Source organism: Balaenoptera musculus, chromosome 1, assembly GCF_009873245.2.
Source record: "Balaenoptera musculus isolate JJ_BM4_2016_0621 chromosome 1, mBalMus1.pri.v3, whole genome shotgun sequence".
NCBI lineage: Eukaryota > Metazoa > Chordata > Mammalia > Artiodactyla > Balaenopteridae > Balaenoptera > Balaenoptera musculus.
In genome coordinates, this window is record NC_045785.1 from 182,587,946 (window position 1) to 182,876,303 (window position 288,358).

The following is a 288,358-nucleotide window of genomic DNA, read 5'->3' on the forward strand; positions in this document are numbered from 1 at the left end:
TGGGGAGGTTGGAGAGGAGTAGGGGACAGCCAGAGGCTTCAGGGGCTGGAAGGTCAGACAAGGCGATGGGCAGGGGGCAGGGGAGAAGACAGACAGGACTGTAGCCAGGTTAAAAGGGAAATGGAGAAACTAATTGCAATTTAAGACTCATGTTTCTGACGGTCTACGCTTTGCTTTATACATCCTTTCATTCTGGTTGTTTTATGATCATTGAAAATAATGCTAAGGGCTTCTGGTTTCTGGTTCTACCTATAAGGAGCTTGGAAGTCAGCAGTCTACCGGGGGAAAAAAGGTAAAAACCTGAACAGACTGAAAAATCAACGACTCTTGTTGGATCCGTAAGAGAAGGGAGGACAAAGAACAAACCCCAGAACTTCAGATCAGAGAGACAGGCAAGTGGCTACAGGGAGTCGGAGCTTGGAGCGGTGGGGAGGGAGGAATGGCCGTGGGAACCAGTGCTGTAGGAACCCCTGAGCTGAGATTGACAAATTGCTGATGGCTCAGTGCAGATGTCTCTGAGAGGTAAAAACTCCAGGGGACACAATATTGTAAGACTTTCCTCCAGGACTCAACCTGATTCCCACAGTAAATGTTGGAGAAAAATCCTCTCTGGCTCCGGCAGGGGGAGGGGCAAAGGAGCCATTTGAAATAGACCAGAGCTCTGCTCTTCTTAACCAGGCTGCCTTTAAGAGAAACTAGTTAACCAGAGGCTAACCTGCTGGGGGTTATCAGAGCCTAACTGACCCAGGGGAAGGAAATAATGAAATCCAGCCCACTCTAGCCATCTTTTTCCATGTAAAAGGGCCCGGGGTGGGGGATGGGGAGGGAGAAGATATAGGAATTCTTTAAAATCAATAAGAAAGTAGACAATCTAAAAGAAAGATGTACAAATGAACAAGGCATCTCCTAGAAGAAGAAACCAATGGCAACTAGACATGGAAAAAGATATACAAGACTCATTAGTTTTCAGGAAAATGTAAATTAAGACCACATTGAAATTCCGTTTCACACCTTCCAGCTTGCAAAAATTAAGAAGTCTGAAAATGTGTGATCGCTGATGTTACTATGTAATTGTTTGGGGGCACCACAAACCATGCCCCTATAAGATGATGAACTTAAATGATAAAAAGAAAAAGACTGAGCCCAGATCACAGGGCTGTGGAACACTTCCCCTCACCCACACCTCTCCCCACATTCCTAAAGGCTCATTTACAGCAGTTCCTTTAACCTCGTATATCAGACCAGTTATCAAGAAAAAATTACAAGGCATACCAAAAGGCAGAAAACACAATTTGAAACTACACAGCAAGCATCATAACCAGATATTGCAGTGATGTTGGAATTATCAGACCAGGAATTTGAAACCCTGTGATTGATATGCTAAGGGCGCTAATGGATAAAGTAGCCAGCACGCAGGAGCAGATGGTCAGTGTTAGCAGAGAGATGGAAATCCTAAGAATCAAAAAAGAAACACTACTGATCAAAAACACTGCAACAGAAATGCAGAACGCCTTTGATGGACTTCTTAAAGGAGGCAGAACACAGCTGAGGGAAGAATCTCTGAGGTACAGGATATATCAGTAGAAATATTTCAAAATCCAAAAAGCAAGGGAAACAGAGACTGAGGAAAAAAACAGAACAGAATATCCAACATCTATGGGACAGCTACAGAAAGTATAACATATGTGTATTGGGAATACCAGAAGGAGAGGAAAAAGAGAAAGGAACAGAAGAAATATTTGAAACAACAATAACTGAGAATCTTCCCCAAATCAGACACCAATGCCAGACACCAAACCACAGATTCAGGAAGTTCAGAAAACACCATGCAGGATAAATGCCCCCAAAAAACTACACTTCAACCTATCATCTTCAAATTACAGAAAGATTAAAAAAAAAAAAAAAAGCCTGAAAGAAGCCAGAGGAAAAAAACTACAGAGGAATTCCTAACTACAGAGGAATTAAAATAAAAATTACACCCAACTTCCCCTTAGAAATCCTGGAAGCAAGAGTGGAATGAAATATTTAAAGTGGTGAGAGAAAAACCCATCAACCTAGAATTCCGTGTCCTGTGAAGTTATCCTTCCAAAGAGAAGAAGAAATAGTGACTTTCTCAAACAAAAATTGAGAGAATTTGTTGCAAGTAGACCTGCCTTGCAAGAAATATTAAAAGAAGTTCTCAAGAAAGAAGGAAGCTAACACAAGTCAGATCTACATGAAGAAAGGAAGACATTGAAGAAGGAATACGTGAAGGTAAAATGAAAACTTTTATTTTTCTTATTCTTCATTGATCTATCAGGTAACAGTTTGTTCAAAATAATACCAACAATGTGTTTGATTATGTATGCTTATGTATATATCATTATATTTATACACATTTATGCTTATGTATGCTTATGTATACATCATTATATTTATATATATTTATGCTTATATATACATCATTATATTTATATATATTTATGCTTATGTAAGCTTATATATGTGAAATGATTGACAACAATGATGAGAGGGGGGAATTAGGGTTACTTTGTTATTACAAGGTACTTGCACGACTGATACTGCTACAGTGTTATTTGAGAATGAACTTGGATTAGTTGTAAATGTATATTGCAAGCTCTAGCGCAACCACTAAATAAAATAAAAAAGTATAACAGATATGCTAAGAAAGGAGAGCTAATGGAATCTTATAAAATGCTCAATTAAAACCACAAAAGGCAGAGACAGGGCAAAATGGTAAAGGGGGTTAAAGGTACAAACTTCCAGTGATAAAAATAAATAAATAAGTCATGAGGATCTAATGTGCAGCATGGTGACTATAGTTAACAATACCTTATTACGTATTTGAAAGTTGCTAAGAGAGCAAATCTTAAAAGTTCTCACAAGAGGGACTTCCCTGGTGGCACAGTGGTTAAGACTCTGCCTTCCAATGCAGGGGATGCGGGTTCGATCCCTGGTCAGGGAACTAAGATCCCACACGCCAGGAGCAACTAAGCCCCCACTCCACAACTACTGAGCCTGCACGCCTCAACTAGAGAGCCCACGTGCTGCAACTAAGACCTGACGCAGCCAAAAAAAAAAAGTTCTTACAAGAAGAAAAGAAAATGTGTGGGAATTCCCTGGTGGTCCAGGGGTTAGGACTCTGCACTTTCACTGCCGAGGGCCTGGGTTCAATCCCTGATCTGGGAACTAAGATCCCGGAAGCCGCGTGGCACGGCCAAAATAAAATAAAATTAAAATTAAAAACAAAAAAGTGTAACTATGTATGGTGATGGATATTAAGTAGACTTGAGGTGATCCTTTCACAATATATACAAATATCAAATCATTATGTTGTATGCCTGAAACTAATATGACAGTATGTGTCAACTATACCTCAATTTTAAAAAGTAAATACTAAAATTAAATTAAAAACCATGAAAGGAAGAAAGAATGGGGAACAAAAGTAGGAACAAAGAACAGCAAATAGAAAACAGTAAGGAATATGGTAGATATTAATCCAACTATATTAATAATCACTTTGAATGTCAATTAAAAGATTGTCTGAGTGGATCAAAAAGCATGACCCAACTGTATATTGTCTACCAGAAACCCACTTTAAATATAAAGACACATAGAAATTAAAATAATGCTAGAGACCGAGATTTCTTATGAAATCAAATATCCACAAGGACAAGAAATTTTATCTGCTCCTGATGTGCTGAATTTTCACCCAAAATTTGAATATGAAGAAAAATGAATATATTTCTTACCATCCAGCTCACTTTGTCCTTCAGTAGTAAAAGTAGAACAAAGGGTCCACAGTGGCCCTCCTCTAGGTGACCACATCAGAAAACTCTCCAGATTGTCATCCTTGAAGGAGAAAATCATATGAAGGAGTTGGGAAAAGGTATCTTTTAGATCCTTGTAGCTTTAATTTATTCATCTGACATCTATTTTATTATTTTTTTAATTTTTAAAAATTTTATTTATTTATTTTGGCTGCATTGGGTCTTCGTTGCTGCGTGCGGGCTTTCTCTAGTTGCTGCGAGTGGGGGCTACTCTTCGTTGCGGTGCATGGGCTTCTCATTGCGGTGGCTTCTCTTGTTGCGGAGCATGGGCTCTAGGTGCACAGGCTTCAGTAGTTGTGGCACGAGGGCTCAGTAGTTGTGGCCTGTGGGCTCTAGAGCACAGGCTCAGTAGTTGTGGCACACGAGCTTAGTTGCTCTGCGGCATGTGGGATTTTCCTGGACCAGGGCTCGAACCCCGTGTCCCCTGCATTGGCAGGCGGATTCTTAACCACTGTGCCACCAGGGAAGTCCCTGGTATCTATTTCACTGAGGGCCTTTTATGTGTCAGGCACTATTAAAGGTGCTGATACAAACATAAAGAAGAAAACGATACAAACCTCTGTCCTCGTGGGACGAGTTTCTTCTTCTCCGAGTCCATGATTCTGCAGAACGACCCATCCGAAGGCAGAGCTAAAATCCTGAGCATTCCCAAGGGTGAGTCCTTGAGTTAGAAATAAGTGAGCTGGTAACAAGATTTCTCTGACTTTTCCTTTGCTTGTTAGGTCTTTTTTTTTTTTTTTTCTTTTAATCCTTCAGTGGAGAATTTGAAACAAGTGGTCAACCTGACCACTTTCTAGAGCATTAGCAGGTGAGAAATCAAGGTGGAACATAATTCTCAGAAAACTTCCCTCCCTAGGGAGCTCCCCGGAAGAAAGGGCCAGAGGCCAGTTTTCTAGTTAAAAGGAAAAAATGTTGCAACTACTGGAATCAATAAATGCCGGCCTCCACCATCTCCACGGCCGCGTGTGTGGAAGCACCCTGGCAGCACGGGCACTGTTGGTGCTAGCACGAGCACACTCAAGGAAAATCAAAATGTCCTCTTTAAGGCTGTCGGGCCTCTTCAAAGCTTCCCCCTCCCGCCTTCTCCTCTATGAGATTGACGTGTACACAAGGTAATAATGGAAGAGAGGGTCCAGCCCCTTCCATCTACAAGAACCTCAGCTAAAATTGTCTATACCATCTCCTCCCCAGGTCATTGTAGATCACATCTGCCCAGCTTCACACACAGAAGGTCGAGTAATGGGGGGAGACCCAGTAGATCACACAGCCAGCCTTTCTGGATCACGGACGGTGGGCACCTTGTGTGCCGTTGCCTGAAACCCCAACCCCAAGATGTTCACTTAGCTGACTGCTTCTCCCAGAAGCTTCTGAAGCTCTTACTTCACGACAGAAGAGCCTTCCACAGCCACCCCTTCTAAAGCGGGGTCTACCCTCACCCTGCCATCCCCCCACCCCGACCCCGCAGTGAGACGACTGCCCTCTTGATGCAGCTGCACTTGTCACTCGGAAATGATCTTGATTATTCGTTTTTGCAGTCTTCCTGGAATATAGGCTCCGTGAGGGCAAGCGGCAGGTCCGTCTGGTCCTCCACTAAAGGGCCGGGGCCAGCACGGTGCCCAATGAAGATTTATTATCCAATGAGCAAAGGCTGGACCTGCATCGCCTGAGTGGCGGAAGTCTGAAGGTCATTTTTCCAATGGCCGCATTTCAATGGGTTAAATCCCTCATAAGCAAGTCAAAAGCAAAGACTGTGGCAATTAACCAGAGAGTGTTCAGGTGCAAAAACCCCACTTTGACTTCAAATCTCCATTTCAAGAGAAGGTGCATGTTTCCAGTTCCTTCAGTTCTGGACTTGACTTTGTGTAAATCTGCCCACAAACGGCTCCTTTCCTTCTGCCAGTGGGCAAGGGGTTTTCCTCCTTCCTCAACAACTGGGGGAGTTTCAGATGAGTGAAGCCCTAATGCGTTATGGATTTGTGTGCAGCAGGTTTTGGGTGTTGGTTTTGTTTTTTACTCTTTACTTAGGAAAGAATTGGAACAAAAATGGACTCAGCTGCTTCCCAGTTCTGAGACCCCGCCCACTCTCCACCCCAATCCCCTCAGTCTTTTGAATAACAAGGGTTAACTAATAATAGGCAAAGCTTCTTCCACCTCTAATAATTACATATTTTTCTATAATTCTAAGATGTTTTATGAGCAAGTGTCTATCTTTTTATTTCAATATTAGGGGAGAACGCATAGGGGTTTTTTTTTTTTTAACCATTTCTTAAAAATGTTTCCCCCTCTGCTGAATTTTGTTCACCACAAATTAAGGAAGATTTTTGTAAACAGACTTTCCTGAAAGGATTTTATAATTATCATTTACACACCCAAAGGCTTCAATCAGATTAAAGAGGTAAATGTGCCATTAACAATGACCCCCATTTATTTGCCTTGCACTTACTGTGTGTTTCAAAGTATCTTACAGATGCTTTCACATAATCCCCACCTCAACTTTAGGAAGCAGGTGATGATATAAATCATTTCTGTTTTACAGATGAAGAAACTGAGGCACAAAGAAGGTAATGGTCTGGCTTCAACTCACAAAGCTTGTACGTGCCACGTGAGGATGTGATCTAGGCACAAGCCTCCGGGGCTCACAAACTTATTCACCCTGGTATATCGCCTCCGAGTGCAAGACTTTTTCAAACCTTGAAAGCCGAAAGAGGACACAAGCCTTTAAAAACAGGGGGAAAAAAAAGATTTTTTTTTTGGTGAATTTTTTTTTTTTTTTCTTTTTTGGCCAAGCCGCAGGGCTTGCGGTAGCTTAGTTTCCCACCCAGGGATCGAACCCGGGGCCTCGGCTGTGAGAGCATGAAGTCTGGACCACCAGGGAATTCCCTCAAGTGCTTTGATATGTGGATGCATCTACCTAAAAATGAAAACTGCTGTCTGTCAGAAAACAGCATACACATAACTTAAAATACAAATAAAATCTGGGGGAAATATGTGTAACATTTATGGCAGACAGACTATTATCGTTTTTATATAGTGCGCTTTAAATGAGCAAAGGATCAATACCAGAAAAGAAAAATGGGCAAAGGATATGAATGTACAATGCAAAAAGAATAAATACTAACTGCAGACAAAATTTGAAAGTACCTTCAAACTCTTGGCTCTCAAATTAAATGCAAATCAAAGCAACACAATAATTTTTTTGCCTATAAAATTTAACTTTTTTACACTCATATTTTTAACAAGGCAGCTCTTGGAAATATAATAAATTGGCACGACCTTTCAAAACCTGAAATTTTTTTAATGAGTACCTGGAACAGTAAAAGTAATCATTCATAAATGGGGAGAAATATTGATAACTGTGAAAATCTTGATAACTTGAAACTTGGTGGCAGACATCCACGGATTCATTGTATTAGAGTCGACTTCTGTGTTTGCATTTTTTTCATATTAAAAACATTTTCAAGGAATATTTTTGTGTGTGTCTCTTTTTTTCCATTGAAGTACAGTTGATATTCAATGTTGTGTTAGTTTCTGGTATATAGCAAAGCGATTCAGATTTTTTTTTTTTTCAGATTCTTTTCCATTATAGGTTATTACAAGATATTGAATATAGTTCCCTGTGCTATACAGTAGGTCCTTGTTGTTTATCTATTTTATATATACTAGTTTGTATCTGCTAATCCCAACAAGAAATTTTTTGAAATTTAAAAACACTCAATTCTTTTTATGCAACAACTCAAAAAGCTGATATACAACATTATTCATCTAAGCCTTATTTATGATAGTCCAAAAAACCACTCAAAGGACATTTTTAACAATAGGAATTTGTTTTTTAAATTAATTAATTAATAAAATGGAATATTAAGCAACCATCAAAAAAGTCATATTTACAAAGAATGTTGCATGACAGGAGAAAATATTCCTGGTAACACATCAAGTAGAAATAAAAGGAAGCTACAAGATTTTATGTTTTCCAAAAATATATTTGTGTTTCCAAAAAAGCTGAATGAAAAAAAAAAAAACCCTCAAATTAACATACGGATTTTCTTTGATGGTGGGATTATAATTTTTTTTTAATTTTTTACACTTTAAAAAATATTTTCTGCATTTTTCTACAATATTCATGGAGTAATGTTACACTGAGGGGAAAATGTAATCTAAACACTGAAGACAGGAAAAAGAAAAAAGAGTAAGGAAGAAAGTCACTGATGTAAAAAGTAATCCTATTTGAATCCATTTTGTTGAGTTTCCCTAAATGTGCTGCTATCCTGAAGAGAGGTTTACAGTAAACATGATAACATCATGAGACGCATCTTCTGAAAGGCCTCTTCTCTTTATCAAGTCCTAGAATTTTAGAAGTGCTGGCATTTGCCCAAACAACAAGCACTGCAGACTCCAAGTTCAGATGATGCAGGGGATACCCTCCGAACAGCACGTGTCAAGTCCGTGCGGGGGAGAGCTGAGCTGGACCACAGGTGATGGGATTCAGCCTCTGAGGCCACACAGATCTGACCCCACGGTGAGTGCTGGCCGCCCATGTGGGATCCGGGCAGGCTTTTCCTCTTGAGCACAAGAGGAAATGTATAATGATAGGATGTATATAATGTATACATTATATATATGATAGGATGTGTATAATGATAGGATGCTTGCTGGGGGATTGAGACTCTATAAGCAACAAAAGTAATCTTGACAGCCAATGAAAAAAATCATCAGTCCTCTTTGTATTTCATTAGTTTCAATTCCCACTCTTTTTTTTAAATGTCATTTCAAACTGGAAACCTAAAAGAAAAAGATACAAACACAACACTGTTAATCCACTATACTCCAATATAAAATTAAAAATTTTTAAAAAGAAAAAGATACAAATGAACTTATTTACAAAACAGAAATAGACTCACAGACATAGAAAACAAACTTATGGTTACCAAAGGGGAAAGGGGTGGGGGGGGAGAGATAAATTAGGAGTTTGGGATTAACAAATACACACTACTATATATAAAATAGATAATCAACATGCACCTACTCTATATTACAGGGAACTAAACTCAATCTTTTGTAATAACCTACAAGGGAAAAGAATCTGAAAAAGAATATATATATTACTTTGCTATACACCTGAAACTAACACAACATTGTAAATCAACTATACTTCAATTTAAAAAAAAAAAAAAAAAAGGAAATTTGCATGACCCAACTCAGCAGGTATATGTTATACTTTTTTCTATTGCCAGCAACTGAATGTCCAGGATTTGAAGGTAGACAAGATGGCTGTGGTTGTCTGATCAATATGCTACTTTTCCAGATGGAAGAAATTTGAGAAAATGCAACAGAACGTCAAAATATTTATAAGAAATATGAGATGAGAGAATTCTGCAATACAGAACAGATAGACAAAATAAACAAATTTGGTCCTTTGCCACCTCTTAGGTCTCATTACAAATCCCTTAAGTCCCTGAACTGTGTGCCTGAATTTCCTCAACCTGGGGGGGAGAATTGAGGTGACCCAAAAAGCATACATAAAACAGTGAGGAAGATCTTGTCCTGAATGATGCAGAACCTGCTGCCCTCCTCTGGTCCTGCACATCCAGGTGTTGGGTACCAAGGGACTCTCTTCTGCATCACCTGGCCAGGTGTAGGACTATAAGTCTGGAACTTGCTTTGCAGAGAACACCAACTCATGTGGCTGGCTGACAAATAGGACTTGGCAATTGGGAGATCCATCATGATCACGGTGATATATTTTAAGGACTATTTGAAAAGGGACAGCCCAAGTGACAAATGATAGAAATATAATTTTTAGGATACCACGAGCCAAATTATTTCTAAGAGGATGGCTTTAAAGAAGCAAACATGAGGTTCTAAATCACAGACAAAAAATCAAATCCTTCACATCTTTCTGCCTAGGAGGTGCGCATTTTAAAGGTTTTACCTTCTCACAGACATAGAAAACAAACTTATGGTTACCAAAGGGGTGGTAACCATAAGGTGCAGGGAGAGGGGTGGGGAGGGATAAAGTAGGAGTTTGGGATGAACAGATACACACCAGTGTATATAACACAGGTAAACAAAAAGGACCTACTGTCTAGCACAGGGAACTCTACTCAGTATCTTGCAATGGAGAAGAATCTGAAAAACAATACACATATTATTATATATATCATACTATATATTATATATACTCTATATTACTATATTATATATACTATATTCAGTTATATATATAATATAATATATATTATATTATATATATAACTGAATCACTTTGCTTTATACCTGAAACTAACACAACGCTGTAAAACAACTATACTTCAATAAAAAATTTTTAAAATAGAAAAAGTTTTACCTTAGTTATCTCAATTTAAATCTTTAAAAGAAAGAAACCTATGTAGCTCTATTACTCTCTTGTGTTCTTTCTTTAATCTTTTTTTTTGAAAAGAGTTTATTTTTTGAGCAGTTTTAGGTTAGCAGTGTGGAAGGTAGAGAGATTTCCCACTACCTTCACGGGGGAAGGGGGGGCATCTGTGGGATAGCCTCCTCCATTATCAACATCCCCCAGGCGTGGTATGTTTGTTACAACTGATGAAACTACACTGACTTTATCATCATCACCAGAGTCCTAGTTCACATTAGGGTTCACTCTTGGTGTGCTACATCCTATGGGTTTGGAGAAATGTATCTCCATGTGAATCCACTATGGTAGTCTCATACAGGTAGTTTCACTGCCCTAAAAATCCTCTGTGGTCTTTGTTTTTTTTCTGGGTTTTGTTGTTGTTGTTTTGGCTGCGTTGGGTCTTCGTTGCTGCGCGCGGGCTTTCTCTAGTTGCGGCGAGCAGGGGCTACTCTTCGTTGCGGTGCGCGGGCTTCTCATTGCGGTGACTTCTCTTGTTGCGGAGTATGTGCTCTAGGTGCGCGGGCTTCAGTAGTTGTGGCTCGTGGGCTCTAGAACGCAGGCTCAGTAGTTGTGGCACACGGGCTTAGTTGCTCCACGGCATGTGGGATCTTCCCGGACCAGGGCTCGAACCCATGTCCCCTGCTTTGGCAGGCGGATTCTTAACCACTGCGCCACCAGGGAAGCCTCTTGTGTTTTTAAAAATCCAAATAAATCCTTCACTATTACCCTACTCAAGAAAAATATAAGGCCAAAATTCCAAATGTATCTACAATGATATCTGGCATTCAAATACAGAGAGCTGTTGGAGAAGATTAATAAGTGAAAAAACTTAGTTTTCCTTTAGTTATTTAGAAAAAAAAAAAAGTCTGGCTTTCAAGGTTATTCATAATCAGACTTCAAGTTCCTCCCTCTAATCTCTACCCCAGCCTGTCTTGTTTAATCACTGCTTCTTCAGCACATGTTGTTCATTCAAGCCCCTTTATCTTTCTTTAGGCTGCTTCTCCATCCGTCAGCTCATCACCCATCCATCCTTCAAGACCCAGGTGTGTCTTAGCTCACTTAGGAAGCTGCTTTCGGTTCCTCCACCCAGCAGTGATTTTCCCGTCTCTGAACTCTCACTCGGTCACTACTCCATCATTGGGCTTCGATGCATATACTGGTTTTTACTGCTAGTTAAATTTTTATAGGTGTTGGTCTTGTCTCCCCAACTGAATTGTAAACAACTAAAACACAAGGGCTCTGTTCTCCCCTCAAGGGAAAGCCTCGATCCATGCTTACAGATGCAGCTCATGAAATTCTTTGCACATTTCACTAACTGTCATCAACCCAAGTCCATGCTGTTTCCACCGTAAGAAAAGTAGGTACAGTCAAAAGGCTATAAAGGCCACCTCTTTATGCCTTGGGTGAACTAGAACAGAGCCATAAACCTGAACTGGTTTGATTCACGATGACTAATCCAGATTTATCTCCAAGCAAAGCTTCCCAATCAAGAAGCAAGCACAATGATTCCACCTTCGCTAGATAATTAAATAACCTACAGCTAACCAGGCCGGCCCTTCCCCCAAACTCCACACCCAATTGGCTCACCACGTTGCTGCACAGATATCTGGAATTGTACATGACAGATAAATTATTAGCACTGTGCTATATGTCCTCTAAACCAATTTGCCCTGACGTGCCTTATCAGAAGCCAACTCCTGGTCCTTCTGGAAAATAAAGTACTTTAAAAATATTTTTGCAGAAGCAAATGTATTTTCGACATAATCTCTCATGGAGTTCTATAGAGTGGAAACAATTATACCATAAAAGGACGGAATTGAGAAAGGCGTGTTTGTGTAATGAGGATAAACTGTCTTGGTTGACATAAGGCTATTTTTTGCTTAAAAGCTGTTTTAGTGCTGTTGTAAGAAACCCGCCCCCCTTTTCTTTTTCAAGCCCATCCCTTAGAAGAAAAGAAAATACAGTCGGTGATCATTAGCCAGTTTTATTTTATTTACTAAGATAAGATTTACAGCTTTCGAGTACGACTAAGCTCTTGTGTACTACCCACAATTACCTTGTGACACAGAATATGGTGACCAAGTTTCTTTGTAAATGCTGGACTCTCCCGAGACAGTGAAAATTCCTGGACACCGCTTGCCCCAGTGACCTCAAAGAAATGGTCAAATCATAGCTCATTACTGATTAGAACAGTCACATAACAGAAGGTAAGGTGTGGAAAATCAGTTATCACAAGACAATAGAAAAGGGAAGATTATTTTTAAATGGTATTATGATAACTAGATAACTTTGTGGACAGGAAAAAGGAGGCAATGATTTATATTAATGCACAAAATCAAACTCCAAGATAGAGCACATTAAATAGTTTTTAAATCATTAAAAATTAGCAGAAAGCCAATTAGGTCTTTGGAAGAATGATCATATGTTCCTCATTTTTGACACAATGGAAGAAAATCTGAAAGAAAAGATAACTGGATCAAATAAAATAAAATATTAAAATTTCTATACAATAAAAAATTCAAGATCAGAGGAAAATTAGTATAAATGTCAAATAAGGAGTGTCATAAATATCTCATCTTAAGGTTTAAGAATAACAGAACCCCGAAAACAAAAAGACAAAAGATGGAAACAGCTAAGTCACACAAAAGAAAATGAAAATTATAAAACAGTACATGTTAGTAGTTAAGGAAATAAAAATAAATACTAATAACAACAGTAAAAATAATTAACTTTTGCTATGTGCTGGGCACTGGGCTGTAGATGTTATATTATTTAATCTTAGCAATAAACCTAAGAGTATACACTTTCCTTCCCATTTTATAGATAATAAAACTGAGGCTTGAAAATATTATCCAGATCATATAACTAGTATCTGGGGACACAGAAGCGTGAACAAGCAGTTACATACATTACAGATCTGCATACATTCAGGATACCTATTTACAACGGATTTTTTGTAATGTAGGCAGGTGGTGGTGAAGACAGTCATCTTATATGTTGATCAGTACAAACCGATGTAACTCTCGTGAGAGAAATGGCAACAGGCATCAAGCCGTAATGGCACTTGTCCCATTTGTACTGATAATCTCATTTCTTAGGAATTCATCCTAATAATTTAAAAGAAGAAAAAAAAAGGTGATTTCATAAAGAGGTCTACTGCATATTAATTCAAAATAACAAATAATTGGAAACCACCATTCTCAGGAAGATAGAGATTATCAAGTAAATGTTGGCACAAATGCACGGTGGAGCACAGCGGACCATTAGGCAACTTTTAAAAACACCTTTATAAATACGAAGTAGCAACATAGAACAGCATAGGAAAATGTTCAAATATAAGATAAATAAGTGTTATTTTTAATCATTATGATTACAATGATCTAAAATGTAAATAAAGATTGAAAGGAAATACAGAAAAGAAGGAAACGTCTATAGTATTTGAATGTTTCCTAAGCATCTCAAACTATGACCAAGCTACACTTAGAATCTTTATCCAAATTTTGCAAAATAAAAAAAAAAAAAACTACATAAAAAATTCTAAAGTTTTCATAGAAACACAGGTAAGCATGATCTTATATCCTAGTCATCCTTCTTGTTTCATTTGAGCCAATGCATTTAAAAACTAACTGGGGGGCTTCCCTGGTGGCGCAGTGGTTGAGAATCTGCCTGCCAATGCAGGGGACGCGGGTTCGAGCCCTGGTCTGGGAAGATCCCACATGCCGCGGAGCAACTGGGCCCGTGAGCCACAATTGCTGAGCGTGTGCTCCGCAACAAAAGAGGCCGCAATAGTGAGAGGTCCGCGCACTGCGACGAAGAGTGGCCCCCGCTTGCCACAACTAGAGAAAGCCCTCGCACAGAAACGAAGACCCAACACCGCCATGAATAGATAAATAAATAATAAATAAAAATTTTAAAAAACAAAACAAAACAAAAAAAACTAACTGGGATAGAGTTAAAAGGTCCTACAAAATGCCTTAGATTTAGTAACAGCTACACGAATGCTGGCTGAAGTGCAGGTTGCTGGGTGATATTGTAGCCCATTCTCCCAAGCACAAGGTATCAGCAAAGAGCTGGAACAGTTTTCTTCCACTGCCCATTATGGGGCAATCTTGGTTTTTAATTTGCTGCAAGAGGTGACAGACTCTGTCAGAGATCACATGCTAGTAGCGGGCCTCTGGAATCCACTGAAAATAAAAACGGTAGCAACGGTATAAGCACCCCGATATTTTCAAACAGTCTCCAAAATGACACTGATGAATTTCTAGAACAACGGCACTCAACAATCCAATCAAGGCCATCATGTATTAGATCGCCTGATACTGGAAGAACAAGTCTCATCTGATTTGAGCCCAGTTCTGGATCCTTAACGTGAACGTAATATATATATGTGATCCAATATACTGGTCCATAATATGCGGCAGTGTTCACTTCCTGCTATCTTGATTCTGATCCCTTCTTCTGGTATCTTGTTCATCTTTGTCATCAGAATTTATCCATTCCTTTAATATAATATTTTGGCAATAATATTAAATGTGAAAGTGAATGCAGTACATTATCTGACTACTTCAGCTTGGTTCTGCCTCAGGAGTAAAGGTAGTGCAGTCCAGCTGAGCTCCCTGCAAAGATGGTAATGTTCCCCTCCCACGTTGTCCATTATGGTAGGCACTAGCCGTGAAGGGCTATGAAGCCCTTGAAATGTGGCGAGTGCAACTGAGGAAATAAATCTCATTTTAAATGATTTAAATTTAAATTTAAATAGCCAGTAACTGCTGTATTGGGCAATGCAAGTTTAGAGAATCCTCATTCATTGCTACACTGATGGCTTGTTATCTTTTCATACTTGAGCTCTTCTCATCTCTGGAACCAGAAAAGCCATCTTCAATATCAAATAAACACATATTAAAACAATTCCAGTTCCCACTTCAAAGACACAGCCGAAGTCCCCAGATTAAATGAATGGTATTCCACGTATACACTGGCTTCAGTGTCATCACAATTCAGTCGATTTGTTCATCACAATTCAGTCGATTTGTTCACAATTCAGTCGATTTGTTTCATCACAATTCAGTCGATTAAATGCTTTGGAATGATCCAGGGCAATATACAGAACTAATTTTAGTGTTAAATTAGTCCGGCCAACTTACCCTTCTCTGCCCCACCATTGAAAGCCACCATCCTGCACTACACTGCTGGCTGCATACCGTGCTCAAACTGAGACAGTGGTTTGCATCAGATTGCATGGATTTGGATGTTCTCTGGAGAAACCCAGTGCTCTGTAACAGCTATAACTTAGTCCTGCAGCACAATCATATCTTGCCCCAGCGGTAGCAAGAGTCTTCGAGTTGGCCCAGAATGTCGGAAACTGCTACTTGTCTCCAAATATCCCCTCTGTCTTCTCATTGTGAGTAAAATCCTCCTATTTAACTAGAAATTAACCACAGAAAAAGAAATGAGAAAAAAACAATTACATGGAGACTAAAAAACATGCTACTAAAAAAAAAAAAAATAGATCCACGATGAAATCAAAGAAGAAATTTTAAAATACCTCGAGACAAATGACAATGAAAACACACCCATACGAAATCTATGGGATGCAGCAAAAGCACTTCTTAGTGCAAAGTTCATAGCAATACAGGCATTCCTCAAAAAAGAAAAATCTCAAACAATCTAACCTACCACCTAAAAGAATCAGAAAAAGAAGAACAAACAAAACCTAAAGTCAGCAGAAATAATAAAGATCAGAGAGGAAATAAATAAAATAGAGATTAAAAGCTAGATATATGACCCTTACAATTAATAAATGTTTTTCCCAGCCACCTTTGCTGCCACATGGCTGTATATCGAAGATCTAGCCAGTGGGATACAAGCAGAAGTAGTGTGTGCAAACCCCAGGATGCACCACGCTCTAATTCACCCTTAACTTTCTGCTGGGTGGAATGTGGCTGTATCATCAGTATCTTTGACTGTGTGGTGAAAGGCACATATTGAGAGAAACAAGAACCCTGGGTCCCTGATGCTCGTGGTGTGGCCATAGCAGACGCAGATCACCCACATTTGTGTGAGAGGAAAAGGAAGCGCTGCCTGGTTTGGCACAGTTGAGCCAAGTCCTAACTAGCACACTCATTACACTCGACGCAAAAAAATTGTTGCATTTCTCAGAGTTTCTTTAGGACTATCTTCAATGTAGAAGGCATCTTTTTTACTATCAGAAGAAACTATATCAATAATTTGGTCCAGGATATCTGTAGTAATCAAAGCTGCATTGATAAAACTGGAAAGGCTGCTTCTGATTCCCTGAAGTTTCTCTGGAAGGCAGCAAAGCAGACATCTCAGCAATGGATGTAAAGCAAAGCTATTTTCTGGTCCACAGGGTGGGCGTTCTCTGGGAACTCTGAGAAAGTTGAAGACTTTGTCCTGAGAGCAGCCTTTGATCTGTAAATATTCTGCAGGGCCAGGGCTCACCCAGGCATTTCCCCCGCCAGCCGGGGATGGTGGGAGGTGGGGGGGAACGGATGGCTGAGGGCTGGAAGCTTCCCTTTCAGGTTGGTACTTCCCCCACAAACTCCTCGGAGCTTCCCTCTCCCTACAGTTGACCCTTGAACAATACGGGTCTGAGCTGCGTCTGTTCACTTATATGTGGATATTTTTCAATAGTAAATATCACAGTACACGATCGGCAGTTGGTTGAATCCGCGGATTTGGAATCGCGAATATGGATAACCCGCAGAAGGGAGGAACTGCGGAGAGCAGGGCCAACTGTCAGTTATACATGGATCTTCCACTGTGCAGAGGGCAGGCGCCGCTGATGGCTGCTTTGTTCAAGGGTCAACTGTATTCCATCCCTGCCTCCAGGGCAAAGAACCAATGACCCCTGGAGCTTGAGGTTAGTCAGGAGCACGTGGGAGAGAAGAGGCTGAACACACCTGGAATTTCAATCCGAGTTTGTTTGCCATCTCCTCCCCTGGGCTTTAAGCTCCATGAAGGAAGGGCTAAGTCTGGGTTCTTTACTGAAGCACCCTCATGTTTACAACAGTGTCTGCCCATGGTAGGAGCTCTTAAACGCTTTTTGAAATTTTACTCATTTCCTCATGAATGTTACCTCATTAATGAATGAGGTATGCTCCTGGGATCATGTGTTATAACCTTTTTTCTTTTATGATATTATAATATTCTCCTTACAGGATTAAAATTGGAGGCTTGGGGAGGGATAAATTGGGAGATTGGGATTAACATATACTAACTGTCAATACTATATATATAAAACAGGTAACCAACAAGGACCTACTGTATAGTGCAGGGAACTCCACTCAATAATCTGTAATAATCTAAATGGGAAAAGAATCTAAAAAAGAATGGATATATCTATATGTATAACTGAATCACTTTGCTGTACACCTGAAACTGACACAACATTGTTAATCAACTATACTCCAATATGAAATAAATTTTTTTTTAATTGGAGGCTGGGATTCACTTGCATAATATTTTTCCGTATAAAGCCAGTATCATGAGGGAGAGATGACATTTTTATCCCACAAGCATTTGAGTGGTTATTACATACTAGGAACTGAACTGCCTGCATGGGAGGACACAGGGATAAATAAGACAAAGTCCTTGCCCCCCAAAATCTTGTCTTATAGTTCAGAAAAAAAAAAAAAAAGACATATACACACAGAACCACCACAAGGCAGCAAGTGACAAGTGCCGTGAAAGAGGTCAGAGGACTCACTCCTCGCTGGGGGAGCTCAGCGTCTTCTGTGGACGTTCCATAGCCAGTGACCCCTCGTTTCTGATTAACTGCTTGCTGACTTGCCTCAATCGCATAGTGAACTAGAAAAATGCCTAGAAAATCAGGGTTTACGTTTTTATCTACCACAGTATCTCCAGAACCACTGTACCCATTTAGAATAAGGCACTCAATAAATATTTGTGAAATAACTAAGTGAAGGAACTGAAGGGCCACAAGACCCTTTATCGAGGCTCCTTGCTCTCCCTCCTTCAGGTGTAGCCCTGGTTACTCCTCAGGATGAAGACCCAATGGGGCCATGAAAACCGGTTTAAATCTGAGAACTCCGTAATGGATGCAAACTCCAGTTTGACAAGAACTAATAAAGCAAGACTGTAAGGACTGTTTGTGAAAGGACAGCTCAGAAACAGTTAAATGACAAGAAAATATGCCCTGAGGTCCCGCTGTGACAGCCAGTTAACCCAGGAGTTCCATGTGAAGCTGGCGGGCTCTGGCCTGCGGGGGTGACCATACCGGGCTTTGCAGCCAAAGTGGCCGCATCTCCGGGAGAGCAGAGTCCAGCAGGGTCCCTCAACAGAAGGGTGAGATCACCGCACTTGATTTCACTTGACATATATGTAATTATTTGCTGAGTTTAGACTAAAGCGGGAAGAAGAGAGAAGTGAAAACAGCAACTCAACTGGTTCGCTGTTAGGTATGTCGAAAATAGCCATCTTAAGGAACCAATTGTACATGATATGTGATTAATTAAGATTAATAAGAGTAAAGTGACAATCTTCATATTCCATATGGGTTGGCGCTCTTATTACAAACTTCTAGATCTTATTCCTTTTCTTAAAAATCACCAAAGGGAGAGAGAATGATTAAGTGAAACAGTAAGAGTAGAGGATTAACGTGTCATGGTCTCTTCTTGAGTGGCTCTCTGTGATGTACAAATTCACAGATCACATCTTGACAAGACCTGCTTGACATAATCTTTAAGATCCTTTAGAGGCGAAGTCAAGATGGCGGTGTGGGAAGACTCAGAGTTAGTGTCTCCCAACAACTAGGGCGCCTGCCGGCCGCTGGTGGGGGACTCTGTTGCCCAAGGAGATGAGAGGAACCCCTGCTGAGCTCCCAGGCCGATCCCCTGCCCTCCAAACCCCCCTCCAGGCCACGTGGGCCCTTGGGGGCATAGGAGGGAGGCCGGAAAGATCAGGAGAGGCAGGCGGGCAGGGCCTTCCCAGACCCAAAACCAGAGGAGCAGGAAAGGAGAGGAGGGGTTTGCCCCACCCACTCGAGCCCAGGAAGCCTGCTGGGCTCCCAGGTGAGGTCCCCTGCCCTCTGAGACCAGGGGTGGAGGAAACGCCTGGGGCTCTTCTGTTCCTTGAGCCTAAGCCCCACCCCCCCAGGCTCCCAGGGCCTTTTCCAGCCCTGTGGGTCCTGAGCATTGGCCCTGCCCACCACCCAAACATCACCCTTGTTTAGGCCCTGCCCTCCACAGCCAAGGCCTCCCCCACCTTTTTTCTTTCTTTTCCCTCTTCCTCTTTTTTGGGGTACTGATGTACCTTCCAGTTGTTGATTCATCTATAATTTATTTTTATATTCTTCCTAATATATCTGTTAGTTTCCTAGTCTAATTTTATTTTTTACTTTGTTATTGTTCTTTTTTTTTTTTTTTTTTTTTTTTGCCAAGTGGCTTGCAGGATCTTGGTTCATGAGCCCAGGGTTGGGCTGAAGCTCCTGCGGTGGGAGCTCCAAGTCCAAACCACTGGACTAACAGAGAACCTCAGACCCCAGGGAATATTCATCAGAGTGAGGTCTCACCAAGTTCCTCATCTCAGCACCAAGACCCAGCTGTACACAATAGCCTACAAACTCTAGTATTGGAAGCCTCAGGCCAAACAACCAGTAAGAGAGGAACACAACATTCGAATTATAGGGGTCCCAGAAGAAGAAGAGAAAAAGAAAGGGTCTGAGAAAATATTTGAAGAGATTATAGTTGAAAACTTCCCTAACATGGGAAAGGAAATAGTCACCCACATCCAGGAAGCACAGAAAGTCCCATACAGGATAAACCCTAGGAAAAACACACCAAGACACATATTAATAAAACTAACAAAAATTAAATTCAAAGAAAAAATATTAAAAGCAGCAAGGGAAAAACAAAAAATAACATACAAAGTAATCCTCATAAGGTTATCAGCTGATATTTCAGGGAAAACTCTGCAGGCCAGAAGGGAGTGGCAGGGTATACTTAAAGTGATGAAAGCGAAAAACCTACAACCAAGAGTATTCTACCCAGCAAGGATCTCATTCAGATTCGATGCAGAAGTCAAAAGCTTTTCAGACAAGCAAAAGCTAAGAGAATTCAGCACCAGCAAACCAGGTTTACGACAAATGCTAAAGAAACCTCTCTAAGCGGGAAACACAAGAGAAGAAAAAGACCCACAAAAACAAACCCAAAACAATTAAGAAAATGGTAATAGGAACATACATATCAATAATAACCTTGAATATAAATGGATTAAATGCCCCAACCAAAAGACACAGACTGGCTGAATGGATACAAAAACAAACCCGTAGGGTTCACGCCAAGGAGTACTTCCCAGAACTTCTGCTGCCAGTGTCCTTGTCCCCACGATGAAGCAGAGCCACCCCCCCAACCCTGCAGGAGTCCCTCCAACACTAGCAGCCCCTTATGTGATGACTGATTTTGAAGAACCAAGAAAGGAGGAGAATTTTCTTTCTTAGAATTCTCCTTCTGAACCTTCATCAGTGGGAACATTTCCTTAGGATGCATATGAATATGGTGAAAACCCAATCGATGTTCCCATAGGAATTTAAACCTGGGAACAGAATTAAGTTTCCTTTGCCAGCTTAGTCATTTGTCTATGCCTGAATTTCCAAACATCAGGAAAAGTCAGATACTTGCTCAGAGGGATTCTATGATTTTTCAGACTCCTTAAATACAATTATCAGGGGAAAGAAACATACATCTGTGCAAGAAATATGGTGGATGAGAAAAAACATGCAGGTGGCTAGGTCTACCTTAGCATTGTTTAGCTCCAGGAACATGTAGATTAGGTAAGCCTAAGCCAAAATAAATTATTACATAGGAGGTTTATGGCCCCTATAATTCTCTTTCTGCCCTTTTCCTTCTGTCTGAAATTATTTAGGACCTCATTCCTCAAAGTATATATACTCCATGCTCCATTCTCTCAACATTTATCAGTTAGAGCTAATCTGATAAATTAAATTTATTGCTCCTTTATTTATTCTTCACTCAAAAAATTATTGGATTTGTCAAATAATGTGAGAAAGCTATGTAGTATTCTTCTCACTTAGATATAAATAACAAGCTGCCATAAATATCAACAGATGTAAACACATATTAGGGTTGGTTTTTAGAGGTGTTTTCTGCTCTCCCAGAACTTGAATTTAAAATTAGCTAGAAAAGGTTGTAGTACCTTGTTTGATGATTAATAATTGATTATCAGCTGCTTCCTTTTATCGAAAAGTACCATGTTTCCGATACTATGCTAAGCATTCTGGAGGCTTTATCCTATCTTTTTCTTTTCACAAATCCCCCAACAAGGAAGCAATTTTATCACAATTTTATAGATGTGGAACTGAGCCTAAGAAAGTTTTGGTTACCCAGGTGAGACATTTCCAGCTTGAAGTGTACTCAACAATGAGGAAGTTCAGGGATTTTTAACCCGTGCTCAGTCATTTTTGTCCATATTACTCGTTCTTCTCATAATATGCAAAAGGAAAGAAACATTTAATGAACATCTTCTATTTATCAAGTGCCATGAGAATCACGCTCTCTGTGTTATTTTAATTTTCACAACCATCTTTGGAGATAGTATTAATATTTCTGCTTTACAGATGGAAACATTGAGGTTCACAGTAATGAAGTCATTTGTCTCGTATAAAAGAGCTAGTGAGATGTGATGCCAATAGTTGAACCAAGAGGGAGGTGGATTCAAGGAAACAAGAGCAGAGAGAGAAATCAGTCACTTACAATCTCATAGGCATTGAGGGGGTGCTTGGCCCTTGGTGGAGGTGGTAGGCAGAGCCCGTGCGTTTCCCTCTGTTGTAAGAGCGAATTCCTCTCCATTTCTACTCTCCAGTGAGATGAAACATTCAACCATCAAGCAGGTTAGCACTTCCCTTTTCCCGGTGAGCTGTGAAAGCTTGTTTACCCCCTCCTCCCACCCCAATTCTTTACGCACTTGGACCTACTCTGAGTCAAGGCTGACTCAGGAACCATCTATCCTTACAGATGCTTCACGGGGAGTAGGAGGATTGTGTAAGTAACAGACAGGGACCTGTCATCGTGGAAGGTTGGGTCCACCTCAAGAAAGAGCCCACCCTTGCATGGACTTCAAAAGGTGGTGTGGAGGGACTTCCCTGGGGGCACAGTGGTTAAGAATCCACCTGCCAATGCAGGGGACACGGGTTCGAGCCCGGGTCCAGGAAGATCCCACGTGCCGTGGAACAACTAAGCCCATGCACCACAACTACTGAGCCTGCGCCATAGAGCCCATGAGCCACAACTACTGAAGCCCGCGAGCCACCACTACTGAGCCCACATGCCACAACTACTGAAGCCCGTGTGCCTAGAGCCCATGCTCCACAACAAGAGAAGCCACCACAATGAGAAGCCCACGCACCACACCGAAGAGTAGCCCCTGCTCGCCACAACTAGAGAAAGCCCTCACGCAGCTATGAAGACCTAACTCAGCCAAAAATAAAAATAAATTAATTAATTAATTAATTTTTTTAAAAACCTGTATATATGCTGTCTACAAGAGACCAACTTCAGACTTAAGGACACATACAGACTGAAAGTGAGGGGATGGAAAGATATTCCATGCAAATGGAAATCAAAAGAAAGCTGGAGTAGCAATACTCGTATCAGATAAAATCAACTTTAAAATAAAGACTGTTACAAGAGATAAGGAGGGACACTACATAATGATCAAAGGATCAATCCAGGAAGAAGATATAACAGTTATAAATGTTTATGCACCCAACATAGGAGCACCTCAATACCTAAGGCAAATGCTAATAACCATGAAAGGAGAAATCGACAGTAACACAATAATAGTAGGGGACTTTAACACCCCACTTACACCAATGGACAGATCATCCAAACAGAAAATAAATAAGGTAACACAAGCTTTAAATGACACAATAGACCAGATAGATTTAATTGATATTTATAGAACATTCCACCCAAAAGTGGCAGAATACACTTTCTTCTCAAGTGCACATGGAACATTTTCCAGGATAAATCACATCTTGGGTCACAAACTGAGCCTTGGAAAATTTTTAAAAATTGAAATCATATCAAGCATCTTTTCTGACCACAAAGCTCTGAGACTGAAAATCAATTACAGGAAAAAAACTGTAAAAAATACAACTACATGGGTGCTATAAACAGTGCACTACTAAATAACCAAGAGATCACTGAAGAAATCAAAGAAGAAATTTAAAAATACATAGAAACAAATGACAATGAAAACAGGATGACCCAAAACCTATGGGACGCAGCAAAAGCAGTTCTAAGAGGAAAGTTTATAGCAATCTCACCTCAAGAAACAAGAAGAATCTCAAGTAAACAATCTAACCCTACACTTAAAACAACTACAGAAAGAAGAACAAAGAAAACCCAAAGTCAGTAGAACGAAAGAAACTAACACGGTATTGTGAAGCAATTATACTCCAGTAAAGATCTATTATTAAAAATAAAAAGATATCCTTTAGTAATGACAGTAACAGCTACCACTAGCAAGAACTCTGATAAAAGTCCCTGTGTTGGGGGCTTTAAAAGCACATTTCTTCATCCATCTTAAATTCTGCGATATGGATATTATCCCCATTTTACAGATGAGGAAACTGAACTTCAAGCGTGTTAAGAAATTTGCCCAAGATCGGGCAGCAAGGGACTGAGGATTTAAACCCATATCAGTGTGACTCAAAAACCCATGCTCTTTTCCTCAACATGACTTCATAAAGTGAAAGGTAGATATACAGATGTGTAGGAACTCACATCCACGCAGCTGCTGGAGTGGATTTGTAAAGACAGTAAGAACAATGTCCACTCTGCTTACCATTTGCATCTGTTCCATAAAACCTGTGTTCTGTCTCCTAACCCTGGGCCCGGGGAGTCCGAGTCACCCTGCCCTCTGCCCCTCCTTCCCTCCTTGCTCTCCCGTCCTTCACGGGGTAACTCCGTTGAGCGTTTCTTCCTGAATAAACGCAAGCTCTTCAATGCAAGAGTGATCGTACCTAGCTCATCTTTGTACCCTGATAGCACTGAACACAGAGATAAGCCTGCCGCATTGGTAGAGGCTGCTCCACCCTCTGTGTGTCTCAAAAGAAGAATCAGACATAAACAGAAGCCTTTAAGCCCAAGGATATGATCACACACATCCTTACTTCCCATTCTGGTTTTCATACCAATGCCTACCGTTTCCAGGGCCTGGAGACAGCTAACGTTTATTGAGCACCCACTGTGTGCATCACTTTGCTAAGTAATATTCATCATCCGATACAATCATCACCACAACTCCGTGACATGCGTACTATTACTGACCCCTGTTCACGAATAAAGGCACAGGGGCTAAAGGAAGCTTACGTGGTGGAGCTGCTATTCAAATTCAGGCTCCAGAGCTCACACTGTCCATCACCACGTCAGACAGTGTAGGCTGGTCTCTCCCATGGTTCCCATCTATTTACCTCCAAACTAACCTCCAAGCCCCAATTCGAGGTTTAGAGGCTGTTTAACACCAGACTCACATCTCATCTTGGTCATTATTGCTTCACGTCCTTTCCTACCCTCCACTCGACTCTGATTTCCTTAAGTACAGGACTCAGCTCTCTCCCTCATTATGCACAGGGATAAACACACAGTAGGCGCTCCGCAGAATGCATGTGGGTCAACACTCAGAGTAATGCCACGCTAAGGCAGGCAGTGGACGGAGTGAAAAACAAAAACAGAAACGGAGGCTTAGAGCCAGACATGCCTGGGAGTAACTCTGGTTCTTACTAGTTGAGTAACTTGGGGAATTTATTGACCTGCCCTTAGACTCAATGTCTTCGTCTGCAAATGATGTAGATGCATGCCTCCTTCGGGTTATGGTAAGTATTAAATTATTAAATGAGGAAATCGTCTTCAATACTTATCCTAGTGTCTGCCACCCTACAGGGCTCACTGATACAGCTAATACAGATTCCTAAAGCCCGTTTGTAATCGTCAGGACAGGCCAGGTCAGGCTGCAGTAACAAACATGGCTGTCATCTTGGCGAGTTCTTCCTTTCTCACGTGCTCGAAGTCTCTGCAGGGACCACAGTCTCGGACGCAGCGAGGCAGCGGTCCATGCTGGGGAAAGCTCCATCATCCTTACTGTCTGGGAGACACAGCTCTTGGGCAAAAAGAGCTCTGGAGAGTCTCACACCGACAACTGCATGTTTTGTCCCAGAAGTATCACATAATTGTGTCTTCTGCCCACATTTTATTGGCCAAAGAAATTCACAGACATGGCCATGCCCAACTTCAAGGAGGTGAGTACCACAGTAGACAGGAGGGTAATTCACGGTGAAAGAATTAAGGTGGAATGTTCTGTCACCACAGAGGGAGCACAGACATGCTAAACTGACCACTCTTTGCCAACTTTGGGGGAGAAAAGGGCGCTGAGATGGGGGAGGGTTTGGGTCTGGCCCCAGCTCAGGTGCGAGCTAAGTGTGCAGGCGCCATGGGTCACTCCATCATCTGTGCTTTGCTCCCTTACACACAAAAATGGAGGAATAGATAGACCCCAGCTCCCGTGTTTTGTGCAGAGTCAATGGGTATGCTATTAAGTGAAAATTTAGAGCAGATTGTCTTCAGCACCTCAGGATGGACTTTTACGTACAGGAGCAGGAAACAAAAATGAAATGAAAAGAAGAGGAAAGATCCAGAAACCTGATTCAGTTGGCACGTTCTCTGGTTGTGATCTGATGGGGCTGAACAGAAGCTGTCCTGAGGTGGAAGGTGCCCTGGGCGGCTTTCTCCTACTTCGCTGCGGTCACGGCTCCCAGACCCTGAACTTCCACGCACAAGTCAATGGGTCTAGGTTTGCTGCTTCATCATGCAGCTTTCTGTCTTCCCCGCCAGCTCTGCTGCGGGTGTGGGATCCAGTCTCCTCCTGTGTGTCATTTACTGCCCTCCTCCAAGCAGCAAGAACTTTGCTGCTGATGATAAAAAATACCTTCTGCAAAGACTGATTTCCTCTCTCCACTGGCTTCATGTGTCTTTAGGCCGACCCACGGGGGATACGTCATAGACAAAGATTCTACCTTAGAGAAAATCCTAAGGAAATCGAGGGCAGGCCAAGTCTCATCTGCACAATCAGCCTCGTCTGTCCCCCCATCCTCCCCCCAGCACTGTTCTTCTCAGCTCAGGAGCCAGGCCACCTGATTGTTAGCCATGTCAGTCACTGGCTGTGTGACCTTAGGCAAGTTGCTCAGCATCTCTGAGCTCCAGTTTCCTCATATATAAAATATGGTCATAACGGAACTTACTTCATAAGGATGTTGTGATGTCGTGAGGATTAATTAACACTTTTGACTATCATATGGTAATGATCAAGAAATGTCTAGTCTCACAATTATCAATAATGATAATAATAATAATAACAATATTATAAAGAGCACATTGACTCAGTCTCCCATCCCAGTGCCTTGTACCCACTGAAAACCTGCCCATAGCATTGCCTATACACTAAAATCATAATGGGCTGGTGTGTTGTACCCTTGACTTTTATATAGGTCCTCGTGGGAATTGTTTGTTAATTTCACCACAGGCTGGGAACTTCAGACACTGTGGCACTTGTACCTATGAACAAATACTTTTGTCAGCATCCCATGACTTAAAGGTATTTTTTGGTTACTTTGATACTAACCAGGTAATAAAGAGCTCTACTTCAGTAATTCATCAATTAATACCAGCAGAGAAGTGCTTCAAGACCTAAAACGATGTTTTATCTAATGAGAATGAGATCAATTCAAATTCCAGCAATCTGTATGCAAGGCCTTATGCCTTTGAGAGGCCGCAAAGAATTATAAGTGCCAGTTCTTTTCCTTGGGAAATTCACAAATGGCACAATCTTTCTTAAGGAGTACAAATTTAAGTGTACACGAATAAATAACAACACAATAAAGTTGGAGAGAAAAAAGATTAAATAACAATACAAAATACCAACAGGAAAAACCTGCCACATTATATAATTAATTGCTAAATGAGAGCATAGACAATAAATATGTCAAAACATTGATGAAGCAGATTAAGTAATTTAATCAGAAGCAGCCTGTATGTTTGTGAATTAGAGAATTGACGCTAAAGTAGTTACTCAGGGGACTTCCCTGGTGGCGCAGTGGTTAAGAATTCGCCTGCCAATACAGGGGACACGGGTTCGAGCCCTGGTCCGGGAAGATCCCACATGCCGCGGAGCAACAAAGCCCGTGCGCCACAGCTACTGAGCCTGCGGTCTAGAGCCCGCGAGCCACAACTACTGAGCCTGCGTGCCACAACTACTGAAGCCCGCTTGCCAAGAGCCCGCACACCGCAACAAGAGTAGCCCCCGCTCGCCGCAACTAGGGAAAGCCCGCATGCAGCAACGAAGACCCAACGCAGCCAGAAATAAATAACTAAAATAAATAAATGAAGTAGTTACTTGGGAACTGCCTGATGACTCAGGCAGTGAACTCAGGATTGGAACCACAAGGCTGGCTTTTGCTGATTCCTGCACTGTGCTGAACCCATCACCTGGCCTCGCTGTGTTTCTATTTCTTGATCTGAAAATTGGGGCCAGCAGGTTAAAGCAGCCCAGAGATAGATTCTGAAAAATAATTAATCTACCAGAAGGACAGGAAAAGGTTTTTCTAATGTTATGGGGAAAAAAAAAAAATCCTACACTATGGCATAAGTTCAACAGATGCAAAGCAGCATGTGCAAATTACACCCCATTTAAAAAGCAAAAATGTAGAAACTATGGAAGACCCCAAATGGGCTCCTATGTTACTGATGGTATTTCATGAGCCATCCAAATAAGGTCAGTTTCCCCACTCCAATGGGATGGTCTTTTTATTTTACATGAAACATCAGGCACTACTGGATTGTATAGTTTTCTGGAAGCTACCCTTTATTTGGATTGCTGTTCAATTAAAAATAGAAAATTCATAGAGATAATTATGAACCTAAAGGGACAGGATTTCAGTGTTTCCTATCACTTGAGAAAACAATGTATTCTTTGTAGCCTGTAACTTTCCCAAGGCTCACCAGGAAAGGCCCTGAAAATAGATAACTAACATCAAATTGTACCTTAATGGACACTAAGTATTGAAATAGACTGCGAGGTTTAACTCAATGAATACAAGATATTGCCACAATTCAGTTTTACTCACAGACAGACCAACTTCAGAAAGCCTTATGATTTTCAGGGACACTGGATTGTCAGCTAAACAGTGTTATCTGACATGGTCAGGTCAAGGCAAGTTATCTGCCCGGTCTAGGGGCATCCTAACCAACTCCCAGGTCCTTAATAATCTGGTTCAACCTGAGTCCTTTTCTTTTTTCCTCTAAGCAACCAGTGGAAACCCATATAATTCTCATCTTATAAAGGAATTCATTTAAAGGTGGTTTGAAAGTTAATGGTTAAACCCATTGTTTGTGGTTCCATGAATATAGGTCACAATAGTAACAAGCCTTTAGACAGAAGGTACATAAAGAGGTAGCGAGCAGTTCAGGACCTTATTACAACATGTCTATCAAACCCAGAGGAACAAACAATGTGTCCGATTGATTTAAAAAAATAAAAAAGTCTGGCAGACAGCTCTCACTGTGCCTTTAGCTCCAAAACTTGCCCCAAATTAAAACCAGAAGTTGAAGAAAAAGTCTTCCTGACTCAACTGCCCAGGACCCACTCCCTTAAGTGCAAAAACTCTCAGTTCCATTCAAGATTCTCATCTTTGCTCTCACAGGTTCAGCTGCCGGTGACCCAGAAACGTCTACCCATCGACAATTGTCCCAAGGATGGAGAGATCTCTGGAGAACAAGACCCACCCACCCTGCCCCCAACCACAAACAACAGAAAAGCTCCTTTTCACTTTGATCATTTCTGTTCCAATCAACCTCATGTCTTGTTATGGGAAAGGCCAAACACTAACACCGCAAACGAACAATGTGCAAGAATGGCCCCTTCAGAATAATTTAGGAAGAGGAATATAATTTCTTTTTTTTTAAATATTTATTTATTTGGTTGCACCAGGTCTTAGTTGCGGCACGTGAGCTCCTTAGTTGTGGCATGCGAACTCTTAGTTGCAGCATGCATGTGGGATCTAGTTCCCTGACCAGGGATTGGACCCGGAGTCTTATCGAGCTCAGAATCTTATCCACTGCGCCACCAGGGAAGTCCCAAGGAATATAATTTCTGAGCAGTAATTTTTATTTCTCAAACTAAGACCACATCTCAAGTCTCCCAATACCAGTTACTGGGACCCTCTGAAGCCCATAGGTAATATGGTGGCAGCTCTTATCACAATATATTTTTGTCTCCCATGTGACCATGAACTGTCCCCTTGCTCTTCTTATCACCAGCACTCCGGCCAGCGGGTGTCATTCAAAAGGTGCCTGGTAATGTGTGTTTGGTGAGCAGCTCTGCAGGCTACACTGGTGTAAATTCAGCTGGTCGGGGATTGCAGGTTAAAGGTACAAAGCATGTAACTGATTGTAAAAGAATATTTAGATTCAAACAGATAAAGGAAATGCAGTTGGAAATGGTGGAAGATTAATTAAAAGACCATATAGATCTATTCTAACACTCACATTTAAGATTTATAAAACCCAGGCAACTGAATAATAAAAATTGGATGTGGGCATTGTATAAGCTTTTATAAATATTTTCCAATGTCCATATGGTATGAAAGAGGTCTGCATTTATGATTATTTATAAGAAGAATTGTCTTACTATACTTTCAAAGCCAAGAGAATCAGAAACCAGAGATCTCAGAGTACATAAATGCTATACTTGGATATAGTACTTTTACATTTTATTTTTCTCACTGACCAGGTGAAAAAGGAATTAACTAGCTTAGCAAAATACCAAACCAAACTCCCTTCCCCCCACCCCCAAAACAGAAACAAACAAATAGACTCTCTTCAAATGCTGTAAGTTCCTTGAGGGCAAGGATAACGTCTTAGGCATCTACTGTATTTTCCATAAAAAGGACCAACATGCTAGAGGATGCTTGATAACACTTTGATAAGAGAAGCTGAGTGATCAGTCTTCTATATTTGAAAATGTAAGTCGTATCCACTTCTATAACCACATACCACTGTCTAAATGTTTGTAGTTCCCTTAAATATGAAAAGTAAGTAAATGAAAGAGGATTTAATCTTTTTGAAAGTGCAGAGACTTTTATTGTGGTGCTTTTTGGAGGTGATAAGCTATGAGAATGACTGGTCAGGCGTCCATTCCTACCAAAGAGGAACCACCTAAACATCAGCAGCTTGATCATTAGTTCTTATAAATGGAAAACTTTTCTTTTTAAGATTTCAAACTCTCTTTTGCTTACTATTGGCACCAAAGCAAGGCTACCAAACTCTGTCAAAAAAACAAAACAAAAAACAAAAAAACCCTCCATAACTTGAGAAAACAGGGCTAGAAAGTGATGAGCAGTGTGAAACCTAGGAGAAAAGAACCCAGAAACATTTGGAAGAGGAGGATGCAGGGTGCTTCCTCTATTTTGTCAAAAATATGAGAGAGGGTGGTTGAGAGGTAGAAGAGATGGAGGATTTTTTTTGTCCTGGATTATTCTTTCAAACTTCCGTTTTAAAATAAATCAGAAATAATCATTTATGAGCAAATTTAATTATGCCTAATACATTTGTCTGTTTCTAAAAATAACAAAACGTCTTTGACCTTAAGATTCTAACTATATTTACATACTACTATGCCATTTATTGAAAATACTAGGCTTTTTTCTTTATCTATCCCCAAAGTGCTTATTCCCCAGTAGCTTAAACATTCTGGGTATTTTATCTCTTTCTCTCTTTTGACTAATCAGGTCCAAATCAAGATACTGTAAAGACTGAAACACAGGCAGCTGGGCTGAGCTTTACCTTCTGGGTGGGCAGCTGCAGCTCGGCCATGTCTCAGGGAGAAAATGGGCCTTGCTCTTAGCTGGTCCCAGATGCAAAAGACTCACTTGGTTCCTGAGGAGAAGGACAGGTACAGTGGTCTTCTCTTGTTCGTGGTTTCTTAGTTCCCCAACCAGGGATCGAACCCCAGCCCTGGGCAGTGAAAACGTGGAGTCCTAACCATGGGCCACCAGGGAATTCCCTGTGGTTTCTTTCAAAGGCACAAAAAGAAAAAGGAAGAATCTTAAACCCGGCATCACCGAATGGAACGCCCACCTAACCTCATGATAAAATGATTCGGGGACTCTGGGATTCTGAAGTTATCCTTAACAAATCAGAGAGGTCTCGTCTGCTATTCAGCAGTACCTTGAACAAGATTCAAGTCAGGGGTACAAAAATGGTGCTTCTACGAAGAGAGACGTTGAATTGTTTAAATATATTGCTGGTACAGAGGGATTTGGGGTTAACGTTCCGGCATCACAGGTGTGACGGGAGTTGTTTGCTCTTTGAAAGGAGTTAGGAGAGGACCTACATTTGCTGGTTTTCAGATGTGAAACAAGGGAAGAGAATAACCAGGTTTTTAACGTTAATTCAGTGTGAAAATGCAGCAGAAACAAGGTCAGGCTTCTGAGGGAGGCCATCCACCTGTGGGTAGTATCATACAGGACCAGTGAGGGGGCTGAGCGGGGCCAGGCCCCCCCGACCCCCGTGGGTCACCGCTTACACAACCGCAGCCCCGCCATTGATTTGTTGCTCTGGCTGTCACAACGCAAGCACTCAGGCTCGAGTTTTTCTATCTCATTAAGGGAAGGTAATGCTATTGGTGCTTTCCTCGTGGTACAATGGGAGATGAAGTGAATGGAGTAGACGTGTTAAGATCTTGGCAATCTAAAGAAAGACATCTTTCAGGCTCCCTAGAAGACAACTCAGAAGAAAGTATAACATATATATATATATATATACACACACACACACATATATATGTGTATAAATATATATGTATACATATATGTGTGTAACTGTGTACATGTATATGTGTAGATATGTGAGAGTGTGTGTGTGTGTGTATATATATATATATATATATATATATATATATATATATATATGTATATATATATACATGCCAAATCAAAAATCATCCCAAGTGACATCAGGTGAGGTTTACATTCCGTAATTTAAAATAGAAACGCAATAATAAAAATTAAACACCATATCATATGATATCACTTATATGTGGAATCTAAAAAAAATGATACAAAGAAACTTATTTACAAAACAGAAACAGACCGACAGACATAGAAAACAAACTTACGATTACCAAAGGGGATATTGGGGGTGGGGGGAGGGATAGTGGTGGATAGAGGGATAAATTAGGAGTTTGGGATTAACAGATACACACTACTATATATAAAATAGATAAACAACAAGGGCCTACTGTACAGCACAGGGAACTGTGCTCAATATCTTGTAATAACCTATAATGGAAAAGAATCTGAAAAAGTATATATATATATAACTGAATCACTTTTCTGTACACTTGAAGCTAACACAACCTTGTAAATTAACTGTACTTCAATTTTAAAAAATAAAATAAAACGAAATTAAACACTAGCTAGCTTTCAAAGTGATAAGATTTTAAAATTCCAAGATAGTACTTTGTGTTTTTGATACACACACACACACACACACACGCACAAGTGTGTGTCTCTAGCTACAGAGTTATATTTTAAGCTAAGCCAAGAAGAATAAAATATTTAATATAGATTGTAGATTATAAGAGCTGTAAAGAAAAATTCCCTAAAGTTATAAAGTATAACTTTTATGCTGAATGTAGAAAAGTAATTAAATATTCCGTAAAGGGCTCTGTAATCATTTCTATCAGCCCTTCCAGGAGTCTGAGACATTTATAATTGTAACCAGTTTGTACAGATGAGATAACTAAAGTTGAATAAAAGAAAAAGCATCATCACAAAAAATTCAAATTTAAGCTCTTGAAATCCCACTCCCCAGTGTTTGGATATAACAAAAGAATTTGTTTTCAGATTCACAATTTTATTGCAAGTTCAATTAAATGTCTTTAGATGTTTAGATCAGCATTCAGAAATGTTTTTGAACCCTGTTTTTTTTAAGAAGCTGCATTTAAAGCATGTTTGAAATTATCTAATAAAATATTTAGACAGTGTTAACACAATAGCAGTTCACATAAAACTTCAAAAGTTATCAACACAATAGGTCTTTTGTATCTCTTAGTGACCTGAGGACTGAGGCAGATCCTTGCAGTAAATCAAAATTGTCCAACCACCTTCCAGGACACTGACAGGCATCAACTGAGGCTTAAGACGAAGTACAAAGTATTGTGGATTCCTAAATTGGGCCAACTTTTGCTAATGCTTTTACTGATATCAAATAAGATAAAGCCAGGAATACTTAATTTGTTATCTAATTGTTTGGAAACCCATTCTTCAAAAAAAAAAAAAAATTTAATCCCCTAACTCATTTCACACATGCAAGTATTTCTTGATTTTCTGCCTTTTACCTTTCACTTTTAAATGTGGGCAAACCTCACACACTTTCATTGAACAAATAATGAATGGATGGATACTTTCTATAGAAAATATGACACCAGCATGTGTAGATGGGAAATAGACATGTAGGCCAGGGTACATGAGGATACCATCTGTGCTTTGCCAATCTCACCAAGTTCTCACAAGCTGAGGCCAGGTCAGCAAAGTCAGGGACACCCCTCTTCCCCCCAGCAACGCAAAAAGAAAAAGAACGTCTGAGTACACACTGCCCCCACTTCACCAGACTGCTCTCCGAATTCCATTTATGCCATATCAACTTTGATATCAAAAGAAGGTCTAGAAAGCAGCTTTTACCACAGTGACAATTCCCAGAACTTTTCCCAAGCAGACATTAGGGGTTTTTCTTCATACGTAGGTTTAAGATGAATAAATGATTGTTGGAATCAATTCCAATCAATATTTAATAATTTTCTTGGACTTCCCTGGCAGCGCAGTTGTTCAGAATCCACCAGCCAATGAAGGGGTCACGGGTTCGAGCCCTGGTCCGAGAAGATCCCACATGCCGTGGAGCAACTAAGCCCGCGAGCCACAACTGCTGAAGCCTGCGCACCTAGAGCCCGTGCTCCGCAACAAAGAGAAGCCACCTCAGTGAGAAGCCCACGCACCGCAACAAAGAGTAGCCCCCGCTTGCTGCAACTAGAGAAAGCCCACACGCAGCAATGAAGACCCAGCGCAGCCAAAAATAAATAAATAAATAAATAATAAATAAATAAATAAATAAAGTTATTAAAAATATATTTAATAATTTTCTAACTCTAGTCAAAAATGTTTGCCTTGGAAGATCTCGGTGGTTTGCAAACAATGGGGAAGAAGTAATAACCAACATTTGTTGTTACTATGTGCCAGACTTTTGGTGTAATTAACCCATTTAATCCTCACAACAACCTTAGGACATAGGTACAATGACTGTCCTTCTTGTACAGATGAAGAAATTGAGGCACCGAGGGGTTAACTTGCCCAAGGTCATCTGGCACAGCTGAGTGTACATCAATGCCATTGGCCTTGGGACCCGAGTACCAACTCCAGCACTTTACTGCCTCTGGACAGACACACACACACACACACACACACACACGTTGTTAACTCCAAAGGAACACCCTCTTTCCCATTTGGTACTAGGAATGTACCTTCTTCGTGGACACGCAGGGGACATTGTGACCTAATAACACTCCAAACCCAAGTAAGGAACAAAACTGTGACGATCCTACAGGTCCAAAGTCTGCTGCTGTCTTATTCTGGCTCAGTGTTTCCGCAACAAAGCCCAGGACAGCTCTGGGAGGACCTCGTAAGTTCTCAGTACTGCCTATTGATTTGATTTTAATAATATTGAAGGATGGATGATGGAACTTAAAAAAAAATCAGCCCAACCGCTGAAACTTTGTGTAGCTGCTCAGAATCCAGCCAGCCAGTCTAGATAATGACCACGGCGTGGACAGAGTAACCTGGGGGCAAGGAAGTAGGATGTGACTGCAGGATCACTTTCATTGTTGTTCAGATTTTTAAAAAATATTGCCCAGTGGTCAGATTTGTGGCTCTCAATCTCAAGGGAGTTTAGAGAGGTACTCTGCGTGACTTAGAGAGGGACTGAGGAAAGAAGAGAGTTGAGACAGATGGAACATGGGAGAAGAGGAGAAAGTGTCTACACCGCAGACCTGATGCCCGACACTGCAAACGTCTAAACGCATCAATTGGAAAGCAGATATCAGCACTGCAGAAAGAGTTTCCATGTTGTGAAAGGAACACAGATTTGCACTGAACAGCAAGTACTCTGTTTTTATTTTGCTAAATTTGATTTATGTCTAAATGTTTTAAAAACAAACCTATCATATAAAGCAAGGTAGGTCTATATTCAATTATATTTGCAAAAGTTTGATCTGCATTATTTCCAGAGTTTTTGGACTAGCTGCCACAAGTCCCATGCTGTGGCTCAGTTTTATTGCAAGGCCATTTAGATATTAAGATTGACCTTTTCTTTTTTTTTTTTAATAAATATATTTATTTATTTATTTATGGCTGTGTTGGGTCTTCGTTGCTGTGCGCGGGCTTTCTCTAGTTGCAGCAAGCCGGGGCTACTCTTCGTTGCGGTGCATGGGCTTCTCATTGCATTGGCTTCTCTTGCTGCGGAGCATGGGCTCTAGGCACGTGGGCTTCAGTAGTTGTGGCACGTGGGCTCAGTAGTTGTGGCTCGCAGGATCTAGAGTACAGGCTCAGTAGTTGTGGCACATGGGCTTAGTTGCTCCGTGGCATGTGGGATCTTCCCGAACCAGGGCCCGAACCCATGTCCCCTGCATTGGCAGGCAGATTCTTAACCACTGCGCCACCAGGGAAGTCCAAGATTGACCTTTTCTAATTAAACATCTTTACAATACAAGAATAAAAGCCCTAGGTGTGGGTTTTAAGGGTGTTCTAGGAAAATGGTGACTTAAGCATTCAAATATAATCATCATTGCCTCTAAGACTGTTTCTTATCAGAGAGTACACACACACACACACACGCACATATTGGCTTGGCCAAAATCATCCATAAGATGTTACAGAAAAAAAACGAATGAACTTTCTGGCCAGCCCAATATAATGTCTGATTTCTAGCTCTATATTTATTAGAGGTGTTAACCAAAGTCTCTCTGGATTTTCAATTTAAACTTAGGAGATGTTGTGAGATGCAAAACAATCATTAAAAAAAGAAAAAAAAAGACAGAAAACAAAACAAACAAGAAAAGCACTAGTGAGAAAACGAATGGTCAAAGCATGTTTTAACACTCTCCTGTATTGAGGTTAAATGAAATCCCTGATAAGACAAAAACTTATCCAGGTGGCATCGGTGGCAGGTTCAAGCCTCCTAAAGAGACAGTGGGTGTAGTGGTTCAGTGCAAAAACCACGGGATCACAGTTCCTCCCATTTACAGTCCCTTCAACCTTCTGCAAATCACACAAGCTCACCGTGGGTCAGTTCTTGGTCTTTAGAATGGGAACGATTGTGGCTCTTACCTCGCAGGGCTGTTGAACAAATTAGTTAATTGATATAAAGTGTATGTACCAGTGTCTGGACATAGTAATTAGTACTTGAATGTTTGCTATAATTAGTGAGATAGAAGATAGGACAGGAATACTCAAGTGAGATCATTTCTATAAAGGCACCACGTACCTTTTGGTCTTCTCTCTACCAGCCTCCCGGTGGATGTTTCAATGAGCCCAATTTTATTTTTGTTCTGCACAGTAGCTGTACATCCTGATAATGACTGCCCAAGTCAGTGAATTGATGGTGAATTCTACAGCTCTGTATCACCAACATAAAAATCCCAGGGGAAACAGGAAATTTCCAAGCTTCTGTATGGCCTGAAGCTCATCTTTGGTTCTCAAGGTTCGTACCTCTTGGACATCTGATCTCAATTCAGTTGGGTAGGAAATGGTGGTGTGTCAGTAAGTGTGACCTACCCGCTAACCCGCGTCTCTGATCCATGTGCACGTCTCTCACCTCGTTTCCGAGTCACAGTGTTAAATCCCACCCCCTCACAGACTGTTCCATTCTCCCTTTGCAAACTGTGTCTTGCCTACATAGGTGAAATTAATGGTGGCTAGCGTGGCACAGGTGCTCAAGAAGGTAGCAAGAGAACAAAACTTCAGGGGCAGGGCTGACAGTATGTGTTGCTTACCCTGTCCATTCTCTCTTGCTTCCTTGTCAACAGAACCCTCATTTCTCCCCACTGGAAAAGTGACCCCATTGTGAGCTCAGCTCAAGGCTAAGTCCTGAATATTCTCACGGCCACGCCACCAGGGATGGCTTTAGGGACGGGCTTGTGACCAGGATCTCACCCACGGCATGGAGAGGAATCTTCTGGCATGTTACTGGGAGGATTTCTTTCCTGATGGAAAGCTAGAAAACAGGACACCCTCATCTAATGCACTGGACCTTGTTTCTTTGTCCAGTGTGATTCCTGGGACGGCTGTGGCCCCCTGGCAACCATGACGCTGCCAGAGGAGAGGGCATCATGTTGGCAACGGCAGAGACAGAGAGAACCAGGGCCCTGGTGATATCACCGAGCCATGAGTGACCCAGCCCTGCAGTGGCCCCATCGCTGACTCTCTTAGGATGGGAGAGAGACGATATTTTCCTTATTGTTGAAGCAGTTCAGGCTGGGCTTTCTGTTACTTGCAGCTTCACTAAACCAAGAGGAAAGCAATGCCTTTTTAAGATAATCTAGAGAGAAGCCAGTTGGAGCCTGCGACATCTTGTCATTGTCTGAAGATTCTTCAATCACTATGTCAAGTGACACAGAGGTTTCTCTTCCGTCATATGATGAAGATCAGGGATCTAAACTTATCCGAAAAGCTAGAGAGGCACCATTTGTCCCCACTGGAACGGCAGGTTTTGCAGCAATCGTTGCATATGGATTATATAAATGGAAGAGCTGGGGCAATACTAAAATGTTCACCTGATCCACATGCACGTGGCAGCCCAAGGCTTTGTTGTGGGAGCAATGGCTCTTGGGATGGGCTCTTCCACGTATCAAGAATTCTGGGCAAAACCTAAACCTTAGAAGAGGAGAGGCTGTCTTGGTCTTGTTGGTGGTGCTTGCTTTAGTTAGACATCTCATATTGAGGTTATATGTTTATGTTGAAAATAAATTCTGTGGGTCGAACAATAACACGGTAATTTGAATATTGGCTCCCTTTCTTGCAGGCTTGATTTGCCTGGTGACCAAGTTACTGGTGACTAGTTCACTAGCTAGATCATTCAGGGGAGTCAGGTTAGCACAAAAACATGTCACTTTTAAATGCACTTGATAGTGGTACAATGTCCACCTTCTTAAACTCTTCTGACAAAATTAGTTGTAAAGAGGACAACATGCCAAACCTGAAAATGCTCCCAGTTGCTGCAGAATATCATATGCTTTTGATGTAATGTAGGAATCCTATTTACCCCAGTTAATTTAACTCTTTCTGACTGCCTTGTGGACTGAGTACTGTTTTTAAGGGCTGGTTGGCTCTTTAAGAATGCTTTCAGAACAGTGCACAGAATACAACATTATAAACCTCCCGGCAACTATGTGTGTGTTTTTAAACCAAACCTAAAGAGCTGGTAACAGCTGCTTTGAAATAGTATCTATTTCAGAATCATAGTTGTAAACATGAGAATAACTTAACTGTAGATCCCCGTTTAACTCTTTTGTAATTGCAGAATTATATTTTGCTGCTGTTATATTAGAATAATTTTTAAATGGCATTTTGAAATAGAAATGTGTATTTTAAGTGCTAATGCAAAGGTAAATGAAAAATACTGTTTAAAAATAAAATAAAATAAAATAACCTAGAGATAGACCTGGAGAAAGAGAGTGAGAAGGAGAGGGATTGGGGGAGAGATATGAGTTGCTTAATGATGGATCCAGGATATATTTTCATCTATTGTTTTAATTGTAAGAATGGCCTATCCTTTTACTTACATAAAAGATGATTTTTAACATCCCCTCAATAAACTTTGTATGAAAAATATTTGGTGGGGGAGGGATAGATTGGGAGATCGGGATTGAGATATACACACTACGATATATATAAATAAAACAGATAACCAACAAGGACCTACTGTATAGTACAGAGAACTCTACCCAATACTCTGTAATGACCTATATGGGAAAAGAATCTAAAAAAGAGTGGATATATGCATATGTATAACTGGTTCACTTTGTTGTACATCTGAAACTAACAACATTGTAAACCAACCATACTCCAATAAAAATTATTTTTAAAAAATACTTGGGACCGTACAGACTACAGAAGTGTGGCCTTTATCCATGGTGCAGACCAAAATCACTTTAAAATATTCGTCAAACGCCTCAAGTTTATAAGACAGTCAAATTGGAAGTAAAACCTGGCATCCATCCCACATTACGAAGTATGGAACTTAGCTTAGTCATTATTATGAAAAGAAAATCAATGTTAATTGTTCAAATCATTCGCTCTCATTGACACCCCAAATCTCAGTGATTAGCATCAGACAACCCAAACCAACCGTGGTAACCCGTTACTGAGACTAAATTTGGGAGAATGTAAAAGTGTCTTTATTTCTGATGAACTAAATAAAGGGGAAAACATTCCTCAAATTTTCCTCCAGTTCGGTAGCCTCTTTGCAAGAATCTAAACTCCAATCATATCAGAAATGGGAGCACTGCCAGCTCTGATAAGCCCCTAAAAATTGTATGTCCAACTCAGAATTCAGAATTAAGAGATGCAGAATCAGGGCCAGGAAGAATGTGTAGTTATTTCTGGTTCTGCTGCAATTACCCTATCAAAATGGGCTGAAATGCAGCTAGAAAGCCTGGTGCCCTCAGCCTAAAAGCTCTGCTCTTTTATTTTTTTTAAGTGATTTTTTCATTTCTGGCATCTTAGCTTTGGCTTTCTTGAAGCTTACATGTTTGGGATTTTAAAAAATATATTCTCAAGTGTTTTAGCCTTTAGCTTCTCAAGTGTTGAAGGTTTCCAGGTTCATATCCCTGTTCAAAAATAAAATCGGTTTTGGTTTTGCTATGAATGTCTCCCTGTCTGGTGAACCAACGTTGTGCTATCCCTCCACCACTAAGTACAGAAAAATACCGCCTCCTGTCCTGTGTCTACACGTTGTCCTCAATTTTCTTGTCTTTTCGTTGATGACTCATAAGCCAGGCAGGCCAAGCCGCACGGCTATGGATGAAGAGGGACATGACCACAGTGTACCTTTCACTTGGTCCACTGAGACCAGGCTCTTTCTGCCATCTCTTGGGGGACATCCTGACCTTCTTCATTTGGTTTCCTACTACAAGACTCTGTCTCTTCACGGATCACCGGGGAGCGCCATAAGAATGTCAACGACCGTATGCCAAACTATTAATGGAGAAGAATACTGAGAGCCAGGCTGGCTGTGTAATTTACCATGGTGACTGATGGGACACACTTGACCTTACTGGAGAAGCACTGAAGCCAGGTCTGGTCCGAGCTCCGTAAAGGATTGGAGAAAGCAGAGCAATGAACGCCCAGGCCCTGGGACCGGACAGACCTGCGAATCGCACCTCTGTTCCTTAGCTGGTTGACTCTGGGCAAATAATTTAGCTTCACAAATCTCCAGTTTCCTCATTCTTTTTTCTTCCATTGAAGTATTTACAATGTGGTGTTAGCGTCAAGTGTATAGCACAGTGATTCAGATATATATATGTTCTTTTTCACATTCTTTTTCTTCATAGGTTATTACAAGATACTGAGTAGAGTTCCCTGTGCTATATAGTAGGTCCTTGTTGGTTCTCTATTTTATATATAGTAGTGTGGATATGTCAATCCCAAACTCCTAATTTATCCCTCTCTCCCCTTTCCCCTTTGGTAACCATAAGTTTGTTTTCTATATCTGTGAGTCTCTTTCTGTTTTGTAAATAAGTTCATTTGTATCTTTTTTTGTAGATTCCACATTTAAGTGACACCATATGATATTTGTCTTTCTCTTTCTGACTCACTTCACTCAGTATGACAACTCTAGTTGCATCCATGTTGCTGCAAATGGTATTATTTCATTCTTTGTTATGGCTGAGTAATATTCCATTGTATATATGTACCACATTCGCTGTATCCATTCATCTGTTGATGGACATTTGGGCAGTTTTCTCATTCATTTTTAATTTATTTTTTGCTGTGCCATGCAGCTTATGGATCTTAGCTCCCCGACCAGGGACTGAACCCAGGCCCTCGGCAGTGAAAGCACAGAGTCCTAACCACTGGACCACCAGGGAATTCCCAGTTTCCTCATTCTGAAAATAGTTCTGGGAGATATTTCCCTCATGGAGGAATTAAAATTATTTACCTAACACAGGGTGCTTTTTAAAAAATTATTTATTTATTTTGGCTGTGCCAGGTCTTAATTGCGGCGTGCGGGATCTTTAGTTGCGGCACGCGGACTTCTTAGTGCAGCATGCAGGCGGGATGTAGTTCCCTGACCAGGGATTGAACCTGGGCCCCCTGTATTGGGAGTGCAGAGTCTTACCCACTGGACCACCAGGGAAGTCCCCAGGGCGCTTGAAATGAGTCAGTGAGACAACCTGTACTAGAACTTAGCCCCGTGCCTGCCACACAGCAGGGACCCAAAAGTTAGCGGTTAATTGTGTACTGTAGCCAACCCTGCACCCTACTAGCCAGAGTTTCCTCACTCTGATTCTTTCCCCAAGTGATCAGCCCCGGTTCACACTACCAAGACCCTCACCATATCTTCACACTATCTTCCCGTTTTTCACCTTCTCCATTTCCCTAACATTTAATCCCACTTCCCATGACCATTTTTTTAAATTAATTAATTAATTAATTAATTATTTTTGGCTGCATTGGGTCCTCGTTGCTGCGCGCGGGCTTTCTCTAGTTGTGGCGAGAGGGGGCTACTCTTCATTGCGGTGCGCGGGCTTCTCATGGCGGTGGCTTCTCTTGTTGCGGAGCATGGGCTCTAGGTGCGCGGACTTCAGTAGTTGTGGCTCGTGGGCTCTAGAGCGCAGGCTCAGTAGTTGTGGCACATGGGGCTTAGTTGCTCTGCGGCACGTGGGATCTTCCTGGACCAGGGCTCGAACCCGTGTCTCCTGCATTGGCAGGCAGATTCTTAACCACTGCAACACCAGGGAAGTCCCCCATGATCATTTTTCTTTTGTCTTTTTCTTTCTTGTTCTCTCAAATAACCTTCATCTTAGATCTTCTTTCTCGATACTCTTCCTTCCCCAGACATTCACTGAGTGCCCACAGCATATAATCCTTGTGTCGGGAGGTGGGGACAGACAAACAAAGGACTCACCTCTTCACAAACAAAAGAGAAAATAGGCCAACACAGTACAGAGACATAAGTCCTGTATATACGATATAATATAGATAATAACATAGCATACAATATATAATAGAGTATACGCTGGGCGCCATCTGAGCACAGAGGAAGAACATTTTATGGAGACTGGAGACTTGAAAACACCCAGGGAAAGTGGACTAAGGGTCTGTGGGGTGTCAGGTATCACGTTAACCACTTGGAACATTTTGTTTAATATTCACACAGTGGTCTGAGGGAGGCACTGTCATCTGCAGTCTAGAAGAGAAGAAATTTTCATATGCTGCTTCAGACAGCTTCCAAAGAGAGAGCTTTTAAAAAAGAAAAAAGAAAAGAAAACAAAAGCAAACAAATGAAAAAACAAAGAGTGTTTATTGAGTACTTTCTTTGTGCCAGCCTCACTTACAAGGAAGTACGTTTTAAGTCATTTTACTCTTTTTTTTTTAATATTTATTTGGTTGTGCCAGGCTCCTCAGTTGTGGCATGTGGACTCTTAGTTGCAGCACGCATGCAGGATCTAGTTCCCTGATCAGGGATCAAACACAGGCCCCCTGCATTGGAAGCGCAGAGTCTTAACCACTGCGCCACCAGGGAAGTCCCCATTTTGCTCTTTATAACAACCCTATACTATTACTATTTCCATTTTACTGAGGGACAAAAAGATTAAGTAAGCCGTCCATGGTCACACAGCTAATAAGTGACAAGGCAAAGGTTATTTAAATCAGGAAAATTAATGAATGAACACTGAATGTCCAACAACAAGAGAACGATAAATTACAAAAGGGCGATCTAAAGGAACAGCAGCCAGAAATTAAAAATCATGATTTAGAAAAAATATAATGGGATGGAAAAATATTGATCATATAACATAGATGTTTAAAAGGGCAGAACATAGGGACTTCCCTGGTGGTCCAGTGGTTAAGACTCCATGCTCTCAATGCAGGGGGCACGTGTTCGATCCCTGGTTGGGGAACTAAGATCCCACATGCTGCAAAAAATAAATAAATAAAATTAAATAAATGTTGTAATATCTATTAAGCAAGGGTTGTTATAAACAATTTTTTTTAAAGGGCAGAACATAAAACAATATATACAATATGATACCAAATTTGTCTGTATTTCAATCCTTAAATACATAGGAAAAGATTAGAAGAAAGTATTTCAGAGCTTTAAGATCTCAAGATGTCAGGATTACAGGTGATTTGTATATCTTCCCTTTATACTTGACTGCATTTTCGAAGTTGCTTTAATCTCTTTATTTTATTTGTATACATATCTACATGTACACAGATTTTTACCTAAATGCATAAATGTGATCATACGCCTCTATCATCTTTTCTTCTCTTTCGCTTGGTTCTCCCACTCACACGATTACCTTGCTTTGCCCATGCAGCAATAAATACTTCACAGGAATCCCTCCAAGCCATCCAGTGAAGGCTCTGCTTAGCTTTTTTTTTTCAATGGCTGCATTGTAGCCAGTGAAGTGGAGATAGTATCATTTATTCAGCCATCCCCAACTGTTGGCCGTTCTCTCTGTTTGCATGTTTCCACGCTCCAAGGACGTATCTTAAACACAGGCCAGGCTTTGCACCTGTGGAATGGGGTTAGGACCCCGAGCACTCCACAGCCCCTCACGCTTCCATGGCTGGTGCGAACTGCTTCCTCTCAGGAACCCCCTTGTCCCTCGGCTCACTCTGCTTTGGCCTCAAGGATCCTCCAGCCCCACTTCCTCCAGGACGCTTGCCATTCATCTCTCCCAAGATGGATTAGGGACGCCTCCGTACCCCCAGCACCCTAAGCTCTGATAATTAATTCTCCTCTTTTCTCTCTTCCACCAAATCGAACCTCGCAAGGTTGACTCTTTATCCCCAGCATCATTATAGCCTCTTGTACATTTTAGCTGATGAAGCAGATGGATGGATGGATAAATGAACAAATGAAGAGATGAGTGAACAGACAGAGGCATGGAACACTATGATGTTTTGAGGATTGACAAGTAGTTCTTTATAGGTAGAGTACAGAATGAATGAGAAAGTGGGGGAGAACATAGAGAAGTGTAAAAAAAAAAAAGGTCAGATCCTAAAGAGTCTTGTGTAATAAACTTAAACGGTATGAACTTTTTATCCTAAAGAGTATGGCAGGGCTTCCTTGGTGGTGCAGTGGTTAAGAATCCACCTGCCAGTGCAGGGGACACGGGTTCGAGCCCTGGTCCACGAAGATCCCACATGCCGCGGAACGACTAAGCCCGTGTGCCATAACTATTGAGCCTGTGCTCTAAAGCTCGTGAGCCACAACTACTGAAGCCCGCGTGCCTAGAGCCCATGCTCTGCAACAAGAGAAGCCACCGCAACGAGAAGCCCGCGCACCGCAACAATGAGTAGCCCCCCCCTCGCAGCAACTAGAGAAAGCCCCTGCGCAGCAACGAAGACCCAACACGGCCAAAAAATAAATAAAATAAAATAAATACATTTATAAAAAAAAAAAAAAGAGTATGGCAAACCATTGAAGAATTTTAAGCAGCAGAATCATTATTCAATTTTTTTTTTTTTTTTTTTTATGTTTTGGTTTTTTGGCTGTGAGGCGTATGGGATCTTAGCTCCCCAACCAGGGATCAAACCTGCACCCCCTGCATTGGAAGGCGAACTTTTAACCATTGGACCACCAGGGAAGTCTCCTCTCCTTTTCTTTTTTTTTTTTTTTTTTTTTTTAATTTTATAGCTACTTTATTTATTTATTTATTATTTATTTTTGGCTGTGTTGGGTCTTCGGTTCGTGCGAGGGCTTTCTCCAGTTGCGGCAAGCGGGGGCCACTCTTCATCGCGGTGCGGGGACCGCTCTTCATCGCGGTGCGCGGGCCTCTCACCATCGCGGCCCCTCCCGTTGCGGGGCACAGGCTCCAGACGCGCAGGCTCAGCAGTTGTGGCTCACGGGCCCAGCCGCTCCGCGGCATGTGGGATCTTCCCAGACCAGGGCTCGAACCCGTGTCCCCTGCATTAGCAGGCAGATTCTCAACCACTGCGCCACCAGGGAAGCCCCATTATTCAATTTTTTAAAAGTCGTTAAGCAGGAGTGTGGGAAAAGGCCTAAAGGAAGCCAGAGCAAAGACAAGGAACCCTCGGGAGGTGACAGAAAGGATCAAAGGGAGAAATGATGAGGGGCCTGTATGTATCAGTCATCAGGCTACACGGGCCCCGTGAGTTCTCATCTAACCTTCCCACCATCTCAGGAGTCGTGGTTCATGCTGCACCCACACTGAGAAAACAGAGTTAAAGGGAACACAGAATTCACCAAGGGTCACCATGTTCATCAATGATGTGCCCGGACCAGACCTCGAGTCCCTCTGGCTCAAAGCCCGTAAGCTGTCCAGTGTGGATGTCGGAAGCCAAGGCAATGACAGGACCAGAGGACGGGATGCCATTGAGGGATGTTACTGAAACAGAATGGACTGAGCTGGGTAACTAAATAGACACAGCAAGGAAATCAGAGGGAGATTTTTAGAATGATACCCAAATTTCCGATTTAACAATTTGGTGGTGTCATTCATCCAAAAAAAAAATGGCATTTGAAATGAAAGATAATGAATTCCACTGGGACATGATGAACTGGATCTGCACTTATGATTTGTTGATATGTATATATATTTACATCATTTAAGGACATCATGCATTACCAATTCTATGTTTAAAGGTCTTTGCATTTCCCTAGTGTAAATCTTCCCAGCCATCAATACTAATATTGTCAGCTGATATTTATTGAATAACCGCTGTGTGCCAGGCATATATATCATTTAATTCATAATAATTAGTTTTAGAACTAAATGATAGAGCATATGTAAGGCACTTCACAGAGTGCCTGGCATATAGTATGTGCTCAGTAAATGGAGAAATGATACATGAGGCTATAGAGGTAAAGAGAGGTCGAAAAAGTAGTCAAACATCACATATCTAGTAACAACTGTTCTAAATATCATATATATTCTAATATTAATATTATATAATTAATATGAATAAAGCTTTAAGATCATAATAAAGGCCAAAAATGGCACTAAATTTAAAAACAGCACATTTAAATTTGGGTGGTAATGGAAGTTAATGAAAGAGAGAATAGATAATTGAAAGCTCACAACAATTTCAGTTTTTTTATTTACCTGTAATATCAACTCTTTTTTCTCTTAATTATTAGCGTAAAATAGAAAAATTGGATGGTTTGTGGCTTTCTGGGAAATACAAAAGAACTTGAAAAATCTAAAATACATTAGTATCTAAATAAAATATACTTGAGGGTATAACTTGCTATTTTCATGGAAATAAAAATAACAGGTAGAAAGTATGCCTCCCTCTTTGAAACTCATTTTTGTTTTTCTCAGTTTCATGTAGTATAAGATGACCTTTCTAAGTATCTTCAGTTTTTTTTCAATTAATCCTTTCTTTTTTGGTTTTATCTTTCCTTTCCCAAAATGTAATGTGCATTTATGCCATTATTTTATTACAGTCAGTAGATTGATGATTGATGTTTTGACTAATCACAGATTGCTGAGTTGAGAAACTGTTTAAGGAATAGATATTTTTAAATTCTACGTAATCATTTTTGATTAAACATTTTTTTTTCACAAAGGATTGAGAGGGCCAAAAAAACAATAAAACAATGTCTATTAGAATGACTGAAACACAATCAAGATTGAGTTATATGTCCCCATATAAGATTTAACCATATAAAATATTCCATTCTAGAGGAACACTTATTACTTGAAAAAGTGTTTTATTCATGTGGTCAACGAGATAATGTCAGGTAATATATAACCTTCAGTTGCATGAATTAAGCATGTCTGAGATCTATTTTGTGGCTCTATATTTTTTAGAAAATAATTACTATATAACTCCTAGGGAAATCACTTTGGGTGCTCTACAGATCCCTCTTTTAAAAACAGTTTAGATAATTTAGTTATTTGCCTAAATGTTTTAAAAGGCCTTAAATGGAAACAAAATGGCACTGAGTTTATTTCATTTACTCTAAATAAAGATATGAACCGTAAGTCAAATCACAGACTGTGATAAACGTGGGGAACTCAACACAAGCCTACAGAAGAATAAAGTCTTAAACATTTCAATTGCTGAAAGATTGACTAAGGCTCTGTTTAATTATTAGTGCTATAAAAAGTGAGTAATATTTACCTGGCCATAATAGTACTGTGTAAAAGTGACTTATCTTTCCTGCCAGGTGCCACATTTCTCACAGTTATTAAAAAGAATGAAAAGAAATCTTTACATAGTCATTATTTTTCCAGATCTGCCACCCCATCGTCTTACATAATTTGGGACTTGGGGGTTGTTAAAGAAGCTGATTATTTATTGATTGATTTATTCGGTGCCAATGCTAGCCCAGATCTTAAATGAAATCAGTGACAAATGGCATTGTTAGTGAAGGGTATCAGCAAAAATGCCCCAGTAAGCCATGGTTTGGCAAAAACTAACTGGTTCTTCTTATGAGTCCTCTGTAAACTCCCCAGTATCTGGTGCAATCAGTCCATTTGAATGATGAGTCATTTCGGGTGCTTGTTCTTGATAAATCCAAGTATAAACGTACCCACAGGGCCTTTCTGGTATATGCTTATGCAGGGTGCTGACCAGAAATCCGATTTTACAAGAATATCCATTCCTAACAGATATGTCATAATGTCTTGGAAGAGTGTATTCAGGAAGTTTACAGTGACTGTAATTCATTAACTGAACTTCAACATCCTCATGCAATACGGGTTCAGATGACATTACCGAATGCCTTCTGGATTTTGGCAAAGATGCCTAGGGGTCATTAGTTATCTGTCAATCATTTACAAATCCTTTCTGAAATCAGTTAGCAAATAATGTTTTATCATTATCAACATGTATCCTTGTACATGTGAGTCACTGTAAGTGTGCTCTGTGGTGGTATCTGAGTTCGGTGGGATAATGAAGGTGATTAAATGCCCACATTCACCAAAAGGAAGTGGTTAGACTGCCTTGATTGGGAAAAATAATTACTAAAAATTGAGGTTGTAATTTCTTTTGTGCTTTTCCCCCAGCCCGGTTGGAACCTAAATTGTTCATTAACCCATCTTTGGGGCTGAGTTCCGAGCACCTGTTATTCATATCACATGTGAATGTTATTCCAGCCTTTCTTTCACAAAAATATGTTCATTTCTCACAAAGTACTGAGTATCTATTTCTATTCAATTAGCCTCCTAGATAAGCTTCAAAAGACCAAAGTAACTCATTAATGCAACGTTTCCTCCACATGCCAGTAAGTTCTACAGGAACGTGAATAAGAGTGACAAATAGCAAACAGTATGTTTTAAAGGTTCTGGTGGGAGTTATTAGGAACCCAGTAATGCCATCATCCTTTAACATTTTTTTGTATATTTTGTAAATAATTCTGTCTAATCAGAAGCATGTAACAAAGCATGAAATCCAATCTTTTTTTATTGTTCCATGTTTTATTAGCCATACACAAAAAAGAATAGAATCAAAGCAAAGCACTACATAATGCTATTAAATTATAAATCATGGGAGGTCTTCTATAGGGTGTCAAGTAGTATGTGACTAAACTAAGAACTGGGGTCAAAAACAAAATACAAAAGAAGAAACTTGCGTATGTTTTCCAAAATTCCATTATGGAAGATGAGTTTCTCACCCAAGAACCCAAGTCACACGGTCCATACTGGTTTTTAATGACATCAAAATATGTATTGGACACTTTCTATGTATGATCTCATTTACTTCTCACAACAAACACTATGGGATTCCGTAATTTTTGTCATTTTTACTTGAAGACTTTAATGCTCAAAGAGGTCAAGCATTGCTTTGCCCCTGAGTAGGGAACAAAGTGAGTATGGCAATTGTGAACTTTCTGATCCCAAATCCCAGATGCTTAACTACTACCTTCATAGCGACCATGATCTTATAATGTGCTCTCCTGGTTTTTCAGGTAAAGACAATTAGGTATACAGCCAGCGTGTTGGGAGGATTCGATGGGCAAGACTATTTGATGGGTTGAATAATATGTAAAGCCTTAACAAATGTGTGTCCAACACTCAGGCATGTGTGAAAGAAGACCTACATCTTCCAAAGCAGTTACAGGTGTAACATATGCCTGCAAAAATATATGCTCCTTCTGGGTTTCTATCTGAAAATTAGAGAAGAAATCATTGGTTTCAATAAAAATTGTATTTTGAAATCCATGATATATTTAAAAGAAAAAAAGTAATCTAGGTAAATAATACATAATGTATTCATGCAAAGTAGAGTGTACACAAGAGCTTAAAGCTCAGAGAAAAAAACAGCATGTTTATCAAATGCCATCTCTGGACCACAGTCACGGCCACTGCCAATTCTCACCCTGACTTCCAGGAGTCACCCAGGTCCCATGCCACCCAAACCGGATACAGAGGAGAGTGTGCGTCCAGTAGGGCTGGGAGCAAGCAACACAGCTAGACCGTGGCAGAGAGGGAGGAGGTGAGAGGTCTTCCTTTATTCTCATTTCTCTTCTAACTGGTCTTTCCATATAGCACTTTTATCATTCCGATGCAGTATTCCAACATTTCAACCAAAATAACATGAAGCAAGAGGAGAAATGAAAACATAACAGTAATCAGAGTAAACAACAAAGAAAAAAAGGGGAGATAATGAATTCTATAATGTGACTCTTCAGACAATGACTGCTTAATCTATTACAGTATATGACGTGTGAAATTATGTTACAACCAACGTCCATATATTCAGTTATAAATGATCTGTACACATACATACGCACCCCATTTACTTAGTTTTAAAAAAGCATCCACACTACTATATATAAAATAAATAATCAACAAGAACCTACTGTATAGCACAGGGGACTCTACCCAATATTCTTGTAATAACTTATATGCGGAAAGAACCTGAAAGAGAATGGATGTATGTATATGTATAACTGAATCACTTTGCTGTACACCTGAAATTAACACAACATTGTAAATCGACTATAATATAAAATAAAAATTAAATTAAAAAAAGAAGCATCAATGTTAATATTGTTTAAAAGCACTTAAAGGCTTGAAAATATTCATACATGGGCTTTAGTCACTGATTGAGAAAGATTCTCTTCCAGACACCTAAAAGAATAAAATAAAATTTCAATTTTAACATGAAAATTAGCTAGTGTCATAAATTTATATTCCAACTTACCCAGTACCCCCATCCAAGCAAAAATTTCAGAAAAGGTCACTTTGTTTTTATTAACTGCACAACAGTATATTGTACTGATCCTTTCCTAATTAAGGCCCAAGTCTGTGAGTATTAGCTAGCAATACTATGTGTCCATATGATCTTGCAAATAATTTTTCCATTTATAAAACTTTAAAACTTGGACTTTAGCCTTATTAACATTCTGATTTAAACAACTGATCTAATTAGGTTATAATGTGTTCAAGTGCGTTCTCTATGTCTGTGAGTCTGTTTCTGTCATAGATAAGTTTGTTTGCATCATGTTTTAGATTCCACATATAAGTGATATCATATAGTACTTGTCATTGTCTGACTTACTTCACTTAGTATGATCATCTCTAGGTCCATCCATGTGGCTGCAAATGGCGTTATTTCATTCTTTTTCATGGCTAAGGACTATTTCATTGTATATATGTACCACATCTTCTTTATCCATTCATCTGTCGATGGGCATTTAGGTTGCTTCCATGTCCTGGCTATTGTGAAGAGTGCTGCTATGAACTTTGGGGTGCATGTATCTTTTTGAATTATAGTTTCTTCCGGATACATGCCCAGGAGTGGGATTGCTGGATCATATGGTGTTGAGTTTCCTAACTTTACTCCCCTAAAGGAGTAACCCTGAGGTGTAGGGAATTATATTTTGAAATAATCTTGACATTTATCTCACAGACAAGAAAAGTCATAAAGACAGCCCGAATCTCAGGTCCCTATGGTGAGTATCCAGCTCTTCCAAGTTCCAAAAATCTTTCTACAACCTGTTCGGAACAGGCAGCCCCGGTTAGGACGCGGAGGTTGATGGGACCAGGAAAAGTTTCTGTTCACAGAAGAAATGCCAAAGTGCTTTCTTTTCAAACTTTTGTGGGGGGGAATATGGCTCATAATATTTAACAAAAGAAGATATTATCTATTTTAATTGCATTCAGATCTCTTCCGTACTCCAATTTCATGCAAATGTAATTATGAAAGCACATTTTTAAAACAGACCAAATTAACAGACCTTTTTTTTTTGGCTGCACTGCGCAGCTTGCAGGATCCTAATTCCCCGACCAGGGATTGAACCCTCGTGCTTGGCAGTGAAAGCGCGAAGTCCCAACCACTGGACCACCAGGGAAGTCCCAACAGACCATTTTGTTTCATAAAAAATTCCAAACATTGTATTCTCTGACCGGAACAATCGCGTATTCCATATATGATTTGGCTGGTAAAAAATTACTAACACGTTACTCTTATAGAAAGGATGGACAACAAGGTCCTATTGTAGAGCACAGGGAACTATATTCAATGCCCTGGGATAAATCAGAATGGAAAAGAATATAAGAAAGAACATATGTATACATATAACTGAGTCACTTTGCTGTACAGCAGAAATTAACACAACATCGTACATCAATTCTACCTCAATTTTTAAAAACCATGTTACTCTTGAAGAACGTGGCAGCTTTCTTTATGAAATGTTATTTTTACATTTTGAGAATGGCTGACAGACTATGGTTATTTAGACATAGGTATTTTGGAGACATTTCTTGAATACGAAGTAACCCTATTACTTCAAGGAAAAAACTGAGAGTACTTTTTTCACTGATAAAACTCAGACTTTCAAGTGAACATTTGGATTTTAGAAAATCTGTATATTCCACTGAGAGTTGGACAGCTTCCCAGTATTTAAAGACTTCTGATGAGATCAGTGGTGATATTAGTGAGTATAAGTTTTGATATTTTTCAACATTTGGAACATTTGCCAAATTTGATGAACATATATTTTTCCAAATCACCAGTGTAAGATGTAATAAAATCATGCACAGGAAAAGGTGCATCTGAAGTGTAAAAAAGGTCAATGAATTTTAGTGCAATAGAGGACAAAATGTTCACAGATTTGGTTAAGGATTCCACATTTCAACTATGAAGAAGATATCACTTGTGGAATTTGGGTGTAGTATCAAAGAAAAAGATACATAATTATCTGAAAAAGCTACTGTAATACTGCTCTTTTCTTCTGCCTTCATATTCTGAAGACCATGTTTTTATTATTATTATTTTTAAATTTTATTTATGTTTGGCTGTGTTGGGTCTTCATTGCTGCGTGTGGGCTTTCTCTAGTTGAGGCGAGCAGGGGCCACTCTTCGTTGCGGTGCGCGGGCTTCTCATTGCGGTGGCTTCTCTTGTTGCAGAGCACGGGCTCTAGAGCACAGGCTCAGTAATTGTGACACACGGGCTCAGTAGTTGTGGCTCACGGGCTCTAGGATGCAGGCTCAGTAGTTGTGGCGCATGGGCTTAGTTTCTTCACGGCATGTGGGATCTTCCCGGACCAGGGCTCAAACCAGTGTCCCCTGCATTGGCAGGTGGATTCTTAACCACTGCGCCACCAGGGAAGTCCCATGTTTTTTATATACTTCAGCCAAAACAACATATCACTACAGACTGAATGCAGAAGGAGATGTGAGAATCCAGCTTTCTATTAAGCTAGACATTGAAAAGACTTCTGAAAATGTCACTTTTTATGGATTATTTTGTTTTGGAAAACAGCTATTTTCAATTTTCAATGTGTTATTTATAGTAATATACTTTAACAACTACAAATTAATATATTTATAAATAATACTTTTTTAGAACGGATATATATATATATAACTGATTCACTTTGCTGTACACCTGAAACTAACACAACATTGTAAATCAACTATACTCCAATAAAAATTTTAAAAATAATAATTTTTTTACTTTCTCAATTTTAATGTCGAATAAAATAAATACTAATAGATGTAATTCACATAAGCAAAAAGCTTTTAGAGCCTTATAATTTTTAAGAGAATAGCTGCTTTTCAGGGTCATAGGTCCTTTACTATCTACATATGTACATTTCTGGTATTATGCCACATTATTGTTTGACTGTTTAAAGAAATAACAACAAAGAACTGACATGGATGATTATAATTACCTAATCCTTGTTAGTTTGAAATATACATTTACTTGCCCAGCTGTATACTTCACTCCCCAGCCTCCCTTGCAGCTAAGTGTGGGTATGTGTCAAATTTCTGCCTAGTGAGCTGTAAGCAAAGTGTTTACATGGCACTTTCAGGAAATGTCCTGGAAAAAGAATATGTGTTTTCTCCCTTCCTCTGTACTGCTTCCTGGTAGTGATGGTTGACCTCTAGCAGTCATTTTGGAACATGAGGAGAAGAGACAGAGGAGAGTAAAACGGAAAGAACCAGGTCCTGGACAACTTTGTAGGGCCACTGTACCATCACTACCTCTGAATTTCTTTTACAAGAGAGAAATAAATGTCTTATTTAAACTACTGGCATTCTGCTTTTTCTATTAGATGCAGTCAAACCTAATCCAAAAAAATTAAAATTTTGATGGGAAAAAATGCTATATATAAACATTCTGGGTTTTCCAAATAGAATCTCAGGCCAATAAAAAATAAAAAAAAAAAGTTTGCTCCATTAGCAAAATCAAAACATACAAGAAAATAACTAACTGTTGTTCCACAACATAGGAAAAGACATACATTGCTCTAAGAATCCAGACTTTATTACTTTAAAGAACAACAGGGATATTTCACAAGAGCCTAAAACTACCCTTGGTCATTTGAGTAATAGTTCTTTCATGGTCAGGAGTAATCCAGATTTTTTTCCATGGATTCAAGGAAAGAATGATAATTTTTAAATTATGGAAAACGTATTACACATTCATCATTTTACCAGCATTAACCTCAAAGTATAAGTTTTACTTTATTGGGGTAAAGAGATAGGCTGCCCTTTTAATCAACTGACCAATGTACAAACAAGCTACGGTTAACTCCTCAGCTAATGAACAGGCATGATAAAAAAAAGTTGGTTGACAAAACATGAATAAATAAATGAGCACAAGCTCGGTAATGCTACCTGTAGTTTTTCAAAGTGTCAATCATATCCCTAGTCATCACTTAAAGAATGAATGTCTGCCAACGTTATCATCTAAAATATATTTACAGAGGTCAGGAGAGCTACATCTGTCCTCCTCTATGCAAAGAGGTGATGACATCAAGGGGGTATGTCACAAGCCTAAGTTTAGTTAGTGGATTTAAGCTGGTTTGGAGTTTTATCCACTAAGTACGATCTTCTGACCCCTCAGTTTTACAACTCTGCATTCTCTGAGCTGCACTGCACCTCTCCGTTTCTGAGTTAATCATTTGTTTGCCATTATCTGCCAAGAGTTCTTATCTCTTTTGCTGTCACTTTATAACAGGGTCCTCTTATCAACCTGCATAGAGTCATGTGATTAGTCCAAGCCTATCGAAAGTTTCCATTCCTCTGATTAGAAACCATCATGAAACTGGATACATTGTTTACAGCAGGTCACTAATGCTGGAAAAAGTACAGAGTCCAGGGAAATACTTGCTTGTAACTTTCTGGATTCTTGGATTTTTTTTTTGTTTTTTGCTTTTTCTTAACTTTCACTAAGGGTTACTGTAGTCTGATGTGTCCTCCCCAAGGCTACAAAATTTGACAAGCTGCACTTTTTCTTATGCTCAATGATTTCTGCTTTAAGCCAAAGGACTGCCTATAATTTCATTAACAATGTCTTCTAATTCGGATACTGGGGATTTACAAGAATCTCTAAAGCACGGACTTACACCTATTGGTAAGTAGGAGTTGCTCTTTTTATCATCTATTTATTATCCTGCTACTACACTAATACATGTAATTTAATCTCATCGATGTATTTACTATTATAAGTCACTGCTTTTCCAATTGTGTTTATTAAAAGCACATAAGTCCGCATATATATCACACATTTATCTTTCTTGAAGTTCAAAAAAGGCAAACGCATATTTCAAATATTCATTATATCCTCTGTTTTTGCATGTCATCCTATTAGCCTAAAACAGCCAGAAAACAAAATGTACAATATCTCACCGTCATCCCTAATATTTTCTGATAATTTTAAATGAGAAATAATAAACTAAAATTTGAACAACTTGAAACAAGTTAACCATATGGAGTCACCATTGATCAAACTTTAACAAGTGCTTTCACGTATCTGTGGAGTTTCAAGCCACATCACAGTATGTCTCATTCATTGCAGATATTGTAGAAAACTTTTGTTTTTCGAGCCAAAAACAAAAACAAACAAAAAAATACCATCATTAGTTAAGGATTAGAAGTTAAGGGTGACTGTTTTTCAAAATAATGAGCATGTCTTCTTTTCATAAACAGAGTAAGTAAACAAAGTTTATTTTCATTTTTAAAAAATAATGGCGAGTCACAAACGTTAACATTACAGCAAGAATACCTTTAATTAAACCTGAAAGTCAAGGACTAATGGGAAGTAATTCCCAGGGGTCTGTAATTATTAGTCTGTTGGAAATCTTGCCCTTCTTCCTTCCCACTAGTTTTTGAAGGACCTAAGCCCTTTCTTGTAGCACTTTCTTAGACTTTCGAAATGGAATTTCCCTGTAATTCGCAGAGGCCTGTCATCGGCGCTGAGTTCCAGCGCCGCTGGAACAAGAAGGAAAATCAAGGCTCCGGCTTTTCCTCTTTCTCCCTTGATAACCAGCTGACTCCACTGAACGCAGTGATTGCTTTTTTTATGGGCCAACTACACCCTAAAGTATATCAATTGAGGAAACGGTTACAAAAAAAATGTTCTGTACTTACGAAAAAGAAAACACCGGGAAGGCAGGCAGAGTGCAACAGAGAATCAATTGCTCTGCTGATAAAAAGAAAATACGGGCACAGAAGGAGCTGGAAGAGAACACAGAGCGATTGCAAATCTTTGCCCGGGGCGCAGCCGCCTGGGCGCGTGGGCGAAGGGTCCCTACAGGCAGCGGCCCCGCTGGGCCACCGCGCTGCTGGCGTCGGCGGCGCGCGGCAAGGGCGCGCTCGGGCCGGGGATGCGGGAGCGCGCGGGGAGAGGCGCGCTCGGGCCGGGGAGGCGGGGGCGCGCGGGGAGAGGCGCGCTCGGGCCGGGGAGGCGGGGGCGCGCGGCGAGTGCGCGCTCGGAGACTCACCCGCCCGCGGATGCGAATTCAGGGCGAGGGGATTCCCGAGACCACACACGAGGACCCCCACGGCGCGGCGCAGGCCCAGGGTGAAGGAATGCGGATGAGATGGTGGAGGAGCCTCTGTCGCGTTGCCTCGGCTACCGCGGAAGAAGCGTATTTTTCACCCGACGCCCGGCACTCAGCACCGCGCCGGGTCAGTCCCGGGCGTGAAGCTGGACCACCTGCAAGTCTGGGGTCCGCCGGGTCCGGAACGCCGGCAGCCGGCGGGGCGTCCGTCTAGCCCCGGAGGGATCGCTAGAGGCTGAGCCTCAAGAAGGCCCCGAAGGAGAAGCCCAGGGCCTCCGCGAGCCCACCCCCGACACCCGAAACCTGTGCGGGCACTTCCGGGCGCCAGATCCTGGGGTGACAAAATAACAGTGAATTTTCCGGTTAAAAAAACCCCTCTTTCCGGATCTCATTCGCAGCCACCGCCCCCTCCCGGCCCAGGCACGCTCTCTCCCCCCGTCCCCGGGTTTGCAGCCCCACGGTTTGTTGTGAGGTGTCCCTATTTTGAACATCTTGGTTACCCAGAGGCGGCTGCTGGCACTGAGGGTCGGTCTGTTCCACAGTGTAGCCTCCCGGGAGTGCTGGGGGCCATTCCCGGGGTTCTTGGCTAGACCGTCACCCGGAGGGACAGTGGAGCCATCAGGTCCTCCAGTGGGTCCCTGAAGGCCAGTTGCCTCTTGGATGGGGTCTGACCGCCCCAGGCAGGCCCAGTGAGGAGAACCCACGGGTGCAGCTCGGAGGGTCTGAGGTCCCGGTGGCTTTGATGGCAAGTTGCACGTTGGGATGGAGTGGGGAGAGGTTCCCAAAACTAAGCCCAGTGTATGTACAGCTCAGTCAGGGTTTGAATTCTACGTCAGCTCATTTGTGTTCTTCTGGGAAATGTGCCTCTGTTTATCTAAAAAGCTGTCTCTATGGGCCCTAGAGACATGGCATGACATTTTTCTTTTATGCACACTGGTGGTTCCATGAAAATTGCATATAGACGTCTGTGCTCATATGGAAAAGTGAAAATAAGATGCCGTTGTTCCTTCTGCCTACCTGCAAGATAATCTGTGCGGTGTAAGAGCAGCTGACTTGGGTTATAACCAGATCGTTCCCCTAAAGTTAACTAGCTCTGGGATGCTGTCCAGATTCTTGGTTTCTGGCTTAGGCTTTTTTCTTTCTCACAAATGGGGTGATTTTACTGAATGATACGCAGTACGACTTTGAGAGAGAGAATAAAGTACCTGTCTATGTCAGCAAAAGAGCCAAATCTGTGCGGTAGGAAACATGTCATGTAACGAGTATTTACTGACCCTCTTGCAATGTGCTCAACGTTATGTTTGATTTGTATTAAATTTATGTAATTCTTCGATTTAAGTGCATTTTTGAAGAATATTATACAGTCCATATAATGTTGCATCCTGACCACAGGAAGTTCTGTCTGTGTAGTTAGGGGTACGTAATACACAGTGCACATGCTGTCTTGAGACTGTGATATAAACGTTGCTATCTGGTCCCCTTAGCACTCTCGGTGTCTGATTTGATTCCATTGATAACCTCCAGTAAGCTCTGTGCCCTTAAGATCTCTGGAAGTCAACGTCACACAGTGGAAAGTGAGAAAGCCTGTTATGTCGCCCTAACCTCTAGCCAGCTTTATTTGCAGTGCTGTTTAGAACACCAGTCACCCAAGCCCCATGGTCTGATTCTTGCTGCTGGGCTTAGGCAGCCAGTTCCCTCCAGGAAGCTAAGCCTTGGAGCCTTGTCTCCTTCCCGGCTCCTGCCCACTTCCAAAACAATGCTTCTCAGATTCTCTTTGCTGGCCTGGATCCTCAATTGTGATGGGACTTGAAGAATTTCTTTAATGCCTCTTTTAATAAACCAAGAGAGATGTATGGCTAAAACCAGAACAGAGGCTTGGGAATGCTTTTTTTCTTTACTTGACCCCTCCACGCAGACACAATGTCTAGGGTTATCTTGGATTCAGCCTTGAACTTGAGCTGAGCTAGAGAGGGGCTCTGGAACAGTCTCCCGCCAGTTTTCCCAACCTCCCCAAACACCTCCAGGGATGCCCTATGCAGGGCAAGAGTCAGACGTCTTACTCCCCAAGTCCAGAACCTACCTCAGGATAAAGCTACTTATTTGAGGGTATGTCTTCACTCTTCACCTTGCTGGAACAACTTCTCTGAGAAACCCACTTGGCTTCAAGGAACTTCAGGAGTTTGGGGGGCATTGTGTGTGGGAAGGGCCTGGGGAAGAGCTGAAATATGACCGGTGTATGAGAGATTGAGCCTGGGGAAACATGTGGACTGAAATTGACCAGACCGATCAATAAAGGCTGCCTCTTTCTCAGTCTTTGAGGAAGCTCTGTTATGTGTGTTTTTGTGTGACTGACAAGTAAGAAAAGATATACTTTACTTTTAAACCTCAAATAAGCTGAATATCTGCGGGTAATGTGATTGAGTCCTGAGGACTGTGTCGAACACTGCAAGATGGTGGTGTTGGCAAGAACCTCCCACTGGAAGGATCTATTTTTAATGGTCCTTAGAATGGCTAGTGATTCCCTTCCTAGTTGTTTTCCTTACAGAGGATGGTTTGGGGGAAATTAGGGAGCAAGAGAAAAAGATAAAAGAACTGATATTAATAACAGTGTGGTGGGCTGCTCTCCTGACACGATCACCTGTGTATAAAGTTTATTTTGTTTGAAAAAAGTTTTCTTTGTTAGCCTTACTTTACTGATGAAGAAAAAAAAAATGGACTCAGAAAGGTCAAGTGATTTACCCAAGGTCACTCAGTTTGTCAGAAGAGTGGGCTGTAAATGGAAATCATGGATGTGACTCTGAAATCCATGCTTTTTCCTCAAGGTAGTATCTTTTTGCCCTTGTTGATATAAAGAAAGTATGATTACAGACAATGTTTGTCTACTCAGACTTTCTTCCGAAAGGCATTTTGGGCTTAAGTAAGACATTTGTCAATCGCTCTGTATCTTCCTCTTCAATCCGCAGTGGAAACCCCGAAGAATTTGGAAGGGTGGGCTGGGGCTTGGCGTATGGGTGGGGTGGAGCCATCTGGAGCCCTGAGAGCTGAGCAGAGATGGGGGGGGGGGCGGGGAGGCACTTCTGGTCTCTGACTCCGGAATTTCCTGAAAGGATCTCTGGAGTTTGACGTTGAGCTTGCAGTTCTGTGGCTTATGGTAGCAACTCGCGGGGCTCCTGAGTGGATGAAAAGGAAATTCACTGCATCCACTTGTTATAGAGTCAGTGATATGAGGACGGCAGGGAAATCACTCAAAATGAGTGAGTTTGGAGAGGAATCTTTATTCCTAAGAAACGAGTAAAGATCTCCTGGGGGGAGGGCATAGGGAAAGAGATAGTTTAAGTACCCCCTCCCCCGCCCTTTTTAAGCACTTTTGACAAAGCCGGGTGTGTCTCCTGCAGGGAGATGCTGGTCCCACGCCCGGCGCTAAGGTTTTTCACAGTTAATGCTGCTGAGGCTTGCTCTGGACGTCCGCAGCCTCAGGGCCCCAAAGCTCCGCCGCCTCCAGCGGTGTCTATAGGATTGGAAAGAAAACTGCTCGGAACCCGCCACCAGGTCCCCGAAGCGACGCCCCACAGTGCCCAGACAAGAAACCCTGGGGGAAAGCGAAAGAATTCGTCCCCAAGGCTCGGCGCACGCTGGCCACCATCTCTTAACCACGAAAGTTGTCTGCAAGTTGGAAAAGGCGCTGACACCCTCCGAAAAGCGCGATCCGCGGCATCTCGGGGCCCCTAACGCTCTCCCTACGCCCGCGCGGCAAGTCCCAGGGGGACGAGACCACCCCGAGTGCCGCCTTTCCAAACCCACTCTTTCTTTGTTGTCCAAGAGGGACCTGAATTGCTCGACGGCCGCAGTTCTGCGGGTCCGGCACTCTTTGATCTTAAGAACCAGAACACCCTGCGCGGGGGCTTCCCTAAGGCAGGAAGCTCCCGATGGTCCGTCCCCGCGCGGCCACAGCCGGGGATTCGGAAGCTGAGCGGCACGTCGTCCCTTCCCTCATGAAGCTTCCAGTCTGGCCAGATTCAATGGGATGTCAGCCTAGAATCACCTAGTGCTCAGATCTGAGTTCCCGGTCCAGGTTGAGGCGCGGGAGGGGCTATGGGGAGTGGAGTGGCCGTGTGAGCGTTCAGCAGGTTTCACCCAGGGCTTGGTGGCCTGCAGGCGCCAGCGTCGTCCTCGAGAACGTCACTCAGTGTTCTGGTTTGTCCCGAGAATGGACAGGGGTGGTTCCGAGAGTGGGGTCTCCAGTGTTGAGCTGGAGCTGACTCACATCTCCATTTCAATTACAGAGAGGAAGAGCTAGATTAGATTGGACCACCTACCCAAGGTTATTTCCCAGCCGGCTCCTTTCTCCAGACCGGATCTCCCCATTCACCTCGAAGGGCACCGGCTCGACCAAGGTGGGACGCGCCTAGACCCCTGGGCAGGGGCAACTCGCCCCAAAGAAAATGAAGTCTAAGAAGTTCTACAGGGAAGCCTTATTACCGAGAGCTGTAGATTCCGATAATACAGGCCAAAGTCTCCAAAAACCTGACCTGTCCTTCAGGGAAAGGATGCGAGTTTGTTTGGAGGGGTGTGGAGGAGTCTTGATTACCCAGATAACTGCGGCACCTTGCGTTTTCCTCGCTGGTAAAGACGGGGCCCTGATATACTAAGATACCCCCATAGTGACTGTCAATCAGTCGCCATTGGCTGGGCGCCCCCTACCAGGCATCTTTCTAGGGGTAGAAGGTCTAGACTGGCCGCAGTTTTTCCTCCTGGACTACAGGCTGTTTACTCAGGCAGCAGAAAGGGATTTTTTTTTTTTTTTTAACATGACACGACTTCTCACCTATTCCAGTTTATTTTCTGCAAGCTTCAGCCAATTCGATGCTCTTTGTTAATTTATATGTCTGCACTAAAATTTAACCTCTCTTAAAAAAAAAAAAAGTGCTTCGAACGCGGGGGTGGAGCGCCTAGAAGCGGGGGTGGGGTGGGGTGGGTAGCCCAGCACCACCCCCCTTCCCGGCTCCAGCTCAGGAGCGGAACTCTGGAGTTCTAGCTGAACTTAATTTTCAGAGGAAAGCAAAAGTGGCTTCTGATGGGCTTTTCGAGTGGGAGGGGCGGAGAACTTAGGCAGAACCCGAGCTTCCGTAGACTGATAAACTTGTTTCTCTTTCCCCTCGGGCTATCCCGGCCTGGTTGTGGAGAATTTCGGGGGGGGGGGGTGGAAATCTAGGTTTCTTCTGCGGCTAAAGAGTAGGCACGTGCTACGAGAAAAGTATTCTGGTTTCTCGAAAGCACCAAAAAGTAGGAATGGAGGAGGTGTTAGACATTGTTTCCAAGGAGGTAGGTTTGCAAGTTTCGTGCGGGGTTGGAGACATTGTTTCCAAGGATGTAGGTTTGCAAGTTTCGTGGGGGTTGGGCGGGTCGTGCTGGGTCGTGGGAGGCTTCTCCCACCCAGGCGGGCGGGAGACGTAGGTCTTCCACGCTGTTCTTCCGGGGACCCGTGTCTGCCGAGCCCAGGAAACTTGAACCAGTCCTGAAAATCATTCCCTCTTTGCACGCGGGAAGCGCGCGGGGCCGCCCGACACTTCTCAGGTCAGGTCAAGGGCAGGCTGTGCCCGGCGCGCGCTCGGGAACGCGGCGCGGAGCCACGGGAAGGCGGCGGCGGGAGAGCAAGGCAGTCGCATCCTCGCGGGCGGGGAGCGCGAGACGCCCTCCGCTCCTGCCCGCGGGTGGACGGGGCGCACGGCCCCGTGGCGCTGAGTCTGGATAAAATATGCCGGGACTGCGCTTCTCGGGCTCATCAAGGCTGCGGGAGCCTCCCCGAGGCATCATCCTTTGTAATTGCAACCGTCAATCAACGCTCGAAGACACAGTCAGAACCGGGAAGGACGACCCTGGAGACCAGCCCCGTAGGAAAGGAGGTGGAGGAGCGGGGGAAGTGGGGGAAAAGGGGTGCGAAGTTTGCCAGGAGTTGGCAGGGGAGCGGGGAGCGAGTTGAGAACGCGCGGGGTGGCTCAAGCCGGAGCTGTCTCACCCGGCCTCGCGTCCCCACCAGTTAGTTAAATGCCCCGCAGCCGGGGTGGATTCCTAAGTGCGCTCCCACTAAGAGGCAGTAGGTGAGACTTCCCCGGAGGAGGGTGGGAGGCGTCGGCCCGCCTGCCGGGTCTTTATCATTCCAAGGCGGTGGGTGTATCTCTCCGTGAACGCAGACCACCGCGAGCCAAGACGTTTAGACCACACAGGCCCAGTCCCCCATCCCCATCTCAGGTGCCTCCCCTCCTGGCGTCCGCTTCGCCCTCCCGCCTCGCGCGGAGGCTTCTGCCACCTGGAACCATCCCTAGGTAACCGACCCGGCACCGCGGGAGGGCTCGGGCACCTCCTCCCCCAGCGCTCCTTCCGCGAGGGTGTTCTGGGAGACGCCCAGGCCCACCCCAGGTCACGGGGCAAACAGGTCCCGGGCTCCAGTGGGGACTCCCAGCCCAGCGGAATTGAAGGGGCAAAGGACCAGAGTAAGTGCTGGGGGGGGGGGGCGAGGATGGGGGAAGGATGCACTTGGAGGGCGGTAAGGAGCGCGAGGTCGGAAGCCGAGGCCTTCCCCCCCCCCCGCCTCTGCGTCTGCTCCCCTAAACCCCACGCAGAGCGCCCGGGGTAAAAAGGTGACTGTACTCTCCGGTCTCTCCCGCGGGAGATTTCCCGCCTTGTCCACCGAAGACGGGGTTTCGACGTCCCCCGCGGGGACCTGGATAGGTCTGGGGCCCTCGGGAGCTCCTCCGTTCCTGGAGCTGGAGGCCTGGGACACTGGGGGCTTGGGGTTCCTTTGGTTCTCGGAAAGGGAAGTTTTCTCTCGGCTTGAGACCTCGTGCGCTTTCGGTGCCCGTTGGGCTCGCAGCTGACTAAGCAGAGCCGTCAGCCTGGAGTACAGCTTCAACTGTGGATTCTCTTAAGGGAGGATTTTTAAAACCTTGACCCCAGCCCCTATTCTCCCGCCATCGCCGCTCGCTTTTGTGAGGAGACAAATGGATGCCAGCTGGCCCTTTGTCACCGTCGCTCCAGGTCTTTGGGGGTGTGATGGGAGGGCAGACTGGCCTAGACGGGAAGAGGCGTCAGGTGTGGCCTAAACAGGTCCCTTCTGGGGCTGAGGCTGGGCCCTGAACATGAACACAAAGTTTGCCTCCAGCCAGGTCAGGCTCAGCCGCCAAGTCCCGGCAAAGATTTAGGCCACACTACAAGTCCCTGGTGCTGTCAGACCCTCTGTCCACTTCTTTCAGCTCTCCTAACCTCCTCCTCCCGTTCCAGCAACCAGAGGGCCTTCCCTCCCACAGAGCTCCAGCCTGGTGTTGGGAAGGCGTTGCAAAAGTGCCCCCCCTATGCTGTTTGGTTGCTGTGGGATGGAGGTGCTCTTAAATTAAGGCTTTGTAATAAACTGAGGCTCGAAGTTCACCTGCATCCATAAGGAAAGCGCAGCGAGCACTGATTTGAGCCCTGAGACTTTATCCCCTTTCTGAATTTAATTCACAGTGATACTTAAAATAACTATAGGAAATCCTGCAAATGGACGGACTGTCCCCAAAATCTGAGCATCTTAAGGGTCACTAGTTTTGGCAACTTCAGCCCACTCCCCTTTACAAACTAATGGGCAGCCCTCCCACCAGGGTTAAACATTTTCATGAAACCTGCAGATGCTACTAACACTGACATTTAAATAACTTGGATTCTGCATGCTGCATGTTAAACAGCAAAATGACAGATCAGTTTCGAGAGGCAACAGTATCTGAATCGCCAGGCGCGGGGAGGTGATGAACGACCCATCTCATATAAAAGTGTAGATGATGCATGGCAATGATGGGAGTATTTTTCAAGTCATCAAATACTGGACTGGCCAGTTTGACTGTGTGATCTCTATAGCATTCAAGTAGAATAAATTCAGAGCCTTTGAGATTCAAATTCACCCCCTTGTGGGTGGACTCTGATAATTACCCGGTCTCACAGCAGACACTGAATATGAGGCATTTCACATGCAGTCAGGACGCTGGGGAAAAAAAAAAAAATGTTTTCATCTTGTTGGGATGAGATCTGAAAACTTTGAAGATGGGGCTGGGCTGGTGGAGGAAGAGCTTGCATAACAGATGGTTCTTTAAAACTTTTTTTAAAAGTGCTGGGCCTCTGGGCCTCATGTGGATCGTCCCACCCAAGAGGCAGCAAAATGAAAAAGAAAGCCCAGGCTGCTCTTCGCATTCTATATGGAAACCCAGTTCACCAAAATTTAGGAAGTCTGCCGCCAAGATAATCTTGGGCTCGAGGTGGGGCGCGGGGTGGGGGGGGTGTTTATAAGTGAGAGAAGGAACTGGGGAAGAATGGGGAAACGGGGATAGCCGTTCAGATTCCCGGCGACACGGCTGTCCCCTCGGTGAGCAGGTGAACCGTGACGCTCCGCCACTCCCGGGGGCCCGCGGACTGAGTGCCGAGGGGAGCGAGGCCGGGAGACCCTCAAGAGCAGGCCAGCTCTTCTTTTCATTTCTGGGTTGTTTAAATGTGTTTAACTCCTCCTGCAGCCCCTCACCCGGCGCACACGGGGGCCGCCCCCTCACCCCCACTCCCACTCGCGTCCCTCTGGCTTCCCCTCTACGCGCGGACACCTCCGCCCGAGCTTCTCCTTGGCCGCCGCGCTCAGACAGAGGTCGCCTCTCACTCGCTGTTAAGACCCGCCGCGTGCGCATCCCCCGCCCCGGGCCTGGGTGGGGTGGGAGGGGGCGAGGCGGGGTGAAGAGGTTGGGGCAGGCGAGGGGACTGGAGCCTGCGCCTCGTCCTCATTGGCTGGCGCCTGGTGTCCGACCCGAGTCCGGAGCCCGCGTCCCCATTCACTGTCATCACCCCTCATCCCCTCTTCCCCTACCCAGCCCTACTCACCTCCCTTCTCCTCCTCTTCCTCCCCTTCTCCTTCCCAGCCTCGCCTCCCGGGCTGGAGAGGACTGCTCCCGGACTGGCGAGAGGAATAGACGAAGCGACAGAGGGAGGCTGGAACTTCCTAACTCCAAGCCTGATAGTGAGCGGGAGGGAAGCCGAGACGGGCAAGGGGCGGAGAGGAGAGGAAAGGCGAGGAGGGAGAGGAGAGTGAGGCCAGAGAAAGCGCGCGCGAGAGACCCTGCGGATCCCGAGCGCTGGGCGGCGGAGGGCGGGGTGCAGGTTGCCCGAGCCGAGCCGTCCGGGAGCAGCGGCACCGCCGCGGCGGCAGCAGCTGGGCCGCCGCCTCCGCTGCGCGCCCGGAGCTCGGCCGTAAGCGCGTTCGCGCCCCGGGCAGCTGCGCCCTTGCCGGGCCGGACCGGGGCGCCCGGACGCGGTCTTCGCCTACAGCCCGCTGCCTCCTCCTCGCGGTTCGGGGGCGGCTCGGGAGCCGCAAGCCTGGACGGGGCTCGGGGGTCCTGACGGCAGCCCCGGAGGCGGCGGAGGCGCGCTCCTGCCGGCGGGCGAGGAAGCAGCCACCCGGTCGCCCCCTCCTTCTTCCCGGCGGAGTTGAAGCTGTGCCGCCGGCGTCCAGGTGCTGGGCTTCCGGACCGGCACGGACCCCCTACCCCGCCCGCGGCCGCCTTGTCATGCTGCCCAAAGTGGAGACGGAAGCTCTGGGACTGGCTCGGTCGCATGGGGAACAGGGGCAGATGCCGGAAAACATGCAAGGTAAGGAGGCGCTCGCGGCGCTTGGCTTCCGCGGCTCCAGCGCCCCGGGCTCGCCCCGCGGGCTGCAGCCGCCCGCCCTGCGCGGGAGCTTGACCGGCCGCCGAGCGCTGGTCGCCGCGGGGCTGCCGGGCTGCGGGGCGGCGCGCGGGCTTCGGGCCCCTTCCCCAGGGGCAGGCATAAAAGTTTATGGCTCTTGAACAATGCGGGGCGGGGATTTTCCAAGCAATGCCTAATTGGCCACTTCTCATTAAGAAAAGAGAGGCTTCGAGCTCTGGCTACTAGAGCGGGGCAGCTTCAGGCTAAAGATCTTGTTATTCTAAAGATCATTCTAAGGAACGGAATGTCTCGCGGGAAACCCGAGCAGGTTCCCAGTCGTTGGAATCGGCGGGAACTTGAACCAGGGCTCTTGAGCGGTGGAAGAACACTGCCTGGGAGAGTCAACTGCAGAGAGAGATGGAGCCTCGGGGAGAGCGGGCTTAGCGGTGTTAGGACGCATGGGCACCCCACAGCCCAGGCGCACCCAGGGAGCCGGCTCGAATTTGAACAACTTCATAAAACTGCAGGCAGAACTGGAGAGAACCAGTTATTCCCAGCCCATCCTCTGGTCGGGCGCTGCGGAGTGAGTGTTGGGCGGGAGCGGCGGTTTAGCCTCAAGCCCTTCTGTCTGAGACCTGGGAATCTGGAAGTCCTTTTTCATATCCCAGCTTTTGATTGCTAACAACAACAGCCAAAAAAAAAAGTAAATCCCGTAGGCAGTATTTTCGCCGCATTCCAAAATAAGCGAGTCTAGATCTGGACGTATTGAGCCCTTCAGAAGTTTATCGCAGTTGCTCGGGGCCGGGGAGGGAACAATGCTAGGAAAAGTCACCGGTGCCCTTCCATCCTCGCCCCTGCCAGCGCGCAGGATGTGCGGGCCGGCGGGCCTGTGATCCCGGAACGCTTCCTGCCATCCCCTTGAACGAACTTGAAAGGGCCGGGGAGGCGTTGAGAGCAGAGTTCAGGGCTGGTGCACGCGGCTGTGCGGGAGAGGCGGCGCTGGGCCCGGGGCCTGAGGTCGCCCCGCTGCTTTGAGAAGAGGGGGCGGCGGGAAGGCGTGCGTCCTGCTGGTGGGGTCGGATACCGCTCGCGGATCCTGGGGTCTCGCTCAGCCTCCAGGGAGGGCCGTGGACGTCCCCTGGGCCCGAGGCCCTAGAGTCTAACTTGTAGGTTGGCTAACGAGGGGACCCGGTTGGCCCAAAGAGGCTTTCCCTCTGGCACCTGGGATTCCGCGAAGGGGGTCGCAGGGGAAGCGGCGCCGGGGAGCTGCCTCCGAAACCCTCCGCCGCCAGCGGCCGCGAAGGACTATCCTTTGGGCGTCCTTGGGGACGGCGAGATTCTTGGGCCAAGGGAAAGTTTCTGCTTCTCCTTACCGCGCGCGTTTCTGGGCGACTCGGGAAAAGCAGCGGAGGGAGAAGCCGGAGCAGGAAGCCGGGGAGGCAAGAATCAGGGTTTGGGGGGAGATGGGAGGGAGATGCCATTGCAATATTTTCTTTGTAAAATTCGAGAGGGGCGTTCTCGACCCGACCTACTGCCCCAGAGCAGAAAGCTGGCTTTCCCTGGTGCCTAGGGCTCCGGGAAGCCTCCGGCCGCTGGCTCAGCCCCGGGGTCGAAAGCGGGTGGGCAGCGCCCGGGCGAGGCTTCCTCCAGGCCACGCGGCCTGCCGCCGGAGGGGAGCCCCTGCGCACAGGCACCCCAGGACCAGGCTCGCTTTGGTCTCGGCCGGGGACGCACCGCCGTCCGACCTGCGGGGCGGAGGGCCGGGGGGCAGAAAGAGGACCCGCTACCGGGTCCCGGGACAGTTCGGGGAACTTGTCCGCGCGCCTCTGAGGCCTTCGCTGTCCAAGGCCCCACCGCGCCCTCTACTTTGTCAAGACCGGGACTTATTTGCTCGGATGCACTCCGTGCTCCAAACGCTAACTTGGGTTAAGAGCACCTGGGCGCCTCTGAAAGGTGCCCCGGTCTCGCACCGCAGCGTCGGTCTCCCCACACGGCCTCTGCCTTTGAATTTTCCAAGAGGGTCCCCACCCCCAGCCCCGGTCTTTTGGGTGTCGGATCCCCGAGGCGCGCACCGGGTCGCCTGGAAACGGTTGCCTCTCCGAGCCTCTCAGATGCGAAGTTAAAGTTTACTTTGTTGGGGAAAGGGGGAGGGAGAAGAGAACACACTTGGTAAAGCACACCTTTTTCCGTCCCTAAAACGTGCCTCAAGACAATAATCACGAGCTTTAGGAGGGATGGGGCTATTAACAAACTTCTGGAACTCTCAGCCCCGGCCAAAGCCCCAGGTTCCCCAAACGCGAGCGCGGACCTCTCAGGGCACCGCCGGGAGAACTGCGCTCTGCGTCTCTTTATTTCTGTTTCTCGGAGCCCACACGTCTGCCTCGGCTAGAACATCTCTTCCCGGGACCCCCACCCCCCACCCCCCAAACTCTGGCTAACTCACCCAGGTTTATGCCCCAGCCCAGGGCTCTGAGTTCCTGGGAGAGAGCCGGCCCCACTCTGCCGGTCGCGGCTCAGCCGAGAAGCGCTGCAAGGACCCTCACCCCGACGGCCCTTTCCGGAGGCCCCCAGAGTCCGTAAAGAAAACAGAACTTTATTTTAAAGAGAGAAAAAGAAAATCAGTAATCATTGGCAAGGAGGCCACTATGGTGATAGAGCGGCCGAGTACTTTGGGGGTGGGCTGGGGGCTGTTTCTCCCTTTCCTATTTGGTAAACAAATCAGAGGAAGCTTCTGCCCGGCCCTCGGTTCCCCGTCCACCCCCTCCCGCCCCGCCCCGCCCCCTGCAAATGCCACTGATTAACTTAAAACAAACTTGACTGGGGCGTTTGTGCGCCTGTGTGTAGCCGAAAGTTGAGCAAGGGGCGAGAGGCGAATGCGCCCGGGGTTTCACCGGAGGTGCCGGGAGGCTTCGGGCGGCGGCCGGGCTGCGCGGACCTGCCCTCGCCATCCGTCCCCCGCGGCGCGCGCTGCGAGGCTCGATCGGCGAGGACCGAGTCTCCGGGAGGGACCGGATCAGGTATTATCTGGGGTCTCCGGGCCACTGCCTCTGCTATGCAGTTTATCCATCTTGGAGCTGTGAAGACGCCTTCGCGGCGCTGCGTCGGAAGGAAGGCCGGTTACCCGATCCCTGCAGGGAGCCGCGCAGAGCCGCGGCCTGATTTCTGTTTAACAGGGCGAACTCGAGGTGTTTATATTTTGCGGTGATGATCGGAAACATGTGAAGTTCATTAAACGACTTCAGTACTTGGCGACGAAACCAAACCCTCGTGTGTATCTTTTCCTTTCCTTCTTTTTCTTCTTCTTCTTTCTTTTTTTTTTTTCGTCCGGGCGTCCTGCCTTTTGCCTTTTTATTTTTACAGGAGATTTTTGCAAAGTGTGGAGGGGAAAGCCCTATCAATACGTAACTGAATGTTTGGATTAATCTAACAGATCTGAACGCTGGGAGCCGCAGGCTGTGGTTAAATTGGGGCTGCTGAGAAGGTTTCTGCGGCATCCGTTCCCCTGCCAAGTGTTTGCATGTTGGTGTTGCTTTCCCCAAGCACCCTTATAGTTCGGTGCACTTTGAGCAAACTCGTACCGGTGGGAAGATAACGCCGTGTGCTCCTTTCTCTCCCTTAGGCAAAGGTGACATTTTGGAACTTAACGTCAAGGAGGTTTAAAAGAAACTCAAAGTTGTTACTTTATGCAATTCTTGTTTCTATTCTGATCTGTTGCTTTGCAGAGTTAGGGGGACTCGTGTTCAACAGTGGTCAGCTTAAGAATTTTTAACGCCAAGAAATTAGAATTATTTTTAAATTAAAATAATGCAAAGCGCATGCCAAAAGATGTTTTACTTTCACTGTATGAGAATAGCTCTCTGCAGTACATCTGGGTAACACATTTTTATTTTCTATTTTACCTGGTGATGTTTGCCCATCAGTCACCAAAATGGTTTTTATTGCAGGATTAAAACCTACCTAGTAAATTAATCGGATATGTGCATGCATTTCTCTTGTTTCAGTGTCTCAGTTTAAAATGGTGAATTACTCCTATGATGAAGATCTTGAGGAACTCTGTCCCGTTTGTGGAGATAAAGTGTCTGGGTACCATTATGGGCTCCTCACCTGTGAAAGCTGCAAGGTTTGCCTTCTCCGTTGCTACCTGAGAAATACAATGTTCGAAACCAAAATAAACCATTGGATTACTTCTTAAAGCTAAATATAGGCTGTCTTTTTCGGACTCAATTAAAAATGAGAGAGGGAATGAGTGAGTCTTAGTGAGATGATTCTTCGAAATATGTGTCCAGTTTAATTCAAAAGGCAAAGAGATTTATGCTGTTTAGAAAACTTTGCCAGTCTCATGGCTTTAAAATAGTTTATGGTAGGAAGGTGATAGAGCTGTAGAAAGACTTCTATTTCTAACGGTCCAAAGTATTGATTTTGCTTGACTTATATATATTTAAAGCATCGTTGTTCTTGAGAGTGAACATGACAGAGTATTTCCCAAATACATTTTAACTTCAGAGTATTCTGTGCTACACGTCCAAACATTTTTTTACCCACAGACATAAAAGTCTAAATTCCCAACTGCATGATTTCATCCTGATTTATTCCAAAAATAATTTTTAAGATTTTTTTGAAATCTATATCATAAAGAATTAGAAACCAGATCTTAAGTTTATAATAAGAGTAGTTTTCATAAATATATTATATGACCTGTTTAAATGCAAGAAATTTTAATATGCAAGATGTACTGTATTATTACTAACAATGTCAACTATACATTAAGGATTTATCTCAGACCTTTTTCATATATTCCCAGTAAATCTGATACCCCCTATTTTTCAACATTTTTAAAAGTAGAAAACTCAGTACAATTACTTAAACCACTGCCAAGAAAATCCCTTCTTTCTTTATAACAAAGTAAGATGGTTTCACTTTGTGGCTAGTAGGACAAACAGAATATACCATCCAAGCTGTTATTATGTTACAAAGCTACAGATTTTATTTTTGATTAATTCTTGTGGGTGAAATATAAGGAAGGCATACACTCTGCTAAAATTCAGCTCTCTGCTATATATGCTTTTTTCCCTCATGAGTTTCACCTTTTTCTTTACACAGTTCCCCAACTTGAATGTATTCCAATGGAATTATGAACACTTTCCCATTTTATTCTTTAAATCCTTTTGCTTTTAACTATCTAGTGCTGACATTTGTAAAAAATCTGAGGTGTTTTGCTATTCCATTTTTCCATTGCTATTTTACAGTAGTTTGCCACTGAAATTGTATCAGACTACTTAAAAACAATGCCACTCTCTATATAAGTGCCTTATCTGGAATATGAAGGTTAATAGGAAAACAGATTTTCTTCAAAAAATTACTGGTTAATATGCATGTATTTTCCCCTGAATGCTGAGATAAGATGGTGTGTAGCTAAAGCTCCCCAAGATTTGATACGATTCTTGAAATATAACTCTGATGCCAGAAAAATCTCTACCATATCCTGGTTTTGGAGGGTTGATCTTGTTAAAATGTAAAACAAACCACAGAACCACATAAGGGCTCAAACGGTGCAATGAAAAGATTTACTGGTGATTTCCTTAAAATGAAACAATGGAAGAGACGGGTGTTAGCTTTATAATATGTCTCACTATTTTCTCTTATAGGGCTTTTTTAAGCGAACAGTCCAAAATAATAAAAGGTACACGTGTATAGAAAACCAGAACTGCCAAATTGACAAGACACAGAGAAAGCGTTGTCCTTACTGTCGATTTCAAAAATGTCTAAGTGTTGGAATGAAGCTAGAAGGTAAGTTTTTTCTAAAGACCACTGCCTGTTAAAACTCTCCAAGGACATAGGATTTAAAACAACATTGTACTTATAACATGGTAATAGTATTTTCCTAGTCTTTTAACACTATTGACAATAAGATCTTTTGATGTTTTGTCAGCAGAATAGTCCGAGTCTCATTTAAATGCTGGTGAAATTTACTAGGAAAAAAAGTCTAATACCAGAGTTTCGCCTCCTCACCTCTTTTTTTATTTTGAGGAGCATATGCATTTCATAGGTTAGATGAAAGGTCAGGTTAGATGAAAGCAAGACTAACATGATTCAGCTGAGAACAGGTAAAAATAATTTGCCAAAATATTTTTTAAAATCCTTTAAGTTTTCAAATCAGGAAAAAAAGTTTGATTTTAATCTTTTTAAATAGGTACACTTGTCATAATTGTTGCTATTAGTTTCATGATTCCTGAAAAAGAGTTAAAGCCTTTAATTATAAAAAGATTTTGTCATGTAGAGTAACATTTTTGATTGTGTGGGAAAGCACATTTCTTTTTTTTTTTTTTTTTAAGATGATGATTGAGTGCAAAATAAAAAAATTTTTTTGAGAAGCAGGAAACATGAAAAATAATGAACCATTACATCGGTAGCATTGGTATGACAAGAACAAGAGAATGGTTCCTCAAAAGCCACATTAAACTTTATGTTGAAAAAGTAGAACCTGCATTTACGATGTACAGATTGGCAGGAAGTAACGTTTAATATGTGACTTCTGTAAATAATTTGTAGTTCATGGACTATTATGGTGTGTTGCTGTTTTTCAGCCTCTGACCTACTGACTTTCCAGAGATTAAATATATTGTAAATAAAGTAACAAGAAGTGATACAGATCCCTGAGATGTGCCAGATACAGGAGTGCATTTTATTTGATCAGTGAGGCACAGACTAGTTGTGTTTGGGGCTTTTCTGTTGTGTGGCACTCAGACCTGATGGCAATACTCAAAAAATTCCAGATACGTCTGCTGAATTGCTAATAGGTTCCTTCCCAATAGAAGTAGCCACTTGGGTTATCAGGAGGACTGTTAAGTCAGTGTTGCTTTTAAGACAAGATCGAGAAAAGAAATAACTGATTCTTGTTAATTTCTTCGTTACCAATCCCTGTTATTATTTTCCAAACAGCAAAACAGTGTGGTAGATGCTTACTATAGTATGAGACTCAGAAGATAAAATGTTAAAAATTAAATGTTGTGATTGCATGTGATGTCATTTGATTCCTTTTTTTCTTAACAAAGGGAAAAGGTTACATTTCTTTACCTTAAAAAGTGTGCTTTCTTAACAGTAAGTCACTTGCAGTGCATGCTCATGCTTTGTTCACAGTGATATGAAACAATTAAGTATTCAATAAATTATCATCCAGATGAAAAACTCTTTATTATCTTGTGCAGTGTTCTGGATACCTAGCATTCACAATAAATTTTTAATGCTATACTAATCCGAAGATGAAAAGCTCAAAAACTTAACCTCCAGCAATTTCAGTATGTCACAAGCTGTCAGAGGGTTGCTGGGTCCTATCTAATTGCCACTGGCCACCATGAGCTAGGAGAGTCCCGCTAAGTAAATTACTAGACGTGGCCCCAGACGCCACATAGCATTGTGACGGTGGACCGTTTTGACAGCTTCTGAAATGAATTTGCTTTAATTATGTCCAGTTCGGCTTAAGTGAAAAACAATAACCGGTGGCTCCCTGGTGTGTGCCCGTCAAGTCCAGGTGAGGATGATTTTCCAAGAAGAGCATGTACCTAACACTTTTTGCAGCAAATTAACCAAAAGACTTTGAGAGAGAAAGATGTTCTAAGGAAAAATAGTCACAATTGAATCCAGAAATGGCTCCTTTGATTTTTTTTTTTTTTCCCCTTTTAGCAGTTTGGGTTTCCATAAAGAGAATCACAGCATCCCTGGCGTGACAGACCCTGATCCTCTTCCTTAACAACATGAAGCATCTCCTGTGTGTAGCAAAAATTAGGAAGTCTCTGCAGTCGCCAAAGGGTTAATATGTCCCTACGTATCCGAAATATTTTTTTGATGACAAACACACTTGGAGGAAAGAATTCATAAATAAAGAGGGCATGGCTCTTTTTTGGCTATTGTAGTGAAAACAACCACACACAGACCACTTCCGGTCCATTTTCAGCCTTTCTAACTATCTGGAGATCTGGAGAATGCTAATAATTTACATCTTCTTTTTACCCTTACTTTCTTTTTTTTTTCTTCCCCCATCCCAACAGCGGTAAGGGCGGACCGAATGCGTGGAGGGAGGAATAAGTTTGGGCCCATGTACAAGAGGGACAGGGCCCTGAAGCAACAGAAAAAAGCCCTCATCCGAGCCAATGGACTTAAGCTAGAAGCCATGTCTCAGGTGATCCAAGCCATGCCCTCCGAGCTGAGCATCTCCTCTGCAATTCAGAACATCCATTCTGTCTCCAAAGGCCTACCTCTGAACCACGCTGCCTTGCCTCCTACAGACTACGACCGGAGTCCCTTTGTAACGTCCCCCATCAGCATGACAATGCCACCTCCTGGCAGCCTGCAAGGGTACCAGACCTACAGCCACTTTCCCAGCCGGGCCATCAAGTCTGAGTACCCAGACCCCTACACCAGCTCCCCGGAGTCCATCCTGGGCTACTCCTACTTGGACACTTACCAGACCAGCTCCCCAGCCAACATGCCCCACCTGATCCTGGAACTGCTGAAGTGTGAGCCCGATGAGCCCCAGGTCCAGGCCAAGATCATGGCCTATTTGCAGCAGGAGCAGGCGAGCCGCAGCAAACACGAGAGGCTGAGTACATTCGGGCTCATGTGCAAGATGGCAGATCAGACCCTCTTCTCCATCGTGGAGTGGGCCCGGAGTAGCGTCTTCTTCAGGGAGCTCAAGGTACGTGCCAGCCCTCGGGGGCTTAGAGCTCCCCTTCCCGGAGACCCGGGGCTCTGTGGTCCCTGCTTAATAGGGTCTTGGTGCGGAAAACACGTTTTCCTTACTTTTCTTCTTCGTAAAATGATGTTTTCGACCTTGACTTCAGAACTATTTGCAGCTTAACTTTATGGGGCTTTTCTTGCCTGTAGCTCTTCATCTGGGGACATGGCGTTTCATGTCAAATAGGGGAAAGTTGGTTGTTGTTTTTTTTTTTTTCTGAGTAGGAGAATGTCTTTACTTACTCCCTTTAACCTCAGATGGTTTATGGCTAAAAAACTGAAGCCAGTGTGAAACAGAACCTAGCAAACTTTTAAAAAATTACCCAGTAAAAAGCTCTGTTATAATGGTGCCATTTTAGAAGGAAAAAAAGGCCAACATTTAGTTGTGTTTAGACACTAAAGAATGCAAGTGGTACCACTGGTTAGTAGTTAGCAAGTAGGTATTTACTACCTGTTTACCTTGACATTAGGTTGGTAGAGCCTTTGTTTTCGGAGCAGATTCCAATAGGATGTTTACTGCTGTTGGCTGGGGAATGGGCCCATGGCAAATGCTAGCCTGCTTGGCTGGGCTTTGCCACTCATAATCCATGTCTGTCGTTGATTTTAATGGATCGGTACATTGTAAACACAGCCCTTGTTTGTCTAAGGATCTCTGTTTAACTACATAATTATTTTATTTCCTGAAACTGAAGACCGAATTAATATGGGAAAGTTATAGGGAAGTTTGGGATCCGAGAGTAGCTACCAAACTGTATTTGGTGGTCAGTGATTTCATTCTCTGTGTTGAAAACAAAACTGAATCCTGGGTTCGATTTCTAGTCTGTCTGTCACAAAATCAATTTCTTCCTGTCCCTGTGGCTGCCTCAGACACCTAGGACTTTGGGAGGAGATTTAAACATCTCTGAGAGAAGGACAGTACAAAGCAGACTTTTCATTTAAAGGTTTCTGTTTAAAGTGGTGTGTGCGCGGATGGGCTGGGGAACGTGGAAGCCACGTGCAAACGGAAAACAGTGCTTTCCGTGGCCGTCTTCACCTGGCACTGTGATCTGCAACAAAAAAATTATCTGAATGGATCCGAGTAAGTTACTAGGCTACCACCAGCCTGCTGTTAGGATGCTGAGCGGTCCAGCCCTACCGTCTAGGCCTCTATCCCGCGCGTACAGACGGCTGATGGCGGGGATCCCTCGGGGGGGCGAACAGAATGCACTGTTAGCTGTCAGGCCAGACCCTCTGAGGATGGAACCACCCTGGGATAGTCAGGGCGCTTGTCATTAGAAACCAAACCAAACCAAAGTTTCCCGGCGCTCTTAGGTTCACGACTTTGTCCCTTAAGAGAACAGGTAAGAAATTGGAAAATGAAAATGAAAATGATGATTTTACATACAGCCTGAAAGGGTTAGGAAATGTACAAGTGAGGAAAGCACAGCCTTCCAAGTCAGAGGAAACCAGTTTGCATTAGATCTTTGCTACTTAGTAACTGTCTTTGTGGGCAGGTCCTCAATCTCTGAGCCTTAGTTTTCTTTTTTTTTTTAATATATATATATATTTTTTTAAATTTATTTATTATTTTTGGCTGCATTGGGTCTTCATTGCTGCGCGTGGGCTTCCTCTAGTTGCAGGGAGCGGGGGTTACTTTTCGTTGCGGTGCGCGGGCTTCTCATGGCGGTGGCTTCTCTTGTTGCAGAGCACGGGCTTTAGGCGCGTGGGCTTCAGTAGTTGTGGCACACGGGCTCAGTAGTTGTGGCTCGCGGGCTCTAAAGCGCAGGCTCAGTAGTTGTGGCGCACGGGCTTAGTTGCTCCGTGGCATGTGGGATCTTCCCGGACCAGGGCTCGAACCCGTGTCCCCTGCATTGGCAGGCGGATTCTTAATCACTGCACCACCAGGGAAGCCCGAGCCTTAGTTTTCTTGTAGGTAAAATTGTAGGTGTGGTGTTTGGGGGGTGATGGAGGGTATGGAGGGAATAGCAATACGTGTATTGAAGAGGTTTTTCGAGGAATAAATGAGACTATATGGGCAAAGCATCTAGTCCTGGGAACCCGGCCTATATTATATACTCAATAAATCAGTGCTATTTTAAAATTGCTCTTATTGTTTTATGACAAGTCTGTGGAGGCTTTATGTATTACTCTTATATTCAGGAAAAAAACATGCACTTGTACTCTGATTAGTTTGACATTGGAAAACAGTATTACCACATGTGTGGCAGAAAGTAAAATTGTATAATAGTCATTAACTACTGCCAGTTGAAGACCTCAAATTTGTCAGGCAGTTAGTTGGTGTAAGATGGATGCAGAGTGGAATAAGACAGAATATTTGCTCTCAAAGATTTTATGATAAGACAATTTCATAAATATCTATTCAAAAAAAAAGACCGTTGAAGTCTGCTTCACAAAAGTGTGGGGAAAGAAATCATGTGTATTAATTACGTGTGAAAAAAGAAAGGAAAGTTATAAAGTGAATATAGAGCCCCCCAGGCAGGACTTTAAGAGTGCTAGGAAAACACTCTCTCCAAATTTCTCTTTTCTTTTCCCTGTAATTAAATGGTATGAGATTCTTTTCTAGGGCATGAGAGTTCATATTTGGCTAAAATGTAAACACTTTTGAGAGCGGGACATATTAAAGCAATATCAGTCATTTATACTGTTGTTTAAGGCATTTATCAGTCTTTCATGAGAATATGCTTTTAAGAGGGAAAGGGAACAGATACAAACCCTGGGGGTGACACCTGTACAGGGTGGGAGGTGCCCCCAGGAGAAAGAGACAAACTGGACCCACTTCACCATTTGCCTTGGGCTTACATTGATTCCGTTTAAGTATTTTCCAGAGAAAGAGAAGTAGAATTTCAGAATAACTTAGGGGTCGTTTAAATATGGAGTTGCGAGGTGACCATTTGCTTCAGAAGAACTCCTTTTCCTTTGTTTATAAATTTACTTTGTGGAAACCAGACCAAGGCGTTTGAAGCCAGCATGGAGACGTGGGTTGCCGTGTATTTCTCCAGGGCAGAGGGTTTCAAACTTCTGAACTAAGACCTGCAGTAAGAAATATATTCTACCCTGAATCCTGGTGTACCAAACACATCACACACACATACACAATGCACACACGCACACACGCATACAACTGAGCCAGAGTTCCACTAGACAGTACATGATTTTGTCCATGCCATGCACTCTGATATTTTCTATTCTGTTCTGCTTTAGTCTAATTTCATGCTTTTTAAAAATTTCTGGTCATGACCCACTAAATTGATTTCACGACCCACTAATAAGGCATGACCAGCAGTCCGAGAAACACTGCTCCTGGAAAGGTGTCATGGGCCTTCTGGGCGTTGTCTACCTGCCACCACTAAGAACGACTCCTGGACAAGGCCTCTCCCCAACACCACCACCCCCCACCCCCGCCCCCCGCCTGGCCTCCAAGACATCCCCGAAACCTGCAGCCTGGTCCCTGCCTACCTTCCTGCAAAACTTGTGATTTTTTTTTTTTTTTAAACTTGTGATTTTAAAAATATCGTTTGGGAAGATGAATGCTCCCCTTTACACATTTGTCTTTTTCTTGTTAACGTCACTGCAAATGACCCATCAAGCGATATACTTATAGGGCAGATCAGATTGCTTATACCTCTACAACCCCAAGATGAAAAGGCACATATTTGCTCCCGGAGAGTAATAGGATAATAAGGCAATTTTGCAAATGACCCCTTGCTCGCTCTCCCAGGACAAGTTACACTCTCTCCGTGGATAAGAAGAGGGCATACAGATTCCATTTGTTTACTATTTAAGGGATCAGAAGGGCCAGAGGAAATTTGGTGGGTTGTTTTGTTTTTCTACATAGTTACAAGGTGCAAAAAGAGATATTCTGGTTCCCATTCAAAATATTGGAACGGGAAAGAGGAAAGTATAACTCCCAAACACGCATCTTGAGACATAGCACATGAACAGCAAAAATAGAAAAAGAAAAATACAATATACTCATAGAAAGCATGCAATTTCAGAGCTGGATGATGAGCAGGGAAAAAGAGATAGAGGGTACATGTAAGTGAGCTGTTTCGTTTTTCTCTCTACCGGTAAGGAACAATCTTGATCTCCATCCAAAAGCATGGCGTGGAAAAGTTGAAATTAACACCCTGAAACTAGTAGGTTTCCAAACAGCACGTGTGCATCCAATGATACCCCTTGCCTAGAAACCACAGATTTTCCAGATCTGGAAGAGACGGTGGGGGTCGTTTGATTCTACCCCCTCCATTTACATACGAAGAAGCTGAGGCAGGGGGCCTGTGGCTTGTACCAGATTATACAGCTACCGAAGGGCAGAACTGGGACTGGTCGATTCAGGTTCCCAGAAGCTGTGCTTCTCCGCAGCCCTGCCCCCCACCCCCCAATGCACACACACAAAGGAGCCGTGTAACCTTTGACTCCAAAAATACACGCCTTCGCCAGCGAAGCTAAAGCAAATCTCCACGTTATCAGAAGTCCATCACTACCACCCAATTACTAAATCACTAATAATCAGGGAGATAGATTTTCTCTGAGCCCAGACGACCCCTGGGAGTGAGTGAGTCACTTTAGAAAGCTACTATAATTCTCGCAGGCCACTGGGGCATCATTCAGTGAAGTGCATCTACCAGCCGGCACTTCTGAGCCCTGGAGGAGTGTCCAGAGCTCTCTGAGTGCCTTTCCCTCTGCACACAGCCCTCTCTCTGGGAGAATCTGGTGTGGCAACCACGTGCGGTTCTGTTCTGCAGGAAAATGGCTAAAGGAAGTTACGTCCTGGGTCCTACGTGATGCTGGGTGTAACAGCATGGGTTCCTTTTTATGTATGTTTGCGAAGATAGGAAGGAAGAGAATTTAGGATTGTAACCAGTTGATAGATGGGCCGCGAATTACTGAAGTATGACGATATTTTTGGGGTAGTATCATACATTCACTATACCTTCAAATCCTTTTTTCATTTTTGGCTGCGTTGGGTCTGCATTGCTGCGCGCGGGCTTTCTCTAGTTGCGGCGAGCGGGGGCTACTCTTCGTTGCGGTGCACGGGCTTCTCATTGCGGTGGCTTCCCTTTGTTGCGGAGCGCAGGCTTTAGGCGCGCGGGCTTCAGTAGATGTGGCACACGGGCTCTAGAGCGCAGGCTCAGCGGTTGTGGCGCACGGGCTTAGTTGTTCCGCGGCACGTGGGATCTTCCCGGACCAGGGCTCGAACCCGTGTCCCCTGCATTGGCAGGCAGATTCTTAACCACTGCGCCACCAGGGAAGTCCCTCCCTTCAAATCTTTAAACCTTGTCTGTCTTACAGTGGCCTATACTCTTGACTTTTCCTTGTGTTTTTGGAAATCAAGAGCGAATTCCAGAATCCCCCCTTCCCCCCCGCCCCGCCATATCATAGAAAGCACTGTCTTTGTGAGTCAAGAAGATTGTGCTTTTTTCTTTCCGCTATTTTTCTCCCATCTGTGTCTTGAGTATCTCACAAACACAAGAGCAGTGAGAAAATAATTCCCACTTTGTTGAACAACTAATGAATCTGGAGGATCTATTTGATCTTCTAATGAGACCAGATGTCTTCAGAGGATTCTGGGAATGGGTATAGAAGAACTTCCCCTCCGTGAATGATTCTGATACATGGAGGAATAAAAAAAAAATTCTAAATTAATCCTGAGTGAAACACATAACTAGTGTTCCTGTGGAAAATAGGGCTCAGAGGCTCAGGGAGTTTGTGCCAAAGGAATTCAGCCGTGCCGAAGCCAGTTTTCTCGAAAGTGAGGAGACTGGGGGTGGGAGCAAGCCTTTTCTCTCTGCTCTGGTGCAGAAGCTTTTTGAGCAGAGTTTTATTTATTTATTTTTAACACCCTAGATCACTTTTCCCAAGCCTTAGTTCACTTCTCCCAACCAATATAGGTCTGCGGTTTGAGATAATGTTGGATTTGCCCCAACTTTTTTTTTTTTTTTATTGGAGTACAGTTGCTTTACAATGTTGTGTTAGTTTCTGCTGTGCAACGAAGTGAATCAGCTCTATGTAAACCTATATCCCTTCCCTCTTGGACCTCTCCCCCTCCCCCCGTCCCCCCCATCTAGGTCATCACAGAGCACCAAGCTAAGCTCCCTGTGCTATACAGCAGGTTCCCACTAGCTGTCTATTTTACAGAGGGTAGTGTGTATATGTCAATCCTAATCTCCCAATTCGTCCCACCCTCCCCTTCCCCCGCTGTGTCCACATGTCCCTTCTCTACGTCTGCATCTCTATTCCTGCCCTGCAAATAGGTTCATCCGTACCATTTTTCTAGATTCCACATATATGTTAATATACAATACTTGTTTTTCTCTTTCTGACTTACTTCACTCTGATGACAGAATCTAGTTCCATCCACATCCCTACAAATGACCGAATTTCATTCCTTTTTATGGATTTGCCCTAATTTTAAGCCATGTTTAATGGACTTGCTTAACCCTTCTTTTCTCTGTGTGTGTGTGTGTGTGTGTGTGTGTGTGTGTGTGTGTGTGTGTGTTGGGGGGCAGTGTGTGCATCATGTTTTCCCACATTCACCCGCCGTCCTGCTCCCCTTTGATTCCACCTGAGCTTTGGGGTTCAGGGTCACATACCCAGAATTATAGTCTGTCACTTTACTTACCTGTGTTTTCATTTCTTGGGATGCAAAGTAGTTCCTCCTGGAAGCAAATGATCAGTATTGAAGTGATTTCCCATCAAGGGGGGATAAGTGTTTCTTTCTGAAGGCAAATTAAAATATCTATGACCAGTCAACATACTCATCAAAAAGAGATCAGAAGAAAAGAAACCCAACCCTTCGTAGGTTTACAAGGAAATGAGAAAACTGGCTTTTCTTCCACCGGGGCTGGGAAGTTTTGTTCTGCCTTTGAATTTGGAGGGAACATTGGAATCTGCAGGTCTGATTCCATGACTCGGGGCTCTCCAGGCATCAGACATCTGTTTCTGTGATTCCCTCCAGGCAGACCCGGCACAGCAGCCTCTGGGCTGCTTGATGGTGCTGAGAATGTATACGATTCTAGCCTTCCTCGCTTGTACAGGCACGGGGCTTACTGCACCCGTGTGGGTTACTGATTGAGAAATCCATTCTTTAGACTTTAGCGTCCTCTTGGTCACCGTCCCATCAATGCCTGTTTGTGCTATAGGTGTTGTTCTTTGGTGGAAATGGCCCCCTGACTGCGGAGATGTGGCTTCTCCACCTTCTGTGTTCCTTTTTAAAGTATTACATTTGCTTTATTTAGAGAGGATGCATCTGCAAACTGCAGACTCGGTTTAGACTCTAACTTCTCGAAGCTTGGTTTCAGCGTAGCCAAGCGTTAGTCGTTTCCATGCTAGTCGTTTCCTCCCTGGGAAGCCAGGAGATGTGGTCGAAGCAATGATGATGGCTTCATACCGGGTTTGCTTGTTCGCACACCCGATACGCTTCCTGTTCCTGTTAATCTATTTTGTTTTTTAATTTTTGACTGTGTTGGGTCTTCGTTGCTGTGCACGGGCTTTCTCTAGTTGCGGCGCACGGGCCTCTCATTGCGGTGGCTTCTCTTGTTGCGGAGCACGGGCTCTAGGCACACGAGCTTCAGTAGTTGTGGTACGGGGGCTCAGTAGTTGTGGCTCGTGGGCTCTAGAGCGCAGGCTCAGTAGTTGTGGCACACGGGCTTAGTTGCTCTGTGGCATGTGGGATCTTCGCAGACCAGGGCTTGAACCCGTGTCCCCTGAATTGGCAGGCGGATTCTTAGCCACTGCGCCACCAGGGAAGCCCCCTGTTAATCTATTTGTTATCTACCAGCATCGTGGGGAGCATGGGAATAGCCAGCCATACCCAAGGAACCCGTGTTTAACTGGCTGGGCCATTGTCAGGTGTCTGAAATGAACAATGAGGGTAGGAAGAAAATGGGCATCTTCCTTGCTCTGCTCAAGGTCAGGTGGTGAAGGGAAGAGAGGTCCCTTTTATTGGGTGCTCACTCTTTGCCTGCTCTAGGACTGGGTGCCTCAGGCCCTTTTCTGGTCCGCTCCTTAGGGCAGCTCCGGAAATTGAGGACAGGACAAGGTCTCCTTTGGTCTTAGAGAGGGAGAGGGAAAGCCCTGAACCACTGCTGTCACATAACGTGGTCCTTCCAGAGGACACGTCCATCCCTCCCTTATGGGCCCAGAGAGACACGGAGTTAATTGATTAATAAAAGTTTGTTAACTAGGTTTTTATTTTTTAATTTTTTAAAATTTATTTTATTCAAGTATAGTTGATTTACAATGTGTGAATTTCTGCTGTACAGCAGTGACTCAGTTATATATATTCACTTTCATATTCTTTTCCATTATGGTTTATCACGGGATATTGACTATAGTTCCCTTTGCTATACAGTAGGACCTTGTTGTTTATCCATTCTATATATAATAGTTTGCATCTGCTAATCCCAAACTCCAAATCCATCCTTCCCCCAACCCCCCTCCCCCCTGGCAACCACAAGTCTGTTCTCTATGTCTGTGAGTCTGTTTCTGTTTCGTAGATAAGTTCATTTGTGTCATATTTTAGATTCCACAGATCAGTGATATCATATGGCATTTGTCTTTCTCTGTCTGATTTACTCCACTTAGTATGATCATCTCTAGGTCCATCCATGTTGCTGCAAATTGTATTATTTCATTCCTTTTTATGGCTGAGTAGTATTCCACCATATATATACATATATTTATATATATATGTATATATATATATTACACACACATACATACACACCACGTCTTGTTTATCCACTCATCTGTCGATGGACATTTAGGTTGTTTCCATGTCTCGGCTATTGTAAACATTGCTGCTATGAACACTGGGGTGCGTGCATCCTTTTGAATTAGAGTTTTGTTTGAATATATGCCCGGGAGTGGGATTGCAGGAAACTCTACTTTTAGTTTTTTAAGAAACCTCCACACTGTTCTCCATAGCGGCTGCACCAATTTACATTCCCACCAACAGTGCAGGAGAGCTCCCTTTTCTCCACACCCTCTCCAGCATTTATCATTGTAGGCTTTTTAGTGATGGCCATTCTGACCGGTGTTAGGTGTTAACCTCATTGTACTTTTGCTAACTTGGTTTTTAAACAACCAAGTTTTTTAGTCAAATAATCTGTTAGTACCAGCAAAATTAACCGAGGCACTTGAATCAGTTCGGGGATGGGTGGGGATCAGGAATGAGAAAGATGGAGGAAGAAACAAAGACATGGGAAAAAAAAACCTCAGCAGGTAACCTGCCCCTGAGGCTTGGAGCTCCATTAATAGGTGAGGGTTTAGGGAAGACTCCAGGCTAACAGAAAATACTTCCATTTTTCCTCGACTGCAGAGTTTGGATAATAGGTGAGAATAATACCCGCCATTTATTGAGTTTTTACTGTGAGTCAGACAGTTGTTAAGTGCTTTACCAGTACTGCATCTCACTTAATACTAATTAATCCCTGGGCAGCGGGCATGTTTGCTCCCAGCGTGCAGAGTAGGCTACCAAGACCTAAAGACTTTCACCGATTTGCCCCAAGTCCCATGGCTAATAAGTGGTAACTATGTCATCGAAACAAAAAATGTATATGGCGGTCTTTTGTAAACTATGCCCATCTCAATACCCCTTTACAATAGGTCTTAAAGGACCTCTATGACTCTTAAACTACAGAGAGCAGTTTCTTAAATTGGCCCAAGAACATGTAAATTCTTTCTTTCTTTTTTTAATTGGAGGGCGACCTTGTAGGGCTGGAATCCGGAACCGTTTGCTTCCGGAGAAGATGAGGAGTTTGCCATTGGCGGCAGACTCTGGAGCTTCTAAACCTTCATCTGTAAAAGGGGCTGTAACTGGGGGGGCCGCAGAAGGAAGCCATTGGGTGCAGCAGGGGTGTGGTCTTCTTGACTTGGGGACACGGGGCAAGCTGTCCCCACCCGCCCACCGCCAATGCCCAGCACCAGTTCCTACCACACAATCATCAGAGGCAGGTGCATCAGTCTGTCTGCTTAGAAGCAGGTACACACTTGTTTGCTGAGAACAGCGAGGGTCCCTGCTCACTCCAAGACCTGCGTCTGCCCAGCAGGACACACAGACTGCTCACAGATCTTACAGAAAGTCCGAGATGTTCATTCCTCAGTGTCAGGGAGGGGGAGCTCCCTGAGCCCCAGGACCCTGTCTGCCCACGGTGTCTGCTGTTATACAGAGTCAGGTAATGGGTGACAAAGCCGAAAACATGACTCATGTGTACACTCCTTAACACAATTTGAAGGACTTTGCCCTCTGAGCCTGTGAGGTAAAATAGGTCTTTCTATTTTCCAGGGTAAGTGAGGGATGACTTTACTCTGACTTATTCTTCGACAGCTTGGGAAGTCGATCATACAAATCTTTGAGGGCTCCACATCCATTTGCAGAATGGCTGCATGGAAATTGGGCATTTGTGCTATTGTTCACGTTAAAGACATTAATGTCTAACCCAAGAATACCGCCCACACTCGAGAACAGAGACGTACACGGCATCACCTCTGCCAGCAGCTGGGTCTTTCTTAAATGTCTGATGCTTAAAACCTAATTCTCTCTGCACTTCTGCCTTTTCTGTGCACCAGGCGAAGCTCAGGCCGCCTGTGCATGGGTCCCCAGCCAGCTTCTCTGGAGACACTCGGACCCTCTGTATCATTTTCCTGATTTTCTCCACTTTCCTTCACCTCCATCTCTCCTTTTCAGTCTGCCCAGACTGCCTTTCTCTTTTCTCACTCACGTGGCTTCTCCTCCTTCCCTCGGGATGCCTCAGCTTCCTAGAGGCACCTGCAGGCATTGCTTTGTACAGCGTCGTGGTTCCTGGGACCCCTGTCCTCGGCTGCATCTGCTTTTCCCTGCAGGTGGAATGTGGTGGACCAGGAGGGCACCCGAACCCCGTAGGTCTGAGGATGGATGGAGAAGCATGAGAAACAGTTGAGTTACATAGACCCTAGGAGTGGGCTGCATTCAAGGAGAGTAGATGGAACATCTATGTGGCCCTGTCTCTGGGTGAGGGAACCCCACGCAGCGGGGTTTTCTGTTGGGGGTAGCAGGTCACCTTCAAGGTCAAGGGCAAAGGAGACTGAGCAGGGGAATGTGTGGACCCCTGTAACGCCCATGCAAAGACAGCTTCGAAATTCTCCTTGTTTCTCAGCAGCGGTGCGTGGCAAGGCCCTGCTACCTATGTACGTTGTGTAGCGACATCTCCACACAATCCCACAAAGGGCTACCAATGTGTCCCTCCCTTTTAACTTCCTCCCTGGAAATCATTTTCAAATGCCGTGTTTCCGACCTCCCAGGACCAAGTCTGTGAGTTCTTCACATACAGCGTCCTCTGAAGGAACAGCCAAACACCTGGAGGAGAAATTGTACAAATCTGAAGTGCGCAGGACTGCTGGGCCCTGCTGCTGTTCATTTCTCTCCAGAAACTAAAAGAACACCACGTTAGCTGGAATATTTAGAAGTGTCACCAGGATTACACAACATTCGGGATTAACTTTACAACCAACCTTGATCCGACTTCTAATTCTGTAAGAATGCTTTTTCTTTACATGGCAAATAGACTAATTGGCCAATAGTTCTAAAGTCTGTCTTTATTGCACAATAAGAGCGTTGCAAAGGCAGAAGGTAACCCCAGATGGGTGCCTCTTGTCTTTCATTTGGGGAGCACAGAGATAACTGGCCTTTCATCCAATGGCTCACAGTGTTGATTTTTAAAGTCTACAGCGGGACCACCTCCTGTGAATTGACTATCACATTTCTAAATACCCTGTTTACAGAATACTTTACCTGTGAGAGCAGGATAATTATTTCATTTAAATTAAAAACATATTTTTAGGGGGGGATGAAACACAGACGGTACCAGATCCGTGTTGAATGGATACACCCAAGATGTGGAGGAGGAGGACGGGTTGGGAGGGATGGGGGTAAAGGCAGCAGAGATGACATTCTGTCTTCACTTTTAAGCGACATTGAATTGCTAATTGGTAATCGGAAAATTCTCAGGATGTTTTCAGTGTCTTCTTAAGCAGTGTTCCTGATGTGATTGATACAGACACACTCACATTCATTTGGTAAAAAATAATTCCACTCACATATAGGTTTTGGGTCCCACGTGGATAGGTTTTGGGTCCCACGTGGTTCCCTGGGGCAGATCTTGTGTGTCTATATCACGGAGTTTTGAGTACATATCCTGTTCTCAGATGTGTTCTCTGAAATGTTGGCTCATTCTAAGACCTGTTTTATTTTGACCACTGTATCTTGCCTCGTCTGAAATCACCACAAATCCTTCTTTACCACACACATCCCAGCACCGCGGTTGTGCTTTTTTGATCTGAAGTTGTGATGGATAAGAGGCTTGGCTTACTGCCTAATTAAAAAAAAAAAAAACAACCTACTAAATATTACATTTCCCCTTGTAAAATAATGATATAGATTATAGTGTTTGTGCAGAAGTGTTGGCAACAGAATTCTTCAAAAGTTTTCCTTTGGGTGATGAAAGCTGTTATATTATTTTGACTAGCTAATCAAATGTAATTGCGGAGCTTGAAGTGCCTTAGATTTTCCTTGTACAGTTATCAAAGTGGGAAATGTAACTCGTGGAGCTGATGAAAGGCATCTCTCACGGTATTCTTTCAATTATAAATCTTACAGAGGGAAGGAAGAACAGTTCTGTTGCTAAAAACTCAGGGCTTGAAATGCCCCTTAATGTTAATTGCTATATTAGCTAGTTAACACATTATTATACATTTTAATTGATTCTTGCTCCAGTTTTGGAGAAAAAAAATTCTGGATCTGTTTGGCAAGTAAATTAAGGAGGGAAGATGCTTAAGCACAATAATATTACTGTTTATATTAGGTTTAAATCATGCCAGATATTTGCAGTACAAACAGTAGCCCTCACTTTTGGGGGGTCTAACTTGCTTTAAAAGCATTAATAGTTTGCACTCATGTATTGGGATTTGTGGTTATGAATGTTTTCAAAGGAGTTTTATTTGACCATTGAGAATTCCTTTTACGATTTTATCAATGACATGTCACAATCTTGAAAACTAACTTCATTACAGTCATGTATTTGGATGGGTCCAGCTGAGGGTTGGCTTTTGAAAAGAATCAAAACATATTACACCTGCATTTCATTCACCAGGACGTAGCATTTTTCTTTAGGGTTGAATCCCACTCTCAAGCTACCTGTAAAACATTTCTGGCATAAATGATGAGTTGTGACCTAGGATTAGGACAGATTTCAGCTTTTATTCATTTATGAATTCACTTGTTCACCCCCTCATTCGTCAAACCTGTAATGAGTTCCTACTGTGTGTCGGTCCCCTTGCTACATTACTGCAGACAAGACAAAAGTGGGCCTGGCCGGACACAAGTTACATCCTCCTGGGCACTTTTCTCAATTAAAGTAAATGCAGCACCAAACACCACAGCCAACCCTGACTCTGAAAGCTTGTGCAGCTACTTGTGACTATGCTTCCGCTGATGTTTGAAATGTATTGGAACTGGAAAAGACGATTGACTTCTCACAGACAACAGGCCAACCTCTGAGAAACATGGCAGTAGTCCAGTAATGACTAAAACTGAGAGATAGAGGTTTGTCCAGAATGTAGGGTAAGCTCTTGGGGGGCGCCTACCCAGACTGGGGCAGGGGAGGGGGAAGTCTTGGAGGATGAGTAGGAGATGTCAACCAGCTGAGCAGGTAGAAGCGAGGGGAGTCAGGGAGGCGTCCCCAGCAGAGAACAGCTGGTGCAAAAACATAAGGCCTGTGCACTGTACTTTGGGGACCAGCGCATAATTCCTGTGGTGGGAAGGTGAGCATGTAGGGAGGTGGCTGGACAGGGGACAAAGGTCACTCACATGGGCTCCTAAGTAAGGATTTTATTCAAGGCAAAGGGAAGCTACCATGGCAAGTTGAGAAGGGGTGACCCAGAGGGATTGGAAGTGTACCACAGTGACTGTTGGATATATATGCCTACTGTTTCCTTTTTCGTTTTGTTTATTGATTTATCTTTGGCTGCGTTGGGTCTTCGTTGCTGCGCATGGGCTTTCTCTAGTTGCGGTGCTCAGGCTTTTCACCGCGGTGGCTTCTCTTCTTGCGGAGCACCGGCTCTAGGCGCGTGGGCTTCAGTAGTTGTGGCACACGGGCTCAGTAGTTGTGGCTCGCGGGCTCTAGAGCGCAGGCTCAGTAGGTGTGGCGCTCGGGCTTAGTTGCTCCGCGGCATGTGGGATCTTCCTGGGCCAGGGATCAAACCCGTGTCCCCTGCATTGGCAGGCGGATTCTTAACCACTGTGCCATCAGGGAAAGTCCTGTTTCCTTTTTTTGAGTTCAGCTTTGGTGTGGTTTTCCCTCGTTTCCCAGCATTTAGCTGAAATACATTTCAATGATTTATTTTTATGTATCACTTAAAACTTGTTGTTGTAAAGAAGGTATATAGTTGATATCTTTTCTGTATAGTTTGTTCTTTCTGCTATTCTTTTCAATAGGCCTTTTCCTTCTAGGTAAATTCCAGTTAATTGGTGACGTGGATATATTTGGGGTCTCGGTCTTTGTTTCATGTTTAATTTAAACAAATGTGACATTTGAAAATTTCTTCAGTATAACATGTGTTTTGACCAGAAAGCTTTTTCTTTTTAACCTTACACTTATCTATTGCTGTTTATTTCATAGTCATTGATTTAGTGGCCCCAAATCAGTTTATATTCATGTTATTGGGGGGAGGGTGCTATCTAGCCCGATGGACCTAGAGCTGTCACATACCAGCTTTTAAAATTATTTGTTCGAATCATTCATTCATTTATTCATTCAATACATGTTAATTAAATACCCACTAAGTGCCAAGCCCTACTCTAAACCAGAGGGTGCTGTTGTGAACAAGACCAACAGGGTACCGTTTTTATTGACATTCACTTTGTAGTGGGAGGGAAGCAGATGATAAACTGCCGAGAAAGATAATGTGAACAGTTAGAATAAATGAGTGAGGAGGGTAGATAGGAAGAGAGGGAGCAGTTAGAGGGCTTCAGAGAAGACAGACGTGAAGGGTGGACACTTGAACTGAAATCTGAACAGCAGGAAAGAACCAGTCTTGCTAAATCTAGTGATGTAGCAGTCCAGGCACAGGAACAGCAAGTGCAAAAGCCCTGAGGTGGAAACCACCTTGGTATTTTCAAGAAACATGAAGAAGGCCAAAGTGCATAAGTCAAAGAGTTGGCAACGTGCAGCCCACGTAGGGCTTGGATTTTATTGTTTGGGATACGAACTCTTAGGATTTTAGGCAATGGAGTCTCTTCATCGAATTTCATTATAGGAAATGTTGCTCTGGCTGTAGGTGGGAAATGGGTCAGGAGGAAGCAAGAAACGGTGTAGGAGATTCAGCAACCCAGCGGCTTAGACAGGGCATGACGGTGGGAATGGGGAGAAGCGGATGGACTCAGGACACAGGTTGAGGTAAAGCCGACAGAATTTGCTCAAAGGGGCTTTGGGAGAAAAAGATGAGACAAGCACAACTTGGGTATTTGGCTTGAGCCGTTGAGAGCCATTTGTTGAGAAGGAAGGGGAAACAGCATATCTGGGAGCAGGGCCTGCAAACTTCCTAAAATGCTCCTGGAACAGATAGACGCAGAGGCCAGGGCTGGTCCTTCGATGCCTGCTTTGGGAACCACTGATTATTCTGGAGAACACAACTAAACCACCCCATGCAGATAAGAATCCAAGCTCTTCTTAGAGGGCAGGATTCTTCTCCACACTCCCCTGCAGCGTACTTCAGAGTTTAGCAGCAGTCAGGATGCTCTTTGATTTGCAACTTAAACCCTTCCTTCTGCAGAAGTGTCACCCCCTCTGTCATAAAATCAAAACAGGAGGGTACCCTTGGCTTGATTCTAACCTGTTACTGAGCTACAGCTTGTTGAGTTGCAGCTCCATGAAAACCTACAGATATTGTCATTAAGGGATTCAAACTGATTTCAGCAATCAAGACACAGGAGTCTGGTTAAGACTGGACCCCTCGGCCGACACAAACTGACCAGGATGCAAATTCAATCGGAGTGGCACCTCAGGGAAATTAGTGGCTGAGGACATTCACTGCTTGATCCCACGTGACTTCCCCCTTCCAAGAATGTACAACAGATTTGGACCATCAAACCTTTAAAAGGATTTTTCTTACTTCAATGTGGATTCTCTAGAATTTGACCCCAAAGTTTGAGTCACCACCTTGACATGGACTCAGTTTGTTTTCCTCCACAGTCCTTTTTATGAGGAGACAATTGCTAGTTATTTTAAATATTCTTTCTAAGCTTTATCTCCAATCCTTTCATTATCTTTGTTGCTTTTCTAACAACTTTCGCTTTCTTTCCTGTAGTAGAAGTCAGAGATAATCTAAACTATAGTCTCTCCAAAGCTTCTCTCATCTCAGCGCAGAGCAGTGGGCAGTGTTTGGATTATAAAACAAATCCAGGGATTTACCTACAAAATTATAGATGGGCATGAATATGCCAGACATACCAGAATCAATAACCCTGCCAGCAGCAATGAGTGTTTTATCTACTCCGAAAGGACTTTGTTTCCCGCTGCTTAGTACCTTACTTAATTTACTTCTAGGCACTGAAAAAACCCTGATACTATTTTGTCCAGTATCTTTGCAGTTGAAACAACTTCTTGCCCCCTCACTTATTAGCCCAAGTCAGTGGTCATTTGCAACACAGACTGACCTCAGCTTTGTAGACCCTGAAACTTACACAATTTAGGAAGCACTCGAAAAAAAAACAAAAACAAAAATATCTTCTCTTTTGCACATTTTACAAACTTTAGTCCTTGTGCATAGAATTGCTTGGATTCCCTCAAGAGTCTGGAGAGCGTTTATACATGGGAAGGTTCCTGAAGCTTAAGCTCATTCATTTCAGGTATAAGTGCCTCTGATTTGCTTTCTGCCAAGGAATTTCTTGCATAGGTTATCACTGCGGCTAGGAGGAAAGTGGGGATAAAGAATCTGCATGGTGGTCAAATAGGATTTAAGTGTGGACCACCCAAATTGAATAACACAGATATGAAGCCCAGACACCTTTACCGAGTTTTCTTTCTAAAAATAATTCCTCATTGGTCATGGGACAAAAGACAGTCCTGCCTGTAGACTGAAGACGTAACTACAGCATCGTTAGATGCTCTCTGGCTGGTCCACCTTCTCCTCACCTAGGCTCACTGACTGGCCTCTCTGACACATCATCCTGTTCCTCTGACTCCACTCTCCTTGCCCTAAGACATGTCTCATACACATATCCAACCAGTTTATGCAGAAAGTGCCGTTAAGTTCTATTTCAGTTTTGATGAAGGATTCATAGAGAATTCGGACTCGCCGATAACAGTAGTACTTCACGTACATGTAGGTGCCACAGTGATCTCATGAGGAACGTTAGGGGTTTCCCATGGTGAGATGATGAAAGAGGATATAAAGGTTTGGGGGTCCTCAGATTGCAAAAATTCAGTTTTTTCCTTCCTCTTAGAATCACATTGTAAACTATTACGTGATCATACATTTCCTGTTTGATTTTATTTACCTGGTCTTTGACTTACACATCTGAGTAAAAAGATCAGAGCTCTGAAGGGATTTGTTAGGAAGAACATTGGAAAATAGAATCTCTAACTGGGTCTCAGTACTATGCACATCCATGAGTGGTTACCTCTAAGCTGGACTTGTCGGCTTTCAAATGGGACCTTGCAGAACGTTTTGATGAAGAGTTTAGTCTCGAGAGCTCAACACTCAAAATAAAGTTTAAAGGTTTTGAGAGGTTTTTAAAAAGTGAATTTTACTCACTTCTCGTATCGCTAAAAAAAAATGAAGTGAATTTCTCAAGTGTTTTTCATTTGTGAGGTGGTATGACTATATAAATGGTGCAGAAGAACTTAAATGTTCTTGCCAAAACAAAAATAAATAAAGAAATGGGGTGATGGATGTGTTAATTAACTAGATGAGGGGAATCCTTTCAAAATGTAGCAGGGAGGGATAAACTGGGACATTGGGACTGACAGATACACACTACTATATGTAAAATAGATAACTAATAAGGACCTACTGTATAGCACAGGGAACTCTACTCAATACTCTGTAATGACTTATATGGGAAAAGAATCTAGAAAAGGGTGGATGTGTGTATACGTATAACTGATTCACTTTGCTGTACAGCAGAAATTAATACAGCATTGTAAATCAACTCTACTCCAATAAAATTTTTTTTTTAAAAAGTAGATGTATAATCAGATCATCGCAATGTACACCTTAAATATCTTACAATTTCATATGTCAACTGAATACATCGATAAAACTGAGTATGTATTTGTTGAATGGATGGGTAACAGGGTCCCTTTGTGCACTAACTATGGACTTTTGTTTTGAGGAGTAATTAAGGTAGAGAGGAAAGACAGTCTAGCAAATTCTATGAGCCAAGTCATATTTTGGAGTGTCTTGTGTTTTTTATTTCTAAATAAACTACAAGTCAAGAATCTCCTTTAAATAAAATGATCAATCAGGAGGTTTCATGGACTGTTCCTGCATAATAACGTTTAATAGAAAATCTGTTCTAAAAATTGAATGTATCAATGAATCTGGATTAGAGCTGGTTCAGGTTGCTGACTCTGGCTTCGTGGCAGGATACCCTACCTCGTGACATATAAACATGAGTTTTGGCGATGGTTAGTAAATGAGAGAATTCTGGAAGAATTTGTAGGGCAGAGGAGAAACGCGTTGACATCCTTTGGAACAAGAGAGTGAAAATGAATTTATTTTAAAAAATTTTTATTGGAGTATAGTTGATTTACAATGTTGTGTTAGTTTATGCTGTACGGCAAAGTGAATCAGTTATACGTATACCTATATCCACTCTTTTTAAGATTCTTTTCCCATATAAGCCATTACAGAGTATTGAGTAGAGTTCCCTGTGCTATACAGTAGGTCCTTATTAAAATGAATTTATTTTTTGAAATGAGAACAGACTACCCACTTTTCCAGATTCCTGTCCTTTTATGAGATTTTTTTTTTTTTTGAGCCATTTTCTTCTTTGGTTAGGAATTATTTACCCAGATGACTACCTAGTGAGAAATTAGAGATCAGTTACATGTCCTATAGAACCATTTAGATGAACGTTCTTTGATTTCTAAATCAAATGTGCCACACAGAACACACTTTCACAGTGTTATATCCATAAAATAGTGGATATATCACGGTGCTTATATCCACAAAATAGTATTTCACGTGCTTTTGCAGTAGGTTTTTCCACGGCTTTGAGCCCTAACCCACTTCACTTCAGGAGGAAGGAAAAAACCCCACTAAATCAATGACTAGCTTAGATCTGAAAGCACTTTGCTGCAGAGGTGTAATATCTTTACAGAGGTTTCTGAGGTAAAGAGTATTTGTTTAGCTTTAACTTTATCAAAATAGAACACTAGGTAAAAACACATTGAAAGGACACTTGAAACAGCAGAGCTGCCCCGAATCTATTGTTCCGTTACATTTGAGTGTCGGGCAAATCCAGTTGTTAAATTATCTCATGTTGAGAATTGGTAAATGAATGTTTATATAATTGCTCCCACTTTTCCTGACTCTCTTAGTTCGATCAGTTTTAGAGTAGAGAAGAAAAAAAAAAATTTATTAAAAGAGAGCTTTTGAGATTGAATCCTCTAATTAGCTGCTGATTATTTATCTAAATAGACTGTCTTCTTTTTTTCTTGTAATATTAGTTCACTTATTTATTGCATGAAAGATTCATTAAATTCTATAGCACTTTACAGTTTTCAAAAGCTTCACACACATGATTTCATATAATCGCAGAATAACCCTCCCTCCTCACCCCTATATTGCCCCTCCCCCCATCAAACTGGTAACCACTAGTTTGTTCTCTGTATCTGTGAGTCTGCTTCTTTTTTGTTTTATTCACTAGTTTGTTGTATTTTTCAGACTCCATATATAAGTGATATCATACAGTGTTTGGTTTTTTTTCTCTGACTTATCTCACTTAGCGTAATGCCCTCCAAGTCCATCCATGTTGCCGCAGATGGCAAAATTTCATTCTTTTTTATGGCTGAGCAATATTCCATTGTGTATGTGTACCACATCTTCTTTATCCATTATCTGTTGATGAGCACTTAGGTTGTTTTTGTGGCTTGGCTATTGTAAATAATGCGGCTGTGAACATTGGGGTGCATGTATCTTTTCGGATTAGTTGGGGTTTTTTTTCGGATGTATATCCAGGAGTGGAAATTCTGGGTCATATGGTAGTTTTATTTTTAGTTTTTGAGAAATAGACTATTTTCAATTTTTAAAAAACCACTTAATTGTCTCCATTCTAGTGGATTTAAAGCTGTGATGCAAAGCAGAGCTGATATTCAGGAAGACCACAGGGGCTGGTACACCTGGGTTACTCAGCATCTCACTCCTCCCAGACAGAGCCAATCATAATATTTAGCAGATATTTTTTTCTGAAGGTCTTAAAAGTTGATCAATTTAAAAACAGACGTACACAGGCTATCTTGCATTTGATTTTGTGATTAGAACAGTCTGTGTTGTGTTATGAAGGGATCCAGGGACATGGAATGCTGCTTCAGGTTGACAGAATGTGTTTGTCTGTTGTCTTAGATATGAGGGAGAAATTGATTTATCTTTGCTATGACTGTCTTCACAAGGAAATACTTGTAAACAGATAGGCTCTAACTCATCAAAGATCAAGGTAATAGATGGGAAAAGAATTTGAAAAAGAATAGATACATGTATATGTATAACTGAATCACTTTGCTGTACACCTGAAACTAACACAACATTGTTAATCAAACTATGCTCCAATATAAAATGAAATTTTTTTTAAAAATCAAGGTAAAGAAACAGCAGAAGTAAATCTAGCAAAATTGATCTTCCCGATTTTAGATACTTCTTATACCAGAAAACCCATTGGCTACAAAGGGAATCCCTAGGTGGGACCATTTACAGAGACTGGATTCCAGCAAGCAGTTTAGGGGACAAGGGGGGGAGAAAATGAGGCTCTTTTTTTTTTTTTGGCTGCGTTGGGTCTTCGTTGCTGCACACAGGCTTTCTCTAGTTGCGGCGAGCGGGGGCTACTCTTCATTGCGGTGCGCGGGCTTCTCATTGCGGTGGCTTCTCTCCTTGAGGAGCACGGGCTCTAGGCGCGTGGGCTTTGGCAGTTGTGGCACGTGGGCTCAGTAGTTGTGGCTCACGGGCTCTAGAGCACAGGGTCAGTAGTTGTGGTACACAGGCTTAGTTGCCCCGCGGCATGTGGGATCTTCCCGGACCAGGGCTCGAACCCGTGTCCCCTGCATTGGCAGGTGGATTCTTAACCACTGTGCCACCAGGGAAGTCCCAAGGCATTTTTTAATATTATATTCTTAACCATATTATATAGCAATCAGATATGTTTTTAAATGATAGTCCGTTGATTAATAAACTCCTTGTGGGTTAGTTATAGTAGCAACTTTGCTTCAATATTCAAAAGACAAAATTTGAGTGATTTGAGGATACATGAGCTGCCACATAAGGTGAGATTCTTTTAATCAAAACATCTAACGGTCAAATAATAATAATTCATATAAAATTTGGAAAGAACACACAGTTGTATACCCCTTCCACACCCCACCATTGAAATCTGTTTTTAGTTAATAGGAAATGGGAGTAAAATATTTTATTGAGTCTAAATATAGGCTTTCATATATTAAAAGAAATGCTATTTACAGGTGATTTGTTACTAAATAAAATCTTGGAGGGACACTTTTAATTACCAAAATGGTAAGGTAACAATAAACACAGGAAATATAAATGAATAAAGTGTTCACAGACTCACACTGCTATAAATAACCCCCCAAGTCTGCTACTATTATTAGCATGGATGAACAAAAGAAGAATCCAGAAATAGAAAGGGGAAGAGCTTCTCGGAGAGCCTTGTATTCCATGGCATAGGAAATATTTCTAGCAAGCTCATGAATTTAGGGGGTTAATTGATTTTTAAAGAGGACATTTCCATGCTATCTGTTTGCCAAGGAAATTCTTTTTACTGGCATGTTTGTAAAGTTGGCAGGCTGTTATTTCCTCTGGGTGACAAAAGGTGTGATGAAGAATTTTATCTTGACCTCCTTACTAAAATCGGCACTGAGGGCTTGCCTTTTTGTTAACTTATTTGGTTATTATCAGATTATATCTCTAGAGGATTAGTTGATGTGGCTGAAGTTGGAAGGGGGAGTGGACAGCCCTGGACCAGGAGTCAGGTCTCAGCATCACCTGAGCCACCAGTGAGCTTTGGGTCAAAGCACTTATAGATGTGTCCCTGTGCCAGTTTCCTGATTGATGAATGTAGCAAACATGTATTGAGCCGCCAGGCCCAACGCTAAGCAGTGGTGTTACAAGGTAAATAAAAGTACCTTGTTCTTGCTCACAGGCCATTTGTGGCTGGGAGGGCAGAACTGGAGTTTACAAAGAATGTATCATAGAGATGATCCCTATGCAAGAACACAGGGCAGAACTGTACTCTATCTAAGGAAAGGGCACCCAGGAAAACTGTGTAGAAATGGGGCCATCTGAATCAACTCCATCTGGAAGGATGCCTCATTATAAAAAGGGATGAAAATGGCTGTACTTGGTTATCTTACAAGGCTCTGGTGAGGAACCAATGGCATGATAAAGGTGAGTTGAAAAACATAAAAGACAATATAAACATAGGCTACTACTGTCCCATATGACACATAAAACAAATTTCTATTTTATCTTATTTTTTATAACAAAGGATTCACATGCATGAATAGTATTATACATTGTCTGCTAAGTTTTTTTTTTCTTTTTTCATAACTAGTGATGAGTGCAATTATTTGAGAACTGATTAACTGTAGTTAAGTGACAGAAAAACAAATCTCAAGTACTTTGTTTTTGTTTTTCATCAGTATGGCCCAGAATCAAAAGAAGAAAAGATAACTTCCCCAAATACAGCTATATTTTTCCATATGTGGTAATGATAGTAATTATTTTTAAAACAGTTATATTCGTGGTGATTTTCAGGATATGAAGTTATGATGATGAGGTATTTAGTATTAGTAGATTATTTTTTTTAAACATAAATTACTTATGCACAAAACTATGTGTCTTCTGGTGAAAACGGTTATCTTTCTTAGGCAAATTAAGTATTAGATTTATCTCTGTCCAGTAGAAATTTATTATTTTCTTATCCTCAGTTGGATAGCTGACTCTGATTTAGTGATTTATTCAACAAGTATTTTTTGAGTGCCTATTATGTGCAGTGTCAAACAGGGCAAACAGTATCTTATAGAATACGTTCCAATATGTCTTTTTAGAGTGAAACATTTTTTTAAATTAATTTTTATTGGCGTATAGTTGATGTACAATGTTGTGTTACTTTCTGCTGAACAGCAAAGTGAATCAGTTATACATATACATATATGCGCTCTTTTGTAGATAGAACGAAACATTTTAAAAAATACATGGAAGTCAGGCATTGATTGCGTTTCCCCTCAGCACCTCCATGCATATAAGTGAATCAGGGAAAAAACAGGGAAGCCTCTGCTTCAGCAATATGCAAATTAATTTGGAGTATGCAAATAATTTGAGCAGACAATGCGTTAGCATTTAGAATTACCATTGTGAATAACTTTTACTCCCGATATGGTTTTTGTTTAAAAGTAGACGTGAAACAGAGAAAAGGTGTAAAACAGAGGAGAAATCTCTCCCGTGTCCTTGCACGGCTATTGATAGGTTAGCATAAACCATCGCTGGTACAGTCCAGGTTCAAGTTCAAAGGCACAAGCCCCAGGTCTGCATCCTGTGTCCACCCCTCCCTGTGTTCTATTCACACTGGCTTTTCTCCCGGAAGCTCTTTCGCCTTCCTTCTTTTAACAGCTTGTACTGAGGTGAGGATTCTCTAGGAGCCTTTATGAGCCCTGTGTTGCCAGGTTTCTAAAAAATGTAAGCATGGTAGTTTGAATTTAGAAAAAAAACACCAAAGTGTATATAAAAGCTCTTCTGGTTTCATTTGATTTTTTTGTTAAGAAACAATGGTGTTTATTTATCATGTTTGGCTTAGAATTTCTTTGGTTCTCGGTTCTCTCAATTTTTTCCAAGAAACTAAACTCAATCACAACCTTAGCAAACAAAATAGTTTGCAGTTGAGGGTGGGTGAGGAAGTTATATGAAGATTGAGTGGGAACATCAACCCAAGGACATAATAGACAAGAAACCATGTTTTTCCTCCCTTTTCTTCAGAAGTAGTCTTCCGCATGGTTTAATGTGCTAACATAACCCCGGTTCCAATATTTCAAAAGATACAGAACTTCCCAGCACGATGATAAAGTTTTCCTGTGTTCCAATAATAAAACCTCAACGTACCAGTGACTTCCAGTTCCTCTGTGGCAACTACACTAACCAGGGCCTGAGTCCTTAGCCTGCAGTATCAGTGTAGGAGTCGGAAACAGATGTTCACGGGACAATGCCATTTGTTGTCACCGTCGATACTACGTGGCAACTTTCCCAAACGAAATTGTTTGTGGATGGAAAAGAATGTAAGCAGTGATTCATGCCCAGGAATTTTTTTTTCTTTTTTTTTTTTTTCTTTTTTGGCTGCAGGCTAACCATATTTTTATTTGTTTTAAAATCATAGACCATTACTGGATTAAAAAATTTAGGATAGCTTATTATTAGCAGATCTTTTCCATTTTGGGGGTCCAGCATTTCCTTCTAAAAGGAGCAACTATTTTAGGTGGTTTACTGGAAGTATTCAATGCCTTTCTTTAGTCAGAGGATTCAGGTAATTGAATGGCATGCCTTGCTTTGTACTTTTGTTCATAATTTGGAAGCAGAGAGAATTCAAAATAAACATTAAGTAGAAACATATTTATTGGTAATAGGTAGCGTTACATGATCTTGATTTGAAATTTTCATGAATGTTCCAAGGGCGCATCCACGCTTACCGTAAGAGACAACGGATTTATCTGTGCAAATTAAATATTAATTTTTAGAGAAGCTTAAACTGTGCTTACAATGAAATAGGTACAACAAAGCTACTTAAAACTTAGGCGCACCCTGTCCTACGACACACGCGCGCGCGCACACACACACACACACACACACACACACACCCACCCCATCTATTTCAGGAAGGAAACCTAACAAGAATTCAAGGCATCGTATCCATCATTCTACTGCCGTTTTTGTCAAAACAAACTCTAATCCGCAGAGGAAAGTCTTTTAATGTTTATTCATAACAGCAGATGCCTAAGGCCGTAATTATAAAATGCTCTATGCTTTTTAAAATACGTAGGTATCTCTTAGAATTAGGTTTCTGTATCACAGAGAAATTATTTTAAGGGACATGACACAAAATCTGACTTTTAAACAACAGTCAGTGGAAAGATTGGGATCACATGTAAGGGAGGAGTCCTAGGTTAGGAATCAAGAGTCCGGAGGTCTCATTTCACTAACTAGCATTTTATTATAAAATCATGGCCATGTGGCTGCCTTTATCAGCCTATTTTGCCTCATCTGCAAGATGACAGGTCAGGCTGGGTGACCTTTAGGGACCTTTCAAGTTCTCACAGTTCTGGATTCTAGTTTGGTGGTAAAAACTTCGGGGCTTCGAATTCTAGTTTCTGTCAATCGCTGTTCACCTTCTTTGGATCACAGACACCTTTGAGTATCTGATGAAAGTTATTATGACTCTTCCCAGAAAAATGCATAAACAGGAGTTTGCACGCCATCCTGGGGCTTCATAGACCCCCTGGAGCCCAGGGGCAGCCCCTGATTAAGAACCCTGTGTCTGGGTAGCTTCGTGTTTCTGTGAAAATTAAGGCAGGCATTTAAAAATGGCTCAAGACTTCAGCAGAACTTTCTAATCATTTCTTTAAGTTAATTATTTTTATTTTCTAACGTTTCCACATGGTAGACATTTGACATTGGTGTCAACCTGCTTGAAGAATGGAAAGTCACGTTACTTGGCCAACTAAAGACCAATACGTATGACACTTGGAAGAGATCCTGTGTGTACACAACTAGAGGAGGGGGTGACAAAGGGTGTCATACCTCCCAGCTGAGGCCTTGCTTTAGAGCAGGAAATGAATGAACCGAGTTCTGCTTGCACCTCCCAATCAGTGAATCAAGACTGTTGTTGTTGTTTTTAATTTATGAAAAATTCAAAATTAAATGCTCCTACCAAAGAGACAAGGGGCCGGCCTAGGGAGGACTGTTTCCAGCCTTGTTCATTTTCTGTACCCAACACAGAATATTCAAATGCACAAAGTGACTGGAGAAAATCATAATTCAAGTGATAAATACTAAGTAGGAATTAATTCTAATTCAGTTTTAAGAATATCTAAACTGCTAATTTCCTTCCAGCAAAACATCTCTGTGTTTTTAAGCCACCTAAGGGTAATTCGACATTTTCCTAAATTCTAATGTCATTTGGAGAAAGGTTTGGACTTTTTTATTTTTTTAATTTATTTTTTATTTTTGGTCGCGCCATGTGGCTTGTGGGATCTTAGTTCCCTGGCCAGGGATTGAACCCATGCTCTCAGCAGTAAAAGGTTGGAGTCCTAACCACTGGACTGCCAGGGAATTCCCTGCACTTTAAAAAGTACTTTCATGTAGGTGATCTCATTTGATACTATCATTTTTTTTTTTTTACACATGATACATACATAACTAAACGTGTACGATTCCTTTTAATGAGTAGTGTGAGCCTCAAAAAATTTACTAACCCATTTCTTTCATCCAGCAAATTTATAATTTTCAGTAAAACTTTGTTTTTACCATCATAACTGTAGCTTTTAAGTTCTTAAGTGGACACATTCTTCATGTGCACACTTTTACATTTTTCGAATTCTATTAACTTCTCTGTATTAAGGTCAAATTGATAGATTCATGTTGCCTACTTCTGGCATTCACAGCAAGTCAGAGGCACTCTCCAGAAAACAGAAATCTAATCCTGATGTTACAGGGGGGCCCCAATACCACTTGACAGAAATGATTTCAATGAGGGCGCCCCGGCCTCACCTTTCCTATTTCACTAGAACAAATGGTATTGGTATTAGGGACATCCTTGGGTACCAGAAAACCCGCTCGCTTTGTGGAGCAGAGTTCCTTAGAGCGCTCGAATCCCATCTTTGATCTCCGGCGATATTTTTCTCTGTTATGTCACAGAGGTCACCTGGCTCATGTGTGACAAACTGCCTGCATAAGTCACAGTGCCAGTGGCAGAGATTTGTAACCATGCCCCTGGTCCATTGCCTTTGAATTATTTCACAGGCCTGCTGCTTTACATTTACACTCTGTCGGAAGATGAACAGGGGAAGGGAGTAAAATCAAGGGCAGGGTCTCATCCTGAAGGACAAGGGGAAACAGGTGGAAGGTTAATGGCCTTGGAGCGATTCCACAAGCCGCTCAGGCTTGATATATGGGCCTCGGGCCTAAAACGGGCATTGGCTTTCAAAGATATATTATTTCATTTGGGGAGAGACATTCTGGAGTTCCTGCATTTGTCTGCTGATAGATGAGCCCCTGTCCGCAATTGGTTATGGCGTGTGAGTTTTCCTTGGGCCTGCTCCCGTACATAAAAATTTTGCTGAGCTCTCCAACCTCTCACGGGCCTGAGGAACAAGAATGGGACGTGTGCAAGCCGCCTACCAGGCTGCGGCTGGATTTCTGTTGCTATTTTAGTAGTTCCTTTTGAACCATGAGGCAAGTGGGGGATGAAAGAGACTTCTGTTCATTCATACAGTACTTGATAAGGGTGGCCTTGCCCAAAAAAATGAGGGCGGAAGGGATGGTGGGTATCAGACGTGTGTGTGGGTCGTGTAAGGTGGACCCAGGGGGATATTCGGTCATTAGGGTTTCAAAAGTTGCTCGCATGAAAAGACAGATGCCACCAAACAGCTTTGGACTTTCTGTTTTGCACTCCCCCTAAGCTTTTAATAAAGGGCTTAGTCTATTTTGTTATTGTGTTCAGAAAGTTTGAGGTGATTTGGGGAAGGGAGAGAACAAGACCTTTGCAAAAAGATGCTTTACACACAGACCGACGATGGATTTGCCTAACGAGAACCACTGGTCGACACCGCCAAAAAATATGTCTGATGGCTCACATGGTACAAGTGGGTTGAACTGGACACCAGATTAATGGAACCAGTGTCTTGCATGAACCTTGTGTGGCCTCTCAGAAGTTGTACTACAGATTCTAAAGCTGCAGAAGTCACTTATCTCTGCCTCCTAGTGTTCATAGATTTAATGATCACTAAAATATTAGGAGTTCTAATATGCCTTAACTTATAAGTCTTCTGAAATTAATTATTAACTCTGGTTGGGGGTGTGTGTATATATAAAATCTTTGACTTTGTAATTCCTGATAACTGTCATACTAGCCTTGTCAGAGAGATAATGCTTATTTTTATGGCAAGCATTCAGGAGAAATGAGTTCTGTAAACTCACTATCTAAACACAAGGTGAGTTTTCTTTCCAGTTCTTTTGTGTTCCACTGCCCTTGCGTTTGGTGAATACTCACACCGCTGTATGAAGTGTTAAAGTTCTGTTTGTGGACATTTTTATTACACTGAATAGCTTTGTCAAAGGCAAATTCATTATCATCATAGATACATGGGGATTTATGAGAAGTTAATATTGGGCAAACAGTCTGATAATATATAAGTACCAATAGGAATTTAATTTTTGAGTGAGAGACGCAGCTGTGCCACAAATTATAAATAATTCACACATACTTTACAAGGCACCCTTGTCCCAATCCTTACTCAGGCAACTTCAAGCCCAGCTCTCAGTAGAAAGATGCACTGACCACTGGCCCTGCTAATAATAGGCTTATAGAGATGTTCATTTCTTTTCCTCTGGAATATTGCAAAAGCGCAGGTTAGACCAGACTGGGGGACCTGTTTAGTACCTGCAGGAAGAAGATGGCCTGAATTTTTTAAAGGAAAGCTTTCAGAATCACTAAGTAAAGAGACAGTTGGATGGTGAGTGGAATCTGCTTTTCCACTTGTTGCTTGGATAGAATGAGGCCCCCAGTCGGGGAACACCGTAGATAAAAGAATCCCAGCAGAAGGGCATGTCCCAAACCACACCAGGATGCTTTTCAGTCACAGAGTGTAATGTGGTTTTAGATTTTTTTGCTTGTGACCTAAACGCCTCATTTTCACGTTGGAAGAGTTACCAACTTTATTTCAGCCCTATTCACCCTTCCTCCTCAGTATTTCCCCATCAGTAGACCATCATCCTGTGGGTGATGGCCGTGCCTAAAGCAACGATCAAATCACAGGCTCTCACATAATGGGGGCTCACTCTGAATTAGTGAGGAGCCCCAGTCTTCTGCATCTGTCAGGTCTCCCGCTCAGATGGACTCTTCCAGAAGGCCAGCCAGAGGAAGCCAAACACTTGCAGTCTCTTAATTGCTCATTTGCAGTTGGACAAAATGCTAAGCACAGAAAAGCTTCAAAGCCAATGGAATCTGCATTGAAAACAGGATCTCAATACCCATAGTTGCTTATTGTTGCAAAATTAGAATAACAAATGTTCCCAGCATGAAGCCAACATAAACTTGCTAGAGTATTACTCAGCCTGAGACAGATTCAACTTTTTTCTTTTTTTTCCACAGCAATAGAAGATGCACACTTTGCCCTCTGTTTGTTATTCTATACTGTTCATTTTAATGATATATTTAAGTCTCCATCACACTTTGTATTTTTACGTATAATTACCCGTATTAAAAAAACACTCATTAGTGTTCTGTTCCACTGACTTAATTATGCCCTTAATTAAATCTTGACTAACTGGGGGTCACTGCGGTGTCAGTGGGATTTGTCACTGTTTGTCAGCAGGTGTCTGGTTGCTTCTGTTTCTGGTTTTCCTCTGGTTTGAATCTGTTTAAGAGCTTGCTTTTTTCCTCAATGCCACAGAGAGAGAGTTCTCATTGGAGGGAAGGAACAGTATATATTTGACAGGCAACTGCTCCCCGAAAGCTCGTTTGTAGGAGGACATTTTTGTTATCATTAGTCTAAGGATATCTCTGAATTAGGGGAAAGATGCTGAAAAAAGACCTGGATATCACAGATGCACTTTTTTAAAGATCAGTATGTTTATATTCTAGAAATCATAATCATATTCATGTATACAATTCTAAAATTTCCTTGAAGAACAAAAAATGATTTTTTGTGGTTGTTATGAGACCATCACATTAGATGTCTTGCACCAGGGTACTTTGTGTTAGTTAATTATTTGACTGACATTTGTCATTGTAAAAATATAAAGCTAATTACAAACTCAGGAATCAAACTGAAACAAAAAAATGTCTTTTATGTGTCTAATGTTCACATAAAAGTCAACTCATTATTTGGAAGGACTTTTAATAATTAGACTGCTTATACCTTCACATTTCATATTAGAATGTTTTAGACTCCTGATTTTAGTACATTACTTAAGGGAGATATAATTCCCATGTTTATGTCTATAATAGGCACCTAATGTTGATCTGAGTAATTGATTAGTCCAGTCAGGTTTTTATAATTAGTTGTCAGCTTTTCAACATAGACCCCCAAAACACTTGCTGTGAATCTACAAAACTTTTACATTTATTAATCAGTTTTTCATCTAAACATGTATGCAAGCTACCTGAAAATAATTTATATTTTTTTCTGGAATTAGGATGGCCCTTCTAACATAAGCTCTAAGAAACTAAACTCAGACGAGATGTCTCTTAAGTTTTTCAGTCTAGAAATTCCTTTTTTTTTTTTTAAGATTTATTTATTATTTATTTATTTTATTTTATTTATTTTTGGCTGCGTCGGGTCTTAGTTTCGGTGTGCAGGTTTTCTCTCTCTAGTTGAGGCGCACGAGCTCCATAGTTGTGGCGCACAGGCTTAGTTGCCCCGCGGCATGTGGGATCTTAGTTCCCCGATCGACCAGGAATCGAGACCAGGGATCGAACCCGCGTCCCTCGCATTGGAAGGCGGATTCTTTACCACTGGACCACCAGGGAAGTCCCCAGTCTAGAAATTCTGATTTTTCGAATAGCGTTTATTTTCATTTAAAGCTAAAAAGTCACAATTTTTCTACCAGTTAAGATGTTTTTCAGAACTTAGATTTCTAATGGTAACTTTAAACAAGACAATGGGTTAACAGATATCAGACTATCAACAACATGAAACAGTATTGTCACCTTATTGTCATTATATTTTGATGTTTCATAAACCATTTAGATTTACCTACTAATAGGGTAGGGCAGAGTAAGAAGGAATTTTTAAAGAAACGTATACCGTAGTTCAACTCACTGTATTTCTGAAATCAAATCAATTCTTTTCATCCTAAGGCATTAATTCCAGCTGCCTCTTCTTGAGTAACAAATATTCTCTTTTGTTATCCGAATTATTCTCAATGCAAATCTCATCTGAGGTGTCCTTTAAATTTCCTTATCAACTTTAGAAGTAATTTAAAATTTAAATATGGGAGCATACCTGGTTTTTAAAGCAATTCAAACGGTGAGATGATACCAGTTTTTATGGATTTTGTGGATTCTCGTACAGCCTCTTAATAATCCCTGGAGAATGAAAGACTGGATCCTGTGTGTAACCTCAAGCAGCTACCGAAGCAACATGAATCCCCATTTCCTTACACTTACACAGCTGAAGTCACAAGTGTACAGCTGAGCTACCATAGCGTTGGTCAGATAATTTTAAGATTCCTTCTTTCATTCAGTAAATACTTATCAAAGGTCAGTTGTGTGCCACTTACATTATAGGACTTAGAGATTCAACATCCCTCCTTTTGAGGAATATATTTTATATGTATTTTAGTGGTTACGAAATTTTTTTTGAATAATTACACTGACAATAAAAGCATTTCAAATTTATCAAACTAGCCTAATCAAGGATTAAAGCTACAAATCATGGAATGTTTCTGCTCCTCCTCTGTTTAAGCCTCCAAGAGACTCCCCAGTTCTCCCACCCAATGTATAATATGAGTTCAAGTACATTCCCTGGATATGTTCAAAGATTTTTTTTTTTTTTTTGGCCGCACGGTGCGACATGTGGGATCTTAGCTCCCCACCAGGGATCGAACCCGCACCCGCTGCAGTGGAAGCGCAATGCCTTAACCCTGAACTTCCCTGGACCGCCAGGGAAGTCCCAAAGTTTATGTTAATAGTTAGTGTTCCTTTCTGAAGCTCAGAGTCAAGGTAAAAAGGAACAGTAATGGTTAAGGAGAATAATAATTTTTTTTCCATAAATTAAAAGTAACTTTTTTAGGTGAACTAGTCAGAGAAGGGTGGAAATCATACAAATAAATAATGATTTTAAAGCCTGATGGAATCTCTAGAAATTTTTTTTCCATGTGACAGCTAAATGATACCCATTTGTAGACTTTCATTTGTAACCTCCACAGAGCTGCCATTATTCTTAGAGAATAATGAGTTACGCAGTTTCATTAAAATTGCATTAATCCTTTTGGAGTACCTTCTCTAATTCATCGATTTGATAATATAAGCACAATAAACATTTTTGGCATCACAAAATGCAGTACCAAAGTGTACTCTACCCATAAGTACAAAATGTAACAGGAAAGCAAACATACTTACCAAAAGAGAATCAGGTTTTCTAGCTATAAAATAAAGTTGGGTTGAACAGTGCTAAAATCTAATATTGAAACCGAGCAGGAGCCTTTGGGGCCCTCCTGGGTACAAAAGCTCCTCTGTGTCCCCCGTTTCATGTTTGTAGAAAAAAGGCTGTAGCCTCCTGGGCCTTTCCTGAGTTCCAAAGAGCAGACTCAAGCAGTTACTGATTAGGGAAGTCAGGAGATGCAGAAACAAAGGAAAAGCAGTCAGGAAACAAAATAGTTCAGCAATAAAACAGAGTATGATTAAAATTCCCCAAACATCACCCCGTTACCTCAGCACCAACCAATCAGAAGAAAGACGCACACCCTGCAGCCCTCACCCTAAATGTTACCTTTAAAAATTGTTCCCTGAAAGCCATTCGGGAGTTCTTCAGGTCTTTTGAGCACGAGATGCCCGTTCTCTTTACTTGGCACCTTGCGATAAACACTGTACTTTCCTTTACCACAACCTGGTGTCAGTAGATTGGCTTTGCTGCATGGTGGGCAAGCGGACCCAAGTTCAGTTTGGTAACGATGTACTAAGAATTCTGTCATCGGGCCATATTGTAAGCAGTTTTGTACCAGGTCAAATGACTTGAAAGTCACGGGCAGCAGAAACATCCGGGCTCTGCCCCAAGGAGGCTCCAGCATGAGTTACCCCCAGATCTGCACCTCTTGGGAATGGAGAGGGTAGTGGTCAGAGCTGGACGTGTCCCCTCTCCCAGTCGTGGGTCTCTACCTATGTTGTGTAAGAGTCAGGCTCCCCTCTGCAGAACACAAGGTTACTTCTTTCACAGACGTAATGGAGGATTTACAGGACTTCACACAAATCAAGTTCCTGGTAGTCTATGATCAGGAAATGTCAATTTCTTCTTTCCTTAATTGATGCTGGATGGTCTGGTGCTGTATTTGATACAAATCCTGGGCTTGGTGCAGGGCGCTGGGTAACTCGTTACTTCCCTCTGATCACAAGAGAGGCTTCCTGATGTGGAGATTACATGGGCTTTGGAGTCAGACTTGCCTCGGATCCCTAGCTCTGCCGCTTTCTGGTCATATGCTCTTAGGGAAGGGACTTAACTTTAGCGTCCTTGCCTATATAATAGGGATCATGTACTACTGACGTGGTATTTTTAAATTAAATAAAATAATATTTGCAGAGTGCACTGTGCGAGAATCTGGATGCACAGAGATGAAATGGTCTCTATCTTCAAAGAGGAGGGCTCATGTGTGTAAAATATGAGCACCAGTGCTGCTTGGGGGCTGGGGGAGAGGCTAGAACACTGTTCCCCAACAAGAATTACATTTCTGAAATTCTAAAGTAGAGAGATACCCAGTAAAGACCAACACAGTTTATTGTTCAAACCAGCAGATGTGTTTATTTGTATGCATTTGGTATCTGCTGTGTAGTTAAGCAGAATTTTACGAGACAATTCTCTGAAGTCTGTATCACTCTCTCCCCCGTTTCTCTTGGGTCTGATGTAAGACCTGCTCAGTCCCTCGTCCCCACTGAAGGATGGAGGGAGGGGAGGATGGCTGTGAGACCATCAGTTTATCGAACTCCGTGGTCAGGAGACAAATGCTGGGTGCACTCAGGCTGAAGGGAAGGAAAAGAACTACAAGAGTCAAATATGATTCACTCACTGTTGCTAAGTGACTTTGTGCTTCCTTTTATTAGTATGTCAGACAGGCTTATTTATGCCAAATAATTATGTCTATTATTAATGGAAAGGTATGAGGGTAGGGAGAGAATGAGTTCCGGAAACTTTTTTAGAAATTAAAAAAAAAAAACTGTCAGATAATTGCATTACAATATGATGAGTGCAATAATAGAGGTCCCCCAAGGAGAGGAAAATCTCAGCACATGGGAGTCTCTTTTTTTCTCTACAACCCTGACCTGGGTTAAAACTGGGACAAAGAAGCAAAGGGCAGGCAAATTGTAGTTTCTGAAGAAGCTGGGGGCTTTGTTCAGGTGATTTCTTTTAGCTCTGACCTACCTGCCGTGTTTTAGCCACAGGTATACTCCACGAATGCATACGCCCACCCATCAACACACACACACACACACACACACACTCTCTCTCTCTCTCTCTCTCTCAAAACCTCTCCTCCAGAAAGGCTCATGTGTGTGCTTTCAGCTCCGTGTCCCCTCTTCCTGTTGTGAAGTCTGAAGGTCCCTTCTCTTCTCACTTTCCCACTGTTCTCTCCATCCCACTTTCTGAGAGAACATCTTCTGTCAGATTTTTCATTCCATGTCAGCTCTTTTCAGTCTTCCGCCTCCAATGGGTCCCCTCACTCCACAGGGATGTGCAAGTCTCCACTCCTAAAAAAACAAAGCCCACCTCCCTGATCCGGCCTCCTGTCTGTCGTCATCCTGCCTTTTCCCATCACGGTACCTGCGCCCTCGGCTCTGCTCCTGGTGTCTCCACAGCCGGGAGGTCTGGAGCTGGACCAGCACGGGGGCTGTACCCACACTTCTCAGTGGAAACGGCTCACGAATCTCAGACATTCCCGGTGACCTTGACCACATCTTCTCCGGCCTCGTCTGCTCTCCGTTTTGCATCCCTGAGGTTCCCGGGCACCAACTCTTGATTATTCCCTCCCTGGCTCCGCTCCCTCTACCCAACCCCAAAACAATATTTTCCTCTAAGATCTGTTGTTGGTCCCTTCCCTTCTCACACTACACGTTCTTGGTGATACCGCCCATAAACCTTCTCTTCCAGACTCCGCAGGAGCGTGTGCGCTGCTTGCAGGACACAGACGCTCAGTCACCGATGTCACCACTCAGAGGTCTCCTTCAGTCGCCCCCAATTTTTCCTTCCCTGACTCTCAGCACATTCCTTCCAGCTGTTATCCTGGGTTTTCTGATTTCATCACACGGCTCTCAGCTGTGCGCTGCATGTGCAGAAAAAGTTAACAACCCCTCAGCAGGCGTGTCCGCATCTCCACCTTTCCATCTCCCTCCCCAGTCTAGACACACCCAAGTCCTCACACTTTCCCACCTCTGCAACCTTCCCACCGCTATGCTTGGCTCACAGCGAGACCCCTTCACAGCATTTATCCGACGCGGCTGAGCTAAACCCCAATTCCAGGAACCTTCCTCAGTGGCCTGACCTGGAATTAATTTCCCTCCTTCCTATATGACTATAGTATTTTGCTTGTTCGTTTTTAGCTAATATGTCCATATATTCCACCACCAACACCACCACCAAACTCGAAGCCATTGATGTGACAGGTGTAAATGTAGTCACGGAACTCTCTGGAATTGGGGCTGTCTGACAAAATCTGGGACATACGTTGATCATCTTACCCTCTTTCCCCCAGTGGTATTTAGTTATGTCTCTCTCTGCAATTCATCCCCACCCTTTCTTTGTCACTGTTGAGGATCTTCCCACAAACCCTAACAGGGTTTTGAACTCACTGCACAGGATTGTTAACTTGTCAGAAATTCACCCATGTTAATATGAAAATGATTGATACTGATTTAAAGCAGCGGTCTCAGACTTTTCGATTGCAAGACCCTTTGCACTCTTGAAAATGACTGAGGACCCCAAGACCTTTAGTTCATGTGAGTTTTAACTCTATTAATGTCTTAGGAGTTAAAACTGAGAAATGGTTAAAGCACAAGAATTCACCAACACACATTCCATCTGCCACAAGAGTGACGTCATTTCATCCTGGGGCCTCTGCACTGTCCTGAGAGGCAGAGGGTCAAAGGGCAAATAGCATCTGAGCACAAATGGGAAGACGGTTTTCACCTCTTGGACCCTCTGACCGCGCTTGTAAAACCAGTGGTTTAAATATCACTCCTGTGGGTATTTACTCTCTCATAGGGATTAAAGCTTGATGTCAGCTGAATGCAGTTCCCAAACCAGAATTTTCACATCAGCAAGTCAGTGGAGACACCCAGGGGAACAAAGCCCTTCTGGCTGTCAGTGGTCGAGAAGTCGCTCTCCGGGGCCAGGGCAGGGATGCCAGCAAGGCCAGGGCAACCATGGGGGCAGAAGGATGTGTGTGGAGGTCATGGTTTCCCCTGCCTTGGCCAGCCCTGGCCCCTCCCCAGCGCACACGCCCTCACTCACCCCAGTGCCGCCTGCGCCTTGATGACTGGGAGTGGCCGGTAAAGGGACAACTGGGTACCATGGCCCTCGTCCTTCTGAGGTCAAGATCCTCTGGGTTCATGCAGCAGCTACAGTTTCTGTCTGGTCAGCCCCCGGGACAGGGAAGGAAGTTACTGGAGGGACCACGTCCCAACAAAAGCCTGGAGTTGTTGCTTTGGTTTTTGTTTGGGTTGAACTCTTGGTTGGTAGTAACCGTTGAGCTGAGGGTGACAGACTGAGCCAGACTTTTGTAGAAGCACAGTGGTGTCCTCTAGACAGGGCAAGTATTTACTGAGCCCAAGCCTTGCCCAAGTTCCATGCATGCGCTAGCTCAGTGAACTCTCCTCCCAAATTCAGGATGTCAGTGTTAATTAGAATTTGATGGGAGCTGGGGCAGGAGGATAAATCAGGAGTTGGGATTAAATCCACACACTACTATACATCAAATAGATAACCAACAAGGACCTGCTGTAGAGCACAGGGAACTCTACTCCAAATTCTGTGATAACCTACATGAGAAAAGAATCTGAAAAAGAATAAATATATGCATAGGTATAACTGAATCACTTTGCTGAATCACTAACACAACATTATAAATCAACTATAATCCAATAAAATTTAAAAAAAAAAGAATTTGATGGAAGCTGGACTAAAGTAAGGCTCAAGGAGTTAAGTCCTTTGCCCAAGGTCACCCTCCTCTTGTCACACACGGGTGGAGTCTGGCTTTGCATCAGGCCTGTCCGATTCCCAAGCTCTCACCCTTTACCATCTCTGTGTATTTTCTCGTACCATATTCCTGGGCCCAAAACGATGGTGTGTGAGTGTATGTGTGAGGCCGTGTGTGCACACACATGCACATGTGGAGGGGAGATACCCATCTTTTCGCTGGAATTTTCTAGAACTTTTTATTCAAGGGGTGGTGATTCCATCAGTGCCGGCCTCACTGGTCAGCTCGTTAGATGTGCAGGACCCCAGTCCCAGAATCTGCTGAATCAGAACCTGCATTTTAACAAGATCCCAGTTAACTGAAGGTGCCTTGAAGTTTGAGAAGCACAGGGGGTGAGCACAGCTACATCTCCCGAGCTCTTAAGGGGGGATGAAGTGAAGCTGTTATGAGGCTTCCTGCTTAGAGAGACATCCAGCACCTTCAGTTTTAAAAAAAAAGAAGAAGAAAGGAAAAGGGTGCTTCTTAAGAGAATATGCTTTCAAAGCAGGCACTTATGCTGTCTTGCCCATAATTTCAGACAGAATGTACAAATCCTTCAAGACCTAGTCTGTAGAGAAGATGCACTGTCATTTCTCATAGTCATCTTTGCGGTCTGCCTGCAGTGTGCTTGGTTAAAGCAAGCAAAGACGGAAGGGCCGCACCAAAGAATGTGGTTTGTGGTGGAGTCTGGTTTGTGCCACTGGGCAAAGGTCACGGAGAGGAGCTTTTTCACGTGTTCAGTCCGGGACGAGATCCATCTGCATACTTCACCGTATCGATCTGAGCTCACGGGCGCTCCCCTCCTTGAAGCGATGGGCTCACGTGTGGATGGAGGTCTCTCCGAGCTGAGGATTCCAGCAGGGTCGCCACCCAGGGCAAAAGGTGGAGGTTTTAACACCCTCGTTTAGGTCCTCCTTTCGGTTCCAAGTGACTTGTGTATCAGTTACTCAGAAAAAAAGATTTTAAAACACATAGGTTGCTTTTCTACTATGAGGAGTATTGTTTTTCTTCTGTAGTTTCTATAAATCATGTCTGTTCGACGTAGGGTTAAATGTATTTGAATATAGGCAGATGGCTTGCTTTCAAGTATAACGTGAATGGCACCAAAACACAGCTCATTTCTCTCTTTTTTTTTTTACTTTAATTTTTTTAAACATCTTTACTGGTGGCACATATATACAATGGAATATTACTCAGGCACAGCTCATTTCTTAATTAAACAATACCTGCTCGGTGTGGTCTTTAGGGCCCAGGAGTCACTCCCGTGTTCCTTTTTTGTCAAAAGTCCCTGCCATTCCTGTATACAGTCATCCTTTCATTGCCGGAGCACTGAGGAAGCAGTGGCTGGGTGAATCCAGCTCGTAAAACATTTATGTGACCTTTGTGTACTTCTTCCTGGAAGTAATGGGCCATGGGAATTCTAGAGGTGAGGTAGAAACAAGCCAACAAGCAAACATTTCCCATCAGAAAAAAAAAAGTGTAGATTCCAGGTTCAGGCTGGACAGGGGCACACTCAGAGCCCTTCTAACTCTCAGGCAGAGTTTCCAAGGGCTCTTGGGCAGACAGCAGCCCCCCAGCCCTCCTTATTTCCATCCCATGTGGTGACAAACTCTTTGACAAGTGTTTCCTGTTCACCCTTGACCCCTCCCAGCCCCAGGACGGTGCCGTGCACGGCAGTGAGCAGTCGCTTTAGAGACACCATGGGCTTCTCCTAGACTCCATTCTGCTAATTTTCTCCTAAAGCAAAAGCAGATTTTGCTTTGGGAGAGAGAGTCAGGCTTGAGTCGGAGGCAAGTAGACTTAGGTCAAATTTTTGCCAACTAGAATTACACCTCATTCTCTGGATGGGGATTTCTGAAATTGACATCTGTAAAATACCACTTTGTAGTTATTTTTCCCGTTGAAAGTATTTTTCACAGGAAAAGTTGCCTCTTTAGACCTTTGTAAGATTCCACATCTTAGGCTCTACCTCTTACGTTCCCCGTCCGCCACCTTTCTGAAGGCAGGAGGTCACAGTAAGGAACAATCTGCTGTGTCTGAGCTCCTTTTCCAGGCTGCTGGAGAGGAAGCAGCAGGTAGTTGAGAGCACGTTGAGGTGGGTCCCAGGGAACCGGGATGGGACACAGCTGCACCATTCAGCTCAACTTGTGGCCTGGCTAGGTCCTGCGTTGGTGGATTTTTTTAGGCACTCTAGCCTAGGAGTGAGTTATGATTATTTGGTATCTTCCAGGTTCTGAATCACAGTCAAGAAAGATTTTTAAAATATTTTTTTGGGGGCAGGGAAAAGTCCCAATTGGTCATAAAGAAATAATAGGAAAAGTACTGCATGTTGGACCTGAAAGGCCTTTGCTTTCTAACTCGTGTGCAATGGCCAATATCATTAAGACCAGGCACGTGACAGACTAATTCTGAAGATTTGTGCTCCTGTTGCTGCATTTTTGTTATTGCAATGGTCAGAACCCCGCTCACACCACAGTGCTGCTTTCTTAACACCCAAATGCAATCAGGTGCTCATTGTATGACCAGCTGTGTGAAAGCAGAAGTATTGTGTGATTGATGGGTAGTCATAACCCATCTCTAGGCCTGTATCCGTCCACACAATCTAGAAACTGTTGATCAGTCCAATTAAAAAGATTAATCGACTTCATGAGTTGGTTGAACTACTTTCCTGGTGGACGTGAATTGACCAGCCTATACCAAAAATACAGCCGACCAGCTCACGCTGCAGACACAGACTGTCATGGGACACTCAGGAATGTGGGATGTATGAACAAGGATGTGCCTCTAAAAACAGAACCACACGGCTCTCCTTCTTTCTCTGAGGAATGCTCTCCCTCGAAGAACCAGGTCGCATGCAGAAAATGTCAATAATTCGTTCCTATTAATATTTGGCCCATTTTCTATGTGATCCATACTTAGAATAAAATGCAAACAAAATTAATCACTTAAACTGAGTATTACTTCTATTGTGTGAAACCCAGAGGCAGTGGAAAAGGACACAGTTCTCTCATTCCCTCTTCTTTTTTGAGGATGCTTAACCCGCCCCCGGCTTAGAGGGGTTCCTTCATTCCCAAAGGTAGTTCTCCCATTTTACAATGAGAATAATTGGGAAAATGGAATTCAGTATCTGCCTTTCGCCTCTCAGCCGTCTTTGCAGGAACTTCTGTGTAGCAGGGTAGCTCTGCTATGCATAATTCTCTCAGATCTTGATTTGCTATAATATATAATATATATAATAATACAATGATCTTGCATCATTATATTCAGATATAAACCCTGTAGTTGTGCAGTTTACTTAGAGTGAATAAAGGAAACACTACCTAGAAATACCGGAAGGCATAAAGGGATTGACTTGGGACTGATCTGTAGGACACTGGCCTCATGGGGAAGATTCAACGGGGCAATACAGCATCAGAGCCCACACGGTTCTCTCTGAACCTCGAATAGAGAGAGTATGAAAGTAGAAGTAACGGGAAATGTACTGTAAGGCCCGTCCTCCTCACACAGGTGCAAAGAGCTAGGGGTGGTATCGATAAAAATCTAGCTCGTGTGATTTTGATTCCAGATATCACTACCTTGCAGCTTTGTAGGATGTTTTCTTTCCCCTTTTAACTGGCCAGAACTGAGGAACTAAAACATTATTTGAAATGAGTGCCGATACAGTATTGGAAAATAGTGTTTCCATGATGCTGATATCCTTCATGTTTCCCTTTGGGCCCTGTAGTGGAGTCGAGGAGTCCTGTGTCCCAGTGGTCCCCAACCATTTTGGCACCAGGGACCGGTTTCGTGGAAGACAGCTTTTCCACGGACGGGGGCTGAGGGATGCTTCAGGTGGTAATGCAAGTGATGGGGAGCGACAGATGAAGCGTCACTCGCTCACCTGCTGGGCGGCCCAGTTCCTAACGGGGTTGGGGACCCCTGCTGTATCCCTCCCTGCTGAGCTCTAGGAAGGGGCGCCGGCAACCAGGAGTTATGTGACGACTCAGTTTGCCTTTGGGTCTTCTGGGACCGGGGGGCACTAGGAAGCCAGGTGCATGGCTGTGGAGGTGCAGGGCCGAGAGGTTTGAGGGAGGTGACCCCAGATGCTACTCCAGGGACACAGCTGGGGAAAGGTGGTCCCCACAGATGGCTGGCCAGGTGCCACTCTTTCTGTCATGACCGAATGGACACATCCTATGAGGTTACATATGGGCTATTAGGAAAAAGGCCCCAGGATCAAATTAAGTTAATATTTGCCTAAGTATCTTGAGGGAAAAATGTAGTCAATAATATCAAATCATAATCTGTGGGTTTTCAAAAATAGGAAGAGAGGGTACTCCTTTTTCTTTTTTTTTTTTTCTTTTCTTTTCTCTAGGCCCTTTCTCCATCTTGATTCTAGTTTACCCAGAAGAACCGTATCCCCATTTCAATTGGGGCACAGAACAGATCCCCTTGGGATTAAGTAAATGCCAGGTCTTAGCTCACCCTCTGTTCAAGTTACCTTCATAGTCTTTCCCCCAAAATAGGAAAGAGCATCTATCTAGATTTTATGTCCAGATAAAAAATCCAAGCTTCTATCGTTGGGTAACCATATTTGTTGTATATTTCCAAAGGACTTTATTTCTCAAGTCAACCTTCTTCACATTTGAAATAGAGACATTAAATTACCATTAATATATTTCCTTGCAGGAAATAAATTGAGGCAATGTTCTCTTTTTAAAAAAATATTAGAGAAAAAGATTGTTCTTTATTCCTGTATGAAAAAGGCTTAGTGACAGAACACTGGGCTAGGATTCAGAACACCTGGATTCCCACCCCGTTTCTGGCCCCCGACTAACCTGCTATACATCACAGCCCACCTGACCGGAATGGCCTCCTCTGTAAAATGAAGTCTTTGAACTAAAGGTGGTTACTGGGTCCTTTCAGCACTGACCAAGCAGACATTAATTAGGCAAAGCGAAAATGGTTTGGTTTACCTAGAAATAATCATCCTGCACTTTCGACTCCTGGAGTTTTCTCTTTAGTTGCCACCACTTCTGTGAACATATTTCTGGGCACCTCTGAAGGCGCAGGTTCATGTATCCTCAGCACCGCGACCTGAAGGGGGAAGTTGAATCCTGTGAAGGGAGCATGTCCTCCTGTGTCACTGGGGAACCGGGTGGAGGGATTCTCCCAGGAGCCTTTGTACCCAGCGAATTCCCATCACTGAACGGTCCTGAGGGACCTCTCCTTTGCCTCTGCCCTAATGTGGGTTGTATTTTTGGTGAGTGATATTTAGGCCACTTGGGTTCTTTCCTCCTTTCTTTGGCCAAAAGCCTGATTGAAGCAGCCAGCCAAAAGGGACCCAAGGACATTTTAGCCTCTTAAAAACTTTTTTTTTTTCTTCTGGCTTTGAAATGCAGTCTACCAGGAGGAGGAAGCTGCATTCAGACCTTACGGGAGTCACAGCTCATGCATCTTCCTTTCTTCTCCATCTGGTGTCCCAAGGACTCCAGCAGTGAGTCCATTTCATGGCATGTAGGGCTGCCAAAAACCTTCCCTAATTTATGCCTTAATCACTGTTGTCCAGACAATGGGCTGTTGCATACCTGGAATTCTGTGGCTAGTGTCATTATTGTCTTTAAGGCAGTGTCTGGAAAATGAAGATTATAATCTTAACCTCGCTACCCTATTCCGAAAATGACAATCATACTCACAGATGCTTTCTGGACATTCCAACCAGGCTTAAAGGGCTTTGTCCTCATGGCTGGAAGATCCGCCTGGTCAGACATGTGAGGGGCATTGCCTTAATTATACAGAGGAGATTTCTAAACTAGAGAACAGGAAACAGGCAGTGGTCATAAATGAAACAATACCTACTAGGAGAAAGCACTGGAAAATATTTCACATTAATCTGCCTTAAACTATTTCTTTTCTTGTTCAGCAACCTTTGCCATCACCTGAAATCTTTTTCCTCTGTACTTCATTCAGCACCTCTTATATTTGACCTTCCTTTGTTTGTTGAGATTCAGGTTTCCTTACCATTAATAGGGTGTCTTTACACCCTTTATTAATAGGGTGTGCCCATCCAGCTGGGCACACTTGTGTTTATCCCATTTAACAAAAACAATGGCTCAGGAGAGCAGCTGAGGTTTAAGGAGTTTGAATTCTTTGCCCAAAGTTACATGGTGAGGGTGTCAAGGCAGAAACCCAGGTTTCTGAGCTGTAAAGCCCGTATATTTCCTTCGTAGTGTCTAATGGTCCTGAACTAGGCCATAAATGAAGGGCCCTAAAATGTATACCTTTTCTCCATTTCTGGAGTGTCTCAGGTTATCTTTGGAAAACAGACCATCAGAAACTTGTGTTCTAGGACCAGATTATCTTGGCTCCTCTTAACATTGTCATCAGTTTTACAGGGAGCGTTCGCTGTGAAGCTCAGTGTTGGCTATGGAGGGGATGTCATCAGAGCCTGGTTTATGTGTCATCTAGAACCCTCCTGTGGAAACACACGTGAAGTTTCTCTCGGGAGTCCAGTACATTTCGAATGTCACGTGTGCACAAATCATGTTAGCAGTGGTGCTCTGGTGACGAGGACCCAAACTGTGGCCCTTTGCCAGCCACTGGAACAGCCCTTATCGAGCTTGTTTTGGGAACCGATGCTATTCTTGGCTTCGACTTATTTTCCTATCTTTATTTTCCCTTGATCTCCATTTTCTCCCTTCTGTCATTTCATCTTTTATTATTCGTATGTACAAACTGCTTCAAAAAAATTTTAGGGATGTTGCATTTTATTTTATTATTATTTTTTAATTTAATTTTTATTTTGTTGGGGTATAGTTGATTTACAATGTTGTGTTAGTTTCAGGTGTAAAGCAGAGTGATTCAGTTATATATATACGTTTTTCAGATTCTTGTCCCATATAGGTTATTACAGAGTATTGAATAGAGTTCCCTGTGCTATACAGCAGGTTCTTGTTGATTATCTATTTTATATATAGTAGTGTGTAGGATGTTTTATTTTACACACACACACACACACAAACACACATATTTATTTATTTTCTAATCATTCGTTCCACGGAGTTTAACACGTTATATGTTAACCTTGTGCACTGGTTATTTTGCGTGGATATGTCGTGTTTGCTCAGTTCGTTTGTAAATTTCTTGAGCATAAGAATTAGGTCTTATTTCATTCAAGTCTCAATGGCACCCAACACCAATCTGTGTAATTTGATTAATTGTTGATTGGGAAATGTCTGTAACCTGACAAGATGAATGAGTCCTAGGTTAAGCATGCCCTTGTACAAACCAAACTTTTTAATGCCAGTCTCACTAAATCTGGGACTGGGTTGGCCATGAAGGTCACCAATATGCTAATTCCTACTTCTTGACTTTGTAAAAGACTGCCACCTTACGGAAGAATCACCCCTGTCGTGCTGACTGAATTGTCCTGTCAAAGCCCCTCTTAGGGGAATGATGGACACAGCTCACCTTCTCTGAGTGGCAAAAAAACCCCTTTTCTTCCCATCTCTTTGCATATGAACATGCTTTGACTTTTTTTTTTTTATATTGCAGTATAGTTGATTTACAATGTTGTGTTAGTTTCAGGTGTAGAGCAGAGTGATTCAGTTATACATGTCTATATCTATATCTATATTCTTTTTCAGATTCTTTTCCCATTTAGGTTATTACAGAATGTTGAGTAGAGTTCCTTGTGCTATACACAAAATATTTAAAATTTGTATGGAAACACAAAGACCCCGAATAGCCAAAGCAATCTTGAGAAAGAAAAATGGAGCTGGAGGAATCAGGCTCCCTGGCTTCAGACTATACTACAAAGCTACAGTAATCAAAACAGTACGGTACTCACACAAAAGCAGACACGTAGATCAATGGAACAGGATAGAAACCCAGAAATAAACCCATGCATTTATGGTTGATTAATCTACGACAAAGGAGGCAAGAATATACAATGGAGAAAAGGCAGTCTTTTCAATAATGGGTGCTGGGAAAACTGGACAACTGTGTAAAAGAATGAACATGCTTTGACTTTGAAACAGCAGAATGTGATCGGTTCCTTAGACCACAAGGAAGAATGGTCTCTTTACCTCTTAGCGCTCAGCTTAGTCAGATCATGTAAATTCCATGTGGCTGGACATAGAAACCTGAACAGAAAACACTACCAGTACTACTGGGTGCAAACTCTTAATTGACCCCACAAGTACGATGAACGTACTGTTAACTTATAATTAATTCATATTTCAATAAGAAGCTGTTTGAAATGTGGATAAGAGGAAGAGGAAAATCCGGGCAAAAGTTATCCTTCACTTTGACAAATTCTGAGAATGTAGCTACATTTCTGTTTGAAAGAAATTGGTTAAATTACATCATGTTGTGTGGTGATGACATAGATCTCAATAGTGATATTTCACGTTTACATACACCATGCAGTCTTTTTCTTCCAGACCTCAAAGGTGTCTCTCACTGATGTAATAACTTCACATGTATATAAATGAAAAAAGTCGGCATTGAATATCTGGCATTAACCCATCTTTAAATAAAAGAAAATTGAATCCAGCATCCCTGGGAAATAAGGCATAGCAGGCATCTGAATGTTCCGGATAAATGAAACTTACCTTGGAAGCGTTCGTCTTTGAAAGAAATTTAGTGATTGTTGATGGAAAGCCTCCAACACAAATCACATGATTCCCTCGCTTCCTAACCGAGGATTTTTTTGAGCCTGTGCTGACTCATCATGGTCCAGGGCGCCGGCTCTTGGACCCTGGGTTCAGGGTGGTCCCCTTAGGGCTCCCTGAGGTCTCGTGCCCCTGACGCCTCTGCTGCCCCTGGATTGAGATGTTCAAGAAGTAGATTGAGGTCTGGTCTGTTTTATCTTCTGTCTCCTTCCTCTGCTGACAGCTCCCGTGTTCACTTCCCAACCACTTTACCCCTGATGGTGTGGAGGTGGCCCATGTCCCCGGAGGTCGAGGCTATCAGCTGTAGGGCAGCCATTCGACCCCCTCAGTTCCTGGATGATGGGCCAGTGGGCACACTGATCAGTGTCTGATCCCCACACGCTGGTCAGGGAGGTTTGCTTTGGGAGAGGTCTTCGGAGGGAAATCTAGGGAATGTGGATGAGGTTTGTTCCAGAGGAATAGCCTGACCGAAATAGATCGTTCTAGTGACGGTGTATGTGATGAATGACAACTAGATGGAGAAGCCCGTGGACTCACGGGGTCCTAATTTCCGTGGCCTCTTGGTCGTGACCTAGATGGGAAGGAGTTGGTGGGAGTGGAAACACAGGGCAGGTACCCTGAAGTCAAACCTCTCTGCCTCCTGCTTCCCTCACCTGGAAGAGAGTTTCGATCCCAGAGGGAGAAAAAAATCCTTTGTTGGTCCACTGGAGAAACGGAGAAGGGGCCAGAAGAGCTGAGTCCCTGGCTAAGTGTTGCCAGGCAGGTCTTTGTACTCTGGACCGACAGCCCGCAATTAACAAATACACAGGAATCACTTCAGTTGTCTGTGAGCCGGGAAGAACTTCTGCTCATAAATCTGTTGGGTTTTGCAACAATTGACAGGGGAGTTAGGCTGTTATTTCTCTTGTACAGTATTGTTCTTAGTGCTTGTTTAATCATTGTTAGTGTGAAATCATTTTTTCTTGGACTTTGTAGCAGTTTATTACAGAGGTTGCAGATAACCATCAGTGTTGTTTATAAAGCCAGTAAAGGATTCAAGCAGTTGTGTGTCTGTCTTGACCAAAGTAGGCTCTCATTAGGAGTTGCTAAGTTGATGCTGATTTGTTTGGGTTTTGATTTTTCTCTCCCTGCTTCTGACTATACCTTTATAACTGTCATCATTGTCACAAAAGAAAGTATAAGGAAATGGAGGTCCACCTGCAAGGATTTTTTTTCTTTTGTCCAGAAATAATAGCTGGATGTTATTTGTAATGGTTCTGAAGAATCTTCACGTTTTTTTAAAATACTTTGTTCCAAGCGTTGTTTTAACAGGAGCTACTGAGAAAAAAAAAAAAAGAGTTTTATTAAGTGGTTCTACAACATTAAGACCTGCTTAAACGTACCCTTCTCAGAAACTTCTGTGACCCCCTGGAAGTCTCCCCAAGAAACGAAGCAGGGTAAAGTGACCCCCAGCTTCTAGTGCACATGGGGTTATTATAATGGATGTACACTTCTGTCTCCTCTCCTTGGAGTGTGACTTTCTTAAAGGCAGGGATTGTGTCCTGGCCACCTCTGTTTTCCCCCAACTTTCTCGCACAAGGCCTGGCACACACCAGATTTAACGATCCGAAATTAGAAATGGGTTCATGTCCACTTTAAATTACCAACCCATGTCAGTTGAATGTTTTCCTAAACATATCTTCCTTAAAGCTTAACCACAATGATTCATGATGTCGATTTTCAAATAAATGCCCCTGCGAGAGGGAAAGTGGAATAACAGTTCAGTGGCCAGACTGAGCAGAGGTAAATTTGAGGGGGCAACAAAAAGGGTCTGATAAGTTCAACCTGGGCTTGAGAAAGATCTACACATTTTTCTTCTTCTAATTGTTTGCCAAATTCACTCCTCTTATGAGAAAGCACAGGTTTCTAATGATTAACGTCCTGGGTTGTGGGAAGGTGTGTTCGCAACAATATGAGCCCTGTGTCCCCTCACACACTCATCTGTGATACCAGTGTGAGTCGTTTCTGATGAGTGACAAGGGTTCTGAGATAAGCCCTTCTTTTTATTACAGCTGATAACACAGGATTGTACGAGGGGGTATTACCAACTAGTGAGAGGTTTTGATATGTCATGGAAATTACACTCCCTCAGTCTCCTGTCTGGGCTCCCCAAATGCCACCCGAAATTGTTTGTTGACAGCATTCATACCCGGAAATGTACTCAAAAGTAGTAGATTATTTTTCTCCTCTTCTCCCCACCCCCTCCACCCTATCACCTATAACACTCCTTCCTAAAGAGAAGTTATCTTCAAAATTGCCAGCATCTCTTATCTAGAGATAAGGAACAAGTCGGTCATCATATTTGCCTTGTCCTTTCATTCATAGAGCTGCATAAAAACTATGTCACCCAAAGCCCCATGAAGCTGCATACTCTCCAATTTCAAGATAACATAAAATACCACATAATCAATTATGGAAATATTGAAATGGAATGTCAGCCTGGAAAACCTCCTCAGAGAGCCTTAAAACAAGTAATCAATTGCCCAAGAGGGGTGTTAAAATTACAATCAGTCAAGAAGTCTTTACCGAGGGCCAGCGGTGGGTCCAGACCTGCTGGCCCATGTGGGGAGGGTCATGCGCGTGTTCATCACCGGGTGAAGATGACCCTTCCCTCCACGAGCCCTGAAGGAGTCACTTTTGCCGTTGTTGTCTATGTACCAGAGACACCGGCCAAAAGCAGACACTTGCAGGAGTGAAGGCACCACGGTCAGTCACGTGTTCCTTCATTTATTTCACAAGCGTTTCTGCTGGGGCTGCACTGGACCCCCCGGGAGCTGCGGCTTCCAGGCTGCCCCGGCCTCAAGGAGGGAGACAAATAAACAAGCACTTACAGGACTTGGTGGAAACAGAAGAAATGATGACATGAATGGCACAAAATACAAAACCAAAAATGAAGTGCTAGTTATGGGAAATGGACATGCTCAATTTCATCTATTCCTGCAACTTCTGAAGCAGCAGAGGGCCCAGGAAATATAGACAGAGTTTCAAAGCCAATCCATCTCCACACACACACACACACACACACCCCCACACACACACAGAGAGTTAGGAATAAGGTCTGAAAATGATACACTCCACTCTTTTTCTGAGCATGACACACAAATATATCCTTATTTGGAAGTGTGTCCTGATCACAAAAGAAAAGAAGGCCAGGGAAAGTGAGGTTCTTATCTTACAATTTGAACAGGCTGCGATGCTGGCAAACTGTTGCCATAAGTATTCCTCTCGTGTTCTATACCAAAGATAGGGGCCACCACATGCACCTGAGGAGGAAAAGCCCGTCACTGTGATGGCTCCAGGAAACAGGCTGCTTTTAATGGTCACTCGCCTTTTCTCCTCTTCTACACGGCAAGAAGATCATCTCTTAGCTTTTTCATTTTTCCACCTGCAAGATGGGAATCATAAATCTTCCTGCCGCGTAAATAGGTTCTTAAGCTGGAATTCCGTCCATATGTCTTGAACCACGCTCCGAGGTTATTCCCCAATTCTTGGCATCCTTTGGGTATGATAACTGTTTCTGGGGAAACGATCTCAAAGTGTAGTATTTTCAGCTTCCCTGGAAAGAGTGCTAAATAAATAACTAAAGCTTCACATCACAGAAGAAAATGTGCAGGGGAACTGAATTGCCACCGTGGACTGATAAATTTGAAATAAGATGCTGATAGGGTATGAGCTGGAATGAAGTGTAGTAAACCCAGTAGAACCAAGTGCATTTGGTTCTGAAGTTGCCCCGAGCATCTGAGAGGGACAGTCCCTGAAAACTTCTGGGGGTGAGGACACCCAGGACGTTTGTTAGGACGTTTGGCTGCAGCTCCTAGTGTGAACTGTGTGCAGAGAGCAGCAAGGTGGGTCTCCAGCTGCTGCCCACAGCCCGACGTGTACACACAACACTGGAGATTTTCCTCTGGAGAAGGATGAGCTCCCTCTATCACCCACCCACTCACCCGTGTTGGTGAGCGTTCTCCCCTTGGAGAGGAATTTCCACAAGGTAGGGACTGCTTCTACCTTGTTCACCATTATACCCCAGACCCGGCACTTAGACTCAACAAATAAATGGCTCTTAACATCTGTTTACTTAATGAGTGAAATTCTTTTGGTCAGAACAGATCATTTCTGACGGAGATATTTGGGGATGCCTTTTCCTGATCACAGAGCCTGACTGTAGCTTCAATCTCTGCAGTTACCCTTTTCCTTCTCAACAGGATCAATATGGTCTTCCAACTGGGAGCCTTGTGTTTGGCATTGTTTCTTCATTCGTGTATTGTTTCACTCTTTATTCATTCCATCCTCAAGACAAAAACTCTCTCTTGTATTTTTAGGCGAGAAGATAAGGCTTAGAGAACTAAATGGCTTGGCCAAACTCTCAGAGCTGGAAAGTGCACAGTTGTACCTCGAATGCTTGCTTTAGTCTAAGTTTAGTACTGTCTTGTTTTCTAGACTCATGGAAATAGTCAGCCCTAAGCTCCTATCACTGGTAATATGTGAGTGGAAACTTCCTAAGAATCACCCAACCATCCAGAATCTCATTAAATATCTGCTTAAAGATGAATTTGTTATAAGTGAGTTAAATTAATTTTAATTTTCAGTTTAGATTAGAATTTAGAATTTAGATTAGAAATTAGAATTTTAGTTTAGATTAGAATTTAGAATTTAGATTAGAAATTAGAATTTTCAGTTTAGAAAATTCTAGCACCTCTTTTTCTTTTTTTAAAAAAAAGGGGTATAGTTGATTTACAATATTGTGTTAGTTTCAGGTGTACAGCAAAGTAATTCAGTTATATATATATATATATATTTTTTCAGATTATTTTCCATGATAGGTTAATACAAGATACTGAATATTGATTGTTCCCTGTGTTATTACAGTAAATCCTTGTTGCCTATCTATTTTATTTAGTGTATATTTGTTAGTCCCATACTCCTAATTTATCCCCACAACCCTCTGGTTCCCTTTTGGTAACCGTAAGTTTGTTTCTTATGTCTGTGAGTCTGGCACCTCTCCATGTAATTTGGAGACATCCTAAAGCTTGAGAGAGAGAAAGAGAATCCTCTAGGTGTACCAGTTAATAGGTCTCTGAGACCATATTTTCTCATATGTAAATTGAAGGAAATGATGCCGGTTTTGCTAACTCCACAGGCAGGTTCTCTGAATTAAATCTAAAACAATATGCAAAACTCTTCAAAACTGTTACATGACATCTAAATGTCAGGTGTTGTTGGTATAAATGCATGATGTATTTGGGCACACCAAGATATTTGGCTGGTACGTATTACAAAATGAAAAGAAACTGTCACAGATAGCCATGGAAATGTATCAATATGCCCTCCACGTTTGACTGTGGATATGTGGCCTGTACCTGAAATAGGTATGTTACTGTCATTAAAGAATGCAGTCCCCTGGGGGGGGCAACACCATGTGGATAAAATACTCACTGTGACACAGCCCTCTTCATTTTACTCACCACTGCCATCCTGTGAGGGGGGTACTGTACTCGGCCCATTTTTCAGATGTGGAAACTGAAGTGTAGGGGGTTTGTGGGAAAATTGTCCAAATCATAAAGCAAGTGCAGGTGAACATCAAAACCAAGCTTGGTGATTGTTCTAGTCAAAGTCTAGCACAATTTGGACTTTGGGTGAACACGGATGACAAACAACGGCCGTGTGCTTCTAAATTCAAAAGTCATTTGGGCTGTCCTGCTGATTGCCTCTCATATAAATCCTCACAGCTTGGTGGCTTGCTAATATCCATATCCTATTTCAGCTTGGGCTCAATGTATTAACCTCTACCCAAGCCTGGGCTATTTGGGGTCATTCTAATGGGGTCCACTGAGGACAGTCTGAGGCGCCTGTACCTCCCACAAGCAAATGCTAATAGACCTAATGATAGACCCATCTAATAGAGTACCTTTTCCTAGCAGCTCGTTGATTATAAATATTTAGTTCAAGTATTTATATGTGGCCTAAAAAGTATTTGTCCAAATGAAAAGAATGATTTTCAGGAGGAAGGATGGAAATTCTGAGCATCTGTGCTTCGGTGACCCTTGGTGGTCCTTCCTTGCTTATAGTGGGTTCTCAGGTAAAAAATCATGCAAAAAAAAAAAAAAAAAAAAAAGTACTGAGTTACAGTGTCATTTTTTTCTATTTCTTTTACAGGTTGATGACCAAATGAAGCTGCTTCAGAACTGCTGGAGTGAGCTCTTAATTCTCGACCACATTTACCGACAAGTGGTTCACGGCAAGGAAGGATCCATCTTTCTGGTTACTGGGCAACAGGTGAGTGTAGACACCAAAAAAAAAAAAGTGTCTTTTCATTAAGCACGTTCAAGATGGCAGGAATTTAACTAGGTCAGGAGCACTTTTGTGCTTTGAAAGGGACATTGGCTGCAAGTAATTTAGAAAAGCTGACTTGGTGTGCTTCGTTCCTGCTTGGATGATTACAGTGAAACTTGTAAAAGCCGGCGTGATCACAAACAGCCTGCCGCTTCCAGGCTTCTGGGATTGAAAGTTGTGCTTTGAAGGGTCAAAACAATTGCTCAATCAGAATTAATGGTTAGTACCTAGGGGTTGTTTCCTCAAGCGTCTGCATGAATCTACCACACTTGTTTGTCTGCCTTTTTTAAAAAAACCTTAGAAATGGTGGAATCCTCACTATTTTGGAATCATGTTAGTGGAAGAGACCGATTCAAATATCATATATCAATCATCTAAATATTTGGCCTAATGGCAAGCAAGTGAGAAGGGAAGGGAGTGATAGTGTTAGTTAGTAAGAACCAGTCATTATTGAAAAGGAAGGTGGAAAGAGGAAATTACAGTGAGGTCCTGCTCCTTTCTGAATAGATATTTGTTCAGTCAACAAATATTTACTGAGCATCCTGCAGGGTCCAACCATCATGGAGCTTAACACTGTCGCAGGAGAAACTGACAATAATCAATAATCCTAATAAATGTTAGAGGTCTAAGTGCTATTGAATTTTTTTCTAAAAAAGGAACTGTTGTGTAAAGGAGAATCAACGTACATCCGTGGTTGTGTTGCTGAGTGACCCTTGGGTTGCAGTGTTAATAGCACTGGTTGGTTGATCCTTATTGAGAAGGTGAGATTTGAGCAAAGGTTTGAAGGAAGAGAGACACTTGGCCTTCTGGACACCTGGGGGAAGAGAAAGTCTACTTAATGGGCCTAATTCCAACTTTACAGGATTTTGGCCTGTCCCTCCCATCTCTTAGCCTCCGTTTTATAACTGGTGTGTTCTTAAAATGGATGCAAGGAATGCAGAGATCTGTTTACTCCATTGGGCTGTTCCAGGCATGTGTTGAACGGTGCTTCAGGACTCGGGGACTCAGGCACTGTGATCTTTTACATCGGCCATAAATGTTTATGTGCTGTGAAACCCCAGCAGCGCATATTTGAAAATGAAAGGCTGTCTCCACATCTTTTGCTGAATTATAAATAAATCACATGTTCCCAAGCAAATTAAAGGAAAGCATTCTTTCAGAGTTTTTGCGGATTGGATTAGTCTGATCTCTGCTTTCCGCACTATTCATGAGAAAGGCTTTCTAGAATCAAACCTCAGTGGGCTTGACTTCCCGATCTTGTGAATTTTTGTTGAGCCTTTTCATCCCGTGGCTCAGGTCTTTGGGAGAAGTGTACCCATTTTCAGAGTTGAATCACGGGTCTGATTCCCAACCCCCTCCCTCCCAAACCCGACTGGGAGCTGCATTAGAAGAACAAGACTCAGCCCACAAATTAATTTGATTTCATCCTTCTGAGTTCCAGAAATCAAATGGGTTTGTGCCATTCTTTCTCAGAGCACTTCCATTCCCGCTCTTTAGAAATGCTCCTTATTTCACGTTTCATTTTGCCTTAAGTGCTGCCCCCGGGTAAAGGTAATTACCATGTAAAAAGTAGAGAAAGTGCATTTCTTTCTCTGATTTTCCAAACCAAGAACAGTCAAGGAGTAGATGGCATTTCTGGTCTTTAGTATCAATTATTGCGACTTTGCGTTTTGCCAACACAACGGAACTTCTTACTTAACCCTAAAGTTAGCTATTTTAATTCTGTCTTTTAGTCTGGCTTCTATAAGTGTACATTAAATAACCTTGTTAAGCCAAAAGGAAATAATGATTATCAGTAACGTTAAGCACTGCCAAATCAATTCCAAATATTTAGCATCTTATCACTATGACAAAAATTCGTTTGTATCCAGTATTTTAAAAATACACGCACACAAAACATACGGCTGTATGTGTATATATAAAACAACAGTAGAGGATTTTGATGTGGCACCACTTTCAGTATTTGCATATTGTAGCTAATTAACAGCCGCTGTAACATTTTCCTAAGGGAAAGGACTACTGGCACCTTATTCATTACCTTCTATTAATTGCGTATCGTATTAAAAAGACAGGCATCTTACAACGTACAAGTCATCAAAAATTTCAGCTATTAGGACTAAAAGCAATTTAGCTACAACTGTTGTTACCTTCATGGTGAGTGAGATTTATCCAAAGGGGATATCCGCTTATAGTATTTCTTCAATATCTCTGTTGAATTTAATGGCACAAAGATTCCATGTAAGAGAGCGATAAATTAATTTTACTAAGTACATAAAAGACAAGGCCAGCTGCTCCTGAAATGAGGGCAAACTCCGCATTCAACAATGAAAATATAATTATGTTTGTAATAAAATGTCAGGAAGTTGCCAATCTGGGCTCTGTTTCAGGAATAAATCACTGCCCCTCCTTCAGAGCCATGCAATTTGATAAATTATCCTTGAAAGAAATGTTATCTGAGCCCCCATTTCATAAGCATGTTTGGGCTTTCAAATTAGCATGTAAATAAATGTATAGCGATAAAGTTGTTGGTGTGACAATTGATTTCGTGAAGTCCTTCTCACTAAGTACAGAATCCTGTGAAACCATTTCAGTCCCTTTCCATTAGAGCGTGTTATTTTCCAAGTATGAAGTTCTAATAGTTGAACTTATTTCATACCTGTTCAAGTTACACACATAGCAAATTTTTATCCATATTTTTTAAAAAATTAATTATTTAGAGTCCTTTCAGTTACAATGTACTACATTTGCAACTGTGAAGTTCTAGTATTTGAACTTACTGCCTACCTGTTAGAACCACAGACATAGCAAAATTGAATTAACCCCATCTTAATATTGAAAAATCAATTAATACCAACATAATTCTGGCTTATTTTAGTAGTACACCTTCCTGGTTTAGGGATCCACTAGTGATTTTTATTAAAATGTGTTATGTACCTGGACTTCCCTGGCGGTCCAGTGGTTAGGACTCCACGCTTCCACTGCAGGGGGCGCAGGTTTGATCCCTGGTCGGGGAACTGAGATCCCGCATGCCACATGCTGCAGTCAAAAAAAAAAAAAAAAAAAAAGGGTTATGTACATTCTGAGCTACACCAACGATGCTTTCAGCAATTGATTCCAAGCTTAAGTTGGCGGTGTTGTCCCAACTACTCTCATTTCTTGATAACAGTGGAAGTGGGTGGCACCTTAGTATTATCCAGCTGAAGTGCCTCACTGAGAGACGGGGGCATGAAAGATGGAGCTTCTTGTGACTACCCAAGGCTCTTGCTTCATCAGTGGCTGCACTGGCCCACACCCTCTCCTGTCTTGTCCCAGGTTTCCTCTACCTCTGGCCCTGGCTGCCATTCCCAATTCTACCCCAGTTGTCCCTATAGGATTTATATTACTATTATGTGGAGCAGTTAGACCATGTACAGTTTCTAAGGGACTCAGAGCTCAGCCGCTCCTGTTAAGTAAGAAGAACATCCTTGGAGTAGAACGTTCTCCTGTAAGAGGACTGGTACAGTGATGGTTGGGACATCCCTGGGTGTGCCAGGCAGGTGACCCTCACGTGGTCCGTGACATCCATCCTCTTGTCCTCTCTGCTTCTGGCTCAGGGTTCAGGCTGCCTGTGTGCTGTCCCTTCCTCTCACACAATCTGCAACAGAAACCACAGGCGCGCTTAGGACAGTCGATGTTTGAACTTAGTGGGGAGATGTGGGCACCTGGACCAGGCAAGTGGGACAGTGCAGTGGTGATGCGGGGGCCTCCCCAGGACACGTACAGACTGGGGCTTTTTCACGCGCAGTTGACCCTCTATAAACTCATTGACACCTTTGGGGGGGCCGTCTTTCCACTGACTCATAATTTTTCTCACTCTCAAAAAAAGGTTTCTGTACACCCAGTATTCTCAAGTTAAAGCTGAAAATTCAACTCATCATATTTACACAATAAAAAAAAAAAAATCCATCCTGCCTTGTTTTTAATTGCAAATTCTCCTCAAGGGACTCATTCTCCTGCTTAGGAGGCAGCCCTGTGCCTTCTCCTAGAGAAGCAAGTGCAGTCAATTATGGTAATGAAATGTCAATAAATATAAAAATTTAATACAGTCTGCTCCGGGTGAGTGGCAGATGAGGGCTTGCCTCCCAGACAAATTTGCTGCTGCTGCAAATATTAAATGCACCTAAAAGAGTATCTGGTTGCCTGAGAGCTTGCCAGTAAAAAAAAAAAAAAAAAAGGATGGGAGCATCAGGTACCAACTGGGCTTTCCCATTATGCTGTAATTGCAGCCGCAAAGCCAGTTCTGCCATTGATAACCACCCCTGCATCTTAACTTATTATAAATTGAACTTTTGGTGTCCCCGTGAATAATCTGAGATGGATGCATTGCACCACCTTTTTTTTTTTTTTCAATGAAGAAGGAAATAAACCTTTTTTGTTTTCTGAATCAAGAAATTATTCTTCTCATAAATAAGATCACTGCTGTCATTAGAGAGAAATGTATTGACAAGCATAGGAAAGTAGCTAGTCTTTGTCGCTTTTGAGGAAGCAGCAAACCAGCGAATAATCTAAATGTGATTCTTTCATCATCCATAAGCATGCAAGCTTGAGCAATGATTACTTTAAAATGAAGTCTCTTAATAAAATGTAGAAACATATCTCTGCCTTCACTTGCCTCATTAATTAACTTCATGTGCATATAGAATGCCAGCCTGGATTCACTTTTTATGGACAGTATATTTTTCTTTCAACTTATTCATGAGCTAACAGTTTTCATCTTAGGTGATAATGTCACTTCACAGTAGGAAAAAAGATAAAGGTATCTACATGTACAATTGAGGCAGTCAAGACCTGCTTCCTACAGGGCTTATCAAAATGATAAGATTGATTAGGATGATTATGATACAGTTTATAATAATAGAATGTGTCTCAAACTGTTTTCGTGGGGAAAGTCCCCTGTGTTATGAATGTCTACTGCAACCTGATTTTTTACCCACAGTGCTTAAAAGTCTCAAGGGAAATATATACGTATACATATTTTTAATATATGTGTATATACATATATAAATTTTAACGTAAATAGTAAATAAATATAGAATTTCCGATTCTGAAAACCCCCTAAACTGATCCTGTGTTGCAGGTGGATTGTACCATCATAGCCTCACAAGCAGGGGCCACACTCAACAACCTCATGAGTCACGCACAGGAGCTGGTGGCAAAGCTTCGTTCTCTACAGTTTGACCAACGAGAGTTCGTGTGTCTGAAATTCTTGGTGCTCTTTAGTTTAGGTAAGGAATCCTTTTCTCATAAAAATGACTAAATGATACTGACCTTTAAGTGTCTTGAGGTCCATCCATGTTTTTGTTCTTCCAAGATAATGACCTTCTTTTCTAATCGTGAAATCTTCCAGCTCGATTATGTTTTCCTGTGTGTGTTCCTGGCTGAGTCATAGCCCTGTTGTGGGTGGTTTGGCGTATGGGGAAGGAGTTATGACTGGAGTCCTGAGTGTTCTTCCCTGATGGCTGTAATGAGTGGGTGACGCTGATAGACAGCCGTGACACAGGGTTAGGAAAGACGCGTGGTGTCACGTTTTGGCCACCTTTCTGCTGTTGGTCGTTTCTCTGCACCTTTTGTTTCAGCTTGCAAGCTACTGCTGTTTTTGTTCTTGTAAAATATGGATGGTAATTAAAAACCTGTTTCCTAAATCTCTATCAGGATTAACTAGAGAATGTTTATAACCAGATGCACCACTATGCAAGCATAAAAGATGACGGTTGTCAAGGGGAAAGGATGCTTCTTTAGGAAAGCTTTGGAGAAGAAAGATAACTAAGCAAGACAGATTAGCTAAATCAAGGCTCCCAGTGAGTCAGTTGAGAAAAATCACCACTGCTTGGAATAAAAAAAGGATTAAGGAGATGGATTTTTATTGACTTCAAAGGAACAGATTTTTCTGCCTGTCCCGTACTTGATTTCAGTATTTTGTTGGCTTAATAAAGCCAACTTAAATAAACTTTTTGCCAAGTCCATTTATTACTTATTGGCAGACAGCTGAGGGAGGCAACTTCCCTTGAATGAAAAAAATGCAGAAATCAGATTTACCAACATATGTTTTTTCTTTAGTCTTCAGTTATAAGATAGTTGTGAATTCATATCCTTAGAAATAAAACAATAAAACATACTGCAAAGTAAAACAGATGTGTCTACACTCCAAATTTGGTACTTTCATTTTAAAATGCTTCTTGACAGCACTGCACAACTGTTGCTAATAAAGGGATAGTTTGAAGTAATAGAACCAGAGTTAATTTTTCACATGTAGTCAACATTTAAAAGAAAAGGAACATTTTCATATTTTGGAAAATGTGATAAATATAGCAAAAAGAAATGTTACTGAAAATTTAAAAAGACAACAGAATTTCATAGATGTAGTGTTCAAAGGTTTACCATGCCAGCACTGGGTCCTGTATGGTTTCTGTATTAACCACAAGAAATAGGAAAGTTCTATTTAACTAAGTCTATGTGTTTTACTCAAGAACAGTTTTTTTAAAAACCAAGAGGAAGATAGCATAGGCCTGCTTGCTGTCATCTCACAGATTATTCTGGTTTATGGCAAGATCTTCGTCTTTTCAACTCGTACGTTTGATCAGTAATTAAATGAAAAATGTGGTAATGTGTGTGTAAGAAATCTTATAGCATCTTGGTGATAAAATATTTAAAGAGATTCATCTCACTTCAGTGGTATTTTAAATTAGTTGAAGAACTGCATGACATTGGAAGATGTAGAGATTAACCATCAGCCATGTTTAGTTTTCACCCCTTTTATTGTTCCTTCATCATTTTTCCGAATTATTATATCTCTGCCAAACACTATGGATGGGTGGTCAGGGTGGGGTTCGGGTGATCCCGAAGTGCTCTCAGCACTTGAACCTCACAGATCATCTTCCTGAACAGTTAGTTGGGTCGTGTGTTCACCAGACCCTCAACCACACAGAACTCTCTGGTTTAATAAGGGTGTTAACTGTTTCAGGATCCTGAGCACCAGGGAATACCTAGTTGAATGTCCCTTAAAACTATGTCTGTTTGTTGTTTAAGGAGGAAAGGACAGCATGGCTTTCCGATCGATCAGAGGTAAATCAAGTTTGGCCAAGAGTTTATTTTTAAAGAAGCAAGAATAAAGTAACTGGCAGTAAAGTTCAGGTAGTTTCCAATTTGTGAATGGAAAGCTTTTCTCCCCCCATAGAAACGATGAATAATCAATCTTTGGGGGACAACTTCATTGAGGGATGTGGATAATTAACCTTTGGGTACCCAGGCCAGCCTCCAAAAGCCTGTTTTACCTGTGATGGGAGTGAAATCATACCAGGGCCTCCCTCGAAAGCCGATCCTGTGCCCCTGAGTCTGAAACCTGCTGTGTTCTGATCCCAGCCCAGCCTTGAGCCTCTGGGATCCTGGAGGAACACGAGGCTTCTGTGGACTGATCCAAGGCCAGGAGCTGTGTAGAGAGAGACTGTGTGCTCTTGGTGAAAGATGAAGCAGGGTTTCCTGATGGACGTGGTGAGAGAGTAGGTGTGAGTGAGCCCACGCAGGTACAGTCTCCTAAGCCTCATGGATGCCTGGGGCAAAAGCACAGAGGCTAGAGGGCAAGATGGATTCAAGGTCGGGACTCTTGGGAGACCAGTGTGGCTTGAGGGAAGCAGCGGATGTGCTGGAGAGGCAGGTGAGGGACACTCCGCAGTTACTGAGTACTTCCTGTGAGCAGCCATTGGGATATAGCTGCGACCAAAACTGGGTACCTCGGATTCTTCATCCTGCAAAAAATCTAGACGGACGGCAGGATTCTTTAAAGGGGGATGAGGTGCGTCACTGAAGTTGATTTGCCTTCCTGATAGTCGTGTGGAAAAGGGACTAGAAACTGTGTTCCAAGTGGCTTTAACGCCCTTGGAGACAGGAGTGAGATGGGGTGTGGACACGTTACAGGGTGCAGACCATGGGATGCGATGGGGTTCAGAGGAAACAGCTGGGATGCGTCTCAGGGTCCTGGGTGCTTCAACCAGAATAGGAAACTCTATAGGAACGGCGGCTGATTAGTTGAGGTCCAACCACCTTCCTTCCAAAAGTCATCCTTCACTGAAGCTGGGTCCTGATTTCATGAAAAGCTAATGACAGGACTAAAGTAAAAAGTACAGTTGACCAAAATTCTTCCACTCTGCTGCCTGATGTTTTTCCTCAAATAGTATCCGTGAGCAGACATCAGTTGGGTAAGCTGGTTGAAAAAAAAAGAATAAAAGTAAAAAATGCCCATCTCCCAGGATATTTCTCTGTGTGTGATATAACAGACTCTGGAGGCGCAGTCTTTGCTGGTTGGAATGTTTTCTTAAAATCCTATTACTCCCCCCTCCCCCCCCACCCTTTGTCTCACCTAACTGTGAGATAATTTGCATCCATGGAGATAATTCTAAGTTGGCCAGTTAATATTGACGACCCAAGAGAGGCCAAAACAAAATTTTTGTCTATTTATTGGTTTGTACTCCCACCTTTTAAAAAGGAATCAAAGTGACTGATGAAATTTGCTGTCACCCACCAGGGCAGAAATAAATCTCATAGAGGAAGAGGTGTGTGGGATCCTGATCCCCAAATACCATCATTATCGCATGCATTCCAAAGACCAGTAGAATTCCCATTAACTGTATCTCCTGAAAACAAACGCAGAGCTGAGAAGCAATCACCTGGTCTTTAACTGCAGCTTCCTGAATAATGTCATTACATGGTCAAGCCCATCAGGAATACGCATGTGGCCTAAGTGCTCAGAACAGCAAGTGACCAGAATGTGCCAGCTAAGAGGTTACTCTGGCTTGGGATTTTCTCAGCCTTGAGGCTCCGTGGCTAGACGCTGCTGGACTCCTGTTCGATCCCAGGTGGCAGGAGAAAGAAGAGGCATATTGCATCCTGTTTCCCCTGATGAGTGCCCTTGACTGGTTGTGAGTTATTCTCTTCTCTGGTCAGCCAATATTTCTGAAGGCACTTTTTCATACTCAGCTGAGTTAAAGAGATTGTTTATTCTCTTTGAGAGGATTTCCCCAGCGTAAAAAGCAGATTGGGGTTAGAAATTGTCCTTTATGTTTCTCTACATCCCAGATTTCTAGCACATTGCTCAGTACACCGGAGGGACTTCGGAAATGTTGCTGATAAAATAGATGCATCAATAGACTTACACTTAGTTTTTTTTTAAGCAGATAGTTTACTTAATGTTTATTTTATATTGGAATATAGTTAGTTGATTTACAGTGTTGTGTTAGTTTCAGGTGTACAGCAGTGTGATTCAGTTAGACTTACTCAGTTTTAAACTCAAGGCAAAGCCTTTACCAAAGTAGCTTGTGATCTGTAATAGGAAGTGGTTAAGCTGCGAAGTCCTATCCAAGTGCAGGTTAGTCTCGGAGACTAGTTTTTCCAAAGAACTCTCTAACAGCTGTTTTCTTTTTTTTTTTTATTGAAGTATAGTTGGTTGACAGTGTTTCAGGTATACAGCAAAGTGATTCAGTTTTATGTGTGTGTGTGTATGTATTCTTTTTTAGATTTTTGTCCATTATAGGTTATTACAAGATATTGAGTATAGGTCTCTGTGCTATACAGTAGGTCCTTCTTGGTTACCTATTTTATATCTAGTAGTGCATATATGTTAATCCCAAACTCCTAATTTATCCCTCCCCACCCCTTTCCCCTTTGGTAACCATAAGTTTGTTTTCTCTGTCCGTGAGTCTATTTCTGTTTTTTAAGTAAGTTCATTTGTATCATTTTTTTTTAGATTCCACATATAAGTGATATCATATGATATTTGTCTTTCTCTGTCTGACCTACTTCACTTAGTAGGATAATCTCTAGGTCCATCCATGTTGCAAAATTACATTATTTCTGTTACCAGTTTGCATTCTGCTCCTGGCCTACTCTCTAACACATAGTAGGTTTTTAAGAAATATTTATTGCATTCATAAGTGAAAGAAAGCTTTTCCTTCCAACTTCTAGGTTAAAAAAAAAAAGTAATGGGAACTGGAAAAATTAGTTTAAAAAAATGCGCAAAATTTGAAGAAAGGGAGACTAGAAAATAGATCCTATAAGACGTATTAGACAATTTGACATCTTTTAATTTTAGAAAATAAGGATATGTCTTCACATTGTGAAGGGAATTCTTATAAGGAAAGTAGAGACTAAACAGAATCTTCTCCTTTGGGAACAAAATAATTAATGGAATTAAGGGCCGATGATCAGTATTTAGATTCTGTTGGAATTGTGACACTAAGCAGGTCAGATATCAAAGTGAGCTACAGAAGGAGGGAGCAGGAAGGCTTTTCTTCTGTAGTGTTAATAATAAAATACTTCAAGCGGGTAAATCATTTACTATCTCCCTTCCATTTTGCATTTGAAATTTAAAAAACTAGGTGATTTACCCCCAACATTTTAGGCTCAGAGCCAGGTCGGGAACTAACGACCCCAAATTCCAGTCCGTGTTTTCCCTGCTACAGTACTCTGTCCTCTTCAGGGACATATGAGCTCATCAATCAATATTTTTAAAATGCTCCCTACACCCTAAGGCACCATCTATACAGACAGAATGATGTAGGGAATTGGGACCATCATCTGAGGAATACGGACCGAAAAGAAAACCAGCCTCTCCTGGGTAAAAGCAGGGAACTGCTTTACATGAATCTCCAGTTTTTACTGAATATACTAAATAATTGTGAAGCTTTTTACTTCCCTTGGTTTCTAAATGTGAGTTGTTTGCATGTGTGTGTCTGTATGTCTGTGTGAACTCTGGGTTCAGGATTTCAGCAAGCTTGTTGAAAGCATTGGCCTTAAAGCCTTGGTACCTCCCTCTCGGAGAATCCCTCCTTGTGGTTTTGTTGTTGCCTCTTAGGTTTGTCGTTTTCTTTGGACCACTCACTATGCATTAGGAAAGCTGCATGATCATAAGCTTTCATTACTTGCATGTCTACTTTCTATTTGAACTCTGATGTTCAAAGGAGAAAATAAGCCAAAGTAACTTGACGGTCATTCTCCGCTTCCCCTTTGGTGGGCTTCGGCATTTAAAACCCTAAAATAGAAAAAGTGGAGCCATAGGTGTCTGGGAGGTTCAGGGCATGAAGCTCCTTGGTGGGGAGGGGAAGAATTAGTAAGTTCTATCTTCAGGTACAACTTTCCGCTTTGCTAAAGGGTCCACCCTGACTCTTGCAATATGATGTTGACATTGTTAATAGTGAATAAAAGTGCACCATGTTTTCTAGCTGGAGAATGTGGATGGTGAGTTCATAGTCTTTTGGGTTAAGGAAATGTATTTTCAGTCGTTGGTTTTCCAAAGGGCTTAGTTTTTGATAGGATAGGTATTTTTTTCTGGTTTGAATTTTGTCCAGTAATTCTTCGGCTTGGGGCTTTACATAAAGATCTATCTTTGTTTTCTTTTCCTACATATGTCCTTTCTCCTCCTGGCTTTCAAGGTCAGAACGTGGCCAAGATGCCCTGTAATAGCTCCCTGCAGAGAAGAAGGCAAAGCAAAATGCCAGTAGGGAGGTGACCCACGTGTAGTCAGGGCCTCTGTGCAGAGCTTGGAACTTCTGTCACAGAAGGGAACTCCCATCGCTGTCAGGACCAGATTATTTATATCTGCAGATTTCAGTTGAAACATGAAGGCTTTATAACGGGCCAGGAATTGCAGAGGAGCTATTGCCCTCACATCTCATTAACCAGAGGCCACAGGACTTGCAGGAATAGCAGACATTCCGTCCTTAAGTACGCACACAAAAGGCTCCCGTGTTTCTGGCCTGGAGACCACAGCAGTTCAATCCTGGCCCCCTTAAGGGAGGACTCGTTTCTTTTGCTGCTGGATGACAAAGACCACCTTGAAGCTACCAGCACAGATGGCGCGTGCTCTCCTATAGTAAGAGAAAACTTCACCGTGCACACCCGCTTCCTCCCATCCGCCCGGGTGTTTGCAGCCCTGAGGAGGATGGCAGAGGAGGGCATAGTAACCTCTCGGCTAAACTGCATTCCATTTGCCAATCCCAGTCAGGAGGTCAGCGCTGCATCAGTGTAAGTCCCCGCCTCCCGGGGGGAGCAAGCAGTTTTTGCAGCCTCCCCTGATGATTGGCGAGTTGTGGGGTGGTCAGGTTGTTCTGCCCCGGCTGTGCCCAGACACCCCGCCCTCCCCCAGCTGGGCATCCCTGGCGGGGGGGCGCACATGTGGACACAGCAGAGGCCCTGTGCTCTGTCCCCCCCGGCACTTCTAGACTAGCCTGGAAATAGCGACGAGCGCCTTTGGAGAAGGGGATGCCAGGGGTTACAGAAAAGGCTACTGGTTTTGCCCACCTCTCCAGCAGAGGTCCAGCAACTTGTTGGGTCTGAGGGTTTTTTTTTGCCATCGAACTGTGTGCCCCTATTGAGTTGGAAGGGGCAGTGGGGGGAAGAAGACACAAATCTAAGAAAACAGGAACAAAGGGAAACTCGAATGCTCCTTTGCTTTTTTGCAACATTAAATCCAGTTAATGAAAGAGGTTTCCAAATCCAACAGACAGATTTGATCACAGTGATTAAACACTGTGTTTGCAGTGCCTAGAGCAAAATGAACTGATCACTTTGTCAATCAGACAACGACTACCAAGTGTATGGACCACTGTGGAGCAAACCCACAGCCAAGCCAGGACGCGTTTGAGGGCCCATTCCCATCCTCAGCTCACAGCCTCCTTCCAGAAGCACTGGAAAAGCTTTTGAGGCTGGAACACTAGCACACATTTGTATCTGCATCACCATGTATATCTGAATACTGTATTAATTCAATTCTGAAACAATCACAACTGTCCGCATGTCATAAAACGCTGCTTACAAAGTATCTGCATAAAAGATGAAACAGCAAAAACTAGTCTTCCCATGATGTGGTAATTGTCCTTCCTGAGGCTGGTCACAATATTTGCTTTATTGTAGCCTTTCAATATACTTCACCGTGCAAACCCTCACACGTGCACACACGCACACACACACGCCGTCACCAACTGGCCTGCAAAGTCTAGTGATGGATACATTCCCCTCACATCTTTACCCGAGTGCATCGGTTAAATTGTTCCTCAGGAAACGGATAAGCAAAAGAGAGCTCCCTGGGTTCTTCTTACAATTAGCATTCAATCTCAGTTTTTCCCTTTCCGTATATGATACTCTAATTTAGAAAAACACTCACTAGACACTTGTCAAATAACCACACTGATCTCCATATTAATGCCTGGCTGATATATATGTAGCAGAGGGTAATGCTGGCAAATAAGCATTTCCTAAAATTTATGTAATCATTGGAAATTCAGAAAGGATTGATTAGCATTCAAGGGATACCGCCGTTCAATATTTACACCATAGAGATTTCACAGAAGCAAATAATGGCACATAAAGTTAATGCTTGTCTTAATTAAATGCAGTGTAATAGGTGTTGTGTGGATTTTTTTTTTTCTTTCAGTGAGCAAAGCAGTTTAGCAATGACCAGATATAATTCATTTTGGAGTTCTAAGTTTGAACTGAATCAATACGAATTTACAGCCATGGAAGAAGTGATTATCATTTGTTATCTGCTGGCACAAGAATATAATTGCCCAAGTAGCATTTATTTAAGCATATTTCTGAATAGCTTATGCCTAAAGATATTTATCATTTTTCAGTTGTTCATACTAATATCGTCATTTTGCTAACTACTGCTATTTAGTGAGATGATTTTTCAGAGTTGTATTAGCCTAGCAAACTGGGAATAACCTACGAGGAAAGTGGATGAGAATGCTGAATGTACTAGCTGATGTTTTTCGTGCCTTAGTCCTGCCAGCTGCTCTGTTAAAATCCCAGAATAAAGTGGCTGTCTTAGGGACTTCCCTCGTGGTCCAGTGGTTACGACTCTGCCCTTCCAATGCAGGGGGCGCGGGTTCAATCCCTGGTCCCACATGCCACGCGGCCAAAAGAAAAAATTAAAAAATAAAGCGGCTGTCCTAGTCTTGACTCAGAAGAGGTTAGTTGGTTAACGTGGTCGGTTCAGGTCCTGCACACGAGTTAACGCCGGACCCCCCAGGCCTCAGGGTCATTCTAGAATGGAGCCAATCTGTGACTCACAGCCGAGTCGTTCGTATGCCTTCTTTCTAGTTGACTGATAAAATCCAGTCTTGAGTTCTGGGTAATATCTGGTTAAGACAGACCAATTCAAGCCAGGAACCAAGAGCAGATATAAAAGATAAAGGCCTTTCATTGCTTTGAAGCATTAAATGACAAAACATACTAAGCGCCTACTATGTGCAAAACCGTTGCACTGGGTGGTATCTGAGCTGGCAACACAGTCTTTCCAAAGAGAAGGAAGCCCCCCATATGATACAGAACTTCACTTTGGACCCTGGGGACACCCTTCCAGAAAAGGCACACTCAGGGCTGCACTGCCTGATGCTCCGGTCGTCATGGCTACCCGGCCCCCTCCTTCCCTCCTTCCCTCCTTCCCTCCTTCCCTCCTTCCTTCCCTCCTTCCCTCCCTCCTTCCCTCCCTGCTTCCCTCCCTCCTTCCCTCCCTCCTTCCCTCCCTCCTTCCCTCCCTCCCTCCCTCCCTCCCTCCTTCCCTCCTTCCCTCCCTGCTTCCCTCCTTCCCTCCCTCCTTCCTTCCCCCCCTTCCTTCCACCCTCCCTCCTTCCTTCCCCCCTCCCTCCTTCCTTCCCACTCCCTCCTTCCTTCCCCCCTCCCTCCTTCCTTCCCCCCTCCCTCCTTCCTTCCCTCCCTCCCTCCTTCCTTCCCTCCCTCCTTCCCTCCCTCCTTCCCTCCCTCCCTGCTTCCCTCCTTCCCTCCCTCCTTCCTTCCTTCCCTCCTTCCCTCCTTCCCTCCCTCCTTCCCTCCCTCCTTCCCTCCCTGCTTCCCTCCCTCCTTCCCTCCCTCCCTCCCTCCCTCCCTCCTTCCCTCCTTCCCTCCCTGCTTCCCTCCTTCCCTCCATCCTTCCTTCCTTCCCTCCTTCCCTCCTTCCCTCCCTCCTTCCTTCCCTCCTTCCCTCCCTCCTTCCCTCCCTCCTTCCCTCCCTCCTTCCTTCCCTCCTTCCCTCCCTCCTTCCTTCCCTCCTTCCCTCCCTCCTTCCCTCCCTCCTTCCTTCCCTCCTTCCTTCCCTCCTTCCTTCCCTCCTTCCCTCCCTCCCTCCCTGCTTCCCTCCTTCCCTCCATCCTTCCTTCCTTCCCTCCTTCCCTCCTTCCCTCCCTCCTTCCTTCCCTCCTTCCTTCCCTCCTTCCCTCCCTCCTTCCTCCTTCCCTCCTTCCCTCCCTCCTTCCTTCCCTCCTTCCTTCCCTCCTTCCCTCCCTCCTTCCCTCCCTCCTTCCTTCCCTCCTTCCCTCCCTCCTTCCTCCTTCCCTCCCTCCTTCCTTTCCTCCTTCCTTCCCTCCTTCCCTCCCTCCTCATTCCCTCCTTCCCTCCCTCCTTCCTTCCCTCCTTCCTTCCCTCCCTCCTTCCCTCCTTCCCTCCCTCCTTCCTTTCCTCCTTCCTTCCCTCCTTCCCTCCCTCCCTCCTTCCTTTCCTCCTTCCTTCCCTCCTTCCCTCCCTCCTTCCCTCCCTCCTTCCCTCCCTCCTTCCTTTCCTCCTTCCTTCCCTCCTTCCCTCCCTCCTTCCTTTCCTCCTTCCTTCCCTCCTTCCTCCCTCCCTCATTCCCTCCTTCCTTCCTTCCCTCCTTCCCTCCTTCCTTCCCTCCTTCCCTCCTTCCTTCCCTCCTTCCTTCCTTCCTTCCCTCCTTCCTTCCTTCCTTCCTTCCCTCCTTCTTTCCTTCCCTCCCTCCTTCCTTCCTTCCTTTCCTCCTTCCTTCCCTCCGTCCTTCCTTCCCTCCTTCCCCTCCTTCCTTCCTTCCTTTTTCTCCCTCCCTCTGAACCAGTGCATATGCCACACACATGCCCGTCTCACCAGTCCTATCTTGTCAATGAAAAGGCCTTTCTCAACCCTCCCATGGCACAAATCTGACCTCCATCAGAGGCAGGAGGAATTGGGAAGCTGGCTGGGGGGTCCCCTCTAGGACTGCTCCCACACAACCCACACCCTGAGCTACCTGGATTTTTCACAGAAACTTTGGCCCGAGCCCTGAAAAGAACCTGCACTGTGGCCAAGTCCAACCACTTCTCCCTCCTGGATGAGGAAATTGAGCTGAACAGAGGTCAAGTGACTCGTGCATAGTCCCACAGGGTCAAGGTCTGAACTGAACATTTTGGACTCCACACACAGGAAAAGAGCACAGACGTGGTTTTCAATACTGACTGAATTACCGCTGTTGCGTTATTTCAAAATTAGATCAAGATATTTCTTGGCCAAATTTCTTAACTGAATCTAAAAATGTCATCATTGTGATGCATACAAGTAATTTCCCAGGAAAGCAAGGAATGCTCGTTGCCTTTTATTACATTCTGGAGGGCTCTGCAGCGCGTGCCAGGTCCTGGGTGTCCCGGCTTTGGAAGAAGGCACCGGGCACATTCATCATACTTTGATTCCCCCAGCTTTGCCCCGGGGTCGGGGGCAGTGGGGGGGGGGGGTGGGAGCCATCCATAAAGGCAGTAGTGTGACCAGAGTGGCAACACTGACCTCCAATTGGACAGTTCTGCCTAGTCCCTAGAGGGGAATGACCACATTCAAGGTGTGTATAATTTTGTCCTGTCTTAATAATACATAAGCATTGATAGCACACCTGAAATAACCCTTTCTCTCCACTCTTTGTCCTAAGAGAAAATAATGATTATATTAGTATTACTATCATCTCTGCAGGATTGTTTTTTAAGGTACAGATTTTTTTTTCTCATTTTAAATTTTTTTTTAAATTGTGGTAAAATATACGTAACATGAAACCTACCATTTTAACCATTGTTGAGTGTTCGGTTCAGCGGCATTAAGTACCTTCAGGTTGTTTTGTAACCATCACCACCATCCATCTCTAGAATATCTTTCATTTCCTAAATTGAAACTCTGTTCCCATTAAACCAAGGGTCCCCAACCCCCGGGCTGAGGACCGGTACCTGTTAGGATGGGGACCGCCGCAGTAAACAACTCCCCCGCCCCCTTCCCTCCAATGCTTGCTACTACCGTGTAGAACTTTTTTATTTAGAAAGTACTCTTTACATATAACATAACAAGTTAGAGTCATTTTAGAACGTGGCTAGGTTCAGAGACTGTGGCTGTCGTGCCCAAGGCCACACAGCTCGGAGTCTGAGAGCCTATGACCCCAGCCAGGTTTTCTAATCCCAGACCTGTTGTTACCCGTCTACACCCACTGGAAAGGAAGTCTTAGGATTTGGGTTCTGACGTTGGAAGAGGGGAAGGGGGAAGCGTTCATAACCAGTTTATTACTACCAAGGTGGGAAAGGCTGCAGGTTTGAATCCAGATGCCTAGGCACCTTAGCTCTCCTGTTTCCCCATCGGTAAAATCGAAAGAGTAACGTTCTCCCTAAAATCACTATTGTGAGGGTTAAATGCAGTCATTATTATGAACTTAGCACAGCACCTGGCCCATGGTACCAATAATTATTATCCAAAGCCTCTCTATTTACATTCAGCAAAAGTCATATAAGTGAAGGCCCCTTATTGGGAAATTCCTCTTCCCCGAATATAAGCTCTGGTGTACAGATTATATGAAAAAGATCTTCCCTGTGACAGCAGAAACTACTCTGTTAATTCAGCACCAAGACATAGTTTGAAATCTTGGATCTACTAACCCAAGGCGCCATTATCACCTTTGATATTTTGAAATCTGTCAGAGGAAGCAAGCTGAAGCCACTTCCTTTTAGTTCATCTACCATACATCCCAAAATCAGACCAAAGTCACACAATAAACAACCGGTCCCCTTTCTAGGCTGCTGGGGCCCCAGTGATGACATTGTAGCAACGTGGAATTGCTGGGCTGACACCTGCTCCCTGGAGAATGTTTTCCCTGGGAAATTCTTCAATGTTTCCCTCCCATGTTCTCGAATTATCAATGTTCTGTAGTTAACTTTACCTAAAAAGGTTGTAAATTCTTCTTTCAAACTTATTAATACTTCATCTCTAATTCTAATGGCTAAATAGAAATTACAGCTTCCAGTACACAAAACGGAAGATTTCACTTTGAGAAAGAAAGCTATTTCTTTTGGAATGAAAATCCTGGGTAACTTATTCCTTCCAAGGGAAGTGTTGAAATTTGAGAACTAAAACCTTTCAGAGAAATTAACTTTGTTCTTTAATGACCGTATTTTAAAATAATAGGATGCTTTATTAATAACAATTACTAATAGTGATTCTAATATTTTCAGATCCACCCCCCCTCCCCCCGAGTATTGCTGGCTTCAAACTCAAGAAACTCAGTGGAGTGGGAAAAACGAAAGCATGAACTTGTGCATGTTTTAAAATATTTTTGGTTCAGAGTCCTGGGTTCTCCCACCTGGAAGCAGGGTGGGGGGAGCCCCGGCTGATGAGCCGTGAGCGTCCCTCACAATGTGAGTCTCCCTGGAACTTCTGCTCCCTCGACTGTAAAACACGGACACCAGGGTGTGTCGGGTATTTGTGTGCGGGTCACCCTTCACATCTCAGGTCAAAATCACCTTCTCTGACAAGTCTTCTTTCTCTCACTTCACAGACAGATCCACACTTCTTCCTCTGAATTCCTGTTGCTTCTTTCACAAATCTCCACCTACCACAGCATTTTGTCATTGTGTTGTCTGCTCTGCATAGAACGCCAGGCCTCTTTCCCTTCTGCATTCCTAGCACTTAGCACCATGCCTGGAAAATATAGTTCATGTTAGAAAAAATACTCACTTAGCGAGTGTGCTCAGTGATTAAATATGTAAACCGTAAGGCACTATACCAATGCTTGTCATTTAGGATAGTGATGACCCAGTCTAAATAGACCAGTCGGGAATCTGGAGGATATCTGATCCTTCCACATCTTTCTTGCGACAACAAGGGGTGGAGTACCCGCCCTACCTTCTTCGTGGCTAGCAAGCTCTCTCCCCAACATCCCGCTCAAGGCCGCCACGTGGGGTTTCACCCAGGGCTGCTTTCTACTGACCAGTTTTAGGAATGGGACGGCAAGTTTTCTCAATGCAAAGTCAGAAGCACTGCTGAAATTTCAGGGCACTTTGGGTTCATGCTGACTGGTTGATTCTATGCAGATTTTTCTTTTTAATGTGAAGAAGCATCTGGTATCCAAATTCCTATCTTCCAAATCTTTAAGGTAAACAGAATCTTATAATTTATCAGATATTCTGAGCCTGGATCATTAACAGATTCTCCCTTTCCTACCATGGCTAGCTTCAGAATCAAAGGACTGAGCTTAGTAGCGTGGGAGAGTAGGAAATAGAGATGGAAAGGCGAATGTGTGCAGGTTTTACAGTATTTTAAGACTAACCGAAATTAAAGTTTTCATCATAAAAATCTTTAGTACGTTCCTGATACTCATAGTCAGGATAGAGTTGTAGTAATGATCCATCTCTTTTAAAAATTTTTTTTAAAAAGTTGTTGTCATTATTGCTCGCCACAAGAAATTACAGGGCAAATTGGATAACCACATGTTCTGGCATTTGTCCAGAACAACCTGTATCAAAAAGGATTGGTTGCATGAATACTGTAACAGTATCGTTTCTAATTATAACTTCAAGAAACTTCCTCTCTCAAAGGGGTAGCTGCAGAAACTTATTCTTATCTTACAAAAGAATTGAGGCTTTCAGAATTAAAAAACATCTTCATTTTCCCTTTTCGCTCCATGTTGTTTTCCAGATTCCTATTCTGATTCTTGCAGATCTGGAATCCTTCATAAATCCAGAGCCTGGATCATCAGTTTCACTGGGCCATAGATTTCGTTATTTAATGTACCACAATCTACTGATTCATTCTCCAGGTGGTGGATATTTATTACAGACCACACTAAGGGAACATTTTTCTACATGTCTTCCTGGACATACATGGCTGGGAATCCTTTTCAGTTCTAGAAACTGCCACATCGTTCTTCACAATGCCTGGACCAAATTGCATTCCCAGCCACAGTAACTGAGAGTTCCCATTTCTCCACGTCATAAACACTATCATTGAATTTCTGTCGTTCTGATTACAAGTGAGATTAGGAATCTTTTTACATGTTTCTCTGAAGGTACCTGTTCATGTCCTTTGCCCATTGGGATGTATGCCTTTCCTTATTGATTTGAAGGGCACTCTTAGATATAGATGTAGATATAGATATAGATATATACATAAATACATAGATAACATAGATAAGTTTGGCTTTTCCTTTCACTCTTTTAATGTATCTTTTCTTTCACAGAAGTAGCCATATTCATTCATATTTTCCTACAAGGTTTTTGCTTTTTGTAGCTTCTTTTAAGAAATCCTTCCCTACCTTTGAGGTCATAAAATTCATTCTCCTTTAGCTTTTTCCTAATATATTAAGACCTTGATTTTCACATTTAGATCTTTTAATACACCCAGAATTAATTTTTGTGTATAGTATGAGGTAGGGATCTACTTTTTATTTTATTTTGTCTTCTTTTCTTTACAGGTAGTCAGTTTCCCCAACACTCATTAAATTGAATAGCTTGTCTTTCCCACTATTTTTAATGCCACCTTTCATGTATACTCAAGATCTGTATATGTGTGGATCTCTTTCTGGACTTTCTGTTTTGTCCTAATGGTCTCTTTGATGATCCCACATGTTTAAGTAACGTTATACTTTTTGTCCCTCTACCTTTTATTTCAAAATAGTCTTAATTATCCTTATGCTTTTGCTTTTCCATATAAACTTTAGGATTGGCTTGCTGTAATTTTACAAGGAGTCTGGTTGGAATTTTGAAAAGAATTGCCTTGTATTTAGAGATTAATTTGGGGAGAATGATTATCTTTACAGAATCGAGCCCTTCCCATCCATGAACATAGCTTATCTTTCCTTTAGTCAGGTGTACATTGGTGTCCTTCAGTAATGCCTTCTCATTTTCTCCTCAGTGGTATCTTTGTAAATTATTTATCCTAGCTACGTATAGAGTTTGTTGTTATTGTGAATGTAAACTTTTCCTCTTACATTTTCCAATTGGCTAATGTACATGTAACTATTTTTTTTTAACATTGAACTTGTGTTTAACAAACTTGCTGAATTCCTGCATTTGAAATGGCTTTCCTGTAGTTTATCTTCCATACAATAATAGTCTGCAAGTAAATACAGATTTATGTTTTGCCCCTCAAATTCCTTTTCTTGTCTTATTTTATCGACTAGATAATGTTGACTTGAAGCTGTGATAACAAGCCCTCTTTAAATTTATTTATTTATTTATTTTTGGCTGTGTTGGGTCTTCGTTTCTGTGCGAGGGCTTTCTCTAGTTGTGGCAAGCGGGGGCCACTCTTCATCGCGGTGCGCAGGCCTCTCACTGTCACGGCCTCTCTTGTTGCGGAGCACAGGCTCCAGACGCGCAGGCTCAGTAGTTGTGGCTCACGGGCCCAGTTGCTCCGCGGCATGTGGGATCTTCCCAGACCAGGGCTCGAACCCTTGTCGCCTGCACTGGCAGGCAGATTCTCAACCACTGCGCCACCAGGGAAGCCCAACAAGCCCTCTTTATTGAAGTCTTTAATGGGAATGCTTCTAAAGTCCCGCAATGTACTATGAAAAGTTTTATCTATTTACCTTTTTTTCTTTAAAAAAAAAAGCTGTCGTTCTGATTATCCTTCATTTTTTCCTTTATCTTCTGCTCTTTATTATTTTGTTCTTCTCATTCTAGCTTCTTGAGTTGAATATTCTGTTAATCTGTTTTCAGCCGTGCATTTCAGTTATTCTTCATGAGTGCATTCAGTGTTAGGAAGTTGCTGCTTGGCATGGCCATAGCTGAATCTGCAGCAGGTCTGATGGGGCAGATAAATTGAATTAAATTGAATGCAGACCTGCCTCAGCGGTCACTCTACCGACCTCTAGGGGGCGCAATTCTCACCATTGTCTATGTCAGTGTGTCCCTTAGGGTGGTGCACAACCTGGACAATCCTATCAGCTATAAATGCTTCATGATCTCCATTCTGATACGTTTTTTTAAATGCATGATTTATTTAATAGTGGGTTTTTAAATTTCCAAAGAAATGGGAACATTTTGACTATCTTTTCATTTTTGGATTCTAATTGATTGCATGATGAGGTTATGCATATTGTTGATTCATTGAAATACGTTAGGATGTCCTTTATAATTTGATATTAGTTAATTTATCTAAATGTGGCACGTGTACTAAAAAAAAATACAGTGTCCATTAGGTGCCAAGTTTTGTTTATATTATTCGTGATACCTTTGTTGTATCTTCTTGGTGGGTTATTTCTTATATTACTATAATGTTCCTCTTTTTTTAATGCTGTCGTCTTAAAATCAGCTTTGTCTGATATTGAGTGTTTTATTAGCTTTTAAAAATTAATATTGACGTATTTTTCCCCATCTCTTTACTGTCGACTGTTCAGTTGATTCGGTAGGATTTCTTGTGTTTCTGTGTTTTAGGTGGGTGACTTGTAAGCAGCATGTTGCTAGACTTTGTTTTGTTTTTATCCAGTCTGTCATCTCTTTTGAAATTTAATTTTGAGAACATGATAGATTTACAGGAAGTTGCAAAAAAAATCTTACTGGGAGATTCCACGTACCCTACATCTACTTTACCCAATGCCAGCATCTTGCATAACTATACTCAGTGTAAAAACCAGGAAATGACATTGGTGCAGACCAAGTAGAGCTTATTCAGTTATTCAGTTTGCTTATTTAACCAGCTAAACACTCGTTTGTGTGTGGTTCCTGCAATTTTATCACATGTGTAGATTGGTATAACCACCAGCACAATCATGATACAGGACCTTTCCATCACCACAAGGCTTTTTGGTGCTACCCTTTTGTACCCACACCCACTCCTTCCCCCATTCTTAACTCCTGGTAATTACTCATCTGTTCCTCATCTCTGTAATTTTGATATTTCAGGAATGTTATATAAATATAGTTATACAGTTTATAACCATTTGGGACTGGCTGTTTTCACTCAGCAGTATTCCCTTGAGATCCATTCATGAGTGTACCAATAGTTTGCTGTTTTTGTGGCCGTGTAGTAGCCCACCATGTAGATGGACTACAGTTCATTCCACTCTTCATCTGTTGAAGGACATTTGGGTTGTTCCCAGTTTAAGGCTATTACAGATAAAGCTGCTATAAGTATCCTATACAGGTATTTGTGTAAACTTCAGTTTTCATTTCTCTGGGATAAACGCCCAAGAATGTATTTGCAGGGCCATATGGCGAGCATGTGTTTATAATCTGTATTTTAAGAAATGAGTTCAATCTGTTTACTGGTAAACCATCCTAGTGTGTGTATGCATGAAAATGTTTCAAATTTTGCCTCATCTTGAATAGTTTAGTTGGATATAAAACTTTAGGTTGGCAAGATCTCTCAACACTTGAGAAGGCTATTGGAGGTCTGCTGCCTTTTCTCCCTGGGAACTTTTAAGGTTTTCTCTTTATTGCTGACATCTTACACTTTCACCCCAAGACGTCTAAGTACAGTTGACCCTTGAACAACATGGGATTGAACCACATGGGTCCACATACACGTGGATTTGTTTCCATAAACACATACAGTACTGCATGATACACAGTTGGTTGGACTTGTGTATGCAGAACCGTGGATGTGGAGGGCCAATTATGGGACTTGAGCATCCGTGGATTTTGGTATCCGTGGCGGGGGGCGGGGGGGGGCCATGGAACCAATCCTCTGTAGATACTGAGGAGCGACTTGTACAATATCCAGCTAGAGGATACTGGATGAAAGAAAATTATTCTCTTTTCATATGTTACTTCTTTGTAAATCTCTCTGTTAACTCCTATTACTCTATCTCTCTTTTATGGCTCTCTTTTTTTTAAAACTTGTTTATTTTATTTATTTATTTATCTTGGTTGTGTTGGGTCTTCATTGCTGCGCACGGGCTTTCTCTAGTTGCGGCGAGCGGGGGCTACTCTTCGTTGCGGTGAGCGGGCTTCTCGTTGCGGTGGTTTCTCTTGTTGCGGAGCATGGGCTGTAAGCGTGCGGGCTTCAGTAGTTGTGGCACGTGGGCTTAGTAGTTGTGGCTCACAGGCTCTAGAGCACAGGCTCAGTAGTTGTGGCTCACGGGCTTAATTGCTGTGCAGCATGTGGCATCTTCCCAGACCAGGGATCGAATCCGTGTCCCTTGCATTGGCAGGCGGATTCTTAACCACTGTGCCACCAGGGAAGTCCCTATGTCTCTCTTTTTCATGCCTTTTCCCCCCGTTGTCTAAATGTGCTGCTTTTTTGCATTAATAACATTTCATTCTCTCTTCAACCATATCCAGTCTAGCAAGTATCCCATCAATTAAGTTTTATTTGAATAATTATTTTTGATTTTAAAGATTTCTAAAAAATTATTTTTCGTATGTGTCTACTAGTGTTTAATTTTTGCCAATTGGTTTCATATTGTTTTAATGAATAGTATCCCTTTATTTACCTCTTGAACACTCTGTGCAAACTAATTTGAAAACTCTCATCCAAATCTTCCACAGAAACGGTTCTTCCTGGAGTGAATTGATGTTTTCATTGTCGTTGTTGGCTTCATCCTTAGCAATATGTGTCTTCTTGGTTTTTCACGATATGATTTGCAGACTGGTCTTGAGTGAGATTTTTGGCGGTTATTGTTTCTGCCTCTTTCTCTTCTCTGGCTTTTGGTCTCTAGCCCGCTTTGTGCTGATCTTTACTTGGCATTTCCCCATTTCCTTCCGTCTAGAGCTTCAAGAGCCCTAGACGGAGCCAGGTTTTACAACGGTGATAAGGCCTCTGTACTATGGCAACACTGAAGGCAGGTCAGATCCAGGCGCAGAGACGGGGCGTGAGCTGCCTCAGTTCATCCAGGGGTAGGTTTTCCCTGCTACCTTTCCTAGTTCCACAGCTTGCCAGAATGTGCTGCTCAGGCAGTAAAGCAGGAATAGTTTCTCTTCTTTCTCTCTCTCTCTTTTTTTGAGTCCCTCACCCGGCCCCATGCCACGCCCTGACCTCTGGGCCTGACCACAGCACTTCAGCCCTCACCACCCTCCAGAAGCTGGACTCCAGCTACTGTTGACCGTTTCAGCCTTGGCCACTGCCCTGCATTTCTGTTCTGTTGCTGACAGAGACATTGGTATTGTTTTTGAGCCTAGCTGTGTCGTTTTTCTCTCACTGAATATTTTTCTGTTGTTGATGAGCTTGAAGCAGGAAGGGTGTATCCAAATATGAACTCACGGAGACTCTGGACTGAAGTCCAGCAGGTCCCTTCTCTTTCCAAAGATCCCAACATCCTTCGATCCCTACACCACTACCACCACGGACACACATGCACACACACACAGAATAACACGTCCAGCCGGGATTTCGTAGTAAAGCCCTGTGGAGTGGGACTCCGGTCTGCCTTTCCCAGTTTACGCCCCACTGTTTTCTATTCCCTCCTCACGTGTTTCCCAGCAAACCGGACAGTTGGATGTTCCTAGACCCTATGGGGCATCTTACTATCTTGCTCTGCTCATCTTGAAATACCATTCATAGGTCCCCTCAGTCTTTCAAGCTCAGACAAACGCTTTCCTCCCTCACTGAGAGACAGACTTTCCCAACCCTCCTCTTTGGGAAACAATTTCTCTCTCCTACTAATCAATGTGTTTTTCAATCTCTACTACAGCATTTGCAGTAATCTGAAATAGCATTATAAAACATGGTACCCAGGCTCAATGACTTAAAATAGTCTTATACTGTCTAACCATACATACACAAATTATATATACGTATAACTGAATCACTTTGCTGTATAGCAGAAGTTAACACAACACTGTAAATCAACTATACTTCAATAAAATTTTTTTTAAAATAGTCTTACACAGAAGATGGTACTTAAAGTAATATTTATTAAGAAACTACTATGTGCCATGAGCTGTCCAAGACATTGTTATGTCATGTAATTCTTTCACCAATTATGATATGGTGTGAAATGTGGTCATTTTACAGACAGGAAAACTGAGCTTGAGTACGTTCCGTAGGATCAGCGAGCACGTGGTGAGGAAGGGACCGTCCAGCCTGGCTCACCCCAGGCCCACGCCCCACACCCCACTCTGTTTCACACGTGTCCATACCCAGGACTTGTGCAATTGCTGTAATGGCTGTTCGTGTTGTTCAGACGTGAGCCCCTTGGGCCACTGTCTGTGGGCCCCCCCGTGTCAGCATCACAGGGTCCTTATGAAAAGCACAGGTTTCTCAGACCTACTAAATAGGAAAACCCAAGGACAAGGCCCAGGAGTGTGCATTTAATCCCCTCAAGCACTCTAGGCCTTAACAGTAATTGCTAAATTTTGTTGCTCATTAGAATCACCTCGGGCATAGGTTAATATGCCCAGAACTACCGAATCAGAATTTCCAGAGTGATGTCAGTATTTTAACAACTTCTCAGGCGAGTCTGAAGCAGATGGTCCACTAACCGTGGTCTGAAAAATATTAACCTAGGCAATGTCTTAAATTGGTGGCCCATTAGTAAAATTTGGACCCTTTTTTTTTTTTTATTAAGAAGATGATCCAACTTTTTAAGTAAGAGAACCAACATAAAATGTAGATTTCAGGTTCCTTCTGAAAAATTAGAAGGTCTGACCACACTAGGTCCTCACATTGCAGGTTCCTGGGTGCCTTGATGCCACAAATAAAGAAAGTGACCCTAAGAAGGGCTTGAGCATCAAGGAAGAATTCACGTACTAGAAGAATGCTGTTTACCATACAGGTGGAGATGTGAGCCCTGGAGATTTGAGATTTCAACATAAATAAATATTTGGGACAAATATACTGGATAAATGATTGTAAGCTTTACTAAATATTACCAAATATAACTGTATTCTTCAAAAATGGATATATATATAGTTATACACATACAACCTCTCACTGTAATAAAAAGCAAAATAAAACTGGGGACTTACCTGGCGGTCCAATGGTTAAGACTCCACACTTCCACTGCAGGGGGCACAGGTTCGATCCCTGGTCCAGGAACTAAGATCCCACATGCTGCACAATACGGCCAAAAAAAAAAAAAAAAAGATTGGAAAAGCAAAATAAAACTACAAATAAAATAAAAATTATAAGGTTACCAAATATTAAAGACTCCGAAATCCAAATACAAGATTACTAAATATCAATAAGGTTGCTACATATTGACAATGTGTCTTGAGTTGCTAATTTAGTTGTGGAACTACATCTACGAGGTTTGCAGTGTTATGTGGAGAATTCTTTGAGATGAATGTGAGCTGTCTACAGCCCTCCAAATATAGATACGGAAAAAGAGTAGGTTTGCTTTCTTTCTCCCTCCTTAGTGCATCCCGTTGCTCTGGATTGCTTAGCCGAGGCTACCGTAGGAAATCCTCTGTGGAGGAAGACACAGGACAGTGGCGTTGGCTTGTTTGTTTTAACACAATACAGCCGTGATTTTAACAGCCTGTGTAAATGGCCATCTGTAGGCATCATGGAAACCTTCTGCCATCCTTTATCTCTGGGTACTGGAGAGCATAGCATCTAAGGCAACTTATGATATATTTAAGATCTAATTTTCTACTAATAAAAATATCTTAAATATTAAATGAAATCAAATTAGAACGATTTATTAAATAACTGCCATGTGCAAATTGTTAGGAGAAGCACACAGCAATGCCCATCCCGTCCATCTCTGAGAATCATAGCTCCCAGACCACCCAAACTACCCCAAGAATTTTCAGTACTTCTAAGACTCCATTTAGAAATTGTACATTTACCTACAATAAGATTGCCGAAGCTAAATAACACAAAATTTCTTTCGTTTTTACTTAATGATAGCGAGTCAGTATACCAATAGTTATCTCATGCTGAGTCTGGCAGTATTATGTTTTTCATTGGTTATAAAAAATAGAAGTTTGGTTAATTATTAGTTAATAACCACATGTTCATAAAAAAAACTTTCGAAAATGGGGAGAGAAAACAGTACAATACAGTGAAAAAAAGTGAGAAAACACTGATACAGAAGGGAAAAGGTCTGAATCAAAAATAAGATACATACACACATGAAACTAACACATTGTAAATCAACTATACTTCAATAAAAAAATAAAATTTAAAAAAAGCATAAAACAAAAATAAGATATACATAGACTGTAAATCTGAGCAAAAAACAAGTTTTGAAAATAAAAACCTCCCTGATAAGCTTAAAATGTATTAAAATCACCATTTCTACATGAGTGATTTTTCTCTTTCTTTTTATACATTTCATTAGCTGAACAAATTATCTATAAAAATCAAATAAAAATTGATCTCCAGGCACAAGGAAGGGTGAGGGGGACCCTGTGGGCATGTTCTGGCCTCATAAGGGTGGAGATGATTCCTTCATTGTCCCGTGTCCAGCTCTTGGTTCAATCCTTGGTACACAGCACGCTTGTAGACAGGGTCTATTTGTTCCTACTTCTTAGAGCTGTAAGTTCACACCCTGTATTCAAAAGAGTGACCACGACCGATGACAGTGGGTTTTGGTAAGTGGTGTGTGACCAAGCCTGCTTCCCACCCTGCGTGGCCCCGGCTACACCCCGCTGTAGGAATTACACGTCCGGTGCCGAGGCCAAGAGCCTCCTTGTTTCTGATCCCGGCCCGTCAAGTCAGTGCATCGGCCACTGAGTCACTGCCCGTTCCCAGCCACTTCAGCTGCGTTTTCACATCCACCCATATCCCCCTCAGCACACCGCAAGCGCAGTCGAGGGGATGAGATTAGGGAGAAGGGGCCTTTCTGCCAGGGAGAGGTGTGTGGGCAGAGGGCCCTGGCACCTGAGGCTGATTGTAGCGAGGACGTGGTGCGAACTCAGAAAGCCCCGTGTGCCGCCGTGTGTGAGCGTCACAGAGCTGGGAGCAAACACACCATGAGCTCCCCACCGGTAGGGAGCGAGCCCGTCCTGCGGTGCTTTATATCCCAAGGGCGCGCATAGTGCAGTGCCGACCGTGCAGGAGATGGTCCCCGTCTGTGTGACTTAGCTTCTGCTTCCACCTGTCGACTCCTGTCGATCCCCTAGGGCCCATCTTCTTCCAAGATCCCTGCTTGACTCCCCACGACATTTTCCTACTGACTTCCACATGGTAGTTGCAATTATCTGTTTGTACTAAGGTTTGCACCCCTTGCTGAAGTCCCCAGTCTTGGCAAGTAGTAGGTGTTCAAGCAGCCTGGAATGGATGGATGAATGGATGGGGGGATGGAAGGATGGCTGGATGAAACATTCATTGATTAGAAACCATGTCAAGCAATTTGAAGCAGCGCTCTCTCACACACTTTCTTTTTTTCTATCCCAATTCATTCTATCGCCAGAATGACACATAAAAGGGGACCAAAATCAAATGAAAAAACTAAGAACCTAACCCATATTTTGTCATCCTTGGTACATACTTAGTGGAGGAAATATGAAATTGTGCTACTCGTTCAAAGAGTTAATAGGTAAACCAGTTTATGCATCACTAGCTTGTTTTTATAGCATCAATCTGATGTAGAGACAAAAACAATTCTGGATGTTAGTATCATTTATATTTCATGCCTCTGTGTTTATAGCAGTAAGACTCTGGATGATTATCGGCACCACTTAAAAATATGGCTCCTTGTTAAATCATTAATACATGTGATGTGGAGAGCTTCAAACAATGCTCAGAGATCCAGTAATTAATGGACTGATTACAAGATGCTTGTAAAATGGCTTAAACACGGAGAGTACAGAATAGGTGTAATTGTTGTAGAGTTAACCCTGTGTATTTAAATGTGGGAAAATGTTCAGTGAAGCTGGTGGGGGGTCGGAGACAGAAAGAGGGAAAGAAAGGTCATAAGACAGCACGTTAATATAGGGGTCTTAGTTATTGAGTTAAGATTTTTTTAAGGTTCTATAAAGGCAGAATGCAGGCATTGTTGATGCCCCAAATGTTTTTTGAGCATGATTCTAATGACATGAGAGCATCACCATGAGTCACAGGATGCCACGTACCTTTTTGTGTTTTTTATTTTTTATTAATTTATTTATTTTTGGCTGCATTGTGTCTTCGTTGTTGTGCCCACGGACTTTCTCTAGTTGCGGTGAGCAGGGGTTATTCTTCGCTGCGGTGCACGGACTTTTCTTTGCAGTGGCCTCTCTTATTGTGGAGCATGGGCTCTAGGTGTGCAGGCTTCAATAATTGTGGCATGCGGGCTTCAGTAGTTGTGGCACGTGGGCTCAGTAGTTGTGGCTCGCAGGCTCTAGAGTGCAGGCTCAGTAGTTGTGGCGCACGGGCTCAGTTGCTCCGTGGCATGCAGGATCTTCCTGGACCAGGGCTCGAACCCATGTCCCTTGCATTGGCAGGTGGATTCTTAGCCACTGCGCCACCAAGGAAGTCCCATGTACCTTTTTGAAGTCAGAAACTGCCACAGTTCAGGTCCTTTCAGCCTAGGTACCTTTTCTGACCCCATAACTAAAATACTCTTATTACCAGTGCCCAGCTCTCACACTGTTGGGTGTTAAGAATAAGTGGTACTTCGTGATTTTCTCTCTGTTGTTTGCTGTCCTCAGAAATGACCTACCCTCTGAGCTTTCTTAGGGTCTCTGACATTTCAGCTCTTTTCCGCCTAGAGAAGTTCCCTTAGCGTTAGTCATAGAGCTGGTTTGGTGGTGCTGACTTCTCTTAGCTTTTGCTTGTCTGTAAAGCTTTTGATGTCTCTGTCGAATCTGAATGAGAGCCTTGCTGGGTGGAGTAATCTTGGTTGTAGGTTCTTTCCTTTCATCACTTAAAATATATCGTGCCACTCCCTTCTGGCCTATAGAGTTTCTGCTGAAAAATCAGCTGATAACCTTATGGGGATTCCCTTGTATGTTATTTGTTGCTTTTCCCTTGTTGCTTTTAATATTTTCTCTTTGTCTTTAATTTTTGTTTGTTTGATTAATATGTGTCTCGGCATGTTCCTCCTTGGGTTTATGCTGTATGGGACTCTCTGCGCTTCCTGGACTTGAGTGAGTGTTTCCTTTCCCATGTTAGGGAAGTTTTAGCTATAATCTCTTCAAATATTTTCTCAGACCCTTTCTCTCTCTCTTCTCCTTCTGGGACCCCTATAATGCAAATGTTGGTGCGTTTAATGGTGTCCCAAAGGTTATGACATTTCAGCTCTAGAAAGAGGAGGGGGAACGGGAAAATGGTCCTCCTGACGGCACACCACCCAGCTGAAGTGACCCCCACTCACTCGCCCCGCAGAGGAAGAAGGGCCTCTTGAGAAGATGAAACATGGTCTGGTGCCCTTTAGCACTTTCCTGTGCAGTCAGTCTGTTAGAACGTATTGGGCGATTATAGGACAGTCTTTTTCAGGAAAGCCATGGGTTTCGAGTTAGCAGGAACAATCTATCAATTCCTAAGATTATGCCGTGATTTACTGTCAGAGCATCATGTATTCTCTGATTTTCTGCCTCCCATGAAACATTGTGCTTTCCTTTTCTATTGATGTATCAACTATAATAGTTACAAGCAGCTACAGAAAAATCAATAGCGAGCTTTCATTACCGTGTACATCAAGCGAAGAGCCGCGGCAGCAGAAGCGTACCTGGTGAGACCCAGCGCACCAGCCGCGGAAGGTGCGCCCACGTGACCCGTTTCTTCCAGGCCGAACGGAAAATGGTGGGATTCGGCACATCATTTGTAGGGAATTTTAGCAATGCTGCTGTATTTGAAACAGAAGAGTAGAGAGAGCCTGGGAGAGCCACTCAGAAGGCATGGAGAGCCTAAGCATCTTTCAAAACAAAAGCAGGCTCTTGCCCAGATGGACATAAAGATGCTTCTCCTGTGGGTTCTGGTTTGCAACTGTCCCCTTCAGGTCCTCTGGGCAGCGGGAGGACGTTCCAGGTTACTGTGTCCCCAGACTGACTCTCTGAGCAGGAAGTGACCGCTGCTGAGGGGAAAGGTACAAAAGTTACACGTCCACCCGGCCGAGGACGCTGCAAACCGTGTCCCTGTAAAGTGATATCGCCAGCGTCTAATCAGCTCAGGAGGCCCGACAGACACGTGGATGAGTTGAATTCTCTTACAGAGCACACGTTGGGGAGGTGGGGGGGAGACTTGGGATTTTAGAGCAACAAGTACCTTTATTTGCCTTGAGAGCATCTTGGTTACCAATCCATGCCTGGGAGACAGGCAAAGCCTCAGATCTTCTCTAGCATTTCGGCATCAATTTGGGCAAAAGAAAGAGGAGATCTACAAAGCAGTTCCTAACAAGTCTCGAATCTGAGCTGTGTGCAGTCATAAGTCCTACTAAATTCCCAAACTCAAAATATATGTGCAATGAAATGCACACACACACACACACACACACACATACACATATTCACTACTTTCTGATAGTAATGATCTATACGGTAAGTCCCCTGCATACGAACCTTCAAGTTGTGAACTTTCAAAGATGCGAACGTGTGTTCGCATGTCCAGTCACGTAAGTTAGTTCACGTGTCTGGCATACATTGTCACGTGCGTGTATCCTCTACAAGTGATTGTGCTTCTGTGTACTTTACTATACAGTACAGTATAGTAAAGTGCAGTAGTACAGTATCTTTATTTCAAGCCTAGAATGTCCAGAAGCAAGCGTAAATGCAGCAGTATATAGCCAGTTGTGTTAGTTGGGTACCTAAGGTAACTTTGTTGGACTTGCAAACAAATTGGACTTGCAAACGTGCTCTCAGAACAGAACTCGTTTGTATGTGGAGGACTTACCATATAAAGGTTTTTCATATTTCACTACTATGCTCCAACTCCAAACCTCCATTATAAAAATTATCGTTAGAGATAATATATTTATCGAGAAGGTAGAAACTTGCACCTGGATAATTTTTGCATTTGTATAAGAGTCTTAAAGAACTACAAAAATATTTTTTGGAAATGTCACTCAACATTAAACAAACAACAAACAAACAAGCAAAAACCTTGAGCAGGAGATCAACCTCCCCAAAGGAGCATTTAAAGATGAATCTGAACAAGTGGTTTGACTTCTCTGGGTTTGTTTGTTTGGGAGTGGGGGGCAGGGAAGGGAGGGAGGAATATTTTAATGATGAAGTTTTCAAATATTCTATTTTCTTTCATATTATTCCCAACTTCTGGGTTGTTTTTTTTTTTTTTTTCCTTCTGTGTTTATATGCTACCAGATTCTGTGTGAGAATGTTTTAAATTTCCCTTTGAAATTCTGACAACTGAATGGACAGGCTTCTGCACGATGGCCTCAGAGATAGATGCTCCTTTCCCTGGCTAGTCAGGTGGCTGTGACATCCACAAAGTTACCCTTTTTATTTGCCAATGTCCCCAACAATTAAACCTGTACAGATAATTCATACATGGCCAATCTCTAATTATATGCTTGCTCTCATTTATTTCTTTTGCCATTTTCCTGGTTGATGTTTTGCACGTTAGTTACGTGCAGTATTTTTTTTAACCTGCTTTAGCGGTGGTTGTCCTGACTGTAATTGGAGATCTAAGTCAAATGGAATATCATTTGGACGGTTTTCAACCAGGCATCATTACACAATCCCTGTGAACTCAGCTAACACTTCTCTCCATGTCACACCCGTGCTCTTTTTTTGATAATTCTGTCGTCTGGTGGCCGAAATGCACTCTTTCCACGTACTTTATTTCGCGTAGTTAAAAAGAACTCTTTCCATGACACACTGAATGAACCCTAGCACCAAACACGCTGGGGCTGCCCCCTTAGCTGCTGGTGGCTGCAGACAGAAGGCATAGGCCCTGGCAGGAAACCCCGCAGCAGGATATTGTGCCTGGGAGGGGCCTCCCAGCCCAGCTTCCTCAGCCCTGTAGGGTCAGATTAATGGGGAAATCCAGAATGACAGCAAATTTGCCATCAACTCATCTGGCTCCCCGCCAGAGAGGTTGCTGGTCCGACAGCCACACGTGCAGTGGGTGTTGGATGTTTTTTAAAATAGGTGCAGTGAAAGAGAATACATTTTAAGCAGGAATTGAGACTGCAGTAAAAATGAGGTGATAATGTATGAGAAAATAAACAAGGTGAGGAAGAGAGAGGAGGGAAAGAAAAAGGAGGGAAGGGAGGGAGGAAGAAGAAAGAGAGGAGGGAAAGAAAGAAAGAAAGAGAGGAAGGAAGGAAGGAAGAAAGGAGGGAGGGAGGATCAGTTAGTAGTAGAAAACCAAATATACACGAAAGCAAAGGAACGATTATACTTATTTCATTCCCTAATCATATACGATTTGAATTTTCTTCCTAATCGAGAAAAAAGAAAGGAAGTTCATATATCAAAAAAACTACTCTGGAATTGCACTGGCATAAATATTATTCTGTGATCCAGTTGAATTCTTAAGTTGGTGCATTCTTTATGCAAATTAGTTAAGAAAAATAATTTGGATATTTTTATATGTTTCACAAGTATTCTTTCCACTTTCACCCCATTACGAGGTCTTCCCATCACAGGGATCCCCGTCTGCCCTGCTTCTTCCAGCTCCTCAGTGTAGGACCCTTGCAATCTGTCTCTGCGTCCAGAAGCCGAGCATGTGATCGTGGTCAGGAGTGCTTGTGCAGGAATGTTCTAGGACCAGCCTCACAGATGGTGTGATTTCCTGAGCTAGACTCCCCCCCTCGCCAGTGGCCGTCCTCACACTTGACATATTTGGGAAGGGACGGGCTTGTCCTAAGGCAGAGGCCACGCACCTCTCTTCACCGCCTCTAATCCAGCCACAGGGGAGACACCTGCTGACCTTTCATTGGTTCAACTGATCGCAATGGTCACAGGCCCCTTGAGTGTCCACAGAACAATGAGTGACACCCAAGAGACAGAGGGAACCCTCTCCTGGTGGTCCCACAGCAACCCACCGCTCAGAAGTGCACACCCTGTTCATAAAGGGATTATGGGAACCCCAACCAAACGTTTAGGAAGCGTCTTACCAGAGACAGTGATGGACCTGTGCTCAGGAAGCTGCCTTATTTTTTCGCTGATGCCTGATTTCTGTTGACTCCAGTCTCACATCTCCACTCTTCTGGCATCTGCCCGAGCGGCTGGAAAGCTCTTTCAGAAGTTTAAAAAGATTTCATTTCACTGACGCATCAATTCTGCACTTCCAGCCTCTCAGGGGGACCCCCTTTGTATATGGGGCTTTAGGAATATCAATGCTGCAACTTTGGGACCAAAATTCAACCGTGCTTCAGGAGGGTGGAAGGAACTTTTTCTCCCTCACCTCTACTCCCACCAAAGACCTAGTCTCCCTGTGCAAAATGCAGGGCATGATTAAAGGCACAGAGGGCAAAACTTGAAAATCCAATGGACCCGGATTCTAATCCAGTTCCCAGTTCTGCCACCAGCCTGCACCAAAGTGGAATAATAAAAACAACAACAATAATGTCAACCTACTGGGTTGTCTTAGCCTTAAATGAGATAATGGGAGCATAGATCGAGACCTCAGAAATGTTTCTTGCTGATATTATTAGTTAATAGGCCATTCACCATAAATATACAAGGTCCATACCTTACAAGCTGAAAATGCTCATATGGCTGTTACAGGATAATATGTATTTCCATACATCCAACTGATTTCCTTTCCACCATGACTTTTGTTTTAATCAGAGAAATAAGAACTGTTCTTGATTAGATGATGAGGGATTTGTTTGCTTTGAAATAGGGAAGACAAACAGTTGCTCTGGTCACCTCATACAATCTAAGATGTATACCTTTTTAAAAAGAGACATCTCTATCCACAAATGTCATGTTCATAGAGTTTAAAATAAAGCTCAGAAAAAGATTTTGCATTTTTCACTATTACACAATAGCCTGGGAGAAAGATAAGCATCTCAAGAATCTTTTTTTTTTTTTTTTTTTTCTGTTTTGAGATGTGTTTAATGCTTTGAAGAAGTGTTTCTTTAAAATTTAGGAAATGGAAGCTTCCTTATTTCTTCACAACCAAAGAATAACCACAGCGCAGTTCACTCTTGGAAGAATCTCACCGGTTCTGGAGTCATTGTTGCCTTTGGTCACAGTCAGATCAGCTCCCAGATTGCTGTTTGTGATCTAATGTCACTCTGGAATTTTAAAAATTGTCCCCGATTTTCTCTGTTAATGAAGGCTGAAGGACAACAGATAATCGGCAGATTATCCAAAAATCAAATCTTAAACAGCTATTTCAATCCTCTGCTTCACAAGATGAGAGCTGTTATGAATACCACCTGTACCTTGGAGGCGCTGAGTGGTGTGGAGCTGCCCTTGAACTTGATGTTGGTCCAGTCACTGGGCCCCCACGAGGCACAGGGGAAGTGCATCTGGGGTTTTGTCTAGTGCACTGAATACTTAAGGAAATGCCCATGAGACACGGCAGACACCACCCAGGGCTCCTCGGGGCCACGGGAGCGACGCCCTGACTGCGGGCATTAGCGCAGGGAGCAGGTCGCCATCTCCACCACTGACCCTGACCCTTACCAGAGCCGCTCTGGGGGATGCCTCGGGCCAGGAAGAACCTTCTCTGCGCTGGAGATACTTCTCGGCAAGGAGGTCATCACTGGATGAAATGACTAAAGATACTCTACGGCCTAGGCACCGTCCTGCCTCGTGGGAATGACTGTTAAAATACATTTGAAAGATGAGGAAACCGAGGCTTGGAGACTTTTCCTCGTCCCAAGGTCAGCTGGCCAGTGAGAGGTTCACAGATTTAAAATCACCTCTTTTCCCTTTTCCCAGCGGTGGAAACGCAAGGATCAATAATTCCCCTAAATAGTCAAGAGTTGGCTATAATACAGCCCCAAGAGCGCCAACCTCTGCCGACTCTTAAATTCATGATACCTGGGTGTGGAAAGGTATGGTCACCACCTATTCATCATTCCCTTGCTCTGCAGGGGCTTAGAACTGAGCACAATATTTTCCAAAACAAATATGATCAAATATAAGGTATTGTAATATCAGCGCTATCACTGTCTTAGCAAAACCCACAGTCACATCAAGGCGGGCAGGTGGGGTGTGGAGAGCTTCCTTTGCAAAATGTTTCAAGCTCTTAAAAGTTCTCAGTCTCATCTTTCCTGTTACTTTCTCTGCCACATCGTTAAACAAATACAAAACAAGTTGGTGATGGATTTTCTGTCTTTCACGTACAAATACATATCCCTAAGCAGTTGGATGAATTATTAACTTATGTCCAAAAAATTGATAAATATTTGGCTTTAATGATCTTGTTAGGTAATCAGTTTCCCTTCCCCCTTAGTTCTCACCCCAAAGACCTCTCTTCTCTTTTTACAGTCAAATGATTCAAAGTAAGTCTTGGTTCCGCCGAATGATTTTTTTTTTTCCCCTTCATTCAACCTCTGATCTTATTGAGCGGAATTTTAATAAGCTGAGGAAAATGATGTAATGATAAGTAACAAGTGTATCTAGCTCTTAAAGAGTAGTTTTATTTTAACGCTACAAACTAAAAAAAAAAAAAACCAAACAAACAAACCTTGGATGTTTAGAACAGACGTATACAAATACCAGTTCTCATATGGGCCTAAAGTTGCAAGCATTTTCCTGATTGTGATGTTACTTTTTAGTACAAGTGGAAACAGAACATGCAAAGTACAAGAAACCTCACTAATTCAACTTGGCAACAGAAAGCTGAATTCACATGTAATTAAAGAAATGCAGTTTTAGTGATCTCACCCCAATGCTTTCTCCAAAATAATAGAGTTATCACAGTGGGGTACAATTAAAAGAGGATTGGGAACCTCAGATGCAGCATTAAAAAATTCCCAATTCTGACAGGTTTTCCACCGAATTCTATCATTAATCCATGGTGTGTCTTTCTCAGAAGGCTGGTGCCCGGCCTGCCAGGAGTGTTGGGGGAGGGGAGATAAAAATAGATGAAAAGGCTTTGATAAAAGTTCAAAGCCCTAAACACATGTTTCATTCTCAGAAATTGTAAGACACACTAAGCCTATATTTCATAAAATACCTTACAAAAGCCTTTAACAGTTAAAAAAATGGATTTTAAAATAGATGACGCATAAAGAGTACTTTTAATTCCTTGAATTTCTGATTCTGCTGCTGGTTTCAGATAGAGTTTATTTCTCCCGAGTTAGATATTCACACTGTGATTCAGAAAGGCGTGCTTTAAACTTCCGATCGAAAATAAAACCCAACTTGCAGAGAGCTCAAGTAGCAGAGTGTTAATTCCTGCACCAGCCACAGACAGGGCTGGAGTTTCCCATAGTCTCTATTTCTTGCCGTTTGGGAGGCAAAATACCTTGTTACACATTCTTGTATCGACTTAACTGTAATGTGTTTTCCTTCTTTTAAAATAACCAAGACTTACTCTTTCAAATGATGCCTGTGTTACTTTCACGTCTTGGTTTCTGTTGAAATGAATGGGATGAGAACCGGTCCACCGGGTGTTTGATTCTTTCCCATCTAATCGCAGCTGCCACTGGGTGGGAAGTATGGAAGCCAAGTCTCAGCAGTGATATCCCCGGGGCCCTGTCACCCAGGGAATCGGGTCAGGAGCACAGCTGGATGGTGGAGACACATCTGTGTCTTTCTGGCACCAGACAGTCCTACCGTCTGGTGGCCTTGGTACCAGAGAAGATTCCTTGAGGTTCCTGCCCAATCAGCTACAGGCCCTGAGGTCTGCGTAATACAAGCGATACAGAATAAACGGGTTATTTGGGGGAGATGGTCGAATGCCTTTTTTTTTTTTTTGACATTTCCACCCGCTCTTTAGTTGGAAGGAAACTTCTCCCTCTTCTCCCCCCGGCTCCCCCGGACCCTCGGCCCTTCTCATCCTTGGCCCTTTCCATCCCTCGCCACCTGCCAGGCCTGGAGGACAGAAAAAACAGGCTGGAACCAGCCTTGTGTGTAGAACAAGCTGCCCCTGGCAATGCAACTGCGCTGCTGCCTGTGGGCTAACAGGAACCCTTTAAAGAAAAGGGTTTCTTTCAAATGCTGAATTATGAAGGAGTGTTGATTGTATGGGTAGAAATATCTAGAAGATTACATCTTCTGTCTTCCAGACTATGGCTCTAACGTGGAAAAATGTTTGAAGTCAACTGTGTATTGCGAATACAGTACCTTGTTTACTAAATGTACATTTATATTCTCAAATGTTACCCTTTCTTTTTTCTCTTAGAAATAATCTCTCCCAGAGTCCGTAGGAAAGTTGTACAACACTAACTAAAGCTGAGTACAGCGGACTAAGTTGGGCTCTTTTTCACTCACTCTGCCACAAAATAATATTTTAACTGGCTCAGCTAATATGGGATCCAAGTTTGTAAAAGTTTGAAATCAAATAATTAAATGCAAATACGGTCTTCATCCCAAAGACGATAAGAATGCCTTTAAGCTAATATTTTTAACAAGAACGGTTGAACAGCCTCTCTTGTAAATTTTATCATACCTGAGGCAGTTTTCCTCATTCGATTAGCTGGAAAGCTGAATTTATCCTGAGGCAAACCAGACATGGAGCCCAGGCTAAATTCAACAACTGGAGCTTAAGTTTGGCTTAATATATCCCCACTTGGATCTGCCTGTTTAATTCTCTTTCATATGATAACGTTGGTTTATTCATAGGCTTTGACTTGCCTATGAACAAACTGAAGCCCATACCTTATTCGAAGAGAATAAGAAAGCTTGGCCAAAACTGCAGACGTGTCTGAGTGGAAATCAAAAATGCAAACGTATGATTCAAGAACTGTTTTAGGACGTGACTACGAGAGTGGGGTGAGGAGCTTTTCTCTGAAGAAGGACAGCTTTTTATGCATGTGGACATTTCCTATTCTGAGGGGACAGATGGTCTTTATAACAAGATAAGGACCCAGGCTCCCAAGGCCGGCCGGCCGTCCAGGGCAGCTGCAACTTGAAATGCTACCTATTTTATCAAAACGTTGTATGTATTTGCCCTTCATATTAAGTCTGTTTGACAGACAGCTTTATTTGAAATTTAGGGGGAAACTGGGAAATTGCCTCATCCTGTGCCCCTTTAAATTCTGTTTCCTGGTTCAAAATATTCCATCGATTCCCAGCCAGAGACCTTTTTTTTTTTCCCCCTTTCATTCTCCATGCATTTTTATGTGGCTTTCAGTATCATGTGGCATGTAGAGGTTGATAAAACTTACAATCTGTTTCAATTCTTTATCTTAAAACCCGTGTAGTATAGCCTTCCTTCCTCATTTGTATCCCTCGGAATTCTGGAAAACAAATTGCAAATGTATATAGAGAAGGAAAATAATGAATGTCGTATGTCAGCGGTTGGTCCCTGACGTAGCACACAGCCCCCAGATAGACTTTTCTCAACATCTTCAGATTACGTACTACTTCATAACATCAAACAAACCACATGGTCTTCCTTCTCCTACACATTGAACTCAGTTTCTTCAATTTTGTATCAAATTGTGAAATTATTTTGAGTCAAAAATTCCTCATTGTTTAGAGAGGAATGATAGGAAACGTGTTCCACTATTATAGCTGAAATTGGTTATGAGTTTAACCGAGTGAGGAACTCTGAAACTGCCTAAGGGTCTGGTAGCTGGGACTTGGGCTCATGTGAGGTGTTCAGTCCATCCTCAGGGAGTTATTCCTCATATGGTTCATATTCGTGGGAGCTTAATTCAAAGTAGCAAGTTTCCTAGGATCTGTATTGGGCATCTGGGCTTGCACGAGGATGCCGTCTAGGAGGACAGGCAGGACACAGGGACTCTAGGTTCAGGAAGGCCTTCCAGACACAAACAAGGCGAAGATGGATGTGTCAATTAATGTGAAAATGTATTCTCTCGTTTAACAAGTGTGAAGGGGGTTCGACTTTGTCCAGGCACCGTGCTAGGCCTGGGGAGGGGTGACCGTTATCAAGGTCACCTGTCTTCACAGTTGACAGGTAACCAGGTGACATCCAGCGCCCCCTGTGATGGGCAAACGGAGATGGGCTTGGGGGAGGCTTCCTGGAGGCCGGAATGTCTGTGCCGAGGCTGGGGGACATTGGTCTGAAAACCGGTGCAGGAAAATGAGCGGGGCAAGCTCCTGGAAACCAGGGAATGGAGTGTGTGGTGTTACACACCCGGGTTTGTGACGCCCGCTGGCCATTCAGGCAGGGTGTCCAGGACGCGGCTGGATCTACGAACGGAATAAAGCCATACCCTGCAGCCTTCAGCCTGGGGCCTTGAGTGCGTGGGGAGGGTGGACGGCGCAGCAGAGGAAATAAATGTTCTACACACAGAAGGTGCAAAGGAGGCAAGAAACGCCGCTGCCTTGGCGCTGCAGGCAAATCACGCAGCCAGAATCCCCACTGAAACCGCGTCCCTAGAAAGCACAACACAGAGTGGAGTTGGTGCTTTTTGTTTACGATTATGAAACAGTTCTGCACGGAACAAAAACAAAGTCTGCCGTGAGTTTGATATGGAAGCATAACAGCATGTCAAAGGCCCCCAGAAAAAAGAAGAAGAAGAAGGAAAGAAAGATTTTGGTTTAGGGCCAAGCAGTATTTAACCAAGAAATGTATTCTTTCATTCATCCCTCACATATTTAGTGAGGGTTTTCTCTGTGCTGTGCACTGGCCTAGATGCTGGGGCTCAGCTGCAAATTAGACCAAGTCCCGGCCTTCACAGCTTTCCTTCTTCATTTTTTTTTTAATTAATTAATTTATTTATTTAGGCAGCGTCGGATTTTGGTTGCAGCACGCGGGATCTTTGTTGAGGCACGAGGGCTCTTCGCTGCAGCGCACGGGCTTCTCTCTAGTTGCGGCGTGTGGGTTTTCTCTTCTCTAGTTGTGGCGGGCAGGCTCCAGGGCAAGTGGGCTCTGTAGTTGTGGCACGCGGGCTCTAGTTGAGACACATGAGCTCAGTAGTTGTGGCTCGTGTGCTCAGTAGTTGTGGCACGTGGGCTTAGTTACCCCGCGGCATGTGGGATCTTAGTTCCCTGACCAGGGATCGAACCTGCGTCCCCTGCATTGCAAGGTGGATTCTTTACCACTGGACCACCAGGGAAGTCCCACAGCTTTCCTTCTTGTGAGGATGACAGGCAAACGTAACAATTAGACAAATAACCGTATACTGTAAAGTCAGTCAGGCATCAATAAGAATGTACAGTTTAGGGATGTGAGGGAAGAGGAAACACAAAATGGATAGCGGTCACTCTACGGCATCAGGAATTGGTCCATGGAAGAAATACACAGGTAACCTGGAGGGTGCCGGTGGCCACCTGGCTCTGCAGAGCAGTGGACTCTCAGGTGTCTGTTACATTACGTTTAATAACCTACACGTACAGTACATTATTCAATGTTTAATTGTGGTAAAATACGCAGAACATAAAATTTCTTTTTTTTTTTTAATTGAAGTATAGTCGATCTACGATGTTGTGTTAGTTTCTGCTGTACAGCAAAGCGACACAGTTAATACGTATATATACATTCTTTTTCTTACTCTTTTCCATTATGGTTTATCCCAGGACACTGACCTTAGTTCCCTGTGCTGTACGGTAGGACCTTGTTGTTTATCCATCCTGTATATAATAGCTTACATGTGCTGACCCCAAACTCCCACTCCACCCCTCCCCCAACCCCCTCCCCCTTGGCAACCACCAGTCTGTTCTCTGCAGAACATAAAATTTCTCACCTTCGCCGCTTTTAAGGGTACAGTTCAGAGGTATTAAGTCCATTTACGTTGTTGTCCAACCAATCTCCCAAACTCTTTCCATTTTGCAAAACTGAAACTCTGTACCCATTAAGCTCCCCCCATTTCCCGCTCCCCCCAGGCCCTGGCAGCCACCCTTCTACTTCTGTCTCCATGAATTTGACTGCTCTGGGTACCTTAGATGAGTGAAGTCCTACAGTATTTGTCCTTTTGTGACTGGCATACTTCACCTGGCATCATGTCCTCGAGGTTCATCCACGTTGTCCGTGTTGTCCACGTTGTATCAGAATGTCCCTCCTTCTCAAGGCTGCTCACTATTCCATCGTATGTAGAGACCACATTTTGTTTATCTCTTTACCCAGTAATGGGCACTTGGGTTGCTTCCACCTTTTGGCTACCGTGAACTGTGTGTCTGTGAACAAACACGGGGGCACGCATAGGTCTTGCACCCATGGCATATATTTTTAAGGAAAACTAAGGCAGAGCGAGGGGCCAGAGTGATCTGATGGTGAGGCAGCGCTGTTTTAGAAATGGTTCTCCACAGAGGCTTCTCCAAGGGGCTGATGTGTGAGCAGAGACTCGGGTGACGTGAGGGAGAGAGCCCCACATGATCGGGAAGAACCATCCAGAATGCAGGAACAGCAAGTGTGAGGTCCTGAGGCAGAAACAAGCAAGAGGACCACTGTGTCCAGAGAGGAGCCCGGCAGAGATGTGGTCTCAGGGTTAGACTGGGGCAAGGATGTCCGTCTTATCCTGAGAAGGACATGTATGTAAACTCACGGAACAGTGTTTTGTTCGACGTATTTAAGTGACACCGTTTGTATTCAATCTATAATCTGTAGACTTCTGGAAAGGGTTCCTGACCCGTGTCAGCACCCAGAGGCAGCTTTGCAACTTCTGCAAGCTTTGTCCTCAAGTCCATACAAAAGCTACACCCTTCCTTGTAAAGGGGGGCGCTGCTAGGACATAAATGAATTCAGGTACCCTTTTCCTGTGTGCACGGTGTGTCAAATCATGGCTGCATACTAAACAGAGTTTGAAATAATTTGTAATTCAGGCCAAAAACCATCTTGGAGAATCGAAGTCCTATCCGGACAGTTGAGTGAAAACGCAGGTAATGGGGTGGGTGAAGAGCGATGCTTGTCCCTACTTGTTTGTTGACGACACCAAGCCAGCACCTTCCTTCCAAAATTTGGGCTCAAAATCACGCAGTTGTAGACTCTTAGAGCTGGTGACAAGAGATCGTCAAGTCCAGCCCTTGCCCTTCACAGGCCAGGAAACTTGAGGCCCCAAAGAGTGGCATGTTCATGATGTCACAGTTGGGGACAGAATCAGGACTAGGAATCACGACATTTGATGAGTGAGGAATGTTCTTCTCCTTTGGGAAAAAAACCACTGCCTCTTGGGGGTGACATATTATGACCGCAAAACTGACAAAAGGGCCGGCCCACTGCGGGTGACATTCTTTATGCCGTGGTATTTCCTGAGCCTGTACTTTTCAGCAACCATGTGAGGCACTGCATTAGTAGCCTTCTGTTCAGAGTGTCATATGTGTTTGGGGAAATTGGGCTTCAAAATTAAGAAAACATGGTGGAATATCTTTAACTGAAACTTAAGCCTTGGCCATGTTTTCCTGAATATTCTTTGTGATTGAGGGTAGGATAAACTTGCAAGTGATCCCCCTCTACCTTCCATTACTTTTGGAAAACCGCAACATCAGAGATTCTGTTTTGTCCATGAAATTTTATGGCAGGAAAACGATCACATTGCTGTGTATGTAGAAAGGTTACCTTCCAGGTGTGTATTGGAAGCAAACAAAATCTCCAAATTTTATCAGTAAAATTATAAGAAAAGTAAGGCCCCGTGAGTATACAATGCTTGTACACTTTTTAAAGTGTATTCATATTTAAGGTATCATTTTACTTTTAAGCGATCCTAAGAATTATTTCCCCATTTTGCAGATGGAAAAACTGGCTCAGAGGGGACTGAGTGACTTGCTTGAAACTAGATTAGACCACCATTCCTGTCAAAAATCAAGTGGCTTTCAGACTTTTTAAATTGATGAAACCCTCTTTTCTAAATATAAAGCATAGAATGGAGAAACTTACTTCTTAGTCCTGGCACCTCCACAGCCCCGGTGGCAAGGGCTGGGCTCGGGCGTGCCCAGAAAAGGCCCCCAGGAGGGCGCCTGTGACGCCGGACTCTGCTCAGTGTTGGCTGTGACTATTTTTAACCATGATCTGTGGCATTAAGACGATTACGGTGTGTAATACGTCAATATAAGTGTCAGGAGTATGTTATTTCATTCAGATTCTCTGAAAACTCTTCATTCAGGGATCAATGAGACCCTTTAGAAACTGAACTATTGGACCAACCAGCACAGCCCTTTCTCCAACCCCCACAGGTGGCAGGAACTTGTGGGCTGTGACATGGGGGGAAAGCTCTGGGACTGGGATGTCCCCAGCCCTTTGGGGCTCAGGTCCCACCTCTGTGATCTCGTGGGGAGAAGCCCAGGGGTATTGAGGGAGATACCAATTCCAGCTCAGGACGTGTGTGACGCACTGAACCCCTCTCAGCCTGTTTCTTTCCCTGGAAAATGAGAATCATACCTTCCTGGTAAGATTCTTAACAGTATTAAATGAGATATGTAAAAAAAAATCCTGTGCACGTTGACAAGCGCTTGCTAAATGTCAGCCGCTCCCCCATTCTCTGGGTGTGTCCTTAGAGATCGTGGAAAAGCTGTTTAATCTCTCTGAGTCTAAATCTCATAACACCTGTAATGGCTTCTCAAGAAAGAATCCTTGGCAAGTTGGCTGTCTCCAGAATCCCACCACTGACCCCTTCTCTTCTCTGTCCACACGTTCCCACCGACTCCGGGGGTTTCATCCATCACCTGTCCGCTGACGGCTCCCACATCTGGACACCAGGCCTGCCTCTCTGCTGCGTCTAGACCTGTATCGCCAGCCGTCTCCCCTACGTCCCCAGGGAATGTCCCACATGCCCCTTAAACTCACCACGGCTGCCCCTCCAATCTGTTCCGACTCCTGCTGGAGGCATGGCCACAACCCGCCTGCCTGCCTGGTGTCATCCAGGACCTTAGCTCGCGACTAATCCGGGGCCAACAAGCTCTGTAGTCAACCATCTTGATGCCTTTCAAGTCCATCCCCACCCCCACAGCCACCGCGCTTGTCACCTGTATTCCTGCGACAGCCTTTCCACACACCTGCTCTTTCTGACTCAGAGAGCTGACCGCGTCCTTCCTTCTTAAGATCTTGCAATGCTTCTGCATGGCTTCCAGAACAAAATGCAGACTCTGTCTGATGTGCAGCGCCCTTCACAGTCCTAAACCTTCGGGTCCATCCTTACTTTACACCCTGCTCTCCTCCATGGAAGGTAAGCCGCTTTGCGAGGGCTCCAAGGACCCCGTTTCCTGTCTCAGAGGCTTTGTGTGTGGGTCGCCGTCTCCTGTCACCTTTTCCTCCCCGTGTTGCTCAGCTCACCCATTTCTCAAAACGTCTCAGGTGTCACTTCCCCCAAGAGCCCTTCTTGCCCCCAGGCCCTGGGTTAGGTGCCCATCCTGTGTGTGTCCAGGGCACCCACTTCTTGTTTCTGAAGCACTGGACACAGAGACTGTGTCTTTTATTCCTCTATCTTCAACACCTGGCACAGGGCTCTTTGAATGAATGAATGAATGAATGAATTCATAGATTGTGTATACATAAGGTATGAAAGAATAAGTGAAGCATGGTAGCATGTTTTGTAACTTATGAAGCACCAACCAGTTGTAAGGGCTTCTTTCTACATACAGAAATAATACGTCTGCTATATGTCCACATTTTTACACAGAGTTCCTGTCAAAGAGTTGCATTTTCTTGTGAGTAATTTGTATATGAAGACATTGAATTGTATGTTTTGGTCGCTAAAAACAGCTCTTGGCTAATCATCATACACATGTGCACACATATACACACACACACATTTATGTAAAGGACTTACCAGTAATTAATTTAAAATCTTGAGTTTAAGTTTTGCTGGAAGCAGAGTAGAATCTAATCTCAGGCATCTGCACTGAAAGTGTCCTGTCTGCCCATCTCCAACCCCTAAAGAGCCCTCACTATTAAGTGAACTTGGTTCATATGAAAAGAGCTAGCTAGCATGTTGCTCTCCAGAAGTTCCTACAAAATTTTTTATACAAATTATTTAAATATAGCCCTTTAAAAATAATTTTTAAATGAATTCCTTATAGAAAATTCATTTCCTTTCTCCTTTGCTGGCCTATCAAAGGAAAGGGTCTTCTGAGGACAAATTGTGAGCCAGTTTACAGATGTCACCCCTCCAAAAGCCGCAGGGGAAAGAAGTGTTCTCCGGGTGCAGAATGGTACCTCTTTTCCCCACTTTTGTATCTTTGAAAGGACAGGATGATATTTTTTTCCCCACGTGTGGGAAGTGAACAAAGATAATTATATTCTTGGGCCATTTGAGTCTCCCGGCCCCCCAGCCTCCTTGCTCAGCAAAGGACCAGTCTCTGAAAAGAGTGTCCTGACCGGGAGGATTTACAGCCTATGCCACATGGCAGGTACCAGGGAGAGAGAAATCAGTATCTTCATCTTCAGAAAGAGCCTGAATGCCACGTTAAGACCGAAAAGCCAGCTGTAATATATTCAAGAAGACCTAAGGGTTTACTTTCCACTAAGGATGGAAAAAAATCTGAGTACCCCACTGTGAGCTTATCGTAATGCTGCCTCATATAAAAAGTTGGTAATTAGTCCCTGAGTGAATAAAGTAGAATAGATGATAAGAGATTGATACTTAGAGGAGAAGCTCAAAATGATTTTGCCAGTCATCAAAATTTAAAGGGTTGGATGCCTCTGTCTGTTTACATACTGTTTCCAACTCAGACTTTGTAATGATAGGGTTCATTAACTTGCGTTTCTAAATTGTATTAAGATGAAGTTTACATAAACGTCAAAGAAACACATAGTGTGCCAAACGCGGGAGACTTTGGGATGAAGCACCACAGAAGAACTGGGGGGGGGAATATCAGTTCATTCACGAATTTCCTGTGTTATGGACTCCTGGTAGGGATGAGCTAAGACTCCCAAGCATGCCAGAACCCATTCATTAGAGGAGGGCTTGGTTGGTAGGGGAGCATCCCAGAGGAAGTGGTGAAGATTTGAAATGTATTTCATGTTTAATTTTTCAGGAAAGGGCATTGAGTAGCATAAAAAGGAATTCTATGAGCATTATGAGAGCACACTTAAATTTCTGGACTCTTCCTAAAAAGTACATACAAGTGAGCTACATGAAAGAGAAAATTCCAAGTCTTCCGAGGGGTGGTGGCACCTGTGTTTTGGCACTTCTCCATTGGCTTTTTTTTTTTTTTTTAAATTCACAATTTTTAAAGGTTATATTCCATTTATAGTTATTATAAGATATTGGCTATATTCCTTGTGTTGTACGATATATCCTTGTAGCTTATTTATTTTATACGTAGGAGTTTGTACCTCTTAATTCCCAACCCCGATCCTGCACCTCCCCCTTCCCTCTCCCCACTGGTAACCACTAGTTTGTTCTCTGTATCTGTGAGTCTGTTTCTTTTTTGTTATATTTATATTCACTAGTTTGTTGTAGTTTTTAGATTCCACATATAAGTAATATCATTACAGTGTTTGTCTTTCTCTGCCTGACTTGTTTCACTTAGCATAATACCCTCCACGTCCATCCACGTTGTTGCAAATGGCAGAATTTTATTCTTTTTTATGGCTGAGTAATATTCCATTGTATATATGTACCACATTTTTTTATCCATTTGTCTGTTGATGGGCACTTAGGTTGCTTCCATATTTTGGCCATTGTAAATAATGCTGTTATGAACATTGAGGTGTATGTATCTTTTCGAATTATTGTTTTCGTTTTTTTCAGATATATACCCAGGAGTGGAATTTCTGGGTCATACAATATAGTTCTAGTTTTAGTTTTTTGAGAAACCTCCATACTGTTTTCCACAGTGGCCACACCAATTTACATTCCCCATAGTGGAAAAACCAAGGTCTGCCTGTCAGACCGAAAATGAAAGACACTCAGGAACCCAGGGGCTCACAAAAGAATTCACCACAGGATTCTTTGAACAGAACACACTATTCCATTTAAAATATTTCAGGGAGAGGTCTATTATATAAATCAGTTTTTGAAAGCTGCTCTCAAATTAGAAAAAGAAAGGAGGTAGACTTATAAGATATGTAACAGCTAATGTAATAGGTCATTTTATAACTAATCAACCTTGGACAAATACACCACTGATATAAAGCAAACATTAATTGGAGAAATCCCTGGGGAAGCCTTGACTAAAACACATAATATATAACACGTCACCCGAAGATGCTGGCAGTGTACATAGGGAAATGGACGATTAATAAAGGAGGGCAAGGGGCTTCCCTGGTGGCGCAGTGGTTGAGAGTCTGCCTGCCAATGCAGGGGACACGGGTTCGAGCCCTGGTCTGGGAAGATCCCACATGCCGCGGAGCAACTGGGCCCGTGAGCCACAATTACTGAGCCTGCGCGTCTGGAGCCTGTGCTCCGCAACAAGAGAGGCCGCGGTAGTGAGAGGCCCGCGCACCGCGATGAAGAGTGGCCCCCGCTCGCCGCAACTAGAGAAAGCCCTCGCACAGAAACGAAGACCCAACACAGCCATAAAATAAAAAATAAATTAATTAATTAATTTTAAAAAAATTAAAAAAAAGAATCAGAAGAAACATTTAAAAAATAAAAAAATAAAGGAGGGCAAGATGCAGTGAGAGAGACAGGAGCTGAAATAGACCAGCCAGAGCAATGTTCCAGGAACTTCTTGGTCGGTGAATGAGAGTAATTCAATCAAAATCTTTTTCTTTCTTTCCTTCCTTTTTTTTGGGGCCCGTGCCATGTGGCTTGTGGGATCTTAGCCCCTGACCAGGGATTGAACCCACGCCCCCTACAGTGGAAGGGCAGAGTCTTAACCACTGCACCACCAGGGAAATCCCTCTTTCTTTCTTTTTTTGACCTTGTAGCTTACATATCAGAATCATTGCCACTAAATTACAAATTGCCTGTACAGACATAGAAAACAAAATAGACATTCAGTTAGTAAGTACCTTTGGGGCAACTAGCAGCATAGCTTTTTTTGTGTTTAATGATAAACACATTATAAAAACACAGTATTTTCCTTCAGAAGGAAAATTGCATGTATTTTTAAACTTTGGGGAGAAAGGTGGCAGTTTGGACCAGTATTCACAGAAATTATCCAGCGAATGCTGATCTGAAGATTTTAATGATTATATGTACTAATAGTAAGTGAATAAACCAGAACTTGTGATCCATCCTTTGTTTTATGTTTGTTAGCAGTTGGCTGTTTTTGTTTTTTTTTTCTTAACAGAGTCCCATAATTTATCACAGAAGGTTGAACCTCGTTCTCAAAAAATACATTTATCAAAAAAAGAAGGTTTCAAAAACAACTTTCTGAAAAGACTATTATTCGTTTATCTTGCATTTCATTCCGTGCAAATTCCTCCCTATAAACCTCTGTGACTATTGCTAGCTTTTCTTGCTGTGAGAATATCTTTCATTGTAGCATAAAATAGTATTCCATTTCGATTTTTTTCCTATGATTGTGTTAAAATCACTGTAACACTGCAAGTTGCTTGTTTGGGTTGTTTTTTTTTTTTTTTTTCAACTTCTTACTGGTAAATAAAAGAGAAAACTAAATTTTTCCTTACGTTTTATGTTTAAGTTTAAATGTTTTCTTTAGGTTGAGTGGAGGGTAAAAAAGAAGCAGCACTAAGAAGTTGGTCAGAATTCAGATGAACTGTTTTGCGTTACCTGTTCTCTGCTGTGAAGCTTTATGAAGGACTGTTGTCTGTAAGCAAAGTGTGAGCCTCTGAAAGTATAAGAGCATGGCAGAGAGCCAGGCTAACGTGAATGTAGACTTTTCTGTCATCTGCCCAGGTACAGCGTAGTCAAGGTACTTCCAGTTGTTTACATTTTGTAATTTTGAACCAAATATAACTAATATTTCTAAGTATTTTAAATAACTTAAAATAACTTTTAAGACATTTTAGATGAGATAGATGGAAACTGCTTTATTAACTGTCAAGTGCCACCTGGGTACAACGTCCAGTGGGTAACAATTTAAATGTCAGTTTAAATGCCACAGGAAGGCGTGAGCTCGTAGTGTAGCATTTGTCTGTTTGTACATCTCATTAATAAATAATCAAATATTTCTGATTCTCCCATCGTACTTTGAAATAGATGTGATCCCGAATGCTCACACTATGTCGGTACTAATTCCCCACTGTTTTTAATTTGGGGCAGAGATTTGGGGACGGAAAGGGGGAAGCATGTTTCATGCAAAGTTACGGCTCAAAATGTAAACACTGAAATCATCCTGGACACATTTCAACAGCAAATGTAAGGCAGCCTATTGTAACAGCATTTAGAGATACCAAAATGGACCCGCACATACATACAGGCTAAGGTTAACAACATATAGAGCCGAAAATATTGGATAAGAGTTATTTTGGTAACTCTTAACTGAGTTTAGCACATTTAACCTTTTAGTTATAGTATTATGTGTTTTCTATAGAATCGTTCTTATTTATTTCTCTCCAGTTAGAAAATAAAGCGGGGGGAGGGGTGGGTGCATCTGTTTACCTTCTCAGCATGGATGTCTGTAAACACACACACATATCCATGCATTTCTTCCAGAGGCTTCTATATACACATTGTGTAAAAGTTGTACAGTTAACATAAATAAACTCCACAAGAGAAATTCCACCACAACCGTTTTCCCTTGCTCATTGTCTGTGTGTGTGTGTGTCGGTCTGTCTTTTGACTCTGTTTCCCTCTTATTCAGCATTTATGAGGACCTGTAAGGCAGAGGATCTCCAGGAGTTAGGCTGGGTGAATTGCCTGCATCCGTCTCCTCTGTGTGAGCGACTCATGTCCAGAAGGAAACAGAAAGAAAGGAAAAAAAAAAAAAGTGAAGTATCAGACTTTAGAAACCACATTCAGGTTAAAGGGTGCCGGCCATCCTGGCTTGAATTCTGCCTAAAGGACAAGGCTTTCATTTGATAAAGATCATTAGTCACCGAGACATATATTTTAGAGAGTTCCCAGCAGCGACTATTCCGCTGGCAGTCACTGGAGTGTACAGATGGTTCATTAGCATAGGCTAGACAAGTCAAAGGCTTTCAGAATCATTTAGAAAATGTCAAACAGAAACAAGAACCCTGTCACTTTTTATTAGAATTAACTACATCATACCCTGGACACAGATTTCACCTTGGGTCAGAAAAATTAATACAGAATTCTATGAATTGTGTCATATACTGGGTTAAGATAGGTCTTCCTAGAGGGACTCATTTGCTGGCAATATATTATGATCCCTCTGCTTTAGGAATCCTTAAACCTTTCCTTTTGTGAGATATGAAAAGAATTGACCTTGCTCAGAATCCATTGGTGTCTAATTGATTTGGAGGTGTAGGCAGAATTTCAACAAGACATTCTTCTAAAGCTCTTTTGTGATCGTTTTCCCAGGAAGCTTGGTGAGTGGGGCTGACTGAATATCAAGCATTGTATCAAGTCTGCTTTATGTCGGGAGGAAAATACCTCCTTTAACTGAACACACTGCTGGGGTAAACAGGAATTAAAACATCATCGAATTATTGTGGGTTTTTGTTTTTTTTTTAAATCCAGATGTCAAAAACCTGGAGAACTTCCAGCTGGTCGAAGGTGTCCAGGAGCAAGTCAACGCTGCCCTGCTGGACTATACAATGTGCAACTACCCACAGCAAACAGAGAAATTCGGGCAGCTGCTACTCCGACTACCTGAAATCCGGGCCATTAGCGTGCAGGCCGAGGAATACCTCTACTACAAGCACCTGAACGGGGATGTCCCCTACAACAACCTGCTGATTGAAATGCTGCATGCAAAACGAGCTTAGTTACAGCCCCTAGGAGTGTGGCTTCCAAAACACAAAGAGATCGGTGGTGGGGAGAGAAGAACAGGAAGAAAGGGAAAAAAAAAAAAAAAATACTCTGAATGGCTCCAAGCAACACAAATTAAACACTTGGTTTAAAGATATTGAATTTAATAAAGCATAATAATCAAATACTTAATAGCCAATAAATGATGGATCAGGGTATTTGTATTGCAGACTGTGAATCAAAGGCGTCACATCCCCAAAGAATTCCGTATAAAAGACATTGGAATGGAGTGAATTGAACTCACAGGTGGATCCCAACACCACATCAGGATGGAAATGGACAGAACAGTTCTTGTATGTTGAAACTGATCTCCGCTGTGAAGAAATCTAGGAACTGATCTGTGTTATCCGTTAGGCTTTCGCAGCGGGGGGAGGGGGGAGGATTTGAGCTTACAGAATTCCTCCGTGGTAAAGCTGAACTGAAGCCATTCTCAAGAGTTCATCAGCCGCACCGATCGTAGCCCTTCCCTCTTCCTTTCAAGGACGCAGCACCTTCTGTCCCGTGATCACGGAATCTGTACTAAGGACTCTCGCTCATCCACACCCACTAGTAGCTCCACCAAATCATGAAAAGCCTAATCTTGAATGTCTGTGTCTTAGACCTGCAAACAGCTAATAAGAACAGTCTATGAATATGTTAGCTTGCCATTTTGACTATGTTCTGGTTTGTTTTGTCATGTGTTCATGTTAAAAAAAAAAAAAAAAGCAGGCAGTATCCCTCTTCTGGTCTTATATAAGCATTAATTAATATTAAGGGCAACGAGTACAAACTTTGCAAGCTTTAGCTTTAGCATTGTAGGATTTCATAAAAATCTCCAGCAGAAAGGCTTGTTAGACTACATCAGCCTTTTTAACCATCAAGGTTTGTAGTTCATTAAAAAATACAACATGAAATGTATTTTGCTGGGATGTCAAGTAGTTTAAAACAAAACTGAAGCGTGGTAAGCTATGCAAAATAAAGGAAGGGATGCGCAGGTAAATTGACTCGTTGCAATTGATCATCCCCTAAACGCAGAGAGGAAACAGTGATCTTTACATATGGCCTGGAAAGATAGTAAAGTGATTCAAATCTTCCCCAAAAGGGAAAGGAAGAGAGTGATACTGACCTTTCTAAGTCTAAAAGTCTGCTGTTGAACAAATTGGAGGACAGAGAATTGCGAAACAAACTCTCCAAACGACGCTGTCAGTATTATTAACAGGCGATGCCACAGATAACAGAAGTCTTGCCTTACTTCACAATTCTCAAAGGTAGCTGCGCAGATGTGGATCAACATTTGTTTAAAATAAAGTATTAATACTTTAAAGTCAAATAAAATAGAGTGTTTACATTCTTTAGGTCCTCTAGGGGGAGGGGGGAACCTGTGATATGACAAAAGAGCTAAAGCAGTAATTTCCTTAATGTTATTTTTCTGATTGGTAATTATTTTTAACAGTACTTAGTTATTATATGTCGTGAGACACTAAAATCAAAAACGGGAATCTCATTTAGACTTTAATTTTTTTTGAGATTATCGGCGGCACAATCACTTGTAGAAACTGTAAAAAAAAAATGAAAGTATCTCCTAGTCCCTTAATTTTTTCATAAATGTTGCTGGCTTTTGAATAGTTTATTTATATTGTATATCATAGTTTCAACTGTAGACAATTATGATGCTAATTTATTGTTCCTTGGTTTCACCTTCGTCTAAGATAGCCAAGACTGAAGAAACCAAATATATGTGTGTATTGTAGCATGTCAAGTTAGCGGAACATAGTTCAGAGACAGAGAGGGGTCTTAATGAATTAAAATCATTCACTTGATTAAATGTCTGTAAATCTTCATAATTCTTACTGTAGTTTATTTAATATCTATTGTAAATTATGTGACTTGTAACCTCCTCTGTTTTCAAGTAAATTTAACAAGGGTGGAGCCTTACCTGGTTTTTCTTTCCAAGCGTTGTAAGTTGTATACCAAAGATATTAGTTATTACTTCTGTGTGTACAAAGAGGATTATTTTATTATTTTTATTAATCACCTCTAATACGCGTCCATGTGAAGGGTACCCATTAGCTAAGCCGGGCGTCCGCAGCTCCTCATGCAGAGCTTGGTCACCCGTGTCATCTCCGTGGCTCAGAGGACAACGGAAAAATAGCTGATCAGAGTCTATATCCAAAGCAGTAAATAAAACAGTAGCATCTTTGCTCTCCCCAGTTAAAAACCAAGTTGGAGGGGAAGAGTGTCAACAGTTAATGAAATGGTTCCATCAATGGGTATGGAACATGGGTGGAAGCAATTTCGAGATTTGGGGGATAGTTATTTGGAGGGTCCTTAACATTGCAAAAAAATTTTAAAAAACAAATACATTGATTCCAAAAGTCCAGGTTTTATTTTAAATATACAGTATTCCCCACTGACTATTAACACCTAAAAAATGTCACATATTGGGATGTTGTTGACCCAGTAAATTACACCATGAGAACAGCTAGAAAGAGGGGCAACACGGAGATTACAGCCACGCTGCTGGTGCCATTAAAGGCAGAAGCTGATAAACAACGATGCCAGCCGCTTGGCGTCCGTGGCCCATGCGAAGCCCGCAAGCGAATTTTCTCTAGTGTTCATCGTTAAGTGGCTTACAACCAGACATTGACTTAGCAACTGCTTTATCAACTACAGGATTTATTAGTAAAAGCAGACTCAAATATGGAGGTTTGGGGCTTGGCCTGCTTTATTATCGTTGGTCTATGTTTATAAACAGAAAATCTGTCATGTCTGAATATTTGTCTTACGGATCTTCTGCTGTTGCCTTGGATCTGAACCCATGCAATGTTTAGAGTGTGAAGTTGGTTCCTCGTTGACATGACTTACTGTATCAGTGAAATCAAATTGTCCTGTTGGTTCTTGCCAGGAATTTCTCAACAAAATGGAATTTTTTTTCAGTATTTCAATAAATGTTGATATGCCCAGCCTGATCATTTTTAGAAGTTTTTATGGTGTCCTCATTCTATTGGGTTCTAAAGCTTCCACGTAACTGAGATCCTTGACTAGGAATGGAGTCCAAAGAATTCCACACGAAGAGATACTTTTCCTTCTCTAGATACTTTCTCAGGTGCTCCACTGTCCTTAGTTGGATACTTGAAGCATTGATCTCAACCTGTGCATCGCCTCTCCATACACGAAACAAAGCAATTTGTATCATTAACTGTTACAACTGATGGCAGAAATCTCTTACAGTATCTGTCTTCGTAGAGCTCACTGTGCCCTAGTCACGCCGCCAGGTGATTGGTTAATTCACTTGATCCTCAGATCAGCTCCACGAGGTATCCTCCTCCTCCTCTTACAACTTCTTGCTCAAAGTGATACACTAGTCAGTGGGAAGTGTGGATCTAAGACCCACGGCCTTAAACGCGACAATATGCTGTCTCTAAATGAGGGTGATGCTTAGGGTTTGCTTCAAAAGGAAAAGAAAATCAGGCATCAGGTACTAAGTTACTGATATTTGATGTCAGTGTTATCAATGATACTATTGATAAAAGCCTTTAAAGATTTTTGGAGTTTAACCCTAAAATTTAACATCTTTTTGTTCGAGACATTAGCCTTCTCTATTTATTTAGCTATTTATTTATTTATGGCCACACGTTATGTGAGGTCTTAATACCCCGACCAGGGATCAAACCCGTGCCCCCTGCATTGGGAGCGTGGAGTCTTAACCACTGGACCGCCAGGAAAGTCCCTAGCCTCCTTCAATACCATTGAGCCTTTGGAGATGTTTGAAGCAAGAAAATACCTCCACAATCCATTTTGGAATTTAACAATTATCTCTATTACAAAATAGTGCAAGAGCCACAAAACACTTAACAAGGCTTATGATATGTGGTGGTCCAGCCCTCCCCCTTAACACACCCTGCTTTCCCCTACCTCCCCCTGCCAAGACCAGCAGGAGATGTCATGCCTTTGCCAGGCAGACACTGATTCTTCTTATGGTCCCACCAAAGGATACCAAGGAATCAGATCCAAAACGCCATACCTAGAGTCTAGTAGATTGCGGAGTTAAGATTTTTAATCAACTAAACAGTGGCCCACAAAATACATCTCCCTTGTCAACCTCTTACTAGGAAGAACTTTAAAAAAAAAAAATTCTTGGCTTCCTTGGTGGCGCACTGGTTGAGAATCTGCCTGCTAATGCAGGGGACACGGGTTCGAGCCCTGGTCTGGGAGGATGCCACATGCCGTGGAGCAACTAGGCCTGTGAGCCACAACTACTGAGCCTGCGCGTCTGGAGCCTGTGCTCCGCAACAAGAGAGGCCACGACAGTGAGAGGCCCGCGCACCGCGATGAAGAGTGGCCCCCACTTGCCGCAACTAGAGAAAGCCCTCGCACAGAAACGAAGACCCAACACAGCCAAAAATAAATAAATAAAATAAATAAATAAATTAAAAAAAAATTCTTGCTGACATTCCATGGCATATGAAAAAATATGTATATATTCATACTTAGTTGGAAACTAACTTCACATATAGAAACGTGTACAGTTTGATAAACTTTTACATATGTATACACCCAGGTAATCATCACACAGGCCAAGGAAGACATAGAACATAATGTTTTTAATGTTTTTATAAGTGGTTATATACATTTTTTTAAAAATTGGTGGAGGGGGAGTTTTTCTGAAGCCCAGCCCGACAGCCAGCAGAGGTGATTCTGATGAGCAGATATCTCCCTCACATAACTTAGAATTTCTAACGCTCACAAAGTTGTTGAATCCATCAGCATGAAGCAGCCCCTGAGGGGGGGGGAAAAAAAAAGGTTCTCGCTGATGTGCATTTGATTGTTATATTCGATATTCACAAAAACTTTGAAGAGGTTTGTACCTTTAACTAAGTTTGACGTTCGGTTTGAAGCCATCTCTGATGTATATTTTTATGAGAACCATGTGGAGAGTTTGTTCTCCATAACACAGGTCAAAATGCTACGACACTCAGTGATCTTGACATTTCCCTGGAATAATAAAGACCAATTTTCCTTAAGGCTGAACAGGAAGTGTATGGTTTAGTCACTCAAAATAAATATTCCTGCAGTACTTTAACTGTTTCACATAGGCATTTGTTTTATGTTAAGTGAGGAATTAATAATTCAGTGACTGAGATCAGCCTGTGATGGTGGTTTTGTTTGTAGAAAAGCTTAGAACCAGTCTGTGAAACGTCGCATATTTAATTGTTGCTAGGAAAGAGGGGAAGAGGCAGAAGGGGTGTAATTAGACTAATCGCTGAGTATCCCTGATGTGAGTTTGACACTAAACGGTCAAGAAGCCAGTAGACTGGTGATTGCTGGGCCCTTCACGCTCCCCTCCTGAGCTGAGGCCAGCATGGGGCGGACCCTGGATGCCCCAAGAGGTTTTGTGGACCCCAGCCCAGCCTCCCTGGGACACTGGGCTGAGACTGTCCCCAGGACCACGTCTGTGAGACAGAGCCAAGGGGAGACAGGAGGCGTCCTTCCAAGGGTGACTTTTCGAAAAATTCTATTCATTCATTCAAAACTGCTTCTCCAGCATCTGCCGTAGAGTAGAGGCAACTTGTGGTGGTGGAGGTGCTGGTTCCCCACATACACCTCCTCTGGGCCACAATGCCCTGAGGTCAGATGAGGTGACCCAGGAAGGTTGCTGTTACTTGCTTTCCCAGCCCTTCCTCAGAGCGCTCCCTGCCAGCTGACAACAGAGAGCAAATGAAAGAGGTTGCACTGGGGGCTTCCCTGGTGGCGCAGTGGTTAAGAATCCTCCTGCCAATGCAGGGGACACGGGTTCGAGCCCTGGTCCGGGAAGATCCCACATGCCACGGAGCAACGAAGTCCACGCTCCACAACTACTGAGCCCGCGTGCCACAACTACTGAAGCCCGCGTGCCTAGAGCCCGTGCTCCACGACAAGAGAAGCCACTGCAATGAGAAGTCCACGCACCACAACGAAGAGTAGCCCCCACTCGCCACAACTAGAGAAAGCCCGTGCGCAGCAACGAAGACCCAATACAGCCAAATATAAATAAATAAATTTATTTAAAAAAAAAAGAAAAGGAAAGAGGTTGCACTGGAGAAACCCACGCCATCCACAGCAACGTCTTAACTGAAAGAAAAACAATTTGCTTACTAATCCAGTATTTCTCACCTGAAAAATACTGAGCATCTACTATGTTCCAGGAAATGATCTCATTGAGGAAATGCATCCAAAGAACACATATTAGAAACGATTCAAGAAAATAACAGCATCTCTCTTTAAGCATTTATTATGTGCTAGGCATTGTGAGCTACATACTGTGACAGACTTGTTAGTTGTCTCCCCAAAATCCATCCTTCCTGGTTTCCTGGACACATGGCTCCCCAGTGAAAGACTACATTTCCCAGTCTTCTTTGCAGCTGGTGTGATCATGTGCCTAAGATGAGCCAATGGTGGTGGAACGTGGCGGAAACGATCATCCCACTTCTCAGCCTTTTCCAGCGTCAGAGACTAGCCGCTTTCCTTGGACTTTGGCTCTTACCTCCTTCCCTGCCTGGACCCAAGGTGTGGACTCAGGTGAGAGAGAAATTAACTGCCCTTATCTAAGCCACTGTATTCTGGAGTCTCTTTGTTTCAAAAGCTTAGCATTGCCCGTAATATACAAAAATGATATTATTGAATCCTCGAGGCAACCCCATCTTACGACAAGGAAACTGACGTTTACAGAAGTTAAGTAACTTGCCCGGGTCTTATAGTCAGTAAGTAGTAGGGCAGGGTTCCCATGATTCTGTTTGATTCTAAACCCCGTGCCTTGAACCCCCTGGAAGCACAGACCAGGCATCCTGCAGGACCTGTGTTCATTACTGAGCCTTTTCTTTAGGCTCAGTAAAAGAACAACGGTGACAGACAGTTTTTTAAATAGTGGCACCCAAAACACAAAAACATTCTTTGTCTCAACAAGAGTGGGAGTGATCGGTTATAACCACTGACATCTAAAACAGGTGTTGATTGCCCGGGATCTCGGGGACATCCACAACATACAAATTCTTTGAGTCTTACGTACACAAGAATCGGGGGCTGTAAACCTTTATTTGTACACCTTCTCGACAGGAAGCAGCACCATCATCACCACCCAAATGTTAGTCCTGACCGTGTTGTAACTTTAAGAGCTCCCCTAATTTTCTCATACTTTAGTCCGACTAGTAGTTTCCCTATTTATTTTATCACAAAATCATTCAAGAAACACCGTATCTGCATTCACTATTCATAACATCCTGTCTACGAATCCAAGGCAATAATGTTTACAAAGAAAAGACATTTTGTGCCTGTCATTTCGGCTCACCTACCTTTGCCATCGGCCCACTTACTAAAGTACTCACTATTTTAAAAAAAAAGAAAAGAAAAAAATCTTGTCCCAAGGATTTTCCCCAGAAGTAAATTAGGACTGTCAAAAGCTCTCTGCCACTGAGGTGGAACAGCTTCTATAAATAAGCGTGGAAACACGTGTCGCGCTGGCCCTGGTGTGGCCGTAGCAGTTTTTACTTCCCCTCTGTTCCTGCCGTGTGGCCTTGTGTTATTCCAGTGTCGAATGTTCCTACAACTATTGTGCGGCCTGGATTGCAGCCAAGTTCCCCGGGGCGATGCCCAGCCGGTGCTCACCCAGCCTCCTACCTCCCTTAAAGGAGAAGAACGCGTGCAAGTGCCCAGGGGAGGCCTCACATCTCCTACACCCACCCACGCACCCACTCCCAGTCTCATTGATGAGAAAAGGACGAGGACGGAGAGCCATGATTGTGCCCTGCACCATGCTGAGCCCTCATTTAATCAGATCATCTCCTTTGATTCTCACAACAAGCCTAGGAGGTGGGCATTATTTATCACTGTCGCATCACAGATGAGGAAACTACGGCTGAATCACTGTGGTTTCCTAAGGTTGCACAGCTGCTGAGTGGCAAGGCCGGGGTACCAACCCATCTCCATTTCCCCACGGAGCCCTGCGTTTCACTCGGATCCGTACAGAAACTGCAAAACAACACAGGAGGAGGTGGGGGTTAAGCTCCGCGTCTGCTTTTTTTGTTTCATCATCACGCTGCCTGACTCTTTGGGACGAACCCTCCCTTTGCCCAACTTCAGTTGAGATCTATATGCATATCAAGAAAAGGCAAGAAAACACACCCCGATCATGTGATAATCTCACATCTGTAAAAACCACCGTGGCATAACGAAGCCCAAAAGTAAAATTAGCGTGCCTCAGTGGTTTCTGCTTTTTCTCTGCTCATTTTCTCTTGGTTCGCTTTTGCTTTGTTTTGTTTTAACGTAAAGGAACTCAAAGGAGGAGCTGGGTTGTTTTCAACACTAAAATGCAGTCACCTTCCCCAGCCACATGGGTGCCTAGAATGTTACTGGCCAAAGAGGATTTGGTGGAAGGCGCAATATTTAGATGTGGGTACTGCTCACCAAGGCACGAAGGGCTGAACCTCGGGTGAGTGCTGAGGAACGAGAAGTAGGAAGTAGGAGCCAGGTGCCGAGGGAGAGTCACAGACATGAGAGCCCAGAAGGACAGAAGGATGAGTTCAGAACATAGAGGGATTAAAGGGGGGGTGGGGGGCAGACGGGATGTGGCCGCCCCCTTGCGAAAGAACAAGCCTGTAATCTGGGATCGGCCAGGTAACAATGAGAAGTGTCATTGTTCTCCTGATATTAACACTGTCACTGTATGACCTCATTCTGTGAAAAACTGTGGCCAAATAAGGAATGACATCAAATGATCTTAGCCGTGTGTAATTATTTTAGTTCCACCGAAGCGTCCTCAGAACTTCCTGCGTTTATTTTCATGCAGGGCAGTTAAGAGCTTCCCTGGCACTGAGAGTCAGAAGAAGGGGGTTTCCATCCAGCTCTGATTTACGACCCACAGAGGTGCCAAGTTCCTGTTTTTCAAGCTCTGCGGGAAACTTTCCCAAATACAATCTGATGTGCAACAGAGCCACCTAGCAGGTTCGGGGATGGGAGGGGACTGCGGGGGACCTCAGGGCTACGAGTGTTTTTATATTGTGAACACAGTTCATGGTCATCAGGGGGAACAGGGAAACCCAAAGCCTGCTTCTTTTGTAATCCATTGGTAAAACACTTGTTGTTAATCATCTATGTTTGCTTCCGAGCCCTCCAAGCCGAATAAAAGCCTGGGACCTCCCTTCTGTCTCTCAGGAGGGCAGGAATGGAAAGTACCTCCTGTCACCCCCTCGGTGCCTACAAGGGGGTCCCGGCTCCCTTCAGCCCCCTGGTTAGAAGTGTGGATGGCAGTGGCTTTGCAAACATGGGGCTGCACACCTGACACTTGTGTATCTGGGGACACCCCAGAGAAAGTGTCAGCCTCCCAGAGATGGAGGGAAGAGGGGGGGAAGAGTAGCTGTGGAGGGGCTCATCTCCCCACCCGCCTCACCTTCCCGCTGTGTCATCAACTACCTTTAAATCGGGTAACTGTGCTCCCCCACACAGGCTAAGACGTTGTCCCCAGCTCGCTGGACCTTGCTCTACATCTTGGGTGGACAATTTCAGTCCCGTACTTTTCTTGACCAGAGGAACGTGAATAGGCTATTTACCCATCTGTGGTCAGAGCTCAAGACAGCAGTGGTCCCGGTCCCGGCCCAGATGCCCAAAGGCGACGACCTGTCCTTCCCTTCCTCCCTCCCTACTTCCTTTCTGACGAACTGCCTGCAAAATAGCACTCAACAAACCTCCCAGCCCAAAAAAACGCACGTCCCAGTTGGGTAATGTGCCATCACGTGGGGCTAAAGAATTAAAAAGGAATTAAAGTCTACTGAACGCCCCCTGTGTCTTCCACCAGGGAGCTGTGAGTGGTCAGACCCTCCGCCAGGGACCCAATCCTGCTCCCAGCCTTAGCTGCTTGTAACTCCATACCTACTCATAATAGGTGCTTAATAAATGCTTCTCGGATTGAATCAAATATTTAATGGATTTTCTCGGAATTTAACATATATTTGAAAACACACATAATTTGAAAAGCAGTGTTAACAGATCTTTCACCTTGAAAGATCCTGATTTGTATGAAAATCCTCCTCTTCACCTTTCTTATAACTGCTTCCAAAGAGAATCTAATAATCTAAAATTGTACTTTCACTGATAATTTCTATGTCAATAGATTCTTGATTATCTAGGATAGAGGAGATATGACTTAGAAAATAATTCTTAAAGCCATTATGGTCCAAACATGAAAACCTACTTGACTTTTCATTGTCAATTGACTCACCATGAATGTTCATATTGTTTGAAAGTTAAAGCAATCAGTACCTTTAGCACCTAAGATACAGATGCTATGAGCTTCATCAGTCCTTGCAGTCATTGCATCATAGACAACGGAGTTCTTACTTAGATGAAGTTTGGCCACTCTTTGATCTGAAAATCCAAGTGAGAAAGACCTTATTTCTTCAAATCTAAGATAAATTCATTTCATGTCTGTTGTGAGATAATACCATGATTGTACACACCACTGAAAAGGAAGCATGCTTCTGGCATTGTTAGACATACTCTGACTTGGAATAAGTTTCATTGGGAAAACGTTTGTCTTAGAAGTGATGATATAAAGTCTTCCTTGGCTACACACTCCTCACCGTCAAGTTCCAGAGCCCCAAATCCTCGAGCCACGGAAGGACCAAGCATCAAGCACTGTACCTATGACTAGTTACATCCAATATAAAATGACCAATGGGTTTGTCTTAGGGTTTATATATGTATATATGTTTCCTTATTCAGAAGATATTCCTTTGTACCTGATATATGTGTTAGACACCGTTCCTGCCCGCAAGGACTCACAGTCTAGAAATATATGACTTTGATTTACGCCAGGGGTCAGCTCACTATGGCCCATGAGCCAAATCCCACAGACTTGCTTTTGTATACTTTTGTTGCAACACAATCACACGAATTTCAGTAGTGTCTACATCTGCTACCCTATAAGCACAGAATGGCTGCAGCAAAGACCACACGTTGCCTGCAAAAGCCTGAAACATTTACTCTCTGGCCCTTTATAGAAGACGTTTGCTGATCCTTGGTTTGGGCTAATGATTTGGGACTTGCTGGGAGTCACTGGAAAAAAACTTCCATTGGAAATAAATATCTCATCAGTTCCAAGTGACACAGACCCTAAAGTCTAAGCAGGAAAATTGGGGAGGAGGGAAGGACTGGGAGTTTGGGGTTAGCAGATGTGAACTATTACGTATAGGATGGATAAACCACAAGGTCCTGCTGTACAGCACAGGGAACTATATCCAACGCCCTGGGATAAACCGAAATGGAAAAGAATATAAAAAAGAATGTGTATATGTGTATAATCAACTCTACTTCAGTTAAATAAATAAGAAAATCAATAAATAATTTTTTTAAAGGAAGGAAAATTGGGAGGGAAGGGGAATAAATAAAGAGGATGTAACCCAAATAGAGAATAAGCAGTAGTGATTATTTAAGAACTTCCTGCTGTGTCTCCTCCTTGGCTGCTACCCGTGGCCTTCCAAGAATTACACCAACATGGATGAGGAAAGAAAGATCTCTAATCCGACGGTACGGCAGCTCGTTAGCAAGTCTGGGGTTCAGTCCCTTGCAGGTGACATCTTATTAACGACAGTGGACTTGAGCCGTGCCCCCCATAATCCTCGCCAGTGACGCCCTCAGAGCCTGCCCTCCATACTCCATTCAGCACTCCAGTCACCCGATACCGATGAAGCAATTGCTCTGTGCCAGGCTGTTCTGGGCACGAGGGTGACACAGGGGACACCAGGACACACACTCTACTGATGGAGTTTGAATTATAGTGGGAAGAGACAAACGTAGGCAGGGTCATAAATCTGTACATATGGGGCGATGGTGACAGTTGCCAAGATGAAATCCAACAGCATCAGGAGATGGAAAGGGACTGCAGGGGGCAGGAGAGACGGGGCGGGGAAGGACTCTGCTGCCTGAGGACAGAAGGAACAAGCCGTCTGGACCGGTTTCCAGGGTGGGAAGGGTGTCCTGCCCTGAGGCGGGAACATCGCAGGCCTGTGTGGAGGGGTGGCGCACAAGGGACCTGGAGCGGGGAAGCCAGAAGGGAGAAAGCCCGAGAGGGTGCAGGGCTGGGCCTGGGCGAGGACGCAGGGTCCGCCGGGGGGAGGCAGGAGGCGAAGCCCCCGGAGGCGGGGGGCGGAGGGGCACGATCCGGCCCTGGGTGGAGACCGGGGGCTGGGCGGTGGGAGAGAAGAGCGGGGGACAGTTGGGGCCTGCTGTGATAACGAGGGGTCTAGGATAAGGGAGACAGAGGGAAATGTAGGGCGCAGCGGGCGGTCTGGGCACCTTCCAAAGGTGATGCCTGCAGGGTCTGCTGATGGGTTGGCTGGGGACTTTCACAGAAAAGGAGGCAAGGAAGTTAATCCATTCCCTGTAATGGACAACTGACATTTCCTCAGCCCTATATGAAATGTGGACAAATGCCTCTCTAGAAAAATCGAATGTGAACTTGGTCACATGTAATCCAAGCCGTGGTGTGTGGTCACACAGATGCAACTTTAAGACAAATTGTCTGGCCCCTCTTCCAGCCAGAGGGCCTCCCTAAGCCCCTCCTAGGAAGAAACGCATAGCTTGTTAGTCACACTTCACTCAGCCGTGTGGTCCTTTTTACAAGCAGAAATTTCCTAAATGGGAAAATTATCTGAAAAAGAATAGATAGATGTACATATGTAACTGAATCACTTCGCTGTACACCTGAAACTAACACAACATTGTACATCAACTATACTCCAATATAAAATTAAAATTTTAAAAGAAATTTAAAAATATGGGAGAGAGACGCAAGAGGGAGGACATATGGGTATATATGTATATGTAGAGCTGATTCACTTTGTTATGAAGCAGAAACTAACACACCATTGTAAAGCAATTATACTCCAATAAAGATGTTAAAAAAACTTAAAAAAGAAATTTCCTGTATCTGCAATAGCATCAAATGTAAATGAAATTTTATTTTGTATTAAAAATCACTCCTGAAATTAGCATACTAGGGTTTTAGTAAAAACTTTTTTACAAATTAGCTTAGAATAATACAATTGTATTTCAAAAAAGGGTTTAATAATCTGAATTACAGAATTATTTTAAAAGAAACGCCATTGCTTTACTTTCAGTTATCTAAAGCAGTGCTTTCAAATCTGAAGGGTCTCACAATCACCTGGAGATCTTATGAAAATGCAGATTTTGATTAGTGGGTCTGGGGAGGGGCCGACATTCTGCATTAATAACAAGTTCCCAGGTGACCCTGGTCCTCGGACCACACTTCAAGGAGCAAAGACCTACAAGCTAAGAAACTAGGCTAGGAATAAATTGACTAGGAGATGGCCTTTTTTAGAACAAGTTTAGTAAATAGATATGAAGCGCTTATTCAAGAAATATTTACTGAGTGCCCTCTAAGGACCAGGAAGTGTATCAGATGCTGGGGTTCAGAGGTGGAAGCCGGTCCCTGGTGTGAGGACTCAGTCTGATGAGGGAGAAACCACCTGAATAAGCAGTTACAGCTGCCCTGGGTGCCCTGATGGCCAGGCTCTGTGGAGGCCAGAGGAAGAGTGAATGGGGCAGGACACGGGGGTGATGAGACCCGTGAGTGGCCTCCTGAAACACAGATAAGGAAGAGGACACAGCGGGGAACGACGTTGCTGGTGGAGACCCCCTGGTACAGCCCTGGTAGCTCATAAGTCCCTGTGTACTTGCAAGTTGTTCGCGTGATGGGACTCGAGTGCCCAGGGGAGGGGGACAGCGGGGAGGATGGAAGGCAGGCCAAGGAACCAGAAGGGGTGAAGGGTGTTCGCGGAGAGTGTTCGGGGAGAGTCAGGTCTGCATCTTGAAGAGACCGTGGGATGCGGGGGAGGACGGGGCACGTGCTCTGAGCGTCACTGACACTCAGGCAGCTTCTTTCTATTGGGACATGAAATGCAAACATTTTTTTTTAAAAGGAATTCCTTTATTATTATTTATTTATTTATTTATATGTATTTATTTTTGTCTGTGTTGGGTCTTCGTTTCTGTGCGAGGGCTTTCTCCAGTTGCGGCAAGCGGGGACCACTCTTCATCACGGTGCACGGGCCTCTCACTATCGCGGCCTCTCTTGTTGCGGAGCACAGGCTCCAGACGCGCAGGCTCAGTAGTTGTGGCTCATGGGCCTAGTTGCTCCGCGGCATGTGGGATCTTCCCAGACCAGGGCTCGAACCCGTGTCCCTGCATTGGCAGGCAGACTCTCAACCACTGCGCCACCAGGGAAGCCAGAAATGCATACATTTTTAATCCATTTATGTGAACTTGATAACGTGAGTAGTGTACACAGTAAAGGCGATGGGATATAATTAACACAGCAATGATCTGCAAGATAGTCATCTACCTAGTGCTTGAAAAAAAGTTTATTCTATAAGAAGGATAAACACTTTAATCTGCTCGCTAAGGCTGAGGGTAAAATTCAAAATAATCTCTGCCCTAAAAATCACAACTTCCAAATGGATAAATTAAAACGAGTGACGTAAACCGCTAGCTTCTTTTCCTGCCTTCGTTCTGCTCTGTGGCCACCCTGCGTGTGAGTGAGTGCGGCCACGGCCACGGCCATGGCCATGGCCACGCCGGGTTTGCCATCAGTGCTGAGCTCTGAACAGCAGCCGAGGATCCCAGCAATTCAGGTAACTGTGCCCCACGAAACCGCATTAGCGCCTTGGTTATAAATTGGATTCCTGTGACATTTCAGTCTGATGCACGTATGTATATGAGGGTGAATAATTCTGATTTCCAAGACTGAGATCTGTCTCCCACACAGGAAGAGAAAGAGAGACAAATCCCGCCTCATAAACAGAGGAAAGAAGCCAGGTAAGCTGTGGATACCCTGAGGCAATTTGTCTGCAGCATCAAAGCAGCCTCAGGACAAGGAGGCCGGAGGTTTCTTCGGAAACCACAGTGTGGTCCTCCCGTCACAAAGCCTGGCCACACTGGGGTTTAACCCAGCAGGGTGAGAATCGCACAAGGAGGGAAAGTCTAAATAAACATCATGCTGATTAAGAAATCAGACATGAGCAGATCAATGATAAGCAATTTTTACTGGGAAAGACCCAGCAGGGTCCCACATGTACCGTTTTTTTTCCCTGGTGTTGAGGCCACATTAAAATTCCAAATTGCATTTACAGTCTATGTAAATAAGGAGAATAAGAATAAAAGTAGCCACACTTACAGCAATAACAGCAGCTGTCCTCAGGAATTAATTTTATCCGTTGACTGGACCTGCTCCTTATAACCATCTGGAAACATCCAGGCAGGAGTTTTTCTCCACCTATTTTACAGAGCGGAAAACTGAAGTCACAGGTCACTCTGGGGGGAGTACTTTTTTATGCCTTCTCCACAGCTCTGTGACACTTAGTTCTTGAGCAGTGACAGGGCAAATATCCACTCTTTCCAAGCAAGTTGGTGCTTGCAAAGTATACACATATTCTTATTTTTCAATTTATTATTTATTTATTTATTTTGGCTGCGCTGGGTCTTAGTTGCGGCACACGGGATCTTCATTGTGGCATGTGGGATCTTTAGTTGCTGCACGTGGATTCTTAGTTGCGCCATGCAGACTCTTAGTTGCGGCCTGTGGGATCTAGTTCCCCAACCAGGGATGGAACCCGGGCCCCCTGCATTGGGAGCACAGAGTCTCACCCACTGGACCGCCAGGGAAGTCCAAACATATTCATTCCACCAAAAATATTGGCAGATTTTACTCCTGTTTTCCCACAGGTGGCAGCTCCTGCTCCCACACCCCTGAAAGACGCGTCCTTTCCGAATCATAGCATAGCTGGCAATAGTTAATAAACAACTTAGAAAGTCGCTATAAGACATAGCTATCTGTGCCAGAAAATAAGTGACGCGGAGTTACAAGAGTGCAGCCTAATGGCGCGACCAGGAAGGTGGGCGTGGCGGTGGCGGGGACAGGGCATCACGTCACCCCCCCCCCCATCTCCGACGTGCTGCTTCCCTCCATCCAGAGGAGGCCTCCCCAAAGGCGGACCGGATCCCAGAGGAGCCAGGCTGGCCCCGGGCTCACCCGCGGGGGGAAAGATGGAGCGGAGCTGGTCACACTTGTCCCTCCACAGCCGCGGGAGCCTCCGGTACAGCCCCTTTCATCCTGGCGGCTCCACCGATCTCACACACCTGCCACCAGGCCTTCTGGCGTAGCCAGTGCATACCCACCCCCCTCCCCGAGTCTTCAAACACAGCCGGTACTCCCCTCCCCCCACGGGTCCGCATTGCAACCTCGAGGTCCCATGACCCACCCCTCCCACGTCCCCAGTCCCTGGGAGGGTAGTTTTATGTGTCAGCTGCCTTGGCTGCAGAGCCCAGTCACTTAATCAAACACGGATCTAGGTGTTGCTGGGAAGGTATTTTGTAGATGGGGTTAATGCTACAAGCATCGGTTTTAAGTAAAGAGATAATCTTCAGTAAATGTGGGTGGGCTTCATCCAATCAGTTGAAAGGCCCGAAGAGAGCAAAAACTGAGGTTTCTCAGAAAAAGAAGAAATTCTGCCTCAAGACTATAGCATCGACTCCTGCCTGAGTTGCCAGCCTGCCCTATGAACTTCAGGCTTGTTGGCTCCCTTAAAATAAATGTATTGATGCGTGTGTGTGTGTGTGTGTGTGCGCACACGCATATGTGGTTGTGTGTGTGTGTGTGGTTCCCACACTCCAGGCACACCCGTGTTGGCAGAAAGGATGGATGGCCCCCTGTCCCTCCACTTCCTAGCTCATCTGTGCTTCTGTCAAACCATAAGTGACTCGTCCTCCAGCTCAGCCCCACGCCCCCTTGCGGGGGGGCTGCTGTCCCCCACTGACAGCCCGGCGACTCCCGTCCTTCACTGAAGAGACTCTGGTCCCAGGGTCGCCAGCTTCTGCCTCCCCGCCCACAGCACCACTTACCCCCACGCACACATTTTTCTCACCTGTCCTGGCCCTAATTTCAAATGTTCACTTGACTCTCTTCCTGAGCATGTCACATCCAGTCCATGCGAATCCAATGGATTCGGTCTTCGCTCTACACTCAGTTCTGCAAGGGTCCCAAGTTCAACGTGTGGCTCATCCATCTGTTGAGTTACATGAGCCCAAACGCAGAAGCTTTTATGCCTCCCTCTTCTTCGTCTCCTTATTTCTTAAATATCCCTCAAATACACCTCTGTCTTCATCTCATCCCCACCCTAGCTCAGACCACCACTAACTCTCATTTAGGTTATTGGAGTAGCCTCCTGAACTGGTCCCCTTGCTACCGTGGTGCCAGAGTAATCTTTTCAGATGCAAATTTGATCATCCTCTCTGATTAAAATCTTTGCACAGGGACGTCCCTGGTGGCACAGTGGTTAAGAATCTGCCTGCCAATGCAGGGGACACGGGTTCAAGCCCTGGTCCGGGAAGATCCCACATGCCGCGGAGCCACTAAGCCCGTGCACCACAACTACTGAGCCTGCGCTCTAGAGCCCGCGAGCCACAACTACTGAGCCCATGCACCACAATTACTGAAGCCCACATGCCTAGAGCCTGTGCTCTGCAACAAGAGAAACCACAGCAACGAGAAGCCCGCACACCGCAATGAAGAGTAGCCCCCGCTTGCCGCAACTAGAGAAAGCCCGCGCGCAGCAAAAAAAGACCCAACACAGCCAATAATAAATAAATTTATTTTAAAAAAATCTTTGCACAGATAAAGATTTGAGGATAAAGTAAACAAACAAACAAAAACGCTTCCTTGAACAGTGTAGCACTGCCTCCCCTCCCAGTTCATTTCACATCATGCGCCCCTTCTGCCCCTCTGCCCCAAGCACCCCTCCTATTCATTCTACAGCTCAGCGAGGTCAGACCCTCTGGGAAGCAGGTGCCAAGATGGAAACAAAAGTGCAGAGGATTTGCCAAGGAATCTCCTGTGAAGGATAAAGAGAAAAGGAGCAGGGAGCCTTCAGAGCAAAACAAAGGTCTGACACTTGTGAAAAAACAGAGGAAGAAAGGACAGAGGAAGAAAGGGCTGGACAAGAAGAGCCTCAAACCAAAAAGGGAAAAGGGAAGCCTCCTACGCTGTGGGTGGGAATGTAAACTGGTGCAAACACTATAGAGAACAGTATGCAGGTTCCTTAAAAAACTAAACATAGAATTACCATATGATCCAACAATCCCATTCCTGGGCATATATCCAGACAAAACTATAATTCAAAAAGATACACGCACCCCAATGTTCATAGTAGCACTGTTCACAATAGCCAAGACATGGAAACAACCTAAATGTCCATCAACAGATGAATGGATAAAGAAGCTGTGGTACATATATACAATGGAATATTACTCAGCCATAAAAAAGAACAAAATAATGCCATTTGCAGCAACATGGATGGACCTAGAGATTATCATACTAAGTGAAGCAAGCCAGAAAGATAAAGACAAATATCATATGATCTCACTTAAATGTGGGATCTAAACTGTGACAAAAATGAACTTATCTACGAAACAGACTTGCAGACATAGAGAACAGACTTGTGGTTGTCAAGGGGGTGGGGGAGGGGCGGGGGAGGGATGGATTGGAAGTTTAGGATTAGCAGATGCAAACTTCTATGTAGAGAATGGATAAATAACAAGGTCCTACTGTATAGCACAGGGAACTATATTCAATATCCTGTAATAAACCATAATGGAAAAGAATATGAAAAAGAATGTATATATGTATAACTGAATCACTTTACTGTACAGCAGAAACTACACAACACTGTAAAATAACTATACTTCAATTTAAAAAATAATAAAAAAAAAAAAAAAAAAAAAGAAGAGCCTTATACCACAGTGTAGCTCTGAGGACATTGCAGCCATCTGGGGTGAAAGCAGCCCTGGGTGTATGTGATGCTGGGTCCAAAGGGGCAGCGGCTGAAGGCTGTCCGCTGACCACCCATCCTCCTCTCCGCAGCCTTTCTCTTGAAGGGAGAGCGTGGGGCACACCTCCAGGACGGCCACAAGATCTCGGCTCAAACAGTGCATTTTTCAGCAAAAACGTTTTCCTGTATTTACAGTCGATTCCTTAGATTCTAGAGATTACCAGGGCAAGATATAGAAACATTTCAAAGGTTCTTGACACATGTTACTAACATTCTCAATCCCTGAGAAGAGACTAAATCACTTGTGCTACACTGTGTTTAATAAGGTATGCAAGCATACCAATACATTTTATAATATTTTGAATAATAAAGTTAAAAGGAATGGTAGGGGGAAGCTTTGGAGTTAGCAAGTTGAGAAAAAGGAAATTCGATTACATTCCCTTTTCTAAATATTCTAGAAAGTCTGTTTTATTATAAAAAGATGAGAGCTATAAATATGTGTGTTTGCTGCTAAACAGTTAGAACTCTTACCCTTTCCATTCAATTTGCCTTCTAAATAACAAACCCCAAACTAAAGATTGAGGTTGGATCAAGCTATGGTTCAGAATACACCCCTCCCCCCATTTTTTTTAACACTTTTTTTTAAGTAACACTTACTTTATGTTTTCTGAAAAGGTGAAGAGATACATATAATACAGTCCTGCCCTTGGGGAACCATATCCCAGCCAGAGAAAAAGACATGTAGATAGTTAACAATCTACCACACCACAATGTGCATTATGATAAAGAGAACAGAGAGCTAATGGGACACAGATGAGAGAGGAATATTTTTCAGCCAACATGCAGAGAGAGAGAGAACGAGGAAACAGAATGATTCACAGAAGTGACTTACACACTGGTCTTTGGAGAACGAAGATGAGCTGGCCAAGAAGAAGGCGTTACCAACAGAGAAATGGGTACATGTTAAGGCGTGGAAGCACCAAGTGTGGGCAGTGACAGAGGGCTGCAAAGGTAACTAAGGGCAGGGCGTGCAAGGGTTTGCTCCAGTAAGCTGAGGAGTTTGCTTTCACCTCTATAAACAGTGCAAGTGTTGAAAGGTTTTTGTGTAGTTAAGTGTCATATTCAGAGCGTTGTAGAAAGACCATGCCGATAGAAAGCCCAGAGATAAACCCACGCACATATGGTCACCTTATCTTTTTTTTTTTTTTTTTTTTTTAAACACTTTTCTTTTTTATAGCTACTTTATTTATTTATTTTATTTTATTTTTGGCTGTGTTGGGTCTTCGGTTCATGCGAGGGCTTTCTCTAGTTGAGGCAAGTGGGGGCCACTCTTCATCGCGGTGCGGGGACCGCTCGTCATCGCGGTGCGCGGGCCTTTCACTATCGCGGCCCCTCCCGTCGCGGGGCACAGGCTCCAGACGCGCAGGCTCAGTAGTTGTGGCTCACGGGCCCAGCTGCTCCGTGGCATGTGGGATCTTCCCAGACCAGGGCTCGAACCCGTGTCCCCTGCATTAGCAGGCAGATTCTCAACCACTGCGCCACCAGGGAAGCCCCTGGTCACCTTATCTTTGATAAAGGAGGCAAGCATATACAGTGGAGAAAAGACAGCCTCTTCAATAAGTGGTGCTGGGAAAATTGGACAGATACATGTAAAAGTATGAAATTAGAACACTCCCTGACACCATGCACAAAAATAAACTCAAAATGGATTAAAGACCTAAGTGTAAGACCAGACACTATCAAACTCTTAGAGGAAGACATAGGCAGAACACTCTATGACATACATCACAGCAAGATTCTTTTTGACCCAGCTCCCAGAGAAATGGAAATAAGAACACAAATAAACAAATGGGACCTAATGAAACTTAAAAGCTTTTGCACAGCAAAGGAAACCATAAACAAGACCAAAAGACACCCCTCAGAATGGGAGAAAATATTTGCAAATGAAGCAACTGACAAAGGATTAATCTCCAAGATTTACAAGCAGCTCATGCAGCTCAATAACAAAAAAACGAACAACCCAATCCAAAAATGGGCAGAAGACCTAAATAGACATTTCTCCAAAGAAGATATACAGATGGCCTACAGACACATGAAAGAATGCTCAACATCATTAATCATTAGAGAAATGCAAATCAAAACTACAATGAGATATCATCTCACACCGGTCAGAATGGCCATCATCAAAAAATCTAGAAACAATAAATGCTGGAGAGGGTGTGGAGGAAAGGGAACTCTCTTGCACTGTTGGTGGGAATGTAAATTGATACAGCCACTATGGAGAACAGTATGGAGGTTCCTTAAAAAACTACAAATAGAACTACCATACGATCCAGCAATCCCACTACTGGGCATATACCCTGAGAAAACCATAGTTCAAAAAGAGTCATGTACCAAAATGTTCATTGCAGCTCTATTTACAATAGCCAGGACATGGAAGCAACCTAAATGTCCATCGACAGATGAATGGATAAAGAAGATGTGGCACATATATACAATGGAATATTACTCAGCCATAAAAAGAAATGAAATGGAGGTATTTGTAATGAGGTGGATGGAGTTAGAGTCTGTCATACAGAGTGAAGTAAGTCAGCAAGAGAAAAACAAATACAGTATGCTAACACATATATACGGAATCTAAGGGAAAAAAAAAAGCCATGAAGAACCTAGTGGCAAGACGGGAATAAAGACACAGACCTACTAGAGAATGGACTTGAGGATATGGGGAGGGGGTGGGGTGAGATGTGACAGGGTGAGAGAGTGTCATGGCCATATACACACTACCAAATGTAAAATAGATAGCTAGTGGGAAGCAGCCGCATAGCACAGGGAGATCAGCTCGGTGCTTTGTGACCACCTAGAGGGGTGGGATGGGGAGGGTGGGAGGGAGGGAGATGCAGGAGGGAAGAGATATGGGAACATATTGTATATGTATAACTGATTAACTTTGTTATAAAGCAGAAGCTAACACACCATTGTAAGGCAATTATACTTCAATAAAGATGTTTAAAAAAAAAAAAAAAGAAAGACCATGCCGGTAGCAGCGTGGAGGAGGGGTTGACTGGGAGGAGGCCAGTGAAGCTGTTGGAATAGTCTAGGTCAAGAAGAGTCAAGAGGATGGAGTTGAATCAGAGAGTAGTGGCGATGAGGAAATTAGAAATGGACGGAATCAAGCAAGCTTTGGGATCTAAGCCTGGGTCTTATGACGCCGTAGAAGGTCTAAGTCTGGTCTCTAGACTCACGGCTCCAACCTGAGCTGGACTGCACACAGCCAGCTTCCCTGAGAACAAGGCCTTGAGATTCATCTCTCCAAGATTCCATGGAACCACTTTACAGCCTGGCATCTGCTCATTCAGATTCAAAGGGCTTAAAAGAGTTAACATAATCTTCCGGCTTGGCACCAATACATTCTCAAATCTCACGTGGTTCCCTGAGCCTCGGGTTCAGAGTATGAAACCTTTTTAATGACTTGGGTAAGATCCACACCATCTCTATAAACAGCTGAGGTGTGTTACAGTAGGAAGAGGAAGAGGTGGACCTGAACATTCCCACATGTGGACCACCTGGCTCTTAAAGCAGACAAAGTGACTCTTCTTACTCCCTGTTTTTTGAAAACACGCCATTTCCTTCTCATTTAGATACATACTTGGGATACAGCCACTCCACTATTTTCAAGAAGACCAAAGTTAATCAACCAAGAAAAGGATCTCAGAATGAAATGATGATCCAGCATTTATGGTCCAGAACCATGTGTGGATGCAGAGCTCAGTGGAGCATGACCAACGGCCACCAGGGTCAAGCGGACTGTGTGGACGGCACTGACGCTCTGCAAGAGGTGGCCTCTTAGGGAGCTCAACACGCATGGAAGATGCAGACTAAGGGTTTTAATAGGGTGCCCACCTTTCGCTTCTAGAAGCTTCTTATGAGTAACTGAGAGTCGTGTGCTGTTTCAACATACACTCACATCTGTGATGGCCCGACAGCCGCCTCCACCTCGGGTGTCTCACTGACTCCCCAGAGTCAACATCTAATCATCTTACTCCTGGGTTAGCTCTTCCCCCAACCTCCCCAGGACTGTTTATGGCCCATCACTTGTAGCCCTCATCCGTCTTTGATTTTTCCCTTCCCCGCCACACGCACGAGTCAGATACCCAGTTACTCTATTTTTTTTTCCCAGTTACTCTATTAATTCTTCCTCTTCTGTGGCTCTTCTTTTCTCTCCCTACTGTCACCACCTTATTTTTGTTCCTGGTTCCTCTCACCTGGAGTATAGTCCTCTAACAAGCTCTTAACTCTCTAATCTCGTCGTATTCCTCTCCATCCAGTTTATGATTCCTAAATTAACCTTTCTAAAGCAAAGCTTTAGAAAATTCAAAAATAGTTTAATGATTTCACCTTTCTACCAAATAAATTGCAGACTCTTTAGTCTGATAGTCTAATGTGTTAGAACCAGTCTGGCTCTAAACTTCCCCTCAGCCTAAACACCACCTCAAATTGCACAACCACTCTTGAATCACACCCTACAATCCTTTCTGGATCCATGGTCCTGTTAAAGCTTTCCTCTGCCTAAAATACCTCTGCCCTCTCCACCCATCAAAATCTGGGACCTACTTCCTTAAGATAACATTGACTAAAAAAACAAAATAAACAAGTGAAAACAATACATTAGTACCCCCCCAATAAACATGCTTATTCTTCTCTCTTTCTCCATCGATCTACCCACCAGTCTACCTAGAAAAAGGAAATTAGGTTTTAGAAGATATACACCAAGTTGCTACATTGTAAATCAACTATACCTCAATTAAAAAAAGAAGATATACACCAAGTTGCTAAAAGGAAATCTCTCTTGGTGGCACAATCCTAGGTGGGTATTTTTTTTCTTTCTTTCTTTCTTTTTATTATCGCATTCTCTATTTTTTCTGCAGAGAGCATGTATTATTTTTATAAGAAAAAATACTGTTTTATACCAATAATTAGAATTTAGAATTTTTTAAATGCCTATCCATCTTCAAGGCTCTCCTCACATGGAACCTCTTTAACTTTCTTGACGATGAAAGGTGTGTACAAACTCCCCTTCTTTCAACTTCCTGGGTAGCTTTACACACACACACACACACACGCACACACACACAGAGTCATGTGGTCAAGAGCATAAGTGTTGAAATCAGAAACACAGTGCAAAGTCACTTTTGACTGTCCTGTTTCATCCGTCCCTGAGTGTCCCCACCAGTGCGCACCATGCTGATGGGGATTGCACAGAGCCATCCACTGGTCAGTCTCAGCCTGGCTGATCTCACCGTCTCCACTTTGCAACACACAACAGCACACTGATTTTTTTACTTTACAGTGGTGCACTTTTTTTTTGAATTTTATTTTATTTATTTTTTATACAACAGGTTCTTATTAGTTATCCATTTTATACATATTAGTGTATAATGTCAATCCCAACCTCCCAATTCATCACAGCACCACCACCCCACCCCCAGCTTTCCCCCCTTGGTGTCCATACGTTTGTTCTCCACATCTGTGTCTCTATTTCTGCCTTGCAAACTGGTTCATCTGTACCATTTTTCTAGGTTCCACATCTATGCGTTAATATATGATATTTGTTTTTCTCTTTCTGACTTACTTCACTCTGTATGACAGTCTCTAGGTCCATCCATGTCTCTACAAATAACCCAATTTCGTTCCTTTTTATGGCTGAGTAATATTCCATTGTATGTATGTACCACATCTTCTTTATCCATTCATCTGTCTATGGGCATTTAGGTTGCTTCCATGACCTGGCTATTGTAAATAGTGCTGCAATGAACATTGGGGTGCATGTGTCTTTTTGAATTATGGTTTTCTCTTGGTATATGCCCAGTAGTGGGATTGCTGGGTCATATGGTAATTCTATTTTTTTTTTTTTCACACACACACACTGGTAATTCTATTTTTAGTTTTTTAAGGAACCTCCATACTGTTCTCCATAGTGGCTGTATCAGTTTACATTTCCACCAACAGTGAAAGAGGTTTCCCTTTTCTCCACACCCTCTCCAGCATTTGTTGTCTGTAGATTTTCTGATGATGCCCATTCTAACTGGTGTGAGGTGATACCTCATTGCAGTTTTGATTTTCATTTCTCTAATAATTAGTGATGTTGAGCAGTTTTTCATGTGTCTCTTGGCCATCTGTACGTCTTCTTTGGAGAAATGTCTATTTAGGTCTTCTGCCCATTTATTAATTGGGTTGGTTTTTTTAAAAAATATTGAGATGCATGAGCTGTTTATGTATTTTGGAGATTAATCCTTTGTCCGTTGATTTGTTTGCAAATATTTTCTCCCACTATGAGGGTTTTCTTTTCATCTTGTTTATAGTTTCCTTTGCTGTGCAAAAGCTTTTAAGTTTCATTAGGTCCCATTTGTTTATTTTTGGTTTTGTTTCCATTACTCTGGGAGGTGGGGCAAAAAAGATCTTGCTGTGATTTATGTGAAAGGGTGTTCTTCCTATGTTTTTCTCTAAGAGTTTTATAGTGCCTGGCCTTACATTTAGGTCTTTAATCCATTTTGAGTTTATTTTTGTGTATGGTGTTAGGGAGTGTTCTAATTTCATTCTTTTACATGCACCTGTCCAGTTTTCCCAGCACCACTTATTGAAGAGATTGTCTTTTCTCCATTGTATATCCTTGCCTCATTTGTCATAGATTAATTGACAATAGGTGCATGGGTTTATCTCTGGGCTTTCTATCCTGTTCCATTGATCTATATGTCTGTTTTTGTGCCAGTACCATATTGTCTTGATTACTGTAGCTTTGCAGTATAGTCTGAAGTCAGGGAGTCTGATTCCTCCAGCTCCTTTTTTTTCCCTCAAGATTGCTTTGGCTATTTGGGGTCTTTTGTGTCTCCATACAAATTTTAAGATTTTTTGTTCTAGTTCTGGGAAAAATGCCATTGGTAATTTGATAGGGATTGCATTGCATCTGTAGATTGCTTTGGGTAGAATAGCCATTTTCACAATATTGATCCTTCCAATCCAAGAACATGGTATATCTCTCCATCTGTTTGTGTCATCTTTGATTTCTTTCATCAGTGTCTTATAGTTTTCTGAGTACAGGTCTTCTACCTCCTTAGGTAAGTTTATTCCTAGGTATTTTCTTTTTGTTGCTATGGTGAATGGGATTGTTTCCTTAATTTCTATTTCTGATCTTTTGCTGTTAGTGTATAGGAATGCAAGAGATTTCTGTGCATTAATTTTGTATCATGTAACTTACCAAATTCATTGATGAGCTCTAGTAGTTTTCCGGTGGCATCTTTAGGATTATCTATGTATAGTATCTTGTCATCAGCAAATAGTGACAGTTTTACTTCTTCTTTTCCAATTTATATTCCTTTTATTTCTTTTTCTTCTCTGATTGCCATGGCTAGGACTTCCAAAACTATGTTGAATAATAGTGGTGAGAGTGGACATCCTTGTCTTGTTCCTGATCTCACAGGAAATGCTTTCAGTTTTTCACCATTGAGAATGATGTTTGCTGTGGGTTTGTCGTATATGGCTTTTATTATGTTGAGGTAGGTTCCCTCTATGCCCACTTTCTGGAGAGTTTTTATCATAAATGGGTGTTGAAATTTGTCAAAAGCTTTTTCTGCATCTACTGAGATGATCATATGGTTTTTATTCTTCTATTTGTTAATATGGTGTATCACATTGATTGATTTGCATATATTAAAGAATCCTTGCATCCCTAGGATAAATCCCGCTTGATCATGGTGTATGATCCTTTTAATGTGTTGTTGGATTCTGTTTGCTCGTATTTTGTTGAGGATTTTTGCATCTATATTCATCAGTGATATTGGTCTGTAATTTTCTTTTTTTGTAGTATGTTTGTCTGGTTTTAGTATCAGGGTGATGGTGGCCTTGTAGAATGAGTTTGGGAGTGTTCCTTCCTCTGTAATTTTTGGGAAGAGTTTGAGAAGAATGGGTGCTAGCTCTTCTCTAAATGTTTGATAGAATTCACCTGTGAAGGGACTTCCCTGGTGGCGCAGTGGTTAAGAATCTGCCTGCTAATGCAGGGGACATAGTTTCGATCCCTGGTCTGGGATCTGAGCCAAAAATAAATAAATAATTAATTAATTTAAAAAAAGAATTCACCTGTGAAGCCATCTGGTCCTAGACTTTTGTTTGTTGGAAGATTTTTAATCACATTTTCAATATCATTACTTGTGATTGGTCTGTTCATATTTTCTGCTTCTTCCCAGTTCAGTCTTGGAAGGTTATACCTTTCTAAGAATTTGTCCATTTCTTCCAGGTTGTCCATTTTATTGGAATAGAGTTGCTTGTAGTAATCTCTTATGATGCTTTGTATTTCTGCAGTGTCCGTTGTAACTTCTTCTTTTTCATTTCTAATTTTATTGATTTGAGTTCTCTCCCTCTTTTTCTTGATGAGTCTGGCTAAAGGTTTATCAATTTTGTTTATCTTCTCAAAGAACCAGCTTTTAGTTTTATTGATCTTTGCTGTTGTTTTCTTTGTCTCTATTTCATTTATTTCTGCTCTGATCTTTATGATTTCTTTCCTTCTACTAACTTTGGGTTTTGTTTGTTCTTCTTTCTCTAGTTCCTTTAGGTGTAAGGTTAGATTGTTTATTTGAGATTTTTCTTGTTTCTTGAGGTAGGATTGTATTGCTATAAACTTCCCCCTTAGAACTGCTTTGCTGCATCCCATAGGTTTTGGATCATCCTGTTTTCATTGTCATTTGTCTCTAGGTATTTTCTGATTTCCTCTTTGATTTCTTCAGTGATCTCTTGGTTATTTAGTAGGGTACTGTTTAGCCTCGATATGTTTGTGTTTTTTACGGTTTTTTCCCTGGAATTTATTTCTAATATCATAGCATAGTGGTCAGAAAAGATGCTTGACATGATTTCAACTTTCTTAAATTTACCAAGGCTTGATTTGTGACCAAATATATGATATCTCCTGGAGACTGTTCCGTGTGCACTTGAGAAGAAAGTGTAATCTGCTGTTTTCGAATGAAATGTCCTATAAATATCAATTAAATCTATCTGGTCTATTGTGTCATTTAAAGCTTGTGTTTCCTTATTAATTTTCTGTCTGGATGATCTGTCCATTGGTGTAAGTGAGGTGTTAAAGTTCCCCACTATTGTTGTGTTATTGTCAATTTCCTCTTTTATAGCTGTTAGCATTTGCCTTATGTATTGAGGTGCTCCTATGTTGGGTGCATATATAATCGTTATATCTTCTTCTTGGATTGATCCCTTGATCATTATGTAGTGTCTTTCCTTGTCTCTTGTAACATCCTTTATTTTAAAGTCTATTTTATCTGATATGAGTATTGCTACTCCAGCTTTCTTTTGATTTCCATTTGAATGGAATATCTTTTTCCATCCCCTCACTTTCAGTCTGTATGTGTCCCTAAGTCTGAAGTGGGTCTCTTGTAGACAACATATATATGGGTCTTGTTTTTGTATCCATTCAGTAAACCTGTGTCTTTTGGTTGGAGCATTTAATCCATTCACATTTAAGGTAATTATCGATATGTATGTTCCTATTACCACTTTCTTAATTGTTTTGGGTTTGTTTTTGTAGGTCCTTTTCTTCTCTTGTGTTTCCCACCAAGAGAAGTTCCTTTAGCATTTGTTGTAGAGCTGGTTTGGTGGTGCTGAATTCTCTTAGCTTTTGCTTGTCTGTAAAGCTTTTGATTTCTCCCTCGAATCTGAATGAGATCCTTGCTGGGTAGAGTAATCTTGGTTGCAGGTTCTTCCCTTTCATTACTTTAAATATATAGCGCCACTCCCTTCTGGCTTGTAGTGTTTCTGCTGAGAAATCAGCTGTTAACCTTATGGGAGTTCCCTTGTATGTTATTTGTCATTTTTCCCTTGTTGCTTTTAATAATTTTTCTTTGTCTTTAATTTTTGTCTCTTTGATTACTATGTTTCTCAGCGTGTTTCTCCTTGGGTTTATCCTGCCTGGGACTCAGTGCACTTCCTGGACTTGGGTGGCTATTTCCTTTCCCAGGTTAGGGAAGTTTTCGAATATAATCTCTTCAAATATTTTCTCGGGTCTTTCTCTCTCTCTTCTCCTTCTGGGACCCTTATAATGCGAATGTTGATGCATTTAATGTTTTCCAAGAGGTCTCTTAGGCTGTCTTCATTTCTTTTCATTCTTTTCTGCAGCAGTGAATTCCACCGTTCTGTCTTCCAGGTCACTTATCCATTCTTCTGCCTCAGTTATTCTGTTATTGATTCCTTCTAGTGTATTTTTCATTTCAGTTATTGTATTGTTCATCTCTTTTGTTCTTTAATTTTTCTAAGTGTTTATTCTTTAATTCTTCTAGATCTTTGTTAAACATTTCTTGCAACTTCTTGATCTTTGCCTCCATTCTTTTTCCGAGGTCCTGGATCATCTTCACTACCATTTTTCTGATTTTTTTTTCTAGAAGGTTGCCTATCTCCACTTCATTTGGTTGTTTTTCTGGGGTTTTATCTTGTTCCTTCATCTGGTATATAGTCCTCTGCCTTTTCATTTTGTCTGTCTTTCTGTGAATGTGGTTTTCGTTCCACAGGCTGCAGGATTGTAGTTCTTCTTGCTTCTGCTGTCTGCCCTCTGGTGGATGAGGCTATCTAAGAGGCTTGTGCAAGTTTCCTGATGGGAGGGACTGGTGGTGGGTAGAGCTGGGTGTTGCTCTGGTGGGCAGAGCTCAGTAAAACTTTAATCCACTTGTGTGCTGATGGGTGGGGCTGGGTTCCCTCCCTTTTGGTTGTTTGACCTGAGGCGACCCAGCAACTACAGGCCCTTTGGTGGGGCTAATGGCGGACTCCAGGAGGACTCACACCAAGGAGTACTTCCCAGAACTTCTGCTGCCAGTGTCCTTTTCCCCGTGGTGAGCCACAGCCACCCCCTGCCTCTGCAGAAGACCCTCCAACACTAGCAGGTAGGTCTGGTGCAGTATCCTATGGGGTCACTGCTCCTTCCCCCTGGGTCCTGATGTGCACACGACTTTGTGTGTGCCCTCCAAGAGTGTAGTCTCTGTTTCCCCCAGTCCTGCCGAAGTCCTGCAATCAAATCCTGCTAGCCTTCAAAGTCTGATTCTCTGGGAATTCCTCCTCCTATTGCCGGACCCCCAGGTTGGGAAGCCTGACATGGGGCTCAGAACCTTCACTCCAGTGGGTGGACTTCTGTGGTATCATTGTTCTCCAGTTTGTGGGTCACCCACCCAGCGGTTATGGGATTTGATTTTATTGTGATTGCACCCCTCCTTGTGGCTTCTCCATTGTCTTTGGATGTGGGGTATCTTTTTTGGTGAGTTCCAGTGTCTTCCTGTCAATGATTGTTCAGCTGTTAGTTGTGATTCCGGTGCTCTTGCAAGAGGGAGCGAGCGCATGTCCTTCTACTCTGCCATCTTGAACCAATCTCTGTCAATGGTGCACTTTTTAAATGGGTAATTATTGATCAAAAAATCTCTTTAGGGCTTCCCTGATGGTGCAGTGGTTAAGAATCTGCCGGCCAATGCAGGAGACACGGGTTCAAGCCGGGAAGACACGGGTTCAAGCCATGTCCGGGAAGATCCCACATGCCGCAGAGCAACTAAGCCTGTGCACCCCAACTACTGAGCCTGCGTGCCACAACTACTGACGCCCATGCACCTAGAACCCATGCTCCACAAAAAGAGAAGCCACCACAATGAGAAGCCCGTGCACCACAAAGAAGAGTAGCCCCCTCTCGCTGCAACTAGAGAAAGCCAACGCACAGCAACAAAGACCCAGTGCAGCCAATAAATAAATAAATTAATTAATTAAAAAAAATCTTTTTAGAGCAAACTTTTGTGTACACTTCCAGTTAAATAGTGAGAGTCTTCTGCTGTAGTTCCATCTTTAATGATGGAAAAAAGGCTTGTCGAAGTGAGAAGAGCACACATTCATTACCCCCTTTTAGGCTCCCCTGACCTCCTACCTAAACAGCTCTTCTGCCTTGACTTACCTGACAGTAAATAATTCCCCTCTGAATTTACCACTGTTCATTATTCTGATATTTGTGGGTACCCCCATTGTCTTCAGTCAGTGTTAGGTTTCAATTGTCAGCATCCTCATAAATCTGGCCACTGGGTGTTGGGTTTGGGGCGGGGGGGGCGGACAACCAAGAGGAACATTTCTACAATCTTTTCTTAAGTACTTTCTTAGGTGGAAGCATCCTTCATCACTGCCATTCCCAGGCCAGCTCTGTCCAGAAGGAACCCTAGGAGATGGGTGTTGTCCCCTTGCCTCATCCAACTCTGCTTCTGCTTTTTTCATTATAAGTCCGTTCCCTTGAATATGTATTAAAAATATCTGACTTTTGCCATGACTTTCACAGAAAGTCAGCTTCTGAAAGCAAGAACATTTTTATTAGTATTAATACACTAGTTCCCAATTGCATTTAGCTGAAACCAAGGGTACAAATCCATTGATTTAAACACAATTTCTTAAGAAGGTACTTGGAGAGAAGGTCAGTAAAACAGGGCTGGGAGAATTTCCCTGTACCCATTATACCTCTCTTGGCCCACACAGAAGTCAAGAACTTTCAAGTATCAGGACAGAATGTTCAGCATTCCAATAATTAGCTGACCAGAACCTGGAAATGAAAGGGGAAAAAAAATAAAACAACTCACTCAGAAAACAGAAATAGTGCATTTAGACCCCTCAGCCCATCAGCACAGATCCCCAGCTGAACTGCAGTTGAGCTCTACACATTTGGCTGAAAAAGAAAAAATCTGAGACCACATATTAAGCATTTTAATTAATTACAGTATTTAAAATACAAATATACGCTTTTTCTTCTATACTTGAACCTCACTTTTTTTTTGCTTTCTAATGTGGATTACTTGGTAACATGCAACTTAAGCATTGCATGGCCAATTATTTTTGTTTTGTTCAATTATTTTCCTCAAAATCTTATGTTTTTCTATCAATTGGAAAATTATATCAATAACTTTATAACATACTTATAAGTTCTTTAATTTTTTAAAAAGATCTTAGTTTAAGAAAAGAAGACCTAGATGTATCTAAATTATAAAAATGATAAAAAGTCTTCCTTTACTAGGGGGAAAAATACAAGGTGATATAGTGGAAACAGTGAAGTCTGGAATCTATGTACTTAGGGTGCCTTGGATTAAAGTCTGTGACAGATCAATTCTCATTTTTAAATTCCCCTAATGATAAACTCAGATTTTAGTAATTATTTAAGGGTCCCCTAAGGAATGTAAGGAAGATAAAATTCCAATTTCAAGACTGAAATTAAATGAAGATAATTTCATGAGGAATTTGGGATAGCTCTACAAAGATGAGAATATAATATGGAGTTTTAGACTTTTTTTTTTTTTTCCTGTAGCTATTTCATTATATTAAACAATCCGTGAAAACCGTAAGTAATGGCGGGAGTGAGACTATTGATTTTTCTCACTTGATTTGTCCTGCATTCGTGTTGACCGAGCATTCGAAGCTCTCTCTCCCTGAGCTACAGCCCCTGACATGCAGGGCGTTTTACTGCTGCGCTCAGGGGAGTTTAACATGCAGACATCCAGCCTGCAGGACCGCTGGACTGTGGTAAAATACACCATTACGTGAAACACTGGATGGGGAAGCTGGCTCATTGGGTTGTGATTATAGTCAATAGAAACTCTTTGGGATGCTCATAGATTAAAATGAGTGGTTTAAATGTCCAAGATAGACCTCTCATTGTCATCAACAGCAGAATAAAAGACCCAGGTAACATCTCAGACAGCACGTGTTGTGGTTCTGACCCAGTCTTGGATCTTGGACAATCGTTTGCTTCCCTAGACCTCAGTTTGTTTATCTGGAAATGAAAATGCATCACGGCATCAGCTCAAGAGTTTCTTCAGCTCTAACATCCTGGGATTCAATGGGTGATAAATCTACACATATCATATTACACAACCAGGAAGAAATGAATTCTCAAGGGGAAAACAGTATGAAGTGATCCAACCGTTAACATCTTAATGAGGGTAGAAAGAACAGAATTTAAGTTCACAGAAGTTAAATAGAGAATGGCTAAACATATTAAAAGACGCTCAACTTTATTTCTAATTTTAAGTTGCAAATAAAAACAAGGATATACCCTTTTCGCCGGTCAGATTAACTAAAATGAAACATTTAGATCCCCAATGGTGACTGGGTGTCGGGAAACACACTCTCAGGGCTCTGGGTACGAATGGAAATTGATGCAGACTTCTCGGAGGTCAACTTATTAACATCTACGCAAAGTTAAAATGCATATAGCCTTTGAACAAGTTCACTTCTAGGAAATGAGCTTACAGATATACTTGTAAAAGTACACTATGTGTACAGCAATGTTCATGACAGAATTGTTTGATATACCACCATGAATATAACATGAATGTCCATGAACAGGAAAATGGTTAAGTAAATTATAGTGCATCCATTTAACGGGATATTATGCAGCTGCTAAATGAAACTTTGTGTGCCAATAGGGAAGGATGCTGCGAATATCACTAAGTGAAAAAGCAAGTTGGAGAGCAATATACATAATATGAAACAATTTGTTAATAAAAAAAATAAAAGGATAGATAGATGGTAGATACATAGATACTTGCATATACGGAGACATTTTCCAGACCTCTACCATTTTGGTCACCTTAGGGACTCGGGGCTGGTGGTTAGGGAATTTTATAATAACTTTCTATTTGAATTTTTTTACTGTGACTGTTTACATTCATATATATAAAGAACTACTTAAAACAAGAAACAGCCTTAGGAAATAGTAGGGAAGGAATGTCACAGAGCAGCAGTGTGTAGCCTGATGCTGGGGGATGTAGTGCCAGAGGGCCAGTCTGATGGGGGAGCAGGTGCCCGGGGGTTGTTGTCTGATGGGGGGGCAGGGATGTGCTCAGGGACCAGTCAGAACATCAGCTGTAGGTGCGGAGATGACAGGATCCTTGGCCGCGAGCACACTGGCACACACCTGTTCTCTTCACCTGCCCAGCATCCCTTTCCCCTTCTCTTTGAAACGAGACGTATTTTCCTTTTGGACACCAGGCTCCTTCCACCCTCCATCGGAATGTTTCTGGTTGGGGAGCTGGACCTTCACCTCCAGTTCCAAGGGTGAGCCTTGACCCTGGCCTGGCCACAGCACCACAGAACGGTCACGATTGCTTCAAGGACGGACACTGACCCCACACGGCCAGTGAGAGCACACCCTCAGCCTCGTGCTGGAGCTCCTGGACAGAGGTGCCCTCTCTCCCTCTGGGCTCAGAGCGACTGCAGCTAACTGTAACTGCAGTGGCCGTTGCGGACACCACCTGGGTAGAAATTTGCCTGAAAATCAAACACAACAGAGGAAAGCAGAACTTCTGTGATAAGAGTCAGCTTCCTGTGAACCCAGAGCTCGTGGACAAGGCAGGCAGGAGCCTTTTCCATTGCTTTTCTGTTCTCTTAGGCTTGGCCTGAGTTGATAAAGTCTCATTCTTTCTGGAGCTGCTTTGAGCTGGGCTCCTATGAGTTTCAACCAAGAGCCCCAACAAACATAAGCACCTTAGGACTTCCTTCAACAGCTGGCAGGGCCATACTGCCTTTTCAAGCCCTCGCCCGGCACGGTGGACCCCCAAGCAGCAGCACGTAGAAATATTTTTTGTCCCTCTGCCTACGATTTCCTATCCCCCCACCCCAGCCCTAGACAAGAGGAGAAGCTCAGAGGAAATTCTGCTGCGTGAGGTGTTGGCTCTAGTTTTCAGGATGCCAGCAGTGCCTCTGTGTAAGCCATAAGTAGGATTTTGTGTCCATATTTTCTTACATTTTGGGTCTTTTCAGGGGTTAAGACTACGAGATAGAAGAGTTTGAACCACAGATTCCTAAACCCCAACCCTTGACTATGCAGCTGTGTTTGCAAAACCTAAATGATCAAGCTCAGCCCTCCCCAGCTGAGCCATGTGAAGCCCTCCTGAAATCTGTTACTCTCATGCTTGGGCTTTTTTTTATATTTATAAATGACAATAATGGCGTGAGCGTTCTAGGGATGGAAGGAGTCTTCTAATTGGTCAGTCCCATTTATTATTTTTTTATCATACTTCTCTTGTTCTTGATTTCTATCTAGAAGGATAACGAATTCATAAAAGACTTTCTCAACCTAGAGTTTTAGAAATTGAAACAGATGAAAATGACATATCGTATACAGACAGCTGATTCGCTTTGTTGTACAGCAGAAAGTAACACAACATTGTAAAGCAATTATACTCCAATAAAAAAATAAATAAACATAAAATTCGCTTTTACAATTTACCTAAAAAAAAAAAAAAAAAGGAAATGACATATCCTCTCAAGGTTCCATTTTTTTCCCTAGTTCTAATAGCTGTTCAATATCTTCTTTTAGACACACGACGAATTTGGGGCCAGGCGTACGGATTCTGGTTCAACACCCACTGACCAGCCTCTTCTGGTCCAGGAACCTGCTGTACGTGACATGGAAATTCTATAACTAGGCGCTCGTCACTCCCACTGCATCTGAAGCAACACGTTCACCACCTATCACTCAAGGTACATTTCACACTCAGGTGTAAACACAGCCATCCCAGAACCGTGACCACGAGGGAAACTTCACAGATCCCTGGAAAACGTCCCCAGTTCTGTCCTTCCGGGCGCAGGTCTCCTTAGTGGCCAGGCGCTCAGGGCGCACTGCTCACCGTGCTGGCTCTCCAAGATCAGGGCGACCCCGCTGCCCCCTCACGCCGCACCTGCGCTATCTCCCACTCCTCCAGCCAGTTGTAAATCTTGGGAGATTTGGGGGCCCTGCCAGGGGCCGGCTCTGAGGAGACACCGTGGTCCCCTGCCGCACCTACAGCAGACTCAGAGCCACCAGACAAGGCCTGCAACAGAGAGGGCCGGTCTCCACGAGGCCCCCTGCAAGCTCGGATCAAAGGAACTGGCGAAGAGGCATCTGGTGGTCCCGACCCCTCCTCCTGCCACTCTACCGGCAGGGTGAGCGGCCGGCTGTGACCCCGTTGCAGCCACAGCTTGTGGCAGCGCCCCTGACTGCGTCTGGCTGTCAAGACCCACAGGACTCCTGGGGACCCCAGAGGCTGCCGGCTTCGTGTTTCACTGTTAGACTTTTTGGTCTCAGTAAACTCAAAGGCAGGTGCAAAAATGAGAGAATTGGAAGGGCCCAGAAGAAAAATACCACTGGCATGTTTTACTCAGCTGTTCTTACGACTCCATGACATTTAAGCCAGGCCCCTCCTAGTCCCGGTGACAGCGCCAGGGGTTCTGGTCGTATATGACTAATAATAGCTGGAAGAAACATTGCAACCCGGGGGTAATGATGAAACGCTGGCCTGCGAGGAAGAGCCGCTGGCAATGCACCTTGTTTTTCAATCTGCTAATCCCAAATTCCAAATGTACCCCTCCCTCCCTTGCCCCTTTGGTAACCATAAGTTTGTTCTCTATGTCTGTGAGTCTATTTCTGTTTTGTAAATAAGTTCATTCGCATTATTTTTTAGATTCCACATATTAGTGATATCATATGGTATTTGTCTTTCTCTGACTCACTTCACTTAGTATGATCATCTCTAGGTCCAACCATCTTGCTGCAAATGGCATCATTTCATTCTTTTTTATGGCTGAGGAACATTCCATTCTGTAGATGTACCACGTCTTCTTTCTCCATAGCAATCAATGCATCTTGATTCTGTTTCGGGTGATTAAAATGCTCCTTAGTTCAGAGGTCTGCTTTTCCCGATTTCCTACAGACACGTGTCCTACAGACACGTACTGTCTTGACTCTGCCTCCCTGATTCCTCTTCCGTCTACCCTGCCCCACTTCCACCTGCACAATCACACTCACCTGAATACATGGGGCTTGGGACCAGGCAGCCCAGGATTCAATCGTGTTATTCTCCTCCAAAGAATGCGTGTGCTTAGCATGATGGGCAGAGGTGGTGAGAGCACAAAAGAACTATATGTTCATGGTATTTAAATGATTCCTCATTGGCTGCAGGAAAAAAAAAAAAATCTGGAAGCCCCTTAGCCATCCGCTACCTGGGATCCTCTTAGTACTCACGAAATCGCCCCTTTCAGGCAAACAGGCTCAGTGACGGCCCCCTAGTACTGCAGCTCTTACTATTCCATCCCCCTGGGAAACGTCCATTCTTTTTAGTAATATCCCTATTAGGTTGAAAGTATCTTGAATGCAGAAATCATTTTATATTTATCTAGTCTCGTGAGATAAAATATAAGCATACAGAATAATAGGGGATTCATAACTTCTTGAATTTATTGATTACTCCTCTTCAGCCTTGAAAGACAGAGTTCAAATCCCATCACTTCCATAAAGCCTCCCGGCCCTTCTGCCCTGCAGGTTCCCTTCCTCCTTTATTCCTCAGCCATAAAAGAGAATGAAATGATGCCATTTGCAGCAACATGGATGGACTTAGAGATTATCATACTAAGTGAAGTAAGTCAGACAGAGAAAGACAAACACCATATGATATCGCTTATATGTGGAATCTAAAAAGATGATACAAATGAACTTATTTACAAAACAGAAATAGACTCACAGACTTCGAAAACAAACTTATGTTTACCGGAGGGGAGGGATAAATTGGGAGTTTGGGATTAACATATACACACTACTATATATAAAATAATCAACAAGGGCCTACTGCAGAGCACAGAGGACTCAATACTCTGTAATAACCTATATGGGAAAAGAATCTGAAGAAGAATAGATATGTGTATGTATAACTGAGTCACTAGGCTGTGTGCCTGAAACTAACACAACACTGTAAATCAACTATACCCCAATAGAAAATAAAAATTAAATTAAAAAAAAACTACCCTAGTATCTATTATCTGTACAGTTCATTTAGCAACCAACCAAGAGATACAATTCTTTTGCTCTTTTTTTGTGCTGTTATTTCTATTTTTCATGAGTTAATGCTTTATCTCCTCAGGCACCATGAAATGTCTTCCTTACTACAATCTCTGAAGTCCTAAATAGGTCTTTCAATAAACACAAATAATACTTATCTATTTAATTTGCCAATGTGAATTCTAATTGTGTATGTTAATTATAGACAATTAATATTCATTATTAATTAAAGCCAGATAAGTTTTTTTAAAGCATACTAAAATTTTGTAACCCTGCGTTGTTTTATAATAAAGTCAAACTCTCGACATTTTCTAACAGTAGTGAATGACACATAAAACATGACCATTTAGTACTAAATTTGGAAATTGGAGTATAACTCCTATAAACGTAATTTTAAAGGACACGGCTTCTGATTTGAGTCGCCATTTAACGCCCAACAATTCGCACTTGGAAGACACTCAACAAATCGGTTTATTTAACTTAATAAAGGGCATTTCGGTCCTTGATTTGAGGGCTATCTAAGTGCTTCTTGCCTCTCATACCTTCTACCATGTTGTCCTAAATTCCCTCAGTCTCTGTCATCCCTTGAGAAGCCCTCTAACTGCAAATAACACACTAAATGAATAACATCTTAATGTGAGTTAATTTATCCAAAATTAAATAGTCCATTGCTTTGCAAGACCCCAAGAAAATAAGGCAAGAAAACAGATGAGTTGTAAAAAAGGAAGAAAGTTCCAGAAACTTCCCTTTTTTTCCCAGGCTCTGAGCTCTTTGTCTGATAAGAAATAGTTATAATAAATCGTAAGACACAATTCCTTCCCACTGTAAAGTGAAAGGATTACTGGACACTAATTAGTTTTCCATCATCTAGACCAGCAGCCCCCAACCTTTTTGGCACCAGGGGCCAGTTTCTTGGAAGACAGTTTTTGCACGGACAGGGGATGGGGGTGGATGGTTCAGGCAGTAATGCGAGCGACGGGGAGCGATGGGGAGCGGCAGATGAAGCTTTGCTGGCTCACCCACCGCTCACCTCCCGCTGTGCGACCCGGTTCCTGACAGGCCGCGGACCAGTACCGGTCCGCAGCCCAGGGGTTGGGGACCCCTGATCTAGACTGATCGGGACACCAGTCTACAACCACACTCTTTTTCCCATTCTCATTTTTCCAAAACATGCTTTCAACCAGGGGTGAACCTAGGTTTGGGGGACCTGAAGCTAATACAATTTCGGGGAACTTGCTTACGAAAAATATGTAAAAGTACAAATACAAGTGTCTGTGATCATTATGAATACGAAACACCCGCAGCTTCTCCAACATCAGCCAACATAAGGAAGTGTGAAAGGGGTTGTGATTACAGTTTCTCACTTTTTCAAGTTTTGCACGAATGTCAATGTGACCCCACACGACCATGTACACACCTGCACTGTTATGTAAAATCCACCCAATCCTAGGCCAGCTCTGCCTTCCAATTCCTGCAGAAAGGGCCATCTCTTATTTCACGTGGAAATGTCAGCTGTCTCTCTCAGGCCAGCACTGTCCCTTGGTATGAACTCTCTCTTTTTCCTTTAGCTCTGCGACAGCTCGTTTTCGAATCTTCTCGTGCACTGTAGTTGTCTCCACCATCAGTCCGTCAATCAATCAACACATCGTCTTTAGTTTTAGTCATTGTTAGCAAGCCGCCCCATGCGCCCGGCTCTGTCTTAAGCCCTGGGACACAGGCAAGAACACGAGAGACCAGGTCTAGGCTTTTGCCACTAGGGTTTCCAGGAGGAAGACAAGAAACAGATCAGTAAGCAATCAATTATCAGGGAGTCATAAGACATGCACGGCAGGGAAGGGCGGGAAAGAGTGCCCAGGTGATCTGCGACAGCCTCTCTGAGAAGGTGGCGTCTAAGGTGAGACCTTAGAGGTGGCCATTCCAAGCTGGTCAAGGTCACCAATTCGTGTAAAAGCCCTAAGGCAGCAGCGAGCCTGTTCAAGGAACAGGAGGAAGACCAGCGCAGCCCCACCAAGGGTCGGGGCTTCGGGGACCAGGGAAACAAGTTTGATTCTACTCTAAGTGCAGGGCAGAGCCTCGAAGGGAATGAAGTAAAATGGCTACATGGTGGGATTTGCACTTTTAAATAATGACTCTGGCTGCCGTGTGAAGGATGGCTTTGTCGCGGGAGCCGGAGTGGAAGCCTGGAATCTGGGGAGGAGGCTGGTCAGTAGACATAAGGGGCAAAGTCGAGCTTCTGGTCCCCAGCTGAGCCACCCCCCAGGGAGCCCCTCCCTCAATCACAGGTCAGGCCTTTGGCAGGACCCTGAGGAACTAAGACAGCTGCCAGAAGCCTGTAACACTGCCTAAGCTTCCCCAGATCTGCTCCTTCAAATGCCTCCTCTTGATATTGTATACCCAAGAGGTGGAGGGGGAGGAAAGTGGGGAGGAAGATGAGAAGACAACTCGTTCTCCATTTTCCCTTTTACGAGAGGAAAACATCATTCCCCTAAGCTGGGGGCACGAAATCAGAAGGAGCCCGCCCACCCGGCTCTAGAGACAGACAGACACGGGCTCCAGTCCCAGCTCCGTCACTCCCGAGCACATCACCTAGCTTCCCTGCTAGGAACCCCAGGTTCTTGATCTCTGGAATCAGGTGCGTAACGTCCGATGGCGTCTCAGCAGGGATGACTTGAGATAATGGCTGGTGCTGGGCAAAGCGGAGGCATGTTCCTCCCCCACCTCGTGACAATTTGGCCCTGGGCACAGGTTCTAACGGGGTCAGAGGGGCCATCTCCCTGCCCTTCACCTGCTGCACAGACCCACCCTTCCCGGGCTAGCCTTCGAAGCCCATCCAATCTCACAGAACTGCCTCGTGGGCGAGACATCTCTGAGAAGTTCAATTGTATTGTGGTCCAGAATCATTTGCCATTCTCCTGTCCCTAACACACAGGTCCCTGTGTGTTGATCTAACCAGTTGGTGGTGTTTTGAGTCATACATCATGGGGCCAATGGCGCCTTAACCACGAATTACATTAATATATCATCAAAGCCACGGCATTGTTATGATGTATGGCTTTAATACATCATTGCAGTGCCGGGCTGCTAATGATATATTACTCAAAACCATAGCAACAGCTAGAAAGATCAAGATAAGTTTTGTATTTTTAAAACTTATTCTCAATAAATACGATTCTTTTTTCAGTTTCCACAATAAAATACGTGTTCCAAGGATATACGAGGATGCAAGTTCACCTGATAAGTATCAAGATGTTTTCTTGGTTGTCCTTCTTTCACTGTTTACTCTGTACCCTGCTCCTAAGTTCACTTCTAAATACCATATCCAAGTCTCAGAAAAATAATATCACTGCTGAGGGTACGATTCTCTAAGTTTTCCAGGGGTCTCCAGTTCAGTGTCACAACTGCACATTTGTAGAGCAGTCGTTTCACTAATGGAAGTTCAAGCATTTTCTACCCAACTTTCCAAAGGATCCTAGGCTATGTCGGGGCAGAAATGCCCTTCAGTCAACGTATGGGCAAGTCTGCTTTATACAACGCGACGTGGGAAACGCCTGCATCTCTTCTTCCTCCCCCTCCTCGTTGTCACCTGAGGTGGATACTCAGGATACACCTGAATGTAGGCTCTCCCTAGAGATTTCCAACATGTCAGAGGGATTTAAATCTAAACCTCAAATCTTCCACCCGGCAGGCCGGAGCCGTTGCTATTTTTAGCACAATGAGAATTGGCAAAGAAATGAGAATCGTATAATTGCACCCATTGCAGCAATAACGCCATCGCTAACAGGGAAATCTTTTAATCCAGATCCTCACTGCAAATCTCAGCTGCGTGACACGAGTTCCGGTCACTCGGGAATGGTCTGAAGAGCAAATAGGCACTTAGCATGTGCACATATATACAAGCACGCACATGCACGCTCACATATACACACCACACACACACACACACACACACACACAAAGCGGGAGAATGAGACATTAGGGCCAAGAAGCTGACCCCAAAGCGGGCCTTCTTAAGAAGACGCTGATATTCTAATAGCCACAGGCCCTTGGATCGACTTTTAAAATTCAATTCTTGAGAAACTTCAGAATCGGTGTCATTTAGAGAGGGGTCACTCAGTCCTGCGCAGAGGTGGGAGCATATTTCTGAAATTTCTCAAGTAGACTTTTATAGTCTCAGCATTTGGCGTGTTGTGAGATCTAGAAACATCCCATAGCATCTCAATCTCTCGGTGTGGGTGCCTCTCGCCCTTTTCCCGGGGAGGCAGGAGTCTTTCACCCCAGAGGCCTCTGAACCCCTCTCGGGGCAGGAAAGCCTGTTCTCATTCCAAGTGCCTGACATGGGAATTGAAGTCTGTCCCCTTCTCTCTCTTCCTCTGGGCTGGAGGCTGCAGGGGAACCAGCTGCGTGAGGACGGATTAGGGAGAAATGATGATTCAGCACCTACGCTTCCTGCCAGGACCTTAGTGATCAGTTTAGTCTCAATCAGCAGATAGAGAAAGAAAACGCCTGGAGCAGAGACAGGAAGATTCACACCAGAAAAGGGAAGAGTGACAAAGATCCTGGACTCAGAAATGGGAGATCCGTGATGGGCTTGGGCTGAAGGAAGAATCTCCCGGATGTTTTTGTACTTTGTTCTTGAAGGCAACCAGAGAAAGGGAGCCTGGGTGCTTATAAACCACAATTAACCGCAGAGCTACGAGGGGCCTCAGAGACTGGAGTCCAGACCGTGGTTTTACAAATGAGGCACACGAAGTGCCAAGGGTGCCTGCAATTCCTAGACCATTGTTTTTTCCAACATAACAAACTTTTTGTTTTATTTCTTTTTCCTTGCTGGTTATTTATTTTCAATATAGCAGTGTGTACATGTCAATCCCATCCTGGACCATTTTTGGAGGCATTCATTCATTATTACATTCTATGGGGCTCAAATAGGAGTGGAAGCTTTTCTCTGCCCAGAATGACCATCCTCCTCATCTTCTGCACTTGGCCTGAGTCCCACTCCCCCTTTAAAAGCCAAGCCCAAGTCCCCTCTCCTCCAGAAAGCCTTCCTGACTTCCCCCAGCCTGTAGTGATTCCCCCCAAGGCTGACTATCCCTGAGTTTTACCCAGTAGTGCTTTGTATTATCTCTCGCCCTTTCTAAGATACGCCCAGTAAGTTCAACTTCAGAAAGGGCACCCTTCAAGGACCGACAGCCCTGCTTTGGGTGGGGTTGGGAGTGGTGGGGAGGGGAGGGCCAGAGAAACAAGCACCTCTCTCAGAGCAGCTGTCTAATGCAGGGTGTTGATAAAGGCGGGAAACAGACAGTGTGATACGATCTCTTGTAAAGACCGAAGATATTCCGAATGCCATTCTGTATATGTGCCTGCTTCCTGCTTCATGGACAACCTGACTATGTGAGCTATTTGCAAAGAGGAAGGAAGTTCTGTTGCGAGTCCCTTAATCAGGGTGCAAAGTAAAACTTCTGTACCCTTTTCACCATTACACAGTAATCACTTCTTTCTAAGGTTTTAAGCTGGATTGCCACAGTGTCATTTTTATGTACAGTTAAATATATGATGATATAGTTATATGGGGGAGAGATATATATGCAATCTGCAGTTTTCTACCCTAAAGAATAGTTTGGAACATATACACATATAAACACTACAAAGTATTGGGTAATTTTTGTCTAGATTCTTCAAAGAAAATTAGAAACTCATGGCTATATCAGAATCCTTATTAAGAAACAGATATTATTATGTGGTTTCCTGAGGATTCTTGTCTTTTTTTTTTTTTTTTTGGCCATGCCACACAGCTTGTGGGACCTTAGTTCCCTGACCAGGCATCGAACCCGCACCCTCGGCAGTGAAAGCAGGAAGTCCTAACCCCTGGACCGCCAGGGAATTCCCAGGAGTCTTGTCTTTAATTGCTTCAAGTAAACAAAAGTTGCTCACACTCATCCAAATAAAACGCTTTCTAATTCTTCTAACTTTTCCCGCAAACCATCCAGAGAGCTCTTGGGAATCAACTGAATTTTCAAGATAAGAGAAAGGCACATTCATTGCACAGTATCCATCTTTCAAATTTGTAAAACATGTCCTTATGAGACGACACCTTGGAAAAGGATCGGCCAGCTGCTAAATTAAAATACGCTTTATATTCATAGAAGACTAAATACCATGGTTTATCACGTAGATAGAGAGAACAGAGTAGCGGTTACTAGAGGGGAATGGGGGGACGGGCAGGGGTGGGAGGGTGAAAAGGGTCGAGGGGACCAACTGTATGGTGATGGATGGAAGCTAAATTTTTGGTGGTGAACATGCTGTGGGGTAAGCAGAAGTGGACCTATAATGTTTCACACATGAAACGTATAATACTACAAACAAATGTTAGTTCAATACAAAAATAAATTAAAAATAAACAAATGCATATATCTCATGGTTTACCAATCCAGCAAGACAGCACAGTGAATTGGTTTCACTAAATCTAATTCCATGAACCACACCGAGTGCATCCCCTTCTTCCTTTGGAGTATTCAGACGTACTCCACCGTTCAGCAAGAACAACCCAAAGCGGAGCTTCCCGTCAGGGTCAGGATGTAGCATTTCTGCTTCACGGACAATGAACAGTCTCCTTTCCTCCTTCACTTTCCAGCGATCGTGTGTGCTGGGCAGATACACACAGCACTTCCGCAACCTCCCCATCAAGCCCACGTGACACCCTCCTGAGGCCAAACACTTCTCCCCAGGAAAAAACGTGGCCAGGCATTATATGTTTCCCCAGTAACTCTAGGCTCTTCTGACCTTCCTTCCTGCTGGTGCTACATCCTTTGTTACCAAGATAACTTGTTTATAAAAGTGCTTGTATCATTTACGGAAAACAAGTGACACATGCTCTACCTGGGGCGTGCTGCAAAAGTAAATGCCAGAATCAAGCAAGAAACCAAAGGCTCTCGTTTCTGAATCTGAGGTTCCGTGACAAGGAGAATTTGAACTCACAAAACTGTCATTTGGACACAAGAACTTCCCCAGGGTAAAGGTTTAGCTCTGAAAACTACAAATACTTTACATTTCTTTCCTTTTTATGAGTTTCATCTTTCATAATAGTACATTCTCCTGTTTCTGAAGATTAAAAATGCATTTGTGCATTCGGGTATATGCACATAATATGACAGATATTAATCAGACTTTCTGTAGTGGTCGTTTCACGATATACACAAATAGTGAATCATTATGTCTGCCTGAAACGAATAGGATGTTATATGTCAACTATACCTCAATTTTTAAAAATTTTTTAAAATTTTAATTTCGTTGGTGTATAGCTGATTTAAGATGTTGTGTTACTTTCAGATGTACAGCAAAGTGATTCAGTTATACATATACATATATTCACTCTTTTTTAGATTCTTTTCTTTTATAGGCTATCGCAGAATATTGATACCTCAAGTTTTAAAAACGCATTCGTGCGTTGCTCTATCACACAATTTGCGCATCTTGGGAACACTGCCCCCCTCACTGTTTGCTGTGTTCACACCGCACTGCCGTCCCCAAACAAGCTTGTTCTCCCGTGACACCTGACCCACACTTAGGTAAGTCCCTGCACGTGGAATCCTCTTTCCATCCCTTCCCCTGCCAAACACTGCTTGTACCCAAGTCTCCCATCAGGCTTCCCTTCTCCCCAGGAAGACTCCCTTTCCCAGGACAGAAGCTTTTCTCCGTGTCCCCGCAGAGGTTTATCACACGGCATGGCACGCATCCGACACATCCGTATCCTCAAGCATCCTCCCAAGACTGAGGTTCCTGGGGACAGGACCCCACCTGTCTCATTACTGTGCACCGACTGCCCCTAATCGTGCTTGACCCTGGTGGATGTACTCACCACATCTTTGGAGAAAGGGTCGTTGACCGTGACCTCTAACTGCCTAAACTAACTGTTCTGGGGCTGTACAAAGAGCAGCGGGGCTACGTTTCTGCACAAAAAGCCGAGTGTGGGTTAAACCCTGCTCCCTCTCACCCGCTGCCCTGTCTCTCTTCCTTGAACGGGCTCCACTCTTTCCTCTCTAAAATCCCATCCTCCAGATCTGCGTGTGGTGGATGCCGTCATTCACACCATCTCCTCAGAGAGGCCTCCCCTGGACGCTGGGTCTAAATGAACTACCTAGCCCCTGATATCCTTTCACCTGCTAGAGTTCTCTGCACAGCCCTCTTCCTACTCTGATATTGCATTTCTGTGTTTGTGTATCTTGTCACTCTACCACCATCAGAGTGTAAGCCCGAGAGGGTGGGGCCCTTGTCTGCCTGATTCACAGCCATATCCCCAAGCCTGAAACCTCACTGCACATAGTAGATGACGAATGAATGAATGAGTGATTAAAAGATTTAAAAGTTCTTCCATCTAAGTCGAAAATTATCATAAAATATTCAGAAAATGCTTCTAAGTCAGCTAGAAAAACCACTAGATTTACATACTAATTATTGATAGTAAAGCCATCATTTTGTGTTTGTATCTGAGTCACCTGGTGTGAACACAGGCAAGACACTCGGAAAGGAGGGAGTCGGTGACCCTCAGTGCCTGGTTGAGGAGCTGACCTGGTGGAAGGCGAGCCCTCCTCGGGGAAAGGCTCTCTTGCCTGTATGTAAAGACCCGAGAGCATGCCCAGGTTGGTGTGAAGGAATCCCACCTATCCGGAGGACCAATGCCTAGAATAGGCGAGGCCCTTGACAAGAAGAGCTACAGAGAAGAAGTTGAGTTCTTTGAGGACCCATAGGGATTTGAGTCTTACCAGGATGTCTCAAATCAACCAACAAGTTCAGATATTGGCACCCCTAGACATTTCCTAGATATTACAAGGCATAAACCCAAGATCTGGATAAATATGCTTCCCACTAGGGAGACATGAGGGATCCCAGGAGCATCTATAGGTTCCAAGACCTGGAGTATCCCCCAGAGACTCACTGGTGTGAAACCCCAGCTCTCGGGACAATCTGTAGTCAAACTACAAAACACATTCCTTTTGGAGCTCAAGGGCCAACCGCCTCTTTCCTCCAAGAGGATCCAATACCCTCGAGATCTTCAAGGCACAGGAAAATTCACAGTCGCACAGAGCCCCAGAACTAGGAATGGCCCAATTAGCCATCCCCAACTCAGATGAGCAGTACTGCACAGGCTAAGCTGGCTTTGAATCCAGGCTCCCCCACTTATTAACTGTGTCACCTTGGGCAAGTTCCTTAACCTCTCTGAGCTACCATTTTCCATCTGTTATAAGATAATGGAATAATACTCTGTCAGGGTTATTGGCAGGGCTAAATGAGCTAGGGTATATAAACCACTTAGCAAAGAGGAAAGGCTCAATAATTTTTGGCTATGGTCTTTATTATTGTCATTAATAAATAAAAGTGGTTGTTATAGAGAAACAAATGTTGCAGAGTAGAGGATTGTGACTCAGAATTTTGAGTTACGTGCATCCATTTACAAAAGAGCCACCAAAGAGTAGTTCAACGTCCAAAGCTCAGAGTGCTACCTGCTGGTTCTTTGTCATATGTACCCTTTTAAAGAAACCCCTTTGAAACTGGGGGGATATAAGCTAATATGGCCTGGTATTAACAACATGTCTTTGCTTCTCTAAAAGGAATTATATTGTGTATCCGCAGGATGACACTCACCACTCGGGGCTATAATTAGTCCATGTCTGTTAAATAGCAGTTGCACAACTTCCTAGTAATTTACTGGAATCCTAAATTATAAGGCTGCTTTTTGAAAATGTTTTTGCCTGCGTCATCTTAACCGCCCAGTCTCAATTAGGCTCGGGTCTCTTAAACCAGAACGCGAACTAGCTGCTTTTTTGCATAGTAGAGAAATTCTAAAAGCATCCATCTAACTCTATCCTAAATTTCACCAACAAGGGAGAGAGAAAGTTTATGTGTCAACTGAGACAGTAGTACGGCAAAGGGTGCCTAACAAGTCGATCTTTCCTGTATCTCCACGGAAACACAGTTGTAAGAAATATCATTCGTGTGTGTGTGATATCTCGTGATGTTACATTGATTATAAACAGATTGATTAGGTAGAATGTGCTGTGTTGAGCAAGAATATGTAAATCAATGACAGACACTATCCAAAGACCTTTAAAGAAGATCATCACTTTTTAATAAAAAGAGAAAAGGAATGCACAGATTGGTATCATTTCCAATGCAACTGCAAGAAAACAAACTCTAAAAATCTTTAAGTAAGATACATCATGAATGTGAAAAGCAGAGCCATATTTCGGAAGAGAGAGTATCTTATGTCAAAATGAAATAAATTTGCATTCATTTAGAAAATTTGAAGTAAATTAGTACAACATAAATTACAGGTACTGGAAATAGTGCAGCTGGTTTTAAAGGAAGATAATTTACACTAGTCTTTATTACGGTATTAGACAACATAACCAGAAAGCACAACCTGGAAATTAAGTCAGATGCAAAGCATACTGATCGTCCTATGTAATCGGTACCCCTAGAATGTACCTGAGCAATGTAAGTGACATTCAGAGTAAGTGACTGATGGGTAACAGGTGTACTAAGTCATCAGTGATCAGGCCTGAGCCTTGCTCTTGAGGGTCAGCCGTTGCGAGATGGCGGGAGGGCCTCCTTCTCCCTGTTCTCTCATCCACGCCACTGCACTGGAACAAGTTTCATTTCCATTTTCTCATCCAATTACATCTTGCTCAGTTCCTCACTAAAATTTATAGCAAACTTTGCAAAGCTTTTGACCTGTAGCATCTTATTAAACTTTTATGAAAAATCAATGGAGTTCCATCCTACCGAGGCACTGTCCCTCATGCCGTTGTCAGGGGTGAATGAAGCCTATTTACCCCCAGATCTGATGCGAGAGATTGGAACCGCAAGAAGTTTTCATCTCGCAGGCCAGGGCGCCATAAATAGGAAACACTCGTATTTTTCTAAAATACGGCATTTCAAGAAATGCCACCTTGTGAAAATGAGTCTGAAAAGGTAAGCGAAAGAGCACGTCTTTAATCATTTGTCTTTTTTGTTGGTGTTCTCATCTCATCGCTCTCCTTCGGAATAATGCATCCGTCTCTGGGCCACAGAGGACCCGGGGAGCCGACGGGCCCGCAGAGCTTTGCCGAGCAGGGAAAGAAGCCGTGCTGGGCGAGGGGGGACTCAGTGGTGAGGCGCCCAGAACCCCACCACCTCCCCTTTGGGGCTTTCCTCGGGTTCACATTTTTTAAGAACTGTCAGATTGCCTGTCACCACTTCACCAGGCAGCACCACAATCCCTCCTCTTCCTCTGCTGAGCCCCCCAAAGGGCAGCAGAACAGGTTCCAGAGACTGTCAAGAGGTAAATTCTAGCCCAAGTCAAGAACTGGGTAAGGAACCAGCGTCAGAGGGCAGGCTTGTCACCCCACCCCACTTCACTGTATAGAACGTACCACGCGGAGTGCTTCGCTTGGCCCTCTCCCCGGAGCCCTGGATCTGTCCATCCAGCCACCTACGGGACACCTCCCCTTGGCTGCCCTCTGGGTTCCTCGTAGGGGACACACCCGACCCTCCTGGACAAGCCCGATCCCACCGTCCTCCTGCCCTACAGCTATCTCACCACCGGTCACCCGATCACTTGGACCAGAAACCTGAGAACCAGCCTAGAATCATCTTACCTCCTAAATACTTCTTGAATCTGTATCCTTGCCCACTACCCACCCCTCAATCCCAACTTTGTCTTTACATCCAACACAGTAGCCCTCAAATCTCTCTCCTAGACTCTCGTGAGTAGCTTCCCAACTGTGCTCTCGTTCTCCCGTCTAGGCCACATAAATCCATGATAAACTCTGACTCATAAAGACCTCCCCCTGGCCCCCAGTCCTGACCACACACTCCCTGCCCTGAAGCCCTTCTGGGTCTCCATCAGTCACCTCCAGCATGAGGTCCAGACCCTCCGTGATGGGGGCCCGACCTCCCCCTCGGCCCCGGGCTTGGCCACCATTTCCTGAGCACTCTGTATGTGCAAGGCCACAGGGTTTTGGGTTTTTTCCACATAAAATGTTTGTCAGAACCATGGGTTCACAGACCCCTTACAAAAATGCGTCTCTCTTGAAGTCTAGGACCCAGTGACTTGAGTTTGGTTTCTGTGGAGATTGAAAATTTAACAAATCACAAGAGAGTGTGAAACCCATACTCCATCCTTCTTTGGCCAATGGTTTCTCTCAAGTTTTCTGAGGGAGAAACAGCTGCAGTAAAAAAAAAAAACAGCTAGTGACCACCTAGAGGGGTGGGATAGGGAGGGTGGGAGGGAGACGCAAAAGGGAGGAGATATCGGGATATATGTATATGTATAGCTGACTCACTTTGTTATACAGCAGAAACTAACACACCATTGTCAGGCCATTATACTCCAATAAAGATGTTAAAAAAAAAAAAAGTCCACCAACAGGACTTCCCTGGTGGTCCAGTGGTTAAGACTCTGGGCTTCCACTGCAGAGGACATGGGTTCGAACCCTGGTTGGGGAACTAAGATCCTACAGGCCATGCAATGTGGCCAAAAAGTTTTTAAAACTTTACAAGAAAAAAAAAAAACGTGTTTCAAAACAACCCAAGACCCTTCTTTCCCTTCACCTTCCTGAAGTCTGGCTTTCCCCAGGATTTCGTCCCAGACCCGCTTTGTTCTCCTTCACAGTTCCTTCAGGAAGTTCACGCACTCCTCTGCGAGAGTCAGCCTGTTTGGTTCTCCACCATGGCCCTTCTCCTGGCAGAATACTGATTCCCACTCAAGTCCCCACCTCCTGCCTGTCTAGACCACTGACCCCACCTGGGCCCAAACTCTTCAGGTGGGCAGACTGAGAGCTCTGGGAACACCTCTGTGCCTTGTTCTTCCAAGAGACACACTTCAGACCCGACATCTCTTCTCTGGGACATTGTCAAATGTGTCCGTGAATGAGGCTGGTGGAGCCGATGGAGCCCTTGGCCACCAGCCAGAGGAGGAGGGGCACAGTAGCCCCAAGCAGAGAAATAAGGCTACAGCCCCAGAGAAGTAAGGCTACAGCCCCAGATGAAACAAGCCTGACTGCCAGCCTACCTCTGGGCTCTTTCATTCTTCTGAGCTAATAAATCTCATTTTTGAGTCAGTTTGCGCTGGATTTCTGCAGTTCCTTGCAGCCCAAAGTATTCTGACTGATGCACGTGGCTTCGATCACCACCCATAAGCTCAGACGGACATCTCAGCTTTGTCCTTTTGTCTCAGCTTTTGTCCAAAGCTATACTACAAAGCAAGAACCTTCTTCCTGAGCTCCTGACCCAGATGTCTGGACGCTAACTGACTCACCTCCAACACTTCACAGGCGACATAACCCACTGCCCCTCCCATTCCATTCTCTCTCTCCCTTGATTAATACCACTATCCACCCAAATACCCCAGCCAGAATCCCGGGGACCCCCAACCCCTCCCTCTCTTCCAGTAGGTCCTTCCCCTACCCCCACCATGTCCAGTGGATCACCGGATCCTGTTGCTTTACCTTCTAAATCCCCCATAATTTATACCTCTTCCTCCCCACCTCCATGCCTTAGTTCATCATTTATCCCCTGGATTAATACAAAAGGGTAGTTAGTTACCTGGCCCCAGGGCCTCACCAGCCACACCAGAGTTAGGACGATAACAACAGCATTTACTGAGCACATGTGCTAAGAACTATTAAAGCATTTCACACGTATCACCTCATTCGATCCTCAGAATACCGTCTTGAGTCAGGTGCGTTCGAGACAGGAAAAGAGAGGCATTTAAAGTGACAGGGATGTTGGGGGGGATAAATTAGGAATTTGGGACTAACAGATACACACTACTATATATAAAACAGATAAACAACAAGGACCTACAGTATAGCACAGGGAACTATAGTCAATATCTTGTAATAACCTATAATGGAAAAGAATCTGAGAAAGAATAGATAGATATGGATAAGTGAATCACTTTGCTGTACACTTGAAACATTGTAAATCAACTGTACTTCAAAAAAAATTTTTTTTTAATTTTTTTATTTTTACATCATTTTCCTTCTTCCTGAGATGCTTTAAATGTTTCTTTCATGGCAGGTCTAAAATGAATTGCCTAAGTGTATGTTTGCATAAGAATGTCTTTATTTCTCTTTCATTTTGAAGAGTAATTTCATTGGATATAGAATTCTAGGTATATTTTTTTCTTTCAACACTTTAAATATTTCACTTCACTTTCTTCTTTTTTTTTTTCTTTAATTAATTAATTAATTAATTTTTTATTTGACAAAGTCTTTTTTTTTCCTTTTTCTTTTTACCAAAGCAAAGACATTGATAAAGCAAATACAATCTGCAATAATAAATACATCTGCAATAGATGCTAAATATCATTAAATTATTGCATAATTTAGACAGTAAATATGGTCTATTTTTGCTTCTTTCCCATAGGATACATTTGATTACATTTTTTTTAATACAGCAGGTTCTTATTAGTCATCAATTTTACACACATCAGTGTATACCTGTCAATCCCAATCGCCCAATTCATCACACCACCACCACCCCACCGCGGCTTTCCCCCCTTGGTGTCCATACGTTTGTTCTCCACATCTGTGTCTCAATTTCTGCCCTGAAAACCGGTTCATCTGTACCATTTTTCTAGGTTCCACATATATGCGTTAATATATGATATTTGTTTTTCTCTTTCTGACTTACTTCACTCTGTATAACAGTCTCTAGATCCATCCACATCTCTACAAATGACCCAACATCATTCCTTTTTAAGGCTGAGTAATATTTCATTGTATATATGTACCACATCTTTATCCATTTGTCTGTCGATGGTCATTTAGGTTGCTTCCATGACCTGGCTATTGTAAATAGTGCTGAAATGAACATTGGGGTGCATGTGTCTTTTTGAATTATGCTTTTCTCTGGATATATGCCCAGTAGTGGGATTGCTGGGTCATACACTAATTCTATTTTTAGTTTTTTAAGGAACCTCCATACTGTTCTCCATAGTGGCTGTATCAATTTACATTTCCACCAAGAGCGCAAGACAGTTCCCTTTTCTCCACACCCTCTCCAGCATTTGTTGATTGTAGATTTTCTGATGATGCCCATTCTAAATGGTGTGAGGTGATACCTCATTGTAGTTTTGATTTGCATTTCTCTAATAATTAGTGATGTTGAGCAGCTTTTCATGTGCTTCTTGGCCATCTGTATATCTTCTTTGGAGAAATATCTATTTAGGTCTTCTGCCCATTTTTGGATTGGGTTGTTTGTTTTTTTAATATCGAGCTGCAAGAGCTGTTTATATATTTTGGAGATTAATCCTTTGTCCGTTGATTCATTTGCAAATATTTTCTCCCATTCTGAGGGTTGTCTTTTCGTCTTGTTTATGGTTTCCTTTGCTGTGCAAAAGCTTTTAAGTTTCATTAGGTCCCATTTGTTTATTTTTGTTTTTATTTCCATTACTCTAGGAGGTGGATCAAAAAAAATCTTGCTGTGATTTATGTTAAAGAGTCTTCTTCCTATGTTTTCCTCTAAGAGTTTTATAGTGTCCAGTCTTACATTTAGGTCTCTAATACATTTTGAGTTTATTTTTGTGTATGGTGTTAGGGAGTGTTCTGATTTCATTCTTTTACATGTAGCTGTCCAGTTTTCCCAGCACCACTTATTGAAGAGGCTGTCTTTTCTCCATTGTATATCCTTGCCTCCTTTGTCATAGATTAGTTGACCATAGGTGCGTGGGTTTACCTCTGGGCTTTCTATCTTGTTCCATTGATCTGTGTTTCTGTTTTTGTGCCAATGCCATATTGTCTTGATTACTGTAGCTTTGTAGTATAGTCTGAAATTAAAATTAAAAATCAAAAAAATTAAGTGACAGGGATGGGATTTGAACCCACCTAGTACAGCCCTTAACCATCAAACTGTCCTTTCTTGTCATGTCACTTGATCACCTAAAATCCTCCAGGGCCTCCCATTTTGCCTAAAGACCCTTCACGTCCAAGCCCCTGGGTGGACCCTGAGCCCTCCTCACCTGCACACACTGTGGTTTGTTCCTGAAGTTGCCCTCTAACCTTCACGCTTTCTACAGGCCATTCCTTCCACCGGGAACTTTTATTCCATCATGAGCACGTTCAGATGACTAACTCCTATTCTGACTCAGCCCAGGTTCGCTTTCTCCCTAACTCTCCCAGGTATTAAAAGCCAGCCCCTACATCTTGCTTTTCACACTGTAAGGTGAATGTTAGTTGTCTCCCCTATTAAACACTAGGCTCTCTGGACGGTGACTTACTCCACCGTGTCAACAGTGAATGGCATATAGGAGGTCTAAATAAATATCTGTGGACTGAATGAATTCATTATACTTGCAGCTGTCCAAAGGACAGGAGTGCCTTGTATTAGAAACAAGATTAGGAGGCCTGACAATTCTTAAGAATTGACCTGTGAATACTAAAATTATTTTACAGCTTCAAACACATTACTAAGCTACTAAAACTCTGATGAAACTGTGAGCACTGAACCAAACAAATCTTATAGCAATCTTTATAACAAGCAATTGAAGAAAGATAACATATAGTAATAAAAGAAACAGTATACTCTTGCCTTCAGGCAAAAGGTATTAGAAGTCAAGATTTTTCTCAAGAAAAAAGTCGACAAACATCTTGGCAGTGAAATGGGAAAGTCAAATTTAGTCAAGATGATATCATGGAAAGAACTTGACCCAGTAGGCTAGTCTTCTAAAACTATTCAGCTCATCTTGATGTAGTCTCTGGAGGGAATATAATTTTTCTCTGACTTTAACCTTGATTACCATGGGGAAAAGCTTTAAATGGGATGCTCTTTTGGTGATAGATAAAACGTGTGCTGATGCATCACTGAACATGAGCGCGATTCTCCAAGGATATAAGTGTTTAGTCATTGTACGGCCAACGGAATATCATGGCCTATTTTTATGAAGCTATGTTTATAAATATGGCTGATTGTGGAGTACTTGCTGAGATGCTGAATTTTTACTGCCTTTTAATCAATTAGCCATATAACACAGAAGTAAGACAGTTCATGAAAATTTTCTTTAAGAAAAAAAAAAAAGGGAGCGTAGGTAAGCAGTATTGTCCAGTATTCTAAATATAAACCGTTCCAAGCTGTTGATAATAGGAAACCATGGTACAATAAGGACATTTGGGAAAAGACTTTGTGTATCTAAAGATGAGGGGGAAGTAATTTGAGAAAGTAGCCAAATCATACTATGTTACAACGAGAAGGCTCCTTACAGATCACAAGACCTTGATTATTAACTACATTCCCAAGGCCCAGTAAAATCAACAACCAAGTGCAATAATATTCCAGCTACAAGCTTTTCAATCCCGTAGAATCTTATATCTAGACCTGGATGTATTTCAGCCCTAATCAGATGAATAATTGCTATACTTTTAATTCTTTGCAAAACCACTAAGTCTTTCGTATTTCTTTTGAAATTATACTGGGATAAGATCCCTTGACTTTTTACTGCATGTTTACTGGTATCACACCATATATCAGATATGTTATTGGGAAACCTAGTGTCAGATTAATCCAATCTTTCCAACTTTAATCTTGTGCTCTTTTATAAATCAGAGTGCAATGTGTTGAAACATTTCCCCATCAATTACTACAAAGCAAAAATATTCCTCTTAGTGTAATAATTAAGGCAGAAGCTACAAATAAATATTGCAAATGTTATGGAATCAAAGCAACAATCTTCAATCAGAATGTTCATTTTATCTGCTTTTCGATAAAAGCCTATCACCATTTATTTTACACATTTTATACTTTCCTCCCCCAAATACTTGAGTGACATTTGCTGCCCAGGACACCTATGGCCAGCTTATAGGAGTAGGTGAACAGGAGAAAACTGGAAACTGGGACAGCATTTAAGTTTTTGTTTAAAATAGGTACTTTTTAAAAAGTCAGTAAAAATTTTAAAAGAATGTAACATTCATAAAAATGATTTTATGAGATTCAAAAATGTTTGAAAGGATGGTATAGTTTAGGGGAAATAAGAAAATGAAAATAAGGTTTCCTTTCTGTTGAGACAAAATTAAGAAATAAGGTCATCAGATGATTTTGGGCGGGGGGAAAACATAGACATCTCAAGTGTGTAACTTCTCACTACATAAGAGTAAACTTGGACTGTATGTAAATTCAAATTTTTTTAAACAAGCATACTACACCATCTAATAAATACAAGAGAGTACAGCATAGATCTGGGTTTAAAGAAACAAATTTTTAGTTGTTATGATTACAGGGGTGCTGAGAAGTTTCGTCATGCACCCAAAATACCCCTCCTACCAAGTTAACCGAAGCCTAAAATTCCAAATTTTTATTTCCTTAGCTTAGAATTGTGTCTTATTTTAAAGTACAAATAGCCCTAGAAAAGGTCGACTACTCAGCAAACTATTTATACTTGAGTGTAAACTAGGTTGTCATAATCTCTCCAAGTGTTGCTAAGAGACAGGCAGAAGTGATGGAGAATCTGGATACGGACAGGTAGACGGAGGCAGATAGAATGAGGACCACACAGGGTGAACTTCAGCTCACTCGATAGTTGGCTGGAGCTAAAGAGATTTCTAAATTTTGACCACGTTAGTCAAGACAAATGAAAGAACTTCTTCCAATAACTAGACAGGCTTTAACTGTTGTGCATGTCAGGTTATAGACCCAAAGGCTTGGAAGGGAATCAACTTGACCTCCATCTTCGCTGTTTCCTAAACTCCCTGATCAGGTTTGTTTTGCAAAGGTCACTTAATTATTACTCTGGGTAACAGTTATAAGTTAACATTATCTTCTCCCAGATAATGATAGCATTTTGCATGCGCTAAGTCAAACAGGAATTAACGAAATTCCGATGGCTTACTTCAATGATAAATAATGAGCCACTTTAAGGAAACGATCTCCTGGGGTGTGTGGAAAAGGCTACCGCTGAAGCAGGCTCCTGGGTGTGGAAAACAGGAAACGGAGCAGCCCACGTCTGGAAGGACAGGCAGCTCAGCGTGGGTCACCCAAAGTGGGCACGAGCCCGTGCTCTGGCTTTGTTACATTTTCTTCTTTTTTCTTTTTTGTGCTATCCATATTTTTTTTTAAAAATCCAATCACTCTGAGACATCTACAAAAATACCACACATACCAAGAGCCAATAAAATGATCTCCCTAATCCAAATTATAAAGGTGCATATCGTGTCCACGGCTCCCACGCTGCCTTCCTGAAATAACATTTGACAAAACTATTATCAGCGAAAAATTTCCAACTCTTAAAAGCCTGTAGGGAGGGTCTCCATGTTTCTGTTTTAGTAGCATCACATACAGGAAATATACTGTTCTAGGTTAAATTTTTATGGACAATACCTTTTTCTTTCATCTTAAACCTGGGAGCTTAAAGCTTTCAATTTCATGTGATAATGTAAAGAAGGTCTATAACCTATAAAAATATAGGAGATCAAAACCTATCCCTTATCAAATCTGTTGAAATGATCTGATTCTTGTTCCCAAGCAATAGAGGGGAGCCGTCTTTACTGTGTCCCTAAAAGCCTCACATCAATCTTGCTTTGAGGACATTACATACCATCAGTAAAATTCAGTTCTCTATCACGTCACATGACATTGCTCCATACCCATCTTGATCTTAACTTAAAGGTTGTTTCTGGAGAAAATGGGCCAACAAATCATATTTTCTTAAACATTTTACTTTAATCATTTATGAGGTCACCCATCTTGAAAAATACATCAGAAAACTTGAAACATGGTAACTTAGAATGATACAACAAATAATGCCTATTTTTTTTTAATGTTTATTTATTTATTTATTTGGCTGCGCCGGGTCTTAGTTGCAGCACGCAGGATCTTCATTGCAGCTTGCGGGATCTTTAGTTGCGGCGTGCAGGATCTAGTTCCCTGACCAGGGATCGAACCCGGGCCCCCTGCATTGGGAGCGTGGAGTCTTAACCACTGGACCACCAGGGAAGTCCCAATGCCTATTTTTTAAATGCACAAAATTTAAGCCAAATATGATATAAATTGGTTTAAATTATCTATTTATATAGAAAATAATTATTCAAATTATTCTGTTGAGTGTCTTTCTGTTCTTGTAATGGTTCGAATTTCAGGGCAAATTAATATACAATATGCTTTTCGTATTTACTCATTTTTCAAGTATGTTACAATGAGAGGAATTGGTACTGATTACAAATCTGAGTACGGGGACAGTTTTTCCAGATTCTTCTTTAACAAGAAACTAGCTGGACATCTTTCCCAACGGTATTGCTATGAACAGCAGTACAACACATCTTGAACAACATCGGCAGTGCATCTGGAATTTGTAAGGGAGGTGCCATGAAGAGGTCAAGGGAAGAAGACAGAAGAATGTAGGTCTGTCCCTCATGCAGACAGGGCCTGATAGCAGAGCGTCTCAGAGGACGAGGACAGAACCATTCACAGCGTAAACATCCCCAGCTAGGAGCTGAGGAGACCCCTGTCTGCAGAGGCAGATAGCGGGGCCTCGGACCGTCCACCCCTGACGCCCACCCACTGGAGGCGAGGGTCCGCTGTGCGTTCATCGGGTCCAGGGCCGAGGCTGCAATCAACGGTCAATAAAACAGAATTAGGGGGAGTTCCCTGGTGGCCTAGTGGTTAGGACTCGGGGCTCTCACTGCCACAGCCCCGGTTCAATCCCTAGTCGGGGAACTGAGATCTCGCAAGCCTCGCAGCGCAGCCAAAAAAACAACAACAACAGAATTGGGGCCAAGCCACTTAGGACGTCTGCAGTGGCAAGACTAGTTACCATTATTCCATCTCCTACGTTACTGTCCGACTCCCCTCCGCTAGAGTGCAGGGACACCAGCGACAGGACTCTGTAAAAGGCCGGTCCTGGCTGTGGACAGGGCCAGGCACCTCGGTGGTGACACAACATAAACTTCACTGCATGAAATCCTGGAAGTTGATGTAAACAGCTTTTAATAGCAGTGAACATTTGTCGGCTTTGTTTAGACCATCTGGATGTTCCATTGTGTTCGGCTGAACGCCGACTGCCTCTGGGTGACAGTTGATGTATGTTAAGTACAAGCAAAGTGCCTCGCCCCGCTCTGGGACCCTGAGAGAGAACTTTCAGGGTTTTGTGGAATATTCTGTCAGATCTGCATCCTTCATGGCGCCGTGCCAAAGTCCTCCGGCTTTTTTTTTTTTTTATCAAAGGAGAGGTTTGCTTTTACTGTTTAAAAGGTTAGGAAAACTATGCCAAAGTTCTTCCAGGCAGCTTGGAGAGCTCGGGCTGACAGGAACGATTTTCAATGTGGAGGAAAGAATAAAGAGACCCTGGGAGGACGCAGGCTCTGCTTGTGTCGCGTGCAGTACGTCTGAGGAACAAGCCATTACAGCGCCACCGAGGAAACCTCGCCAATAAACACAAAGCCGCTGGTGATCCGGAGAGGGGAGATGGTCCCTTAAAAGCACAGCCTCTTCCACTGCACAAGCCAGCACGGGATGCGCAAGTGTGCGCACGTAGGTGCCCCTTCTAACCCGAAGCGGCTCCTCCTCTTGGCCCTGATGCTGCACGAGTGAGAAACAGCCACGACAAAAAGAGCGGGAGAACTAAGCTCGTGACCCAGCATAAAATTTACACAAGCACAGCTGGAGCCCCGCAGAGCAAAGGAAGGGCTTAGAAGTCTTCCCGACTCGCTCCCCAGCCCTCTGGCCTTACGGGAACATCTGTGAGATGCTCCACATCCCCTTCTGTCGCACCCACTGCTGGCGCTGGCGCCTGTGTGAAACTGGGGAATGCGGGCCCCGGAGCCGGGAGTGCTCGAGATGAAAACACTACTCTGTTTTTTGTTTGGTTTTTTTTCTTTTTACTATGTCAGTTTAAAAACGGTTTAATAAGTGGGATTTCATTTTACTGTACAAGGCGGAGAAACTAGATGATGGATATGTAATGACTTGATCTCAGATTGTTCACGTGGGAAACACGCTGATACCCCCCTGTGTTTGGAGCATTGCCAAGTCTCGACGGACAGTAGAAATGAGGGGCAGAAGTTCTACGCATAAGCGAATTCTATGATTTATGTAACCCTGGATACGTGATTCAGACAACACGTGGTTCTTACAAGGACCACAATTGCTGTGCTGCCCTTCTTTATCTTGGGGGGCATGCTATAAGTCCGGAGAAGCCTGCAGGAAAAGAAGAAATGGTGAGAACCAGATAGACTAATCTGTGAAATGGGTATAATGCACCATCGTACGGTCCTTCTGAGGATTAAGGAGACAGTGCATGTAAAGATGTCATGTACAATACAATGTAATGTATTCCAACAAAAGGCTGAAAAATTATCATTATTATTAGAAAATCGGTACTGAAAATTTGATTATGTAAAGTTGTTGCATGGGCAAATAAGGACCCACAAATACCGTTTTTTAAAAATACATTAATAAACAGGTAAAGAAGTTATTTTTTTGAGAGAGAGCTCTATGTTATGTTCTTTGGAATAATTTATATCAAACATTCTAAGTTACACTATGGATTAACTATGTACCAAGAGCAAAACAAGCCTTCCAAGGGCTTCTAAAAATTGCCCTTATCTCCTAGTTCTTTTCACGATTACAAATTAAACAAAGAAACCCTACACAATAGCTCAAAAGAAAGGAGCACAGAGAAATGTATTACAACCGTTAAGTAAAATTTATACGTACATTATTGTGTACATTGAAAGTACCACTCTGAGAATCATTTTCGAAGGGCCTAGAACAGTGGCTGGCACAGGATAGAAGCACAGGTATTCACTGAATAAATGAGAGAACTCTTAAAGATCCCAGATACATAATGCTACAATGCAGTCATCGACCGTCAGCAAACATCGAACGTGATTACCACAGCAAATGAGTTTCTAATGTAACAACATACAACGACAACAAAAACTGACAAAAGAGTTACAATTTTTAGAAACAGCGTGGCTTCTTTTCATCAGACCCTAACTGATTTTCAAAGGATGGTGAAGTAGATATTGACTAAACAATTGTTATGATTTTTTTTAATTCACAGTTTTTATTTCCCATTGAATCTTACATTATAGATTACAGATTTCAAAGTGCTTTCACACTCATTATCTCATTAGGAATGACCTATCTTGAAATTAACACAACATTGTAAATCAACGATACTTCAATAAAATAAAAAATAATAAAAATTTGAAAAGAACGACCTGTCTTTATGCCCTTCTCTCTGAAACAAAACACAGCTTAAAGTGTGCTGTTTAGAGAATAACTATAGTTGAATTATTAGAATCTTGTTTGATTTTCCATTCACTTCTCACCTCTCTCAAATTAAATCACACCCAAAAATAACATGTGTTATGCAAAGGGATTGGACAAATGGTTTCTGTGACAAACTGTGTCACCCAAAGATGACTTCAGCATCTCTCATTCCACAAGCTCTTCTGAAACCTGACCTTGATGCTCCCCTCTCCTCGAACCAGAGTAGACCTTTACTCCTGCTTCAACCAAGAGTATGGCAGAAGTGACGCTGGGACTTCTGAGGTTAGAGTTTTTAAATGCCGTGTACTTTGCCTTGTTCTCTTGGGACACTCGGTCTTGGAACCTGGCCATCGACCTGGAAGGTAACCCTCGGGGAGGCCCACCTGGGGAGGCTCCCGGCCCACAGACCTGGCTGAGTTCCTAGCTGACAACCAGCACCAATTTGCCGACCATCTGAATGAGCCGCTTTGGAGGTGGAGCCTCAGCCCCTGGTCCAGCAGATGAACCAGCCCTAACTGAAAATACATGAGCAAAATAGACGGTTTCTTTGTTTCAGATGACTACGTTTTTATGCAGAAGAATACAAGCAAGCATTCTAGCACTAGAATTCTAAGATCCTGCAAAAACTGTTCTATGTTTTTTATTTATAATATTTTGCTTACGTGGTTGATAGAGTACAATGACTATTTATGGACTTAGAAATAGTGAGTTAGATTTTAGTACTAAACAGACTATACTGAAGCTTTTTTTTTTTTTTTGAAAGGAGCTTACCCTTTATTTTATTTTATTTATTTATTTATGGCTGTGTTGGGTCTTCGTTTCTGTGCGAGGGCTTTCTCTAGTTGCGGCAAGCGGGGGTCACTCTTCATGGCGGTGCGCGGGCCTCTCACTGTCGCGGCCTCTCTTGTTGCGGAGCACAGGCTCCAGACGCGCAGGCTCAGTAATTGTGGCTCACGGGCCCAGTTGCTCCGCGGCATGTGGGATCTTCCCAGACCAGGGCTCGAACCCGTGTCCCCTGCACTGGCAGGCAGACTCCCAACCACTGCGCCACCAGGGAAGCCCTATACTGAAGCTTTTATCTGAACTTCCTATTTCCCTTCACCTACAAAACACAAGTAATAATGTAGGTTTCCCTTATGCTTTCCAGAAGCTGTTCATGACAGAGGCTGTGAAACTACAACACAGCTTCAAATTATTAGAGCTTATAAATACTATTAAGTCAGCTGAATAAACTGAGCCAGAAGCATATTTTAAAAAATTATAAAACCTTTCTTTAAGGTATAAAGCTTCATTGTTGATCAAATGAAGGAATGTAAATGGAAAAACACTTCGTAAACTATAAAACGTTTTACTAGAGAAGTTGAGATTAAAAAAAAAAAAACTTACCATTTCGAAGTCTGTTAGCTCCAGTTAGATATACATGATCAAAACATTGTAAATAATACATTTATAAATTCATTAATCCTTTTTAAAATTCCAGACTAATGAAAAATTGTGCATTTTTAAACAGCTACTTTGGCAACAGGGGATTGGATTAGATGACCTCTCAAAGTTCTTTTCAGGGCCCATGAATCTGAGAAATGCAAGCTGCCTTGCTATCCACAGACACCAGATCACAGAGGCTTTTAAATCTAATTTCATTTACTTAAATTCTGTGTATTCTGCAAAACTGAAGAAGTTCACCTCAATGCCTATATTAATGAAGTAATAATTAAATCAAGTTTTGTAACAAATATCACGAATGTAAAGATCATTCATTTCTCAAAAACATGAATATTATTTTCCTCTGATTTTATAAATTATCATTGAGTATTTTTAATTTTTAAAATGCAACACTCTTACAATAGCTACAGAGAAAGTGGGATTATAAATCAACAGAATGTAGTCTTCAAAAGAACGTAGTCCTAAATAATCATATTTCATGCAGGTCCCCAAAATAAGTAGTAAAATATTTCTTAGAATCCTGTTGAAGATATTTTACTGAGGGGATTTTGAATGTGTTAAGTGGAATCAAATTAATATTCATGACTTCATCTGCATAAGCACTGGAAGAGCCTTATTTGATTCCTCAATTATCTGTATAAATATGTGTTTAAATATTTGCTACCTCGGAAACAAAACCAGCAACTCATTAGATGTTGGGAAAATTAAAGCAAAACCTGAAAAGCAAATTTTGATCCAACGTAGCGGTAGGAGTTGATTCCCAAGCATCTGTACCGTAAAATGTAATGTCCCCTAGTTTTTTAAAAAGTGAAGATGCTAATTCTGCTGATGAAGATATTGTTTCTCCCCTCTTGTGCCCTATTCATTATGCAAGGCTGCAGAATATGAAGTGTGGCCGTGTGATCCAGCCGATCTAATGATCTCCCACACCTGCTCATCTGGTACCATTTTAATTAACACTCCAAGGAGGTTTGTCAAGAGTAATCAAAAACATTGTCGCTTATAAAGCTGTGGCAACAAATCAATAGTTTTCATCAGAAAAGGTAAGGTCTGGCATAACTGAACCATTTAATTGCTTCATTCCAATAAACAAAAACTGCACATTTTAATGACTTGATTCGGGAGATCAATATCGAGCCGCAGATCGCATTAAACAGCAACACGTGGTGGGGTATTCGCAGCCCTTTCCCTTCCGAAAGCCGCATTCCTCTTTTTTATTTCATTCCCGAGTGGCAGTGGGTGGCTGCACCCATGCGGGGCTGTGATTTATATCCGAGGGGTGACCTCTAGGGCCGTAAGACTGGGACGGGTGACTAGTTCTCAATGGTAAGCTACTGGCACTTGACAAAGTGCCTGAAGCAGAATGGATTTATTTCTCTTTTCCTCAGTCATCAACAGGCTCTGCCCTGACCCCTGCTCTGACTCCTATAACAAGATCTCCTGTCGCCGCCGGAAAAATTTACTGTCGTGTCTCCTCTCATTGAGCCCGAGTGAGGACTGCTGTCACCTTCAGTGAACTGAGTCCGCAGGAGATTTAACTGAACACCAGTCCTCGTTTAAAAGCTAAGGAAGTGCATTTCCTATAAAGCAGGCGGCGTTCAAAGGCATCTGTTTGCCAACGGCATGATTTTCTAAAACGTGAAATCTTTCTTCGGGCTACATTTAAGGCAAAGCAACGCTGGGGCCCCCAAACTCACTGATTCGTGTGGTGCCGTGAACGCAAAGCTCTCGTGAAAACTACAGACCTTAGAACTCTCTGTTCATCATCAGTTGCCGTAAGAAGACCAACGTCCCCACGGCATTTAAGTCATTTTGAAGGTTACTCCAAAACAGAAATTCTTAACCGTTGAAAAATATTGTATGTGATATGCATAAACGGAACCCTGCCAAATCCTGCTGCCATAAATACGCAGATATGCAACAGGAAATAAAGACATCAGGTTAAGCATTTTAAGCAGTCTGATGCGCTCTTGCATCTTTCTTCATGGTGATATTTTTAAGTCCATTGTCAAAAAAAGACTTTTCAACAGTGACTTCAAAAATACCCAGATATTAAGTCTCAGCCTGTTGGAACATTCACTACTGAAACACAAACATGAAGCGTAAACCCACATTTATAAAATGTACACGATCTTAATAATCTGCTTAAAATAATTAAGCAATCAAAATGAACATTTGCAAACGCTCGTGTCAACAACAAGGCAATTAAAAGACTGACGTTTGATGGTTTCTTCCATCTCACTAAAGCCTGATGCCAAATTTCCACTCCCTCTTTCATTTTCAATTCTTCCACCCTCCCTGCTTCACAGCTCCTGGCTATTGGCTTTTACAATCTGTCCCCAGGGAGTGAGGAGTTATTACCCCTGTCGATGGAAGAGAAAGGGATGTTATTCCCTTGTCACCCTCTGCGGCTGCAGCAGATTCCGAGCGCTGATGGATAGCCTTCATTGGAGAAAGGTGCCTGAGATGCGGTTAGTCCTCAGGCCTGTCGGATCCATCCACCTGTGCCACTGGCATTACTTACTGGAGTCAGAGTGACACTTGGTGTCTCCAGAGTCGACCAAAAACCTCCAGGAGCAAACACTGCACGGGCCATTCTGCTGCCCTGGGGTAAACACCAAGACAGATGTCCAAAGATGCTACACCCTTGCATCTTTGGCATGACGGTAAATGCAAAAGTTGCTTGGCAAAATCCTTCAGAATTGCACCAAGTTTATTTTTTTAAGATTTCTTCCTTTTAATTAATTAAGTTATTTATTTATCAGCTGCTTTGGGTCTTCGTTGCTGGGCACGGGCTCTTTCTAGTTGCGGCGAGCGGGGGCTACGCTTCGTTGCGATGGCTCCTCTTGTTGCAGAGCACGGGCTCTAGGCGTCCGGGCTTCAGTAGTTGCAGCACGTGGGCTCAGTAGTTGTGGCGCATGGGCTTACTTGCTCCGCGGCATGTGGGATCTTCCAGACCAGGGATCGAACCCGTGTCCCCTGCACTGGCAGGCAGATTCCTATCCACTGTGCCACCACGGAAGTCCCACGCACCAAGTTTATTTTTTAAGGCACTGAGTATGAAGTAAACGTTGTGACAACTTATGAGAAAGCTGAGGGAAGCTAATACAAAGCATTTGGGCATGCTGCCGCCCTTGTCAGACTGTTTTCCATCATTTGATTTTTCTTGTTACTGTGATTTCATCATTTCTTCATGACAGTTAGGAGACTGGAAATCTCTACTTAATTCGTAACTTTCAGGCCCACATTTCTCTCTTTTTCTCTCCGATTTAAAATATGAATAACTGCTTCCGTCAATTGTGAAAAAGTCATTATGTACAAAATGATTTCTTAAATTTTATTATGACAAATGTAATATTTTACAGGGCAAGAAAATAAATATTAATTTCTAGAATTCAGCCATGAGTTTCCCATCCCAAGAAATGTCTTGGCAGGCTCTAAGCTGTGAGGATTTTCTTAACCAGGGTACAGAGGACCTTTTATTCTTTCTGTCTCTGGTTTGCCCCACATCTGTCCCTCTACCTGCTGTGTTTACCCCAAGGTGGGTGACCAGTGGGAACTCGGCAGTCACCACACACGGCACCTGAGGACCAGCCTGTGTATTGGACTCCAAGATTGTTAGGCCACAAGACTTACCAGGAGCCTGAACCCTGTATATTATTCATTTATAAATATATAATATACAGCTACAGGTCCCAAACCCTCAGCCAAAATCCTCAGAACCAAACATGCTACAGAATTTTTCCGATTTCAGCAAGGTAATAGGGTGCATACACCACACATCACGTTACGTTCCTTGGAAATCAAGGGCACCCCCCAGCCCCGCCGTGAGGAAACTTCAGGACTTCTGCACAGAAACATATGATTATTCTGATGACTTGCATGAATTGGGCTCAATAAAAGCTATAAATAGCCACACATCCATTCCGGTCAGTTCAGGCTGAGCTGACAACTGAATTAAAAAATAACTTGTGACTTTTGGAGCTGTTGGACACCAGGATAAGGGATTGTGAACCTTTACCACTACATTAGTCAGGCTGTGAAACTTAGCCAAGTTTCAACGGATAAAAGGGAGATGAGATAAAAATAGAAAGGGAAGCTCTCCCATTTTCCTTTTGTGGGCCTTCACTGCACACACTTCACTTTGGAAACCACTGGACTCCAGTAGACACACTGCCCTCTGGTTACAGGAGGTGTGGGCACAGCTGAAAGCTGCTGCAAACAGGAGGACACGGGGCCACGGAACAGCTCCGTGGTTCTCCCTGCCCGCACCAAAAAACACCAGGTTTTGCATAACAAAATTTCAAATAACAAATTTCAAAATTTCAAATAACAAATTTCAGAAAATGCAAAACTTCAAATTGTCTACCACTGAAAGCCAGCCGACACCCAAGCCGCCGGTCCAGCCTCTAACTCCTAAGGCTACCCGGTGCCTGCCTAGGTAGACTTACCTATAACCAGGAGGGAGGAGGAGAGGTCACAGCTTGAGATTAGCACGGTGACTGGAGAAGATCAAGTCCCTTGCTAAACTGACTTGTTTATTCATGACTGGGGGACGTACAATCGTTGACGGTGTGTGTTTACTAGAACTCTTCCAAGTGACTAGGATTAACACCAGTTTTACGTCTCTAGAATTGACCCAGCCTTACCAGGTCTCGTAGTAATATTTTAGTACGAGGCGATAATAATCCATTTCCCAGACAGACCTCTGCTCTCCGCCCACCTCCCCCCCCCCACCCCCCACCCCCAGGGTCCAGGTGAATTGAGGAGCAAGAGAGGCTGAAGCACACAGATAAAAGGTAGGTTTTTGCTTGAAATCCTCAGTGAAGAAAGTTTAAAATTGTAGCATAAAGCACTTTCCACAAAGAGCTACCATTCATCATAAGTGGCTCTTCCCGCAACCCTGATGGTCAAGCCCTCGTTTGCTCTTATTCACATTTTCTTTTTTTTTTAATAATCTTTTATTTATTTATTTATTTATTTTATATTTTTTTATTTTTGACTGTGTTGGGTCTTCGTTTCTGTGTGAGGGCTTTCTCCAGTTGCAGCGAGCGGGGGCCACTCTTCATTCGCGGTGCGCGGGCATCTCACTATCGCCGCCTCTCTTGTTGCGGAGCACAGGCTCCAGACGCGCAGGCTCAGTAGTTGTGGCTCACGGGCCCAGCTGCTCCGTGGCATGTGGGATCTTCCCAGACCAGGGCTCGAACCCGTGTCCCCTGCACTGGCAGGCAGATTCTCAACCACTGCGCCACCAGGGAAGCCCCACATTTTCTTTTAGAGAGAAGAACCATAAGGAGGCCAAATGAAGGACGGGTGATGTCAGGGAACACCTCGACTACTCCTAAAGGCGATAATTGTCTTCCCTCTAGATTTTCCCTTTGGCTTATACTTATTTTGCATCTGCTTAGACCACAGGGGCAGTGCTTTTCCCACCACTGGTCCCTGCCCCAGTGACAGTACTAGGAACTCAAGCAGAGAGTGGACTCCACCATCCCCCCTCACCCCTCCAATCTCCCCCAGGGAGGGCCCTGGGCCTGATGGGACAGAAAAGAATCTTTGTTGATTAATGCAGAAAGTTCTAGAAGTTCACACCAGCTGTGCTCTTTTTTTTTTTTTTTAACAAATTTATTTATTTATTTATTTTTGGCCACGTTGGGTCTTCGTTGCTGCGGGCAGACTTTCTCTAGTTGCGGCAAGCGGGCTTCTCATTGCAGCAGCTTCTCTTGTTGCGGAGCACAGGCTCTAGGCACACGGGCTTCAGTAGTTGCGGCACGTGGGCTCTAGCACGCAGGCTTGTGGGATCTTCCCGGACCAGGGCTCAAACCCGTGTCCCCTGCATTGGTAGGCGGATTCTTAACCACTGCGCGACCAGGGAAGCCCCACCAGCTGTGCTCTTATTCACAAGCACCTCAGTGTGACCCTCACAAGTACCAATTAAAGGAGCAATATTACAAAGCTTTTTTAACTCCAGAGTCAATATTACACGCCCAGAGGAATTCCATTTGCATATAATTTGTGCTTACTTCACATCAGCATTTATAAAAATGTCTTGAGCCTCTTTTCCTTTTCAACAAAGAGAGGCTTTTTACACCCAGAATTTTGAGATTTCCCCAAAGAGGTCTGATCAATCTCAGACCCAAGTACGAAAACTGCCCTAAATACAAACTCTCCTAAATATCAAGGAACATGGAGATTTAAATTCACCAACAAAATTTCTCCTGGGAGAAAAATTGAGATTGACATCCTTTGTTACCTGCATTGTGAAATGTGTTTCTTGGTTTATTATATGTGTGTCTCCCATTCATGTCATAGATTCAGCAAAAAAATTCCCCATTGTGTAAAGACAGTGTCTGACTCAAACTGGACGGTCCAGTAGAATCAAGTTCAGGACCTCGTCAAAGTGTCAGACCAATTTCCGCCACATTGCCAGGAGGTAATTCTGTCCCACCATTGACAGAGACGTACAAATAAATGTCATTTCATCCATGGTGCTACCTTGAGTTCCAGAGTAGCACTGCCCAGTAGAAACACGGCAGGCACATACAAAACTTTACATCTTCTTGTAGCCACATTAAAAAAGGTAAAGAGAAATGGATGAAATTTTACTCAAATATTTTATTTAATTCAAAATACTATTGTCTCAACATGTAATTTACAGAAAAAATTATTAATGAAGTGTTTTATGGTCTTTTTTTCACACTGAGTCTTTAAAATGCAGTGTATATTTTACAGTCACAACCTTTCTCAATTTGAACTATAAATTTTCATCAGAGGTAGTGGATATGGATTTAGGTTTCATAAAATTTAAAGTCAAAAATGTAGACTCACATACTCAAGTTGTTCCAAATCATACTTAAAAGTTTTCCAATAACCGACTCGAGTTACCAGTTTTTCTTACTTTTAATTCTAATTTGTTACAACTTAAAATTGAGTTCCCCAGTTGCAGGAGCCGCTTTTCAAGCACCCGGTGACCTCATGTGGCCGAGTGGGTCTGAACTGGGCCCGGCAGCTCCTGAGTAAGTGACAGGCGGGGGGTGGGAGCAGCTTTCCCCCTCCTCACTGAGGACCCCCTAGCAGGGCAGGTGGCCAGTCCACGTCTGCTCGTGTCCTTCGAGGGGACTTCTGGCTACCACGTGTGCTGTGGGGGTGGCTTCCGTCCTGCCATCCAATCCCCTTGTAAGAGCCCATCTCACTCAAGCTTTGATCAGGAAGCAGAGCCACGCTGAAGATCAGGAACCAGGGGAGTTATTGCAGGACCTGGACGGTCCCCAGCTGGGGAGGACGTGGAAGGTCAGAGGAGCGTCAGCACCAGCCCTCCTGAAGCTCTGGCACAGGGGGACACAGGTGGGGAACCAGGCTCAGGGCGGGGGCTGCCAGAGGTGGGCGTGGAGAGGAGCTGAGCTGGCAGAGATGCACAGAAGCGGGGGTGAGGGGTCGTCCAGGCCACCCCTGTCTTCAGGGCAAGGTGTGGGCAGAAGGGACAGACGTGCAGGAGAGCGGGCACCAGCTGGAACCTGCCAGCAACCTTGGGTCTGCCCCTCCTGTGTGGACTCCACGACCTGCAGAGACTAAAAGCTGCTGGTCCCTCCCGCCTTCTAAGTCAGGCACCACTTTCTCTCTCTTTCAGCCCGTTCTACCCAGAGCCACCCAGGGAAGCAGATGCTGGGAATCCCAGGTGCCCCTCAGCCATGGTGACATGACAAGACACCACAGATGCCAGGAAGAAGTTTGTTCAACTCCCAGGACAGAGAGAAGTATTTCTCCTAAGAAAATAGTTTGCTTTGATCTCATGGACCCCATGAATCATCTAACTGATCCCTTTTCTCTCTTTGCTTTGGCTGCTAGGAAGCTCCGAACTAAGTCTGTAGACCCTGCTTACAAGGGTACAGATGTTAGGACGTGCATTTTGCAGCTCATCTTCTGCCAGGTTTATTTTCTTTGTCGAGTTGCCCCCTCTTCTCTCCTTGATTTGTCTCATCCTGTTAGGTGTATGTTTATAAGCTGTCCCACATGACTTTTGATGGGAAGGTATATACATCAATGGATGGGTGGACAAATACAGACAGGGACAGGTGAACAGGGGCCCTGGCTGCAGCCGGCCTCTGCAAGCTGTCTTATTCCACTCTCCTCCCTCGGCCGCAGCTGTGCTGGCCTCATCCCCCGAACTCACCAAGTTCATGACCGTTGACTGGGGCTGTGGCTCGTCCTCCGGGAAGCATGGTGCCCGGGCTGCTGCAGGACTGTTCTATCCAACAGATCGTCCTACCCATCCCCATGGCACAGTGACTGTGTCAGCTGTTTCCTTCGCAGCCCTTGTCACAATCTGAGTACCACATTCAACGACTGCCTCCTTAGAAGAATGTCAGCTCCCTGAGGACAGGGACCTTGTTCACTGCTGAATTCCCAGAACCAGCACAAAGTTGGCTCTCAACACCCATGTGATGAAGGAATTAAGGAACGATGTGCAACTGGCCAATCAATGAATACAGAGATACCCACTGTTTATTTTAAAGTAATTTAAATAATTTGATGTTCTACCTCAAATAACTTACCACCCATAATTGTTTAAAAAGGAGTTGGGGTCGGGGGGGAAGGGAGAAGGGGACTACGTTTAGTCTATTTCACTTGTCTAAATAGCATAGCCAAAAGGCCAGGACATTTTCCCCGTCTCTCCTCTCACCAGACAAGCAGTTGTCGGAGGTTTCCAGGAACATGCGTGCTTCTGTTATAATTCCATGCTCTACTGAGGGTCAGGAACTGCCACAGTTTTGGTGGATTTTTGGAGCTACTTGTTCTGAACCTGGGCTGTGGCCAGCCCCACCCACATCTGCTTCTTTTACCAGAGAAATCAAACTGGAGTATGAGGAATCTAGAAATGTTTTCACAAATAGCGTTTGCCATTCACATCAGTCCTGGCTTTTTAAAGGAAATTTTAATATTCCGTCTCTTTATTGGAAGGATAGAAGTCAAGGTCTCCGGCAGATTCTAGCAACTACTCCTGGAAATTCTAACGGCCAAGACGTTTGGTGCCTATTTTTAACTGCATCTGACTTTCGTGTTAGATGTTGCCCTGACCCACATTTACATCACAAATTAAACAGTCTGAGAATATTTGTATTAAGATCAACAAGTTCAAAAAAATTGTTTAAAAAGATATGTATAAAAGGATAAAAAGTGTATGATTCTACTTATATGATGTTCCTAGAGTCGTCACATTAATAGACGCGAAGTAGAAGGGTGGTTGCCTGGGGCTGGGGGGAGGGAGGATGGGAGAGAGTGTTTAATGGGGCAGAGCTTCAGTTTGGGAAGATGAGAAAGTTCTGGAGATGGACAGTGGGGATGGCTACACAACAATGTGAACGGACTTAAAGCCACTGAACTCATGACACCTAAAAATGGTTAAAGTGGTAAATCTTTATTCACCACAGTTTTAAAAAGTGGGTGGTTATTGAGTCGGCCTCATTACACAAAGGTACTGCTCTGTGGAATTGTACAGTGTTGCCTTTATACTCTGTGGTAAGCTGGATAATGGCCCGAAAAGGCACCCAGGTCCTAATCCCTGGAATGTGAGAATGGTACTGTATATTGGCAAGATGGACTTTGCAGGTGTGATTAAGATACGGATGCTGGGTGTACCCTAGATGCGATCGCTGTGTCCTTACAGGAGACAGGTAGACGGAGATCTGACAGAGAAGAGAAGAAAGTCATGGGACGAACAAGAAGGAAGCAGAGTCGGAGGACAGCTGCTACCTGTTGGCTCTGAAGGTGAGGAAAGAGCCCTGAGCCCCGGGATGCAAGAGTGCAGCTCTGGAAGCTGAAAGAAACAAGGAGCTGGGCTCTTCCCTGGAACCTCGGGAGGACCACAGCTCTGCTGACACCTTGATTTTGGTTCTGTGAAACTGATTTCAGACTCTGACCTCCAGAAGAGTGAGAGAATAAATGTGTGCTGTTTGTAAGCCCCCCCAGTTTGTAGTAGTAATTTGTTACAGCAGCCATAGGAAACTAGTATATACATATATGGTCATATACTCATATAACAAATATCTTCTTTTACAGTACAGTATTATTAACTATAGTCACCATGCTGTACATTACATCCCCAAGACTTATTTACATTATAACTGGAAGTTTGTACCTCATATTTTAATAGTAAACTATTTTAATAGTAAAACTATATTTCTGATAATAAACACCTTACATATTAGGTACAGTCCCATTTTTCATCTTAGAAAGCTTTGTATTAAAGGTATTACATTAAATGGTATTGGTATCTCCAAACTATAATCAAATAATTCTATTCGAAAATTCAATATTTAAAATACTCAGCATAGACAGAACACTCACATAAATCACAGCAATATTTTTTTGGATCTGTCTCCTAAGGCAAAAGAAATAAAACCAAAAATAAACAAATGGGACCTAATTAAACTTAAAGGCTTTTGCACAGCAAAGAAAACCATCAACCAAATGAAAAGACTTCCTACTGAATGGGAGAAAATATTTGCAAATGCTATGACAGACAAGGGGTTAATATCCAAACAGTTAATATCCAATACAGTTCATACAACTCAACAGCAAAAAAGCAAACAACCCAATTAAAAAATGGGCAGAGACCTGAATAGACATTTTTCCAAAGAAAGCATACAGATGGCCAACAAATACATGAAAAAATGCTCAATATCGATAACCATCAGAGAAATGCAAAGCAAAACCGCAATGAGATATCATCTCAGACCTGTCAGAATGGCTATCATTAAAAGTCTACAAGTAACAAATGTTGGATAGGATGTGGAGAAAGGGGACCCTAGTACACTGTTGGTGGGAATGTAAATTGGTGCAGTCACTGTGGAAAACAGTATGGAGGTTTCTCAAAAAACTCAAAATAGAGCCACCATATGATCCAGCAATTCAATTCCTAGGTACTTATCTGAAGAAAACAAAAACACTAACTTGAAAAGATTCATGCATCCCAGTGTTCACAGAGCATTATTTACAATAACCAAGACATGGAAGCAACCCAAGTGCCCAACAACACACAAATAGACTAAGAAGATGTAGTGTCTATGTACAATGGAATACTACTCAGCCATAAAAAAGAACGAAATTCTGCTGTTTACAACAACATGGATGGACCTAGAGAGTATTATGCTTAGTGAAATAAATCATCCAGAGAAGGACAAATACTATATGTTATCGCTTATTTGTGGAACCTAAAAAATAAAACAAACGAATGCATATAACAAAACAGATATAGAAAACAAACTAGTGGTTACCGGTGGGGAGAGGGAAGCAGGGAGGGGCAAAATAGGGGTTAGGGATAAAGAGATACAAACTACTATGTAAAAAATAAATAGGCAAGAAGGATGTATAGTACAGCACAGGGAAATATAGCCATTATTTTGTAAGAACTTTAAATGGAATCTATAAAAATATTGAATCCCTATATTGTACACCTGAAACTTCAATAAAATAAATAAAGAAAAATGAAATGCTGAGGCAAAACCCGCCAGAAGCAAATTATTCCTAACCTATTAATCACCTAAAATATTCTAATATGTCTCCAAAGGCATTTAAAACCAAAATCAGATTTCCTTTAAATGGAAGAGGGAAACAGAATATAAACTCCCTTAAATTTGCATTCATTATAGATTTAATACACATGTAGGTAGGAACAGCTTCTAAGACTGGAGAACATTAAGTGAGCAGACCCTTAGTTCCCAGCGAAGGGCCTAATACCCTCCTAAACTTTGGAAAAGCACCGTAAAATTCATCCCCAGTCACGTCGGGAGGCTTGCAGTCCTGAAGGCATCTTCCTGGCTCATTTGGTATTCTCCGTGTGAGCCACTGAGCCCCTCATGGAAATCTAAAATGATCATATTTCAGAAACAGGTGGAGTTTTCAATGCCCAAATTGTGGATTGTTACGCCCTCACGTTTGTCTGGTTCCTCTCATCCCCAAATGACGACACAGGTGCAAACACAGAACGTGGTCTATGCAGGCAGTGACTCGTTCACTGCCTTCAATGCACCGGCTAACTGGCTGGGGTCTCCTCCCCATCCTTCAAAGAGGGTCACTGAACCAGAAAACCACTCTTCCCTCCAAGCTCTGGGCCTCCACTGGGAAACCCACCAGGGGGGCTGCGTAGTTACACGTAAAATGTTGATACTCAACCGAGAAGCTAATAAATAATACTAAAGGTCTCTATCCAATCATTAAGCTCTGCAGATTTTCTCTCCTAACACAGCTCAACCATGTCCCCTTCTCTACACCTCCACACCCATCGCCCCAGTCTAAGTCACCATGATTTCAGGCCTGGTTTATTGCAAGATCCCCCTTACCCTTTACTGATTTCCCTTCATCCTCCTTTGGGACCTTCCAACCATTCGCGCACCAGCCTGAACTCTCTGTGCTAAACATAACCTGGTGGGATCATCCATTCCACGTCCTACTTAAGGCCCTTTGATGGCTTCCCAGTTGTTCTCAGCGTAAATACCCTCCAGCTGACCCACCCAGCCTCGGTCATCTCCGTGGGCGTTCCACCCTCCAGCGACACTGGATGAATGCCTTTCAGCTGCCCGAGGGCACCGTGTCCCTATCCATCCAAGGCCCTTCCTGGGCTGCTCCGTCAGCCTGTGGCCACAGCCACCACCAGCCCTTTGCTGGGTTAGTCGTCAATGAGAGAGGAGTCGTGAGGACCAAGCAGGTCAGTGTTGGTGAAGCCCTTAGAGCAGCCCCCAGCAGCACGTGAGATCTACGGGTATGACTGGTGTTAGCGGTGGTCGTATCATTATCTGTCATCCTTAAATGTCAGGTCCACGGATTCCATGGCAGAGCTGCAGACTCCACTGTCTAAGGCAGATTCTCTTGGTTATGCCCTCCCAGAACCGACTTCAAGGGATTCTATCTCAGTCTGTAATCATGCAATTTACTTACGTGGTTATTTAAGCCCATCTTCCCCATTAGACTTTAAAGCCCCGGGCCCTAACCGAGGTTTAGTACAAACACATAGTACTATACTTTCAAAATGGCTAAACTCATTCAAAATATAGTCTTAATATAAGACTCTGTGGCACAGAGAAAATTCACTCAGAGGAGCTCTGGGAAAGAACCATCCAGGAGACCGTTGATTCAGTCAGCTCTCGCCATCAGTGTGCTGCAGGACAAACCACGCAGACTCAGGGCCTTTAGGACCACATGTTTCCTGCTTTGAGGGGTCCAGGCTGGGCTCAGCACAGTGACTCTCCTACAGGCGGAGACCAGGTGGGTGTTGGCCGGGGACAGGCCGCCTCCATGCATCTCTCACCCTCCCCAGAGTTCAGGCCCCATCTGGCCAGCATGCAAGCACATCTAAGGCCCCAGCTTACAGGACATCAATTACAAGTCCTCTGACCAAAGCGAGTCACGTGGCCAAGTCCAAAGTCAACGACACAGAGAAGTAGAGCCTGCCCCTGGCAGGAGAGGAGGGGAACGAATGTTTGGCAAGAATAATTTAAACTATCGCAGGCGGCCATGCTCAGAGCAACCGAATCTCAGTTTCGGTGAGACGCCAGTGTCACCCAGCTTGAGGGGACTTGCAGTTATGAAGCCCCTCCGAGCGGAGAAAACAAACAATGGTATCAAATACGAGCCCAGGTTCTAAGTCACAAATAAGAGCCACCACTGAAAACGGATTTGCAGGGGAGATGCTCCTCCATGGGCAGCTCCCCACATGCTCCGGGGTGGGTAGCAGCTGGGGTTTACTTGGCCGTGGTTAATGAACGCCAAGGCAGCCCCACGCTGCCACTGGGACTAAGCCATGAATATGCAAGGAGAAAGAGAATGCAAAATAGAAGACATTAAGCATCGTTGAAGGAACAGAACCGAGAGCATTTCCTAAGTCAGCATGTGTTGATATTTTCTTTATGATGGTTTCAGTGTCGCTCAGGTCAAATGAAAAAGGCTGTTTTGCGGTTTGTTTGGGTTTTTTTGTTTCACTTGACTGCACAGCAACTATCCAATCAATCCTCCTGCCTGCGGCCACGGTGATTATTTGAAAATGTAAATCTGATCATGTCCCCTCCCCACTGAAAACTCTTCAAAGGCTTCCAATTGCCTCTGGTGAGAATCCAGTCTCCTGTCAGTGGCGTCCCAGAACCTTCTCTACTGGCTCCCCATCTACCTCTCCAGCCTCACCTCCCAGCCATCCTCTCCCTTGGCCCCAGCCACTAGAGACTTTTTTGTTTTTAATAAAATGTCATACTCTCATCTCTAGGCTTTCGTTCCTGTTGTTCCCTCTTCCTGAGAAACTCTTACCCTTCCCTTTTGGGCTAATTGCTAAGCATCACTTAGGTTTAAACATCACTTCCTGAGACAAGGCTCCGGTGACCCATGGCTGCTGCGTGACCCCAAAGCATCCTGTCATCCACTGTCACAACAGGCATCCCACTTCTGCTGTTATTCTGTCTTCCTCGAGTCCCCTTACACCCACGCAGGCAAGGACCGTGTCTCTGACCCACTCCCCACTATATATCTGTATATACTCAGAAGGCACGGTTTCCCCTATTTTTGCTGGAATCCTCTCTTGTCTACTTCTCAACAGCTGCTGACTCTAATTCCAGAGGATTTTCTTTCAAAAGAAATAATGTTGAAACTTTTTTGAAAACTGTATCAACTCGGTATATTGTCGGTAACAGGCACTTTATCCCCAACTTCTACGCGTCCTTCAAAGTTCAGTTCAGATTTCCCCACATCCAGGAGGTCCTCGGAGTGGCCTTCAAGCTGAGCCTAAGGCGCCTCCCCTGGGCTCCCAGGGACGACTGTGTACACCTTATCTCAGCACCGACCACATCTTGCTTATGAAGTTCTCAGTAAATATTTGCTGAATCCGGGGGAATTGGACACAAGAGGCAGGTGATGCACGTGTGACCTTTGCCAGAATCCCTTTAGCCCGTGCTTCTTCTGATTCGTGGCTGGCTCTTTTTTGAAAGCAGTACGGTTGCCTCAAATCAAGACAAGCATGCAATAGTGTTCCCATAGTTACACACACCCTTTATATCAGTAAAATTATAATAATCTTATGTAAATACATTCTGGCATATCCCCCCTCCCCCAGAGAACCGGTGATTAAGTATTCACCAGCACATCAGGGCCCACCACCCGCATGAACACCCTGCCTTACTCGTTACTAAACGTGAACTTTGAGGTACTCTTTTTTATTTCATTTTATTTTATTTACTTTATTTATTTATTTATTTATGGCTGCATTGGGTCTTCATTGCTGCGCGCGGGCTTTCTCTAGTTGCGGCGAGCAGGGGCTACTCTTCGTTGCGGTGCGCGGGCTTCTCACTGCGGTAGCTTCTCTTGTTGTGGAGCGCGGGCTTCCGTAGTTGTGGCTCACGAGCTCTAGAGCTCAGGCTCAATAGTTGTGGCACACGAGCTTAGTTGCTCCGCGGCATGTGGGATCTTCCCAGACCAGGGCTCGAACCCGTGTCCCCTGCATTGGCAGGCGGATTCTTAACCACTGCGTCACCAGGGAAGTCCCTGAGGTACTCTTGAGGATAATTTTAGTATGTAGAAAAGAACACTCAATTGGGTTGAAAATTACTTTTTTTTTTCCTAATCAATACTTAATTCTCATTGTTTTCAAGTTCAAAAGCCTATTTTTTCCTTAAATTTTAGGAACGACTTGATATCTTATTATTTTATTTATAAAACTACAGATATTCACATCACCTTTAAGGGTATTGATTAATATTTCTTGCCTTTCACTAACTTAGGACATTAAACTTCTTCAAAGAATTTAAATTGCATTTGTAAATTTAATCTATCATATTTATGTTAAGTACCTCAATTGACTGAAAACAAATAAATCAATCTCACGTGCCTAAATAACACTTATAAATATAATACATTTAACTTACATATATTGTGAACGCTGCCATGACAGAACTCGGTGTCAAATGCATGTCTCCCCATGTTGGCCACCACCAGTATAGCAGCACCTCCAGTATACCAGTATCGCCAATATAGAAGCATCACCAGTATAGCAGCATCACCAGGAGAGCAGCACCTCCAGTATACCAGTATCACCAGTATAGCAGTATCGCCAGTATAGCAGCCTCACCAGTATAGCAGCACCTCCAGTATCCCGGCACCGCCAGTATCCTGGCACCACCAGTATCCCGGCACCGCCAGTATCCCGGCACCACCAGTATCCCAGCACCGCCAGTATCCGGGCACCGCCAGTACCCTGGCACCGCCAGTATAGCAGCACCGCCAGTATCTCAGCACCACCAGTATCCCCGCACTGCCAGTATCCCAGCACCACCAGTATAGTAGCACCGCCAGTATCCCAGCACTGCCAGTATCCCAGCACCACCAGTTTAGCAGCGATCTCTAGTGCTCGAGCAGCACGGTGTTGGGCTTCGTCTGTAATTAACGTTCTTTCTTAAGCCTTTATGTTGGTCAGGGTCCTCTGAAAAGTGGATGCTAAGATGGGATTAGAGTGCAAGGGGAATGGGAGAAACCAGTGAGGGAAGATGTGGGGGGCCTGGAAAAGGCTGGCCCTGCTGTCAAAGTGAGATGCCGATCTTGGGGTTGGGAGGGAGGCAGGGAGGGAAGGATGGAGGGAGGGAGGGAAGGATGGAGGGAGGGAGGTGGGTCATAAATTGCAGAGCAGTTTTTTTAAAGTTTTGCCAAGGCCAACAGGGATCCCTCACGCCAAACTCTCCCATCCGAGGGGCCCCCCTACTTCCCAGGAACAGGCCTGCCTGAGTTCCCCCTCCCTGCCCCCCACACCAACACTGGCTGGGAGTAGCCCCTGGAGTGTGGCCTAGACAACCCACCGTGAGGGACGTCAGGGTGGCAGCCAGGGTCAGGGGACAGTTACACTCTGCAGTACAAGATCTAAGAGACACGTTCTTGGCCGTGGCCACCCCTTAGCTTTTTGCTTTCCATTATTACTATTATTACTATTATTATTATTATTATTACACAAGTAAAACAGTACATAAACACATACCTGCTTTCTCTCTCCCCACCTAGCCTGAAGCTGTTCGCTTCCTCAGAGAGAATCGCTGTTAACAGTTTGGGGTGAATCCTTTCAGACCTTTTAATACTTCATACACTTACATTTATATGTAGAGAAAGACTGCATGTAAGGAGAATTTATTTTGTTTGTCATTTATAAAATAATACAGGTCGTTCCATTACTTGCTCTTACTTTTCTTCTTGTTTTCCTAAGATGTAATCTACATTAATATTTCCTAACCTTCCTTGACGTTCAAACCCATTTTACGGTCTCACACATTCCCTCTGGAATTTTTTAATTGTGTCACTTGTGTGAGGTATATGATTGAGGAATGATTTCGAGAAAGAAAAGATATTTTATTGTAGTTGGAAATTATTAAAGAGTATTTAAATATCATATGTAAAGATGTGCATTACATAACTATAAAATTTGACCTTTTCCCATTAATAAGTAACATGCTTAATGTACTTTAAAGTATTTGTATCAAGAAACATGATTTGATGACAAATTTTAAACCTCCATTTTATATTTGCTTTGGGGATGAAATGTACATTAAATATAGTTAATTAGTTTAACTGCATCTAATATGGATTAAAAACTGCCTTCAGGACCAGATGTTTGAAACACATTTTACACTAAAAATGTTGTTTTTATCATCTGTTTTATTTCTAGATGACAAGATAAAAAAGAAGGTTTCCCGTTACTATTTGCAAAGGCTTTCCTATCGCCCCCATGGGTAGTTTTAATTCTCTATAAATGATAGAGCTAAATCGGATATCATCATCATTCTATTTCCCTCTTTTGCCCCTGGCTTTTGAAAACCAGAGGCATCTTGATGCTATATTAGAATTCAGATCAGATGAATGCAACTTACAGATCTGATGGAGAGCAACTTTAGGTAAACTGGCAGAATTACTATAATTTGGAAGCTTCATATGAACTTCTTTTTTTTTCAAATTCAGTGCTTCTTATGCTTCCCTCTGTGAATGCACAGTCCACTGCAGGCATAAGCCAAGCAAAATGTGACTACAAACAAAGCACCGTGCTAACTACCGCAGTTCGGCTCTGGGTGACGGACAGGGTAGCAAGAGCTGGTCTGATCGCCCCTGTCACCGGGCGTCCTGACAGACCTGAGCCGTGGAGGCTGCCACTCTCACTGTTCCATTTCAAAGGGGAAATTTTTAAAAATTATTTTCTTTATTGATATTGTAAAAAACAGATATTTAAAGCAGCCACAAAAGTTGTCAGCTACAAAGAACAGTTTAGCATCCCAGCAAGTGCACCTCCAGAGGGAAACGCCCCTCCCCGTGTTACCAGCTGCCTGGTACCCACAGCACAGATGAACAAAAGTGACCTACGCCAGCCCTTGGGTCTTTTCCAAAGCCGGATGCTGTGATGCCAAAGTGGAACATGAAACACCAGTGGTTAAGTTCAGAGCCTGGAGACTCCAGCTCCATATCCCACGACTGACCTCATTTATCACACGATTTTCTTCTTCTGAGTAAAGACCTGGATGTTGGAAAAGGCTCTATTCCCTTAAACAAACTATTCAATGTCAGTGTGGTGTCCTTACAGATAACAATGACAGAAATAATCATACCTTCAATGGAGGATTTCCGACCAAACTTGCAATCACTCCACATTCCCCCAGGGGTCTGGGAGACCACAGGTTGCTGATGACATCTAAAAAATGGATAGACAGCAAAGACTTCAGGCACTCCTCCATAAATATTATTTCTCTCTGCAGAGCTTTTGAAAGATATTAATGGCAGTGAGTTTGCAATTATAGTTCCTGATAAGAACCTGGAAAGCAATTATTCCAGGTAACCAGTTAAAAGCAAAATTGTTAGGGACTTCCCTGGTGGTGCAGTGGATAAGATTCTGTGCCCCCAATGCAGGGGGCCTGGGTTCAATCCCTGGTCAAGGAACTAGATCCCACATGCATGCCACAACTAAGGAGCCCGATTGCCGCAACTAAGACCCCATGCAACCAAATAAGTAAATTAATTTTAAAAGAACTATTTTTAAAAAAGCAAAATAGTTGTATGATGAGCATTACCTGATCATGTATGTGTATGTTCATTGGGTAAAAGTATTTTGGAGAGTATTTCTGAATAATAAAGCATGCCCTCCTTTCCTTTCTCAATCATCATAAACACAGTTCTTTCTACCTATTAATCTTGCTAATCAGCTAAAATAACCACTCATGCATCACCTACTACAAGGTATGACACGCCACTAAAATGTCACTTTGAAAATTAAATGCACAAACAGTGATAGGTAACGTGAACTCCTATACGTTGTAAAATAATAACAGACGGAATTTTGCAGGATTCAAGGCTTGAAGGTCAAACCAATAATTATATAAGCAGGGGCAATGTTTCACCATGCTATTTGTAAAGGCGCTGATTTTTTTTTTTTAAGTTGCTCCTTTGGTAGCCAAGAAAACTAGTTTCCAGAGATGGCCAGTCTGCATAGGCATAGCGGATCCATTAATAGATTAATTAGGTAGAACCATTAAAGATTAATAGGTAGAAAGAACTGTGTTTATGACGATTGAGAAAGGAAAGGAGGGCATGCCTTATTATTCAGAAATACTCTCCAAAATACTTTTACCCAATGAACATACACATACATGATCAGGTAATGCTCATCATACAACTATTTTGCTTTTTTAAAAATAGCTCTTTTTAAATTAATTTATTTATTTGGTTGCGTGGGGTCTTAGTTGCGGCAGTCGGGCTCCTTAGTTGTGGCATGCATGTGGGATCTAGTTCCCTGACCAGGGATTGAACCCGGGCCCCCTGCATTGGGGGCACAGAATCTTATCCACTGCACCACAAGGGAAGTCCCTAACAATTTTGCTTTTAACTGGTTACCTGGAATAATTGCTTTCCAGGTTCAGTATTTGGTTCCTCAGCTGTACTGAGCAGTTAGCACATGCGTGTCCCTGTGCCAGGAGCGGCCCCTCATCCCTGGTCCACAAGACATTGACTTCTGGGATAGACACAGAGGTGTGAAATGGAATGTGGCACACATGTCACACAGGAAGGCAGGAAAGGCATGGAGACCATGGCAAGGGGTTTTGTCGTAGGCAAAGGGCACTCACCCCCAAACTGAGCCCCTCAAATCCATTCACTTTCTCAAACGATGAGTTAGTCAACTCAAACCTCCATAAAATGGTACCCATGCCTGAGAGGTAAAAACTCCTGTCACCTTCACTGTGAAGAAAGGCCATTACACCACGGCCTGTACTGCAGCCCCACTTCAACTTCCCTTTAAAGAAAGATTTCTGCTAAATGTTTCTTTTTGTTTTCTTAATTTACATCCGTTATTTCAAAAGAGAAAACCAAAAGAGTTATTTGTCTCTGAAGAAATAAAATCCTCAGGTAAGCCGGCAACGTCTGTGAACTGCATGATCAATTCCGTGATTAAGCAGAGGGGCCTTGTACGTCCACATTGATTTTACAATGCAAATCTGAACACAGCTAATCTTCACATAAATATAATAGGTACAGCATTGATTTTTCCCTCGTGATCATATGAGAAATTAACTAAAGTGATAGTAGTGAGGTAATATAATGTTATTTGAAGGTAGACTAGGATAAGTTAAAGATGCATATTGTAATCTCTAATGCAACCACACACACACACACAAGAGGTATAGTTAAAAGTCAATAGAGGAGAAAAAAAAAAAGTCAATAGAGGAGATAAAATGGAATACTAAAAAATATTCAATTTACCAAAAAAAAAGCAGGAAAGGAGGAGGAAAAGAATAAAGAATCGTTGGGGCAGATACAAAACAAAGATGGTAGACTTGAGTCCAACCATATTCAAAGCTCCATTTAAAGTGATGGTAGAGGGAATTCCCTGGTGGTCCAGTGGTTAGGGCTCTGTGCTTTCACTGCCGAGGACACGGGTTCAATCAGTGGTCGGGGAGCTAAGATCCTGCCCAGCGAACTAAGATCCTGTAAGCCGAGGGGGAAGAAAAAAAAGTGATGGTGGAACATCTATGGCAAAAGTATAAGTAATAATGACACTGGCCACCATTTAACAGGTTTTATTTAAAACAGACGTAGGTTAATATATTTTAATGTGTGTTTGTCTCAGTTTCACACGTGCCGAGTGGTAACTGGCCCCACGTGGAAGGAAAAACTCACTGGATAATTCTCAACTACGGTTCCATCAGCAAAGTCCCTCAGTAGAGACTAACGCGGTGGGTGCACCCCCGCTGAGGCTGCTGCCATCATAGAAATGCTTGTTTATTTAACTGATGGTTGCTGCCTTCATTGGGGGGCTAGCTTCTCCTAGAGATGCGCCCTGGACATAGCAAAGGGATAGGTTATGCTCGTATACTCATTCTGCTCCCCTACTAACTGCTCTTGTGAGTCTGAGACATCTACCTGGTGCCTAAAAAAGGCAAGATTCAACAAAGAAAGGGTAGGACGTTAGTCACACACACACGCACGCGCACAAAAGTCTCAGTAAGTTTGACATTAGAAGGAACTTTAACATGATGTCTGCCCATCTGTAGCTACAGATATTTAAGAATCAGTGTCTGGATCTCCTGAACGCAATAATATAACAACATTTTTATAGCAAAGCAGACTGAATTCCTGTGATAAATGTCTCCCAGTCCCACACAGGCAGGAGTCTTTACGAATTTCTGCTTTAATAACAAGAGAGTTTAATTACAAATCCCATGAGTTATGATCAACACTCCCAGACTCCCCCATCCCCGCTTCCAACACCCGGCGCCCCTGCTGCATTCACAAGGAACTACCCTCAGATAGTTCTCCTCATTTGGAAGGAACAGGAGAGGTCAGAGGCTGACTGTGCAGACTGACGTTCTCGAAAACTAACATTTTCGTAGAGGGGGGCCTTTGGCTAGAGAGGTTCTGGCTACCAAGTAATTACACCCGTATGTGTAAGAGATCCTGTATTAATCATTCAGCGAAATAGCAATGTATTTTCTTCTAGGAGTTGTAACGAGAGGTGTGCCATATTAAGCATCGGTTAGGACCGCAACGTTGCAAAGAAAAGGGACTTTAGAGCTGTGATTTAGCACCAGGGCACCCTTCCTCATCACACCTCCTTGGCTGGCCGTCTGATCCAAACCACCACTGTCTTCTACCTGGAGTCTCACAATAATCTTCTAACAGACAGATTACTCTGCTTCCGCCCCGCCCCCTTACACTGAATCCTTAACACAGGCGCAGAGTGAGGCTGTGTGAGTGTCAAGTCGGATCATGACCCTCCTCTGCTCCATACTTCACTCAGAGTCTTTACGTGACCTATAAGGTCCCACGGGACGTGACCTCCCCTCCCACAACTGCTCTGACCTCACACCTCCTCCTCCTTTTTGAATGGACAGACTCCTACCTCAGGGCCTTTGCACAGGCTCTCACCCAGATACCCAAGGGGCTCACACCCTTGCAGCTTCAAGTGTTTATTTAAATATCTCCCACTCAGAGGCCTACCCTAGTGACCTTCTTAAAATTGCAAACCAGCCCTCCACCTAAGAACCCCTGAGCCCTCTTACCCTGATCTATTTTTCTTTCCACATGGCAGTTATCACCTACTTATGGCCGAGAATGTTAATATCTACTCTTTTATATGATTTCACATGAATGTATAATTCATTTATTCTTTACTTTGTTTTCTGCGCTTGCTCACTAGATTGTAAGACCCACAAGAACAAAGATTTCTGTCTATTCTGCTTCCAATGTCTAAAACATGGGCATATTCAATAAATGTGTGTCGAGTTTCTGAATGAATGAAGAGAAGGTGCATTTTCATCAGGGGTCAGGCATGAAGAGCCCTAAGGGCCATGATGAGTCTAGACTTGATCCTGAGGGCAAGGAAAAATGATGGAGAATATGAGTTAAAATAACCTCCAGTAGAGGAAAACTTCATGACACTGGATTTGGCAATGACTTCTTGAATATGACACCAAATGCACAGGCAACAAAACAAAAAATAGATGAGTTAGACTACATCAAAATTTAAAACTTTTGTGCATCAAAGGACACTGTCAAGCGAGTAAAAAGGCAACACATAGAATGGAAGAAAATATTTACAAATCATATATCGGATAATGAATTGATATCAAGAATATATAAAGAACTCCTACAACTCTGCAATTAAAAAAAAAAAAACAGTTCAAAAATGGGCAAACGGGACTTCCTGGTGGTGCAGTGGTTAAGACTCCACGCTCCCAATACGAGGGGGGCCTGGGTTCGATCCCTGGTCAGGGAACTAGATCCCACATGCATGCCGCAACTAAGGAGCCCACAAGCTACAAGTAAGACCCAGTGCAACCAAATAAATAAATAAAATGTAACCAAATAAATAAATAAATAAAATATTTTTAAAAAAATAAAAACGGGCAAAGAACTTGAATAGATATTTCTCCAAAGAAGATATACCAATGGCCCATAAGCACATGAAAAGATGCTCAACATCGCTAATCATTAGGGAAATGCAAATCAAAACCAAAATAAGATACCACTAGGATGGCTATTAAGAAAAAACGAACAAGCCAAAAAAACAGAAAACAACAAGTGTTGGCAAGGATATGGAGAAATTGAAACATTTGTGCACTGCTGATAGGAATGTAAAATGGTGCAGGCACTGTGAAAAACAGTATGGTGTTTCCTCAAAAAATTAAACATAGAATTACCACATCATCCAGCAATTCCACTTCTGAGTATATACTCAAAAGAATTGAAAGCAGGGACTTGAACAGATTCTTGTGCACCCACATTCATAGCAGCATTATTCACAACAGCCAAAAGGTAGAAACAACCCAATGTCCATTAACAGATGCATGAATAAACAAAATGTGGTCTATACATACAACAGAATATTATTCAGCTCTAAAAAGGAATGAAATTCTGACACATGCTACAACTTGGATGAGCCTTGAAGACGTCATTCTACGTGACATAAGCCTTGTCACAAAGGACAAATACTGTATGATTACACTTATGTGAAGTACGTAAAGTAGTCAAATTCATAGAGAAGAAAGTAGAAGGATGGCTGTCAGGGGCTGGGGGGGAAGGAAGAATGGGGAGTTGTTATTTAATGAACAGAGTTTTAGTTTAGGAGATGAAAAAATTTCTGGAGATGGTTGCACAACAATGTGAATGCATTTAATGCCACTGATTACACGCTAAAACATGGTTAAAATGGCAAATTTTATGTTATATATGTTTTACCCCAATAAAATATAATAATTAATTTTCTTTTTTAAAAAAAGGACCTCCAGTATGGTCCCCCCAGGTCCCTGCCCCTAAAACGCTATGTGAGGCCATAAGTGCCTGTTGTCTTAAGCTGCTAAACTGGGGGGTAATTTGTTACACAGCAACAGGTGACCTAATGAAAGGGGTAAGAGTTGGGAGGCGGGACGGGCAATTTAGAGGCTACTGCGTGTTCCAGTTGTGAGGGGAAGGGTCTACACAGGCAGAGGCAGTGGGGTGGAAAGACAGATCCCCTTCAAGGGGTCCCTAGGAGGCGGATCAACAGGACTTGACACCTGGGTGGATGCAGAAAGGGAAGAGAAGAGGGGGGTCCAGCAGGACGCCCAGATTTCTGACACAGTTGCCTGGAGACACAGTGACTCCACGCGATACAGACCCACACGCACTCATTCACGGTCTCCAACCCCAACCAAGCTCTCAGCCGTTCCCTTGGCATCTCCTCAGCTACCTCTGTCCACACACTTCCTGCACACGGCGCCCGGCAAGCCCCTCGGGCATCGCCGCCCCTCGTCCAGCCCGGACAGAATCCATCTCCCCCTCCTCTGCGCCCCGCCCCCCCCGTGTGGACACACTCCCTTCCTACCACTTCCCAGTGTTGTGCAATCACTTGTTTTCACTTCTGTCACCTAGACTTTCTTTTCATCTCCTCCCCAAGGAAGAGACCTGTCTTTGCCATTCCTCTCTCCCTTGGTTTGGCACACAGTAAGTGCTTGATGGGGAAATGAGTGAACAGAATAGCAGCTGCACTGCACCCGTCAACACAGTTACTGGGTCACATCTGCTCAAAGGAAAACTTTTTACGCCGGCATTTTATACTCCCGTCCAGAACACCCTTCCCATGATAACTGAGCTTTCCTCACTACCTTCCTGAGGGGGCCGTTTTCTCCCAGAATGATCGGCTCCAGCAACAGACTAAGGCAGCCTTTCAAACAAATATGAGTAAAAGACTCTGAGGAGAGGTCTGCAGGTGAGAAATCAAGTGTGCCTGAAACCTACATCCCAACCAAAAAGTTGGAGGGCTTTTTCTTCTGTCCCCCTGGTTAGGTTGAAAATTATAAACCCCACTGCCTGAAAGTTCAAGCTCCATGAGACATAAGGTTTATAATTCCTCACCCCTTGTAAGGTCTACTTCTATTGAACAAATAATTCTGTCACACGACAGCATACATTGAGTTCTGGAGACATACTGCTGAGTGCCATCTCCTCCAGGGTAGCCTGGGAAACTGCTTTGTTCCCCTCTCCAAGGTTTCAAAGAATATTTAGAGGTAGGAATATGTCACAGTGTCATTTCAAGCAACAAAAGCAGCATACAAAACTGTTTAATAGGTGACATCACCCTAGTTTTGCCTGTATGTATATGCATGTGTGTATATGTCTGTTTACGTGTATATACATGCATACATACATAATAATACACACAAACAGAGACAAGACAGAAACAAAATGCACCAACATGTTAACAGGTTGTATCTGTTTGAACTTTTCCATAATAAAAAGTAAAAAACTACGTTAACAGTGGTAGTGGCATTACACGTAGTATATATCATTTTCTTCTTTGTACTTTTCCGATTATCTAAAATATGTGCAATAAAAAATAGCATAAAAATGTCATTTTAAAGTACCTAATATGGAAAGAAATATAACAAGTGATCAACAGTAGTTACAGCTAAAGGGGAGGGGAGGAAAGATAATGAGCTGGTTTTGCTTCCTTCTTATTCTTGCCTATATTTTCCTAAATTTTCTACAGGGATTATGTCTTTTAAAAGTACAAATTAGAACCTATTTAAAATTTTAGTGAATCCATACATGTTATGGAATGAATGTTTGTGTCCCCCAAATTCCGTACCTTGACGCCCTAATCCCCAACGTGATGGCATTTGGAGTGGGGCCTTCGTGAGTAATCAGGCTTAGACAAGGTCATCGGGGGGAGGCACTATGACAGGATTAGCGCTCTTATTAAAAGAGGTCAGAGTCCCCTCTGTCTCCCCCATGTGAAGACACAGCAAGAAGGCGGCCGTCTGCAAACCAGGGAGAGTCACGCCAGACACTGAACCTGCGGGCACCTTGATCTTGGACTTCGCAGCCTCCAGGGCTGTGAGGAATCAACATCCCCCAGTGTGCAGCATTTTGTTACAGCAGCCAGAATAGACTAAGACAATGGACATCTGAGGGCAAAGTACTTTCTCTACAATGGCCCCTACAGCAGCCTTTTCTCCTGAAAAATGTCTGTGTTCCTCTTCTCTCTGTGTCAGAAAGCTTCCTACATACTAAACACTCAGATTTAAACTTTCAACCCTCCGGACTGGGTTGGAGGCTCTCCTGCTAAGCGTGTCTTCCAGGTCACTGTAAGCTCAGCTCTCGGGATGGGAGCCAGTCTACCTGGGGCCTGACCAGCTCTTCCTCAGGAAGACACTGGTGCACAGGCAAAGGAGCAGTCTAGCCAGACCGTCCCTCCACACCTGGGTCTAGGAGGGGGTCCTCAGACATCCCAGGGTTCTTTCTGACTCCAGAGCCATGGCCCCCAGCCGGCAGCAGGTGTAGGAGTCAGTGGATTTACCAGGTCCGGCAGCCTCCTCCTTCCTATTTCTGCACGTGGTCTCGGAAGCTCTGCACCAGGTGACTTAGGTCTGCAGCCCTAGAATGTGAAGTCACCACTCTCTCCTCGGGGCCACCTCTCCAGCCTGGGGCACTGTCAACTCCCCCTTATTGCTCTGTGTCCCGTGGGACTTGGGGCCACTCCCCTGCCACAGGATCCCAGGGCAGAACCCCACATCCTGTCACCCAGAGGGTTCCCTCAGACACACGCACACACACACACACCCCATCTGCCTTTTAAGCCGTTTCTTCCCCTCGGTCAGGGATTCGTCACAGCACCGGGCAAATGCTCCCCTGATGCTTGTAACCCTCTTCCAAAGCGGGAGGCCTGGACTATGTTGGCAGGCATCTCAGGCCGAGCCCCTCTGGTGGGGAAGACAAACAGAACGTTGCCTGTCGTCCCCAGGACGCTGGGTCACCCTTCTCAGAGCCCAGGCTCTTTGTGGATTTGGAGGAACTCAAATCCTTCCTGGATCCCACTGAAAACTGCTGGGGCTGCCTGACCGCCTGGCCTTCGTGAGTTCTGTGATCAGGAAGGTCTGGGGTCCTCCCTGCCCCCGGGAGCCAGGCTGATGTTCTGGGGGAGTGGGGTCAGCACTGCGGCCTGCCCACTGGCCTCTCAGAGCCACCAGCCCCCATGCTCCCATCCCTCCCCTGCACCAGGCCTGGCCCCGTCAGGGTCACGAGGTCCTGTCCTCTTGGGCAATATTCTATGGATACCAAATAGAGCTATTGCCAAATCTGATGGCAAAAAAAAAAAAAAAAGAAATAGAATTTTTAGTTCCTAGACATGTTTCTTTTTTTTTCATTTGCTACAAACATGGGTAGAACGAACTCCTTACCCCAGCAGCAATGAGCAAAAGTAATTGCTCGGCGTTTCACCTGTTACTAGAGTTTCGGGCTAAAACAAATGATTGTTATTACCAGGTTATAAACCCTTAAAAAAAAGTCCCTAATGGAAATGCTAACAACTTGTTAACTGTAACGAGTGACATCGCATAGGACGCAAGCCAGCAGACGGATGGCAACTGCGTTAACGCGGCCCTTCAGCGACAGGAGGGCTCACGGCCAGGACGGCCGACACCAGGACCTCACGTCAGGACCCACTCCTCCCGGTTCCCAGATCAGGCCTGCAAACCCAGCTTATTCACACAACCTCCTTGTACCTAGAGAGAGGGCAACACACCTGTGGGGCGGCTGACAAAGAGGGGACTGCAGGGATTTCTGTGGGGGTCCAGTGGTTAGGACTCCGTGCTTCCACTGCAGGGGACACGGGTTCAATCCCTGGTCAGGGAACTAAGATCCTACAAGCCATGCAGTGTGGCAAAAAAAAAAAAAAGTGGGGACCTCAGCTCTGGGCATCAGTAGGCCTGAGACCATTAGCCTCAGACATCAGACGCAGGCAGGGTGCTGTTTCTGGAAATTGTTTATCTGTATGAAATTACTCACCCACTGGGGCAGAGTTCAGAGCTCAAAAGAGAAGTATGGTCAGCTGCTAAAAAGATGCCAGCCTGGGACATAAGGGGGAAGAACAGAGTAATCCTAGGAAACGTCTCAGTGCCATAAAAATGATAAGGCATTCTTTTAGACCATCGATTAATTTTAATTCTGAAAGTTCAAAGCCACTAGTTAAGGGAACAAATTAATTGCCAATGTTCTCCCCAGAGAGATCCCCTGGGAGGTTTACAAGAGCAAGTGCACTGAGGGTCTAACTGTTCCGTCTCCCGTGATAATTACAAGAAAGTAACGCTAGTCTGAGTGCCTCCACGTCGGGTCTGGGAACTCCCATGTCAGGAATAGTAGCCATACTTAGTAGGTCTTACCCAGACCCTTCCTGAATTTTAGTTACTATGTCTCTGGGGGATTTGTCTCACCACGGTCACCCTCGGATTATGACCACGGTCACCCTCGGATTACGACCACGGTCACCCTCGGATTATACTCCGTGGAGAAGTTGTTCCCCAGGCCCAGGGCCTGTCGTGCCACCTGTAGTTTCCATTACACTGTTCTTCTCATAAACATCTCCAGGAGACAGTCCTCATTTGAGTTTTTAACCTTCGGTGCAGACTGTTGAGTCCCTGAGACGCCTCAGTTCATGGCACACCATCATCACTGGTCCACAAACGTGCCCGCCCTTTAATTTCTTTAAATCCCCTTTTGACCACCGACTCACTCTCACCCTCCTCGCTCCCGCCAACAGCAGCCAGCTAAGGTGTTGAAGGTTGATTTCATTCCTTTGGATACTGAGACATTGCTGTTTGGGTCCACGTGTTCTCTTTGCTCAGAATCCTCTTACCCAGTATTTCTCCTGTTCATGTTACAATATGGTCCGTGTTTATCTCTCATTGTCTACACATTTTAAGTGAGAGCAGAGATAGAATCTTTGTGTTCTCATTTTCTATGGAACATTCCTATCAAGGGGTTTTCTTCCTGGTCTTTGATAGTCTTTTTTTCTTATCTCCCTGCACCCCCAGCAGGTGATCACTGCTAACAGCATGGGCAGGGCCCATCTCCACAACTTCTCCAGATCATTCACTCCCTTAAACCAGTGGATATATAAAGACGTGTGTGTGTGTGTGTGTGTGTATGTGTGCACGTGTGCACGCACGTGAGGTCTGGTTTAATGAGATTGGATTCGTAAGCCATATCTCTGCCGCTTGCTTTTCTCACTTAGGCTTATTTCATGGTCACCCTTATAGGTTAGTAGAAGCATCTCTCATGCATTCTTTTTAATCGTTGCATAATATTTCTTGGTACAAATGTTCAACTATTCGCCCAGCCATTCCCTTACAGATGGGCATGTGGGTTGTGCTCAGTGTTTTATCACCACGAACAAAGCTGCAGTAAATATCTGTGCACGGGAACCCACACATACGGGTGCTTGTATTGCTGTGGGATAGATTCCTAGGACCCTGCATGTATTTTTCACTGATAACGATGGTATTAGGTTATATACCACATTCTACTCCTTACTTTCTCCACTGCGCACCATGTCTTTGAGAGCTACCGATGTTGTAATTTGCAGGCCTGATCTGCTGATGCTACGAGATGCACGATACCCCATAGTGAGCCCCGCTTCACTGCCCATCACCCCCCGAGCTGATTTAGCATCATAGCAACACAAGGAAGAACATACAGTTCTTTCAAAATACTGCTGAATGGTTAATGTGCTTGAAAAGAGAGCGCCGAACAGAAAAAAAGAATAATTCAAGCTTTTTCAAACTCTCAACAAATTTGATTTTGGAAAATTGTTCTGACGCAGGGCACAGAGAGAAAGGGGAGATTGCAGAGGGGGGCTCACATTTGTTGAGAATCTACCATGTGCCTGAACTTTAGAAAAATCTTATTTTGTGCTCGACACAAGCCTTAGAAGTAGCATTTTACCCGCTGGTCAGATGAGGAAGCTGAGGGCTGGAGGTTAGTTGAGTGCGTTCCTCGTGCTGCGGTCAGGTGGGGGGTTCCGAGCCTCACCCACCTGCCCAGGCTTAGAAGCCACACCCACCTGCTCCAGAACCTCTGCCCTTCCTCCTACTGAGTTTCAACCCACACGAACTTCTCACTTTTCAGAAAAGGGCTCGTAAGCGGCGTGGGGAGGCACATAAAGTATCGCAAGGTCTTCAATCAACAGTCTCATCCAAGGATTCTGAGAACACTGAAAACGGATATTCTTCCCAACAAAAATTAATGGGTTTAAATTAATGTTCCGGGACTTCCCTGGTGGCACAGTGGTTAAGAATCCGCCTGCCAATGCAGGGGACACAGGTTCGAGCCCTGGTCCGGGAAGATCCCACATGCCGCGGAGCAACTAAGCCCATGCGCCACAACTACAGAGCCTGCACTCTAGAGCCCGCGAGCCACAACTACTGAGCCCGCGTGCCACAACTACTGAAGCCCACGCGCCTAGAGCCCGTGCTCCGCAACAAGGGAAGCCACCGCAATGAGAAGTCCACGCGCCGCAACAAAGAGTTAGCCCCCACTCGCCGCAACTAGAGAAAGCCCGTGCGCAGCAACGAAGACCCAACGCAGCCAAAAATAAACAAAATAAAATTAATTTAAAAAAGAGAAAAGAACATGAGGGGCCTGAGATTTTAAAAAAATAAAATAAAACAAATAAAAAGCCTTGGCAACAAGAAGGTGACTGGAGGTTGGATGGTGGCCACTAGGGGGTGGTAGAGAAGAGGGGAGGCTGGACCCAGGTGGAACGTTGGAGAGGCAGGCCAAGGCGGGTAGCACGCCAGGCCCAGGATGGGCGTTCTTTCTTTAAGTGTCATCATAAGGTTGTTTTACTTTTTCAATTGAGGTGACATTCACATAAGCTAAAATGAACTATTTCCAAGTGAACAATGCAGTGGCGTTTAGGACGGTCCCCATGCTTTGCAACTGTCCCCTCCGTCTAGTTCCAACCATGTCCATCATCCCCCCACATAAATCCGCACCTGAAGCAGTCTCCCCCTTCCTTCCCACCCAGCCCCTGGCACCACCAATCTGCGTTCTGTCTCAAGGGATTTGCCTAGTCTGGATGGTTCACATGATGGAACCACCCAGCATGTGGACTTTGGTGTCTGGCTTCTCTCACTTGACACGGCGTTTTCTAGGTTCACTTTGTAGCAGGTGTCAGTGCTTCATCTCTGTTTGTGGCCAAAGGATATTTCATTGCATGGCTACACCACGATTTCTTTATCCAGTCACCCGTTGATGGACATTAGGAACAAAGCAGCTATGAACACTGGTGTACGCCACAGGAGTTTTTAAACTGATCTGTGGGTGAAAAAGACGAGAAAGGGTTACAAGAGTGAAGGAGACCAAACTGGAGACCAGTGCCTCGTGCCAGCAATAAGTCTGAGAAAGGGCAAGATCTGAGAGAGTCTGGAATTAGAACTGGCAGGCTGTGGTCTGCATTAACCGTGCCGGCAGGTGAACATACGGCAGGTGGGGCAGGAGGAGGCGTCTCCCTTTGCAGGGAGGTGATGATGGACTCGGGAGGTAAGGCAGTGCAAGGCTAATGCTCAGAAGGTGAATTTAGGGCTGAGTCTGAAGTGCCCCTGGTCACTCAGCTGTATAAGCAGTGGGCACTGAGGAACCCCGTCCAGGAGAGCGTGCTGGGCTGAGACGGCCAAGGAGGAAAAAATGTGCAGAGTGAGAGGTCGGGCCAAAACGCTGGGGAGACTGTCGGGGTGGAGGGGGCAGCTTCTGGACCATCCGCTCTTCCTGGAATGCCGCCCTGGTCTCTGAGCCTGGATCTCTCAAGATCCGGCTCAGATGACACCCGTTTATGGCGAAGGTTTGCTAGCCCCCAATGTGAGGCAGGCTCTCCACAGCACCCCAGGGCCCTGCTCACACCGTGCTGCAGTCCTGGGGTCCTGACGGGTGCGCAGGCGGGGATGCACAGTATCTCCCTGTGCGGCACCAACAAGGACAGTATAAATATTGGCCAAATGAGAGCGTGAAAGAACGAAGGGTGTGCGAAGAAGACAGAGAAGGAAGAAGAGCCAGGGGAGGGTGGTTTTGTGGACACTCCAAGAGGAGGGAATTCCAAGGCAGAGCAATAAACCAAACAGAACGCTACAACGAAGTGAAACCCATCAAGAAGGCTCTGGAGTGGGAATTGGGGGTCTATGGACTTATCTCCACGGGGTCCTGGCATGGAAGGTCGGAGTGGACTAAGGAGCAACAGGGGAAAACAGAGATGGATGAAGACAGACTCGGTTGTGGAAGTAAAAGAAAGGGAAACGGAGGACCTTCTCACCTGACGCTCTTTCAGCACCTCCAGGTGGGTCACCTATAGAGACAGGTGTAGACTACGCTGTGGACTGGGGCCGTGGGGGCGCCCAGGACAGGAGGTCGGGGATCCCCCCCTCCACGCCAGATAGTTTCAGATGCAGAGCAGAAGGTGAGGGAGGCAGACTCTCCAGGTTCAAGATCAGAAGCAAACGTTTCTGCCGTGTCAGGGGCGCATCTCTCGGAGCAAGGCCAGTGCCCTGGGCCCGGATTCGGGTACCACTGATGATGACGAGGAGGAAGAGCCTGGCCATGAACTTACCCTTCGCCCTCGCTTGCCGCGGCCTATGCCCCCTGCCCCGAGCGGCGGGCACCTGCCCGCCAGGCCCCCAGGCCTCAAGCTTCTGGTGGTACCCGTGTCCTGCCACCTCCCCGGCTCTCCTTGACCTTTGCTGGAAGAGTTCGAGGCAGACCGCAGGCTCTCCGAAGCTGCTGCGACAGTTCCGACAGTATCAGAAGTGCCCGGACATTCTAGAAACTCCAAATATAGCCCACTGGCAACAGTATTTTTTTTAAAAAAAAAAAGAAAGAAATTAAAGATTTGCTAACCTGTCCAGAGATTTTTTTTTTTCAGTTAGTGTAGCTTTTGATGGCAGTCACTGAACGGCCAACTTAAAGTTAGAAACGCTTCTCATCGTACCATTCATTTCTCAATCCTTTATTTTATTTAACAAAGTAAATATGTGATTTTAAATATACGATTTCATATACATTTAAAAACATAAATTTGGAGGGGGGCACTTCCCTGGCGGTCCAGTGGTTAAGACTTTGCCTTCCGATGCAGGGGGTGGGGGTTCAATCCCTTGTCAGGGAGCTAAGATCCCACATGCCTTGCGGCCAAAAAACCAAACATAAAAAAACAGAAGAAATATTGTAACAAATTCAATAAAGACTTTAAAATAAATAAATATTTTTTTTAAAGATATTTATTTTATTTACTTATTTATTTGGTTGCACCGGGTCCTAGTTGTGGCAGGCGGGTTCCTTAGTTGTGGCTCTTGGGTTCCTTAGTTGTGGCATGCGAACTCTTAGTTGCGGCATGCATGCAGGATCTAGTTCCCTGACCAGGGATCGAACCCGAGCCCCCTGCATTGGGAGCGTGGAGTCCTAACACGGCACCACCAGGGAAGTCCCTAAAAACATAAATTTTTAATGTGATAGTGGAACTGAAAACATATTACTTCCCCAAGAGAGAAGGAAACTACGTATGTTCAACGTCCAAATCCTAAATAAATAAATCCAATGAATGAATTCATTTATTCATTCCCTTATTCAAACCACATACATCGTTCATCTTCCTAGTTAAAGAACACGGCACCAGGTGGGGGACAGAAAGATGAATAAGAAGAAAATCATTGTCCTCAATGAGCATTAAAAAAGAAAAAACATACATAACTATAAGAGAGTATATTATGTGCCCCAAAAGAATTAAAAGAAACTAGGACCTAAATTCAGAGGAGAGAAATCACAGTCGGTCAAAGGCTTCGTAAAGAAAGCAGTACTCAGACTGGGCCATTTAAGATACAAGGGAATTGAACAGATGGGTATGGAGTGCTGTTTGGACATAAACCATAGGGTTTAGAGACCCTGAAGCTGGGCATTCGGGTGAGAGCATGGCCACATCCCATGAAGAAGGAGTAGCAGAGGAAATGGGTAGGAAGGTCACTGACACCAAAGTAAAAAGGGACTTCAACGTCAGGTTAAGAAACGTGAAGTTTAATTCTGATGGCACAGTGCATGCATTAAACCATGCTAGGTGTTTGCTTTAAAACAACTTTACAGGAACTTCCCTGGTGGTGCAGTGGCTAAGAATCCGCCTGCCAATGCAGGGGACACGGGTTCGAGCCCTGGTCCGGGAAGATCCCACATGCCGCGGAGCAACTAGGCCCGCGAGCCACAACTACTGAGCCCACGTGCCACAACTAGAGAAAGCCCACGCGCAGCAACGAAGACCCAACGCAGCCATAAATAAATAAATAAATAAATAACCAGATATAAGACAATCAACTGAATTCCCCACAATTCACACCTAGAAACGGCTCTTTAAAAATAAAAAATAAAACAACTTTACACACCAATGCCAAGTATGTGATTTCAAGCACTGAGTGGACATTTGGATTCCACCCAATTGCTTGGAAAAGGCATTTTAATTATATGAAACTTTTGCATTATTTCGCATTGTTGTTCTAAGCTTTGTCCTTTCAGTTCCACTGCAGCCTCCATGTGCACGTTCACCAAGAAAAATGAGAGGCTTCCAACAGTCCTTCTGCATCCCTCACCCCGCCCTGCTCTCAGTAAGCCCTGAGTGTGAGACAGTTCATGCACGTGAAATTACCTGTGTGTAACGCCGCCAAGCACAGCTGTACAGGAGGACGGTGGACCGAGCTCTCTGTGACCAGTTGTGTCACCTGCCAGGAGACGCAGGAAGGGCTCACGGTCCCTACTGGGGCAACGTCAGAGCCCATCCTCCAAACCCGGCCTGAGGGCTGTGTGTGCCCACAGGGGTCACCTTTTCCACATCACTTAGAGCCACCCCATTTGTAGCAGAGCCCCTGCTTGCCCCTTTCCAGGCTTTAAACAGGGACCTTAGTCCCTTCTGCAGGAAGATCCTCACATATGCCTCCCAACTCCAGCAAAGGCTTTATTTATCCACTATAGGTGCTCAACAGCTGTTCTTTGATAGATGGAACCAGAGTCCAGACCAGGGTTAAGCAGAGGTCATTTTGATGATGGCACCGAGAAGCCTTCAACAGAAATAAAATAGAACCCATGGCAGCCTAGCTTCATCTGACCAGGGACTATTTTTTCCCACCAGTACACCACACGGAGCCATAATTCTCTGTCTAGTGAAAACATCAGCCCCTTTTACATATTCATTAAAAATAATTTTTTCATTATTATAAAATGCTTTTAATTTTCTATTACCTAGTTAATAATAAACATGAATCACCAACAATGAGATAAGTATTCTCAAGAAACAGTCAAGATAGAGGCTCAGTATTCCAGTACTTATGTATTCTTAAATTATCCAACAACAATCTAACGTGTTTATAATTATTATTAATGTTCACAATCAGAAAGCTTGATGATGTAACCCAGGCCAATAGCTCTCATTCTTCTAGATCCTTCTGCCAGAGGAGAAATCACAGGAGGGCTTATTCCCTAAGCATCTTGCCTATCACAGCACATGAAAATTGCTGGTGCAGTAATATTGTTTTAAAGCTATAGATAAAAAGAGTGACAGGCAATGTTGTAATCCCTCCCGTGCATATAGGAACGAACCAGCCTTCGTTTTGTTTCATGAGGTAAACATTATCATCTGACTCATAAAATGACTCCTTGCATTCTAAATAAATTAATCTTGGTTATTCCCCATAATAACATATATTGGTGCACATATAAACCAAGACAGGATTTGCTAAATTATTGTTGATAGCTGTGGGCAAAAGAGCCGTACCAAAGGAGGCACATTCCATGGCTTTACCACTATCAGGAGCTCCTACTGTTTTACTTTTTTAAATTTCTGGTTTCTCCACTCCAGTAGCCAGAGAGCGTCACCTGTAGACCTGGGTTATTTAAGTCAGGCACCACTCACTGTTATTTCCAGCCAAGTGAGACAAATGAATCCTTTCTGTGTGATCATCTTCTCCAAGTTTAGCTCCCTTTGCCCTCTTCACACAGATTGCTTCGCCTCCTGAGCAGGACAAGTCTGGGAATCACTCAGCAGCAATTACAGAGTTCCAACTCTCAAAAGCAAATGACAATGTAAGGGAATCGTCTAAGGATCCCCCCAGAATAGAAGTCACAGATCCTAAGAACCTACTTTCACAGAGGCCCACAGCAGTTATCAGTTAATCTCCCAGGTCTGTTGTAAAATCAATTCCACAACAAAGGAAAACATTGAGAAATTGTTCAAAATGCTGCATGCATTTTAAAAGTAAATAAATACGGTCATCTTCAAAACAACAATACTAGAAAATTAACATCTAACCACTAAGTTAGAATTGTTCGGTCAGAAGTACAGTATAACGCATCTAAACCATTGTTGGGTTTATGTGGAGGATGGAGAAGAGAACCACATCGGTGGGCAAGGTCCCCACAGGCAGGTCCAGGGCGGGACCCCCAGAACGTTTCCACCTCCTGTTCAGGTTACTACCACCATTACCTACAAGCGGGTAGTTCTTGAGCTGAAAGTACCCTCCAAGCTGGTAAACTGGAAGACAACTAAATCTGCTCAATATTTACCAGCAATGACTCCTTTTCCCTGACAAATATTATATTGAATTTGGTCGCTTTGCTAAGAGGCAGTGAAAGATTGGACATTCCAGAGCATCTGAGCCATAAAGACACCAACACAACTTGGTGGTCAGTCATGTACAAATTAAAGTTATTGTGTCCTCAAGAGACAGGGAGTAAAACTGATAGGAAAGAAGGCTAACAGCAGCAGGAAATATGAATATACTGCCCTAAAGGGAAAGCTGTGCAGACTGAGAGGTCGAGTCTTTATCAACAATTAATAAAACAGGAGTTAATAAAATTAACAGATACCATTTAATATCAACAATTAACCTATAATTAACACTGATGACTAAAACCGAGATATCCTACAACACAATCTTTAAAATTGGCAACTCAACTCCTGGTAGAGATTAACTAATGATTTTCTAACTTGGATTTTGCCATATTTTTTTAAAAGCTTAAGAATAAAATTGTGCCCACAGAACCTTTTCTTCACTGGCCCTCACCCCGCCATTCAACTGGCTACTCTCAGCTCCTTGACCTCCGGGACACCAAGACCCCCAGGCTGTGTTTCCTACCCACTGTATTTCACCTAAAAGAAGAGCCACTGATTATTAGATGCACGGTTATCTTTTGGGCCTCAAAGAAAGAAAAAGAAAAAGGCCAAATCTAAGCCTTATCACAATTCATTGTAATTAACAGGGTCTACCTTAACTCTTAGTTCCTTCGGATCCCAATGTCACCGCCCTAGTCCGGGTCTCTGCATAGCTCACCTGGACTCAGCAGACCACCCAGCTCGCCCCCTTCCTCTCCCCCTCCAGCCTCTTCTCTACCCCACTGCCAAAGCGACAAGTTTTTCAATACAAGTCTGATCACACCATGCAAATCGGATCACTCTGGGCTTAAAGACGTAACTCCTTCAGGGAGGCTCCAAGATCCCGAATGATCTGACTTCTATCACCTCCTTGCCTCACCCCTCAGCAGCTTCTTAGTCAACCTCTCACCCCCGATCCCATCCCACCCCTCTCGGTTCTTCACACACCACGCTCTCCCCACCTCCAGCCCCGACACGCTCTGCTTCCTCCATCAGCTACCCCTGCTTCTCCGCCTCGCCTCGTCCACTTTGTCTGTATTCACCCCTCACCCCCACGAGCACCTCCCCAAGGACAGACCCCCTGTGACACATCCCACCGCCTTCTGCGCTAGGCCTGCATAGCCCTTGTATACCCGGAATGACTGACCTAATTATCAGCTTGATTATGTGTCTTTCCACGTTGAAGTTCTATGATGACAGGGATTCGTTTTCATCAGAGCGGATTCCCCAGTGTCTAGCACAGCACCTGGTATGTGTAGGCGCTCTGCGTTGGTTGATGGACCAAAAATTGTGGATGATGGCCAATGCAGTTCTACCAAACGTTATTTGGCAGAAACTAGTTTTTGCTGCAAAATATTAATAGGTGTTCTAAGGAAGAGGTTCTCAAAGTGTGGTGCTGGGCACACATTAAGCCTTTAATAAATCTTAGGTGTGCTGCTGCTGTTGATTATGAAGACAACCACAAACGCAACAATAATGTAACAAAATATCATAAGAGGATTCACTTTTTAAATACTCCGTGACTGAGGTCTCTGCAGTTTTCATCCAGACAAGTGTCTAAGAGCAACCTCTCATAACCATATTAACAGTTGAGTCTAAAACCCCAGGACAGGAAGACAATCCCGGGGCCAGTTTAAACGGCCGATGATCAAGTACTGATACTGACAACAAATGCTGTCAGTGAAGTGTATTTTCCTCTCACTTATAAGGATAAAAATGGATTATCTGCAAGTGCAATAAAAGAACAACATTTGCTGTCTTTTAAATGTTAAAGAACATAACATATGAGCTACAGCAAAGAAATTACTTTTCTCATTTGCCAACTCCAGGGATATCTGGTCATTTGTAATAGGACAGGTATTCTCCAGGGAAACGTGCCCTGGACACACGGTGTAACCATTTCACATCAGAGAGTCCCCAGCTGGCCATCATGTTCCTAGCTGATTACTTGGAATTTGCAATGAATTTTCCCACAGACATGAAATTCGAAGACACGGTCTTAGTAATTTTCATACCAATAGTACCGTGGTATGCGTGACACACTGCGGATTAATAAGCTTTATGTACTATGACATGATGCAAAACACTGTGGAATAAACAGGCTGTATGAGACCACTTTGGAACCTAGACACATTTATTAGAATAAGATTTCTATGAGAAAATAGGTCCCAGGGCCCAGGAAGACCAGAAGCGATGAAAACGCAAGCCTCCCCTCACTTTCTCCCCCTCCACTCCTTCACCTCCAACCCAGGACGGTGGCCACAGCCCCAGGTAGGAAGGCAGCCCAGGGACACAGGTGCACCCCGTTCTCACCCCAGCGTGTCATTCACCACCCAGAGCCGAGGCCCCCCAACCTCCTTACCTTCCAGCTCTGGCAATCTCAACAAAACATGAAGGAAACTGCTCATCCAACGCCGGGAGACGTGCCCCCTTCCAGGTCCCCCTACTCACCACTCACCTGGCCCAGCCCCCAGCCCTTAGTCCCCAGCCCCAGCCCAGGCTTCCAGCCTGGTTCCCAGACCCCCTTCCTAGCCGCAGTTCGGCCCAGGCAACGGCCCTTCTCCCCTTGGCGGCGCTCTCAGACCCACGCCCCAGGCACGAAGTCCACGCGGCCAAGCCCCCCTCGGGCCCCACCGCGCTCCCCCAAACAGACACCCCCAAACAGCCCGGTGAGCTCCTACTCCGCCTCCATCTCCAACACATAACGCCTTTCCTCCTGGAGTCCTGGGAGTCCTGGAGCACAGGCACCACCTCGGATCCCGATCCCGATCCAACCCTGGGGCCCGGGCGCGTGCGTGCACGCACCACACACATCATACGCACATGCACAGCAACACAACACACACATCATACGCACACACACCACACACATCATACACACACGCATTGCAACACACCACACACATCACACAGATCATAGACACACACACCAACACGCCACACACATCATACGCACACACACCACACACATCATACGCACACGCACTGCAACACACACACCATACAGATCATACACACACGCACTGCAACACACACACCACACAGATCATACACACACGCACTGCAACACACCACACACATCATACGCACACGCACTGCAACACACCACACACATCACACAGATCATACGCACACACACCAACACGCCACACACATCATACACACACGCACTGCAACACACCACACACATCATACGCACACGCACTGCAACACACCACACACATCACACAGATCATACGCACACACACCAACACGCCACACACATCATACACACACGCACTGCAACACACCACACACATCATACGCACACGCACTGCAACACACCACACACATCATACGCACACGCACTGCAACACACCACACACATCATACGCACACGCACTGCAACACACCACACACACCACACAGATCATACGCACACACACCAACACGCCACCCACATCATACGCACACACGCCAACACGCCACCCACATCATACACACACGCACTGCAACACACACACCACACACATCATACGCACACGCACTGCAACACACACACCACACACATCATACGCACACGCACTGCAACACACATCACACAGATCATAGACACACACACCAACACGCCACACACATCATACGCACACGCACCACACACATCATATGCACACGCACTGCAACACACCACACACATCACACAGATCATAGACACACACACCAACACGCCACACACATCATACACACACACACCACACACATCATACGCACACGCACTGCAACACACCACACACATCACACAGATCATAGACACACACACCAACACACCACACACATCATACGCACACACACCACACACATCATATGCACACGCACTGCAACACACCACACACATCACACAGATCATAGACACACACCAACACGCCACACACATCATACACACACACCACACACATCATACACACACGCATTGCAACACACCACACACATCACACAGATCATAGACACACACACCAACACGCCACACACATCATACGCACACACACCACACACATCATACACACACGCATTGCAACACACCACACACATCATACGCACACACACCACACACATCATACACACACGCATTGCAACACGCCACACACATCACACAGATCATACGCACACACACCAACACGCCACCCACATCATACACACACGCACTGCAACACACACACCACACAGATCATACACACACACACCAACACACCACACAGATCATACACACACACGCCAACACGCCACACAGATCATACGCACACACGCCAACACGCCACACACATCATACGCACACACACCAACACACCACACACATCATACACACACGCATTGCAACACACCACACACATCACACAGATCATAGACACACACACCAACACGCCACACACATCATACGCACACGCACTGCAACACACACACCACACAGATCATACACACACACACCAACACACCACACACATCATACGCACACACACCAACACACCACACAGATCATACACACACGCACTGCAACACACCACACAGATCATACACACACACACCAACACACCACACGGATCATACACCCACACCAACACACCACACAGATCATACACACACGCATTGCAACACACCACACACATCATACACACACACACCAACACACCACACACATCATACACACACACACAGCAACACAACACACACATACAACACACGCACACCACACAGATCATACACACACAGCAACACACACAGCAACACGCCACACACATCATACGCACACACACACCAACACACACACCACGCACATCATACACACCACACACATACACACATACAACACACGCACACCACACACATACACACACACAGCAGCGGGCTCAGGCAGACACTGGGCGGAGAGTGAGTGCCGGTGTCAGGGGGGCGGGGACACTCAGGACAGTGTCGGGACCCACGAGGAGAGGCGCGGTGGAGCCGGGCGTGAGGGCGTCCTGGGGACGGTCGGCAGCTCCCTCGGAACCGCGAGCTGGAACCGCTGGGGAGGAGGCGCTGCGCCCGCGGGGAAACCCAGGCCGGCCAGTGACCTTGACCCCGGCCCGCGCGCTCCCGACCCTCCTCGGCATCCCGCCCGCGGCGCCCATGCCGCCTCAGTGGCGCGCCCCCGCCCCGGGCCGAGCCGCTCACAGCCACGCGCGCGCTCGGGACCCGCCCCGGGGCCCCGACGGCCGCGACCCGGCGCCCGCGCCACACAAGCGCCCCGCCGCCACCTCCCCGCGGCGACACCCCTGCACACGGGGTCGGCGGGCACGGGAAGAGAGTCTGCGCGGCGGTCGTCGGGGTCGGCCCTCCGCTCCGAGTCCAGGGCCTCCCTCTCACCCACGTGGTCAGCCTTGACCAGGGTTTCCTGCGAGGGACGCGGATGCCTGCAAGGCGCGGGGGAAGGATCGCCGCGGGGAGCCGAGAAGCCCCGTCCTCTCCGCCGGCCGCCCCCTCCCCCTCCCACTGTCCCCACGAAGGATTCCCACCAGAGTGACAGCCCGCAGCACCGGACACACAGCAGGTCGCCGCGGACGCTGCCAGCAGCCGGGCTCCTGTCGCCCGACGCCCCGCGGCCGTCCTGGCCGGTTCCCCACGTCGCCGCCCGGCGAGTCCCCTGCGGGCGCCCCCGGGCCTCAGCCGTCGCGCTGCGGCCACAGATGCCTGGGGGGAAACCGCTTCCCCGCTGGAGGTTAAAGCCGACGGTGTTCGACGACACCCGCGCAGCCCGCGCGCTCCCGCCCGCAGCCCTGCCCGCAGCCCCGCGCGCTCCCGGCCCCGCGCCCGCGCCAGCTCCGCGCGCTCCCGGCCCCGCGCCCGCGCCAGCTCCGCGCGCCCCCGCCCGCCCCGCTCCGCCGCCAGCAGCCCTGCCCACAGCCCCGCGCGCTCCCGGCCCCGCCGGCCCCGCCCACAGCCCCGCGCGCCCCCGCCGGCAGCCCAGCCATCGTTGCGGGGAGCGAGCCCGGAGCTCAGGGCCGGCCGGCGCGCGGGGCCGCGGGGCTCCCCGGGGGACGGGTCGGGGGGCGAGCTTTCGCAAAAGGAAAACCGAAAATGAGCACAGGCTTCTCTCCGAGCCTCCCTCGCCTAGAAGAATTGCATTCACACAGCGGAGAGCCGCGAGGTACACAGCCGCGGCGGCAGCGCTATTTTGAGGGCGATTTTCATTTACACCTTCCAAGAATGACCATCCTGACCATGGCACCTGTTAGAAAGGTTGTGCCTGCTCCAGAGGAGGTTCAAGGTAGAGTCCCTCCTCCGGTGCCGTAGAGAACACCAGCGAGTCCACCCGGCCTCCCGGGCTCGGAGCAGAGAAAGGGGCTTGAGTGGGTCCCCAGGGGGTTCCCAGCACCTTCTGCCCCGGGCACACGCCCCTCGCCCCCGGGGGGTCTGCGTTAGAACTTCAGTGTCCTTTGTACTGTGACCCTCATCGGTTAAAATTCTTATATTTTGGAGACGCTTGGTGCTCTTGGTTTGGTTTTATTTTTTAATCGATGGTCCCATAAGGACTTCTATTAATAAGGCCCCAAATCAGAGGCCTGCTGGAGACCCCCAGACCCCTCCGGCTGGAGCCTCAGAGCAGGGAGCAAGGGGGAAGCGGCCTTCCTTCCAACAGTCCGGCCCCGCCCAGGCTGTGGGCTGGGGACGTGTAGGTGGGCTTTGGTCCCCACGCGCGCACCTGCTCCACGTCGGGGACGAACACGCTGCCAGTTTCCCTGCACGCTCCCACTCCTGGGTGAAACCGAGGGGAACGTCCTTTCCAGCCGTCTTTTCTACCAGGAGAAGGGCCATTTCTCTCTAAGTAAGCACCTCACGGGGATTCCCATTAAATAAAACTGCTTGAGGATGACCTAATTTGTTCATTCAAGAGGATAAACTCGTCCTATCCATACATTATTTTTGTTATGGTTTCCGTTGTTAAATTATACATAAAAGGCCACCAAGCCTACTTTAGAAATGCAACGTTTTCAGAACATGAATGTTAATGAGATCCTTATTTTACATGGTGCCTGAGAATGTGTGTTATTTTAGATGCCTCTTTATGTTTTCACCAATTTGTAATCCTAAAGGCGCTTTCTAAAAATTGTTGTAGGGCTTCCCTGGTGGCTCAGTGGTTGAGAATCTGCCTGCTAATGCAGGGGACACGGGTTCGAGCCCTGGTCTCAGAAGATCCCACATGCCGCAGAGCAACTGGGCCCGTGAGCCACAACTACTGAGCCTGCGCGTCTGGAGCCTGTGCTCCGCAACAAGAGAGGCCGCGATAGTGAGAGGCCCACGCACCGCGATGAAGAGTGGCCCCCGCTTGCCACAACTAGAGAAAGCCCTCGCACAGAAACGAAGACCTAACACAGCCAAAAAAATAAAATAAATAAATAAATCTTTAAAAAAAAAAAAAAAAAAATTGTTGTAAAATGCATTTTCTTAGATTATGTTCATTCACTACCTTAGACCGGCCTGTTGCCTTTTTGGTTTTAGGTTATTTTGAGGTGAACGAAAGATAAAATATATAATTAAAAGAGGTTTTCCAAAATCATGCACCCTTTCATGCCCATCACCTGCAAATTAAGCCCCTTTACAGTTTCGCCTTTCCTAGGTCCACTCTTCTTCTGTAGACCTTTCCCACTTTTCCTCTGATAAAGTCTTTTCAAACATGAACAAATACATAAACGCGTGTTTCCCAAGGTGTGGTTCTTCGGACGCCAGTCCTGCAAGATCATCGGTGGAAAGAAAATTGGCCAGCGCACCTGGGAAACCCTGCTCCTTCGCCCCCTGGGACATTTACAGATCACATTAAGGCTCTCAATCAAGACACCTGCAGAACTCGGTGTAGCACTGCATTTCTCAAATTTACATGTGGAACCTGTATCCAAACAAGGCTCATTAACATCCTGTGGAACTTTTATTTCGAGGATTACATGTTGGGAATTAGTGATGTAAACCATCTAATATACAGAATAGGTCACCTAAAACTGGGATAAGTCAAGATGCAGCATAAGAATTTTTTTCAGAGAATGAAGAGGAAGCGGACCCTAACTGCCATTTGTGAATTTCATAAATCCACTGAGTTAAAAAAAAAGAATGCTTTAAATATCTAGGTGAACAATCAATAGATGAATGGCTAAGAAGATGTGAGATAGATATATGTACACACACACACACACACACACAATGGAATATTACTCAGCCATAAAAAGGAATGAAATTGCGATTTGCAGCAACATAGATGGACCTAGAGGGTATTATGCTAAGCGAAATACATCAGACAAAGACAAATACTGTATGATTTCACTTATATGTGGAATCTTAAAAACAAAACAAATAAACATAACAAAACAGAAACAGAGTTACAGATACAGAGAACAAACACGTGGTTGCCAGAGTGGAGGGGAGCAGGGGGAGGAGAGAAATAGGTGAGGGAGATTAAGAGGTACAAACTTCCAGCTGCAAAATAAATGAGTCACAGGGATGAAATGTACAGGGTGGGGAACATAGTCAAGAATTATGTAATATCTTTGTACAGTGACAGATGGCAACTAGATTTATCATGGTGATCGATTTGAAATGTATAGAAATATTGAATCATTATGTTGTGTAACAGGAACTCACATAGTGGTGTAGGTCAATTATACTTCAAAGACAAACACAC

General features: G+C 43.5%; 1 protein-coding gene and 1 pseudogene across 5 annotated transcripts; both read left to right on the plus strand.

The window, feature by feature from the left end:
- Positions 1-37,984: 37,984 nt before the first annotated feature.
- Positions 37,985-38,262, plus strand: LOC118886368 (annotated as a pseudogene).
- Positions 38,263-55,113: 16,851 nt separating this feature from the next.
- NR5A2 (nuclear receptor subfamily 5 group A member 2) lies at positions 55,114-183,241 on the plus strand. 5 transcript variants are annotated; one of them, XM_036829345.1, is made up of 8 exons: positions 55,130-55,396; positions 61,109-61,219; positions 70,517-70,635; positions 72,161-72,302; positions 74,561-75,207; positions 127,511-127,630; positions 132,804-132,951; positions 180,009-180,655. In XM_036829345.1, exons 3-8 carry the CDS (start codon positions 70,531-70,533, stop codon positions 180,254-180,256), a joined length of 1,410 nt encoding a protein of 469 aa, XP_036685240.1. In that variant the 5' UTR covers positions 55,130-55,396; positions 61,109-61,219; positions 70,517-70,530; the 3' UTR covers positions 180,257-180,655. The 5 variants fall into 5 exon arrangements, with proteins under 5 accessions (XP_036685232.1, XP_036685240.1, XP_036685223.1 ...); XM_036829337.1 differs by lacking the exon at positions 61,109-61,219 and having other exon boundaries at positions 55,114-55,396; positions 180,009-183,241; XM_036829328.1 differs by lacking the exons at positions 55,130-55,396; positions 61,109-61,219 and adding an exon at positions 66,293-66,479 and having other exon boundaries at positions 180,009-183,241.
- Positions 183,242-288,358: the final 105,117 nt, after the last annotated feature.

Bases quoted from the DNA above. Each gene is read 5' to 3' on its own strand.
- NR5A2 (XM_036829328.1), top strand. From the start codon at position 66,398: ATGCTGCCCAAAGTGGAGACGGAAGCTCTGGGACTGGCTCGGTCGCAT. The intron at 70,636-72,160 runs GTTTGCCTTCTC...TTTCTCTTATAG, and splicing joins TCACCTGTGAAAGCTGCAAG to GGCTTTTTTAAGCGAACAGT. The intron at 72,303-74,560 runs GTAAGTTTTTTC...CCATCCCAACAG, and splicing joins TGTTGGAATGAAGCTAGAAG to CGGTAAGGGCGGACCGAATG.